The sequence below is a fragment of the Bos grunniens genome, chromosome X (assembly GCF_055505025.1).
Source record: "Bos grunniens cultivar Pamir isolate PY7600 chromosome X, Bosgru_T2T1.0, whole genome shotgun sequence".
Classification (NCBI taxonomy): Eukaryota; Metazoa; Chordata; class Mammalia; order Artiodactyla; family Bovidae; genus Bos; species Bos grunniens.
This window is the reverse complement of record NC_141194.1, coordinates 127,155,767-127,389,650: the sequence shown is the minus strand read 5'-3', so window position 1 is coordinate 127,389,650 and position 233,884 is coordinate 127,155,767. Positions and strand designations below refer to the sequence as shown.

The following is a 233,884-nucleotide window of genomic DNA, read 5'->3' as shown; positions in this document are numbered from 1 at the left end:
CCTTCTCGAGGCTTCCCTCAGTGGCTGCCATGACAGCCCTCCCTCTCTGTGGCCACCACAGGGTCCATCTGCAGCAACCGCCATGCTCATCCACCCACAACACCCCTTACCCAGAAATCCGAGGTCTCCTCAGGAATCCCTCCTTCCCCTGCCTCCCACACCCCAATTTATGCCACACATCCCCTGTAGCTCATTAACATTCACCCTGATAATGGGGTCACAGTGGCACCCAGAGGGCCTCAGGGAAGGTGATTCTTCAGAGACCCTGAGCCGCTCATTTGGCAAGACATATTTCCTGGGCTCCTCTCCATGCCCGACCCCAAAGTAGGCCCTGAGCACTGAACCCATGGACCAGACAGAGGAGCCCACACAGACCATGTGAGAGCATAATAGGTGCAGGGCTCATGGGAGGGTTCAGTCAGGAGGAATGCGACCCCTCGTGTACCCAGGAAGTAATCTGGGGTGTCGTTGCTACGGCCAGCTCCAGGTCCAAGGTTAACTCAGAGCAGCCTGGCCACCCGGAGCAGCAGAGCCATAGGTGACTTTCCCAGTTCCCAGAGACTGGCAGCCAAAGATTGCATTTTTACATGGTGTAGATTAAAAAGAAATGTCAGGACACATGTGGCAGGAATTCCAATGAATGCCCCAGACACAACTGGAAGGTAATTCCATCGATGTTCTCGAGGCAATTGTTCTGGAAAGTCTTATCGAAAGTTGTTTCCAGGTGAATACCACGGCAGATCGGAGCACTTTTTAAAGCATTTTTTATTCAGATGTTGTGCACATCCTTAACCCAGACCCCGTGGAGTGTTCTCCATCCTGCTTTTCCTACCTCTCTCTACAACAGGGTTTTGCACTCAGGAGTACAGAGGGCAGAGCCCTAGCCCAGGAATGAAAGGCCGGGTGGGTTCCAGCTCCACAGATCACCAGCTCTGGGCATGTGGGCATGGCACCGTGCCTCGCTGCACCCGTTTCCTGGCCTACAGGCACAGTAGTGCAGGCCCCAGGGAAGCAACTTCTCAGTTCTTTTTGATGTTTTGAGACTAGTAGACTATTTTCTCTATGTTTCTGTTTTCTCATTTTCTATGACTTCATGATGATGGCAAATCTCCATGTACATGCCACCTGCGAAATACTGCAGTTTGACCTTGCCTTGCCGGGCGCCCTTTCTGCAAGGTCAAATTTAACAGAAAGCCAGTCTCTGTCACCCTGGGAATCCCAGGCATATGGCTAAAGCAGAGGCTCTACAACCTCATCTTGACACCCATTCCTCCCACTCCCTTTCTGCGCCCCAAGACCTCTCTTCTCATCCCCCTGGCATCTATGTCTTTTTTCTAGAAATGTCTGTTTAGCTTTTCTGCCCATTTTTTTCATTTTCTTATATTGAGTTTCCTGATTTGTTTGTATATTTTGGAAATTAAACCCTTGATAAATTAGGGGTATGGTATTAAGGTATACACACTGCTGCTGCTGCTAAGTCGCTTCAGTCGTGTCTGACTCTGTGCGACCCCATAGATGGCAGCCCACCAGGCTCGCCTGTCCCTAGGATTCTCCAGGCAAGAACACTGGAGTGGGTTGCCATTTCCTTCTCCAATGCATGAAAGTGAAAAATGAAAGTGAAGTCGCTCAGTCGTGTCCGACTCTTCGTGACCCCATGGACTGCAGCCTACTAGGCTCCTCCGTCCATGGGATTTTCCAGCCAAGAGTACTGGAGTGGGATGCCATCGCCTTCTCCCATATACACACTACTATATATAAAATAAACAAGGATTTACTGTAAAGCATAGGCAACGATGTTCACTATTTTCTAATAACTCAGAAAAATTTTAAAAAGAATATACGTATATAAAACCGAATCACTTTGCTGTGCTCCTAAAACTAACATAATATTGTATATCAGCTGTACTTCAATTTAAAAAACAAAACAGACTGTATATGCATGACTGCTTCTGTCAATGAAGTTCTTGGTCACACAATACCCACAGGGTTTTCTGATATAGTTCAAGGGATCCACCAGCACTGGCCAGCCTTGGACTGGAGCATGGAGCCTTCATCAAGTTTTGGCAGAATTTGCTTTCTGTAATGAACAAACCGTGAGGACGAGATATACAGGTTTTCAAGTTATAGGAGGTGCAAGATCTTGAGCAAACAAGAATCTGTGAACTGACTATGTGCTTCAGATTTCTATGCACACCACAAGATTTGCAAATACATCTGGGATGCAGGGTACCCCTTAAGTCACCAGGGACTTTTCAGAACACCAGCAGTACTGGAAATTGTCATTACCTCTTATACACCAGGCACGTGGTGCTTGGAGCAGACTTGGGAGGGGAAACTAGCTGGGTTTGAACCCAGACTCTTGACTGGAGTCACTTTGGCCAGGTCCTTCAGACTCTCTGGGCTTCCCTGGTGGCTGAGTGGTAAAGAATCTGCTTGAAACCCGCTTGAGAGGCGGGTTCGATCCCTGGGTCAGGAAAATCCCCTGGAGGAGGGAATGGCTACCCACTCCAGCATTCTTGCCTGGAGAATTTCAAGGACAGAGGAGCCTGGCGGGCTATGGTCCATGGGGGGTCATAAAGGGTAAGACAGGACTGAGCGACTGAGCACATTCAGATTCTCTGTCGTTCACTTCGTCTGCGAGACGGTGAGTAATTCCGTGGTTCTCTGAGGAACATGTAAACCAATACACATCAATCACTGAACACTGAGCACGGTGACTGACTCGTGGAAGTGGTCTGTACACAAGACCCCGTCTTTGTTAGTGATCAGCTCGATTCAGAGCTGGTCAGAAGAGCTGCTCAGTCTCAGGACATCAAAAGACAAGCTGCTCTTGCTGAAGCTGGGGAGGGGCTGGTGACTAGAGTCCTGCCTCTGGCCTCCACACCAGCAGTGAGCGCCCTTGAGCCACTTCTGTAGTGGACGCTTGCCTGCTACTCAAAGTGTGGTCCAGGGACCAGCTGCATCAGTATCACCTGGGAACTTGTCACTCTGAGGCCTCCACCACAGGCCTATTGAATTAGGACTTACACTTTCATAATAACTGGTGATTCCAGTGCACATTAGAGTTTGAAAAGCACTACTCCCTGATATCTTGAGAGTCGAGAGGTTGACATAAGTAAACTGTATTTTAAATGAACTGAAAAAGGACGTACAGTGACGTACACAAAACCACAAAACTAATGGGTGGCAGAGCCAAGATTAGCATCCAGGTTTCCTGACTTTCAGCTCAGGCTTTTCTGCACGATTCTGATCAGTTGCACCCTGTGGCAGATTCCCCTCTGGTCCCAGGGGACAAGTTCATGTCTTGTTTCTGCAACCAAGCCCCTGTCATATGTCCTTGCATCTAAATCCATGACTTGTGAGACTTCCTTGGTTACCCAGCAGTTAAGATTTCACCTTCCAGTGCTCCCTTGATGGTTCAGTGGTTGAGAATTATCCTGCCAGTTCACTGCACAAGGCTTCCATCTCTGGTCCAGGAAGATCCCACTTGCCACAGAGCAACGAAGCCAGGTAGCCACAACTGTTGAAGCCTTCTGGTCCTAGAGCCTGTGTTTCGAAACAAGAGAAGTCACGGCAATGAAAAGCCCACGTACTGAAACCAAGAGTAGCCCCGGCTCGCTGTAGCCAGACAAAAGACCCAGCACAGCCAAAATAAATAACCTAGGAACCGATTACATTCTTCCGATTTCTGAGTGGAGCAGCGCCACCTGCTGGTTGATCCCTTGAACTACATCAGAAAGCCCTAAAGGTGTTGTGTTGCCAAGGCCTTCAGCGACAGGGACAGTCATCCGTGCACAGCCAGTTTTGATAAGGGCAAGATAAGAAAGAGAGGAGAGGCCTTGGGACACACGAAGGGCGTGGGAGGAATATATGTCCACGTGAGGGTGCAGAGCCTCGTATAACTCGAAAACCCAGTGGAGCTGCGCCATCTACTGGTGGATTCTTTGAATTATATCAGAAAACCTGGGGGTGTTGTGTTGGCAATTCACATCACATCAATCAGTGGACACTGAGCACAGTGGCTGACACGCAGAAGCGGTCTATCCATGAGCACCCACCCTTCTTCGTTAGTGATCAGCTTGATTCTGATCTGGTCAGAAGAGCTGCTTAGTCTCAGGACGTCAAAACGCAGCACCGCGTCAGGGTCAAGGGCATAAACTCTATTTAGACACAGCAGCTCTACCACTTAACCAGGGCAGGCCACTCGGCCTTTCTGAGCCGCAGCTTCGTGACTGGTCAAATTGGCGTGGGTAGCACCCACCTGGCGACTGTCGTGGGTCCAGTGCGGCCGCGAGCATGGGTAAGGGCCTGGCTCGTCCTGGGACGGGTTCGGTAGGTGGCAGCTTCTGTGTGAACCCGGCTGCCGGGGCGCCTCCACTGCGCACCATCCGGAAACAACTCACTCCTTCTGCCTCATCTGTAGCTCCTTCACCCAGTTCTCATCTGCTTGCCCTCAGCTGCACAGAGTGGGTAGCCGAGATCCAAAGGAAGAAAAAAGAACACAGGAAATGGAGGGGATTTTATTCATCAACCTTCCCTGGATTTGGAAAAGACAAAGCCACCCTGCGACTTTCAGGGTGTATTACAGCTGAAACCCCCTCACAGCCTCCCCCTGCTGTCTCTTTGGTGTACCTGAACCTTTGGCCTCCCACAGCCACAGGAGCAAGCCAGTTGGTACTACTGCTTCTCCTTCTGGGTGCGGGGAGGGGGGCCGCAGGGAGGGCAACTGAAGGCTGAGAGCTCCGCTAGATTCCTGCCCTCCCTCGGTTCTGCCCTCTGCCTCCACCAATCCCTATCTATGCTTTTCCATCACCTGTGTGCTCCATGGAGCATACGGATTTGCTCAGCCTTTTATGCCACAGAGGACTTAAACCTGCAAAGTCAACCACATTGTTTTCCTCTGGAAGATTTATGGAACTGCAGACTATTATTTTTCACCTGGGGCTTCTGAGGTCCCCAGTTAAAATACATCTGTTCTGGCATCACTTTCCCTCAAGAATACTTTCTGCTTTCTAATTCGTGTTGGTATTTTACCCTGACCATTATAGTTCCCACTGTAGTTCTGATTGGCATTCTAGCTTGTAGATCAGTCTCTGGTGAGTATATCTTAATTTTTGACTCTTGCAAAAATGAGTTCATTACCCTGCAATATCAAGAACCAACCCTTAGTGGTAACCAAGCAGATTCTCATCAGAGATCTAGCTGCTTTTGGCACACTCAAGTGTTCATAGTCAACTGTTCCAAGTTGAATTTGTCTTTTCTAAAAACCCAAAATACCCTTCTTTTCTTTTTTGGTTCCCTATCTTGTGTGGTGTCACCACCATCCACTCCAAAATCAGGAGTCGTCTCTTTACTGGCTGTGTCCTTCTCCCTCATGCATCCAGTTAGTAAGACTCCACTTCCTGTTGTTTCTTGAATCCATCCCCCATCAGCCTTGCTTCGGTTTAGATACAACTTATGTTGCTGTTGACTCTCTACAAGTTTCCTGTCACTGTCTACCCATTCCCAGGTTTTCAGCCCCACCCCAACCAATGCCAAGTTCACCCTCCTTCTCCTAGATAATGTGGTTCATAAATATAGCCATCCCATTCTTCTCTCAATATCTTTCAACAAATCCCAAAGTTTAGGATGAAACTGCATCTCCAGAGCACCTCTGACCCCGTCTCGCTGATGCACATTGTGCAGTGTGAGGTTTGTTTTCTTGCTCTCCAGAGACTAATGAGCTAAAAGAGCACTTCATGTGCACCAGAGCCTGAACTTGTAGCTTCTCGCCAAACAGATTGCATTTCACAAACTTCATGACAATGATCAAAACACATGGAAGTTGAAAAATAATACAGAGATACTGCATGTTCTCATCATCTATGAGCAATAAGTATCAACCCATACGCAATCAGAATCGATCTCTGCCCCCTTCTCTTTCCTGCTGCTGCTGCTAAGTCACTTCAGTCGTGTCCGACTCTGTGGGACCCCATAGACGGCAGCCCACCAGGCTCCCCCGTCTCTGGGATTCTCCAGGCAAGAACACTGGAGTGGGTTGCCATTTCCTTCTCCAATGCAGGAAAGTGAAAAGTGAAAGTGAATTCGCTCAGTTGTGCCCGACCCTCAGCGACCCCATGGACTGCAGCCTACCAGGCTCCTCCGCCCATGGGATCTTCCAGGCAAGAGTACTGGAGTGGGGTGCCATTGCCTTCTCTGTCTCTTTCCTACCACCATGCGATTAATTCAAAATCAACCCTATATCAGTACGTACAGGAAATTGCTTTCAAAGGTGAACTGGAAGGCCTTATGAATAACACTAAATAAGCAATTTTTGGATCTGTTGTATTCCTCCATTTTATTGGCTTGTGAGATAATTCAGACATCCCCGATGCAGGAATAATGTTTTCAGTTTCTAGGTCCATGAACAATACACAGCCTTATAGGAAAAGAAACTCTTGCAGGTGACTCCAGCCAATGCAAGTGAGTGTACTAGGCCATGTGGTGTGCTGTGTGATGGTGCTCTAGGGCATATCAGGTGGCTGTAAGAAGCCTATGTCAAGCCAATAGATGAGAGTCTTCCTGGCATATACTAGAGGAACTGCATGCTCTCTTCATCTTTTCATTGCCTCCCTGATACTAGATGACTAAATGCCCCACTGTGAGATACCAGGTCTCTCAAGCTGCCCTGCGTAACTGGTGATTTCTGAGGCTTAACAATTCATTAAGGAAAGAAAGAGAGTAAGTAAATAAATAGATCCCTATAAGAAATTATCCTTTGGGCCACAACACAAAGGCCACACATACATATTTGAGGACTATAAGAATGTTTAAGGAAATCTCCTGACCCTGCTAAGGTAAGGCAGAATTAGAGTGATTGGTATGCTCCTATGCATGGTCACAGAAGAAGTCAGGAGGTTCTGACACCAAAATCAAAGGAACAAAAGCAAAAAATAAGCAAGCAGGGCTATATTAAACTAAAAGGCCTCTGCCCAGCAAAGGAAACCATCAATGAAATGAAAAGGCAACTATTAAATGGGTCAAAATACTTGCATGTCATATATCTGATAAGGGGCTAATATCCAAAAAAAATATGGGAACTTCCCTGGTGGCTCAGATGGTAAAGAATCTGCCTGCAACTCAGGAGACCCAGGTTTGACCCCTGGGTAGGGAAGATCACCTGAAGGAAGAAATAGAATATGTAAAAACCTCATACAACTCAAGAGCAGAAAAGTGAATAGTGCCATTAAAACTGGGCAGAGGATCCGAATAGAAATTTTCCCAAAGACATACAGATGACCAGTGTTACTCACTCACTTGTGTCTGACTCTTTGCAGACTCCATGGACTGTAGCTGGCCAGGCTTCTCTGTCCATGGACTTCTCCAGGCAAGAATACTGGAGTGGGCTGCCATTCCCTTCTCCAGCGGATTTTCCCAACCTAAGGATCAAACCCAGGTCTCTCACATTGCAGGCAGATTCTTTACTTCTGAGCCACCAGGGAAGCCCAGATGGCCAACAGGTACATTAAAAGATGCTCTCACCACTATTATTCAACACAGTTTTGGAAGTCCTAGCTACAGGATTCAGGGAAGAAAAAGAAATAAAAGGAATCCAGACTGGAAAAGAAGAAGTAAAGCTCTCACTGTTTGCAGATGACATGATACTATACATAGGAAACCCTAAAGATACTATCAGAAAATTACTAGATCTAATCAGTGAATTTAGCAATGTTGCAGGATACAAAATCAATACACAGAAATCACTTGCATCCCTATACACTAACAATGAAAAATCAGGAAAAGAAATTAAGGAATGAATCCTATTCACCATTGCAACAAAAAGAATAAAATATATAGGAATAAACCTACCCAAGGAGACAAAAGAACTGTATCCTGTATACAGAAAATTATAAGACACTGATGAAAGAAATCAAAGATTAAAAAAACAGGTGGAGAGATATTCCATGTTCCTGGGTAGGAAGAATCAATATTGTGAACATGACTATACTACCAGAAGCAATATACAGATTCAATGTGATCCCTATCGAATTACCAATGGCATTTTTCACAGAACTAGAACAAAAATTTCACAATTCATTTGGAAACACAAAAGACCCCGAATAGCCAAAGCGGTCTTGGGAGAGGAGAATGGAGCTGGAGGAATCACCCTTCCTGACTTCAGATAATACTACAAAGCTACAGTCATCAAGACAGCATGGTACTGGCACAAAAACAGAAATATAGACCAATGGAAAAAGATCCAGAAATAAATTCATGCATCTATCCATACCTTATTTTTGACAAAGCAGGTAAGAATATACAATGGGGCAAAGATAGCCTCTTCAATAAGTGGTGCTGGGAAAACTGGACAGCTACATGTACAGAATGAAATTAGAACACTTCCTAACACCACACACAAAGATAAACTCAAAAAGGATTAAAGACATACATGTAAGACCAGAAACTATAAAACTCTTAGAGGAAAACATAGGCAGAACAATTGATGACATAAATCAAAGCAAGATCCTCTATGATCCACCTCCTAGAGTAATAGAAAGAAAAACAAGAGTAAACAAGTGGGACCTAATTAAACTTAAAAGCTTTTGCACAGCAAAGGAAACTATAAACAAGGTGAAAAGACAACCCTCAGAATGGGAGAAAATAATAGCAAATGAAACAATTGACAGAGGATTAAATTGCAAAATATATAAGCAGCTCATACAACTCAATACCAGAAAAACAAACAACCCAATCAAAAAGTGGGGAAAAGACCTAAACAGACATTTCTCCAAAGACATACAGATGGCCAACAAGTACATGAGAAGATGCTCAAAATCACTTAGTATTAGAGAAATGCAAGTCAAAACTACAATGAGATATCACCTCACACCAGTCAGAATGGCCCTCATCAAAAAGTCTACAAACAATAAACCTGGAGAAAAAGGAACCCTCCTGTGCTGTTGGTGGGAATGTAAATTGATACAGCCACTATGGAAGATGGTATGGAGATTACTTAAAAAACCAGGAATAAAACCACCATATGACCCAGCAATCCCACTCAGAGGCATATACCCTGAGGAAACCAAAATTGAAAAAGACACATGTACTCCACTGTTCATTGCAGCACTATTTACAATAGCTAGAACATGGAAGCAACCTAGATGTCCATTGTCAGATGAATGGATAAAGAAGTTGTGGTACATATACACAATGGAATATTACTCAGCCATAAAAGGAATGCATTTAAGTCCGTTCTAATGAGGTGGATGAAACTAGAGCCTATCAGAGTGAAGTAAGTAGAAAGAGAAAAATAAATGTCGTACACTAATGCATATATCAAGAAGGTCAAGGTCAAGAAGCAACAGTTAGAACTGTACATGGAACAATAGACTGGTTCCAAAGCAGGAAAGGAGCATGTCAAGGCTCTATATTGTCACCCTGCTTATTTAACTTCTATGCAAAATACATCATGAGAAATGCCAGGCTGGATGAAGTACAAGCTGGAATCAAGATTGCCGGGAGAAATCTCAATAACCTCAGATATGCAGATGACACCACCTTTATGGCGGAGAGCGAGGAAGAACTAAAGAGCCTCTTGGTAGAAGTGAAAGAGGAGAAAGAAAAAGCTGGCTTAAAACTCAATATACAGGAAACTAAGCTCATGGCATCTGGTCCCATCACTTCATGGCAAATAGATGGGGAAACAATGGACACAGTGACAGACTTTATTTTCTTGGGCTCCAAAATCACTGCAGATGGTGATTGCAGCCATGAAATTAAAAGACGCTTGCTCCATGGAAGAAAAGCTATAACCAACCTAGACAGCATGTTAAAAATCAGAGACGTTACTTTGCCAACAAAGGTCCATCTAGTCAAAGCTATGGTTTTTCCAGTAGTAATGTATGGATGTGAGAGTTGGACTATAAAGAAAGCTGAGCGCTGAAGAATTGATGCTTTTGAACTGTGGTGTTGGAGGAGACTCTTCAGAGTCTCTTGGACTGGAAGGAGATCTAACCAGTCAGTCCTAAAGGAAGTCAGTCCTGAATATTCATTGACTGATGCTGATGCTGAAACTCCAATACTTTGGCCACCCAATGCAAAGAACTGACTCGTTGGAAAACACCCTGATGCTGGGAAAGATTGAAGGCGGGAGGAGAAGGGGATGACACAGGATGAGATGGTTGGATGGCATCACTGACTCAATGGCCATGAATCTGAGTAAACTCCGGGAGTTGGTGATGGACAGGGAAGCCTGGCATGCTGCAGTCCATGGGATGGCAAACAGTCGGACACGACTGAGCGATTGAACTGAATGCATATACCCGAAATCTAGAACGATGGTAACAAGGAATTTATTTTCAGGACAGCAGTGCAGAAACAGACATAGAGAACAGACTAATGGACACAGGGAGAGGGGAGAAGAGGGTGAAATGTATGGAGAGAGTAACATGGAAACTTAAATTACCATATGTAAAATAGATAGGCTAGGGGAATCTGCTGTATGTTTCAGGGAAATCAAACAGGGTCTCTGTTTGAGACCCACAACCTAGAGTAGAGGGATGGGATGGGGAGGGAGATAGGAGGGAGGTTCAAGAAGTAGGGGACATATATATACCTATGGCTGATTCATTTTGAGGTTTGACAGAAAACAACAAAATTCTGTAAAGCAATTATCTTTTAATTAAAAAATAAATAGAAAAAAAAGATGCACTATGCTCTTAACCATCAGGGAAATGCAAATCAAAATGATAATGTGATATCACGTCACACTTGTTAGAATGGCCATTATGAAAAAGAAGAGCTGTAACAAGTATTGACAAAAATGTGAAGAAATATGAATCTTCCTACACCACTGGTGGAAATGTAATTGGTGCAGCCACTATGGAAAACAATATGGATGTTCCTCAGAAACAAACAAACAAAAAAATACAGCTACCATATGATCTAGCAATTCCACTCCTGGGTACGTATCACAAAAGAAAAAGAAAAATGCTAGCTTGAAAAGATACATGCAAGCCCTTTCCCAAGTGTTTTGGAGGAGACAAACTCAGCTGGCAGAAGCATTTGTAAAATGCTTATGTTTTTCAGTAAGATATGTATGTTGAAAAAGCTCCCACTTGTAGATGTTATTATTTGTGATGACTACAAGCATGATTGATGAACATATGGCTCTGGGTGTGCATCACACCAGGTACCGAGTGGGACTCTGGGCTCCGTAATCTGGGCATTGATGAGAGGTGGTGGGTGGCAGGGGGAGGGGTATCCAGGCCGGAATTGAAGTTCTCCCCTGGTTAAGGTAAGAAAGGTGGTAGGCAGTCTGACACCTTTCTATGTGAAGTGATCCTTTTGCCTACTACATGAGACCCACAATACATGTTCAGATAATGTGGGGGTGTTGGGCAGTTCCTGGTAGAGTGAGGCAAAGTTAGGGTGACCAGCATGGTTCTGCAGAACATCAGTGCAGAAGTCACAGGGAACAAAACCGGAACCAGTGAGCATGCAGTTCTGTCTGGGTAAGATGGTAATTGATGTGAATGGTAAGTCTCATAAGGATGTACCCTCTCCCCACTGTAGCCACTGTAATAGCCCCCATACAGATCTTATGATGTCACCAAACTGATGTTGCTCCTACTTGGAATGTTTCCCTTGACGCCGGAGCAAAGAGGAGGCCCATATAATTGCTCTTAGGCACTAAAAAGGCATTCCAACAGGGGTCTTCACCTAGTCCCCAATTCAGCCCCTCTTCTGGTAAGCTTTCACTAGTGGTAAAGAACCCATCTGCCAATGCAGGAGATGTAAGGGACACGGGTTCCATCCCTGGGTCAAGAAGATCCCCTGGAAGAGGACATGGTAACCCACTCCAGTATTCTTCCGTCCACCTATAAAGTTGTTTGCTGCTCAGGATCTCATCTTGATTCCTTGGGTGACTCAAAGTTGAAGTGTTTAGAGGAAAGAAAATCCTTTTTACACAGATTTTACATAGTTTCTCTTTTTTACTTACTGTTTCAAACATATTAGACAAAACATAAGTATGGAAGGGATCTGGGCGTTATGGATTTAAATTATAAGTAAACTATAAACCTTTAATTATGCAGAGTTTTATAATGGAAAAACGTTTTTAAAACGGGTCAATGTATGCTTAAACCACTAATCATATTAATAATATGTAATGAAATTTAAGTGAATTACAACCTGTCTTCCTGGAGTCTCTAGTCATTTAAACTTTTTTTTTTCTTTTCTTTGAAGCATATAAGCCATAGTAGGTTATAAGGAAAACTGAAGAGATCATTATACTTATTTCCATATTCATTCTAAATGGCTAACTGTATAATCTAATTTCTAGTGAAGACAATTATAAGGAATAACTTTGAGCAGATTAATATTAAATTTCACATGGTTTACAAATCTCACTATTTAAAAAAGAGGAAAAAGAAAATGCCTTTATCTGACCATCCTCACTGGTGAGTGACCCAGCTGAAAGGTAAGCCTGGAATTATCCAGAAGCAACAATGCTCTGACTTTTCTTCCATTGTCATAAAACATTCGGTTGAAAATGCCTGACCTCAGGAACACAGCTTTGAAAGAATCATTCTGAAAACGACTCCTTGGTGAAGCAAACATGTTTACTAGTTTTACGATCACAGATAATGCACAGTGTCCTCTCACACTTTAGGGCAGCTTTGCTCTGCAAATAAGGATTAACCTTATCTTCTGAGTGTAATCTTAGTTTGCATGTTAAAAGGCGGACAGGCACTCCTTGTTTATTTTCCTCCTTGGCATGTAGATCTCTGGTATCCTTGCCAGAGGAGTTTCTCACACTGATTTTTCACACTAAGGTCAGTTTCATCTCCAGTGTACAACTGAGCTACACATACTTTCTTCTCTTCGATTCTTATAGATAACTTTTGTCCAAATGGCTCTGCTGCTGATAAGTCGCTTCAGTCGTATCCGACTCTGTGCGACCCCATAGACGGCGCCCAACAGGCTCCCCGATCCCTGGGATTCTCCATGCAAGAATACTGGAGTGGGTTGCAATTTCCTTCTCCAATACAGGAAAGTGAAAAGTGAAAGTGAAGTCACTCAGTCTTCTCTGACTCTTAACGACCCCATGGACTGCAGCTACCAGGCTGCTCCATCCATGGGATTTTCCAGGCAAGAGTACTGGAGTGGGGTGCCATTGCCTTCTCCCCCAAATGGCTCAATACTTAAGTAAACGATGAAAATTTGGAGACACTGACAACCTGAGATATCCGGGTTCTTAGAAAGATGCCTTCTCCAAAGAACTATGCTAAGCACTACAGGACGTGTAAGATGAAACAAGAGTCCTGTCCTTCAGGGACGCATAATACAGTAGCAAAAGCATGGGGTATGGCAACAGGAGACCTACAATTGGTCTAAAATCTGCCGCCTGTAATCCAACGTGACTCTGCAGACGCCCCGTCCTGTATCTGAATTTCTTTATACGTCAAAGAGAAATGTAAACGGAAGGGACACCACGAGGTTCAAACCTACCTAACAAGAATAACGGAGAAGGCCATGGCACCCCACTCCAGTACTCTTGCCTGGAAAATCCCATGGACGGAGGAGCCTGGAAGGCTGCAGTCCGTGGGGTCGCTGAGGGTCGGACACGACTGAGCGACTTCACTTTCACTTTTCACTTGCATGCGTTGGAGAAGAAAATGGCAACCCACTCCAGTGTTCTTGCCTGGAGACTTCCAGGGACCGGGGGAGCCTGGTGGGCTGCTGTCCATGGGGTCACACACAGTCGGACACGACTCAAGCGACTGGGCGGCGGCAGGAGCAGCAGCAACAAGAATAAACAATAATAGTTGGGAAGGAAGCACGTGCCTGCAAACCAGAAAAGGATTTTAAAAATATCAGGGACTGCTGCTCCTGATCCAGCGAGGGGTCTGGCCAGGAGGACCAAAAGCCTCTTAACTCGAGTCCCCGGGACAATCCTAGTGATGACTTTCGGAGATAGGGGTCCTAGCCAGGCGAACTTCCCAGTAGAAAAGGCCACCGGCTGTTGGAACGGGATTCGGCAGTAATCTGGACGCAAGACACGCAGCAAGTCGGGGCGGGGGGGGGTGGTCCGAGATCTCGGACGCTCGCAGGAGACAACCTACTTCGCGGCGCCGCTAGGACTCCCGTGAGCCCGAGACTCCGTGACCTGAACTGTCCTTTATTTGTGCAGCCGGGGCTGACCCCAGGATGGGGCGGACCTGCGGGAGGCTTCCTGACTCGCGTGTGCACGCCTACGCAGGTTTGGGGGGGAGGGGGTGGAGGGGCTGGTGTGTGTGTGGGGGGGAGTTGGTGATGGGCGTGGCTATCACGCAGCCACAGGAAGCCATCCTTTCTTTTCCGGTGGGCGCCCGGCCCACAGCACGAGACCCCAGAATGGCGAGCCTGGGTACCGTCTCGAGGCGCTAGAGGGGTCACGCCGGGGACTGAAACCCAAGGTCCGCGCGCGCCCGGCGCCTCGCGCCTTCCCGGCACCGCCCCCGGGGGCGCGGGAACCCGGACCTGCCTGCCTCCCCGCGACGGCGTGAGGTGTGGTGACTTCATAGCCCAGGAAGAGGGAATTGGCGTCCACGGAAGCCAGAGCTGGGTGGAGGTAATCGAGAAGCTGATTTTTCTTGGGGGTTTGGTCAGGAGAGCCTCGAGAAATCACGAGCCGTACCCTTAGAGATACCTCACGAGCCGGCGGGGGTGGGGGGAAGGGCGGAAGTTAGCCGGGGCGGGCGGCCTTTTCGATGTCGCTGTGGCTTCTTTGCCGGGCGGCGGGTGGGTCTGAGACCCGGCGACACCTGTTCTCGAGGAGGCCGGTACTCAGGCAGGCACCTGCAGTCATATCTAACCTCCGGAAGCAAACTCTTGTACACCGTGTGGAAACAAAACCCAGGGTTGCTGCTGAAGTAGACTCGGAGGCTGCTGGTGTGTGGAGAGCTTTTGGTACTTTGGACCCAGAAGGTGTAGGTGAGCCATAGGGCGGAAAGGCCTACCAGTGCACCCAGCGAAACTTGCCCGTTTCTGCTGGCTTATGCGCATATTACTGGTGAATTTGAAAGTCGCGCAGTTGTGTCCAACTCTTTTGCGCATACAGTCCATGGAATTCTCCAGGCCAGAACACTGGAGTGGGTAGCGTTTCCCGTCTCCAGGGGATCTTCCCAACCCAGGGGTCGAACCTAGGTCTCCCACATTGTGGGCGGATTGTTTACCACCTGAGCCACAAGGGGGAAGTCCCCAGAATACTGGAGTGGGTAGCCTATCCCTTCTCCAGTAGATCTTCCCGGCCTAGGAATCGACCTGGGGTCTCCTGCGTTGCGTTGCAGGTGGATTCTTTACTAAAACTGAGCTAGCAGGGAAGCTCCGAGAAAGAGGTCATTTCAGCCTCCGAGACATTAGTTTTTGTGACAGAGAAATGCAGGCAGTGTCCCTGTACCTCTCGAGCCATTTCTTTGAACACCTGTGGCTTCCTTGAAAGAGCCTTGTTGTTGTTTCTCTTGGGTCACCTCTGAGAAAATGAGACTCTCAAGGCCATTGTCAGCCTTCCTTAAAAATCTCTTATGACCCTGAGGAAATGTCAAGTCAAGACAAGGGTTACCTTTTGTAGGACCTTTCTTGTTTCAGAAGAACCTTAATCGTCCCTGTTTCTCCGTTTGTCTGTGTGTGTGTGTTTTTGTTTTTAAGAGTGTGACGTTTGGATATCTTGGAAACAAAGCCAGCTGTCAGTTTTTCTAGTAAAGTGAGCAGAAAATTTCATACACAGGTAGAAAGGGGCTGCTGCTGCTGCTAAGTCGCTTCAGTGGTGTCCGACTCTGTGGGACCCCATGGACAGCAGCCCACCAGGCTCCCCCCTCCCTGGGATTCTCCAGGCAAGAGTACTGGAGTGGGGTGCCACTGCCTTCTCCGCCAAATGGCTCAATACTTAAGTAAACGATGAAAATTTGGAGAAACTGACAACCTGAAATATCCGGGTTCTTAGAAAGATGCCTTCTCCAAAGAACTATGCTAAGCACTACAGGACGTGTAAGATGAAACAAGAGTCCTGTCCTTCAGGGACGCATAATACAGTAGCAAAAGCATGGGGTATGACAACAGGAGACCTACAATTGGTCTAAAATCTGCCACCTGTAATCCACGTGACTCTGCAGACGCCCCGTCCTGTATCTGAATTTCTTTATACGTCAAAGAGAAATGTAAACGGAAGGGACACCACGAGGTTCAAACCTACCTAACAAGAATAACGGAGAAGGCCATGGCACCCCACTCCAGTACTCTTGCCTGGAAAATCCCATGGACGGAGGAGCCTGGAAGGCTGCAGTCCGTGGGGTCGCTGAGGGTCGGACACGACTGAGCGACTTCACTTTCACTTTTCACTTGCATGCGTTGGAGAAGAAAATGGCAACCCACTCCAGTGTTCTAGCCTGGAGACTCCCAGGGACCGGGGGAGCCTGGTGGGCTGCTGTCCATGGGGTCACACACAGTCGGACACGACTCAAGCGACTGGGCGGCGGCGGCAGCAGCAGCAGCAACAAGAATATACAGTAATAGTTGGGAAGCACGTGCCTGCAAACCAGAAAAGGATTTTAAAAATATCAGGGACTGCTGCTCCTGATCCAGCGAGGGGTCTGGCCAGGAGGACCAAAAGCCTCTTAACTCGAGTCCCCGGGACAATCCTAGTGATGACTTTCGGAGATAGGGGTCCTAGCCAGGCGAACTTCCCAGTAGAAAAGGCCACCGGCTGTTGGAACGGGATTCGGCCGTAATCTGGACGCAAGACACGCAGCAAGTCGGCGCGGGGGGGGGGGGGGGGTGGTCCGAGATTTCGGACACTCGCAGGAGACAACCTACTTCGCGGCGCCGCTAGGACTCCCGTGAGCCCGAGACTCGGTGACCTGAACTATCCTTTTCTTCTGCATCCGGGGCTGACCCCAGGATGGGGCGGACCTGCGGGAGGCTTCCTGACTCGCGTGTGCGCGCCTACGCAGGTTTGGGGGGGCGGGTAGTGGTGATAGGCGTGGCTATCACGCAGCCACCGGAAGCCATCCTTTCTTTTCCAGTGGGCGCCCGGCCCACAGCACGAGACCCCAGAATGGCGAGCCGGGGTACGGTCTCGAGGCGCTAGAGGGGTCACGCCGGGGACTGAACTCCCAAGGTCCGTGCGCGCCCGGCGCCTCGCGCCTTCCCGGCACCGCCCCCGGGGGCGCGGGAACCGGCACCTGCCTGCCTCCCCGCGACGGCGTGAGGTGTGGTGACTCGATAGCCGAGCCCAGGAAGAGGGAATTGGCGTCCACGGAAGCCAGAGCTGGGTGGAGGTAATCGAGAAGCTGATTTTCCTTGGGGCTTTGGTCCAGAGAGCCTCGAGAAATCACGAGCCGTACCCTTAGAGATACCTCACGAGCCGGCGGGGGTGGGGGGAAGGGCGGAAGTTAGCCGGGGCGGGCGGCCTTTTCGATGTCGCTGTGGCTTCTTTGCCAGGCGGCGGGTGGGTCTGAGACCCAGCGACACCTGTTCTCGAGGAGGCCGGTACTCAGGCAGGCACCTACAGTCACATCTAACCTCCGGAAGCAAACTCTTGTACACCGTGTGGAAACAAAACCCAGGGTTGCTGCTGAAGTAGACTCGGAGGCTGCTGGTGTGTGGAGAGCTTTTGGTACTTTGGACCCCGAAGGTGTAAGTGAGCCGTAGGGCGGAAAGGCCTACCAGTGCACCCAGCGAAACTTGCCCGTTTCTGCTGGCTTATGCGCATATTACTGGTGAATTTGGAAGTCGCGCAGTTGTGTCCAACTCTTGTCGAATGCAGTCCGTGGAATTCTCCAGGCCAGAACACTGGGGAAACTGTAGCGTTTCCCGTCTCCAGGGGATCTTCCCAACCCAGGGGTCGAACCTAGGTCTCCCACATTGTGGGCGGATTCTTTACCACCTGAGCCACAAGGGGGAAGTCCCCAGAATACTGGAGTGGGTAGCCTGTCCCTTCTCCAGCAGATCTTCCCGGCCTAGGAATCGAACTGAGGTCTCCTTCGTTGCAGGCGGAACTGAGCTAGCAGGGAAGCTCCGAGAAAGAGGTCATTTCAGCCTCCAAGACATTAGTTTCTGCTGACAGAGAAATGCAGGCAGTGTCCCTGTACTTCTCGAGCCATTTCTTTGAACACCTGTGGCTTCCTTGAAAGAGCTTTGTTGCTGTTTCTCTTGGGTCATCTCTGAGAAAATCAGACTCTCAAGGCCATCGTCAGCCTTGCTTATAAATCCCTTATGACCCTGAGGAAATGTCAAGTCAAGACAAGGGTTACGTTTTGTAGGACCTTTCTTGTTTCCGAAGAACCTTAATCGTCCCTGTTTCTCCGTTTGTCTGTGTGTGTGTGTTTTTGTTTTTAAGAGTGTGACGTTTGGATATCTTGCAAACAAAGCCAGCTGTCAGTTTTTCTAGTAAAGTGAGCAGAGATTTTCATACACAGGTAGAAAGTGGCTTCTGCTGCTGCTGCTGCTAAGTCGCTTCAGTGGTGTCCGACTCTGTGAGACCCCATGGACGGCAGCCTACCAGGCTCCCCCCTCCCTGGCATTCTCCAGGCAAGAGTACTGGAGTGGGGTGCCTTTGCCTTCTCTCAACAAGGGGCACTGTGACATTCGTATGTGTTCCCAGGAGGTGCTAAAGAAGCAGTGTTAATGCCTTCTAATAGCTTAGTGGGGGAAACTTGCTGAAAGGAATAAGGTTACTTTTTCTCTAATTTTTTTCTGATCTGGGTGTCTCAGTTTCCCTTCAAGTATTAGTATGATGTAAAAGAGAATCTAGATGTTCCATGAAGCAAAGGAATCAGTCTGCATAAGAAGATGAAGGGACAGAGCAGTTGTCCCTCATCTCACTGAGGATAAGAAACTGGAATGATCTATTAAAATGTAGAGAAAGTAAAATACCCCCCTTTATAAAGGTGGGACAGGAAGTGCACAGATTAAGTATTGGATAACCTCAAAGCTCCTTTTAGCAAATGCATGTAAGTTTTTGCATCCCTCAACCTTAAAGAAAAAGTGATGAACTAACATTTGTCTTTCCAGAGTTGTATATTTGTTTCAAAGTTGGGTAACAGAGGAAAGGTTGAAAACATGTCCTGAGTCTTGAGCCTTCAGGAGAGGCAGTTAATTTTAAAGAGGAGGCAGAACGGTTACTTTCTGTTCCTCCTCTTCTGATAACTTTCTGTTCTTCTTCTCTGATAAGTAAGTAAATGTGCGTCATGTGGCTTTCTTCTTGATGTGTACTTTTTTTTTCCTCCCCTCTCTCAGTGCCCTTGGGGAGAAGATCCACTCATTGGTTTTGTACCAAAGCTGACAAGGCCTCAGTTATCAGGTGGCCCAGGAGGATGTCACAAATAGAAGAAAAGCTGTTCCCAGAGCAAATAATGATGAGCCCTGTGAAGGCGCCTGCATGCTTGTACCCACATGTGGAGGTTTTACAGGGGACTAAGAGGTCTGTGAAAGAGAGTTCCAATAAGAGTAAGAAATCCAGCCCACAGATGGGCAGTCTTCATCCTGAGAGTGCTCGCCAGCACTTCCGGAGCTTCTGTTACCATGACACACCTGGACCGTATGAGGCTGTCAGCCAACTGCAGGAATTATGCTCTCAGTGGCTGAGGCCAGAGATCCACTCAAAAGAGCAAATCTTGGAATTGCTGGTGCTGGAGCAGTTCCTGGACGTTCTGCCCAGTCATATCCAGAACTGGGTGCAGAAGTATCATCCACAGAACGTCAAAGAGGCTGTGGCCCTGGTAGACCGCTTTCAGAGAGAATCTGGTGGAATAAGCAATGAGGTGAGCAGAAAGATTCTTACATGTACACTGTGAAAGAGGGTGAAAGTGGGGTCAATAATTGGAGAATGAGATGGATTAAGTCACTCTTCTGTTGTTCCTTTAGAATAACTAAGTGCAATCTGAAATCACAGGCTTGCAGTGACAGCTTCCAGGTTGGGGAGTTCCTGAGAGTCTTTTCCTGGCCTTAAAAAAAGAAATGCATTTTGCCCTCTTTAGGGCCAGGGTGAATTGAAGGTGGTGGGCCTGGCCTAGCATGGCCAAGGAGACAGGACTTAGCAGCCAAGAAATAAAAGGCAAGAAAATGCTAGGAAGGGAGAAAAAACCTCCAAATGCAGGGTTTTAAAGGTCAAAGGCAGGAGAGGGTAGCAGCCAAAGTATAAATCAAACCTTTCTGGGGAGACTGCAAAGAAAGAGAAGAAATGGAAAGAGAAAAGGGAAACAAGGATCAGAAAGAAGAAAAAAGCTAACAGTAAAATGGAGAAAATCTGAATGCTGAGGGGTGGTGCTCTCTGGGCTGGGAACACACATCTCAGGGCCAGGAGAAAAGCGTCTCCATGGCCTGCCTTCATGCTTTGCCTTGGCTTTGCTGGTGAGTGGGTAACCAGGTCTGCCCTGGGGAGATGGCAGCATACTTGTCCTTGAGAGCCCCGCCTTGAGGAGCACAAGTGTCTTATACACCTGAAGTGTATGGCGGAAAGTTGAATCCAGCTCTTCCCCCATTTTTTCCTCCGCTGCATCCCCTTTCTCCATGAAATTGTTCCCTGGACGTGGGAGGATTGGAGAATCCAACTGACAGAAAACCCTCTTTTATTCATTTTCTTATTCTTTAGAGGAAACTAGAAAATAAAAGTTCACTAAATCAAGGATCCAAGTCTAGAAAGCAAGAGATTGGAGGCAGTGAGAGAACAGGCAGCCTACCCCTACCCTGCTCTTGGCCTGAGCTGTGGCTGTCCAAGGAGGTGTGGAGGCAAGCAAGTCATAGCTTCTCTCATTTTAATCTGATTTTCCCAGATCATGTGTACAGTTCCTTGTGAGAAAATCATGGCGCAATATCTCTTCATTTTTAAAAATTTCCTTACACACTCCCCAAACCTGGACTCTACTCTTGTTTGTTCTTCCATCACCACCCCAAAACCAAAAGCTCTTTTCTAATGAGGATGGGGGTTATTTTTAGGTCACAACCCATCAACTGGGAAATGACACAGTGCTCTTGGGAGGAACAGCAGTGGCCCCAGGCTTTAAGTGGAAGCCAGCAGAGCCCCAACCAATGGGTGTGTTCCAGGAAGAATGTTCGAATATATACCAGGTACTGCAGGAGCCGCGCTGGAATACTCACAAAGAAAGCCAGCCTGTGGATAAAGGAGGTGAGGAGTTTCATCATAATTATCTTCTCCTGGGAGCTGTGATAGTAATTGGTTCAGGGAGCATTGCATGGGAATTTTCCAGGTGCCCAGTCATGCTTTCAGTTAGGATGACTGTCTAGTGGGAGTACAGTAGGTCCGTGGTGGGTGAAGGTGAAGGCCATTCTGGGGTACAGAAGCATCCAAACCACAGAACCCTGGTATTCACAATGTGGACCTTTCTCTATAGAAATTTGAGAGGGGAGAAGAAGGTAGAGCAGGGACAAGGCAGGGGGGTCATCTCACCATTAGAAGTTAGAGGAGAAATTGGGATCAGAAATGGGCTGTCAGTGGCAGAATGGGAAGAGAATTGTACACCAGGAAAAAAGTGATAAAAGAAATCTCCCATGTTTCCCACCAAGGTTTTAATTTTCAAACACCTCTAATGCTTGCCTAGCTCAGTGAACATTTTCTTTAATGAGAGGAAAAGCAGTGGATTTCCTTTCATTTAATGAAAACTGGGAACCAGTTCTATGGAGTGGTGGCTTTTTGGTTCTAATTTATGAGAAGGCCACTTCTGGTGCACATGTGTGAGCTCACGTGTGCACACACATACGTGAAGGTGAGCTGTCTTTACTGAAGGAGTCCTAAACTGTAGAAGTTGGTTTGGGGTATTCATAAACAGAAAATATTTTTTTTTCTGGCTCCTTCCCCACAGCTGTGCCTGCTGAAGAGAGTCCAACCTTTTCTGAGGAGAAAAGCACCCCAAGCTGGAAGTTGACATCTAAGCTCACCTTGCCTAAGTCCCAGGTGAGCTGTACTTTACAAGCGTTTTCAGGCAGCCTGAATGTGGCCTTGTCTGCTTTTCTCTGCTGCCCATGATCCTGCCTTACACAGCAGATGCTCTGAGGCACATTAGCCCTGGGTGTTCCCTAGGCAACTAGGATTGGCGCTGTGGGATTGGGCACCTCCCAAGCCGTGTACTGATCTCTTGGGCACCTTTCCTGTCATCTCACTCCTTTTCCCTTGAATCTTCTCTTAACTTTTTTGGTAACTGGCCTCCCATGTAATTCAGAAATGAGTGATAGGACGGTTTCTGTTGTAGCGAGTACTGAACTACAACTTACTCTCTTCTCTAGAGTCCATTGACATTTGCAGATGTGGCCTTGTATTTTTCCGAGGAAGAATGGAAAATAATGACCCCTGATGAGAAGACCCTCTACCTTGATGTAATGCAGGAACTCTATGAGGATGTCGCCTCTGTAGGTAAAGAGTCTTCCTTTCCTTTGTACAGCAATTGAGCAATCTGTTACATCCTCAGTTCATGGAAAATGCACACCTGTGAGAGTGTCCCAGTGTCCCAGCAGTGGGTTGGTTCTCAGCTTGATGGTGTGAGGGGAGAGGGAAGGCAGATCCAGATCACCTGGAGAGCTTTTTACAGATACACCTCTTTCTCCTAAGTAGACTGCTTGATCTATCATACTCTTGCCCTACCCTGCAAGCCCACTCTTGCCAGATCTTTTCCATGTCAGTAGAAAGCACAGTTTACCCAGTTGTTCAGGCCCCAAAACTCTCAGTTATCCTTTTTTCCAGTCCTTTTGTTATCCCCTACCCCCCAGCCAATCAGGGAGCAAGTACTCTTAACTCTGTCTTCAAAATAGCTCCTGAATACAACCATGTCTCAACCTCTTCTGCTCTTACCATCCTGGTCTCCGCCGCCTCATCTCTAACCAGGTCTGCTGGAATACCACGGGACTCCTGTCCCACGACGTTTCCATGTGTCCTTAGGGTTAGTTCCTAGCTTCCTCATTGCACATCCAGCCACAGCCACGGTAGAATATAAAGAAGATACTGAGTTTAAGATTCTGCCCATTTAAATGTTTGGAGTAAACAAAAGTATAGAGAGTTATTCACTTTTTCTGAAAACAGCCTGGAATTTAGATGGCAGTCCATGACCTCCAAGTTTTATTCTCAGAGCGTTATCATTGCACCCTAAACCCAAAGTGATCTGTTTAGCACAAGGGCAAGAACCATAGACCCAACGTCCCTAAGAGTTCGAGGACATTCTTGGAGAGTCTCTTTGAGGTAAACGTACATATAGGAAGAGGAGAAAATTCCTTAATAGGAGCCTTTATAAGGGCTTAACAATTTTAAGATTTTGTTCCTCTATATTTTTAAAAATTAACCTCTTTATTGACTGACTTGTAGATTCACATGCATATTTAAAATGTAATTCAAAGAACCCATATACGCTTTACCCATTTTCCTCAGTGATAACTTTTGCAAACGTACATGATGTCACAACCAGGATAATAAAGTGGGTACAGTCCACTGACCTTATTCGTACTTTCATTTTCCTTGTATTCATTGGTGGGTGTGTATGTATTTAGTTATATAAGATTTGATCACGTGGAGGTTTGTATATTCACCACTCCAATGCAGATCCATTACCACAAGGATCCTTCCTGTTGCCCTTTTATCAATACAACAACACACCCTTCCCTCCCACACCCTACCTCGTCACCAACCTGTGCCAACCACTGATCTGCTTACAGTTTTTAAAAATTTTGTCATTTCAAAAATAGAGCTTTGGGAGATTAACTTTTCCCCTTCACAATAATTCCCTAGAAATTCATCTAAGTTATTGTGTGTATCAGTAGTTCATTCATTTTTACTGCTGAGAAGTGTTCTGTAATATTGATAAACCATTGAAAGATATTTTTGCTGTCTTCAGTCTGGGGCTATTGTGAATAAAGCTGCCATGAACATTCCTGTACAGAATTTTGTGTAGAGATGGTAAGTTTGCGTTTCTCTGGGATAGAGAGTGAAAGAGTGAAATTGCCATTTCGTATGGTAATTAGATGTTGAATGCTAAACTGGTTTTCAGAGTGGCTGCATCATTTGACCTTCCTAGCCAGCAATGGATGTGATCCTTTCTCCACATTCTTGCCATTGTTTAATAGTATTACCATTTAAAAATTTTTTTGGCTTTCTGTTAAGTATGTAATGTTATCTCATTGTGGCTTGGACTTGCATTTTGCTAATAGCTGATGATGATGTAGTTTTTCATGTGCTTATTTGCCATCTTTATATTATCTTCAGTGAAACGGCCTTTGCCATGGTTTTCATTTGGTTGTTTTTTAACTGTTGAATTTTGAGAGTTCTTGTATAGATTGTAGTGCTTTCTAGCGTATATGGTTTGCAAGTAGTTTCCCCAAGTCTGTATATTTTTCTTTTTATCCTCTTCCCATGGGTTTCCACAGAGTAAGTTTTTTATTTTGATGCCCAATTTTTCACTTTTCTTTTTACCAATTGTATTTTTGCTATCAGGGCAAGCCATAGATCCCTAAAATTTTCTATGTTTTTCCTAAAAGTTTTTTAAGTTTGCATTTAAGCCTGTGATTCATATTGAGTAGATTCTATATAAGATACGAAATTTAGATTGAAGCTCATTTGTGTTTTTGCCTGTGTAGGTCCAGTTGCTTCAGCCTTGTTTATTGAAAAGGCTGGCCTTCCTCCATTGAATTGCTTTTGCACTTTGGTCAAAATCAGTTGGGCATACTTGTGTATCTGTTTTGTTCCATCGAGTTATGTGTGAGTCTTTCTTCCCACTTTATTCTTTTGTCAAGATCAATTTTATTTTAAGCTATGCTAGGGCCTGTCCCTTTCCATGTAAAGTTTAGAATACGCTTATCTATAAGAAACTTTTTTGGAATTTTGCTAGAAATAACATTAAACTATATGGGAATTTGAGGAGGAATGATCTCTTTACTGTGTTGATTTTTCCAAACAATGAACACAGTATGTTTTTCAAGTTTTCTTTGATTTCTTTCATCATTTAAAAAATGTTATCTACTTATCTATTTTGGCTACACTGGGTCTTTACTGTGGTGTGCAGCCTCCCTAGTTAGAGCTCGAGGGCTCTCTCTAGTTGCAGGGTGCTAGCTTCATTGCCCTGGGGCATGTGGGATTTTAGTTCCCCAACCAGGGATCAGACCTGAGTCCCCTGCATTGGAAGGTGGATTCTAAACCACTGGACCACCAGGGAAGTCCCATCACCAACTTTTTGATAGAGAAAAAAATTTATTTTATCTATGTTTTTGTTGGAGTATAGTTGTTCATCTACTTTTTATAATTTTCAGTGTGCAGATCCTCTACATGTTTGCCAAGTATATGCAGGAGCATTTAATTTTCATTGGCACAACTGTAAATGGTATTATTTTAAATTTTTGTTAAAACAAATGTTCAGTGTTTTTATATAGGTCTGCCTCTAATTTTATGTTTTCTTCTTTTATCCTGTGACCCTACTGAACTTGCTTATGAGTTCTAAGAAGGTTTTTTTTGGTAAATTTCTTGGGGTTTTTATACATAGTCACATGATCTACAGTGCTTTTTATTTCTTTATTTGTTGCCTTGTTGCAGTAGGTCCACCTTCTGGTACAATGTTGAATACGAATGGTGAGAGCAAACATCCTTGCCTTCTTCTCAATTTTATCATGGAAACGTTATGTCTTTCACTTTTACATGTGATGTTCGTGCAGGGTTTTTATTGATACTTTATCAGGTTGATAATAATTCTTAACTTTCCTAGGGTTTTATTTATTTATTTTTGGCTGTGCTGGGTCTTCATTGCAGCACTCGGGATCTTTTTAGTTGAAGTGTGTGAACTCTTAGTTGTGGCATACAAATTCTTCGTTGCGTCCTTTCGGTATCTAGTTCCCTGACCAGGAATTGAACCTGGGCCGCTTATATTGGGAATGTGGAGTCTTAGCCACTGGTCCACCAGGGACGTCCCTCTTGAGTTTTTTTTATCGTTAATGGATGTAGGGTTTGTCAAATACTTTTCTGTGTCAGTCAATGGGATTATGATCTTTCAAAGCTCGTTGATATATGGTGGGTTATGTTGGTTGATTTCAAATATGGAAATCCTACTTGATCATGGTATATAATGCTTACATACTGTTACATTCAGCTTGCCAATATTTTGTTGAGGATTTTCGTGTTGAAGTTCATGGGAGATGTTAGTCTGTAGTTTTCCTTCTGAGTACTGTCTTTGTGTGATTTTGTTATCAGGGTAATTACTGGCCTTATGAAATGATTTGGGCAATAGTTCTTGTTTTCTGGAAGAGATGATATAAAAGTGGTGTTAATTGTATAGATAGTTTGTAGAATGCTCCAGTAACACTATATGAATCTGGAGATGTCTGTTTTGGCAGCTTTTTAATTATGAGTTCAAGTTTTAATTTTCAGAGTGCTATTCAGATTATCTATTTCACACTGGTTGAATTCTGGTAGTTTGTAGATTTTGAGAAATTTACCCATTTCCCCCTAACTTTTAACATTTGTGAACATAAGTTGCTGATAGTATTCCCTTATTATCTCTTTAATTGCTGCAGAACGTGTAGTGATAGACCCAGTTCCTTCCTGATATGGATGGTTTGCATCTTCTTTCATTTTTGCCTAAGTTAATACAGGTTTATCAGTTCCTTTAATTTTTTGAGGAGCAAGTTTTTTGTTTAATTTCTGCTGTGATCTTTATTATTCCTTCAATTTTTATTTTCCTTTTTTTCTAGTTTCTTGAGGTAGAAACGTAGATTATTTATTTGAGAGCTTTCCTCTTTTCTGTTGTGTGCCTTTAGGGCTATACATTTTCCTCTGAGCATTCCTATAGCTGCATTCCACATATTTTGATTATATTATATAATTTCATTTTCATTTAAGTATGTATTTTTAAATTTCCCTTGAGACTTTCTCTTTGAATCATGGATTATTAAGAAGTATATTTCCATTTGTCCCCATATATTTAAAAATTTTCTGTTGCCTTTCTGGTCTTGATTACCAATCTGATTCCATTTTTGTCAGATTGCTTTTTCTCATTCAAGTTGTGGGGTTTTTTTTTTTTTTTTTTGGTTCTGGGTGTGCTGTGTGATTTGTTTTTTTGTATCCTGATCATTTTGTCTATTATGTTAGGAGAGTCTGAGTCCTATTTAAATATTTTAATGGGCAGTCACTCTGTTTTAGTTTAGCATGTAAGTTCTTTTCTACTTTGTGGAATATGTGTCTAGTGACAGCTTAATTTTCAGAGCCTTTATGGTATTATTTTGGTCTCCTCGATTTATGTGGTACTTCTGGGATTCCCATGTGCTCCTGCTCATGCTGCCAGAGAGTGAGGAATGAGGAAGATCTTTACTTAGGCTAGAGTGTCTCTCAGTGGGAACCTCTGACCCTTAGGGATGAAGAGGCTTCCTGGGGCCGGCTGCTAGTGGCTGGTTAGCTAGGTCCATCTTGCTAGTTCTGCATGACAAATCTGATGTCTCCGATTGGAGTTCTGATGTTGTCAGACGGTTTCCCATTTCCGATTGTGGATAGAGTTAGCCTATTGAGGCAGCCTTCTGTTGCTCAGTTGAGATTTGGAAAACACGAGATCTGGGTTGCCTACATTTTTGGATGTGGGGATGTAAGATACCTACTGTGTTACTCTTCTAGTCCTGGAGTCCCAACCCATTTTGCCTTCCTCTTACCACTTTATAGAATTCTCTGTTCATTGTATCTTGCATTCTTAAATGGATTTGTAGTTGTGCCCAGAAAGGAAGACCAGGGAAAAATGGGTCTGTGCCATTTTGTCCAGATTAGACCCAAAATCCCTTGTTCCTGTATTTTTAAAAAGCTGTCAGCATTGATTTTTCTTCCATGCCGACAGTTTTCTTGTTCTGCGAAACAGATGGCTGATTCTTCTGTTTATTCCAACAGGGTTAAAGCTCACAAATGACACTGGAAATGACCCACCTGTATCTCTTCCTACATTAGAGATACAACCATCAGGATGCGAAGTATTAGGAAAGGCCACAATGAAAGATGCTGAGACAACAGTGGGCAAGGAAAATCAGGGTGATACATGCAGGGTACGGAAACGACCTCACAGTCCCGAAGCCCCAGCTCTCGCCAGCCACTTCGTGGCTGGTGACGAACTGCACTGAAACTCTCAAAACGGGCCCTTTCCATGAAACTCGAGGAAATTATCTGAGTGCAGCCAACCTGTTGTTTCACTTTAGCCGAAGGAGGGAGCAGAAGGAAGAAATTCTTCATTAGAAACATGAATGATTGACCCTGACCGAAAAGGTAGGAGGCCAGAGGTTGGACTTGCGGGCTGGAGCGAGGCTGTTGCCATGGCATCTAGATATCCAGCCCCTGGGCGGCTTGGGGGAGGAAGGGACCCGTGGAAGCCAGCCTGGAAAGCTGCCGAGCCGAGAGCAGGCAAGGCAGGGTGCACGCAGACCCTCTGGACAACCTTGTCATATTTACAACTTGGGGACGAGAGGCGACTTCCTGGGCATCTCCGAGGATCAGCCCATCACCTCGGCCCATGGCCCCAGTAGTGTCACCTGAACACGGGGGAATGGAGGGAAATGGCCCTGGAGAGGCCCTGAGAAAGCCCTAGAAGAGAGCAGATGCTGGCCCCCTTGTCCTCCACCCCTCGAGAGGCAGCCTGGACGGATGGTTGTGTTCTTGGCCCAAGCCCAGGTCTGTCTCTTTTTCAGCCCTTCACAAGACTTCCTCCTGGAAGGTCTCTGGGACTGCTCTCTGCCTGCTCCCGCTGTCTCTCTTGCTCCTCTCCACCCTCCAAAGCTTTGCATCAGGGGACAGGGAAGAGTGGGAAAGACGTGTTCCTCCCAGCCCTGCCCCATCTCAGCCACGCTCCCTCCACCTCCTACCAGTACCCTCCTGGTGCCACAGAATGCACTGCTCCAGTCCTGGACAGCCTCCAGCAGCCCCTGTGTCCCAAAGGATTTGGGAAAGTGGGGGTCTCCTTGAGTGGAGGGCAGCTGTCAGGCCGGGGTGGGAGAGCAGATGGAGAAGAGGCTTGTAGGGTAGGCAACAACTGGGGAGACGGGGACATCTCTGGGTGAAGAGGCAGGTCTCAAGTCCCCATGATTTTCTTGCAGGAACTGGTTTTATAGAAGGTGAACCGCCCCTTCCATGGTCTTGTCCAGAGAGTCAAATCCCTGCCTGGGGCACCCCTGACCCTAGAGTTGCCTGGGGAGCACCCAAGAGAAGAGCCTGACCCCTCGAGGAGAGGCAGGCCTTTCCAGGTGGAGAGCCCGAGGGAAGGGGTGGCCTGGTGATCCAGTACTGGCATGGGGAAGGAAGGATGAAGCTAGAGACACTCCAGTGGAGCAGGTTCTCCCCACCTGCTGGGCTCTGGGAAGGGAGACATTTGCCCTTGTCACATAGATCAGAAGTGGGGGAGCTGAACCTGCCTCTGGGTCTTCACTGCCTACCTGCCCCCTAGTCTCTGGGAGACCTGGCACAGTGGGATGGGGGAGGGGAGCACAGGCTCCCAAGAGATCTAGAGAGAGAGAGAGGCCCGTGGCAGGGAAGGTGAGAGCAAGTCACAGGCAAGAACTGGGGGACAGTCTGAGCTGATATGGTCACAGGAGAGATGAGTCCCAGAACCCCCTGGGGAGCAAGGTCCTTACACACAAACTTCCCCACCCCAACCCAAGCCCCATGCAAGGCTTAACCAGGGGTTCCTTGGTGTTGAGTGGCACAGGCCTCTCAGTTTGGGTGGGGGTGTTGGCTGGCTCCTGGGGCTGAGTGTAATAGGAGGGAAGGGATACAATTGGGTGGGGTGGAGCTGAGACCCACGCATGACCCCATGTCTCTGTCTCCAGGCTGCCCCTCCTGCTAGGATCACACAGGAGCATCTGCTCTGGATGGGCCTGCAGCGGTCCTGGCTGTGCTGCTGACTGGTGCACCAGGAGCGGCACTGAGGGGAGCCGGGAGAGGCCCTGGCCCTCACCCCCATCCCATATCCACATCTGCCCCCTCACTGATTGCTCGTGGTCCTGGTCCTCAGTTCCTGGGACTAAGAACTACAGCAGCCTGGTTGCCCCTGGGACACAGGGGCTGAGCCTCACACCATGTGCCCTTCTCAGCCACCCAGGGCCCGGCTGAAGAGCTCTGCCTGCCTCACCCCGAGGCCTGAGGCTGCATCCGGGCTACCACATGCCCCCCGCAGATTCCCACAGATGGAAGGGCGCTGATGGCTTCCTCCCTTGTGCCAAGTTGCCTGGAAACCCCTGGTCCTGGTGGCCCCTCCTCCACCCCAACTGTGTCCCTCCAGGACCACTTCCGGGAGACTGCCAGCCTTTGGACTGCATCCCTGGAGTTCTGAGAGACTGTGACATGGGCTGCAGGGGAGGAGAGGAGCAGAGGACCAGGGGCCTCCTTGGGGCTGATGTGTAAATGTGCCCTTTTCAAGTTTGGATCTCACGCTCTGGGTGACTGGATGTCCAGCCGCAGCCTCTTCCTGGGCCAGCCTGAGAGGACCTGGGGAGGGCACTAGGGAGGGTCTTTACTTAATATGTGCGTGCCTGTGTGTGAATGGGTGTGTGAGTGCGCATGTTGAGTGCATGTGTGAGTGTGGGGATGTGTGTGTGAATTTGCATGTTCATGCATGAGGGCTTGAGTGTGTGAGCATGGGGATGTGTGTGTGGGTGTATGTGGATGAGTGTATGGGTATGAGTGCAGATGAGTGCACGGATGTGTGTGTGTGAAGGTACGGGTGTGAGTGTGTGTGCGGGTATGAATATACATGTCACTGTGCATGTGTGAATGTGTGTGTGTGAGTGTTTATGCACACATGAGTGGCTGTGCGTTGCAGAAGGTGCTGAGCTGTTTAGTGGGTGTGCTCTGGGGGACGGGCATCCTGTCTTCCCCAGGCTCCCAGCTCTGTTGGAGCTGCCTGGGCCCTGGGAGGCCGCTTCCTAAAGTGGAGAAAGTGTGTTGGAGATTCAGGGGCCCCAGGCTCAGAGACCCATCATCACCTGCAGAGAATCCCCCCTCCCCATGGGGCTCTGGCTGGGGCTGTCCGCCCCCAAAGGTATTGGCTGTGGGAGGGGCGGGGACACGTTCTCAGCATGTGCTCCTGCCACTATTTTTCTTACCATTTTGATCTTGAGTAGTTTGCTGCTGCTGCTGCTCTCCCACCTCTTCCTCATCTCCTCACTAGGCCTCTGCTGCTCTCCTCTGTATGTACTTTATTTATTTAAATTGCAATCTCTTTTTCAGGCAGTGGAGGTTCTACGCCATCACCAACTTGAATAAGACAGCTTTCCCTTTTCTGTGTGTGATGAACTCTCCACCAGTCAGCGCAGTCTGGTCAGAGAAATGTTCTTGTTTTCAGTGTTGTCAAATCTTGTGTCTATCTAAGTTAATAAAAAAAATTATTTGAGTTCAATAAAAAAAAAACACAGAGGCCTCTTGTTTCTGGTGTGGTGCCCCCTTGGAGGAGAGGGTCTGTTGGTGAGCTCACGCGACTCTGGTGGCCAGAAGCTGGGGGAGGGGAGCATCCTGAGGGCTATAATTGGGTGGGGTCATGGCAGGAAACCAGTGAATGTTATACTTCATATTAAGAGAACAAAGGGGTAATACACAATCATTCCAAAAGATTTAAAACATCGATTTGGTGAAATTCAATACCCATTCATGATTTTAACATCTTTTAAGAACACTGAAATTGTTAGGAACTCATTCTTCTGGCAAATAGTCTATAAAAAACCTCAGTGTGCATAATATTTAATGGTGAAAGAATGTTCCTAATATTGGGAACAATGCATGGTGTCTACTCTTGCCATTTCTATTCATCATTGTAGTGGAAGCTTGAGCAAATGGAATAAGCCCCCTACCCTGACAAATCCATCCGAATTGGAAAGGAAGAAATAAAGCTTTATTTATTCACAGATCATCCTGTATGGAGAAAATAACAAAGCACAGACACAAAAAAGCCACTAGACCCATAAACAAATTTAGCAAGGCCAACAGGACACAATATCAACATCAAAATATCGCTTATACTTGTACATACTAGCACCAAAAATTCCAAAAATGAAATTAAGAAAGCAACTGGATACGTAATAGCCTTCAAAAGAATAAAACATTAGGGATAAATCCCATAAAAAATGAATAAGACCTGCAAACTAAAACTTAAAACATTATAAGACATAGCTGAGAAAATTTAAACTTAGTAAAGATAGTTCATGGGTTGGGAGACTCAATATGGCAACCTTCCCCAAGTTTATCTGTAGATTGAGCCCAATATCTATCAAAATCTCAGCTGAATTTCCTGTAGAAGTTGACAAGCTGATCTTAAAATGTATGCGGAATATACATTTATATCACCTTAAATAGCCAAAACATTTTGAAAAAGGAAAACAGTTGAAGGATTTATCATACCTATTCCAGAAGTCATAAAGCCACAGCAATCAAAACAGTATGCATCTTGTACAAAGATAGTCACGTAGATCAGTGGAACAGATTGAGAAAGTATGAACAAATCCTTAAATTTATGATGAGATGGGTCTTCTATTATGGCAAAATACACAACAAATGTCGCCATTTTAACCATTTTAAAGTATCAAATTCAGTAGCATGAAGTACATCCCCAATATGTAACCATCACCATTATCTAATTCTAGAATATTTCCATCACCACAGATGAGAACACCATGTGCATTGTGAGTCTTCATTACCTCCCTACCGTACTCCTTGGCAAATACAAACAGGCTTTCTGTCTCTATGTATATACTTTTTATGGGTATTTCATACAAATGGAATCATGATATGTAACCTTTTATACCTGGCTTCTTAGTGTAATATTTTGCAGTTCATTCACATTATCTGTAGTTCATTCACATTATTGTATGTTTCTTTTAATGGGAGAATAATATTCCATTTTATGGATGTATGACATTTTATTTATCCAGTCATATGTTTGTGGACATTTGTGTTGTTTCTACCTTTTTGCCATTGTGAATAGGGTTACTATGGACATTCAAGTACAGGTTTTGTTTGAACACCTGATTGCAATTTTGGGGGTCCACAACTAGGAGTAGAATTGCTGGATAACATGTTAATTCTGTGTTTAACTAATGGAAGAACTCACCAAACTGTTTTACATAGAGGCTGCACCATTTACAGTCCCACTTAGTAATGTATGATGATTCCACACTCTCCAACAGTTGTTATTTTTCTTTTCTAATTTACGGTTATCCTAGTATGTGTGAAGCAATTTTCATGTGCATTTCCCTAAGGCTAATGATGTGAAATTGGACTTCCTGGTGGCTCAGACAGTAAAGAATCTGCCTGCAGTGCAGGAGACCAGGGTTTGATCCCTAGGTTGGGAAGATCCCCTGGAGAAAGTAATGGCTACCCACTCCGGTATTCTTGCCTGGAGAATTTCATGGACAGAGGAGCCTGGTGGGCTACAGTCCCTGGAATTGCAAAAGAGTTGGACATGACTGAGCAGCTGACACTTTCAACTTTCAATGACGTGGAGCATCTGTTCATTTGTTTGGTAGCCATTTATATGTTTTCTTTGCAGAAATACTAGTACTTTGGGATAAATTTTACAAAATTTCTGGAAGACCTGTACACTGAAAATTACAGAAGGAATTAAATACTACAAACATAAATTGATATCTCATGCTCACAGATCTGAACACTCAATATTGCTGGATGGGAGCTCTAGAAAACTGACCTATAGATTCAATGCATTCCCAATGAAGCAACAGTAGGACTTTGAAGATAAACTGACAAAGTGATTCCACCTTTCCATAGAAATACAAAAGGCTAAGGAGAGCCAAAATTTTTGAAAAAGAACAAAGATGCAGGATTTATACTACTTCATCTCAAAACTTGATATAGATCAACAATAATTCAGTGTGATCTTGTATAAAGATAGATTTACAGATCAATGGATCAGAACAGTTCACAATATACTCAAAACTATATGGACGATTGCCTTTTTTTAAATTTATTTTAATTGGAAGCTAATTAAGAGGTGGATGAAACTATTATACAGAGTGAAGTAAGTCAGAAAGACTATTGCCTTCTGACTGAGATGTAAATGCAGTACAACAGAGAAAAATAACATTTTCAGCAAAATACTGGAAACATTGGAAAAGCACATCTTTAAAAACAAAAAAACTCACATAACATACAAAAATTAACTAGATATCATGAGACAAAACCAAAATACATGCCACCTGCAAAGTACTGCAGTACTGAGAAGCACTACTCCCTGGAAGCTTGAGGGCCAAGAGGTTGACGTAAGTGAACTGTGTTGTACAAACAAACTAAGGAAGATTCATAATGATGCACCCAAAGCTACACAACTAGTGGGTGGGAGATGCAAGGTAGCAGCCAGGTTTCCTGACTTTCGGCTTAGGCTTCTCTGCACTATTCTGGTCAGTTGCACCCTGTGGCAGATTCCCTCTGATCCCAGAGGACAAGTTCATGCCTTGTTTCTGGGACAAAGCCCCTGTCATGTGTCCTTGCATCTAAATCCATGACTTGTGGGACTTCCCTGGAGGTCCAGTAGTTAAGATTTCAGCCTCGGGGGCTCCCCAGGTGGTTCACTGGTTGAGACTCAGCCTGCCAGTGCATGACACGTGGCTTCGATCCCTGGTCCGGGAAGATTCCACTTTGCACGGAGTAACGAAGCTGGGCTCCACAACTGTGGAAGCCCTGGTGCCCTAGGTCCTGTGCTCTGAAACGAGAAGTCAGGGCAATGAGAAGTCTGAACGCTGCAAAAAAGAGTATCCCTGGCTCACCACAGCTAGAGAGGCCCACCACAGCAACAAGGACCCATCTGCTGCTGCTAAGTCGCTTCAGTTGTGTCCGACTCTGTGCAACCCCATAGACAGGCTCCCCCGTCCCTGGGATTCTCCAGGCAAGAACACTGGAGTGGGTTGCCATTTCCTTTTCCAATGCATGAAAGTAAAAAGTGAAAGTGAAGTCGCTCAGTCATGTCCGACTCTTAGCGACCCCATGGACTGCAGCCCACCAGGCTCCTCCATCCATGGGATTCTCCAGGCAAGAGTACTGGAGTGGGGTGCCATTGCCTTCTCCAAAGACCCAGCACAGCCAAAGTAAATATATAAATAAAAAATTATAAAGAACCTATGAACTGATTATGTGGTTCTGATATCCATGTTAGTGGAGCATCACCATCTGCTGGTTGATTCCTTGAACTATATCAGAAAGCCCTTGGGGTGTTGTGTTGCCAAAGGCTTCACCACAGACACAGTCACTGCTGCACAGCCAGTTTTGATAAGGTCAAGAGAAGAAAGAGAAGATAGCTTTTGGGGCACAGGAAGGGAGTGGGGGTGGTGGTGGATGTCAACGTGAGGCTACAGAATCTTGTATAACTCGAAAATATATTTGAGCAGCGTCTTCTACTTGTGGATTCTTTGAACTGCATCAGAAAGGTCCAGGGGAGATGTGTTCCTAAGGCCTCAACAACAGGAACAGTCATCTGAGAAGAGTCAGTTTTGATAAGGGCAAGAGGAGAAAGAGAAGTGAGGTCTTGGGGCACAGCATAGGAGTGGGAGGAGCGGATGTCAATGTGAGGCCGTAGAACCTAGTGTAACTCAATAACCTACCATCTGCTGGTGGATCTCATGAACTACATCAGAAAGCCCTGGCGATGTGTTGGCCACTCATTTTACATCAATCAATGAGCACTGACCAAGGGGAACATTGATCACGTGGAAGCAGTCTATCCTCCAGGATAAATCTTTGTTACTGATCAGCTTGATTCAGAGCTGATCAGACGAGCTCCACAGTCTCAGGACCTCAAAAGGCAAGGCACTGGCTGAAGCTTGCAAGGGCATGATGACTAAAGTTCTGCCTCTGACCTTCCATCCACACCAGCAGTGAGAGCCCTTAAGCCACTTCTGTAGTATATGCTTGCTTGCTACTCAAAGTGTGGTCTAGGGACCAGCAGCATTAGCATCACCTGGGAATTTCTGACTCTGAGGCCTCCATCACAGGCCTATTGAACCAGGACTTGTATTTTCATAATATGCCTGGTGATTGCATGCACATTAAAGTTTGAGAAGCACTACGCCCTGGTAGCTTGAGGACCGAGAGGTTAACGTAAGTGAACTGTATTTTAAGTGAGTTTAAGGCAAAACTAATACAATTATGTAAAGTTTAAAAATAAAATTTAAAGACTCACAATGATCTACAAAAGCCACAGAACTAGGGGTGGGAGATTCAAGGTTAGCAGCCAGTTTGCTTGATTTTCAGCTCAGGCACTTCTTCACGATTTTGGTCAGTTGCACCCTGTTCATGCTTTGTTTCTTGGACCAAGCTCCCGTCATATGTCTGCATCTAAATCTATGACCTGGGGGAACTTCCACAGTGGTCCAGTAGTTAAGACTTCACCTTCCAGGTCTTCCCTTGGGGTCCCAGTGGTTAAGATTCCACCTGCCAGTGCAAGGGACAGAGGTTCAATTTCTGGTACAGGAAGACCCCACATGCCAAGGGGGAACTAAGCCAGGGCGCCACAACTATTGAAGCCATCACTAGGGCCTGTGCTAGGAAACAAGTCACAGCAATGAGAAGCTCATAAAATTGAACCAAGAGAAACCCTGGATCGCCGCAACTAGATAAAAGCCCACTGAAGCAAGGATGACCCATCACAGTCAAATAAATACATGAATAAAAAAAGGAACCTGTTACCTGATTATGTGCTTCCGATTTCTATGCTAGTGGAGAAGAGCCATCTGCTGGTGGATTCCTTGAATTACATCAGAAGTCCCTTGGAGTATTGTGTTGCTAAGGTCTTCAGACACAGAGACAGTCACCCTCGCACAATTTTGATATGAACAAAAGAAGAAAGAGAAGAGAGGTCTTGAGGCACAGGAAGGGAGTGGGAGTAGATATCACTGTGAGACTGTGGAGCCAAGTAGAACTCGAAGAGCTAGTGAATCAGTGCCTTCTGATGGTGTATTCCTTGAACTACATCTGAGAGCCATGGAGGTGTTGTGTCAACAAGGCTTTCAGCAACAGGGAGAGTCACTCCTGCACAGTCACGTTTGATAAGGGCAAGAGAAGAAAGAAAAGACAGGTCTCGGGGCACAGGAAGGGAGTGGGAGAGTAAATGTCAATGTGAGGCTGTAGAGCCAGGTAGAATTCAGGAAATGTAGTGTAGCAGCACCATCTGCTAGTGGATTTGTTCAACTAAATCAGAAAAGCCTGTGGGTGTTGTGTTGCCAAGGCCTTCAGTCACAGGGACAGTTCCTCCTGCACACCCAGTCTTCAGAAGAGCAAGGTAAGAAAGAGAAGAGAGGTCTTGGGGTACAGGAAGAAAGTAGGGGGAGTATATCTCAATGTGAGACTGTAGATACTTAAATAACTGGAAAACTTAGTGGGGCAGCGCCATCTGCATGTGGAATTCTTGAAGGACATCACAAAGCCTTGTGGGTGTTGTGTGTCCATGACCTTCAGGTACAGGAACAGCCATCCAGCACAGACAGTTTTGATATGGGCAAGATGAGAAAGAGAACGGGGGTGGTCCCAAGATGGTGGAGGAAAAGGATAGCGAGACCACTTTCTCACCCCCAAATCCATCGAAAGATCGTTTGAATGTTGAGCAACTTCCACAAAATAATTTCTGAACACTGGCAGAGGACACCAGGCACGCAGAAAAGCAGCCCAATCTATTCAAAAGGAGGTAGGACAAAATATAAAAGATGAAAACAGACAAAAGATTTAGGGACAGAGACCCGTCCTGAAAAGGGAGTTGTGAAGGAGAAGTTTCCACATTGTAGAAAACCCTTTCATAGGTGTGTCTGTGGGGAGTTTTGGGATCTCAGCGGGCAACATAACAGGACGGGGGGGATGCCCTACAGAATATGCGCCTCACCACAACTACAAGCAGAGATGGAGAAGCGGCACAGACACTCTCTTCCACCAGCAGCAGGTGGGGGCTGGACTGGGAGGTACAGGCTGCATCATTGGTCCTTACGGTAAGGACCGGGCCTGAATGCCCTGAGGACAATCTGAGGAAGCCAATGTGAGATAGCAACCTAAACCGTGGGATTGCTAGAGAGATGAAAAACAAGAAATAAACCTTTCCTGTGAAAGGCTCTAATGCCACAGGATGACCCCTGGTGTGCTCACAGAACAAAGGATTGAGCGAATACCAAATGAGAGCAAGCCAGCTGCCATTTAGGGCCCTCCCTCCCCAGTGCCAGAGAGGCAGCTGTGTCACAGCCAGAGCCGGAAGGCAAGGGGCTGCTGCAATCTTGGCCCCAGAGACTGCATCTTCTATCAAACTGTGAGCAGGCTCCCAGTTGCTAATCATGTCCTCCTGGGATACTGGACAGTTCACATCTGCCAGGAGTGTCACAACCTGAGATCAGCTCCCCAGAGGAGATACGTAGCACACCTGAGGCTGTCACAGTGCACCTAGGAAACCAAGTGGCCAGGACCGGGGCGGTGCACAAGATGCATGGCCCACCTGGGACAGTGCACTCACCAAGCGCCCAGTTACCTGAGTTGCTCAGACCTGGGAAAGGCACAAAACCCACAGCCCATCTGGGTCTGTGCCCCTGCAGAACACCCTAGAACCTGAGCAGCTTAGACCTGGGAAGTGCACAAAATGCAGGGCCCACTTGGGACAATGCCCTTGCAGAGCACCCTGGAGCCTGAGCAGGGTGGACCCAGGAAGTACACGCCGCCTTGGGCTGTGGCAAACCCAGTGTGGCCCATCCACTGCAAGCACTCCCCACACATGCCAGTGGTATTTGTTTGCAGTGCCCCTCCCTCCCCACAACACAACTAAACAAGTGAGCCTAAATAAGTGGCCACCTTCGCCCCCTTGTATCAGGGCAGAAATTAGACATGGAAGAGAACTGAAAACAGAGGAAGCCAAAATAAACAAAGAAGGGGGAACCACTCTGAAAGTGACAAGTGCAACAGATTAAAACCCTGCAGTTAATGTTGAGACTGTGCACTTGAGAGGCACCTATAGACCTTGAAAACAAGGTCTCAAGCCAGAGATGAGCCAGAATATACATAAGATATATATGCCAGATACACAAGCCAGAATAAGGGGTTATCTGACTGGTTCCAAATAGGAAAAGGAGTACGTCAAGGCTGTATATTGTCACCCTGCTTATTTAACTTATATGCAGAGTACATCATGAGAAACACTGACTGGAAGAAGCACAAGCTGGAATCAAGATTGCCGGGAGAAATATCAATAACCTCAGATATGCAGATGACACCACTCTTATGGCAGAAAAAGAAGAGGAACTAAAAAGCCTCTTGATGAAAGTGAAAGTGGAGAGTGAAAAAGTTGGCTTAAAGCTCAACATTCAGAAAACGAAGATCATGGCATCTGGTCCCATCACTTCATGGGAAATAGATGGGGAAACAGTGGAAACAGTGTCAGACTTTATTTTTGGGGACTCCAAAATCACTGCAGATGGTGACTGCAGCCATGAAATTAAAAGACGCTTACTCCTTGGAAGGAAAGTTATGACCAACCTAGATAGCGTATTCAAAAGCAGAGACATTACTTTGCCAACAAAGGTTCGTCTAGTCAAGGCTATGGTTTTTCCTGTGGTCATGTATGGATGTGAGAGTTGGACTGTGAAGAAGGCTGAGTGCTGAAGAATTGATGCTTTTGAACCGTGGTGTTGGAGAAGACTCTTGAGAGTCCCTTGGACTGCAAGGAGATCCAACCAGTCCATTCTGAAGGAGATCAGCCCTGGGATTTCTTTGGAAGGAATGATGCTAAAGCTGAAACTCCAGTACTTTGGCCACCTCATGCGAAGAGTTGACTCATTGGAAAAGACTCTGATGCTGGGAGGGATTGGGGGCAGGAGGAGAAGGGGATGACAGAGGATGAGATGGCTGGATGGCATCACTGACTCAACGGACGTGAGTCTGAGTGAACTCCGGGAGTTGGTGATGGACAGGGAGGCCTGGCGTGCTGCGATTCATGGGGTCGCAAAGAGTCAGACACGACTGAGCGACTGATCTGATCTGATCTGATGAGACACAAACGCTCTGAGTGATCAGGCCTCATCACTGGCCCCGAATTGAATTCCTCTCCTCCGCAGGCCAAGAACCCTGCCATCTTTCACGGTCAACAACCTTTCACCTTGGGGCACAGAAGTCTGACACAGGCCAGTGCTACCTGAGCACGTGGACCCAATATTTCCCATGACCCATGCTTTAGAAAAGTCTGACTCGGGCCAGAATCAATTGATGCCCTGAACCTCACATTTCCTATCCTATTTGTGACACAAATTATGACTCAGGCCAGAGCTAAGTTACCACCCAGGCCCAACATTTTCCAATTTCCTTGTGGCACAGAAATTTGACTCAGGCCAGACCTAACTTACACCCCGACCCAACTTTTCTCATGCTCCGTCCACCAAAAAAGCCGGACTTGGTCAAGAGCCTATCTCACACCTGGACCCATCATTTCCCTTGACCCTGGCTTTAGTGAACTATGACTGTGGCCAAAGCTGACTGACTACCCTGACCAAATATTTCTGATGAACTTCGAGGCACACAATTCTGATTCAGGCTAGAGGCACCTTACTCTCTAGACCCAACATTTCTCACAACCCTTGTTTTAGAGCAGTCTGATGTATGCCAGAGCCAACTTACATGCGGAACCCCTCCTTTTGAACCCCTTTTGCAGCATTTAATTCTGACACACCAGAGGTAACTTACCACATGGATGCAACATTTCCCATGACCCTTACTTTAGAGAAGTCAGACTCAGGCTGCCAGAATACAGAAAGGCCACCCCAAACACAGCAATGTAAACAAGATGAAAAGGCAGAGAAATACCCAGCATGTAAAGGAACAGGACAAATGCCCAGCAAACCAAACAAAAGAGGAAGAGATAGGGAATCTACCTGATAAAGAAGTCTGAATAATGATAGTGAAAATGATCGAAAATCTTGAAAACAAATTGGAGTTACAGATAAACAGCCTGGAGACAAGGATCGAAAAGATGCAAGAAAGGTTTAACAAGGACCTAGAAGAAATAAAAAAGAGTCAATATATAATGAATAATGCAATAAATGAGATTAAAAAACACTCTGGAGGGAAGCAACCGTAGAATAACAGAGGCAGAAGATAGGATAAGTCAGGTAGAAGATCGAGTGATAGAAATAAATGAAACAGAAAGGGAAAAAGAAAAAAGAATTAAAAGAAATGAGGACAACCTCAGAGACCTCTGGGACAATGGTAAACGCCCCAACATCCAAATCATAGGAGTCCCAGAAGAAGACAAAAAGAAAGACCATGAGAAAATACTTGAGGAGATAATAGTTGAAAACTTCCCTAAAATGGGGAAGGAAATAATCACCCAAGTCCAAGAAACTCAGAGAGTCCCAAACAGGATAAACCCAAGGTGAAACACCCCAAGACACATATTAATCAAAAGAACAAAGATCATACACAAAGAACAAATATTAAAAGCAGCCAGGGAAAAACAACAAATAACACACAAGGGGATTCCCATAAGGGTAACAGCTGATCTTTCAATAGAAACTCTTCAGGCCAGGAGGGAATGGCAGGACATACTTAAAGTGATGAAAGAAAATAACCTACAGCCCAGATTACTGTACCCAGAAAGGATCTCATTCAAATATGAAGGAGAAATCAAAAGCTTTACATACCAGCAAAAGCTGAGAGAATATGGCACCACCAAACCAGCTCTCCAAAAAAGCTAAAGGATCTTCTCTAGACAGGAAACACAGAAAGGGTGTATAAACTCGAACCCAAAACAATAAAGTAAATGGCAACAGGATCATACTTATCAATAATTACCTTGAACATAAGTGGGTTGAATGCCCCAACCAAAAGACAAAGACTGGCTTAATGGATACAAAAACATAACCCCTATATGTGTTGTCTACAAGAGACTCACCTCGAAACAAGGGACACATACAGACTGAAAGTAAAGGCTAGCAAAAGATATTCCATGCAAATAGAGACCAAAAGAAAGCAGGAGTAGCAATACTCATATCAGATAAAATAGACTTTAAAACAAAGGCTGTGAAAAGAGACAAAGAAGGACACTACATAATGATCAAAGGATCAATCCAAGAAGAAGATATAACAATCATAAATATATATGCACCCAACATAGGAGCACCACAATATGTAAGACAAATGCTAACAAGTATGAAAGGGAAAATTAACAATAACACAATAATAGTGGGAGGCTTTAATACCCCACTCATGCCTATGGATAGATCAACTAAACAGAAAATCAACAAGGAAACACAAACTTTAAATGATACAATAGACCAGTTAGACCTACTTGATATCTATAGGACATTTTACCCCCAAAACAATGAATTTCACCTTTTTCTCAAGCACACATGGAACCTTCTCCAGGATAGATCACATCCCTGGCCATAAATCTAGCCTTGGTAAATTAAAAAAAAAAAAAAAAACTGAAATCATTCCAACCATTCTTTCTTACCACAATGCAGTAAGATAAGATCTGAATTACAGGAGAGAAACAATTAAAAATTCCAACATATAGAGGCTGAACAACACGCTGCTGAATAAACAACAAATCACAGAAGAAACCAAAACAGAAATCAAAATATGCATAGAAACGAATAAAAATGAAAACACAACAACCCAAAACCTATGGGACACTGTAAAAGCAGGGCTAAGGGGAAGGTTCATAGCAACACAGGCTTACCTCAAGAAACAAGAAAAAAAGTCTAATAAATAACCTAACCCTACACCTAAAGCAACTTGAAAAGGAAGAAATTATGAACCCCAGGGTTAGTAGAAGGAAAGAAATCTTAAAAATTAGGGCAGAAATAAATGCAAAAGAAACAAAAGAGACCATAGCAAAAATCAACAAAACCAAAAGCTGGTTCTTTGAGAAGTTAGATAAAATTGACAAAACATTAGCCAGACTCATCAAGAAACAAAGAGAGAAAAATCAAATCAACAAAATTAGAAATGAAAATGGAGAGATCACAACAGACAACACAGAAATACAAAGGATCATAACAGACTATTATCAGTAACTATATGCAAATAAAATGGACAACTTGGAAGAAATGGACAAATTCTTAGAAAAGTACAACTTTCCAAAATTGAACCGGGAAGAAATAGAAAATCTTAACAGACCCATCACAAACATGGAAATTGAAACTGTAATCATAAATCTTCCAACAAACAAAAGCCCAGGACCAGATGGCTTCACAGCTGAATTCTACTAAAAATTTAGAGAACTAACACCTATCCTACTCAAACTCTTCCAGAAAATTGCAGAAGGCAAACTTCCAAGCTCATTCTATGAAGCCACCCTAATACCAAAACCTGACAAAGATGCCACAAAAAAAGAAAACTACAGGCCAATATCACTGATGAACATATATGCAAAAATCCTTAACAAAATTCTAGCGAACAGAATCCAACAACATATTAAAAAGATCATACATCAACCAAGTGGGCTTTATCCCAGGGATGCAAGTATTCTTCAATATCCGCAAATCAATGTAATACACCACATTAACAAATTGAAAAATAAAAACCATCTGATTATCTCAATAGATGCAGAGAAAGCCTTTGACAAAATTCAACATCCATTTATGATAAAAACCCTCCAGAAAGCAGGCATAGAAGGAACATACCTCAACATAGTAAAAGCTATATATGACAAACCCTCAGCAAACATTATCCTCAATGGTGAAAAATTGAAAGCATTTCCCCTAAAGTCAGGAACAAGACAAAGGTGCCCACTCTCACCACTACTATTCAACATAATTTTGGAAGTTTTGGCCACAGAAATCAGAGAAGAAAAAGAAATAAAAGGAATCCAGATTGGAAAAGAAGAAGTAAAACTCTCACTGTTTGCAGATGACATGATCCTCTACATAGGAAACCCTAAACTCCACCAGAAATTTACTAGAGCTAATATACAAATATAGTAAAGTTGCAGGATATAAAATTAACACACAGAAATCCCTTGCATTCCTATATACTAACAATAGAAAACAGAAAGAGAAATTAAGGAAACAATTGCATTCACTAAACATTTGCAAGCAAAAGAATAAAATACTTAGGAATATATCTACCTAAAGAAACAAAAGACCTATATATAAAAAATTATAAAACACTGGTGAAAGAAATCAAAGAAGACACAAATAGATGGAGAAATATACCATGTTCATGGACTGGAAGAATCAATATTATGAAAATGAGTACACTACCCAAAGCAATCTATAGATTCAATGCAATCCCTATCAAGCTACCAGCAGTATTTTTCAGAGAACTAGAACAAATAATTTCACAATTTGTATGGAAATACAAAAAACCTCGAATAGCCAAAGCAATCTTGAGAAAGAAGAATGGAACTGGAGGAATCAACCTACCTGACTTCAGGCTCTACTACAAAGCCACAGTCATCAAGACAGTATGGTACTGGCACAAAAAATATAGATCAATGGAACAAAATAGAAAGTCCAGAGATAAATCCACACACCTATGGACACCTTATCTTTGAAAAAGGAGGCAAAAAAATAAAATGGAGAAAAGACAGTCTCTTTAACAAGCAGTGCTGGGAAAACTGGTCAACCACTTGTAAAAGAATGAAACTAGAACACTTTCTAACACCATAAACAAAAATAAACTCAAAATGGATTAAAGATCTAAACGTAAGACCAGAAACTATTAAACTCCTAGAGGAAAACATAGGAAAAACATTCTCCGACATAAACCACAGCAGGATCCTCTATGACCCACCTCCCAGAATATTGGAAATAAAAGCAAAAATAAACAAATGAGACCTAATTAAAATTAAAAGCTTCTGCACAGCAAAGGAAACTATAAGCAAGGTGAAAAGACAGCCTTCAGAATGGGAGAAAATAATAGCAAACAAAGCAACAGACAAAGAATTAATCTCAAAAATATACAAGCAACTCCTGCAGCTCAATTCCAAAAAACAAAAGACCCAATCAAAACGTGGGCCAAAGAACTAAATAGACATTTCTCCAAAGAAGACATACAGATGGCTAACAAACACATGAAAAGATGCTCAACATCACTCATTATCAGAGAAATGCAAATCAAAACCACAATGAGGTACCATTTCACGCCAGTCAGAATGGCTACTATGCAAAAGCCTACAAGCAATAAATCCTGGAGAGGCTGTGGAGACCCTTACAACCCTCTTACACTGTTGGTGGGAATGCAAACTAGTACAGCCACTATGGAGAACAGTGTGGAGATTCCTTAAAATAGAAATAGAACTGCCATACGACCCAGCAATCGCACTGCTGGGCATACACACCGAGGAAACCAGAATTGAAAGAGACACGTGTACCCCAATGTTCATCGCAGCCCTGTTTATAACAGCCAGGACATGGAAGCAACCTAGATGTCCATCAGCAGACAAATGGATAAGAAAGCAGTGGTACATAGACACAATGGAATATTACTCACCCATTAAAAAGAATACATTTGAATCAGTTCTAATGAGGTGGATGAAACTGGAGCCTATTATACAGAGTGAAGTAAGCCAGAAAGAAAAACACCAATACAGTATACTAACGCATATATATGGAATTTAGAAAGACAGTAACGATAACCCTGTATATGAGACAGCAAAAGAGACACAGATGTATTGAAGTCTTTTGGACTCTGTGGGAGAAGGCGAGGGCGGGATGATATGGGAGAAGGGCATTGAAACATGTAAATTATCATATGGGAAACAAATCGCCAGTCCAGGTTTGATGCATGAGACAGGGTGCTCGGGGCTGGTGCACTTGGATGACCCAGAGGGATGGGATGGGAAGGGAGGTGGGAGGGGGGTTCAGGATGGGGAACACATGTACACCCATGGTGGATTCAAGTCAATGTATGGCAAAAACCAATACAATATTGTAAAGTAAAATAAATAAACAGAAAAAAAAAAAAGAAAAGATAATTGAGACAATATAGAAAATGTGGATCCATATTTGGGCTAGCTCCTTCTCACCAGATGGGAGAATAGCAACAGGGTTCAATGTTCAACAGTTTAACAATGCTTATAAAATTGCATATTTCACTGAACAAAAACTATTTTAAGTATATGAAATAAAACTGTGTAAACTAGCAAAAAAAAAAAAAAAAGTTAACCAACGAATGATATTAAACTTAAAGCCATTTTGTTAAATAAAATACAAAACACCAAGGCAGCCAAAGGCTGTCAGCTGAACGCAGCACACGCTCGCTCAGAGGCTTACTTTCTCGTTTCACGTGGAAAATAACAAAAACGGCCTCAATGGTTAAGGTCACAAAAATGGTCAACATCAACACTTGAACCAACCTGGCAACAATATACCCACCACAAACGCATAACAGTACAAGGCGCAATCAGCTCCATGGCGACCAAAGGTCACCGGACTGTGCGCCATCCCCACACCACCCAGCCAACGGCACCCACCCTTTTCTCACAGTAAGCCACAAACACTACAAAACATTAAGACCATGAAGGGGAAATGGGTTCTCGAGACCCACAATTAAACAAAGAAAATTTTCTCCAAGTTTCATCGGGCTGTTACAATAACGCCAAACACCAAACCCGGAAGTGCCTGAGAGACCTCTGCCATCCACCCAGAAGCTGACCGAAACATCTGTCATTGTCCATTAGGACACACCACCTACCTGACTCTCCAAATCACACCGGAGACAGCCAAATATGAATAGAGTAAGTAAAACGAATGCTTTTGGGATCTCAGGAAAGGGACCTGCCACGTCAAATCCTAACTGAGGAGAATGGTGGATGGAAACCCCACAGGACAATCCAGACAGTCGGAAGCTTAGTCTTGCGCTTGCTCACAAGCTAGGGCTTCTTCAACAAGGTTTCCACGGCCCCGCCTCCCAACGTCGTCATTGGCGGGTCTGAGATGATTGATGGGGCGATTGTCCATTCCACTCACGTAGGTCTACTGGAGGGAAACTGTTTTCCAAGGCCCAGCTGAAGTAATGAAATCTCTGCTCATATTCCTATGAGTTTCTCTATGTGTGTCCATCCTTCAATGCCTAGCTCTACTTCTTGGATCTTTACCCAGATTCTGTGCTTTGTTTCTTATCATCTTAGACTTTGGAAACAGTGCACATTCAGTTTACCCAGGCCTAGGGCTATTACCTCCCCCTCCAGGAAGCCATCTGAACTTTACTCCTTCCAGGCATAATGTGAGTTTTTCATATTAGATATGGACATGGAGATATACCAGAGCAGAGTTGCAGGGGAATTGTTTATGAACTCTGGGATCAGATAGTACTGGGCTGGGAACAGTGGGAAGGAACCAAGGTTTGCACTTGGAAATTTGGCAAGTCAGTTCAAGTTCCAAACATTTTGGGAAGACCCGAGAACATTGACAACAAGCTAACACATAGAAGCCTCCTAGGATTGGTACCACCCTTCTCAAGATTTTCATATCCTTTCCTGCTTTTCATTCTCTGAAAATCTTTTACTACCTACAAGGCCCAGGCATAAATCATTTCCCTACCCGTTTTCCTGAATTCATGTTCCAACTCCAACCACAAGAAGTGTTATTTCTCCTGTTGGTATAGGAAGAAATATATGAGGACTTCATATCTCTGCTGCAAACGTTGCTAAACTTCACAGAAATTCAGAGTGAGACTGGAAGCCTACTGCTTTCCCTGGAGGCCTCCTGAGAGATTTTGGAACCTGTCCTCCATTTGTGAGTTGTACAAACAAGAAGGTGCAGCTTCGCTAGGCTTGACTACCTTGAGTGTTTAACTCATCTAACATCTACAGGGTGTGTGGACCACAGACCCCCTGGTCCCTTAGCTGGATTGCATGGTCATAAGTTGCACAGGGTTCCTAGGAAAGATGATGTAATGGTAGCACTGTCCTTCCCATGGGAAAGATCATTTAGGAGGGTGTTTGAGACCTCATGGTGGGAACAGTGTTATGCAGCAGTCCATGATGTTGCCCTACTCACTATGATGGCTAATTTTATGTGCCAACTTGGCTGGTCATGGAATGTCCCAATTAAACACTATTTCTGGTTGTATCTGTGAGGGTGTTTCTGGATGAGATGAGCATTTGAATTGGTGATTTATTAGAACAGAAGGCCTTCCCCAATGTGGGTGGGCATCGTCCAATCCTGTTGAGGGCACAAATGGAACAAAAGGCAGAATTCTTCCTCTTTTTCCTAACTCATTGCTTGAGACAATACATTTCTTCAACTAAGATTCACACCACCAGACCCCCTGATTCACAGGCCTAATGACTGAGCCTAAATTATATCACTGCCTTTCCTGTCTTTACAGGAGATTGTAGAATGTCTAAGACTCCACAAATAGGGAACTAAATTCCTCAAAATAAAACTTCTTCATATATGTGTGTGTGTGTGTGTGTGTATAATTTATATATATGTGTGTGTGTGTTTATGTGTGTGTGTGTAGGAATACACACACATAAATATAGATATAAAATTTCTCTGATTGGTTTTGTTTCTTTGAACAACTCTGACTGATAGTTTGGAAAATCACAGACAGATCCTGTTGTTAGACTTGGCTTCATAGAACTCAAATAGAACTTGGAGGAAACAGCAAAATCAAGTATATGAAAATTAGTTCCAAACTATTGGCGACAAAATAAAGACACCAGAAACAGACAACCAGATATTGGCCCAGAGGGGTTTCTTTTCCAGTAGAGATTAGGTGCTCCTTGGAAAGCCCAGACAAAGATTACAGGTGAGCTCTTCCAAATCTGGGGTTGTTGGGTGAGCCTTTCACAAAAATCCAGAGGGCAGGAGAGCTGTCACAGGCCTTCTCCAGTAATCCGTAAAGGATGATTAATCCACATGGGAAGGCACGACAAGGAAGACTGTGGCCATTGATGTGAATCATGTCTGATGATATCCCAAGTCTTCCCCATGTGTTACTAGGCTTGTCTCTCTGACTGGCATAAGCAGATGCATATATGCTGGACCCTCTCAAGCCCTGGCATAAAATGACCACTACCACACAGTTCCTATCTTTCAGATCACCAGTGTCTCCTAGATCTGTGGTCACCATTCATTCCACTTTTTTTTCCTGTGTGTTTCACTGTGCAGCTTGTGGGCTCTAAGTTTCCCCACCAGGGACTGATGCTGGGCCCACAGCAGTAAAAGCACTGAGTTTTAGCCACTGGACCACCAGGAAAGTCCTGCTGTTCATTCTTCTCTCATTTATACTTCATTCCACGTTCGTGATCTGTCTGCAGAAAATAATGTCTTCTAATCTACTGTGTACAGTACAGGTACACAGTACAGTACACAGAGGTATGCTGTTTGGATTCAAATACAACAATTATTCCTACCAGCTGAATATCCTTCATTGCTTTTGTGCCTCAGTTTCCTCAACAGTAGAGTGAGCATACTAATAAGAATTATGTCTTCAGGCTGCCATGACCCTTAGTGGGTTCATGCAAAGCATTTACAGTAGTGACTAACAGTCCTGAATATTCATTGGAAGGACTGATGCTGAAACTCCAATACTTTGGCCACCTGATGCGAAGAACTGACTCATTGGAAAAAGCCTGATGCCGGGAAAGATTGAAGGCAAGAGGAGAAGGGGCTGAGAGAAGATGAGATGGTTGGATGGTATCACTGACTCGATGGACATGAATTTGGGTAAGCTTTGGGAGTTGGTGATGAGAGGGAAGCCTAGTGTGTTGCCCTGGGGTCGCAAAGATTCGGACACGACTGAGCCACTGAACTGTACTGAATTAATACACACTAAGCTTTCATGTCAGAGAAGGCAATGGCACCCCATTCCAGTACTCTTGCCTGGAAAATCCCATGGACGGAGGAGCCTGGTAGGCTGCAGTCCATGGGGTCGCTAAGAGTCAGACATGACTGAGCGACTTCACTTTCACTTTTCACTTTCATGCATTGGAGAAGGAAATGGCAACCCACTCCAATGTTCTTGCCTGGAGAATCCCAGGGACGGGGGAGCCTGATGGGCTGCCGTCTATGGGGTCGCACAGAGTCGGACACGACTGAAGCGACTTAGCAGCAGCAGCAAGCTTTCATGTAAAGTTAATAAGGACTGTTACTTTATCGCCATGCATGTCTCCAATCAAATAAACCCTCCTTTCTGGATACTTTATCATGCTAGCTCCACCAACAAGAGTCTACTTTCTCTGACATTTTCCCTACTTATAATTTGTGTAACATAATCAACATCTTAGAAACATATTGACCAGTTCGCCAGCTGTTTTGTTCCACAAGTATTACTTTCATCTATGTGAAAGTCTCCATTAACTTATTAACTTTTGCATATGTCTTCATGTATACATTTTGTTCTTAAAAATTTTAGCACGAATTTCCAATTCATCAGCTTAGTAGCTCATTTTATCCTCATATAATATAGCTATATAGAGGACAATACATATGAAGATTCAATAGCACATAAGGAGACACTGAACTCATACTTTTCATTAAGAGATCCCCAGTGATATTCCACACTGAGAATGTCATAAACCCTATTGCCTACTCATTGCTTTGCCAGAAGGCACAATGTGGGTGGTATCTGATAGAAGAATTGGCAAAAATGTACTGAAGATTTGGTTGACCATATCTGGCCCATCTGTCAAGAAAAGATGCCCCAGGCTGACGTGTGTTGCATGAGAGTTGACGGACAATGTGGGAGAGAGAGGAGTTGGTTTAAAGGATTTAGGATGAGCAAGTGCACAGGAGCATGAATGTGAAACAACATGGCCTTCTCGGGGAAGAAAGCATATTCTGGCCTCATGGGAGAAGAAGAGAGTTAACGAAGGGAAAGAAGATAAGTGGCCCAAGGCAAAGAAACATGAGTTGGATGTGGTGAACTCCACTGAGATCCAATTTCTTTTCAAATCTACCATTTGGGTGCCAGTGCACAGAACAGATCAAAAGAGAGGGTCAGAAGAAGAGGGAGACTGAGCACCCATGGCCGCCTTGCTCCAATATCACGTGAGCCTTGTGCATGAGCGAGCACACCATGTCTGCTGCCACGTGGAACAGGGCGTGGCTGTGAACACAATCGTGGAAGGCAAGAACCACGGTATTGCAGCAGAAGCCATATAGGCAACCATTAACTGTATGTTAAACCAGGTCAATCCTGTCGGGACCATCTTGAGGAAAGGAATGACCACATCCATGGCCACCTGCAGTAGTGCTTGAATGCAAGTGTCAGATGCATTTTGAGTTCCAGCAGCCTCACACGGAGGCCCCAACGATTGCAGCCCCTAGTTGAGCCCTCCAAGTGCATCCGACCCAGCCCTCTACCCTGCCTCCCTGAGGCAGGGTCTAGACTTAGCCCTCACCACCTGGCTAAGGGCTGGTCTCCAGATATCCTAGGGGATCTGCCTGCCTAAGCCATGCTGCTGGTACTTCCCTTTGGGGGGCCGGCATGGCCCGACCTCCTGGCATCCCTTCCTGGGGTCAGTTGTGGGCCTGTTACTGACACTATTTGCCTGCCTGTCCAAATGTTCAATGCTCCTCCTTCTGCCAAAGGGATGAGTGTCCACATTGAAGTAATCTGCACAGGGCTTCCACATGTGCAGGTGAACACACACACACACACACACACTGACAAAAGGTCATTCACATTATCAACTTTATATTATATATGCAAACCTCCTACAAAAGATGTCTCTCAAATTCAATCCACTCATGAATGGAGTGAAAGCACCGGTTTCCCAGCATTCTGAATGTTAGATTTTCCAACCATCATTGTACATCTTATCAGGAAAAGGTGTGTCTTAAATACTTTGATTTGAATGTTTTTGAATAATACATGGGGGCAGACTGAAAAGCATTTGAATGAAAATTATACCGGTTATTCACTGCACTTCTGGAACTATTCTCTGTGGATTGCCAGATCAAGAACTTGGCCCATCGATCACTGGTCAGTGTGAGGGTGTCCCTGGTAAACCCAGACTTGGGTCTGGTTTCTGTAGTGATGGCATTCTGGTTTAGGACAGTGACCTTAACCTGTGAAGTTCAGTGGACCGGGGATCCTTAGTGTCAGAGTTGCCACCCTCGTCCTTCCCTCAGGAGATGGGCTCCATGCTGCCACAACATAGGGCTGGACCAGGGTATGAAAATTGTCGTGTGTCATCTTCTGGGACTTGGTTCAGTCACTAAGAGTAGATCTACATCTGGAAGAGTAATGGCTGCCCCAGTAGACCCACATCACTTGTCACAATCAGCAGAGAAACTCAGACCACACATAGCAGGAACTGGACCTTCATGTCGGTGCCACTGTGGCTGGAGACTAGGACGAAATTGTAGCCTGTGTCCTAGCCTGTGTCCCTGGGATACAGACAGATGGAAAAAGAAATCGCTGGAGGGATATAGTGACAGAAAAACGAATGGGGAGGCAGGAGGAAGGCTGAGAGGACACCAGTACTGGAAGCAAGGCACAGACTAGCCTGCATTTGCCTCTGTCTAGAGGAGACTTGTGCCCTAGGGGCTTCCAAGATACTCACAGCCTTTCCAGTCTGAGTCCACCCTTCCTCCAAGCATCACCAGAATACCTCCGTGCCTGGAGATCCATCCCAAATATCATGAGATGACCACCAGTCAATCCCAAAGTCTTGGCAGAAAGGTGGTCTAGGCCTTTCATGTCTTGGCATTCCTTCGGTGGGGAAAAGAATCAGAACAAAAAGCAGAAAAGGAACCCAGAATGGGCAGGCCCCTACTGATCCTGTTCTCCTATAACCTACCTGTCACCCATTCATTTATCTCCTAGGTGAGACCACATTCAAGGAAAAACATGAGTAGAATTAGGCAGCGATCCCCTGCTCTCCGAATGTGTGTGTGGGGGTGGGGGTGGGGGGAGGTGGGGTGTGGAAGGGGCAGGTGAGCCTTAGCGATTTACAAGGTCCTTGACCTCCACCGGAAGAACAGAGTTCTAAAGGTGCACACCAGGTTCAGGAGTTATGTGTGCTGCTTTATGAATGTGCCTGTGCACTGAGACCCTCCTTCTGAGTGTCAGGATATCCTGTGTTTCACATAGATGCCCTTGCATCATCACATTTATCCTCACATCAATAGTTATGAGGGAGACACATACAGCCTGGCCCATAAAAAGCCCTCAATAAATGGAAAAAATTATGCTCACTCTCTCAAGTCTTCCCCAGGTTCAAAATGCCTTGGTCTCTTATAACACAGAAAACATGCCCATTGATTAATTTTGTAATTGATAACCACAGATCCTGTATTTGGAGTACTGGTGAGAAGTAGTCCCACCTGCTCCATCATCCAAATCTCAGCATGTTTCTCTCCTGCCTGCTGACTTGGACTTGCATAGCTAAGTCTGGTAGCTCACATCTTAATGGATAAGTTATTCTTTAACACCAGTAGGTCATTATACTGAGACAAAGAAAGAAATTTCAGCTGTAATGACTGTATAGAAGACCTTCAACCTCCACATACAGAGGAACCCCTTGGGCGGGAGGTCACACATTGCAGCTTTGGGGATCCCTTGACCGTGATGGCAAGATGTGTGTTGCTGACACCTGCAGTCTTGAAGGTCCTTTTGAATAATTGGGGAGAAACCTGAGCCCACCACCCAGTGGGCACATCTTCAATCAGGATAGACTGTCACAGTCTTGCTTTATTTTCCTCAGGAGGATGATTTCAATGAGCACAAGGTTTTAATGACCTCCTTAGCCCTCCTTGCCTTAGGCTGTCCAGGCACCCAAGTTTGCCCCCTCAATCCAAAGTTACATGAGCCTTGCGCAAGCACGTGCCCATCATGTGTGGCGGCCATGTGGAACAGGGCGTGACTGTGGATGTGCACACAGAAGACAAGGACCATGGCTTCGCCCGAGGAGCAGTATGGGTAGCCACCCACCCCATGTTGGACAAGGTCAACACCTGTCTGGACCACCTGGAGGAGAGAATTGAGCACCTCTCTTGCAGCCTCCCACAGTGCTTGAATCTAACTGGTAGACACAACTTGAGTTACATCACCTGCTCATGGAGGCTCAAAGGAATTGGCAGTCCATACTAGACCCCTCCAAGGGCCTGGAGCCAGGCCTCAACCCTGCCTCCCTGAGCCAGACTCTAGACTAAGCCCTCATGACCTGACTTGGGGCTGGACTGCAGATGTTCTGGGGGATCTGCCTGCCTAGGCCCTCTTTCTCGTACTTCCCTTCACCTGTCTGGCATATCCCTATAACCTGGCATTTCCACCTGGGGCCAGGTTGTGCCTGTGACCCACCTAACTTGCCTGCCTGCCCAACTCCTGGATGCTTCCCCCTTTGCTTATGTTCAATAAGCAGATTAAAGAGTTATCTTAAAATTCTCTGGAATTACTATTCCTGCACCATGTTGCCAGTTGAATGTTTATTTCACAAAATGTTGTCAGCAAGATCAGCTCTAGAAAGGGTTTATGAATTTACTATTAGAAATTTTAAGTAATGTGTGTAGAATTTCATTTTTTAAAATCATTGCTGCTGCTGCTAAGTCACTTCAGTCATGTTCGACTCTGTGTGACCCCATAGACGGCAGCCCACCAGGCTCCTCTCTGTCCCTGGGATTCTCTAGGCAAGAGTACTGGAGTGGGTTGCCATTTCCTTCTCCAATGCATGAAAGTGAAAAGTGAAAGTGAAGTCACTCAGTTGATCACTAGTCAAAGGCAAAAACTTCAGCCACTCAAGTTACCTTTTCGATTTTGTTCATTCATATTCTGGTAATGAGTGATATGTAGTGAATAATTCCTAATACTCAAAGGACTGGATTTTAATTCAAATTGGACCAGGAGATTATGGTGTGCTTCCATGTTTTTGTTCCCATGACTTCTGATGTTCTCCAGAACTATGCTAGACCACTCCTCATACCCTCACCCTTAGCAGGAATAGGAGATACACCCCTCATGCACACACGATATCCAGGTATGCATCTGTCATCCTCATGAATAGGTGACAAGGATCATTTGTCCTAGGATGATGTCAGATTACCTACCATCCTTCTTACCTTAAAAAGGGCAGAACTTCAGTTCTGTCCCTGAGCCCCTCCCCCTACCACCCACCACCTCCCATCAGTGCCCAGATTACTGAGCCCAGAGTCCCACTCGGCATCTGCTGTGATGCACATGCGAAGCCACATCTTCATTGATGGTGCCTGGAGTCATCACAAACAATAACATCTACAATGGAAGCTTTTCCATCACACATATTTTATTGAAACACAACATTTTACAAATTGAAAATATTTTACACAGTCACCTGTTCCTCTCTGACATGAGTGGTACAGTACATCTTCCATTTGCCAAGACTGGTGAGATCAGCAGAGCAACTGAAACCATCTGTAAACAAGGCCTGTGGTTATATTCGCTACTGCAAAGGACCACAAAGAACTCCCCATGAGGACACAGGTTTTGGTAAAATATAAATGAACTGGAGGGTGAACAATGGCTCCTACTTATTCCTCTTGCTTGTGGTACTATTGGCACAAGTTCCACTGAAAGAAGTTCCCTGTGGCCTGAATCTGGCCCAGGGTGTGGCAATCACGATTTGTGGGGGACAGAAACCTGCAGAGACGTGATTTCTCATGTTAGGGTATTGGAGGCAAATACAAAGTTACATAAGAAACAAAGCTTTAATTTTCCCCATTAAAAACTGACAGCACACCTTCGCTCCTCCATTTGCTTTAGAAGGTTAACTTTGGAAAATGTGTCAGTTCTTCATCTGCCTCTTTATATGTGTGGAAATCATTTAAAAAGCTCAATAAGCCTCTTGCCAATGTGACAACTCAGGAATGCTCCTTTAAGGACCTGGCAGGAAAATCCTTGCAAAGCGGGGTGCTAGGTCAGAGAACAACTTAAGCAGTTGAAACCAGAAAGTGCTAGAGCTCCTGGACACTCAGAGAAAGAAAAGACCATCAAAGCAGTGCACAAGTCAGTAAAGCTGCAGGAGAAGATCATGAAAAGGTGAGGGAAGGTAGCATCTCAGGAGGATAACAGCATCCGCAGAAGCAAGAGGTGTTCCTTCTCAGAACTCCCTCAGGTTATGTTATTATGCAAGAGGAAGAAACATTATAAACAAAATTAAACAGTGTGCAGAAAGTGCAGAGGTAGGGAAATCATCTCCTGGCAGAGAGGACCACAATTCACTAGGAAAATGAAAAGTGAAGACTTGAACCCAATATTAATGCCTAACATTCAATAGAGGTCCACATTCACAAACTTCACACCTATGCACGTGCTTTACTATCTTCTATATCACAGTTATGGCCACCCAATGGTAGTGTGAGTGAACACGATTAGATGACAGGAGAAAGAGCCCTGAACTCACAGTGTCTCCCATATGTTTCACACCAAAGATCCTTGTCCTCTCCACTGTCAGTCCACTCTCCGAGCCTCTTCCTCATACCCCTGCTGACCCAAATTTCCCTAATCAAGAGGAAGCAAGACCTTAAATGGGGGAACTACTGGGCCCTTTCCCTCCCCAAAATGAGCTCCCCTTTCTGCTCACCCACTCCTGTAGCACAACACCACAAACAATGTGTAACTTCCCCTTCACTGTGGTACTAACAACACCTTCTTCCTTGAGAGTGCAGATAAGGTCCCCTTGAGGCAGTATCATTCCCACCAACCTGAAGACGCATATGGAAGTGAAGCCATCACCTAGCAGAAAAGGCTATCTAGCAGATCCACAAGGGGAGAAACAGATACAGCCTGGGGGCATAGCCCTCTCCAGCAAGAGGAAACCAAGGTTTTCATCCTCCAGTCGTCACACCTGACTCAGGAGTTTCCTGGACATCCAGGCTCATTGGTGCATGCCCGGAAGGAAAAAAGGCCTGTATCAAGGACGGCTCATTGACAAGACCTACCTGACTTCCTTTTTCCAACCAATGTGCAGAGTGTGCTCAGCGGAAGAGTGCCAAAAGCAAATGTGGAAAGTTCTAAAAACATACCCACACACAGAGATGAGACACCTCACAATTCACAATATCCCTGCTCTGCACAATGGCACAGAATTCTGACAACAAGCGACTTTCAACTTCTGCCCAGAGCCTACATTTCCCAAGGCTTTTGCGGCACAGATGTCTGATTCAGGCCAGAGGTAGCTTACCCTCCAGACCCAACATTTCCCATAACCCTTGCTTAGAGTAGTCTGACACAAGCCAGAGCCCACTACACCCAGAACCCCTCATTTTGAATGTCCCTTGCGGCATTGAAGTCTGACTCACCAGAGCTATCTTACCATCTGGATGCAACATTTCCCACAACCTTGACTTTAGAGAAGTCTGACTCAGGTGAGAGACAACTGATGCCCTGATCCCCACATTTCCTATGACCTCTGTGGCTCAGAAATCTGACCCAGGCCAAAGGGAACTTAAGAGCTGGGCCAAACATTTCCCATGACCCTTGCTTTAGAGAATTCTGACTCAGGCCAGAGCCAACTTACACCCCGAACCCCACATTTCCCATGTCCTTTAGAGAGGGTATCAGGCAGGAAGGAAAGGCGTCTCCAAATGGAGGAGATAGGCAGCAAGTGTCAGACACTTTTTCTCTCTCCCTTAAGCAGCAGGAGGAAACAAACTACAAGTGTCGGATTTTTCCCTTCTCTAATTTCTTTTAAAATTTTGTGTTGCCGTGACTTCACCTGGTTCCACCTGAACTTAACTTGCCTCAAACCCTGAGGTAACCATACATTTTTCTTATGGAAATGTTTTTCTTAAGCTATGTTAGTGAACTATGTATTTACCCTAGACTCTGTCTTTCTTCACATTGGTTCTGCCTAAGACTCAGAAGGGACTTGACAAGCCAGGATGTTTTAGTCCTGCAAGTGTTCTTTTAAGCTATGCTTCAAGGAGGCTATCACTTTGCTTGGAAACCTGCCTTTCTTCAAGATTCATGTCAATGGTTTTATGGCACAGGACAACTCACCTTGTGCCAATGCTATCACAAAATGCATGATGTGGGTGAGGAGCCTGGTGCCAGTCTCTGAGTTGTGAGACGTTTCCTTTCTCTAATTAGCAGCATGCTGGTAGTGATATCAGTTCAGTTCAGTTCAGTCGCTCAGTCGTGTCCGACTCTTTGCAACCCCATGAATCGCAGCACGCCAGGCCTCCCTGTCTATCACCACCTCCCAGAGTTCACTCAGACTCACGTCCATTGAGTCAGTGATGCCATCCAGCCATCTCATCCTCTGCCATCCCCTTCTCCTCCTGCCCCCAATCCCTCCCAGCATCAAAGTCTTTTCCAATGAGTCAACTCTTCCCATGAGGTGGTCAAAGTACTGGAGTTAGCGATATAACTTCTGGCTAAAGACTAGCATGGGGACACTCTTTCTGCCCCCTTCTGATGTCTACATCAGAAGCTTACACTATCTACTTCATACTTTTATAAAACTGTATTACACAAGCACTCTGAGTGATTAGGCTTCATCACTGGCGCAGAATTGAATTCCTCTCCTCTGGAGGCCAAGAATCCCCAATTCTTTCCATACTCAACAACATTTCTCCTTGCGGTACACAGGTCTGACACAGGAAAGTGCTACCTTACAACCTGAACCCAATATTTCCCATGACCCATGCTCTAGAAAACTCTGACTTGGGCCAGAATCAATTTATTTCCTGAAACCCACATTTCCTATGTCATTTTCGACAGAAAGTATGACTCAGGCCAGAGCTAATTTAACACCCAGACCCAACATTTTCCATGGTCCTTGTGGCACAGAAGTTTGACTCAGGACAGAAGTAACTTATGCTCCTGACCCAACATTTCGCATGCTCCTTGCAGAGAAGTCTGACTCAGGAAAGAGCCTATTTAACACCTGGACCTAACATTTCCCATGATCCTTGCTTTAGTGAAGTATGACTCAGGCCAGAGCTGACTTACTACCCCAACCTAACATTTGCAATCCGCTATGTGGCACAGATGTTTGAATCAGGCCAGAGAATCTTTACTACCCAGACCCAACATTTCCCATGACCCTTGCTTTAGAGAAGTCTGACTCAGGCCAGAGCCACCTTAGGCCTGGAACCCCACATTTTCTATGCCATTCATGATACACAAGTCTGACACATGCCAGAGCAAACTCACCACCCAGACCCAGCATTCCCCATGCCGGTGGGAAAAGGGAAGTCTGACTCAAATTAGAGCCATTTGACGTTCAGGATCCAACATTTCTATGGCCCTGTGTAACACAAACGTCTGACTCAGGCTAGAGCAAACTTTTCCCCCAGACCCAATATTTACCATGACCTTCTTGTGACACAGAGTCTAACTCAGGCCAGTGCCATCTTACCACCCACACCCAACTTTCCCCAAGTACCATAGTACACAGAATTCTGACAACAATCGCCATGTCCACAAGCTACCAATGCCACTCTGGGCCTTCTTTAGGACTTTCACAAGGCACTTGGGTTGTGTGAGCTTTGAAGGAAGTAGAGTCTGGCAGGTATCTCAGTAGAACATACCAAGAATAGCTGCTGACTTTCAGCTGTCTCTTTATGGCAAACAGGGACATCTCAACAGGAGAGCTGAGCTCAACCAAGTACAGTCAACCTCAATGGGCACCTCCCAGGAGACCCTCAGAATACTCTTCTAGGCCACAGTATAGGAGGGGCAGTGGCCACGTTTCCTGAGCTGTTTTTAACAGCCTAAGGCAGTGCCCAGACTGAAGCAGGAACACAAGAACTTGTCTAGCAGTGACATCTAATAGTCTGAGGAATGCTGTAAAGAAGGGTAAAGCCCCCGTTATAAAAGTCTCACCTGTGCCTGAAGGCAATCTATTCTCATGTCTCACTCAAGGATGTGCATTTCTATCATTGGTCTTCATGCTTTGCCGATCCCAGGCAGGGACAAGTATGTGGAAGGGGAAGAAAACACTTCTTGGATACAGGAAGCTTCTCATATTTTTCACACCACAGTGCTTTGTCCTTAATCATTATGAGCAGCTGCATCCAGTGCTGCTCTGCCCTACCCTCTGCCCACCTGCAACCTGCAGGCCTCAGAAGGAGAGACCACGGTCTATATGCCATTCCATCTTTCCTGATCAGAGACTCCTGCCCTCGTGTGACCCAGTAACCTCTATAAGCCTCTCTGAAAGAAGAGACAATCAAACTGGCTGGCCAATCAGCCATGAAATCCATTTATTTCAACATGTATTCTCCCCAATTTGGGGAACATTTACCTTACCCGTTATTTCTACTACAGTAAAAACACTCTGTGTCACCCCCAGATAACCATGTTGACTGGAAATGAAGTGGAGATGGAGGTGTGGGAACCACTGACTTTTGAAGCAAGAAAATATTACTTAAGAAGGCTTCTCACAGCTTCATAAATAACATCACCAGATATGGGGCCAGCTAAACCCAGCTCTAACACCCATCTACACCATATGTGGGGGGAGGAGCTCTGTTACCATGGCAATGTAATGATCCATTCTATACAACGAATGTCCCCTGCAAAATAGAGCTTTATCTATTTCTTACAAAGAGTACTCAAATCACAGGATTTGAGAAGATTAAGAAATAAACCAGTGAAAAGAACTGAGGATAGTTCTTGCTTCTATTAGCCTTCGTATCAGTGGTGGTTGTGGTGGATTTCTTATTAGCATCAGCACCAGCAAAAGCACTATCATGGCCACCACCATCATCGTCATTTCCAGTAGGCTAACATGCCACTCCAAATGACTGCTGGTATCCTGATGAACCTAGTTTCTGCACATAACAGGAAAGCAGTATAAAAAAGAAAGATACCCCATTGCAAAATAATCGCCTTCAAATGCCAAATATTTCCCATTTCTCTGTCACCCACAGAAATCAGGGGCAAGCATGAGCTTGACACAGATAACTTAGATTGAAGACCTTAGACTGAAGACATTACCATTCCCACCCGAGAGAAAACATTCATTATTTGAACTTGATACAGGTAACTTGATAAATTCATTCATTGATATGGATAACTTGACACAGATAACTTGATACATTCATCGATTGAGCTTGATAAATATCATTTAGATTGAAGACCTTAGACTGAAGACATTACCATTCCCACCTGAGAGAAAACATTCATCAAATATATGCCTCAGGAGGCTAAGTGACTATGCAGGGCTAGGGAACAGCACCAGGAATAGCACAGAGGAGCCAGGTCACATCTGACCTGTACTGAGTAGCGTCCACTTGTCTTGCTCAAGACTGTCAGTTCTTGAGACTGCCGCCAATGGGCAAAACACTCTTTGCGAGTGCTCTGCCTTGTGACTGCTTCCTAAGAAGACAATAGTCAGCAGAAGTACGCATGAAAAAATTCACTGAGGCCCTTCCCCCTCCAAAGAAGAGATTCAGGATGACTGGGATGCAATGGGCAGCCAGTACAAGCCTGTGTGGAAAGGAGAGAAGGGGCCACGGTTAGTGTTAAGTTTCACAACTCTTTTGTCTAGCAGATGAGCCGGGCTTGGTCACCATCATGTCTCATGGTGACTGAACACAGGTTAGGAGAAACCTTTCTCTCAGTATTATACATTTCAGTCTGTCACCGCATGAGGAATCCACAATGACACCCATCATCCAAGGATTTAAAGTAATTTAACCCATTAAAAGTGTAAAAGAAAAGAGGATGAATGTCAATGTGCTGGGAAAAGGCCACACACTCTAGTTTCCCACCAAAAAGGAAATGTGTAATTTGAACATCGGTGGGTGAAATTCAGGACTTGTGATGCCAGCTTCTGACTCAAACTTGTACCACTAATAAACCAGAGGAACCAGAGCTGTCTGTTGAGACCGAAGGTTAGAAGGCTCTTTGAGTACATTTCTACTGAACATTTTCTCCTCCCACTTCAGTTGAGCAAATGACCTCACCTGAATGTTGATAAATTAATCAACACAGAGAAAAGAAATAACTTAATATACAAAGAGGAAGAGTAGAAACCTTTCTGTCACTGCCAGGTAACAGTCACCCTCTGGCCAGCAGAGGGTTCACACCCTGGAAACTCTTCACAGGTGCAGGTGTGAAGCCATGTCAGCCGCCACATGAGGTGTCTAAGTTGACCAGTGCAGAATGTCACTCTCAGTAAGGAAAAGCCGAGTCCAGGGCTGCCTCTTGCTTTACAGCAGGACTAAGGACTTGTGGTTTCCGATAAGATGCTTCAGTAACTCCTGAGGTAACTTGAGGGACCAGAGAAAGGAAACAAGCGTGTAAATGAAATGATGCCAAAGTGTAAAGAGCTGGGGCAGGAAAAGGAAACGGTGGCAAGAAAAGGAGTTGAACCTAATACCATCCCTTTCTGCTCCAGCAGGTGGATTCACAAAGTGGGGGACAATATTCCTTGAGCACCAACTGTACCCGAAGTACTTAATAAAGGTTATCACACTGGATTCTCACAACATCCAAGACAGCATGCTAGAGATCCCATTGTGCAAAAGAGGGGGGAGTCAAGCTCAAATGTGATACTAAGAGAGAGCTGAGAGACTTTCAGATTCAGATACTGGAGGCTTTTTGTGTATGAAACACTTAGTATAATCCCAGCAATGTCTGCAAGGAAACACACAGCCAAGAATTACTTGAAGGGTGAAAATTTGAAGAAGTATTGATTCCTGACTTGACAATCACTTCTATTATATTCCCAGGAACCTTATCACATGTAAAAGGGGTCTGGGAATCCACCACTGACCACCACCCGCTTGGTCCACAGGTTCCATTTTAGACTTTTTCATAGACAGAAATATTTTCAATTACCTTCAGATCCATATTGTCATATTTGGGAAAATGGCACCCAGGCAGCACAAATTCCTCATTCATGTGGTTTATTTTCAACAGGCCAAGCCAGTCTATCTCTCTGCTGCCAGCTAGTACATGTATTTCCAAGCAGAATAAAAAGAGAGATCAACCCTTTGATGGTAAACCATCAAAATCATGTGATTTTGAAAACTGACATTCTAAAAGTCAATGTGTCTGCAACACAGGCAACAATGAACAGAGGATCATGATTAAGGACTGGAAAAAGATACCACTGTCTTATTTAAGGAACTGATTCAATTAACAGCTTCCACCACAGAATTAGCAAACCATGTCCAGGGAGAGACCTCGACACTGTTTTCTTAGGGACCCAGGAAAAGCATTTCAGCACCATCTTCAGTTATGCTACAGGTGACAGGAAACAAATCTTACCCTCTGCCCAGCATATTTGGCCCACATAACATAAGTTTGATCTTACGTGTCTAGTGGATCAGGCCAGTTGGTTCCAAATCCACTCTTCACTTGACAGTCCCCTAGGCTGACCAGCACTGGACTTTTCCATCACACGTCCTAGAGGAGACCTGCAAGAAGACTGCCTGTGGGTAGACAGACTAGCACAACTGCAGGAAAATCAAGTAACTTGGAAATTCATATAGGTGGGCGTCTGGGGCAAACACACCGTTTCCCTTATGTAGAGAAGCTTCCAAAAACATTGAGCTCTGGAACCCAATCATGCTACATCTTCCCATGATCAAGTAGGCCAAATGTTATGAAAGGTAACATAAGACAGAGACTGATCTTCAGAGATATGGCTGCCTCTTGAAAATGAACCACTGGTTCATCCTGCTTTAACCAAATATCACAGAGTAATTATGGAACATTACAGTGAAAGGCCGTGACACTTGAAGAAGGACAGTCTCAGAGAACACCTTTTACTTTTTCTTTTCTCAGAGCTTGGGCCAGTGGACAGTTTGACATCAGTCGCTGCTGTTAAACAAGGGTTAAAAAACCAATCAGAAAATTTTTTCCTTATTTATGCAAAAAAGATAATGGAAAACTTTTACAGAAAACTTATGAAACAGCCCTGGACCTACATGTAACTGGGTTAAATGACACCAAACACTTACATTTTCGGCAGAAGATCCCAAACTCCATTAATCGCAGAGGTAGTCAGATGAAATGCATTCAGTGTCATAACACATCAAAGACAAAGTCATATGATTAATTCTGCATTTAAAAATCAACACTATGCCCCAATGTTTATTCTCAAGGATGTTTATGAAGAAGGAACAATACCAGAATATAAACAAAATTACTCTATCAAACAAGAAATTATAATACAAACTAAAGCATAATCAGAAGTGAAGTTCATTTCCTCTCAGTTGAAATTTGCACAAAACTATTTAAAGAAATACTAGGGTGCCCCAGGGACACAATTTACTGAATGCAGTGGGATGAACATGTAAAATGAAAATGTTAAGAGCATCCAGTCTTGGCTGACAAGAGGGGCTCATGCACATCCACAGTGACTGTGCACATTCGAGCACCCAGCCGGTCCATTCAATTCAGAATATGCCCACTGAAAATACGTTTATTTGAAGAGTATTTGTGAAACACGACGAAGATCGCAGTTAAGCAAAGTCAAATGATTTCAATGCCCTAAAAAGGCCCACTCCATTATAATGTATAATGAAAACAAAAGGAGAACGCTGGGTGCATGATATCCTTCTCAGTTTGAAAGAAAGCAACAGCCCAAGAGAAGGCTCTTTTCTTATTTGTAACCTTCAAACATCACCAAGTATTTTAAGGGCCATTTGTGCTTGAATAGAACGATCTTAAACACACACAAAATGCAAAACTGCCTTCAAAGGTGACTGAAGACCAAGTCCAGGGTCTGTGAACAAGCCCCAAGCCAATCAAGCCGTCTGTGAACTCAATTTTCTCGTTAACATTCTCAGGATTTGTGTTCCATTTTAAGGCAAAACCACGAAGGAGACTAATCTGAAAGTTAACAAAGAAATGATATTAAACTTAAAGCCATGTTGTTAAATGAAACACAGAACACCAAGGCAGCCAAGGTCTGTCAGCTTTCGAAATAGCGCCCGAATGCCCTCAGAGACTTACTTTCTCCTTTCACGTGGAAAATAACAGAAACACTCTCAATGGTTAAGAAATGGTTAAGAAAGTTACCTAGGACTGTTACTTTATCACCATGCATGTCTCTGGTCAAATACACCCTCCTTTCTAGAGACTGTATCATGCTAGCTGCACCAAGAGTCTACTTTCTCTGATTATTTTTCTACTTACCATTCATGTACATAATCCATATCTTTGGCTATTTGGGGACGTTTGTGTTTCCATATGAATTGTGAAATTTTTTGTTCTAGTTCTGTGTGTGTGTGTGTGTGTGCCTGCACGTGTGGAAGCCCTGACGCACACACACTTACAAAATTCATTCACATTCTCAACTTTACATAATATGTGCAAACCTCCTAAAAAGATGTCTCCCATATTAGATCCACTCATGAATGGAATGAAAGTACCTGTTTCCCTGCATTTTTAATGTTAGATTTTTCAATCATCATTGTACATTTTATAGGGAAAGGCACATGTTAATTTCTTTGATTTGAATGTGTCACATAATATCTGGGGGCAGACTGAATAACATTTGAATGAAAATTATACCGGATATTCACTGCACTTCTGTAACTAGCCATTCTGTGGGTTGTCTTTTCACCTTGTTTATACTTTCCTTTGCTGTTTAAAAGCTTTTAAGTTTAATCAGGTCCCACTTGTTTACTTTTGTTTTTATCTCCATGACTCTAGGAGGTGGGTCATAGAGGATCTTGCTTTGATTTATGTCATCAAGTGTTCTGCCTATGTTTTCCTCTAGGAGTTTTATTGCTTTTGGCCTTACATTTAGGTCTTAAATCCATGTTGAGTTTACCTTTGTGTATTGTATTAGGAACTGTGCTGATTTCATTCTTTTACATTTAGCTGTCCAGTTTTCTGAGCACCATTTATTGAAGAGACTGTCTTTGCCCCATTGTATATTCTTGCCTCCTATCTCAAAAATAAGTTACCTATAGGTGCATGGGCTTATTGCTGGGCTTTCTATCTTGTTCCATTGGTCTATGTTTCTGTTTTTGTGCCAGTGCCATACTGTCTTGATGACTGTAGCTTTGTAGTATAACCTGAAGTCAGGAAGCGTGATTCCTCCAGCTCCATTCTTCTTTCTCAAGACTCTTTTGGCTATTTGGGGACGTTTGTGTTTCCATATGAATTGTGAAATTTTTTGTTCTAGTTCTGTGAAAAATGCCACTGGTAATTTGATAGGGATTGCATTAAATCTGCAGATTGCATTTGGTAGTATTTTCACAATATTGAGTCTTCCTACCCAGGAACATGGAATATCTCTCCATCTGTCCATCTCATCTTCGATTTTTTTCACTAGTGTCTTAGAGTTTTTATCTATAGTTCTTTCATCTCCTAAGGTAAGTTTATTCCTAGATATTTATTTTTTTGTTGCAATGGTGAATGGGATTTATTCCTTAATTGCACTTTTTGATTTTTCATTGTTAGTATATAGAAATGTAGGTGATTTCTGTGTATTGATTTTGTATCCTGCAACATTGCTAAATTCACTGATTAGCTCTAGTAATTTTCTCATACTATCTTTAGGGTTTTCTATGTACAGTATCATATCATCTGCAAACAGTGAGAGCTTTACTTCTTTTCGGATCTGGATTCCTTTTATTTCTTTTTCTTCTCTGATTGCTGTAGCTAGGACTTCCAGAACTATGTTGAATAATAGTGGTGAAAGTGGACACCCAGGTCTACTTCCTGATCTTAGGAGGAATGCTTTCCATTTTTCACCATTGAGAAGAATGTTTGCTATAGGCTTGTCATATATGGCCTTTCCTATGTTGAGCTTGGTTCCTTCTATGTCCTTCTTGTTCCTTCTATGTCATCCTTTCTTGAAGAGTTTTAATCATAAATAGGTGCTGAATTTTTCAAAAGCTTTTTCTGCATCTATTGAGATAATCATATGGTTTTAATCTTTCAACTTGTTAATACGGTATATCAATTGATTGATTTCCATATAATGAAGAATCCTTGCATCCATGGAATAAATGCAACTTGATCATGGTGTATGAGCTTTTTGATGTGTTGCTGAATTCTTTTTGCTAAAAGTTTGTTGAGGATTTTTGCATCTATGTTCATCAGTGATATTGGCCTGTAATTTTCCTTTTTGTGTGTTGTCTTTGTCTGGTTTCTGTATCAGGGTGATGGTGGCCGCGTGGAATGAATTTAGAAGTGTTCCTTCCTCTGCAATTGTTTGAAAGACTTTTAGAAGGATAGGCATTAGCTCTTCTCTAAATGTTTGATAGAATTCTCCTGTGAAACCATCTGGTCCTGGGATTTTGTTTTTTGGGAGTTTTTTTTTTTTTTTTTTTTTTTTTAATCACAGCTTCAATTTTAGTGCTTGTAATTGGGTTGTTCATAATTTCTATTTCTTACTGGTTCTGTCTTGGCAGATTGAACTTTTCTAAGAATCTGTCCATTTCTCCCAGGTTATCTATTTTATTGCCGTATAGTTGTTCATAATAGTGTCTTATAATCCTTTGTATTTCTGCATTGTCTGTTGTAACCTCTCCTTTTTCACTTCTAACTTTGTTGCTTTGATTCTTCTCTCTTTTTTTCTTGATGAGACTGGCTCAGAGTTTTCTTCCAAAAGGAAGAAAGAATTCAACCTTCTTCAAGGGAAGATTTCAACTTTCCTTGAAGCCTGAAAAAAGGAGACCTCAAACACAATAACTTAAAAAGAAGTGAAAAGGCAGAGAAATACTGCACAAGTGGTGGAACAAACTAGAAACACAGAAGTCAAAATAATTGAAGAGGAAATAGGAAAATTACCTGAAAAAGAATTCAGAATAATGTTTGTAAAGATGATCAAAAGCCTTGAAAACAAAATGGAGAAAATGCAAGAATCAATTAACAAAGACCTAGAAGAATTAAAGAAGAAGCATACAGAGACAAAAAATCAAAATTATTGAAATCAAAAATACTCTAGAAAGAATCAATAGCAGAATACCTGAGGCAGAAGAATGGATCAGTGAGCTGGAAGATCAAACTGTGGAAATAACTTCAGAAGAGAAGAATAAAGTAAAACGATTAAAAAGAAATGAGGACAGTGTCAGAGACCTCTGGGACCACATCAAACACACCAACATTCGAACTACAGGCTTCCCAGAAGAAGAGGAAAACAAATGGTACGACAAAGTTTTTGAAGAGATTATAGTTGAAAACTTCCCCAACATGAAAAAGGAAATAGCCGTTAAGTCCAAGAGGCAGAAAGAGTCCCATACAGGATAAACTTTCATGACTATCCCTGTGACTGAAAGTTTTGGTAATAAAACACTTGTAGGGTTCCTGATGTAGTTCGTGGAATTCACCAGCAGATGGCACTGCTCCACTACCTTTTCGAGTTAAATGACACTGTACACCCTCCCATTGACAGCGACTATCCCCACTCCCTTCCTATGCACCAAGTCCTCTCTTATCTACCCTCTCTTGTCCATATCACAATTAGTTGTGGACAGCTAATTGTCCCTTCCTCTGAGTGCCTTGGAAATACATCTTTCCCTGGAATTTCTGCTGTCTTTCAAGAAATTCACCAATGGATGCCATTGCTCCACTAAGTTCTCCAGTTATACAAGATTTCATACATTCCATTGATATCTACTACCCACTCCATTCCTGTGTCCCAGGATCTCTTTTCTTTCTTTTCTTTCCTTTAACAAAATGGCAGTTTTTGAGTGTTTTCCCATGTCGTGAAGGCCGTGGCAACACTTCTTTCTCATGGCTTTCTGTTGTAGTTCAAGGCATCCACCATCAGACTGTGCTACTCTAGCCGGTATCAAGTTATACAAGTCTCTACATGTTCCCATTGACATCTACTCCCACCACTCCTTTCCTGTGCCACCACCTCTCTTCCCTTAACACTACGGGGTGTGCTTGGGTGATTGTCCATGCCAATGAGTAAGTGAAAGTCACTCAGTCATGTCTGACTCTGCAACTCCATGGACTTTACAGTCCATGCAATTCTCCAGGCCAGAATACTTGAGTGGGTAGCGGTTCCCTTCTGCAGTGGATCTTTCCCAACCCAGGGATCGAACCCAGGTGTCCCACATTGCGGGCAGATTCTTTACCAGCTGAGCCACAAGGGAAGCCCCCGTGGCAATGAAGGTCTTGGCAACACATCCTTCCAATGGCTTTCTGTTGTAGTTCAAGGAAACTACCACCAGGTGGCGCTGCTCCACTTGGTTTTCAAGTTATGTGAAACCCTATAGGTTCTCATTGACATCTATTTCCCCCACTTCCTTCTTCCCCAATACCTCTTTTCTTTTTCTTTTCCTTGCTCTTAACAAAACAGGCTGTGCCTGAGTGACTGTCCACATCAATGAAGGTCTTGGCTATACATCTTCCCAAACGTTCTCTGCTGCAGGTGGAGGAGTCCAACAGCCTATGACATGCTCCACTAGGCTATCCACTGATACCAGGCTCTACACCCTCACATGGACATATATTCTACCCACTCCCTTCCTGTGCCCCAAGACCTTTTTCCCTTTTTTATCTTGCCCTTAAAAAATTGTCTGTGCATGGTTGTTTCCCTGTCTCTGAAAGACGTGGCAACACAACACCTCTACGGCTTTATTATATACTAGAAGCATTCCACCAGCAAATGATGCTGTTCCACTAGGTTCTCAAGTTATACTATGCTCTACACTCTCCCACTGACATGTACTACCCCACACTTTTCTGTGCTCCAAGACCTCCCCTATCTTTCTTTTCTTGTCCATATCAAATCTGGCTGTGGACGGGTGATTGTTCTTGTTGCTGAAGGCCTTAGAAACACATCTTCCCCTCGGGCTTTTGCTGTCTTTCAAGGAACTCACCAGTAGGTGGTGTAACTCCACCAATTTTTCGAGTCATAAAAAGTTCTACACACTCCCATTGACATCTACTACCACACTCCCTTCTTGTGAAACAACGTGTCCCTTCTCTTTCTTTTCTTTCCCTGAAGAAAACTGGCTGTGCTTGGGTGATTGCCCATGTCTTTGAAGGACTTGGCAACACATCTTTCCTATGGCTTTCTGCTGTAGTTCAAGGAATTCACCAGCAGATGGCGATCCTTTAACAGGTTTTCAAGTTACGCGAGCCTCTACACTTTCCCAGTGACATATACTTCTGCCACTCCCACCCTGTGCCCTGATACTGCTCTTCTTTTTCTTTCCTTTCCTTTAACACAACTGGCTGTGCTTGGGTGACTGCCCATGTCAGTGAAGGCCTTGGCAACACATCTTCTAAAATGCTTTCTGCTGCAATTCAAGGAATCCACCAATGGATGAGGCTGCTCCATTAGGTTTTCTCTACAGCCTCACATTGACATCTTGTCTACCCACTCCCTTACTTTGCCCCAAGACCTCTTTTCTCTTTCTTTTCTTGTCCTTATCGAAGCTGGCTGTGAACGGGTGATTATCCTTATCATTGAATATCTTGGCAAGACATCTTCCACAGAGGTTTCTGCAGTCGTTCAAGAAATCCACTGATAGATAGAGCTGCTCCACTAAATTTAAGAGCTATACAAGTTTCTACACTCTCCTCTTGACATTTACTACTGACTCCCTTCCTGTGCCCCAAGATGTCCCTTCTCTTTCTTTTCTTTCTCTTAACAAAACTGGCTTTGCTTGGGTGACTGTCATCATCGCTGAAGACCTTGACAGCTCAAAACACACCCTTGGCTCTCTGATATATACTAAGAAATCCAACAGCATATGGCTCTGGTCCACAGGTTTTCCAGTTATACGATGCCCTACATCCTCACATTGACATCTAGTCTACACACTCCCTTCTTGTACCCAAAGACCTCTTTTCTCTTGCCCTTAACATAAGGCGTTTAAAGGTGACTGTTCCTGTCAGTGAAGTACTTAGCAAAACAGTACACCCATGTCCTTCTGATGTACTTCAAGGAGTCCACCAGCACATGGTGCTGCTCCCCTAGAGTTTTGAGTTATACAAGGCTCTACAGAGTCACATCGACATCTACTCCCCTCACTCACTTCCTGTGTGCCAAGACCTCTCTTCTCTTTCCTCTCTTCCCTTTAACAAAACTGGCTGTGCTTTGATGACTGTCTATGTGAATGAAGGCCTTGGCGACACATCTCACTCGGGGCTTGCTACTGTAGTTCAAAGAATCTACCCATAGATGGCGCTGCTCTACTAGGTTTTCCGCTGATAGGCTCAAACCTGGGTCGGGAAGATGCCCTGGAGAAGGAAATGGCAACCCACTCCAGTATTCTTGCCTGGAAAATTCCATGGATGGAGGAGCCTGGTAGGCTACAGTCCATGGGGTTGCAAAGAGTCAGACACGACTGAGCAACTTAACTTTCTTCTCTTTTCTTTTCTCCCACTTCTTTCCTGTGCCCAACATGTATCTTCCCTTTCTTCTCTTGTGCTTATCAAAACTGTCCATGCTGGATGGCTGTCCCAGTGGCTGAAGGTCTTGGTAACACAGCAACCACAAGATTTTCTGCTGTAGTTTGAGAAATCCACCAGCAGACTGCACTGGTCAACTAAGCTCTGGGGTCATAGGAGGCTCAACCAACCACCTCACACTGACATCTACCCCATCCACTCCCTTCTGTGCACCAAGACCTCTGTTCTCTTTCTTCCCTTGCTTCTATCAAAACTGGCTGTGCACAGATGACTGTCCTTGTCGCTGAATGCCTTAGCAACACAATACTCTTGTCTTTGTGGTGTAGTTCAAGGTACCAGCAGATGATGCTGCTACTCTAGGTTCTCGAGTTATATGCAGCTCTACAGCCTCACATTGACATCTACTCCCCGTCAATCTCTTTCTGCGACCCAAGACTACTCTTCTCTTTCTTCCTTGCACATAACAAATCTAGCTGTGGTTGGGTGACTGTCCATGTCGCTGGAGGCCTAGGCAAAACATCTCTCCCTGGACTTTCTGATAGACTTCAAGGAAACCACCCATACATAGTATTGTTCCATTCAGTCACTTCAGTTCAGTTCAGTCACTCAGTCATGTCCGACTCTTTGCGACCCCATGAATCGCAGCACGCCAGGCCTCCCTGTCCATCACCAACTCCCGGAGTTCACTGAGACTCACGTCCATCGAGTCAGTGATGCCATCCAGCCATCTCATCCTCTGTCGTCCCCTTCTCCTCCTGCCCCCAATCCCTCCCAGCATCAGAGTCTTTTCCAATGAGTCAACTCTTCGCATCAGGTGGCCAAAGTACTGGAGTTTCTGCTTTAGCATCATTCCTTCCAAAGAAATCCCAGGGCTGATCTCCTTCAGAATGGACTGGTTGGATCTCCTTGCAGTCCAAGGACTCTCAAGAGTCTTCTCTAACACCACAGTTCAAAAGCATCAATTCTTCGGCGCTCAGCCTTCTTCACAGTCCAACTCTCACATCCATACATGACCACAGGAAAAACCATAGCCTTGACTAGCCGGACCTTTGTTGGCAAAGTAATGTCTCTGCTTTTGAATATGCTATCTAGGTTGGACATAACTTTCCTTCCAAGGAGTAAGCGTCTTTTAATTTCATGGCTGCAGTCACCATCTGCAGTGATTTTGGAGCCCCCAAAAATAAAGTCTGACACTGTTTCCCCATCTATTTCCCATGAAGTGATGAGGCTGGATGCCATGATCTTCGTTTTCTGAATGTTGAGCTTTAAGCCAACTTTTTCACTCTCCTCTTTCACTTTCATCAAGAGGCTTTTGAGTTCCTCTTCACTTTCTGCTATAAGGATGGTGTCATCTGCATATCTGAGGTTATTGATATTTCTCCCGGCAATCTTGATTCCAGCTTGTGTTTCTTAAGTTTTCTAATAATATGAGGCTGTACAGCCTCACATTGACATCTTCTACCCACTCCCTTCCTGTGCCCAAGATCTCTCTTTTATTTCTTCTCTAGCCCTTATCAAAACTGTCTGTGCAGGGGAGTCAGACCTGGTCACTGAATGCTTTGGAACACAACACCGACCAGGCTTTCTTATATAGCTCGAGGCATCCACCAGCAAATGGCACAGCTCCACTAAGTTCTCGAGTTATATGAGGCTCTAAAGCATCACATTGACATATATCCCTACCACTCCCTTCCTGTGCCCCAAGATCTCTCTTCTTTTTCTTTTCTTGTCCGTATCAAAACTGACTGTGCATAGATGATTGTCCCTGCCGCTGAATGCCTTGAAAACACATCTTCCTAGGGATTTCTGCTGTCTTTCAAGGAATCCACCAGTAGACGGCCCTGCTCCACTATGTTTTCCAGTGATATGATGTTCTATAACCTCACATTGACATCTCATCTACCCACAACCTTCCTCTGCACAAAGAACTCTCTTATCGGTCTTCTCTTGCCCTTCTGAAAACTGGCTGTGTACACAGTGGTCTATGTCGCTGAAGGCCTTGACAACAAAACACCCCCATGGTTCTCTGATGTATACCAAGAAATGCAACAGCATATGGGGCTGCTCCACCAGGTTTGCAAGTTATAGGAGGCTCTACAAATTCTTATTGACATCTACTCCCTCTCACTGTCTTCCTGTGCCCCAAGACATGTCTTTGTTTTCCTCTCTTGTCTTTATCAAAACTGGCTGTGCAGAGGTGACATTTCATGCCACTGCAGGCCATAGCACCAAAATAACCCATGTCTTTGTGATGTACTTCAAAGTAATCTGCAAGCAGATGGTGAAATATCACTAGGTTTTTTAGTTGCATGGGGCTGTACAAGCAACTATTGACATCTACTTCCCCCAGTCCCTTCCTGTGACCCAAAACCTCTCTTCTCTTTCTTTTCTTGCCCTTATAAAAACTGGTTGTGCACGGAAGACTGACTCTTTGACTTAAAGACTTAGAAACACAACACTCCAACTGCTTTCTGATGTAGAATTTATCCACCAGAAGATGGCAGTGCTCCACTCCGTTTTTAAGTTCTATGAGGCTCTAGCCTAACATTGACATCTATTCTTCCCACCCCCTTCCTGTGGCGAAACCCCTCTCCTCTTTCTCCTCTTGCTCTTATCAAAACTGTCTGTGAAGGATGACTGTCCCTGTGCCTGAAGGCCTTGCCAACACAACAACTTCAGAGCATTTTGCTGTAGTTCAGGTGGGTGGAGTTGGATCTCTTCTCTCTGGAATGCAATGAAGTGTCCAGTAGTGAGTTTGGGGGTATCTATGGGTTTGGTATGTATTGGGCAGGGCATCGATTAATGTTCAGGGTCGCGTTCCTGTTCTGCTGGAGAATTAACCTGGTGTGTCTTGCACTGGAACTTGTTGGCTCTTGAGTGGGGCTTGGTTGCAGTGTAGGTATGGAGACTTTTGGGTGAGCTCTTGTTTATTAATGTTCCCTGGAGTCAGGAGTTCTCTGATGTTCTAAAGTTCTGGAGTTGGGCCTCCTGCCTCTGGGTTTTGGTCCTCCTCTTACAGTAGCCTCCAGACTTCTCTATCCATACAGCACAGAAGATAAAACCCCTAGGTTAATGGTGAAACAACTCTCCACAGCCAGGAATACCCAGAGAGATTCACAGAGTTATATAGAGAAGAGATGAGGGAGGAGGGAGATAGAAGTGATCATGAGGAGAAAAGGGAGAGTCAAAAGTGGAGAGAGCAATCAAGCCAGTAATCATATCCCTAAGTGAAAATGGATACTGAAGATTAGATTCTTAAAGGTACAAAATTGATAACAAATATCAAAAAGCAAAGTTTAAAAACCTAGAAGTTAGACTCTCAAAAACACAATATAAAAAATATGAAACAAAGTCAATCACAAAAATTGAAAAATATATATGGAATTGATTTTTAAAATAGGGGTTTTTTAATATAAATTTATTTATTTTAATTAAAGGCTAATTACTTTACAACATTGTATTGATTTTGCCATACATCAACATGAATCCGCCACAGGTGTACACGTGTTCCCCATCCTGAACACCCCTCCCACATCCCTCCCCGTACCATCCCTCTGGGTCATCCCAGTGCACCAGCCCAGAGCATCCTGTATCATGCATTGAACCTGGACTGGCGATTTGTTTCACATATGATATTATACATGTTTCAATGCCATTCTCCCAAATCTTCCCACCCTCGCCCTCTCCCACAGAGTCCAAAAGACTGTTCTATACATTTGTGTCTCTTTTGCTGTCTCACATACAAGGTTATTGTTACCATCTCTCTAAATTCCGTATATATGTGTTAGTATACTGTATTGGTGTTTTTCTTTCTGGCTTACTTCACTCTGTATAATAGGCTCCAGTTTCATCCACCTCATTAGAACTGATTCAAATGTATTCATTTTAATGGCTGAGTAATACTCCATTGTGTATATGTACCACAGCTTTCTTATCCATTCGTCTGCTGATGGACATCTAGGTTGCTTCCATGTCCTGGCTATTATAAACAGTGCTGTGATGAACATTGGGGGTACACGTGTCTCTTTCAATTCTGGTTTCGCCCAGCAGTGGGATTGCTGGGTCGTATGGCAGTTCTATTTCTATTTTAAGGAATCTCCACACTGTTCTCCATAGTGGCTGTACTAGTTTGCATTCCCACCAACAGTGTAAGAGGGTTCCCTTTTCTCCACATCCTCTCCAGCATTTATTGCTTGTAGACTTTTGGATAGCAGCCATTCTGACTGGGGTGAAATGGTACCTCATTGTGGTTTGATTTGCATTTCTCTGATAATGAATGATGTTGAGCATCTTTTCATGTGTTTGTTAGCCATCTGTATGTCTTCTTTGGAGAAATGTCTATTTAGTTCTTTGGCCCACTTTTTGATTGGGTCGTTTATTTTTCTGGAACTGAGCTGCGGGAGTTGCTTGTATATTTTTGAGATTAATTCTTTGTCAGTTGCTTCATTTGCTATTATTTTCTGCCATTTTGAAGGCTGTCTTTTCACCTTGCTTATAGTTTCCTTTATTGTACAGAAGCTTTTAAGTTTAATTAGGTCCCATTTGTTTATTTTTGCTTTTATTTCCATTACTCTGGGAGGTGTGTCATAGAGGATCCTACTGTGATTTATGTAAGGGAGTGCTTTGAATATGTTCTCCTCTAGGAATGTTATAGTTTCTAGTCCTGCATTTGAATCTTTAATCCATTTTGAGTTTATTTTTGTGTAAGGTGTTAGAAAGTGTTCTAGTTTCATTCTTTTACAAGTGGTTGACCAGTTTTCAAAGCACCACTTGTTGAAGAGATTGTCTTTAAAAATAGGGTTTTTTTTAAAGAAAGGTTATAGGCTATAAAATGAAAGTTAAAGGAGTAATAAAGAATCAAAATTTTTAAAACTCTAAACATGATAATAGTAAAAATATATCTAGGTATTTCTCTAGAGCTGTTGTGGGCAGTGTGGGGTCAGTTCAGTGTCAGATAATCCCTTATTCTGGCTTGTACTTGTTCTGAAAAGGTCTATAGGTGCCTCTCAAGGGCACAGTCTCGGCATTAACTGCAGGGTTTTAATCTGTTGCACCTGTCACTTCCAGAGTGGTTCCCCCTTTGTTTATTTTGGCTTCCTCTGTTTGCAAGTCTCTTCCATGTCTAATTTCTGCCCTGATACAAGGGGGCGAAGTGGCCCCTTATTTAGGCTCACTTGTTTAGTTGTGTTGTGGGGAGGGAGGGGCACTGCAAACAAATACCACTGGCATGTGTGGGGAGTGCTTGCAGTGGATGGACCACACTGGGTTTGCCACAGCCCAAGGCGGCGTGTCCTTCCTGGGTCCACCCTGCTCAGGCTCCAGGGTGCTCTGCAAGGGAATTGTCCCAAGTGGGCCCTGTGTTTTATTCACTTCCCAGGTCTAAGCCATTCAGGTTCTCAGGTGCTCCACAAGGCCACAGACCCAGAAGGGCTGTGAGTTTTGTGCCCTTCCCTGGTCCAACCCACTCAGGAGACTGGGTGCTTGGCGAGCACCCGGTGGGCCATGAGTTTTATGCACTTCCCCGGTCTGGCTGCTTGGTTTCCCAGGTGAGGGTACAGTTCCAGGTGTGCTGTGTGACTCCTCTGGGGAGCTGATCTCAGGCCGTGACACTTCTGGCAGATGTGAACTGCCCAGGATCCCAGGAAGACACGGTTAGCAACTGGGAGCCTGCTCACAGTTTGGTGGAAGCTGCAGTCTCTGGGGCCAAGAGGGCAGCAGCCCCTTGCCCTCTGGCTCTGGCTGTCACACAGCTGCCTCTCTGGCTCTGGGGAGGGAAGGCCCTAAAGAGCAACGGGCTTGTTCTCTAGGGCACAACCCTTTGTTCTCTGAGCATGCCAGGGGTCACCATATGGCATTAGAGCCTTTCGTAGGAAAGGTCCTTTTTTTTTTTTCTTGTCTCATTCGCAATCCCAAGGTTTGGGTTGTTATGTCGCATTAACTCCCTCAGATTGTCCTCAGGGCATTCAAGTCTGGTCCTTACCCTAAGGACCGATGAATCAGCCCATGCTTCCCTGCCCAGGCCCCACTCACTGCTGCCAGATGTGAACTTCTGAGCTGCTTCTCCACAAATATTCGTGGTTAGGCATGTATTCTATGGGTGTCTTTTTTTCAGTTATGTTACCCTCTGAGATCCCAAAGCTCCCCACTGACATGCCCATGAGAGGGTTTTCTGTTGTGTGTAAACTTCTCCTTCTTCACCCCTCCCTCCCCAGGATGGGTCTCTGTTCCTAAATCCTTTGTTTCTGTTTTTGTCTTTTATATTTTGTCCTACCTCCTTTTGAAAAGATTGGGCTGCCTTTCTGGGTGCCTGGTGTCCTCCACCAGCGTTCAGAAGTTGTTTTGTAGAAGTTGCTCAACATTCAAATGATCTTTTGATGAATTTGGGGGGAATAAAGTGGTTTCCCTGGCCTATTCCTCTGCTGCCTTGGGACCTCCCCCCACAAAAAATTCATGAAATAAATAATATTTAGATCTACATCCTCACCCCAGGGACAAAGGCACCTGAGCCATTCACATTCAGTCAGTCTTGTCCAACCCTTTGTGACCCCATGGACTGTAGACCCAAGGCTCCTCTGTCCATGGGATTCCCCAGGCAAGAACACTGGAGTGAGTTGCCATTTCCTCCTCCAAGGGATCTTCTTCACCCAGGGATCGAACCTGCATCTCCTACACAATAGGCAGATTCTTTACCACTGAGCAACCTGTGAGCTTCCTCAAAGCCACCAGAGGAGTCCTCCTATTGTACACTCCTGTCCAGTCCATCTTCCTGCTGCTTCCTACTATGGTGAGGCTTTCTTTTTTGTGTGTAAATTATGTTTTATTGAAAGTATCTTTCATTCATTGCAGATGCTTTCTGTGTTATGCCACGTGTTTTAACATCAAAGGTTAAATTATTTTTTACATGCAAGGAGTGGAAATAGTTTTCCCCACATGGGATTACTGATTATAAGATGATGACACATCACATGGGTTGTGTGTTTTTAAATTGAATAGCTAGCTAACTGTCTTAATTATATTTCCTCCCAAACCACGAACTGAGTAGTAACTGAACACATTCAAAGCTGAGAGGATTAAAAATGCAAAAACAAGTCCTCAGATCCAGTTACCAGAGCCCTGCTACATACTGGCTAATCAATACCAGGGAGATGGAAGACATTCTGATAACACCACTTGGAGCATTTATCTCAAGTAAGATAAGGCTTTTTTTTTTTTTTTTTTAGTAAATCATAATAATAAAGACCAGAACTTTGGTGCTTAGAAGAATAAAGACCAGAACTTTGATGCTGAGAAGGTCAAACTTAGATTAATTTTAAATGAGAACCATCTAATAAACTCAATCTGTTTGTTACAGCAGCACCCACAGTGAACAGAGGAACACAAATAGACTGGAAAAAGATGCTACTGACCAGTGAGAGGAGTAGGTTGTCTCTACTATGGAGCAAATCAGCAATGCCCTGGAGTGACCCTACCCCTACTGTTAGTTCCTGTCTCTAGAGACCCAGGGAATGCATTTCAGCACCAACTTTAGTGATGGCACAGAGGATAGGAGAGAATTGCTGCCTCTGCCAGTACTCCTACCTCCCTAAATAGAGATGTACTACTTTTCTGGCTGGTCTTGACAATTAGGTCTGGCTCCACTTTCTTCACAAGTCCCTAGGCTAACCAGTATTGAATTTTTCCAACAACACGTCCTGAAAAATTGACTATTGTGCATGCTCTGTACACGTAACTATCGCTGTGTGCTATGTGTACCAGAAGACTGGAACTCACAGACTGGGTTCCCTCAGCCTCTGACTGGTGGTTGGGTTTGGTCAACGGTAAGCAACTTCACGAATTCCAAGGATGGGGGAGGGGAGAGGCCAAAGTGTTTAATCCCTACCACAACCCTGAATTGTCATTATTGTCACCAGACCAAACTTGGGTCCATTCATCCACAGGCAGTCAAGCCAGAATACTAACACCAGGTTGTGGTGAAGGAAAATGCAGCATTTTTCCTAAGGGTTCCAATACAAGGATGACAAGTGCATCCTACTTTAAAACCCTGAATTCCCCAGAAGGTTGCAGCATAGCATTTTTAAAGGCCAAGTGAGGGAGGCATGTGTCAGGGCCTATGATCAGCTTGTGCACAATTCTCTGCTTGGCTGGTGGTGATCAATTCTTAGGCGTCAGAAGGTCTAGGGGCTAGTGATCATGATCCTCAAGCAGTTAATTTCATCCATTTGATTTTGGTGGGTTTAGCATCGGAAAAACTCAGGAAATTTGCATCACATAGCATCATCTAGGTACTTCAGAGAGAAACTAAAGTAAAGGATATGGGGGAGGGGTATGGCCCCATAGGGTCCTACTCAGTTCCACTGTGTCTCTCGCAGTGGCTGTGTCCCTCCGCAATTGTGGCTGCTGGTGAGTGCCCCTTCCTCTATGAATCTGTAATGACAGAAACTAGATCGGTGGTTGATGAGAAGTGGGAAGCAGGAAAGGACAGGAGGAAGAAATTACAAAGGGGCCTGAGAAGACCTGTGGGTGATGGATACATTCACTTGATTGTACTGATTGATAGTTTCAAGTGGGCATACATACTTTAATAGTTATTAAATCATATACTTTAAATATATTCCTTATATTGTGAGTCAATTTTACTTCAATAAAAGTGGCTAAAAAAATAAAATGAACATTCTCTTTTATTTCATGCCATATGCACACATTATTTGGCCAGACCAGGCAAATTCTCTCCTGTGTGCAGACAACTCCAGCGGGCCCACCTGCCTACTCTCTTGGTAGTCCTTTGCACCATGAGCAAGAAGTGCCCAGCCACCACTGCAGCAGAGCAGGGGAAACCAAAAATTATTTTGAAGTGTGTAACAGATCAAAGTGTAAAACTAAAAGAACTAAAAAACAAGGCTTAGGAGGTCTTGGCAACTTTTTAACATGCACAGATTTCTTACATAGCATCAAAAACCATGAACCATAAAGAAAACACTGATAAATTTCATCAAAATTTGAAAGAAAAGTCATCTTTGAAATACTTTGTGATACTTAACGGCAAGCCACAGAGTGGGAAAAAGTACTTTCAAAACATATATCCCTCAAATGCTTGATATCTAGAATATACCAATATAAAGCCCTCTTATTGTTGTTGTTTAGTTGCTAAGTCACGATCGATTCTTTTGCTAATGCACAGACTATAGCCTGCCAGGCTCCTCGTCCATTAGATTTCCCAGGCACGAATACTGGAGTGGGTTGCCATGCCTTCCTCCAGGGAATCTTCTTGACCTAGGGATAAAACCCATGTCTCCGGCATTGGCAGGCAGATTCTTTACCACTGAGCGACCAGTGAAACCCATAAAGCCCTCTTACAACTCAATAATAAGTAAACAAGCTAATTTGTTAAAGGAGTAAAAGATTTGAATGGATACCCTACAAGAAAATAGATACTGAATGGCAAACACGCACATGAAAAGATACTCAGCATCATTACTTGTAAGGGAAATGCAAAAGAAATCCACAGAGAAATATCAGTACACGAGGGCGGGATGATTTGAGAGAACAGCACTGAAACATGTTTATTACCATATGTAAGGGCTTCCCTGATAGTTCAGTTGGTAAAGAATCCACCTGCAATGTAGGAGACCTGGTTGGATTTTTGAGTCAGGAAGATCCACTGGAGAAGGGATAGGCTACCCACTCCAGTATTCTTGGGCTTCCCTTGTGGCTCAGCTGGTAAAGAATCTGCCTGCAATGCGGGAGACCTTGGGCTTCCCCTGTGGCTCATCTGGTAAAGAATCTGCCTGCAATGCGGGAGACCTGGGTTGGGAAGATCCCCTGGAGAAGGGAAAGGCTACCCACTCCATTAATCTGGCCTGGAGAATTCCATGGACTGTATAGTCCAGGGGGTCACAAAGAGTCGGACACAACTGAGCAGACACAACTGAGCGACTTTTCACTTCAGACGGGCTGGGGAGGGAGGTGGGACGGGGTTCAGGGTTGGGGAACACATGTACACCCGAGTCTGATGCATGTCAATGTATGGTAAAAACCACCACAATATTGTAAAATAATTAGCCTCCAATTAAAACAAATTAATTTTTCAAAAAAGAATCAAACTGCCAAGGGTTGTTATTAAATGTATGTCAGTAGGTCAAGCCTACATTCAAGACTGCAATGGTCCAAGGGAGTGGATACCAAGCAGCTGGGATCACTAGGTGCAGTCTTAAAGGCTGATTACCATACATGAATTGCTCAGTGATTAGTGACATATCTATATAATAGAACACTACTTAGCAATAAAAAGGAATTAAATATTTACTTGCAACAACAAGGATGAATCTCAAAAATAATATGCTTATATGCACACTACTATATTTAAAATGGGTAAGAAAACAAGGACCTACAGTATAGTACAGAGAATTCTGCTCAATATTATGTAACAACCTAAATGGGAAAAGAATTTGGGGAAAAAATACATGTGTATGTATAACTGAATCACCTTGCTGTACACCGGGAACTAACATAATATTGTAAATCAACTATCAGTTCGGTTCAGTTGCTCAGTCATGTCTGACTCTTTGTGACCCCATGAATCGCAGCACACCAGGCCTCCCTGTCCATCACCAACTCCCGGAGTTCACTCAAACTCATGTTCATCAAGTCAGTGATGCCATCCAGCCATCTCATCCTCTGTCGTCCCCTTCTCCTCCTGCCCCCAATCCCTCCCAGCATCAGAGTCTTTTCCAGTAAGTCAACTCTTCGCATGAGGTGACCAAAGTATTGGAGTTTCAGCTTTAGCATCAGTCCTTCCAATGAACACCCAGGACTGATTTCCTTTAGGATGGACTGGTTGGATCTCCTTGCAGTCCAAGGACTCTCAAGAGTCTTCTCCAACACCACAGTTCAAAAGCATCAATTCTTCAGTGCTCAGCTTTCTTCACAGTCCAACTCTCACATCCATACATGACCACTGGAAAAACCATAGCCTTGACTAGACGGACCTTTGTTGGCAAAGTAATGTCTCTGCTTTTCAATATGTTATCTAGGTTGGACATAACTTTTCTTCCAAGGAGTAAGCGTCTTTTAATTTTATGGCTGCAATCACCATCTGCAGTGATTTTGGAGCCCAAAAAATAAAGTCTGACACTGTTTCCACTGTTTCCCCATTTATGTCCCATGAAGTAATGGGACCAGATGCCATGATCCTCGTTTTCTGAATGTTGAGCTTTAAGCCAACTTTTTCACTCTCCTCTTTCACTTTCATCAAGAGGCTTTTTAGTTCAAATTTAAAAAGATTAAAAAACAAAACAACAAAAAATAATATGCTTAGCACAGGAGGCTAGATTTCATAGTGTATAATTCCATTTATGTGAAACAGAATAACAAATCTATAATAGCAAAAACAAATGTAGAATGACAGAAAACAGATCAAGGGTGGACTGGGCATGAAGAGAAGGCGTTGTCTGTAGAAAGGAACTTTCTGCTGTGATGGAAATATTCGGTATCTTGATTGTGGCAATAGCTACACAGGGGAATGAATACTTTTAACACAACTCATCAAAATGTGTTCTTATTAGCACTGCATTTCATTGTATGTTAATTATGCCTCAAACACAGGAAAAGGTGGAAGTAGGGACTCCATCAGGACCCTGGGGCTTAAGAAAAGGCCTGGCAGTGAACTCCCTGGGTGTTATTTTGCCTCTCACATATCCCCAAAAGGGCACTGGAGGAGCCTGCAATCCAGAACCATCAACAAAGAAAAGTTCCAAGAAAAGCTCTTCCCCATAACCAAGGGACTGGGAAAAGGTGGCCTAACAGAGCAGGGCACCTTTTTGCCAATAGTCACCTTCCTCCAAGTCTCTTTTCTGCAGTTTCAGCAGGGCTGGGTGGGGAGCTGGTCTTCAATACCCGCTTCAACCTCCTCATGAAAATAAGAGGGCAGGACTAATCAATCCTTTGCTTTTCTACCCACTGTCAGTAGCCAATTATTATTAGTTTTTAGCTTTTATTTTTAAATTAATTTTTATTGGAGTATGGTTGCTTTACAATGTTTTGTTAGTTTCTCACTGTGCAGCAAAATGAATCAGCTGTACATATAAATGTTGCTGTTGTTTAGTCCCTAATTCATGTCCAACTCTTTTGCAACCCCATGGACTGTAGCCTGTCTAGCTCCTCTGTCCATGGGATTTCCCAGGCAAGAATACTGAAGTTGGTTGCCATTTCCATCTCCAATACATATACATATAACTTTTGTGGATTTGCGTTTCCTTCCCATTTAGGTTACCACAGAGCATTGAGTAGAGTTCCCTGTGCTATACAAGTAGGTTCTCATTAGTTATCTATTTTATACATAGTAGAGTATATATGTCCATCTCAATCTCCCAATTCATCCCACCCCCTTCCCCTCTTTGTATCCATATGTTTGTTCTCTATATCTGTGTCTCTATTTCTGCTTTGCAAATAAGTTCATCTGCATCAGTTTTCTAGATTCCACATATAAGTGATATACAGTATTTGTTTTTCTCGTTCTGACTTGCTTCACTCTGTATGACAGTGTCTAGATCCATCCATGTTTCTTCAAATAGCACATTTCGTTCCTTTTTATGTCAACAGCCAATTCTGTATCTAGCAAATACAACCTTCAGGAATGAAAGTGAAATAAATATATTCTCAGATGAAGGAAATCTAAGAGAGTTGGTTGCCAACAGACCTACCTTTAAAGAATGGCTTAAGGAAATTCATTAACTGCCAGGAGCCGGTGAGGCATTCTGCTCGTGACAAAGGTCATGAGGAAGGAGGCTCGGCATACGCAAAGGCGGGATCGAGCCTCAGGAGTCCCCCCGGATATTCTCGAGCATTTTCCCCCAAAAAAACCAGAGTCTGCCTACTTTATTGCTTTGTGCTCTCACCTCTGACTTTACTGGGGGCTGTCCCCTACCACCATCTCTCTCTCTCTGTCAAAGAGTTAACTTACAGCTCCAATGAATAAAGTTCCTGGGCAATTAGGAGTGTTTAAATCCAAACCCCTCAGATGGCTCTCTAACTCGCCTGACAAGTTTACCCGGACTCCTGCAGCTATGCATACGATTGTTTACAGTCTCCTAGCCTCCAGAGGCACGGGAAGCTTAAGATATTCAAATAGCTTAGAGCCTCTCAGAGAGTTAAAAACTGTCAGAATAAACTAGTAAAGGATTTCATTGATGAGTCAATGCTTGTTGCCAAGTTTTCACATCCCCTGAATTGTATCCTTGAATGTGTATTAATTAATAGTTGGTATATAGAAAAAAATAAGTAGTGGCCTTGGTGTTAGTAACTTTAGACCCTTAAGGTAATAAATTATTTCCTTTGTTGTAAACCCATTACACATCCGCCCTATAGGAATGCAATTTTATCTTTGGAAGATGGCACCAAACCTTAAAATAATTACTCTTAGAGAAAATAAGTCTTTGTTGATAAGTTCTTGTCAAGAGTCATAAAATGTTAGTAGGCCTTCTGGCCAGAAGATGATGTAAATCACCTAAACCCTTTGTATACGATAAATTTGCAGGAAAGAAACCTTCTTTTGATAAGAATCAAAGACTGCTGACTTTGCATCCCCTATTATCCTCTATGTGTAACTTAGGGTATAAAAGCCCCTGTTAAAGTAAAGCTACGGGCCTTGCTCCCCAACGCTTGGTCTCCCCATGTCATTCTTCCCTTTAACTTCCAGCTGAGTCTCCATCTGGAGCACGGAACCCACCACGCTTACTAATTATGCCTGGGCTTCTAAGACCCACTCGAGAAGGTGTCTAGGGTGAGGCACCTTCCGCTATTCGAGAGGGCGCCTGCGGCCTACGTAAGTGGTGCAAACTTCTTGTCTTGAAGTTTTATTGGTCTCCCGTGTAAACCAAGCTACTCAGCCTCTTTTCTCCACTGAATTTTCCTACTGAGCTATCCTCATTCTATCATTCTTTATATCTCTAATTAGCATATAAATAGTCGCCTAGGCCGTCTCTCCTTCGAATACCCTGGATCAGCTGGGGCCTGTCCCCAGCAAGTGGCGCCCGAGACAGGTGTTTTCGAAGGTAAGCTCCCAGCAATTGGGGTCACCAGCCCTATTGCTCCCCGTTCTCGGAACAACTGGGTTATCAGCCCTCTTGTTCCCCCACGGAGCACTTTGGGTGACCAGCCCTACTGCTCCTCCCTTGGAACAGTTTGGGCCATCAGCCTACTGTTCCTCCCCCGGAACAATCTGGGTCACCAGCCCTATTGTTCTTCCAGTGTTCGGGACGGCTAGGACCCCACTCAAGGGTGCCGCGGTCCCCCCTGTAGGATAGACAGGGCGAGAGGAGTGGGAAGTGTTGAAAGTGTTAAAGAGTTAGACTTAGAGAGAGAAAACAGTTTCTGAAGTTAAAAGGCCAAAGAAAAGCCTGATCTTTTGATAGCTTAAAGCAAAATCTTTTACTATACTTAATTTTCTGACATGGGTAATACTGAATCAAATGAAAGACAGCTCTTTATAGGAGTAATTTTACAGTTATTAGGTAAAAGAGGAATCAAAGTTAAAAAATCTGCCATTCAATCATTTTTTTTCATTTGTACAAGAGCACTGTCCCTGGTTTCCAGACGAAGGCTCTGTTAACTTAGATGTCTGGGAAAAAGTAGGAAAACAGCTAAAAACTTACCATGCCGAACATGGCTCAGAAAAGGTGCCTAATGACGCCTTTTCCTTATGGAATATCATTAGAGATGTCTTAGACCCTGCCCCTGATTCAGAAAATGTACATCTTAAAAGTGATAGTGAAGAAAATGCTGTAGCTAAACCTGCCCCTGAATCTAAAAGAGTAACTTTTAAAGAGGAAAATGAGGTCGAAACTGTAGTTAAACCTGAAGAAAATGAGAAAAACGAAGACCCGCCTGACTATCGGCAACTAAGAAAAATGTTAGCAGCCATGACTACTCAGGAACAACCTAAAGATAGGGATGAGGAACAAGATCAGCCTTCCCCAAAAGAAAAAGAGAATTTAGGCGAGATAACAGCTAAATATCACTCTGATGGAGATTGGCATCTCTTAACAAAGATGCCCCAAAAGGCCTAAGAGAAACTTCCCCTGTCAGACCATCCGCTCCTAGGAGCTTGAGGGAAACATCCCCGATCAGACAGTTTGTAAGATTTAGTCACCAAACAGTTAAAGGATCTCCGGAGCAGGAGAAGAGAAATACGGGATGCTCCCATCCCTCCATGTCTCCTCCTCCGTGTGGGGGTAAAGGGCCTCCTCTAGGAGTTTCCCGGAGAAGGGTTTTCTCTAGTCCCGAGGATAAATTTGATCCTCACCTTGAGGCTTCTTTTCTAGTCCCCTCTGCAGTTTAGATAGAGTAAAGAAGGTACAAAATAAATAAAAATATTCTCAAAAAAAATAAAAAATAAATGGGTTTCTCTGCATCTAAGAATAGACAAATGTTTATTGGCTCTGTGAAATATGATTAGAAATGTCCTGGACCCCTGTCATGAGGCTGTTAAATAGCCTTTGAGGGAGGCTATAGCGGTAGATGGTGGTGAGTCTCCACTTTCTGCATAGATCATAATTTCTGCTATTGGAAAAAAAAAAAAAAGGAGGGAGAAAGTGCTTTACCTCCCGAGGAAGGAGAGGGTTTACAGGACGCTGTGGCCGAGCGCCCTGGAGAGCTCCCTCCCCCTCTGCACAAACCTTTAAAAAACTTATCCACCACTTTCTGATTTAAGGTGATCGCCACCACCTCTGTTGGTGCCTCCCAGGACCCAGGAGTTCCCCACTTTGCCCCCAAAGCCTCTCAAAGCGTTGCCTAAGCCTGAGGAAGATAAAACGTTTTTTGAACAGTGGAGCTTTTAAAACAGACTGCCTGCGCAATATGCAGAGCATGCTCCTTAGAGAAAATCTCCTCAGGGGGGTCTCATCCAAGCTAGGAAAAAAGCGAAAGGGGATTTAGCAACAATATTAACCCCTGATGTGCCGCTTACTCCAATTCCAACGGGAGTGGCTGGCCCCCTACCTGAGGACATTGTAAGATTTGTCCTGGGGCGTAGCTCGCTTTCTTTTCAAAATAAAAAAAAAAAAAAGAGAGAGAGAGAAAAGAAATTTCGGTGGTGCATGGTGTAGTAGATTCTGATTACATTGGAAAAATTAAAAGTTTTGATCTCACTGCCTAACAAAACTGTACAAATTAATAAAGGTCAAAGAGTAACACAGCTTTTACTTTTACCTTACTATCAGACAAGAAAAAACTTGACTTCTCAAGCTAGGAGCCACAAAACATTTGGATCTAGTGATCTAGCCTTTTGGGTGCAGGAAGTTACAGTTCCAAGGCCTTTAACAGATCTTTTAATTCAAGGGAATAAAATGTCAAGACTGAGCAGTTATTTAGGCTTTTCAACATTTAAGAGACCACACCTTTAATCTTTTGACTGACTCCAGATATATTGTGGGGTTATTTCCTCATATTGAAACTGCTAATATTCCAAAAAATAAAACTACTATCTTCTCCTTGTTATCTGATTTACAAAAAGAGATTAAACACAGAGATAAAAAATATATTGTGGGACATATTAGAGTCCATTTCAACTTACCCAGCCCTTTACATGAAGGAAATGCCTTGGTAGATGCATTGACTAAAGTAATTGTTTTAAACTTACATAAAAAGATTGATAAGGCCAAAAATTCTCGCAAAATTCACCATCAAAATGCAGCTGGTTTAAGGTATAAATTTCATATCCCTAGGGAAACAGCTAGACAAAAAGTTATGTCCAAATTGTAATTAATCACTTAAACGTAAACACACAGGGGCAGACTACAATGATGAGACACTAGATGCCTGAATTACAGGCTACGACTCGGCCCCTGGTCAAGTAAAAAGACCTCCTTACTGGAGAGTGTAAAAGGCCAGATGTGTTGCTAACTTGTGGGAGAGGGTATGCCTATATATTTCTACAGAATGCAGATTCTCCGATTTGGATCTCAGAAAAATTCGTCATGTCACATTCCCCAAAGACCAGGTTCGCGGCGCGCGCACTCGCTCGCTCCCCCTCCCCCAGCCAGCTCTCTCCTCCGCGCCGCCAGCGGCGCCCCGCACCCTCCTTGCTGCACCCTGCGACCTAGAGCAAGAAGTCTGTGCGGCGAGTGAGGGCCAGAGAGGAAAGCGCACCCGCGGAATGCAGTCCAGACCAGCGCGCTCCCGCCGGCGACAGGAAAACGCCCGGAGCCCAAGCGGCGGCGGCTAGCCCGAGTCCGCGAACCCCGCCCCTCTGCCCGCCGTAGATGCCGCGGCCCACAGCCTGCCGTTCCCGTTCTGCCTCCTGATGCTGCGGACACTGCTCCGCCGAGCCGATGCCTACAGCTGCTCCTTGTTTCATCTTGTTTAAATCCTCAATATAATGTTTGCTCCTTTGTGGTGGTGTTGTGAACAAATGTATGCTCTCATCTTGTTTAAATCCTCAATATAATGTTTGCTCCTTTGTAATGTTACAACGTCCACCTTATCTTATGATGTAACCACTTATTGAATTATGCTCTTGCTGTATTACAACAACTGCAGGATTTAATGCGAACACGACGGTTTGTGGGCTTACTTATCTTGGGAATAGCAGCTTTGATAAGTGCAATTACTTCTGTTACTGTGGCAGCAATATCATTGACTCAACAAGTACATACTGCTCAATATGTTGATTCTATGTCCAAAAATGTTTCTTTAGCATTGGCAACACAGGAAGCTATAGACAGAAAATTAGAAATGAGGGTAGATGCCCTAGAGGAAGCAGTAATACATATTGGGACTGAATTGCAGGCTTTAAAGGTGAAAATGGCATTGTCCTGTCATGCTGACTACCGGTGGATATGTGTAACACCCCTGAAAGTAAATGAGACAGATTTTGAATGGGAAAAGATTAAAAACCATATTTCAGGTATCTGGAACAGCTCTGACATTGGCTTAGACTTAGGGAAACTTCACAATCAAATAGCAACCCTGGAACACTCCCGATTAGATTTTACTGCCGCTGGAACAGCAAATGATTTCTTCCATACTTTCTCTAACTACATTTCAGGAAAAAATATTCTGTCTACCTTCCTTGGCTATGCTACATTGGCTGTTTTAATTTTACTTCTAATAATCATTCTTCCTTGTATTGTCAGGATTCTTCTGCAGAGCATTCAGAGGCTCGCGACTGAGCTACATCTGGCTGTTTTAAGAAATAAAAAAGGGGGACATGCCGGGAGCCGGTGAGGCATTCCGCTCATGACAAAGGTCATGAGGAAGGAGGCTCGGCATATGCAAAGGCGGGATCGAGCCTCAGGAGTCCGCCCGGATATTCTCGAGCATTTTCCCCCCAAAAAACCAGAGTCTGCCTACTTTATTGCTTTGTGCTCTCACCTCTGACTTTACTGGGGGCTGTCCCCTACCACCATCTCTCTCTCTCTGTCAAAGAGTTAACTTACAGCTCCAATGAATAAAGTTCCTGGGCAATTAGGAGTGTTTAAATCCAAACCCCTCAGATGGCTCTCTAACTCGCCTGACAAGTTTACCCGGACTCCTGCAGCTATGCATACGATTGTTTACAGTCTCCTAGCCTCCAGAGGCATGGGAAGCTTAAGATATTCAAATAGCTTAGAGCCTCTCAGAGAGTTAAAAACTGTCGGAATAAACTAGTAAAGGATTTCATTGATGAGTCAATGCTTGTTGCCAAGTTTTCACATCCCCTGAATTGTATCCTTGAATGTGTATTAATTAATAGTTGGTATATAGAAAAAAATAAGTAGTGGCCTTGGTGTTAGTAACTTTAGACCCTTAAGGTAATAAATTATTTTCTTTGTTGTAAACCCATTACACATCCGCCCTATAGGAATGCAATTTTATCTTTGGAAGATGGCACGAAACCTTAAAATAATTACTCTTAGAGAAAGTAAGTCTTTGTTGATAAGTTCTTGTCAAGAGTCATAAAATGTTAGTAGGCCTTCTGGCCAGAAGATGATGTAAATCACCTAAACCATTTGTATACGATAAATTTGCAGGAAAGAAACCTTGGTTTTTGATAAGAATCAAAGACTGCTGACTTTGCATCCCCTATTATCCTCTATGTGTAACTTAGGGTATAAAAGCCCCTGTTAAAAATAAAGCTACAGGCCTTGCTCCCCAACGCTTGGTCTCCCCATGTCATTCTTCCCTTTAACTTCCAGCTGAGTCTCCATCTGGAGCGCGGAACCCACCACGCTTACTAATTATGCCTGGGCTTCTAAGACCCACTCGAGAAGGTGTCTAGGGTGAGGCACCTTCCGCTATTCGAGAGGGTGCCTGCGGCCTACGTAAGTGGTGCAAACTTCTTGTCTTGAAGTTTTATTGGTCTCCCGCGTAAACCAAGCTACTCAGCCTCTTTTCTCCACTGAATTTTCCTACTGAGCTATCCTCATTCTATCATTCTTTATATCTCTAATTAGCATATAAATAGTCGCCTAGGCCGTCTCTCCTTCGAATACCCTGGATCAGCTGGGGCTGGTCCCCGGCAATTAACCAGAAAGGAAATTTTAACACAACAAGGATGGGTCTTTAGGAAAGAAGAGCGATAAAGTGAGTAAAAGTTAAGGCAAATAGAATACTCCTCATGAATTTTTTAAGATCATGTTTCATCGTTAAAGCAAAAACTGTACCATCATGTGATGTGAGTTCAATGTGCACAGAGGAAATACTTAAGTTATTTCTATTTAAATGTGGGAGGATAGAGGAACCAAAATGGAAGCAAAATTTTTCTACTTGATGAAGTGATTGAAATGATGATACCAGTAAACCAGGATATGTACACATGTATATTGCATTGAAAACTATAAAATAAAACAATAAAATAAACCATATGAAGAGCTATATTCAAAAGTAATTTCCAAAAAATGCTTAGGTGTCCTACAAGAAAGCAAGAAAAGGAAAACAGAGGAATGAGAAACAGAAAACAAATAATAAAGCAGCAGACTTAAGCTTAAATATGACATAATTACTTTAAATGTAAATGGTGTAGGAATAACAATTAAAAGAAATTAGCAGAGTAGATTTTTTAAAAACACCACCAAATTCTATGCTGTACACAAGAACCTCACTTCAAATTTTCATGGTGTTTTAAAGATTTATTCATTCTAAGCATAGTTTTATGCTTCTTACACACAACAACTAAAATTACTTTATTTTATAACATAAACAATGGTGAACTTGAAAGCAACCAAGCCTGGAACTGTGAAGGATCTTTTGTGCCATCTAGTTTAATGGCCTCATCATGGAAAACTTAGTTTAACAATATCCTAGACCAACAATTAATTTCTAGGTGATGCTAGTATACTTAAGATGGCAGTCGTCTCACTACTCCTCAAGTCTATCCATTCCCTAGGTTGACCAAGGACGGTTGCAGCCCTCCGGTCTTAATTCCAAACCATGCAATAGTACAGCGGTAATTTCATTTCTCTTGGGCCTGGTAAACTTTCAAGTATTTGAACATGCTGTCATATGTCCTTTCCAAGTCTTTGTTCTCTAAACCAGGTGTCCCCCACCTCCGGGATCTAATGCTTAATGATCTGAGGTGGAGCTGATGTGATAATAATAGGAATAAAGTGCACAATAAATGCAATGCATTTGAATCATCCTGAAACCACCCCCCAACACTGTTCCATGGAAACATTGTCTTCCACAGAATCAGTCCTTGGTGCCAAAAAGGTCTGTTGGCAACCAATTCTCTGCTGCTCTAAACCACAAATGTTTCTTTCATCCATTCATCACAAGACATGGATCCAGCTCTTTTATCACCCACATTGCCTTCCTCTGGAAACACTCCAGAAGAATGCTTTTCTTAAAGTCATAAAACAAATCTTTAAGTATTTAAAAGAATTGAAAGTATACAGAGTTTAATTTCTGACCACAATGGGATCAAACTAGAAATTAATAACAGAAGGACAGCAAGAAAGTCTCCAAATGTGTTGAAAAAAACCACACTTCTAATTAATTCTCCATAATTTCTATATGGTAACAATAAGCATGTAAAAATGTAAACTAATATATATATATATATATAATTTATAATTGCTTCAAAGAAAATGAATACCTAAGAACATATTTATTAAACATACACAGGATCTGAATGCAGAAAATTATACAAATTTTGGTGAAATTTATTAAACATGTACAGGATCTGAATGCCGAAAATTATACAAATTTTGGTGAAAGAAATCAAGGATCTAAATAAATAAATAAAGAGATATACTCATGGGAAATGCCAAATGAGTCATAAGCTGGAATCAAGATTGCCAGAAGAAATATTAACAACCTCAGATATGCAGATGACACCACCCTAATGGCAGAAAGCAATGAGGAACTAAAGAGCCTCTTGGTGAAGGTCAAAGAGGAGAGTGAAAAAGCTGGCTTAAAACTCAACATTCAAAAAACCAAGATCATGGCATCTGGTCCCATCACTTCATGGCAAATAGATGGGGAAAAAATTGCGACAGTGACAGATTTTATTTTCTTGGGTTCCAAAATCACTGCAAACAGTGACTGCAGACACAAAATTAAAAGATGCTTGCTCCTTGGAAGAAAAGCTATTGACAAACCTAAACAACATACTAAAAAGCAGAGACATTGCTTTGCCAACAGAGGTCCATATAGTCAACGCTGTGGTTTTTCAGTAGTCATGTACAGATGTGAGAGTTGGACCATAAAAAAGGCTGAGAGCCAAAGAGCTGATGCTTTCGAACTATGATTCTGGAGAAGACTCTTGAAAGTCCCTTGGACTTCAAGGATATCAAACAAGTCAATCCTAAAGGAAATCAATCCTGAATACTCATTGGAAGGACTGATGCTGAAGCTGAAGCTCCAATACTTTGGCTACCTGATGCGAAGAGCTGACTTATTTGGAAAAGACCCTGAAACTTGAAAAGATTTAAGGCAGGAGGAGAAGGGGATGACAAAGGATGAGATGGTTGGATGGCATCACCGATGCAATGGACTTGAGTTTGAGAAAACTCTGGGAGATGGTGAAGGACAGGGAACTTGGCCTGCTGCAGTTCATGGAGTTGCAAAGAGCTGGACATGACTTAGCGACTGAACAGCAACAATAACAACTGTGTTCATGGACTGAAATATTAAACATATAAATGATGTCCATTCTCACCCAAACTGATCTGTAAGTTTAACACTTGCTAGCAAGCATTTTGTACCCATAGACAAGTTTATCCTAAAATTTGTACAGATGAACACCAGCCCTAGAATAGCTAAATAAATGTTGAAGAAGAAAAATAAAGTGTGAGGAATCACTCTAACCAATAGTAACATATACTCTATAGCTACAGTAATCAAAATAGTGTGATATTGGAGAGAGGATGGATAGACACATAGACCAAAGCAACAGAAGAGAGAACATCAAAATAGACCCACAGAAATATGCTCCACTGGTTTTTGACAAAGATGAAAGAAAAAAAATTCAAGGGAGGAGGGATAGCTTTTTTAAACAAACTGTGCTCTAGCAATTGGGCATTTTTAGTCAAAAATTGAACCTGGATTTAAACCTCCAAACCCTACATAAATATGAACTCAAAATGGACTACAGACTTAAATGTGAAATAAAACTTTAAAAAATTTAAAAGAAAACATAGGAGAATATCTTTGAGACCTAAGGCCTGGTAAAAAGTTCTGACATATAATACCAGAGCCATGATCCATAAATAAATTGGACCTCATCAAATCAAAAATTGTGCTGTGAGAAAGCCCTTGTTAACAGAATGAAAATACAAGCTACAGATTGGGTGGAAAAATATTTGCAAACCATCTATCCAACAAAAGAGTCATATCTAGAATATATTATATAGAACTCACGAAACTTAATAATAAAAACAAGCAGTTCAATTAGAACATGACAAGACATTTATCTAAGGAGGATATATGGGGTTTCCCAGGTGGCGCTAGTTTTAAAGAACCCACTTGCCAGTGCAGGAGACATAAGAGATGCGGGTTTGATCCATGGATTCCCTGGAGGAGGGCATGGCAACCCACTCCAGTATTCTTGCCAGGAGAATCCCATGGACAGAGGAGCCTGGCAGGCTACAGTCCATAGGGTCGTGAAGAGTCAGACACAACTGAAGCGACTTAGCGTGCATGCACAGACAATATACAGATACAAAATAAGCACATAAAAAGATTTTTGCCATTATTAGCCATAAGGGAAATATTGGGTTAGCCAAAAAGTTTCAATTAACTTTTAGGCTAACCCCAATATAAATTAAGACCACAATAAGATATCACAATACACCTATCATAATGGCTAAAATTTTTAAAAATAGTGATAACATCAAAGGCTGACAAGGATGTAGAGAAACAATATATTCAGAAATTGCTGACCCAGAGTGTAAAATGTTACAGCCACATTGGAAATTTTAACTGAGTCTTATGAAACTAAACAGGCACTTACCATACAGCTTAGAAATTGTACTCTTGGGCATTTATCCCAGATAAAGAGAAAATTTTGTTCACACAATAATCAGTGAACAAATATTCACAGCAGCTTTATCCCTAATAGTTTCAAACTGGAAGCCCTGGTGTCCTTCTTGGGTAGGAGGTATACAAATTCTGGTGCAATCATGCGAAGGAATACTAACTTAGCAATAAAAGCAGTGAACTATTGACACTTGACATTTCCAGCAACTTGGATGACTCTCCAAAGAAGAATGAGAAAAAAAAAATCCCAGACTGAGTGAAAAAGCCAATCTCCAAAGTAAAAAAAAAAAAAAAAAAACCCAATCCCCAAAAGTTACATCCTATAAGATTCCATTTTTACAACATTCTCAAAAAGACTAAATTATAGAAATAGACAGCAGATTAGTGGTTGTGAAGCATTAAGGAAGGCGAACAGGAGAGAAGTGGGTGTGGTCAAAAAAAAGGGCAACATGAGGGATCCTTATAGTTATGAAACTGTTCTGTATCTTGACTGTGATGGTGGATGCATGAACGCACATATGTGATAAAACTGCATAGAACAATTCACAAACACACACACACAAACGAAAAAGTAAATTGGGGAAATCTGAACAAGATCGGTAGATTGTGTCAATGTCCTGATTTTGATATTGCACCATACTGCAGTTTTGAAAGATGTGGAAAACTGTGGAAAATTGGGTAAAATGTACGCGGGATCTATTTTTTTCTTGCAACTGTATGTAAATCTACAGTTACCTCTAAATAAAAAGTTTCATTAAAAATTCAATTGCAGGGACTTCCCTGGTGGTTCAGTAGCTAAGACCCTGATCTCCCAGCGCAGGGGGACTCAGGTTCTATCCCTGGGTAGGGAATTAGATCCCACATGCCACAACGAAGACGGAAGATCCTGTGTGCCACAACTAAGACCTTGGTGCAGCCAAATAAATAAATTTTAAAAATAATTGCATTCTGTATATGAAAAGTGAACATGTGGAAACCAAAATTAAGCACACAGTACCATTTACAGCCATTCTAAAGGAAATGAAATAGATGAAACTCTAACAAAATATGTATAGGGTTGCTGAGTAAGTACAAAGAGGTGGCTCAAATCAGTTCTTTTGTGGTGTTGGAATATTTTTGTATCTTGATCATAGTGGTGGTTGCATGAATCCTGACATGGGATAAAATTGCTAGAGCGATACAGGCACACATACACACAAATTAATGCAGGTTAGAAAAATGGAGAAACCCGAATTGGGCCTGTAGTCTAGTCAAGAGTAATATACCAGTGTCAGTTTCCTAGTTTTAATATTATACTGCATCTACAGAAAATGTCACCATTGGGGTACGTGGGTAAAAGGCACAAGGTCTTTTTTGTGCTATTTGTGCAACTTCCCTGAGTCTATAATTATTTCAAAATAAAATGCTAAAGATAAATGAGATGTGGCCAAGAAGAGGTTTCAGAAATGATTGGAGGGAACAGGCTCTGCACATGAATGAGGCAGGATCCAGACTAGGAAAAAAAAAAAAAAAAAAGGTTTCTATGTAGCTTAAGTCTATATTCATGTGGCCCCTTCTGTTTCAAATATTTTTGTTGTATTATACAAGTAATAGTTACAGATACACAAATGGATATACATACATATACACGAAAAACAAAAGGTATGTCTTTCTTCCTACTTCCTTAACCAGAGTAAATGATGTTCAATAATGTGACATTTATCTACCCTGATTTTTTTATGCATTCGTATTCATGCATGGTTATATTGTTGTGATCCAATAACCTAGTGCCTCTCAAACTCTCTCTTCTCCAGGACAACTGCTCAATCAGTGTATATGAATCTGCTGGGTTTCTTAAACATTTATACAGATGTCACAGAGATATTCAGTATGACTGAACAGGCATTCTGAGAGGAATTAGTAAGGTATTAACTTAGGCCAGCCCTCCTTGTGAAAACTGGGATGAAATCTTCATGAATCAACTTTTGCAGACGGCTTTTTTTTTTTTTTCTAATTTTATTTTATTTTTAATCTTTACATAATGCAGACGGCTTTTTAAAAGTCCTGACTACAATGAAGCAAGCACATTTCAATAATTCTGAAAATGTCATGGACTTTGAATTGGATTTGGTTTAGATAAAGATTAGGTGAAACCACGAAAGGACTTTAAAACCCAAGAGCAGATAAACAGCAATGAATGAGGGCAAATGTACAGCTGAGAAGACCTTGCGCAGCATCCAGGGCAAAGACAGACTAAGAGGAGTGCATAGAAATCACCATGGGATGAAAGGTAAGGACAATGGGGGTAAAGGAGCATTCACGAAATACACATGAACGGGGGGAAAATGAGCATGTAGGTTTGGTGAAATTCCACAGTGCAGAGTTACCAGAAAAAACATGAATTAAAAGTGCAGTGGCTAGCTGGCCAGATTTTCTGCGGAGACAGTGAGGGAAAGGGGATGGTGTAAACGGATAAAGAGCTCCGGGTGGGCCTTCCTTGCAGAATAGCGCATTCTGCAAAAGGATCCCAGGAGGGCAGCACTTGACAAAAAAAAGCTTTCAGGCCCTCCGGCTCTCTTAGGAGTCTGGGAGGAGGCGGGGCTTCTCGGAGGGGCAGGTACCTGGGGTGGGGCTGAGTCGTTGGCAGCAGCTCTGTGGTACCGGACAAGGGGCAGGGCCATGCTAGGGGCGGAGCTGCGCAGGCGGTCGCCAATGTGCGTGCAGGCGAGGGGGCGGAGCTGTCCCTAGGCAGCTCAGGTGGGGCCTTGGCTGTGGCGGAGGAGTCATCGGGAGCCCAGCCCCTGAGGGGAGACTGAAGGCGGGGCGCGGCAGAACAGGGCGGGGTGGGACGCGACTGCTGTTGGCCAGCGGCTCCAGGCCTCGCGTCCACCTGTCCGCCAGCTCGTGCTGCGGTCGGTCCGCGGGGCCCGCGCCGGCCCGGGCCCATGGCGGCGTCGGGGGCTCTGTCTGCGGCGGTGGCAGCAGCGGCCCTGTCGGGCGTGGCAGTGCGGCTGGCGCGCTCAGCCGCGATCCGCGGCTCCTACGGTGCCTTCTGAAAGGGGCTCACGCGCACGTTGATCGCCTTCTTCGACCTGGCCTGGCGTCTGCGCAGGAACTTCCCCTATTTCTATATCGTGGCCTCGGTGATGCTCAACGTGCGCCTGCAGGTGAGGATCGAGTGAACGCCCGCTACCACCTCCGCCCGGCCGCGACGGCAGGGGCATCAGCATGAAGGATCACTGGGCCGGGGGCCGCCGGGACGCTCCAGGGGACGAGGAAGGAGCGGATCAGGCCTCCGGGCCCTAGACCTCCGCGGAGGACGCAGCCACCGAGCCCCGGCTCTGGCCAGCCACTTCGCGGCCGGTGACGAACTGCACTGAAACTCTCAAAACGGGCCCTTTGCATCGAACTCGAGAAAATTATCTGAGTGCAGCCGACCTGTTGCCTCACTTTGGCCGAAGCGGGGAGCAGAAGGAAGAAATTCTTCAGTAGGAACATGAATGACTGACCCCGACCGAAAAGGTAGGAGGCCAGAGGTTGGACTTGCGGGCTGGAGGGAGGTGGTGGCCATGACATCTAGATGTCCAGGCTGCCGGGTGGCTTGGGGAGACGAGGAAGGGACCTGAGGAAACCAGCCTGGAAAGCTGCCTGGCCGAGAGCAGGCAAGGCAGGGTGCATGCAGGCCCTCTGGACTCCCTTGTCATATATCCAAGATGGGGATGAGGGGCAGCTGCCTGGGCATCTCCGAGGGTCAGCCCATCACCTTGGCCCACGGCCCCGGTAGTGTCACCTGAACACAGGGGAATAGAGGGAAATGGCCCAGGAGAGGCCCAGAAAGCCCTGGAAGAGAGCGGATGCTGGCCCCCTTGTCCTCCACCCCTCGAGAGGCAGCCTGGATGGATGGTTGTGTTCTTGGCCCAAGCCCAGGTCTGTCTCTTTCTCAGCCCTTCACAAGACTTCCTCCTGGCGGGTCTGTGGGACTGCTCTCTGCCTGCTCCTGCTGTCTCTCTTGCTCCTCTCCACCCTCCAAAGCTTTGCATCAGGGGACAGGGAAGAGGGAAAGACGTGTTCCTCCCAGCCCTGCCCCATCTCAGCCACGCTCCCTCCACCTCCTATCAGTGCCCTCCTGGTGCCACAGAATGCGGTGCTCCAGTCCTGGACAGCCTCAAGCAGCCCCTGTGTCCCAAAGGATTTGGGAAAGTGGGGGTCTCCTTGAGTGGAGGGCAGCTGTCAGGCTGGGATGGGAGAGCAGATGGAGAAGAGGCTTGTAGGGTAGGCGACAGTTGGGGAGACAGGGACGTCTTTGGGTGAGGAGGAAACTCTCAAGTCCCCATGTTTTTCTTGCAAGAACTGGTGTTATAGAAGGTGAACTGCCCCCTCTGTGGTCAAGAGAATCAAATCCCTGCCTGGGGCACCCCTGCCCCTAGAGTTGCCTGGGGAGCGCACGAGAGAAGGGCCTGACCCCTCAAGGAGAGGCAGGGCCTTCCAGGTGGAGAGCCCAAGGGGAGGGGTGGCCTGGTGATCCAGTACTGGCATGAGGGAGGATGGATGGAGCTAGAGACACTCTGGCGTAGCTCTGTTCTCCCCATCTGCTGGGCTCTGGGAAGGGAGACATTTGCCCTTGTCACATAGATCAGAAGTGGGGGAGCTGAACCTGCCTCCGGGCCTGAATTCCCCACCTGCCCCCCAGTCTCTGGGAGACCTGGCACAGTGGGATGGGGGAAGGGAGCACAGGCTCCCAAGGGACCTAGAGAGAAAGACCCGTGGCAGGGAAGGTGGGGTGTATGGCAAGTCACAGGGAAGAACCAGGGGACAGTCTAAGCTGAGATGGTCCAGGAGAGATGAGTCCCAGAACCCCTGGGGAGCAAGGTATTCACACACAGTCAGGCCTCCCCACCCAACCCAAGCCCCATGCAAGGCTTAACCAGAGGTTCCTTGGTGTTGAGTGGCACAGGTCTCTCAGTATGGGTGGGGGTGTCGGCTGGCTCCTGGGGCTGAGTGTAATAGGAGGGAAGGAATACAAGTGGGTGGGGTGGAGCTGAGACCCACGCATGACCCCATGTCTCTGTCTCCAGGCTGCCCCTCCTGCTAGGATCACACAGGAGCATCTGCTCTGGATGGGCCTGCAGCGGTCCTGGCTGTGCTGCTGACTGGTGCACCAGGAGCGGCACTGAGGGGAGCCGGGAGAGGCCCTGGCCCTCACCCCCATCCCACATCCACATCTGCCCCCTCACTGATTGCTTGCGGTCCTGGTCCTCAGTTCCTGGGACTAAGAACCACAGCAGCCTGGTTGCCCCTGGGACAGAGGGGCTGAGCCTCACACCATGTGCCCTTCTCAGCCACCCAGGGCCCGGCTGAAGAGCTCTGCCTGCCTCACCCCGAGGCCTGAGGCTGCACCCAGGCTACCACATGCCCCCCGCAGATTCCCACAGATGGAATGGTGCTGATGGCTTCCTCCCTTGTGCCAAGTTGCCTGGAAACCCCTGGTCCTGGTGGCCCCTCCTCCACCCCAACTGTGTCCCTCCAGGACCACTTCCGGGAGACTGCCAGCCTTTGGACTGCATCCCTGGAGTTCTGAGAGACTGTGACTTGGGCTGCAGGGGAGGAGAGGAGCAGAGAAACAGGGGCCTCCTTGGGGCTGATGCGTAAATGTGCCCTTTTCAAGTTCGGATCTCACCCTCTGGGTGACTGGATCCCCAGCTGCAGCCTCTTCCTGGGCCAGCCTGAGAGGACCTGGGGAGGGCACTAGGGAGTGTCTTTACTTAATATGTGTGTGCCTGTGTGTGAATGGGTGTGTGAGCGCACATGTTGAGTGCATGTGTGAGTGTGGGGTGTGTGTGGGCATGTATGTGCGAGTATGTATGCACATGCATGAGGGCTTGAGTGTGTGAGTGTGTGAGGGGGTGTGTGGATGAGTGTGTGGGTATGAGTACAGATGCACGAATGCACAGATGTTTGTGTGTGAATGTGCAGATGTGAGTGTGTGTGTGTGAATACATGTGTCAGTGTGCATTTGTGAATGGGTGTCTGTGCACAAGTGTGTGATTGCTTGTGTACACACGAGTGACTATGCGCTGCAGAGGGTGCAGAGCTGTTTAGCTGGTGTGCAGTGCAGGACGGGCTCCCTGTCCTTCCCGGGCTCGTGGCTCTGTTGGAGCTGCCTGGGCCCTGGGAGGCTGCTTCCCAAAGTGGAGAAAGTATGTTGGAGATTCAGGGGCCCCAGGCTCAGAGACCCCTCGTCACCTGCAGAGAATCCCCGCTCCTTGTGGGGCTCTGGCTGGGGCTGTCCGCCCCCAAAGATGTTGGCCGTGGGAGGGGCGGGGACACGTCCTCAGCACGTGTTCCTGCCACTGCTCTTCTTACCGTTTTGATCTTGAGTCGTTGGCTGCTTCTGCTCTCCCGTCTCTTCCTCATCTCCCAACTGGGCCCCTGCTGCTCTCTTTGCACTTTATTTGCAGTCTGTTTTTCAGGCAGTGGAGCTTACACACAATCACTGACTTGAATAAGACCACTGTTCCTTTTCTGTGTGTGATGAACTCTGCACCAGTCAGCGCAGTCTGGTCAGAGAAATGTTCTTGTTTCCAGTGTTGTCACATCTTGTGTCTGTCTAAGTTAATAAAAAATATTCTTTGAATTGAATAAAATGAAAACTGGAGGCCTCTTGTTTCTGGTGTGGTGCCCCCTTGGAGGAGAGGGGCTGGGGGTGAGCTCACCCTACTCTGGTGGCCAGAAGCTGGGGCAGGGGAGCATCCTGAGGGCTATAAGTGGGTAGGGTCATGGCAGGGATGGTGGCCTGTTCAGAAGATGCTCTGAGACAGGACTTGACTTGGAGCGCTGCTCCCATGATGAGAAGTCAGCAGCACAGGCCTGGCCTAAGATGTAGCGAGTGTCCCAGTTTGTCCCATTCACAAACTATTTGAATAACCAGACAGCTAAGTGTTTTCTTTATTTTAAAGCCTGGTGTTAGAAAGCACTTAATTCAGTTGAACCCCAAGGATGGGCTGGGGTAGGTGAGGTGAAATGGGCCGTTTGCAGATCATTTTGTGTCACCCGGAGGCCCCTCTGCAGCAGCAGGTGGCAGGGACCCATCGCTTCCCTGGCAGCCAGGTTGGTGCCCAGGTTGGAAGAAGATCAACGTTGGGGACCAGAGACCAGCTTCCCTTCCCTCCACCTTAGACTCAAGCTGTCCCATCACAGGGCCCAGGGTGGGGACTCCGAAACTGCTGCAGAGGGAGCGGGGGTGGTGGTCAGAGGCTGTGGGAGGGAGGCCTGCAGAGAAGCACAGCACCCACCTCAGAGGAAGGAAGGTAGGGCCCTCTTCTGCGCACAGAAACAGAAACATCAGGTGGTGGGGTGGCTGATACCTGTGCTTAAGCAGAGTCCCACGACAGGACCAAGGCTCTGAGCTACTGGCAGATCTTAAGGCCTGGCCCTGACATTCCCTGAGGGTCCTGTCACCCCACTGGAGGGACTCATTCTCTGCTCCCCATCCTCCCTGTCTGCCTCCTGACTCTGCCCACCCTTAGACCAGGATCCAGCTCAGACCCCACCTCCACACCTGCATTCACCTACCCAGGCAGGGAGGAAGAGCACACAGCCTCCCCAGCCCTTATCTGGGCACCCTCGCCCCCCCCCAAGAGATGATTGTCTGCTCTCCCTCCTTAGCCTCAGCCTCTGGTCTCAGCCAGACCTCTGCTGCTGTGTCTTTCCTGTCACCTCCTGCTCTGCTCTTTCACTTCCACCACCCTGAGCTAAGGGCTGACTCAGCATCTGGGCCCAGGCACAGCCTGTGGCTTCTGGTCCAGTGTTCTCGCTGCCTCTGGGTCTCCTTCTTGGCACCCATGATTGTCCTGGGCCTGAGGCTGCTTCTGAGCCTGCACCCTGCACCCCGTCCAGCTCTCAGCTCCCTGCACCCACTTGCCCAGCCCCTCCAGGGAGGCCCATTCTGGCCCTTCTGCTGCCCCCCACACCCAACCAGGCAGGAGGAAGATGCCCAGACAGTGCCTACCCATGAAAGCCAGCATGGTGGGGCTTCCCCTCTGGCCAGAGCGCCTCCTGGGGCCTATGACCGACTTTCCCAACCTCCACAAACAGTAGGCCTCCATGGGCCACAGCTCCCCACCAAGGCACTGGGTATCCCCCCCAACCCTGCGCACTCAGAGACAATCTCACTCCCCACTGCCCCGCTGACAGTGGCAGAAGCCCCTGATTATCTTGAGGCTGTGTTCCACCTCAGCACTGGGAACCAGACTGAACCTGGGAGCCTCTGCCTCTTCTGCAGAGCAGTCCCCAAGGCTACCTCAGGCCAGCTTCTCCCTTGCCTGGTCACCAAGCCTTTCTCGAGGCTTCCCTCAGTGGCTGCCATGACAGCCCTCCCTCTCTGTGGCCACCACAGGGTCCATCTGCAGCAACCGCCATGCTCATCCACCCACAACACCCCTTACCCAGAAATCCAAGGTCTTCTCAGGAATCCCTCCTTCCCCTGCCTCCCACACCCCAATTTATGCCACACATCCCCTGTAGCTCATTAACATTCACCCTGATAATGGGGTCACAGTGGCACCCAGAGGGCCTCAGGGAAGGTGATTCTTCAGAGACCCTGAGCCGCTCATTTGGCAAGACATATTTCCTGGGCTCCTCTCCATGCCCGACCCCAAAGTAGGCCCTGAGCACTGAACCCATGGACCAGACAGAGGAGCCCACACAGACCATGTGAGAGCATAATAGGTGCAGGGCTCATGGGAGGGTTCAGTCAGGAGGAATGTGACCCCTCGTGTACCCAGGAAGTAATCTGGGGTGTCATTGCTATGGCCAGCTCCAGGTCCAAGGTTAACTCAGAGCAGCCTGGCCACCCAGACCAGCAGAGCCATAGGTTCCTGGGAGCCGGTGAGGCATTCCACTCGTGACAAAGGTCATGAGGAAGGAGGCTCGGTATACGCAAAGGCGGGATCGAGCCTCAGGAGTCCGCCCGGATATTCTTGAGCATCTACCCCCAAAAAACCAGAGTCTGCCTACTTTATTGCTTTGTGCTCTCACCTCTGACTTTACTGGGGGGCTGTCCCCCACCACCATCTCGCTCTCTCTGTCAAAGAGTTAACTTACAGCTCCAATTAATAAAATTCCTGGGCAATTAGGAGTGTTTAAATCCAAACCCCTCAGATGGCTCTCTAACTCGCCTGACAAGTTTACCCGGACTCCTACAGCTATGCAAAGGATTGTTTAGAGTCTCCCAGCCTCGAGAGGCACGGGAAGCTTAAGATATTCAAATAGCTTAGAGCCTCTCAGAGAGTTAGAAACTGTCAGAATAAAACTAGTAAAAGATTTCATTGATGAGTCAATGCCTGCTGCCAAGTTTTCACATCCCCTGAATTGTATCCTTGGATATGTATTAATTAATAGTTGGTATGTAGAAAAAATAAGTAGTGGCCTTGGTGTTAGTAACTTTAGACCCTTAAAGTAATAAATTCTTTCCTTTGTTGTAAACCGATTACACATTCGCCCTATAGGAATGCAATTTTATCTTCGGAAGATGGTGCCAAACCTTAAAATAATTACTCTTAGAGAAAATAAGTCTTTGTTGATAAGTCCTTGTCAAGAGTCATAAAATGTTAATAGGCCTTCTGGCCAGAAGATGATGTAAATCACCTAAACCATTTGTATACGATACATTTGCAGGAAAGAAACCCTGGTTTTTGATAAGGATCAAAAACTGCTGACTTTGCATCCCCTATTATCCTCTATGTGTAACTTAGGGTATAAAAACCCCTGTTGAAAATAAAGCTATGGGCCTTGCTCACCAACGCTTGGTCTCCCCATGTCATTCTTCCCTTTAACTTCTGGCTGAAGTCTCGATCTGGAGCGCGGATATCCTCTGCGACCATTTATTTGCCTGGGCTTCTAAGACCCACTCGAGAAGGTGTCTAAGGTGGGGCACCTTCCGCTATTCGAGAGAGCGCCTGCGGCCTCCGTGGTCAGAGCTAACCTGGTGTCACCGGTTATATTGATTTTCCGCGTAAACCAAGCTACTCAGCCTCTTTTCTCCACTGAATTTTCCGACTGAGCTATGCTCATTCCATTACTCTTTCTATCTCTAATTAGCTTATAAATAGTCGCCTAGGCCGTCTCTCCTTCAAATACCCTGGATCAGCCAGGGCTGGACCCCGGCAATAGGTGACTTTCCCAGTTCCCAGAGACTGGCAGCCAAAGATTGCATTTTAACATGGTGCAGATTAAAAGGAAATGTCAGGACACATGTGGCAGGAATTCCAATGAATGCTCCAGATACAACTGGAAGGTAATTCCATCGATGTTCTCGAGGCAATTTTTTTGGAAAGTCTTATCGAAAGTTGTTTCCAGGTGAATACCACGGCAGATCAGAGCACTTTTTAAAGCATTTTTTATTCAGATGTTGTGCACATCCTTAACCCAGACCCCGTGGAGTGTTCTCCATCCTGCTTTTCCTACCTCTCTCTACAACAGGGTTTTGCACCCAGGAGTACAGAGGGCAGAGCCCCAGTCCAGGAATGAAAGGCCGGGTGGGTTCCAGCTCTACAGATCACCAGCTCTGGGCATGTGGGCATGGCACCGTGCCTCCCTGCACCCGTTTCCTGGCCTACAGGCACAGTAGTGCAGGCCCCAGGGAAGCAACTTCTCAGTTCTCTTTGATGTTTTGAGACCAGTAGACTATTTTCTCTATGTTTCTGTTTTCTCATTTTCTATGACTTCATGATGATGGCAAATCTCCACGTACATGCCACCTGCGAAATACTGCAGTTTGACCTTGCCTTGCCGGGCGCCCTTTCTGCAAGGTCAAATTTAACAGAAAGCCAGTCTCTGTCACCCTGGGAATCCCAGTCATATGGCTAAAGCAGAGGCTCTACAACCTCATCTTGGCACCATTCCTCCCACTCCCTTTCTGTGCCCCAAGACCTCTCTTCTCATCCCCTTAGCATCTATGTCTTTTTTTTAGAAATGTCTGTTTAGCTTTTCTGCCCATTTTTTTTTCATTTTTTTTATATTGAGTTTCCTGATTTGTTTGTATATTTTGGAAATTAAACACTTGATAAATTAGGAGTATGGTATTAACGTATACACACTGCTGCTGCTGCTAAGTCACTTCAGTTGTGTCCGACTCTGTGTGACCCCATAGACGGCAGCCCACCAGGCCCCGCTGTCCCTGGGATTCTCTAGGCAAGAACACCGGAGTAGGTTGCCATTTCCTCCTCCAATGCATGAAAGTGAAAAGTGAAAGCGAAGTCGCTCAGTCATGTCCGACTCTTCGTGACCCCATGGACTGCAGCCTACTAGGCTCCTCTGTCCATGGGATTTTCCAGCCAAGAGTACTGGAGTGGGATGCCATCGCCTTCTCCCATATACACACTACTATATATAAAATAAACAAGGATTTACTGTAAAGCATAGGCAACGATGTTCACTATTTTCTAATAACTCAGAAAAATTTTTAAAAGAATATACGTATATAAAACTGAATCACTTTGCTGTGCTCCTAAAACTAACACAATATTGTATATCAGCTGTACTTCAATTTAAAAAACAAAGCTGACTGCATATGCATGACTGCTTCTGTCAATGAAGTTCTTGGTCACACAATACCCACAGGGTTTTCTGATATAGTTCAAGGGATCCACCAGCTCTGGCCAGCCTTGGACTGGAGCATGGAGCCTTCACCAAGTTTTGGCAGAATTTGCTTTCTGTAATGAACAAACCGTGAGGACGAGATATACAGGTTTTCAAGTTATAGGAGGTGCAAGATCTTGAGCAAATAAGAATCTATGAACTGACCATGTGCTTCAGATTTCTATGCACACCACAAGATTTGCAAATACATCTGGGATGCAGGGTACCCCCTTAAGTCACCAGGGACTTTTCAGAACACCAGCAGTACTGGAAATTGTCATTACCTCTTATACACCAGGCACGTGGTGCTTGGAGCAGACTTGGGAGGGGAAACTAGCTGGGTTCGAACCCAGACTCTTGACTGGAGTCACTTTGGCCAGGTCCTTCAGACTCTCTGGGCTTCCCTGGTGGCTGAGTGGTAAAGAATCTGCTTGAAACCCGCTTGAGAGGCAGGTTCGATCCCTGGGTCAGGAAAATCCTCTGGAGAAGGGAATGGCTACCCACTCCAGCATTCTTGCCTGGAGAATTTCAAGGACAGAGGAGCCTGGCGGGCTATGGTCCATGGGGTGTCATAAAGGGTAAGACAGGACTGAGCGACTGAGCACATTCAGATTCTCTGTCGTTCACTTCATCTGCGAGATGGTGAGTAATTCCATGGTTCTCTGAGGAACATGTGAACCAGTACACATCAATCACTGAACAGTGAGCACGGTGACTGACTCGTGGAAGTGGTCTGTACACAAGACCCCATCTTTGTTATGATCAGCTCGATTCAGAGCTGGTCAGAAGAGCTGCTCAGTCTCAGGACATCAAAAGACAAGCTGCTCTTGCTGAAGCTGGGGAGGGGCTGGTGACTAGAGTCCTGCCTCTGGCCTCCACACCAGCAGTGAGCGCCCTTGAGCCACTTCTGTAGTGGACGCTTGCCTGCTAGTCAAAGTGTGGTCCAGGGACCAGCAGCATCAGTATCACCTGGGAACTTGTCACTCTGAGGTCTCCACCACAGGCCTATTGAATTAGGACTTACACTTTCATAATAACTGGTGATTCCAGTGCACATTAGAGTTTGAAAAGCACTACTCCCTGATATCTTGAGAGTCGAGAGGTTGACATAAGTAAACTGTATTTTAAATGAACTGAAAAAGGACGTACAGTGACGTACCCAAAACCACAAAACTAATGGGTGGCAGAGCCAAGATTAGCATCCAGGTTTCCTGACTTTCAGCTCAGGCTTTTCTGCACGATTCTGATCAGTTGCACCCTGTGGCAGATTCCCCTCTGGTCCCAGGGGACAAGTTCATGTCTTGTTTCTGCAACCAAGCCCCTGTCATATGTCCTTGCATCTAAATCCATGACTTGTGAGACTTCCTTGGTTATCCAGCAGTTAAGATTTCACCTTCCAGTGCTCCCTTGATGGTTCAGTGGTTGAGAATTATCCTGCCAGTTCACTGCACAAGGCTTCCATCTCTGGTCCAGGAAGATCCCACTTGCCACAGAGCAACGAAGCCAGGTGGCCACAACCGTTGAAGCCTTCTGGCCCTAGAGCCTGTGCTTCGAAACAAGAGAAGCCACGGCAATGAAAAGCCCACGTACTGAAACCAAGAGTAGCCCTGGCTCGCTGTAGCCAGAGAAAAGACCCAGCACAGCCAAAATAAATAACTTAGGAACCGCAATGGCACCCCACACCAGTACTCTTGCCTGGAAAATCCCATGGACGGAGGAGCCTGGTAGGCTGCAGTCCATGGGGTCGCTAAGAGTCGGACACGACTGAGCGACTTCACTTTCACTTTTCACTTTCATGCATTGGAGGAGGAAATGGCAACCCACTCCAGTGTTCTTGCCTGGAGAATCCCAGGGACGGCGGGGCCTGGTGGGCTGCCATCTATGGGGTCGCACAGAGTCGGACACGACTGAAGCGACTTAGCAGCAGCAGCAGGAACCGATTACATTCTTCCGATTTCTGAGTGGAGCAGCGTCACCTGCTGGTTGATCCCTTGAACTACATCAGAAAGCCCTAAAGGTGTTGTGTTGCCAAGGCCTTCAGCGACAGGGACAGTCATCCGTGCACAGCTAGTTTTGATAAGGGCAAGATAAGAAAGAGAAGAGAGGCCTTGGGACACACGAAGGAAGTGGGAGTAATATATGTCAACGTGAGTGTGCAGAGCCTCCTATAACTCGAAAACCCAGTGGAGCTGCGCCATCTACTGGTGGATTCTTTGAATTATATCAGAAAACCAGGGGGTGTTGTGTTGGCAATTCACATCACATCAATCAGTGGACACTGAGCACAGTGGCTGACACGCAGAAGCGGTCTATCCACGAGGACCCGTCTTCGTTAGTGATCAGCTTGATTCTGAGCTGGTCAGAAGAGCTGCTTAGTCTCAGGACGTCAAAACGCAGCACCGCGTCAGAGTCAAGGGCATAAACTCTCTATTTAGACACAGCAGCTCTACCACTTAACCAGGGCAGGCCACTCGGCCTTTCTGAGCCGCAGCTTCGTGACTGGTCAAATTGGCGTGGGTAGCACCCACCTGGCGACTGTCGTGGGTCCAGTGCGGCCGTGAGCATGGGTAAGGGCCTGGCTCGTCCTGGGACGGGTTCGGTAGGTGGCAGCTTCTGTGTGAATCCGGCTGCGGGGGCGCCTTCACTGCGCACCATCCGAAACAACTCACTCCTTCCGCCTCATCTGTAGCTCCTTCACCCAGTTCTCATCTGCTTGCCCTCAGCTGCACAGAGTGGGTAGCCGAGATCCAAAGGAAGAAAAAAGAACACAGGAAATGGAAGGGATTCTATTCATCAACCTTCCCTGGATTTGGGAAAGACAAAGCCACCCTGCGACTTTCAGGGTGTCCTACAGCTGAAACCCCCTCACAGCCTCCCCCTGCTGTCTCTTTGGTGTACCTGAACCTTTGGCCTCCCGCAGCCACAGGAGCAAGCCAGTTGGTACTACTGCCTCTCCTTCTGCATTCGGGGAGTGGGGCCGCTGGGAGGGCAACTGAAGGCTGAGAGCTCCGCTAGATTCCTGCCCTCCCTCGGTTCTGCCCTCTGCCTCCACCAATCCCTATCTATGCTTTTCCATCACTTGTGTGCTCCATGGAGCATACGGATTTGCTCAGCCTTTTATGCCACAGAGGACTTAAACCTGCAAAGTCAACCACATTGTTTTCCTCTGGAAGATTTATGGAACTGCAGACTATTATTTTTCACCTGGGGCTTCTGAGGTCCCCAGTTAAAATACATCTGTTCTGGCATCACTTTCCCTCAAGAATACTTTCTGCTTTCTAATTCGTGTTGGTATTTTACCCTGACCATTATAGTTCCCACTGTAGTTCTGATTGGCATTCTAGCTTGTAGATCAGTCTCTGGTGAGTATATCTTAATTTTTGACTCTTGCAAAAATGAGTTCATTACCCTGCAATATCAAGAGCCAACCCTTAGTGGTAACCAAGCAGATTCTCATCAGAGATCTAGCTGCTTTGGGCACACTCAAGTGTTCATAGTCAACTGTTCCAAGTTGAATTTGTCTTTTCTAAAAACCCAAAATACCCTTCTTTTCTTTTTTGATTCCCTATCTTGTGTGGTGTCACCACCATCCACTCCAAAATCAGGAGTCGTCTCTTTACTGCCTGTGTCCTTCTCCCTCATGCATCCAGTTAGTAAGACTCCACTTCCTGTTGTTTCTTGAATCCATCCCCCATCAGCCTTGCTTCGGTTTAGATACAACTTATGTTGCTGTTGACTCTCTACAAGTTTCCTGTCACTGTCTACCCATTCCCAGGTTTTCAGCCCCACCCCAACCAATGCCAAGTTCACCCTCCTTCTCCTAGATAACATGGTTCATAAATATAGCCATCCCATTCTTCTCTCAATATCTCTCAACAAATCCCAAAGTTTAGGATGAAACTGCATCTCCAGAGCACCTCTGACCCCGTCTCGCTGATGCACATTGTGCACTGTGAGGTTTGTTTTCTTGCTCTCCAGAGACTAATGAGCTAAAAGAGCACTTCGTGTGCACCAGGGCCTGAACTTGTAGCTTCTCGCCAAACAGATTGCATTTCACAAACTTCATGACAATGATCAAAACACATGGAAGTTGAAAAATAATACAGAGATACTGCATGTTCTCATCATCTATGAGAAATAAGTATCAACCCATACACAATCAGAATCGATCTCTGCCCCCTTCTCTTTCCTGCTGCTGCTGCTAAGTCACTTCAGTCGTGTCCGACTCTGTGTGACCCCACAGACGGCAGCCCACCAGGCTCCCCCGTCCCTGGGATTTTCCAGGAAAGAACACTGGAGTGGGTTGCCATTTCCTTCTCCAATGCAGGAAAGTGAAAGTGAAGTCGCTCAGTTGTGCCCGACCCTCAGCGACCCCATGGACTGCAGCCTACCAGGCTCCTCCGCCCATGGGATTTTCCAGGCAAGAGTACTGGAGTGGGGTGCCTTTGCCTTCTCCGTCTCTTTCCTACCACCATGCAATTAATTCAAAATCAACCCTATATGAGTACGTGCAGGAAATTGCTTTCAAAGGTGAACTGGAAGGCCTTATGAATAACACTAAATAAGCAATTTTTGGATCTGTTGTATTCCTCCATTTTATTGGCTTGTGAGATAATTCAGACATCCCCGATGCAGGAATAATGTTTTCAGTTTCTAGGTCCATGAACAATACACAGCCTTATAGGAAAAGAAACTTGCAGTTGACTCCAGCCAATGCAAGTGAGTGTACTAGGCCATGTGGTGTGCTGTGTGATGGTGCTCTAGGGCATATCAGGTGGCTGTAAGAAGCCTATGTCAATCCAATAGATGAGAGTCTTCCTGGCATATACTAGAGGAACAGCATGCTCTCTTCATCTTTTCATTGCCTCCCTGATACTAGATGACTAAATGCCCCACTGTGAGATACCAGGTCTCTCAAGCTGCCCTGCGTAACTGGTGATTTCTGAGGCTTAACAATTCATTAAGGAAAGAAAGAGAGTAAGTAAATAAATAGATCCCTATAAGAAATTATCCTTTGGGCCACAACACAAAGGCCACACATACATATTTGAGGACTATAAGAATGTTTAAGGAAATCTCCTGACCCTGCTAAGGTAAGGCAGAATTAGAGTGATTGGTATGCTCCTATGCATGGTCACAGAAGAAGTCAGGAGGTTCTGACACCAAAATCAAAGGAACAAAAGCAAAAAATAAGCAAGCAGGGCTATATTAAACTGAAAGGCCTCTGCCCAGCAAAGGAAACCATCAATGAAATGAAATGGGTCAAAATAATTGCATGTCATATATCTGATAAGGGGCTAATATCCAAAAAAAATATGGGAACTTCCCTGGTGGCTCAGATGGTAAAGAATCTGCCTGCAACTCAGGAGACCCAGATTTGACCCCTGGGTAGGGAAGATCACCTGAAGGAAGAAATAGAATATGTAAAAACCTCATACAACTCAAGAGCAGAAAAGTGAATAGTGCCATTAAAACTGGGCAGAGGATCCGAATAGAAATTTTCCCAAAGACATACAGATGACCAGTGTTACTCGCTCACTTGTGTCTGACTCTTTGCAGACTCCATGGACTGTAGCTGGCCAGGCTTCTCTGTCCATGGACTTCTCCAGGCAAGAATACTGGAGTGGGTTGCCATTCCCTTCTCCAGCGGATCATCCCATCCTAAGGATCAAACCCAGGTCTCTCACATCGTAGGCAGATTCTTTACTTCTGAGCTACCAGGGAAGCCCAGATGGCCAACAGGTACATTAAAAGATGCTCTCACCACTATTATTCAACATAGTTTTGGAAGTCCTAGCTACAGCAATCAGAGAAGAAAAAGAAATAAAAGGAATCCAGACTGGAAAAGAAGAAGTAAAGCTCTCACTGTTTGCAGATGACATGATACTATACATAGAAAACCCTAAAGATACTCTCAGAAAATTACTAGAGCTAATCAGTGAATTTAGCAATGTTGCAGGATACAAAATCAATACACAGAAATCACTTGCATCCCTATACACTAACAATGAAAAATCAGGAAAAGAAATTAAGGAATGAATCCTATTCACCATTGCAACAAAAAGAATAAAATATATAGGAATAAACCTACCCGAGGAGACAAAAGAACTGTATCCTGTATACAGAAAATTATAAGACACTGATGAAAGAAATCAAAGATTAAAAAAACAGGTGGAGAGATATTCCATGTTCCTGGGTAGGAAGAATCAATATTGTGAACATGACTATACTACCAGAAGCAATATACAGATTCAATGTGATCCCTATTGAATTACCAATGGCATTTTTCACAGAACTAGAACAAAAATTTCACAATTCATTTGGAAACACAAATGACCCCGAATAGCCAAAGCAGTCTTGAGAAAGAAGAATGGAGCTGGAGGAATCACCCTTCCTGACTTCAGATAATACTACAAAGCTACAGTCATCAAGACAGCATGGTACTGGCACAAAAACAGAAATATAGACCAATGGAAAAAGATCCAGAAATAAATTCATGCATCTATCCATACCTTATTTTTGACAAAGCAGGTAAGAATATACAATGGGGCAAAGATAGCCTTTTCAATAAGTGGTGCTGGGAAAACTAGACAGCTACATGTACAGAATGAAATTAGAACACTTCCTAACACCACACACAAAGATAAACTCAAAAAGGATTAAAGACATACATGTAAGACCAGAAACTATAAAACTCTTAGAGGAAAACATAGGCAGAACAATTGATGACATAAATCAAAGCAAGATCCTCTATGATCCACCTCCTAGAGTAATAGAAAGAAAAATAAGAGTAAACAAATGGGACCTAATTAAACTTAAAAGCTTTTGCACAGCAAAGGAAACTATAAACAAGGTGAAAAGACAACCCTCAGAATGGGAGAAAATAATGGCAAATGAAACAATTGACAGAGGATTAATTTGCAAAATATATAAGCAGCTCATACAACTCAATACCAGAAAAACAAACAACCCAATCAAAAAGTGGGGAAAAGACCTAAACAGACATTTCTCCAAAGACATACAGATGGCTAACAAGTACATGAGAAGATGCTCAACATCCCTTAGTATTAGAGAAATGCAAGTCAAAACTACAATGAGATATCACCTCACACCAGTCAGAATGGCCCTCATCAAAAAGTCTACAAACAATAAATGTGGAGAAAAAGGAACCCTCCTGTGCTGTTGGTGGGAATGTAAATTGATACAGACACTATGGAAGATGGTATGGAGATTACTTAAAAAACCAGGAATAAAACCACCGTATGACCAAGCAATCCCACTCAGAGGCATACACCCTGAGGAAACCAAAATTGAAAAAGACACATGTACGCCACTGTTCATTGCAGCACTATTTACAATAGCTAGAACATGGAAGCAACCTAGATGTCCATTGTCAGATGAATGGATAAAGAAGTTGTGGTACATATACACAATGGAATATTACTCAGCCATAAAAGGAATGCATTTAAGTCCGTTCTAATGAGGTGGATGAAACTAGAGCCTATCAGAGTGAAGTAAGTAGAAAGAGAAAAATAAATGTCATACACTAATACATATATCAAGAAGGTCAAGGTCAAGAAGCAACAGTTAGAACTGTACATGGAACAATAGACTGGTTCCAAAGCAGGAAAGGAGCATGTCAAGGCTGTATATTGTCACCCTGCTTATTTAACTTCTATGCAGAATACATCATGAGAAATGCCAGGCTGGATGAAGCACAAGCTGGAATCAAGATTGCTGGGAGAAATATCAATAACCTCAGATATGCAGATGACACCACCTTTATGGCAGAGAGTGAGGAAGAACTAAAGAGCCTCTTGGTAAAAGTGAAAGAGGAGAAAGAAAAAGCTGGCTTAAAACTCAACATACAGGAAACTAAGCTCATGGCATCTGGTCCCATCACTTCATGGCAAATAGATGGGGAAACAATGGACACAGTGACAGACTTTATTTTCTTGGGCTCCAAAATCACTGCAGATGGTGATTGCAGGCATGGAATTAAAAGACGCTTGCTCCATGGAAGAAAAGCTGTGACCAACCTAGACAGCATGTTAAAAATCAGAGACATTACTTTGCCAACAAAGGTCCATCTAGTCAAAGCTATGGTTTTTCCGGTAGTCGTGTATGGATGTGAGAGTTGGACTATAAACAAAGCTGAGCGCTGAAGAATTGATGCTTTTGAACTGTGGTGTTGGAGGAGACTCTTCAGAGTCTCTTGGACTGGAAGGAGATCTAACCAGTCAGTCCTAAAGGAAGTCAGTCCTGAATATTCATTGACTGATGCTGATGCTGAAACTCCAATACTTTGGCCACCCAATGCAAAGAACTGACTCGTTGGAAAACACCCTGATGCTGGGAAAGATTGAAGGCGGGAGGAGAAGGGGATGACAGAGGATGAGATGGTTGGATGGCATCACCGACTCAATGGACATGAATTTGAGTAAACTCCGGGAGTTGGTGATGGACAGGGAAGCCTGGCATGCTGCAGTCCATGGGATGGGAAACTGTCGGACACGACTGAGCGATTATACTGAATGCATATACCCGAAATCTAGAACGATGGTAACAAACAATTTATTTGTAGGGCAGCAGTGGAGAAACATACATAGAGAACAGACTAATGGACACAGGGAGAGGGCAGAAGAGGGTGAAATGTATGGAGAGAGTAACATGGAAACTTAATTTACCATATGTAAAATAGATAGGCAATGGGAATTTGCTGTATGTTTCAGGGAAATCAAACAGGGTCTCTGTTTGAGACCCACAACCTAGAGTAGAGGGATGGGATGGGGAGGGAGATAGGAGGGAGGTTCAAGAAGTAGGGGACATATATATACCTATGGCTGATTCATTTTGAGGTTTGACAGAAAACAACAAAATTCTGTAAAGCAATTATCTTTTAATTAAAAAATAAATAGAAAAAAAGATGCACTATGCTCTTAACCATCAGGGAAATGCAAATCAAAATGATAATGTGATATCACGTCACACTTGTTAGAATGGCCATTATGAAAAAGATAAGCTATAACAAGTACTGACAAAAATGTGGAGAAATATGAATCTTCCTACACCACTGGTGGAAATGTAATTGGTGCAGCCACTATGGAAAACAATATGGATGTTCCTCAGAAACAAACAAACAAAAAAATAGAGCTACCATATGATCCAGCAATTCCACTCCTGGGTATGTATCACAAAAGAAAAAGAAAAATGCTAGCTTGAAAAGATACATGCAAGCCCTTTCCCAAGTGTTTTGGAGGAGACAAACCCAGCTGGCAGAAGCATTTGTAAAATGTTTATGTTTTTCAGTAAGATATGTATGTTGAAAAAGCTCCCACTTGTAGATGTTATTATTTGTGATGACTACAAGCGTGATGGATGAACATATGGCTCTGGGTGTGCATCACACCAGGTACCGAGTGGGACTCTGGGCTCCGTAATCTGGGCATTGATGAGAGGTGGTGGGTGGCAGGGGGAGGGTTCTCCAGGCCGGAATTGAAGTTCTCCCCTGGTTAAGGTAAGAAAGGTGGTAGGCAGTTTGACACCTTTCTATGTGAAGTGATCCTTTTGCCTACCACATGAGAGCCACAATACATGTTCAGATATTGTGGGGGTGTTGGGCAGTTCCTGGTAGAGTGAGGCAAAGTTAGGGTGACCAGCACGGTTCTGCAGAACATCAGTGCAGAAGTCACAGGGAACAAAACCGGAACCAGTGAGCATGCAGTTCTGTCTGGATAAGATGGTAATTGATGTGAATGGTAAGTCTCATAAGGATATACCCTCTCCCCACTGTAGCCACTGTAATAGCCCCCATACAGATCTTATGATGTCACCAAACTGATGTTGCTCTACTTGGAATGTTTCCCTTGACGCTGGAGCAAAGAGGAGGCCCATATAATTGCTCTTAGGCACTAAAAAGGCATTCCAACAGGGGTCTTCACCTAGTCCCCAATTCAGCCCCTCTTCTTGTAAGCTTTCACTAGTGGTAAAGAACCCATCTGCCAATGCAGGAGATGTAAGGGACACGGGTTCCATCCCTGGGTCAAGAAGATCCCCTGGAAGAGGACATGGTAACCCACTCCAGTATTCTTCCGTCCACCTATAAAGTTGTTTGCTGCTCAGGATCTCATCTTGATTCCTTGGGTGACTCAAAGTTGAAGTGTTTACAGGAAAGAAAATCCTTTTTACACAGATTTTACAAAGTTTCTCTTTTTTACTTAGTGTTTCAAACATATTAGACAAAACATAAGTATGGAAGGGATCTGAGCGTTATGGATTTAAATTATAAGTAAACTATAAACCTTAAATTATGCAGAGGTTTATAATGGAAAAACGTTTTAAAACGGGTCAATGTATGCTTAAACCACTAATCATATTAATAATATGTAATGAAATTTAAGTGAATTACAACCTGTCTTCCTGGAGTCTCTAGTCATTTAAACTTTTTTTTTCTTTTCTTTGAAGCATATAAGCCATAGTAGGTTATAAGGAAAACTGAAGAGATCATTATACTTATTTCCACATTCATTCTAAATGGCTAACTGTATAATCTAATTTCTATTGAAGACAATTATAAGGGATAACTTTGAGCAGATGAATATTAAATTTCACATGGTTTACAAATCTCACTATTTAAAAAAGAGGAAAAAGAAAATGCCTTTATCTGACCATCCTCAATGGTTAGTGACCCAGCTGAAAGGTAAGCCTGGAATTATCCAGAAGCAACAATGCTCTGACTTTTCTTCCATTGTCATAAAACATTCGGTTGAAAATGCCTGACCTCAGGAACACAGCTTTGAAAGAATCATTCTGAAAACGACTCCTTGGTGAAGCAAACATGTTTACTAGTTTTACAATCACAGATAATGCACGGTGTCCTCTCACACTTTAGGGCAGCTTTGCTCTGCAAATAAGGATTAACCTTATCTTCTGAGTATAATCTTAGTTTGCATGTGAAAAGAGGGACAGGCACTCCTTGTTTATTTTCCTCCTTGGCATGTAGATCTCTGGTATCCTTGCCAGAGGAGTTTCTCACATTGATTTTTCACACTAAGGTCATTTTCATCTCCAGCGTACAACTGAGCTACACGTACTTTCTTCTCTTCGATTCTTATAGATAAATTTTGTCCAAATGGCTCTGCTGCTGATAAGTCGCTTCAGTCGTGTCCGAATCTGTGCGACCCCATAGACGGAAGCCCAACAGGCTCCCCTGTTCTTTGGATTCTCCAGGCAAGAATACTGGAGTGGGTTGCCATTTCCTTCTCCAATACATGAAAGTGAAAAGTGAAAGTGAAGTCGCTCAGACTTCTCCGACTCTTAGCGACCCCATGGACTGAAGCCTACCAGGCTCCTCGGTCCATGGGATTTTCCAGGCAAGAGTACTGGAGTGGGGTGCCATAGCCTTCTCCCCCAAATGGATCAGTACTAGGTAAATGGTGAAAATTGGAGACACAGACAACCTGAGATATCCAGTGCCTTCTCCAAAGAACTATGCTAAGCACTACAGGACGTGTAAGATGAAACAAGAGTCCTGTCCTTCAGGGACGTATAATTCAGTAGCAAAAGCATGGGGTGTGACAACAGGAGACCTACAATTGGTCTAAAATCTTCCACCTGTAATCCACGTGACTCTTCGGACGCCAAGTCCTGTATCTGAATTTCTTTATACGTCAAAGCGAAATGTAAACGGAAGGGACACCACGAGGTTCAAACCTAGCTAACAAGAATAACGGAGAAGGCCGTGGCACCCCACTCCAGTACTCTTGCCTGGAAAATCCCATGGACGGAGGAGCCTGGAAGGCTGCAGTCCGTGGGGTCGCTGAGGGTCGGACACGACTGAGCGACTTCACTTTCACTTTTCACTTGCATGCATTGGAGAAGAAAATGGCAACCCACTCCAGTGTTCTTGCCTGGAGACTCCCAGGGACCGGGGGAGCCTGGTGGGCTGCCGTCCATGGGGTCGCACAGACTCGGACACGACTCAAGCGACTTGGCGGTGGCGGCGGCAGTAGCAGCGGCAGCAACAAGAATAAACAACAATAGTTGGGAAGCACGTGCCTGCAAACCAGAGAAGGATTTTAAAAGTATCAGGGACTGCTGCTCCTGATCCAGCGAGGGGTCTGGCCAGGAGGACCAAAAGCCTCCTAACTCGAGTCCCCGGGACAATCCTAGTGATGACTTTCGGAGACGGGGGTCCTAGCCAGGCGAACTGCGCGGTAGAAAAGGCCACCGGCTGTTGGAACGCGATTCGGCAGTAATCTGGATGCAAGACACGCGGCAAGTCGGGGGGGCGGAGATCTCGGACGCTCGCAGGAGACAACCTCCTTCGCGGCGCCGCCAGGACTCCCGTGAGCCCGAGACTCGGTGACCTGAACTGTCCTTTTTTTCTGCATCCGGGGCTGACCCCAGGATGGGACGGACCTGCGGGACGCTTCCTGACTCGCGTGTGCGCGCCTACGCAGGTTTGGGGGGCAGAGGAGGGGGGGTGATGGGCGTGGCTATCACGCAGCCACCGGAAGCCGTCCTTTCGTTTCCGGTGGGCGCCCGGCCCACAGCACGAGACCCCAGAATGGCGAGCCGGGGTACGGTCTCGAGGCGCTAGAGGGGTCACGCCGGAGACTGAACTCGCCGGGTCCTCGCGGGCCCGGGGCCTCGCGCCTTCTCGGCACCGCCCCCGGGGGCGCGGGAACCCGCACCTGCCTGCCTCCCCGCGACGGCGTGAGGTGTGGTGACTTGATAGCCGAGCCCAGGAAGAGGGAATTGGCGTCCACGGAAGCCAGAGCTGGGTGGAGGTAATCGAGAGGCTGATTTTCCTTGGGGGTTTGGTCAGGAGAGCGCCGAGAAATCACGAGCAGAGCGCCGAGAAATCACGAGCCATACCCTTAGAGATACCTCACGAGCCAGCGGGGGTGGGGGAAAGGGCGGAAGTTAGCCGGGGCGGGCGGCCTTCTCGATGTCGCTGTGGCTTCTTTGCCGGGCGGCGGGTGGGTCTGAGACCCGGCGATACCTGTTCTCGAGGAGGCTGGTACTCAGGCAGGCACCTACAGTCATATCTAACCTCCGGAAGCAAACTTCTGGACACCGTGTGGAAACAAAACCCAGGGTTGCTGCTGAAGTAGACTCCGGGGGCTGCTGGTGTGTGGAGAGCTTTTGGTACTTTGGACCCAGAAGGTGGAGGTGGGCCATAGGGCGGAAAAGGCCTACCAGTGCACCCAGCGAAACTTGCCCATTTCTGCTGGCTTATGCGCATATGACTGGTGAACTTGAAAGTCGCGCAGTTGTGTCCAACTCTTTGCGAATGCAGTCTGTGGAATTCTCCAGGCCAGAACACTGGGGAAACTGTAGCGTTTCCCATCTCCAGGGGATCTTCCCAACCCAGGGGTCGAACCTAGGTCTCCCACATTGTGGGCGGGTTCTTTACCACCTGAGCCACAAAGGGGAAGTCCCAAGAATACTGGAGTGGGTGGCCTATCCCTTCTGCAGCAATTCTTCCCGGTCTAGGAATCGAACTGGGGTGTCCTGCGTTGCGTTGCGTTGCAGGCGGATTCTTTACTCAAACTGAACTAGCAGGGAAGCTCCGAGAAAGAGGTCATTTCAGCCCCCAAGACAGTAGTTTGTGCTGACAGAGAAGCGCAGGCAGCATCCCTGTACCTCTCGAGCCATTTCTTTGAACACCTGTGGCTTCCTTGAAAAAGCCTTGTTGTCGTTTCTCTTGGGTCACCTCTGAGAAAATGAGACTCTCAAGGCCATCGTCAGCCGTGTTTAAAAATCTCTTATGACCCTGAGGAAATATCAAGTCCAGACAAGGGTTACCTTTTGTAGGACCTTTCCTGTTTCCGATCAACCTTTATCGTCCCTGTTTCTCCGTGTGTGTGTGTGTGTGTGTGTGTGTTTTAAGAGTGTGACGTTTGGATATCTTGGAAACAAAGCCAGCTGTCAGTTTTTCTAGTAAAGTGAGCAGAAAATTTCATACACAGGTAGAAAGGGGCTGCTGCTGCTGCTGCTAAGTCGCTTCAGTCGTGTCCGACTCTGTGGGACCCCATGGACGGCAGCCCACCAGGCTCCTCCGTCCATGGGATTCTCCAGGCAAGAGTACTGGAGTGGGGTGCCATAGCCTTCTCCGCCAAATGGCTCAATGCTTAGGTAAAGGATGAAAATTTGGAGACACTGACAACCTGAGATATCCGGGTTCTTAGCAAGATGCTTTCTCCAAAGAACTATGCTAAGCACTACAGGACGTGTAAGATGAAACAAGAGTTCTGTCCTTCAGGGACGCATAATACAGTAGCAAAAGCATGGGGTATGACAACAGGAGACCTACAATTGGTCTAAAATCTGCCACCTGTCATCCACGTGACTCTGCGGACGCCGCATCCTGTATCTGAATTTCTTTATACGTCAAAGCGAAATGTAAACGGAAGGGACACCACGAGGTTCAAACCTAGCTAACAAGAATAACGGAGAAGGCCGTGGCACCCCACTCCAGTACTCTTGCCTGGAAAATCCCATGGACGGAGGAGCCTGGAAGGCTGCAGTCCGTGGGGTCGCTGAGGGTCGGACACGACTGAACGACTTCACTATCACTTTTCACTTGCATGCATTGGAGAAGAAAATGGCAACCCACTCCAGTGTTCTTGCCTGGAGACTCCAAGGGACCGGGGGAGCCTGGTGGGCTGCCGTCCATGAGGTCGCACAGAGTCGGACACAACTCAAGCGACTTGGCGGTGGCGATGGCGGCGGCGGCAGCGGCAGCAGCAACAGCCACAACAAGAATAAACAACAATAGTTGGGAAGCACGTGCCTGCAAACCAGAGAAGGATTTTAAAAATATCAGGGACTGCTGCTCCTGATCCAGCGAGGGGTCTGGCCAGGAGGACCAAAAGCCTCCTAACTCGAGTCCCCGGGACAATCCTAGTGATGACTTTCGGAGACGGGGGTCCTAGCCAGGCGAACTGCGCGGTAGAAAAGGCCACCGGCTGTTGGAACGCGATTCGGCAGTAATCTGGACGCAAGACACCCGGTAAGTCGGGGGTCGGATATCGCGGACGCTCGCAGGAGACAACCTCCTTCGCGGCGCCGCCAGGACTCCCGTGAGCCCGAGACTCGGTGACCTGAACTGTCCTTTTTTTCTGCATCCGGGGCTGACCCCAGGATGGGGCGGACGTGCGGGACGCATCCTGACTCGCGTGTGCGCGCCTACGCAGGTTTGGGGGGCAGAGGAGGCGGGGGGGGGGGTGATGGGCGTGGCTATCATGCAGCCACCGGAAGCCGTCCTTTCGTTTCCGGTGGGCGCCCGGCCCACAGCACGAGACCCCGGAATGGCGAGCCGGGGTACGGTCTCGAGGCGCTAGAGGGGTCACGGCGGAGACTGAACTCGCCAGGTCCTCGCGGGCCCGGGGCCTCGCGCCTTCTCGGCACCGCCCCCGGGGGCGCGGGAACCCGCACCTGCCTGCCTCCCCGCGACGGCGTGAGGTGTGGTGACTTGATAGCCGAGCCCAGGAAGAGGGAATTGGCGTCCACGGAAGCCAGAGCTGGGTGGAGGTAATCGAGAAGCTGATTTTCCTTGGGGGTTTGGTCAGGAGAGCGCCGAGAAATCACGAGCCATACCCTTAGAGATACCTCACGAGCCAGCGGGGGTGGGGGGAAGGGCGGAAGTTAGCCGGGGCGGGCGGCCTTCTCAATGTCGCTCTGGCTTCTTTGCCGGGCGGCGGGTGGGTCTGAGACCCGGCGATACCTGTTCTCGAGGAGGCCGGTACTCAGGCCGGCACCTACAGTCATATCTAACCTCCGGAAGCAAACTTCTGGACACCGTGTGGAAACAAAACCCAGGGTTGCTGCTGAAGTAGACTCCGGGGGCTGCTGGTGTGTGGAGAGCTTTTGGTACTTTGGACCCAGAAGGTGGAGGTGGGCCATAGGGCGGAAAAGGCCTACCAGTGTACCCAGCGAAACTTGCCCATTTCTGCTGGCTTATGCGCATATGACTGGTGAACTTGAAAGTCGCGCAGTTGTGTCCAACTCTTTGCGAATGCAGTCTGTGGAATTCTCCAGGCCAGAACACTGGGCAAACTGTAGCGTTTCCCGAATCCAGGGGATCTTCCCAACCCAGGGGTCGAACCTAGGTCTCCCACATTGTGGGCGGGTTCTTTACCACCTGAGCCACAAAGGGGAAGTCCCAAGAATACTGGAGTGGGTGGCCTATCCCTTCTGCAGCAATTCTTCCCGGTCTAGGAATCGAACTGGGGTGTCCTGCGTTGCGTTGCAGGCGGATTCTTTACTCAAACTGAACTAGCAGGGAAGCTCCGAGAAAGGTCATTTCAGCCACCAAGACAGTAGTTTGTGCTGACAAAGAAGCGCAGGCAGCGTCCCTGTACCTCTCGAGCCATTTCTTTGAACACCTGTGGCTTCCTTGAAAAAGCCTTGTTGTCGTTTCTCTTGGGTCACCTCTGAGAAAATGAGACTCTCAAGGCCATCGTCAGCCGTGTTTAAAAATCTCTTATGACCCTGAGGAAATATCAAGTCCAGACAAGGGTTACCTTTTGTAGGACCTTTCCTGTTTCCGATCAACCTTTATCGTCCCTGTTTCTCCGTGTGTGTGTGTGTGTGTGTGTGTGTGTGTGTGTGTGTGTGTGTGTGTTTTAAGAGTGTGACGTTTGGATATCTTGGAAACAAAGCCAGCTGTCAGTTTTTCTAGTAAAGTGAGCAGAAAATTTGATACATAGGTAGAAAGGGGCTGCTGCTGCTGCTGCTGCTGCTGCTTCTGCTGCTAAGTCGCTTCAGTCGTGTCCGACTCTGTGGCACCCCAAGGACGGCAGCCCACCAGGCTCCTCCGTCCATGGGATTCTCCAGGCAAGAGTACTGGAGTGGGGTGCCATAGCCTTCTCCGCCAAATGGCTCAATGCTTAGGTAAAGGATGAAAATTTGGAGACACTGACAACCTGAGATATCCGGGTTCTTAGCAAGATGCCTTCTCCAAAGAACTATGCTAGGCACTACAGGACGTGTAAGATGAAACAAGAGTTCTGTCCTTCAGGGACGCATAATACAGTAGCAAAAGCATGGGGTATGACAACAAGAGACCTACAATTGGTCTAAAATCTGCCACCTGTAATCCACGTGACTCTGCGGACGCCGCGTCCTGTATCTGAATTTCTTTATACGTCAAAGCGAAATGTAAACGGAAGGGACACCACCAGGTTCAAACCTAGCTAACAAGAATAACGGAGAAGGCCGTGGTACCCCACTCCAGTACTCTTGCCTGGAAAATCCCATGGACGGAGGAGCCTGGAAGGCTGCAGTCCATGGGGTCGCTGAGGGTCGGACACGACTGAGCGACTTCACTTTCACTTTTCACTTGCATGCATTGGAGAAGAAAATGGCAACCCACTCCAGTGTTCTTGCCTGGAGACTCCAAGGGACCGGGGGAGCCTGGTGGGCTGCCGTCCATGGGGTCGCACAGAGTCGGACACGACTCAAGCGACTTGGCGGTGGCGGCGGTGGCGGCGGCGGCGGCAGCGGCAGCAGCAACAGCCGCAACAAGAATAAACAACAATAGTTGGGAAGCACGTGCCTGCAAACCAGAGAAGGATTTTAAAAATATCAGGGACTGCTGCTCCTGATCCAGCGAGGGGTCTGGCCAGGAGGACCAAAAGCCGCCTAACTCGAGTCCCCGGGACAATCCTAGTGATGACTTTCGGAGACGGGGGTCCTAGCCAGGCGAACTGCGCGGTAGAAAAGGCCACCGGCTGTTGGAACGCGATTCGGCAGTAATCTGGACGCAAGACACCCGGTAAGTCGGGGGTCGGATATCGCGGACGCTCGCAGGAGACAACCTCCTTCGCGGCGCCGCCAGGACTCCCGTGAGCCCGAGACTCGGTGACCTGAACTGTCCTTTTTTTCTGCATCCGGGGCTGACCCCAGGATGGGGCGGACGTGCGGGACGCATCCTGACTCGCGTGTGCGCGCCTACGCAGGTTTGGGGGGCAGAGGAGGCGGGGGGGGGGGTGATGGGCGTGGCTATCACGCAGCCACCGGAAGCCGTCCTTTCGTTTCCGGTGGGCGCCCGGCCCACAGCACGAGACCCCGGAATGGCGAGCCGGGGTACGGTCTCGAGGCGCTAGAGGGGTCACGGCGGAGACTGAACTCGCCAGGTCCTCGCGGGCCCGGGGCCTCGCGCCTTCTCGGCACCGCCCCCGGGGGCGCGGGAACCCGCACCTGCCTGCCTCCCCGCGACGGCGTGAGGTGTGGTGACTTGATAGCCGAGCCCAGGAAGAGGGAATTGGCGTCCACGGAAGCCAGAGCTGGGTGGAGGTAATCGAGAAGCTGATTTTCCTTGGGGGTTTGGTCAGGAGAGCGCCGAGAAATCACGAGCCATACCCTTAGAGATACCTCACGAGCCAGCGGGGGTGGGGGGAAGGGCGGAAGTTAGCCGGGGCGGGCGGCCTTCTCAATGTCGCTCTGGCTTCTTTGCCGGGCGGCGGGTGGGTCTGAGACCCGGCGATACCTGTTCTCGAGGAGGCCGGTACTCAGGCCGGCACCTACAGTCATATCTAACCTCCGGAAGCAAACTTCTGGACACCGTGTGGAAACAAAACCCAGGGTTGCTGCTGAAGTAGACTCCGGGGGCTGCTGGTGTGTGGAGAGCTTTTGGTACTTTGGACCCAGAAGGTGGAGGTGGGCCATAGGGCGGAAAAGGCCTACCAGTGTACCCAGCGAAACTTGCCCATTTCTGCTGGCTTATGCGCATATGACTGGTGAACTTGAAAGTCGCGCAGTTGTGTCCAACTCTTTGCGAATGCAGTCTGTGGAATTCTCCAGGCCAGAACACTGGGGAAACTGTAGCGTTTCCCGAATCCAGGGGATCTTCCCAACCCAGGGGTCGAACCTAGGTCTCCCACATTGTGGGCGGGTTCTTTACCACCTGAGCCACAAAGGGGAGGTCCCAAGAATACTGGAGTGGGTGGCCTATCCCTTCTGCAGCAATTCTTCCCGGTCTAGGAATCGAACTGGGGTGTCCTGCGTTGCGTTGCAGGCGGATTCTTTACTCAAACTGAACTAGCAGGGAAGCTCCGAGAAAGGTCATTTCAGCCACCAAGACAGTAGTTTGTGCTGACAAAGAAGCGCAGGCAGCGTCCCTGTACCTCTCGAGCCATTTCTTTGAACACCTGTGGCTTCCTTGAAAAAGCCTTGTTGTCGTTTCTCTTGGGTCACCTCTGAGAAAATGAGACTCTCAAGGCCATCGTCAGCCGTGTTTAAAAATCTCTTATGACCCTGAGGAAATATCAAGTCCAGACAAGGGTTACCTTTTGTAGGACCTTTCCTGTTTCCGATCAACCTTTATCGTCCCTGTTTCTCCGTGTGTGTGTGTGTGTGTGTGTGTGTGTGTGTGTGTGTGTTTTAAGAGTGTGACGTTTGGATATCTTGGAAACAAAGCCAGCTGTCAGTTTTTCTAGTAAAGTGAGCAGAAAATTTCATACACAGGTAGAAAGGGGCTGCTGCTGCTGCTGCTGCTAAGTCACTTCAGTCGTGTCCGACTCTGTGGGACCCCATGGACGGCAGCCCACCAGGCTCCTCCGTCCATGGGATTCTCCAGGCAAGAGTACTGGAGTGGGGTGCCATAGCCTTCTCCGCCAAATGGCTCAATGCTTAGGTAAAGGATGAAAATTTGGAGACACTGACAACCTGAGATATCCGGGTTCTTAGCAAGATGCTTTCTCCAAAGAACTATGCTAAGCACTACAGGACGTGTAAGATGAAACAAGAGTTCTGTCCTTCAGGGACGCATAATACAGTAGCAAAAGCATGGGGTATGACAACAGGAGACCTACAATTGGTCTAAAATCTGCCACCTGTCATCCACGTGACTCTGCGGACGCCGCATCCTGTATCTGAATTTCTTTATACGTCAAAGCGAAATGTAAACGGAAGGGACACCACCAGGTTCAAACCTAGCTAACAAGAATAACGGAGAAGGCCGTGGCACCCCACTCCAGTACTCTTGCCTGGAAAATCCCATGGACGGAGGAGCCTGGAAGGCTGCATGCAGTCCGTGGGGTCGCTGAGGGTCGGACACGACTGAACGACTTCACTATCACTTTTCACTTGCATGCATTGGAGAAGAAAATGGCAACCCACTCCAGTGTTCTTGCCTGGAGACTCCAAGGGACCGGGGAACCTGGTGGGCTGCCGTCCATGAGGTCGCACAGAGTCGGACACAACTCAAGCGACTTGGCGGTGGCGATGGCGGCGGCGGCAGCGGCAGCAGCAACAGCCGCAACAAGAATAAACAACAATAGTTGGGAAGCACGTGCCTGCAAACCAGAGAAGGATTTTAAAAATATCAGGGACTGCTGCTCCTGATCCAGCGAGGGGTCTGGCCAGGAGGACCAAAAGCCTCCTAACTCGAGTCCCCGGGACAATCCTAGTGATGACTTTCGGAGACGGGGGTCCTAGCCAGGCGAACTGCGCGGTAGAAAAGGCCACCGGCTGTTGGAACGCGATTCGGCAGTAATCTGGACGCAAGACACCCGGTAAGTCGGGGGTCGGATATCGCGGACGCTCGCAGGAGACAACCTCCTTCGCGGCGCCGCCAGGACTCCCGTGAGCCCGAGACTCGGTGACCTGAACTGTCCTTTTTTTCTGCATCCGGGGCTGACCCCAGGATGGGGCGGACGTGCGGGACGCATCCTGACTCGCGTGTGCGCGCCTACGCAGGTTTGGGGGGCAGAGGAGGCGGGGGGGGGGTGATGGGCGTGGCTATCACGCAGCCACCGGAAGCCGTCCTTTCGTTTCCGGTGGGCGCCCGGCCCACAGCACGAGACCCCGGAATGGCGAGCCGGGGTACGGTCTCGAGGCGCTAGAGGGGTCACGGCGGAGACTGAACTCGCCAGGTCCTCGCGGGCCCGGGGCCTCGCGCCTTCTCGGCACCGCCCCCGGGGGCGCGGGAACCCGCACCTGCCTGCCTCCCCGCGACGGCGTGAGGTGTGGTGACTTGATAGCCGAGCCCAGGAAGAGGGAATTGGCGTCCACGGAAGCCAGAGCTGGGTGGAGGTAATCGAGAAGCTGATTTTCCTTGGGGGTTTGGTCAGGAGAGCGCCGAGAAATCACGAGCCATACCCTTAGAGATACCTCACGAGCCAGCGGGGGTGGGGGGAAGGGCGGAAGTTAGCCGGGGCGGGCGGCCTTCTCAATGTCGCTCTGGCTTCTTTGCCGGGCGGCGGGTGGGTCTGAGACCCGGCGATACCTGTTCTCGAGGAGGCCGGTACTCAGGCCGGCACCTACAGTCATATCTAACCTCCGGAAGCAAACTTCTGGACACCGTGTGGAAACAAAACCCAGGGTTGCTGCTGAAGTAGACTCCGGGGGCTGCTGGTGTGTGGAGAGCTTTTGGTACTTTGGACCCAGAAGGTGGAGGTGGGCCATAGGGCGGAAAAGGCCTACCAGTGTACCCAGCGAAACTTGCCCATTTCTGCTGGCTTATGCGCATATGACTGGTGAACTTGAAAGTCGCGCAGTTGTGTCCAACTCTTTGCGAATGCAGTCTGTGGAATTCTCCAGGCCAGAACACTGGGGAAACTGTAGCGTTTCCCGAATCCAGGGGATCTTCCCAACCCAGGGGTCGAACCTAGGTCTCCCACATTGTGGGCGGGTTCTTTACCACCTGAGCCACAAAGGGGAGGTCCCAAGAATACTGGAGTGGGTGGCCTATCCCTTCTGCAGCAATTCTTCCCGGTCTAGGAATCGAACTGGGGTGTCCTGCGTTGCGTTGCAGGCGGATTCTTTACTCAAACTGAACTAGCAGGGAAGCTCCGAGAAAGGTCATTTCAGCCACCAAGACAGTAGTTTGTGCTGACAAAGAAGCGCAGGCAGCGTCCCTGTACCTCTCGAGCCATTTCTTTGAACACCTGTGGCTTCCTTGAAAAAGCCTTGTTGTCGTTTCTCTTGGGTCACCTCTGAGAAAATGAGACTCTCAAGGCCATCGTCAGCCGTGTTTAAAAATCTCTTATGACCCTGAGGAAATATCAAGTCCAGACAAGGGTTACCTTTTGTAGGACCTTTCCTGTTTCCGATCAACCTTTATCGTCCCTGTTTCTCCGTGTGTGTGTGTGTGTGTGTGTGTGTGTGTGTGTGTGTGTGTTTTAAGAGTGTGACGTTTGGATATCTTGGAAACAAAGCCAGCTGTCAGTTTTTCTAGTAAAGTGAGCAGAAAATTTCATACACAGGTAGAAAGGGGCTGCTGCTGCTGCTGCTGCTAAGTCGCTTCAGTCGTGTCCGACTCTGTGGGACCCCATGGACGGCAGCCCACCAGGCTCCTCCGTCCATGGGATTCTCCAGGCAAGAGTACTGGAGTGGGGTGCCATAGCCTTCTCCGCCAAATGGCTCAATGCTTAGGTAAAGGATGAAAATTTGGAGACACTGACAACCTGAGATATCCGGGTTCTTAGCAAGATGCTTTCTCCAAAGAACTATGCTAAGCACTACAGGACGTGTAAGATGAAACAAGAGTTCTGTCCTTCAAGGACGCATAATACAGTAGCAAAAGCATGGGGTATGACAACAGGAGACCTACAATTGGTCTAAAATCTGCCACCTGTCATCCACGTGACTCTGCGGACGCCGCGTCCTGTATCTGAATTTCTTTATACGTCAAAGCGAAATGTAAACGGAAGGGACACCACGAGGTTCAAACCTAGCTAACAAGAATAACGGAGAAGGCCGTGGCACCCCACTCCAGTACTCTTGCCTGGAAAATCCCATGGACGGAGGAGCCTGGAAGGCTGCAGTCCGTGGGGTCGCTGAGGGTCGGACACGACTGAGCGACTTCACTTTCACTTTTCACTTGCATGCATTGGAGAAGAAAATGGCAACCCACTCCAGTGTTCTTGCCTGGAGACTCCAAGGGACCGGGGGAGCCTGGTGGGCTGCCGTCCATGGGGTCGCACAGAGTCGGACACGACTCAAGCGACTTGGCGGTGGCGGCGGCGGCGGCGGCAGCGGCAGCAGCAACAGCCGCAACAAGAATAAACAACAATAGTTGGGAAGCACGTGCCTGCAAACCAGAGAAGGATTTTAAAAATATCAGGGACTGCTGCTCCTGATCCAGCGAGGGGTCTGGCCAGGAGGACCAAAAGCCTCCTAACTCGAGTCCCCGGGACAATCCTAGTGATGACTTTCGGAGACGGGGGTCCTAGCCAGGCGAACTGCGCGGTAGAAAAGGCCACCGGCTGTTGGAACGCGATTCGGCAGTAATCTGGACGCAAGACACCCGGTAAGTCGGGGGTCGGATATCGCGGACGCTCGCAGGAGACAACCTCCTTCGCGGCACCGCCAGGACTCCCGTGAGCCCGAGACTCGGTGACCTGAACTGTCCTTTTTTTCTGCATCCGGGGCTGACCCCAGGATGGGGCGGACGTGCGGGACGCATCCTGACTCGCGTGTGCGCGCCTACGCAGGTTTGGGGGGCAGAGGAGGCGGGGGGGGGGGGTGATGGGCGTGGCTATCACGCAGCCACCGGAAGCCGTCCTTTCGTTTCCGGTGGGCGCCCGGCCCACAGCACGAGACCCCAGAATGGCGAGCCGGGGTACGGTCTCGAGGCGCTAGAGGGGTCACGCCGGAGACTGAACTCGCCAGGTCCTCGCGGGCCCGGGGCCTCGCGCCTTCTCGGCACCGCCCCCGGGGGCGCGGGAACCCGCACCTGCCTGCCTCCCCGCGACGGCGTGAGGTGTGGTGACTTGATAGCCGAGCCCAGGAAGAGGGAATTGGCGTCCACGGAAGCCAGAGCTGGGTGGAGGTAATCGAGAGGCTGATTTTCCTTGGGGGTTTGGTCAGGAGAGCGCCGAGAAATCACGAGCAGAGCGCCGAGAAATCACGAGCCATACCGTTAGAGATACCTCACGAGCCAGCGGGGGTGGGGGAAAGGGCGGAAGTTAGCCGGGGCGGGCGGCCTTCTCGATGTCGCTGTGGCTTCTTTGCCGGGCGGCGGGTGGGTCTGAGACCCGGCGATACCTGTTCTCGAGGAGGCTGGTACTCAGGCAGGCACCTACAGTCATATCTAACCTCCGGAAGCAAACTTCTGGACACCGTGTGGAAACAAAACCCAGGGTTGCTGCTGAAGTAGACTCCGGGGGCTGCTGGTGTGTGGAGAGCTTTTGGTACTTTGGACCCAGAAAGTGGAGGTGGGCCATAGGGCGGAAAAGGCCTACCAGTGCACCCAGCGAAACTTGCCCATTTCTGCTGGCTGATGCGCATATGACTGGTGAACTTGAAAGTCGCGCAGTTGTGTCCAACTCTTTGCGAATGCAGTCTGTGGAATTCTCCAGGCCAGAACACTGGGGAAACTGTAGCGTTTCCCGAATCCAGGGGATCTTCCCAACCCAGGGGTCGAACCTAGGTCTCCCACATTGTGGGCGGGTTCTTTACCACCTGAGCCACAAAGGGGAAGTCCCAAGAACACTGGAGTGGGTGGCCTATCCCTTCTGCAGCAATTCTTCCCGGTGTAGGAATCGAACTGGGGTGTCCTGCGTTGCGTTGCAGGCGGATTCTTTACTCAAACTGAACTAGCAGGGAAGCTCCGAGAACGAGGTCATTTCAACCTCCAAGACAGTAGTTTGTGCTGACAGAGAAGTGCAGGCAGCATCCCTGTACCTCTCGAGCCATTTCTTTGAACACCTGTGGCTTCCTTGAAAGAGCCTTGTTGTTGTTTCTCTTGGGTCACCTCTGAGAAAATGAGACTCTCAAGGCCGTTGTCAGCCTTGTAACAAGGGTTACCTTTTCTAGGACCTTTCTTGTTTCCGAACAACCTTAATCGTCCCTGTTTCTCCGTGTGTGTGTGTGTGTGTGTGTGTGTGTGTGTGTGTGTGTGTGTGTGTTTTAAGAGTGTGACGTTTGGATATCTTGGAAACAAAGCCAGCTGTCAGTGTTTCTAGTAAAGTGAGCAGAAATTTTTATACACAGGTGGAAAGGGGCTGCTGCTGCTGTTGCTGCTGCTGCTTCTAAGTCGCTTGAGTGGTGTCCGACTCTGTGGGACCCCATGGACGGCAGCCCACCAGGCTCCTCCGTCCATGGGATTCTCCAGGCAAGAGTACTGGAGTGGGGTGCCATAGCCTTCTCCGCCAAATGGCTCAATGCTTAGGTAAAGGATGAAAATTTGGAGACACTGACAACCTGAGATATCCGGGTTCTTAGCAAGATGCTTTCTCCAAAGAACTATGCTAAGCACTACAGGACGTGTAAGATGAAACAAGAGTTCTGTCCTTCAGGGACGCATAATACAGTAGCAAAAGCATGGGGTATGACAACAGGAGACCTACAATTGGTCTAAAATCTGCCACCTGTCATCCACGTGACTCTGCGGACGCCGCATCCTGTATCTGAATTTCTTTATACGTCAAAGCGAAATGTAAACGGAAGGGACACCACGAGGTTCAAACCTAGCTAACAAGAATAACGGAGAAGGCCGTGGCACCCCACTCCAGTACTCTTGCCTGGAAAATCCCATGGACGGAGGAGCCTGGAAGGCTGCATGCAGTCCGTGGGGTCGCTGAGGGTCGGACACGACTGAACGACTTCACTATCACTTTTCACTTGCATGCATTGGAGAAGAAAATGGCAACCCACTCCAGTGTTCTTGCCTGGAGACTCCAAGGGACCGGGGAACCTGGTGGGCTGCCGTCCATGAGGTCGCACAGAGTCGGACACAACTCAAGCGACTTGGCGGTGGCGATGGCGGCGGCGGCAGCGGCAGCAGCAACAGCCGCAACAAGAATAAACAACAATAGTTGGGAAGCACGTGCCTGCAAACCAGAGAAGGATTTTAAAAATATCAGGGACTGCTGCTCCTGATCCAGCGAGGGGTCTGGCCAGGAGGACCAAAAGCCTCCTAACTCGAGTCCCCGGGACAATCCTAGTGATGACTTTCGGAGACGGGGGTCCTAGCCAGGCGAACTGCGCGGTAGAAAAGGCCACCGGCTGTTGGAACGCGATTCGGCAGTAATCTGGACGCAAGACACCCGGTAAGTCGGGGGTCGGATATCGCGGACGCTCGCAGGAGACAACCTCCTTCGCGGCGCCGCCAGGACTCCCGTGAGCCCGAGACTCGGTGACCTGAACTGTCCTTTTTTTCTGCATCCGGGGCTGACCCCAGGATGGGGCGGACGTGCGGGACGCATCCTGACTCGCGTGTGCGCGCCTACGCAGGTTTGGGGGGCAGAGGAGGCGGGGGGGGGGGTGATGGGCGTGGCTATCACGCAGCCACCGGAAGCCGTCCTTTCGTTTCCGGTGGGCGCCCGGCCCACAGCACGAGACCCCGGAATGGCGAGCCGGGGTACGGTCTCGAGGCGCTAGAGGGGTCACGGCGGAGACTGAACTCGCCAGGTCCTCGCGGGCCCGGGGCCTCGCGCCTTCTCGGCACCGCCCCCGGGGGCGCGGGAACCCGCACCTGCCTGCCTCCCCGCGACGGCGTGAGGTGTGGTGACTTGATAGCCGAGCCCAGGAAGAGGGAATTGGCGTCCACGGAAGCCAGAGCTGGGTGGAGGTAATCGAGAAGCTGATTTTCCTTGGGGGTTTGGTCAGGAGAGCGCCGAGAAATCACGAGCCATACCCTTAGAGATACCTCACGAGCCAGCGGGGGTGGGGGGAAGGGCGGAAGTTAGCCGGGGCGGGCGGCCTTCTCAATGTCGCTCTGGCTTCTTTGCCGGGCGGCGGGTGGGTCTGAGACCCGGCGATACCTGTTCTCGAGGAGGCCGGTACTCAGGCCGGCACCTACAGTCATATCTAACCTCCGGAAGCAAACTTCTGGACACCGTGTGGAAACAAAACCCAGGGTTGCTGCTGAAGTAGACTCCGGGGGCTGCTGGTGTGTGGAGAGCTTTTGGTACTTTGGACCCAGAAGGTGGAGGTGGGCCATAGGGCGGAAAAGGCCTACCAGTGTACCCAGCGAAACTTGCCCATTTCTGCTGGCTTATGCGCATATGACTGGTGAACTTGAAAGTCGCGCAGTTGTGTCCAACTCTTTGCGAATGCAGTCTGTGGAATTCTCCAGGCCAGAACACTGGGGAAACTGTAGCGTTTCCCGAATCCAGGGGATCTTCCCAACCCAGGGGTCGAACCTAGGTCTCCCACATTGTGGGCGGGTTCTTTACCACCTGAGCCACAAAGGGGAGGTCCCAAGAATACTGGAGTGGGTGGCCTATCCCTTCTGCAGCAATTCTTCCCGGTCTAGGAATCGAACTGGGGTGTCCTGCGTTGCGTTGCAGGCGGATTCTTTACTCAAACTGAACTAGCAGGGAAGCTCCGAGAAAGGTCATTTCAGCCACCAAGACAGTAGTTTGTGCTGACAAAGAAGCGCAGGCAGCGTCCCTGTACCTCTCGAGCCATTTCTTTGAACACCTGTGGCTTCCTTGAAAAAGCCTTGTTGTCGTTTCTCTTGGGTCACCTCTGAGAAAATGAGACTCTCAAGGCCATCGTCAGCCGTGTTTAAAAATCTCTTATGACCCTGAGGAAATATCAAGTCCAGACAAGGGTTACCTTTTGTAGGACCTTTCCTGTTTCCGATCAACCTTTATCGTCCCTGTTTCTCCGTGTGTGTGTGTGTGTGTGTGTGTGTGTGTGTGTGTGTGTGTGTTTTAAGAGTGTGACGTTTGGATATCTTGGAAACAAAGCCAGCTGTCAGTTTTTCTAGTAAAGTGAGCAGAAAATTTCATACAGAGGTAGAAAGGGGCTGCTGCTGCTGCTGCTGCTAAGTCACTTCAGTCGTGTCCGACTCTGTGGGACCCCATGGACGGCAGCCCACCAGGCTCCTCCGTCCATGGGATTCTCCAGGCAAGAGTACTGGAGTGGGGTGCCATAGCCTTCTCCGCCAAATGGCTCAATGCTTAGGTAAAGGATGAAAATTTGGAGACACTGACAACCTGAGATATCCGGGTTCTTAGCAAGATGCTTTCTCCAAAGAACTATGCTAAGCACTACAGGACGTGTAAGATGAAACAAGAGTTCTGTCCTTCAGGGACGCATAATACAGTAGCAAAAGCATGGGGTATGACAACAGGAGACCTACAATTGGTCTAAAATCTGCCACCTGTCATCCACGTGACTCTGCGGACGCCGCATCCTGTATCTGAATTTCTTTATACGTCAAAGCGAAATGTAAACGGAAGGGACACCACGAGGTTCAAACCTAGCTAACAAGAATAACGGAGAAGGCCGTGGCACCCCACTCCAGTACTCTTGCCTGGAAAATCCCATGGACGGAGGAGCCTGGAAGGCTGCATGCAGTCCGTGGGGTCGCTGAGGGTCGGACACGACTGAACGACTTCACTATCACTTTTCACTTGCATGCATTGGAGAAGAAAATGGCAACCCACTCCAGTGTTCTTGCCTGGAGACTCCCAGGGACCGGGGAACCTGGTGGGCTGCCGTCCATGAGGTCGCACAGAGTCGGACACAACTCAAGCGACTTGGCGGTGGCGATGGCGGCGGCGGCAGCGGCAGCAGCAACAGCCGCAACAAGAATAAACAACAATAGTTGGGAAGCACGTGCCTGCAAACCAGAGAAGGATTTTAAAAATATCAGGGACTGCTGCTCCTGATCCAGCGAGGGGTCTGGCCAGGAGGACCAAAAGCCTCCTAACTCGAGTCCCCGGGACAATCCTAGTGATGACTTTCGGAGACGGGGGTCCTAGCCAGGCGAACTGCGCGGTAGAAAAGGCCACCGGCTGTTGGAACGCGATTCGGCAGTAATCTGGACGCAAGACACCCGGTAAGTCGGGGGTCGGATATCGCGGACGCTCGCAGGAGACAACCTCCTTCGCGGCGCCGCCAGGACTCCCGTGAGCCCGAGACTCGGTGACCTGAACTGTCCTTTTTTTCTGCATCCGGGGCTGACCCCAGGATGGGGCGGACGTGCGGGACGCATCCTGACTCGCGTGTGCGCGCCTACGCAGGTTTGGGGGGCAGAGGAGGCGGGGGGGGGGGTGATGGGCGTGGCTATCACGCAGCCACCGGAAGCCGTCCTTTCGTTTCCGGTGGGCGCCCGGCCCACAGCACGAGACCCCGGAATGGCGAGCCGGGGTACGGTCTCGAGGCGCTAGAGGGGTCACGGCGGAGACTGAACTCGCCAGGTCCTCGCGGGCCCGGGGCCTCGCGCCTTCTCGGCACCGCCCCCGGGGGCGCGGGAACCCGCACCTGCCTGCCTCCCCGCGACGGCGTGAGGTGTGGTGACTTGATAGCCGAGCCCAGGAAGAGGGAATTGGCGTCCACGGAAGCCAGAGCTGGGTGGAGGTAATCGAGAAGCTGATTTTCCTTGGGGGTTTGGTCAGGAGAGCGCCGAGAAATCACGAGCCATACCCTTAGAGATACCTCACGAGCCAGCGGGGGTGGGGGGAAGGGCGGAAGTTAGCCGGGGCGGGCGGCCTTCTCAATGTCGCTCTGGCTTCTTTGCCGGGCGGCGGGTGGGTCTGAGACCCGGCGATACCTGTTCTCGAGGAGGCCGGTACTCAGGCCGGCACCTACAGTCATATCTAACCTCCGGAAGCAAACTTCTGGACACCGTGTGGAAACAAAACCCAGGGTTGCTGCTGAAGTAGACTCCGGGGGCTGCTGGTGTGTGGAGAGCTTTTGGTACTTTGGACCCAGAAGGTGGAGGTGGGCCATAGGGCGGAAAAGGCCTACCAGTGTACCCAGCGAAACTTGCCCATTTCTGCTGGCTTATGCGCATATGACTGGTGAACTTGAAAGTCGCGCAGTTGTGTCCAACTCTTTGCGAATGCAGTCTGTGGAATTCTCCAGGCCAGAACACTGGGGAAACTGTAGCGTTTCCCGAATCCAGGGGATCTTCCCAACCCAGGGGTCGAACCTAGGTCTCCCACATTGTGGGCGGGTTCTTTACCACCTGAGCCACAAAGGGGAGGTCCCAAGAATACTGGAGTGGGTGGCCTATCCCTTCTGCAGCAATTCTTCCCGGTCTAGGAATCGAACTGGGGTGTCCTGCGTTGCGTTGCAGGCGGATTCTTTACTCAAACTGAACTAGCAGGGAAGCTCCGAGAAAGGTCATTTCAGCCACCAAGACAGTAGTTTGTGCTGACAAAGAAGCGCAGGCAGCGTCCCTGTACCTCTCGAGCCATTTCTTTGAACACCTGTGGCTTCCTTGAAAAAGCCTTGTTGTCGTTTCTCTTGGGTCACCTCTGAGAAAATGAGACTCTCAAGGCCATCGTCAGCCGTGTTTAAAAATCTCTTATGACCCTGAGGAAATATCAAGTCCAGACAAGGGTTACCTTTTGTAGGACCTTTCCTGTTTCCGATCAACCTTTATCGTCCCTGTTTCTCCGTGTGTGTGTGTGTGTGTGTGTGTGTGTGTGTGTGTGTGTGTTTTAAGAGTGTGACGTTTGGATATCTTGGAAACAAAGCCAGCTGTCAGTTTTTCTAGTAAAGTGAGCAGAAAATTTCATACACAGGTAGAAAGGGGCTGCTGCTGCTGCTGCTGCTAAGTCGCTTCAGTCGTGTCCGACTCTGTGGGACCCCATGGACGGCAGCCCACCAGGCTCCTCCGTCCATGGGATTCTCCAGGCAAGAGTACTGGAGTGGGGTGCCATAGCCTTCTCCGCCAAATGGCTCAATGCTTAGGTAAAGGATGAAAATTTGGAGACACTGACAACCTGAGATATCCGGGTTCTTAGCAAGATGCTTTCTCCAAAGAACTATGCTAAGCACTACAGGACGTGTAAGATGAAACAAGAGTTCTGTCCTTCAAGGACGCATAATACAGTAGCAAAAGCATGGGGTATGACAACAGGAGACCTACAATTGGTCTAAAATCTGCCACCTGTCATCCACGTGACTCTGCGGACGCCGCGTCCTGTATCTGAATTTCTTTATACGTCAAAGCGAAATGTAAACGGAAGGGACACCACGAGGTTCAAACCTAGCTAACAAGAATAACGGAGAAGGCCGTGGCACCCCACTCCAGTACTCTTGCCTGGAAAATCCCATGGACGGAGGAGCCTGGAAGGCTGCAGTCCGTGGGGTCGCTGAGGGTCGGACACGACTGAGCGACTTCACTTTCACTTTTCACTTGCATGCATTGGAGAAGAAAATGGCAACCCACTCCAGTGTTCTTGCCTGGAGACTCCAAGGGACCGGGGGAGCCTGGTGGGCTGCCGTCCATGGGGTCGCACAGAGTCGGACACGACTCAAGCGACTTGGCGGTGGCGGCGGCGGCGGCGGCAGCGGCAGCAGCAACAGCCGCAACAAGAATAAACAACAATAGTTGGGAAGCACGTGCCTGCAAACCAGAGAAGGATTTTAAAAATATCAGGGACTGCTGCTCCTGATCCAGCGAGGGGTCTGGCCAGGAGGACCAAAAGCCTCCTAACTCGAGTCCCCGGGACAATCCTAGTGATGACTTTCGGAGACGGGGGTCCTAGCCAGGCGAACTGCGCGGTAGAAAAGGCCACCGGCTGTTGGAACGCGATTCGGCAGTAATCTGGACGCAAGACACCCGGTAAGTCGGGGGTCGGATATCGCGGACGCTCGCAGGAGACAACCTCCTTCGCGGCGCCGCCAGGACTCCCGTGAGCCCGAGACTCGGTGACCTGAACTGTCCTTTTTTTCTGCATCCGGGGCTGACCCCAGGATGGGGCGGACGTGCGGGACGCATCCTGACTCGCGTGTGCGCGCCTACGCAGGTTTGGGGGGCAGAGGAGGCGGGGGGGGGGGGTGATGGGCGTGGCTATCACGCAGCCACCGGAAGCCGTCCTTTCGTTTCCGGTGGGCGCCCGGCCCACAGCACGAGACCCCAGAATGGCGAGCCGGGGTACGGTCTCGAGGCGCTAGAGGGGTCACGGCGGAGACTGAACTCACCAGGTCCTCGCGGGCCCGGGGCCTCGCGCCTTCTCGGCACCGCCCCCGGGGGCGCGGGAACCCGCACCTGCCTGCCTCCCCGCGACGGCGTGAGGTGTGGTGACTTGATAGCCGAGCCCAGGAAGAGGGAATTGGCGTCCACGGAAGCCAGAGCTGGGTGGAGGTAATCGAGAGGCTGATTTTCCTTGGGGGTTTGGTCAGGAGAGCGCCGAGAAATCACGAGCAGAGCGCCGAGAAATCACGAGCCATACCGTTAGAGATACCTCACGAGCCAGCGGGGGTGGGGGAAAGGGCGGAAGTTAGCCGGGGCGGGCGGCCTTCTCGATGTCGCTGTGGCTTCTTTGCCGGGCGGCGGGTGGGTCTGAGACCCGGCGATACCTGTTCTCGAGGAGGCTGGTACTCAGGCAGGCACCTACAGTCATATCTAACCTCCGGAAGCAAACTTCTGGACACCGTGTGGAAACAAAACCCAGGGTTGCTGCTGAAGTAGACTCCGGGGGCTGCTGGTGTGTGGAGAGCTTTTGGTACTTTGGACCCAGAAGGTGGAGGTGGGCCATAGGGCGGAAAAGGCCTACCAGTGCACCCAGCGAAACTTGCCCATTTCTGCTGGCTGATGCGCATATGACTGGTGAACTTGAAAGTCGCGCAGTTGTGTCCAACTCTTTGCGAATGCAGTCTGTGGAATTCTCCAGGCCAGAACACTGGGGAAACTGTAGCGTTTCCCATCTCCAGGGGATCTTCCCAACCCAGGGGTCGAACCTAGGTCTCCCACATTGTGGGCGGGTTCTTTACCACCTGAGCCACAAAGGGGAAGTCCCAAGAACACTGGAGTGGGTGGCCTATCCCTTCTGCAGCAATTCTTCCCGGTGTAGGAATCGAACTGGGGTGTCCTGCGTTGCGTTGCAGGCGGATTCTTTACTCAAACTGAACTAGCAGGGAAGCTCCGAGAACGAGGTCATTTCAACCTCCAAGACAGTAGTTTGTGCTGACAGAGAAGTGCAGGCAGCATCCCTGTACCTCTCGAGCCATTTCTTTGAACACCTGTGGCTTCCTTGAAAGAGCCTTGTTGTTGTTTCTCTTGGGTCACCTCTGAGAAAATGAGACTCTCAAGGCCGTTGTCAGCCTTGTAACAAGGGTTACCTTTTCTAGGACCTTTCTTGTTTCCGAACAACCTTAATCGTCCCTGTTTCTCCGTGTGTGTGTGTGTGTGTGTGTGTGTGTGTGTGTGTGTGTGTTTTAAGAGTGTGACGTTTGGATATCTTGGAAACAAAGCCAGCTGTCAGTGTTTCTAGTAAAGTGAGCAGAAATTTTTATACACAGGTGGAAAGGGGCTGCTGCTGCTGTTGCTGCTGCTGCTTCTAAGTCGCTTGAGTGGTGTCCGACTCTGTGGGACCCCATGGACGGCAGCCCACCAGGCTCCTCCGTCCATGGGATTCTCCAGGCAAGAGTACTGGAGTGGGGTGCCATAGCCTTCTCCGCCAAATGGCTCAATGCTTAGGTAAAGGATGAAAATTTGGAGACACTGACAACCTGAGATATCCGGGTTCTTAGCAAGATGCTTTCTCCAAAGAACTATGCTAAGCACTACAGGACGTGTAAGATGAAACAAGAGTTCTGTCCTTCAGGGACGCATAATACAGTAGCAAAAGCATGGGGTATGACAACAGGAGACCTACAATTGGTCTAAAATCTGCCACCTGTCATCCACGTGACTCTGCGGACGCCGCATCCTGTATCTGAATTTCTTTATACGTCAAAGCGAAATGTAAACGGAAGGGACACCACGAGGTTCAAACCTAGCTAACAAGAATAACGGAGAAGGCCGTGGCACCCCACTCCAGTACTCTTGCCTGGAAAATCCCATGGACGGAGGAGCCTGGAAGGCTGCATGCAGTCCGTGGGGTCGCTGAGGGTCGGACACGACTGAACGACTTCACTATCACTTTTCACTTGCATGCATTGGAGAAGAAAATGGCAACCCACTCCAGTGTTCTTGCCTGGAGACTCCAAGGGACCGGGGAACCTGGTGGGCTGCCGTCCATGAGGTCGCACAGAGTCGGACACAACTCAAGCGACTTGGCGGTGGCGATGGCGGCGGCGGCAGCGGCAGCAGCAACAGCCGCAACAAGAATAAACAACAATAGTTGGGAAGCACGTGCCTGCAAACCAGAGAAGGATTTTAAAAATATCAGGGACTGCTGCTCCTGATCCAGCGAGGGGTCTGGCCAGGAGGACCAAAAGCCTCCTAACTCGAGTCCCCGGGACAATCCTAGTGATGACTTTCGGAGACGGGGGTCCTAGCCAGGCGAACTGCGCGGTAGAAAAGGCCACCGGCTGTTGGAACGCGATTCGGCAGTAATCTGGACGCAAGACACCCGGTAAGTCGGGGGTCGGATATCGCGGACGCTCGCAGGAGACAACCTCCTTCGCGGCGCCGCCAGGACTCCCGTGAGCCCGAGACTCGGTGACCTGAACTGTCCTTTTTTTCTGCATCCGGGGCTGACCCCAGGATGGGGCGGACGTGCGGGACGCATCCTGACTCGCGTGTGCGCGCCTACGCAGGTTTGGGGGGCAGAGGAGGCGGGGGGGGGGTGATGGGCGTGGCTATCACGCAGCCACCGGAAGCCGTCCTTTCGTTTCCGGTGGGCGCCCGGCCCACAGCACGAGACCCCGGAATGGCGAGCCGGGGTACGGTCTCGAGGCGCTAGAGGGGTCACGGCGGAGACTGAACTCGCCAGGTCCTCGCGGGCCCGGGGCCTCGCGCCTTCTCGGCACCGCCCCCGGGGGCGCGGGAACCCGCACCTGCCTGCCTCCCCGCGACGGCGTGAGGTGTGGTGACTTGATAGCCGAGCCCAGGAAGAGGGAATTGGCGTCCACGGAAGCCAGAGCTGGGTGGAGGTAATCGAGAAGCTGATTTTCCTTGGGGGTTTGGTCAGGAGAGCGCCGAGAAATCACGAGCCATACCCTTAGAGATACCTCACGAGCCAGCGGGGGTGGGGGGAAGGGCGGAAGTTAGCCGGGGCGGGCGGCCTTCTCAATGTCGCTCTGGCTTCTTTGCCGGGCGGCGGGTGGGTCTGAGACCCGGCGATACCTGTTCTCGAGGAGGCCGGTACTCAGGCCGGCACCTACAGTCATATCTAACCTCCGGAAGCAAACTTCTGGACACCGTGTGGAAACAAAACCCAGGGTTGCTGCTGAAGTAGACTCCGGGGGCTGCTGGTGTGTGGAGAGCTTTTGGTACTTTGGACCCAGAAGGTGGAGGTGGGCCATAGGGCGGAAAAGGCCTACCAGTGTACCCAGCGAAACTTGCCCATTTCTGCTGGCTTATGCGCATATGACTGGTGAACTTGAAAGTCGCGCAGTTGTGTCCAACTCTTTGCGAATGCAGTCTGTGGAATTCTCCAGGCCAGAACACTGGGGAAACTGTAGCGTTTCCCGAATCCAGGGGATCTTCCCAACCCAGGGGTCGAACCTAGGTCTCCCACATTGTGGGCGGGTTCTTTACCACCTGAGCCACAAAGGGGAGGTCCCAAGAATACTGGAGTGGGTGGCCTATCCCTTCTGCAGCAATTCTTCCCGGTCTAGGAATCGAACTGGGGTGTCCTGCGTTGCGTTGCAGGCGGATTCTTTACTCAAACTGAACTAGCAGGGAAGCTCCGAGAAAGGTCATTTCAGCCACCAAGACAGTAGTTTGTGCTGACAAAGAAGCGCAGGCAGCGTCCCTGTACCTCTCGAGCCATTTCTTTGAACACCTGTGGCTTCCTTGAAAAAGCCTTGTTGTCGTTTCTCTTGGGTCACCTCTGAGAAAATGAGACTCTCAAGGCCATCGTCAGCCGTGTTTAAAAATCTCTTATGACCCTGAGGAAATATCAAGTCCAGACAAGGGTTACCTTTTGTAGGACCTTTCCTGTTTCCGATCAACCTTTATCGTCCCTGTTTCTCCGTGTGTGTGTGTGTGTGTGTGTGTGTGTGTGTGTGTGTGTGTTTTAAGAGTGTGACGTTTGGATATCTTGGAAACAAAGCCAGCTGTCAGTTTTTCTAGTAAAGTGAGCAGAAAATTTCATACACAGGTAGAAAGGGGCTGCTGCTGCTGCTGCTGCTAAGTCGCTTCAGTCGTGTCCGACTCTGTGGGACCCCATGGACGGCAGCCCACCAGGCTCCTCCGTCCATGGGATTCTCCAGGCAAGAGTACTGGAGTGGGGTGCCATAGCCTTCTCCGCCAAATGGCTCAATGCTTAGGTAAAGGATGAAAATTTGGAGACACTGACAACCTGAGATATCCGGGTTCTTAGCAAGATGCTTTCTCCAAAGAACTATGCTAAGCACTACAGGACGTGTAAGATGAAACAAGAGTTCTGTCCTTCAAGGACGCATAATACAGTAGCAAAAGCATGGGGTATGACAACAGGAGACCTACAATTGGTCTAAAATCTGCCACCTGTCATCCACGTGACTCTGCGGACGCCGCGTCCTGTATCTGAATTTCTTTATACGTCAAAGCGAAATGTAAACGGAAGGGACACCACGAGGTTCAAACCTAGCTAACAAGAATAACGGAGAAGGCCGTGGCACCCCACTCCAGTACTCTTGCCTGGAAAATCCCATGGACGGAGGAGCCTGGAAGGCTGCAGTCCGTGGGGTCGCTGAGGGTCGGACACGACTGAGCGACTTCACTTTCACTTTTCACTTGCATGCATTGGAGAAGAAAATGGCAACCCACTCCAGTGTTCTTGCCTGGAGACTCCAAGGGACCGGGGGAGCCTGGTGGGCTGCCGTCCATGGGGTCGCACAGAGTCGGACACGACTCAAGCGACTTGGCGGTGGCGGCGGCGGCGGCGGCAGCGGCAGCAGCAACAGCCGCAACAAGAATAAACAACAATAGTTGGGAAGCACGTGCCTGCAAACCAGAGAAGGATTTTAAAAATATCAGGGACTGCTGCTCCTGATCCAGCGAGGGGTCTGGCCAGGAGGACCAAAAGCCTCCTAACTCGAGTCCCCGGGACAATCCTAGTGATGACTTTCGGAGACGGGGGTCCTAGCCAGGCGAACTGCGCGGTAGAAAAGGCCACCGGCTGTTGGAACGCGATTCGGCAGTAATCTGGACGCAAGACACCCGGTAAGTCGGGGGTCGGATATCGCGGACGCTCGCAGGAGACAACCTCCTTCGCGGCGCCGCCAGGACTCCCGTGAGCCCGAGACTCGGTGACCTGAACTGTCCTTTTTTTCTGCATCCGGGGCTGACCCCAGGATGGGGCGGACGTGCGGGACGCATCCTGACTCGCGTGTGCGCGCCTACGCAGGTTTGGGGGGCAGAGGAGGCGGGGGGGGGGGTGATGGGCGTGGCTATCACGCAGCCACCGGAAGCCGTCCTTTCGTTTCCGGTGGGCGCCCGGCCCACAGCACGAGACCCCAGAATGGCGAGCCGGGGTACGGTCTCGAGGCGCTAGAGGGGTCACGCCGGAGACTGAACTCGCCAGGTCCTCGCGGGCCCGGGGCCTCGCGCCTTCTCGGCACCGCCCCCGGGGGCGCGGGAACCCGCACCTGCCTGCCTCCCCGCGACGGCGTGAGGTGTGGTGACTTGATAGCCGAGCCCAGGAAGAGGGAATTGGCGTCCACGGAAGCCAGAGCTGGGTGGAGGTAATCGAGAGGCTGATTTTCCTTGGGGGTTTGGTCAGGAGAGCGCCGAGAAATCACGAGCAGAGCGCCGAGAAATCACGAGCCATACCGTTAGAGATACCTCACGAGCCAGCGGGGGTGGGGGAAAGGGCGGAAGTTAGCCGGGGCGGGCGGCCTTCTCGATGTCGCTGTGGCTTCTTTGCCGGGCGGCGGGTGGGTCTGAGACCCGGCGATACCTGTTCTCGAGGAGGCTGGTACTCAGGCAGGCACCTACAGTCATATCTAACCTCCGGAAGCAAACTTCTGGACACCGTGTGGAAACAAAACCCAGGGTTGCTGCTGAAGTAGACTCCGGGGGCTGCTGGTGTGTGGAGAGCTTTTGGTACTTTGGACCCAGAAGGTGGAGGTGGGCCATAGGGCGGAAAAGGCCTACCAGTGCACCCAGCGAAACTTGCCCATTTCTGCTGGCTGATGCGCATATGACTGGTGAACTTGAAAGTCGCGCAGTTGTGTCCAACTCTTTGCGAATGCAGTCTGTGGAATTCTCCAGGCCAGAACACTGGGGAAACTGTAGCGTTTCCCATCTCCAGGGGATCTTCCCAACCCAGGGGTCGAACCTAGGTCTCCCACATTGTGGGCGGGTTCTTTACCACCTGAGCCACAAAGGGGAAGTCCCAAGAACACTGGAGTGGGTGGCCTATCCCTTCTGCAGCAATTCTTCCCGGTGTAGGAATCGAACTGGGGTGTCCTGCGTTGCGTTGCAGGCGGATTCTTTACTCAAACTGAACTAGCAGGGAAGCTCCGAGAACGAGGTCATTTCAACCTCCAAGACAGTAGTTTGTGCTGACAGAGAAGTGCAGGCAGCATCCCTGTACCTCTCGAGCCATTTCTTTGAACACCTGTGGCTTCCTTGAAAGAGCCTTGTTGTTGTTTCTCTTGGGTCACCTCTGAGAAAATGAGACTCTCAAGGCCGTTGTCAGCCTTGTAACAAGGGTTACCTTTTCTAGGACCTTTCTTGTTTCCGAACAACCTTAATCGTCCCTGTTTCTCCGTGTGTGTGTGTGTGTGTGTGTGTGTGTGTGTGTGTGTGTGTGTGTGTGTTTTAAGAGTGTGACGTTTGGATATCTTGGAAACAAAGCCAGCTGTCAGTGTTTCTAGTAAAGTGAGCAGAAATTTTTATACACAGGTGGAAAGGGGCTGCTGCTGCTGTTGCTGCTGCTGCTTCTAAGTCGCTTGAGTGGTGTCCGACTCTGTGGGACCCCATGGATGGCAGCCCACCAGGCTCCCCCCTCCCTGGGATTCTCCAGGCAAGAGTAGTGGAGTGGGGTGCCATTGCCTTCTGTGAACAAGGGGCACAGTGACATTCATGTGTGTTCCCAGGAGGTCCCAAAGAAGCAGTGTTAATGGCATCTAATAGCTTAGAGGGGCAAACTTGCTGAAAGGAATAAGGTTACTTTTTCTCTATTTTTTTCTGATCTGGGTGTCTCAGTTTCACTTCAAGTATTAATATGATGTGAAAGAGAATCTAGATGTTCTATGGAGCAAAGGAATCATTCTGCATAAAAGGTGAAGGGACAGAGCATTTGTCCCTCATCTCACTGAGGATAAGAAACTGGAATGATCTATTAAAATGTAGAGAAAGTCAAATACCCCCTTTTTTAAAGGTGGGACAGGAAGTGCACAGATTAAGTATTGGATAACGTCAAAGCTCCTTTTAGCAAATGCGTGTAAGTTTTTTATTCCTCAACCTTAAAGAAAACGTGATGAACTAACATTTGTCTTTCCAGAGTTGTATATTTGTTTCAAAGTTGGGTAACAGAGGAAAGGTTGAAAACATGTCCTGAGTCTTGAGCCTTCACGAGTGGCAGTTAATTTTAAAGAGGAGGCAGAACGGTTACTTCTGTTCCTCCTTTTCTGATAACTTTCTGTTCTTCTTCTCTGATAAGTAAGTAAATGTGCGTCATGTGGCTTTCTTCTTGACGTGTACTTTTTTTTTCCTCCCCTCTCTCAGTGCCCTTGGGGAGAAGATCCACTCATTGGTTTTGTACCAAAGCTGACAAGGCCTCAGTTATCAGGTGGCCCAGGAGGATGTCACAAATAGAAGAAAAGCTGTTCCCAGAGCAAATAATGATGAGCCCTGTGAAGGCGCCTGCATGCTTGTACCCACATGTGGAGGTTTTACAGGGGACTAAGAGGTCTGTGAAAGAGAGTTCCAATAAGAGTAAGAAATCCAGCCCACAGATGGGCAGTCTTCATCCTGAGAGTGCTCGCCAGCACTTCCGGAGCTTCTGTTACCATGACACACCTGGACCGTATGAGGCTGTCAGCCAACTGCAGGAATTATGCTCTCAGTGGCTGAGGCCAGAGATCCACTCAAAAGAGCAAATCTTGGAGTTGCTGGTGCTGGAGCAGTTCCTGGACGTTCTGCCCAGTCATATCCAGAACTGGGTGCAGAAGTATCATCCACAGAACGTCAAAGAGGCTGTGGCCCTGGTAGACCGCTTTCACAGAGAATGTGGTGGAATAAGCAATGAGGTGAGCAGAAAGATTCCTTATATGTACACTGTGAAAGAGGGTGAAAGTGGGGTCAATAATTGGAGAATGAGATGGATTAAGTCACTCTTCTGTTGTTCCTTTAGAATAACTAAGTGCAATCTGAAATCACAGGCTTGCAGTGACAGCTTCCAGGTTGGGGAGTTCCTGAGAGTCTTTTCCTGGCCTTAGAAAAAGAAATGCATTTTGCCCTCTTTAGGGCCAGGGTGAATTGAAGGTGGTGGGCCTGGCCTAGCATGGCCCAGGAGACAGGACTTAGCAGCCAAGAAATAAAAGGCAAGAAAATGCTAGGAAGGGAGGAAAAAACCTCCAAATGCAGGGTTTTAAAGGTCAAAGGCAGGAGAGTGTAGCAGCCAAAGTATAAATCAAACCGTTCTGGGGAGACTGCAAAGAAAGAGAAGAAATGGAAAAAGAAAAGGGGAAAAAGGATCAGAAACAAGATATAAGCTCACAGTAAAATGGAGAAAATCAGAATGCTGAGGCGTGGTGCTCTCTGGGCTGGGAACACACATCGCAGGGCCAGGAGAAAAGCGTCTCCGTGGCCTGCCTTCATGCTTTGCCTTGGCTTTGCTGGTGAGTAGGTAACCAGGTCTGCCCTGGGGAGATGGCAGCCTACTTCTCCTTGAGAGCCCCGCCTTGAGGAGCACAAGTGTCTTATACACCTGAAGTGTATGGCGGAAAGTTGAATCCAGCTCTTCCCCCATTTTTTCCTCCGCTGCATCCCCTTTGTCCATGAAATTGTTCCCTGGACGTGGGAGGATTGGAAAATCCAACTGACAGAAAACTCTCTTTTATTCATTTTCTTATTCTTTAGAGGAAACTAGAAAATAAAAGTCCACTAAAGCAAGGATCCAAGTCTAGAAAGCAAGAGATTGGAGGCAGTGAGAGAACAGGCAGCCTACCCCTACCCTGCTCTTGGCCTGAGCTGTGGCTGTCCAAGGAGGTGTGGAGGCAAGCAAGTCATAGCTTCTCTCATTTTAATCTGATTTTCCCAGATCATGTGTACAGTTCCTTGTGAGAAAATCATGGCGCAATATCTCTTCATTTTTAAAAATTTCCTTACACACTCCCCAAACCTGGACTCTACTCTTGTTTGTTCTTCCATCACCACCCCGAAACCAAAAGCTCTTTTCTAATGAGGATGGGGGTTATTTTTAGGTCACAACCCACCAACTGGGAAATGACACAGTGCTCTTGGGAGGAACAGCAGTGGCCCCAGGCTTTAAGTGGAAGCCAGCAGAGCCCCAACCAATGGGTGTGTTCCAGGGAGAAAGTTCGAATATATACCAGGTACTGCAGGAGCCGCGCTGGAATACTCACAAAGAAAGCCAGCCTGTGGATGAAGGAGGTGAGGAGTTTCATCATCATTATCTTCTCCTGGGAGCTGTGATAGTAATTGGTTCAGGGAGCATTGCATGGGAATTTTCCAGGTGCCCAGTCATGCTTTCAGTTAGGATGACTGTCTAGTGGGAGTACAGTAGGTCCGTGGTGGGTGAAGGTGAAGGCCATTCTGGGGTACAGAAGCATCCAAACCACAGAACCCTGGTATTCACAATGTGGACCTTTCTCTATAGAAATTTGAGAGCGGAGAAGAAGGTAGAGCAAGGACAAGGCGGGGGTTTGGGGTCATCTCACCATTAGAAGTTAGAGGAGAAATTGGGATCAGAAATGGGCTGTCAGTGGCAGAATGGGAAGAGAATTGTACACCAGGAAAAAAGTGATAAAAGAAATCTCCCATGTTTCCCACCAAGGTTTTAATTTTCAAACACCTCTAATGCTTGCCTAGTTCAGTGAACATTTTCTTTAATGAGAGGAAAAGCAGTGGATTTCCTTTCATTTAATGAAAACTGGGAACCAGTTCTATGGAGTGGTGGCTTTTTGGTTCTAATTTATGAGAAGGCCACTTGTGGTGCACATGTGTGAGCTCGTGTGTGCACACACACACGTGAAGGTGAGCTGTCTTTACTGAGGGAGTCCTAAACTGTAGAAGTTGGTTTGGGGTGTTCCTAAACAGAAAATATATTCTTTTTTCTGGCTCCTTCCCCACAGCTGTGCCTGCTGAAGAGAGTCCAACCTTTTCTGAGGAGAAAAGCACCCCAAGCTGCAAGTTGGCATCTAAGCTCACCTTGCCTAAGTCCCAGGTGAGCTGTACTTTACAAGCATTTTCAGGCAGCCTGAATGTGGCCTTGTCTGCTTTTCTCTGCTGCCCATGATCCTGCCTTACACAGCAGATGTTCTGAGGCACATTAGCCCCGGGTGTTCCCTAGACAACTAGGATTGGCGCTGTGGGATTGGGCACCTCCCAAGCCGTGTACTGATCTCTTGGGCACCTTTCCTGTCTCTCACTCCTTTTCCCTTGAATCTTCTCTTAACGTTTTTGGTAACTGGCCTCCCATGTAATTCAGAAATGAGTGATAGGATGGCTTCTGTTGTAGCGAGTACTGAACTACAGCTTACTCTCTTCTCTAGCGTCCATTGACATTTGAAGATGTGGCCTTGTATTTTTCCGAGGAAGAATGGAAAATAATGACCCCTGATCAGAAAACCCTCTACTTTGATGTAATGGAAGAACTCTATGAGGATGTCACCTTTCTAGGTAAAGAGTCTTCCTTTCCTTTGTACAGCAATTGAGCAATCTGTTACATCCTCAGTTCGTGGAAAATGCACACCTGTGAGAGTGTCCCAGTGTCCCAGCAGTGGGTTGGTTCTCAGCTTGATGGTGTGAGGGGAGAGGGAAGGCAGATCCAGATCACCTGGAGAGCTTTTTACAGATACACATCTTTCTCCTAAGTAGACTGCTTGATCTATCATACTCTTGCCCTACCCTGCAAGCCCACTCTTGCCAGATCTTTTCCATGTCCGTAGAAAGCACAGTTTACCCAGTTGTTCAGGCCCCAAAACTCTCAGTTATCCTTTTTTCCAGTCCTTTGGTTATCCCCTACCCCCCAGCCAATCAGGGAGCAAGTACTCTTAACTCTGTCTTCAAAAGAGCTCCTGAATACAACCATGTCTCAACCTCTTCTGCTCTTACCATCCTGGTCTCCGCCGCCTCATCTCTAACCAGGTCTGCTGGAATACCACAGGACTCCTGTCCCACGACGTTTCCATGTGTCCTTAGGGTTAGGTCCTAGGTTCCTCATTGCACATCCAGCCACAGCCACGGTAGAATATAAAGAAGATACTGAGTTTAAGATTCTGCCCATTTAAATGTTTGGAGTAAATAAAAGTATAGGGAGTTATTCACTTTTTCTGAAAATAGTCTGGAATTTAGATGGCAGTCCATGACCTCCAAGTTTTATTCTCAGAGTGTTATCATTGCACCCTAAACTTAAAGTGATCTGTTTAGCACAAGGGCAAGAACCATAGACCCAACGTCCCTAAGAGTTCGAGGACATTCTTCGAGAGTCTCTTTGAGGTAAATGTACATATAGGAAGAGGAGAAAATTCCTTAATAGGAGCCTTTATAAAGGCTTAACAATTTTAAGATTTTGTTCCTCTATATTCTTAAAAATTAACCTCTTTATTGACTGACTTGTACATTCACATGCATATTTAAAATGTAACACAAAGAACCCATATACACTTTACCCATTTTCCTCAGTGATAACTTTTGCAAACGTACATGATGTCACAACCAGGATAATAAAGTGGGTACAGTCCACTGACCTTATTCATATTTTCATTTTTCTTGTATTCATTGGTGGGTGTGTATGTATTTAGTTATATAAGATTTGATCACGTGGAGGTTTGTATATTCACCACCCCAATGCAGATCCATTACCACAAGGATCCTTCCTGTTGCCCTTTTATCAATACAACAACACACCCTTCCCTCCCACACCCTACCTCGTCACCAACCTGTGCCAACCACTGATCTGCTTACAGTTTTTAAAAATTTTGTCATTTCAAAAATAGAGCTTTGGGAGATTAACTTTTCTCCTTCACAATAATTCCCTGGAAATTCATCTAAGTTATTGTGTGTATCAGTAGTTCATTCATTTTTACTGCTGAGAAGTGTTCTGTAATATTGATAAACCATTGAAAGATATTTTTGCTGTCTTCAGTCTTGGGCTATTGTGAATAAAGCTGCCATGAACATTCCTGTACAGAATTTTGTGTAGGGAGGAGCCAAGATGGCGGAGGAGTAGGACAGGGAGAACACTTTCTCCCCCACAAATTCATCAAAAGAGCATTTAAACGTCGAGTAAATTCCACAAAACAACTTCTGAATGCCGGCAGAGGACATCAGGCACCCAGAAAAGCAATCCAACTCTTCGAAAGGAGGTAGGAAAAAATATAAAAGACAAAAAAAGAGACAAAAGAGGGAGGGACGGAGCTCCGTCCCGGGAAGGGAGTCTTAAAAAGAGAGAAGTTTCCAAACACCAGGAAACCTTCTCACTGCCGAATCTGTGCCGAGCTTTGGAAGCACAGAGGGCAACGTAACAGGAAGAAAAAATAAATAATTAAAACTCGAAGATTGCGAGTCCTACGGTAACTCCCCCAGTGGAGAAGCAGCGCAGACGCCTGCAGGCGCCATTAACAAGCGGGGGCTGGGCAGGGAGGCGCAGCGCGGGCTGCATCGCTTAGAGTAAGAATCTGGCCTGAATACCCTGAGCACTATCTGAGCGAAATAATTTGGGCTAACAAACCAGACTGTGGGATATCTACTACGCGAAAAGCCAGCCCCAACCTAAGACCGCCAGGCCCGTGCACGGAACAAAGAATTGAACAGAGATAGCCGGCTGCAGACCTTCCCCCTCCGGTGATAGGCAGCCAGAGCCGGAAGGGGGCAATCACAGCCCCAGAGAGACATTATCTATAAAACTGTAAGCAGGCTTCTTTGCTAACTAAAACTTCTTGGGGGTCTGGACGGTTAACATCTGCCTAAGAAGGTGCGCCGGTTTTGCGCCCAGATAACCGAGTGGCGGGGAGGCGATAAGTCGCAGCATTGGCGCTCGCCAAACACCTCATCACTTGAGCTGCTCGGACCTGGGAAGAGCACAATACTCAGGCCCAACTGAGTCTGCGCCTCTGAGGACTATCCGAGTGCCTGAACCTGAGCGGCTTGGACCTGGGAGGTACATGCAACCCAGGGCCAGCCTTGGATTGTTCCCGGCGGAACAACCTAGAGCCCGAGCAGTGTGGGCAGGGAGGCTACACGCGCAGTGAGCGGGGGCAGACCCAGTGTGGCTGAGGCACTGCGAGCGCACGCCAGTGTTATTTGCTTGCAGCATCCCTCCCTCCCTCCCCACAGCGCGACTGAACAAAGAGAAGAAATACAGTTCCACCCATCAGAACACTGACACAAGCTTCCCTAACCAGGAAACCTTGACAAGCCACCTGTACAAACCCACACACAGTGAGGAATAGCCACAATAAAGAGAACTCCACAAACTGCCAGAATACAGAAAGGACACCCCATACTCAGCAATTTAAACAAGATGAAGAGACAGAGGAATAGCCAGCAGATAAAGGAACAGGATAAATGCCCACCAAACCAAACAAAAGAGGAGGAGATAGGGAATCTACCTGATAAAGAATTCCGAATAATGATAGTGAAATTGATCCAAAATCTAGAAATTAAAATGGAATCACAGATAAATAGCTTGGAGACAAGGATTGAGAAGATGCAAGAAAGGTTTAACAAGGACCTAGAAGAAATAAAAAAGAGTCAATATACAATGAATAATGCAATAAATGAAATTAAAAACACTCTGGAGGCAACAAATAGTAGAATAACAGAGGCAGAAGATAGGATTAGTGAATTAGAAGATAGAATGGTAGAAATAAATGAATCAGAGAGGATAAAAGAAAAACGAATTAAAAGAAATGAGGACAATCTCAGAGACCTCCAGGACAATATTAAACGCTACAACATTCGAATCATAGGGGTTCCAGAAGAAGAAGACAAAAAGAAAGACCATGAGAAAATACTTGAGGAGATAATAGTTGAAAACTTCCCTAAACTGGGGAAGGAAATAATCACCCAAGTCCAAGAAACCCAGAGAATCCCAAACAGGATAAACCCAAGGCGAAACACCCCAAGACACATATTAATCAAATTAACAAAGATCAAACACAAAGAACAAATATTAAAAGCAGCAAGGGAAAAACAACAAATAACACACAAGGGAATTCCCATAAGGATAACAGCTGATCTTTCAATAGAAACTCTTCAAGCTAGGAGGGAATGGCAAGACATACTTAAAATGATGAAAGAAAATAACCTACAGCCCAGATTATTGTACCCAGCAAGGATTTCATTCAAGTATGAAGGAGAAATCAAAAGCTTCTCAGATAAACAAAAGCTGAGAGAATTCTGCACCACCAAACCAGCTCTACAACAAATACTAAAGGATATTCTCTAGACAGGAAACACAAAAATGGTGTATAAATTCGAACCCCAAACAATAAAGTAAATGGCAACGGGATCATACTTATCAGTAATTACCTTAAACGTAAATGGGTTGAATGCCCCAACCAAAAGACAAAGACTGGCTGAATGGATACAAAAACAAGACCCCTACATATGTTGTCTACAGGAGACCCACCTCAAAACAGGGGACACATACAGACTGAAAGTGAAGGGCTGGAAAAAGATTTTCCATGCAAATAGGGACCAAAAGAAAGCAGGAGTAGCAATACTCATATCAGATAAAATAGACTTTAAAACAAAGGCTGTGAAAAGAGACAAAGAAGGTCACTACATAATGATCAAAGGATCAATCCAAGAAGAAGATATAACAATTATAAATATATATGCACCCAACATGGGAGCACCGCAGTATGTAAGACAAATGCTAACAAGTATGAAAGGAGAAATTAACAATAACACAATAATAGTGGGAGACTTTAATACCCCACTCACACCTATGGATAGATCAACTAAACAGAAAATTAATAAGGAAACACAAACTTTAAACGATACAATAGACCAGTTAGACCTAATTGATATCTATAGGACATTTCATCCCAAAACAATGAATTTCACCTTTTTCTCAAGCGCACATGGAACGTTCTCCAGGATAGATCACATCCTGGGCCATAAAGCTAGCCTTGGTAAATTCAAAAAAATAGAAATCATTCCAAGCATCTTTTCTGACCACAATGCAGTAAGATTAGATCTCAATTACAGGAGAAAAACTATTAAAAATTCCAACATATGGAGGCTGAACAACACGCTGCTGAATAACAAACAAATCACAGAAGAAATCAAAAAAGAAATCAAAATTTGCATAGAAACGAATGAAAATGAAAACACAACAACCCAAAACCTGTGGGACACAGTAAAAGCAGTCCTAAGGGGAAAGTTCATAGCAATACAGGCACACCTCAAGAAACAAGAAAAAAGTCAAATAAATAACCTAACTCTACACCTCAAACAACTAGAAAAGGAAGAAATGAAGAACCCCAGGGTTAGTAGAAGGAAAGAAATCTTAAAAATTAGAGCAGAAATAAATGCAAAAGAAACAAAAGAGACCATAGCAAAAATCAACAAAGCCAAAAGCTGGTTCTTTGAAAGGATAAATAAAATTGACAAACCATTAGCCAGACTCATCAAGAAACAAAGGGAGAAAAATCAAATCAATAAAATTAGAAATGACAGTGGAGAGATCACAACAGACAACATAGAAATACAAAGGATCATAAGAGACTATTGTCAACAATTATATGCCAATAAAATGGACAACGAGGAAGAAATGGACAAATTCTTAGAAAAGTACAACTTTCCAAAACTCGACCAGGAAGAAATAGAAAACCTTAACAGACCCATCACAAGCATGGAAATTGAAACTGTAATCAAAAATCTTCCAGCAAACAAAAGCCCAGGTCCAGACGGCTTCACAGCTGAATTCTACCAAAAATTTAGAGAAGAGCTAACACCTATCCTGCTCAAACTCTTCCAGAAAATTGCAGAGGAAGGTAAACTTCCAAACTCATTCTATGAGGCCACCATCACCCTAATACCAAAACCTGACAAAGATGCCACAAAAAAAGAAAACTATAGGCCAATATCACTGATGAACATAGATGCAAAAATCCTAAACAAAATTCTAGCAATCAGAATCCAACAACACATTAAAAAGATCATACACCATGACCAAGTGGGCTTTATCCCAGGGATGCAAGGATTCTTCAATATCCGCAAATCAATCAATGTAATACACCACATTAACAAATTGAAAAACAAAAACCATATGATTATCTCAATAGATGCAGAGAAAGCCTTTGACAAAATTCAACACCCATTTATGATAAAAACTCTCCAGAAAGCAGGTATAGAAGGAACATATCTCAACATAATAAAAGCTATATATGACAAACCCACAGCAAACATTATCCTCAATGGTGAAAAATTGAAAGCATTTCCTCTAAAGTCAGGAACAAAACAAGGGTGCCCACTTTCACCATTACTATTCAACATAGTTTTGGAAGTTTTGGCTACAGCAATCAGAGCAGAAAAAGAAATAAAAGGAATCCAAATTGGAAAAGAAGAAGTAAAACTCTCACTATTTGCAGATGACATGATCCTCTACATAGAAAACCCTAAAGACTCCACCAGAAAATTACTAGAACTAATCAATGATTATAGTAAAGTTGCAGGATATAAAATCAACACACAGAAATCCCTTGCATTCCTATACACTAATAATGAGAAAACAGAAAGAGAAATTAAGGAAACAATTCCATTCACCATTGCAACGAAGAGAATAAAATACTTAGGAATATATCTACCTAAAGAAACTAAAGACCTATATATAGAAAACTATAAAACACTGGTGAAAGAAATCAAAGAGGACACTAATAGATGGAGAAATATACCATGTTCATGGATTGGAAGAATCAATATAGTGAAAATGAGTATACTACCCAAAGCAATTTATAGATTCAATGCAATCCCTATCAAGCTACCAACAGTATTCTTCACAGAGCTAGAACAAATAATTTCACAATTCGTATGGAAATACAAAAAACCTCGAATAGCCAAAGTGATCTTGAGAAAGAAAAATGGAACTGGAGGAATCAACCTACCTGACTTCAGGCTCTACTACAAAGCCACAGTTATCAAGACAGTATGGTACTGGCACAAAGACAGAAATATAGATCAATGGAACAAAATAGAAAGCCCAGAGATAAATCCACGCACATATGGACACCTTATCTTTGACAAAGGAGGCAAGAATATACAGTGGATTAAAGACAATCTCTTTAACAAGTGGTGCTGGGAAATCTGGTCAACCACTTGTAAAAGAATGAAACTAGAACACTTTCTAACACCATATACAAAAATAAACTCAAAATGGATTAAAGATCTCAACATAAGACCAGAAACTATAAAACTCCTAGAGGAGAACATAGGCAAAACACTCTCTGACATACATCACAGCAGGATCCTCTATGACCCACCTCCCAGAATATTGGAAATAAAAGCAAAAATAAACAAATGGGACCTAATTAAACTTAAAAGCTTCTGCACATCAAAGGAAACTATTAGCAAGGTGAAAAGACAGCCTTCAGAATGGGAGAAAATAATAGCAAATGAAGCAACCGACAAACAACTAATCTCAAAAATATACAAGCAACTCCTACAGCTCAACTCCAGAAAAATAAATGACCCAATCAAAAAATGGGCCAAAGATCTAAATAGACATTTCTCCAAAGAAGACATACAGATGGCTAACAAACACTTGAAAAGATGTTCAACATCACTCTTTATCAGAGAAATGCAAATCAAAACCACTATGAGGTACCATTTCACACCAGTCAGAATGGCTGCGATCCAAAAGTCTACAAATAATAAATGCTGGAGAGGGTGTGGAGAAAAGGGAACCCTCTTACACTGTTGGTGGGAATGCAAATTAGTACAGCCACTATGGAGAACAGTGTGGAGATTCCTTAAAAAACTGGAAATAGAACTGCCTTATGATCCAGCAATCCCACTGCTGGGCATACACACTGAGGAAACCAGAAGGGAAAGAGACACGTGTACCCCAATGTTCATCGCAGCACTGTTTATAATAGCCAGGACATGGAAGCAACCTAGATGTCCATCAGCAGATGAATGGATAAGAAAGCTGTGGTACATATACACAATGGAGTATTACTCAGCCATTAAAAAGAATACATTTGAATCAGTTCTAATGAGGTGGATGAAACTGGAGACTATTATACAGAGTGAAGTAAGCCAGAAGGAAAAACATAAATACAGTATACTAACGCATGTTTATGGAATTTAGAAAGATGGTAACGATAACCCTGTGTACGAGACAGCAAAAGAGACACTGATGTATAGAACAGTCTTATGGACTCTGTGGGAGAGGGTGGGAAGATTTGGGAGAATGTCATTGAAACATGTGAAATGTCATGTATGAAACGAGATGCCAGTCCAGGTTCAGTGCACGATGCTGGATGCTTGGGGCTGGTGCGCTGGGAAGGCCCAGGGGGATGGTATGGGGAGGTTGGGAGGGAGGAGGGTTCAGGATGGGGAGCATGTGATTTTTTTTTTAAAAATAAAATTGAAAAAAAAAAAAAAAAGAATTTTGTGTAGAGATGGTAAGTTTGCGTTTCTCTGGGATAGAGAGTGAAAGAGTGAAATTGCCGTTTCATATGGTAATCAGATGTTGAATGCTAAACTGGTTTTCAGAGTGGCTGCATCATTTGACCTTCCTAGCCAGCAATGGATGTGATCGTTTGTCCACATTCTTGCCATTGTTTAATAGTATTACCACTTAAAAATTTTTTGGCTTTCTGTTAAGTATGTAATGTTATCTCATTGTGGCTTGGACTTGCATTTCGCTAATAGCTGATGATATGTAGTTTTTCATGTGCTTATTTGCCATCTTTATATTATCTTCAGTGGAACGGCCTTTGCCATGGTTTTCATTTGGTTGTTTTTTAACTGTTGAATTTTGAGAGTTCTTGTATAGATTGTAGTGCTTTCTAGCGTATATGGTTTGCAAGTAGTTTCCCCAAGTCTGTATATTTTTCTTTTTTCCGCTTCCCATGGGTTTCCACAGAGTAAGTTTTTTATTTTGATGCCCAGTTTTTCACTTTTCTTTTTACTGATTGTATGTTTGCTATCAGGGCAAGCCATAGATCCCTAAAATTTTCTAAGTTTTTCCTAAAAGTTTTTTAAGTTTGCATTTAAGTCTGTGATTCATATTGAGTAGATTCTATATAAGATACGAAATTTAGATTGAAGCTCATTTGTTTTTTTGCCTGTGTAGGTCCAGTTGCTTCAGCCTTGTTTATTGAAAAGGCTGGCCTTCCTCCATTGAATTGCTTTTGCACTTTGGTCAAAATCAGTTGGGCATACTTGTGTATCTGTTTTGTTCCATCGAGTTATGTGTGAGTCTTTCTTCCCACTTTATTCTTTTGTCAAGATTAATTTTATTTTAAGCTATGCTAGGGCCTGTCCCTTTCCATGTAAAGTTTAGAATACGCTTACCTATAAGAAACTTTTTTGGAATTTTGCTAGAAATAACATTAAACTACATGTGAATTTGAGGAGGAATGATCTCTTTACTGTGTTGATTTTTCCAAACAATGAACACAGTATGTTTTTCAAGTTTTCTTTGATTTCTTTCATCGTTTAAAAAATGTTACCTACTTACCTATTTTGGCTACACTGGGTCTTTTCTACTTTGTGGAATATGTGTCTAGTGACAGCTTAATTTTCAGAGCCTTTATGTTATTTTGGTCTTCTCGATTTATGTGGTACTGCTGGGATTCCCATGTGCTCCTGCTCATGCTGCCAGAGAGTGAGGAATGAGGAAGATCTTTACTTAGGCTAGAGTGTCTCTCAGTGGGAATCTCTTACCCATAGGGATGAAGAGGCTTCCTGGGGCCGGCTGCTAGTGGCTGGTTAGCTAGGTCCATCTTGCTAGTTCTGCATGACCAATCTTACGTCTCCGATTGGAGTTCTGATGTTGTCAGATGGTTTCCCGTTTCCGATTGCGGATGGAGTGAGCCTATTCAGGTACCCTTCTGTTGCTCGGTTGAGATTTGGAAAACACGAGATCTGGGTTGCCTACATTTCTGGATGTGGGGATGTAAGATACCTACTGTGTTACTCTTCCAGTCCTGGAGTCCCAAACCATTTTGCCTTCCTCTTACCACTTTATAGAATTCTCTGTTCATTGTATCTTGCATTCTTAAATGGATTTGTAGTTGTGCCCAGAAAGGAAGACCAGGGAAAAATGGGTCTGTGCCATTTTGTCCAGATTGGACCAAAAATCCCTTGTTTCCTGTATTTTTAAAAAGCTGTCAGCATTGATTTTTCTTCCATGCCGACAGTTTTCTTGTTCTGCGAAACAGATGGCTGATTCTTCTGTTTATTCCAACAGGGTTAAAGCTCACAAATGACACTGGAAATGACCCACCTGTATCTCTTCCTACATTAGAGATACAACCATCAGGATGCGAAGTATTAGGAAAGGCCACAATGAAAGATGCTGAGATAACAGTGGGCAATGAAAATCACGGTGATACACGCAGGGTACGGAAACGACCTCGCAGTCCCGAAGCCCCAGCTCTCGCCAGCCACTTCGTGCCTGGTGACAAACTGCACTGAAACTCTCAAAACGGGCCCTTTCCATGAAACTCAAGGAAATTATCTGAGTGCAGCCAACCTGTTGTTTCACTTTAGCCTAAGGAGGGAGCAGAAGGAAGAAATTTTTCATTAGAAACATGAATGATTGACCCTGACCGAAAAGGTAGGAGGCCAGAGGTTGGACTTGCGGGCTGGAGGGAGGCTGTTGCCATGGCATCTACATATCCAGCCCCTGGGGGGCTTGGGGGAGGAAGGGACCCGTGGAAGCCAGCCTGGAAAGCTGCCAAGCCAAGAGCAGGCAAGGCAGGGTGCACACAGGCCCTCTGGACAACCTTGTCATATTTCCAACTTGGGGATGAGAGGCAGCTTCCTGGGCATCTCGGAGGGTCAGCCCATCACCTCGGCCCATGGCCCCGGTAGTGTCACCTGAACACGGGGGAATGGAGGGAAATGGCCCTGGAGAGGCCCTGAGAAAGCCCTAGAAGAGAGCGGATGCTGGCCCCCTTGTCCTCCACCCCTCGAGAGGCAGCCTGGACGGATGGTTGTGTTCTTGGCCCAAGCCCAGGTCTGTCACTTTCTCAGCCCTTCACAAGACTTCCTCCTGGCAGGTCTCTGGGACTGCTCTCTGCCTGCTCCCGCTGTCTCTCTTGCTCCTCTCCACCCTCCAAAGCTTTGCATCAGGGGACAGGGAAGAGTGGGAAAGACGTGTTCCTCCCAGCCCTGCCCCATCTCAGCCACGCTCCCTCCACCTCCTACCAGTACCCTCCTGGTGCCACAGAATGCGCTGCTCCAGTCCTGGACAGCCTCCAGCAGCCCCTGTGTCCCAAAGGATTTCGGAAAGTGGGGGTCTCCTTGAGTGGCGGGCAGCTGTCAGGCCGGGGTGGGAGAGCAGATGGAGAAGAGGCTTGTAGGGTAGGCAACAACTGGGGAGACGGGGACATCTCTGGGTGAAGAGGCAACTCTCAAGTCCCCATGTTTTTCTTGCAGGAACTGGTTTTATAGAAGGTGAACCGCCCCTTCCGTGGTCTTGTCCAGAGAGTCAAATCCCTGCCTGGGGCACCCCTGACCCTAGAGTTGCCTGGGGAGCACCCGAGAAAATTGCCTGACCCCTCGAAGAGAGGCAGGGCCTTCCAGGTGGAGAGCCCGAGGGAAGGGGTGGCCTGGTGATCCAGTACTGGCATGGGGAAGGAAGGATCGAGCTAGAGACACTCTGGTGGAGCAGGTTCTCCCCACCTGCTGGGCTCTGGGAAGGGAGACATTTGCCCTTGTGACATAGATCAGAAGTGGGGGAGCTGAACCTGCCTCTGGGTCTGCACTGCCTACCTGCCCCCCAGTCTCTGGGAGACCTGGCACAGTGGGATGGGGGAGGGGAGCACAGGCTCCCAAGAGATCTAGAGAGAGAGAGAGGCCCGTGGCAGCGAAGGTGAGAGCAAGTCACAGGCAAGAACTGGGGGACAGTCTGAGCTGATACGGTCACAGGAGAGATGAGTCCCAGAACCCCCTTGGGGAGCAAGGTCCTTACACACAAACCTCCCCACCCCAACCCAAGCCCCATGCAAGGCTTAACCAGGGGTTCCTTGGTTTTGAGTGCCACAGGCCTCTCAGTTTGGGTGTGAGTGTGGGGATGTGTGTGTGAATTTGCATGTTCATGCATGAGGGCTTGAGTGTGTGAGCATGGGGATGTGTGTGTGGGTGTATGTGGATGAGTGTATGGGTATGAGTGCAGATGAATGCACGGATGTGTGTGTGTGAAGGTACGGGTGTGAGAGTGTGAATATACATGTCAGTGTGCATGTGTGAATGCGTGTGTGTGAGTGTTTATGCACACATGAGTGGCTGTGCGTTGCAGACGGTGCTGAGCTGTTCAGTGGGTGTGCTCTGGGGGACGGGCATCCTGTCCTCCCCAGGCTCCCAGCTCTGTTGGAGCTGCCTGGGCCCTGGGAGGCCGCTTCCCAAAGTGGAGAAAGTATGTTGGAGATTCAGGGGCCCCGGGCTTAGAGACCCATCATCACCTGCAGAGAATCCCCCCTCCCCATGGGGCTCTGGCTGGGGCTGTCCGCCCCCAAAGGTATTGGCTGTGGGAGGGGCGGGGACACGTCCTCAGCACGTGCTCCTGCCACTATTTTTCTTACTATTTTGATCTTGAGTAGTTTGCTGCTGCTGCTGCTCTCCCACCTCTTCCTCATCTCCTCACTAGGCCTCTGCTGCTCTCCTCTCTGTGTACTTTATTTATTTGCAATCTCTTTTTCAGGCAGTGGAGGTTCTACGCCATCACCGACTTGAATAAGACAGCTTTCCCTTTTCTGTGTGTGATGAACTCTCCACCAGTCAGCGCAGTCTGGTCAGAGAAATGTTCTTGTTTTCAGTGTTGTCAAATCTTGTGTCTATCTAAGTTAATAAAAAAAAATCATTTGAGTTCAATAAAAAAAAAACACGGAGGCCTCTTGTTTCTGGTGTGGTGCCCCCTTGGAGGAGAGGGTCTGTTGGTGAGCTCACCCGACTCTGGTGGCCAGAAGCTGGGGGAGGGGAGCATCCTGAGGGCTATAATTGGGTGGGGTCATGGCAGGAAACCAGTGAATGTTATACTTCATATTAAGAGAACAAAGGGGTAATACATAATCATTCCAAAAGATTTAAAACATGGATTTGGTGAAATTCAATACCCATTCATGATTTTAACATCTTTTAAGAACATTGAAATTGTTAGGAACTCATTCTTCTGGCAAATAGTCTATAAAAAACCTCAGTGTGCATAGTATTTAATGGTGAAAGAATGTTCCTAATATTGGGAACAATGCATGGTGTCTACTCTTGCCATTTCTATTCATCATTGCAGTGGAAGCTTGAGCAAATGGAATAAGCCCCCTACCCTGACAAATCCATCCGAATTGGAAAGGAAGAAATAAAGCTTTATTTATTCACAGATCATCCTGTATGGAGAAAATAACAAGTAAAGCACAGACACAAAAAAGCCACTAGACCCATAAACAAATTTAGCAAGGCCAACAGGACACAATATCAACATCAAAATATCACTTATACTTGTACATACTAGCACCAAAAATTCCAAAAATGAAATTAAGAAAGCAACTGGATACACAATAGCCTTCAAAAGAATAAAACATTAGGGATAAATCCCATAAAAAATGAATAAGACCTGAAAACTAAAAAGTACTTAAAACATTATAAGACATAGCTGAGAAAATTTAAACTTAGTAAAGATAGTTCATGGATTGGGAGACTCAATATGACAACCTTCCCCAAGTTTATCTGTAGATTGAGCCCAATATCTATCAAAATCTCAGCTGAATTTCCTGTAGAAGTTGACAAGCTGATCTTAAAATGTATGCGGAATATACATTTATATCACCTTAAATAGCCAAAACATTTTGAAAAAGGAAAACAGTTGAAGGATTTATCATACCTATTCCAGAAGTCATCAAGCCACAGCAATCAAAACAGTATGCATCTTGTACAAAGATAGTCATGTAGATCAGTGGAACAGATTGAGAAAGTATGAACAAATCCTTAAATTTATGATGAGATGGGTATTCTATTGTGGCAAAATACACAACAAATGTCGCCATTTTAACCATTTTAAAGTATCAAATTCAGTAGCATGAAGTACATCCCCAATATGTAACCATCACCATTATCTAATTCTAGAATATTTCCATCACCACAGATGAGAACACCATGTGCATTGTCAGTCTTCATTACCTCCCTACCCTACTCCTTGGCAAATAGAAATATGCTTTCTGTCTCTATGTATATACTTTTTATGGGTATTTCATACAAATGGAATCATATGATATGTAACCTTTTATACCTGGCTTCTTAGTGTAATATTTTGTAGTTCATTCACATTATCTGTAGTTCATTCACATTATTGTATGTTTCTTTTAATGGGAGAATAAAATTCCATTTTATGGATATATGACATTTTATTTATCCAGTCATATGTTTGTGGACATTTGTGTTGTTTCTACCTTTTTGCCATTGTGAATAGGGTTACTATGGACATTCAAGTACAGGTTTTGTTTGAACACCTGATTGCAATTTTGGGGGTCCACAACTAGGAGTAGAATTGCTGGATAACATGTTAATTCTGTGTTTAACTAATGGAAGAACTCACCAAACTGTTTTACATAGAGGCTGCACCATTTACAGTCCCACTTAGTAATGTGTGATGATTCCACACTCTCCAACAGTTGTTATTTTTCTTTTCTAATTTACGGTTATCCTAGTATGTGTGAAGCAATTTTCATGTGCATTTCCCTAAGGCTAATGATGTGAAATTGGACTTCCTGGTGGCTCAGACAGTAAAGAATCTGCCTGCAGTGCAGGAGACCAGGGTTTGATCCCTAGGTTGGGAAGATCCCCTGGAGAAAGTAATGGCTACCCACTCCGGTATTCTTGCCTGGAGAATTTCATGGACAGAGGAGCCTGGTGGGCTACAGTCCCTGGAATTGCAAAAGAGTTGGACATGACTGAGCAGCTGACACTTTCAACTTTCAATGATGTGGAGCATCTGTTCATTTGTTTGGTAGCCATTTACATGTTTTCTTTGCAGAAATACTAGTACTTTGGGATAAATTTGACAAAATTTCTGGAAGACCTGTACACTGAAAATTACAGAAGGAATTAAATACTACAAACATAAATTGATATCTCATGCTCACAGATTTGAACACTCAATATTGCTGGATGGGAGCTCTAGAAAACTGACCTATAGATTCAATGCATTCCCAGTGAAGCAACAGTAGGACTTTGAAAATAAATTGACAAAGTGATTCCACCTTTCCATAGAAATACAAAAGGCTAAGGAGAGCCAAAATTTTTGAAAAAGAACAACGATGCAGGATTTATACTACTTCATTTCAAAACTTGATATAGATCAACAATAATTCAGTGTGATCTTGGTATAAAGATAGATTTACAGATCAATGGATCAGAACAGAGTTCACAATATACTCAAAACTATATGGACGATTGCCTTTTTTTAATTTATTTTAATTGGAGGCTAATTACGAGGTGGATGGAACTATTATACAGAGTGAAGTAAGTCAGAAAGACTATTGCCTTCTGACTGAGATGTAAATTCAGTACAACAGAGAAAAATAACATTTTTAGCAAACTACTGGAAACATTTGAAAAGCACATCTTTAAAAACAAACTCACATAACATACAAAAATTAACTACATATCATGAGACAACACCAAAATACATGCCACCTGCAAAGTACTGCAGTACTGAGAATCACTACTCCCTGGAAGCTTGAGGGCCAAGAAGTTGACGTAAGTGAACTGTGTTGTACAAACAAACTAAGGAAGATTCATAATGATGCACCCAAAGCTACACAACTAGTGGGTGGGAGATGCAAGGTAGCAGCCAGGTTTCCTGACTTTCGGCTTAGGCTTTTCTGCACTATTCTGGTCAGTTGCACCCTGTGGCAGATTCCCTCTGATCCCAGAGGACAAGTTCATGCCTTGTTTCTGGGACAAAGCCCCTGTCACATGTCCCTGCATCTAAATCCATGACTTGTGGGACTTCCCTGGAGGTCCAGTAGTTAAGATTTCAGCCTCGGGGGCTCCCCAGGTGGTTTCACTGGTTGAGAATCAGCCTGCCAGTGCATGACACGTGGCTTCGATCCCTGGTCCGGGAAGATTCCACTTTGCACGGAGCAACGAAGCTGGGTTCCACAACTGTGGAAGCCCTGGTGCCCTAGGTCCTCTGCTCTGAACCAAGAGAAGTCAGGGCAATGAGAAGTCTGAACGCTGCAAAAAAGAGTATCCCTGGCTCACCGCAGCTAGAGAAAGGCCCACCACAGCAACAAAGACCCAGCTGCTGCTGCTAAGTCACTTCAGTTGTGTCCGACTCTGTGCAACCCCATAGACAGCTTCCCACCAGGCTCCCCTATCCCTGGGATTCTCCAGGCAAGAACACTGGAGTGGGTTGCCATTTCCTCCTCCAATGCATGAAAGTGAAAAGTGAAAGTGAAGTCGTTCAGTCATGTCCGACTCTTAGGGACCCCATGGACTGCAGCCCACCAGGCTCCTCCATCCATGGGATTCTCCAGGCAAGAGTACTGGAGTGGGGTGCCATTGCCTTCTCCAAAGACCCAGCACAGCCAAAGTAAATATATAAATAAAAAATTATAAAGAACCTATGAACTGATTATGAGGTTCTGATATCTATGTTAGTGGAGCATCACCATCTGCTGGTTGATTCCTTGAACTATATCAGAAAGCCCTTGGGGTGTTGTGTTGCCAAAGGCTTCACCACAGACACAGTCACTGCTGCACAGCCAGTTTTGATAAGGTCAAGAGAAGAAAGAGAAGATAGCTTTGGGGGCACAGGAAGGGAGTGGGGGTGGTGGTGGATGTCAACGTGAGGCTATAGAATCTTCTATAACTCGAAAATATATTTGAGCAGCGTCTTCTACTTGTGGATTCCTTGAACTGCATCAGAAAGGTCCAGGGGAGATGTGTTCCTAAGGCCTCAACAACAGGAACAGTCACCTGAGAAGAGTCAGTTTTGATAAGGGCAAGAGGAGAAAGAGAAGTGAGGTCTTGGGGCACAGCATAGGAGTGGGAGGAGCGGATGTCAATGTGAGGCCGTAGAGCCTAGTGTAACTCAATAACCTACCATCTGCTGGTGGATCTCATGAACTACATCAGAAAGCCCTGGGGATGTGTTGGCCACTCATTTTACATCAATCAATGAACACTGACCAAGGGGAACATTGACCACATGGAAGCAGTCTATCCTCCAGGATAAATCTTTGTTACTGATCAGCTTGATTGAGAGCTGATCAGACGAGCTCCAGTCTCAGGACCTCAAAAGGCAAGGCACTGGCTGAAGCTGCAAGGGCGTGATGACTAAAGTTCTGCCTCTGACCTTCCATCCACACCAGCAGTGAGAGCCCTTAAGCCACTTCTGTAGTATATGCTTGCTTGCTACTCAAAGTGTGGTCCAGGGACCAGCAGCATTAGCATCACCTGGGAATTTCTGACTCTGAGGCCTCCATCACAGGCCTATTGAACCAGGACTTGCACTTTCATAATATGCCTGGTGATTCCATGCACATTAAAGTTTGAGAAGCACTACGCCCTGGTAGCTTGAGGACCGAGAGGTTAACATAAGTGAACTGTATTTTAAGTGAGTTTAAGGCAAAACTAATACAATTATGTAAAGTTTAAAAATAAAATAAAATTTAAAGACTCACAATGATGTACAAAAGCCACAGAACTAGGGGTGGGAGATTCAAGGTTAGCAGCCAGTTTGCTTGATTTTCAGCTCAGGCACTTCTTCACGATTTTGGTCAGTTGCACCCTGTTCATGCTTTGTTTCTTGGACCAAGCTCCCGTCATATGTCTGCATCTAAATCTATGACCTGGGGGAACTTCCACAGTGGTCCAGTAGTTAAGACTTCACCTTCCAGGTCTTCCCTTGGGGTCCCAGTGGTTAAGATTCCACCTGCCAGTGCAGGGGACAGAGGTTCAATTTCTGGTACAGGAAGACCCCACATGCCAAGGGGGAACTAAGCCAGGGCGCCACAACTATTGAAGCCATCACTAGGGCCTGTGCTAGGAAACAAGTCACAGCAATGAGAAGCTCATAAAATTGAACCAAGAGAAGCCCTGGATCGCCGCAACTAGATAAAAGCCCACTGAAGCAAGGATGACCCATCACAGTCAAATAAATACATAAATAAAAAAAGGAACCTGTTAACTGATTATGTGCTTCCGATTTCTATGCTAGTGGAGAAGAGCCATCTGCTGGTGGATTCCTTGAATTACATCAGAAGTCCCTTGGAGTATTGTGTTGCTAAGGTCTTCAGACAGAGACAGTCACCCTCGCACAATTTTGATATGGACAAAAGAAGAAAGAGAAGAGAGGTCTTGAGGCACAGGAAGGGAGTGGGAGTAGATATCACTGTGAGACTGTGGAGCCAAGTAGAACTCGAAGAGCTAGTGAATCAGTGCCTTCTGATGGTGTATTCCTTGAACTACATCTGAGAGCCATGGAGGTGTTGTGTCAACAAGGCTTTCAGCGACAGGGAGAGTCACTCCTGCACAGTCACGTTTGATAAGGGCAAGAGAAGAAAGAAAAGACAGGTCTCGGGGCACAGGAAGGGAGTGGGAGAGTAAATGTCAATGTGAGGCTGTAGAGCCAGGTAGAATTCAGGAAATGTAGTGGAGCAGCACCATCTGCTAGTGGATTTGTTGAACTAAATCAGAAAAGCCTGTGGGTATTGTGTTGCCAAGGCCTTCAGTCACAGGGACAGTTCCTTCTGCACACTCTGTCTTCAGAAGAGCAAGGTAAGAAAGAGAAGAGAGGTCTTGGGGTACAGGAAGAAAGTAGGGGGAGTATATCTCAATGTGAGACTGTAGATACTTATATAACTGGAAAACTTAGTGGGGCAGCGCCATCTGCATGTGGAATTCTTGAAGGACATCACAAAGCCTTGTGGGTGTTGTGTGTCCATGACCTTCAGGTACAGGAACAGCCATCCAGCACAGACAGTTTTGATATGGGCAAGATGAGAAAGAGAAGGGGGGTGGTCCCAAGATGGTGGAGGAAAAGGATAGCGAGACCACTTTCTCACCCCCAAATTCATCAAAAGATCATTTGAATGTTGAGCAACTTCCACAAAATAATTTCTGAACACTGGCAGAGGACACCAGGCACCCAGAAAAGCAGCCCAATCTATTCAAAAGGAGGTAGGACAAAATATAAAAGATGAAAACAGACAAAAGATTTAGGGACAGAGACCCGTCCTGGAAAGGGAGTCATGAAGGAGAAGTTTCCACATTATAGAAAACCCTTTCATAGGTGTGTCTGTGGGGAGTTTTGGGATCTCAGCGGGCAACATAACAGAACGGGGGGGATGCCCTACAGAATATGCGCCTCACCACAACTACAAGCAGAGATGGAGAAGCGGCACAGACACTCTCTTCCACCAGCAGCAGGTGGGGGCTGGACTGGGAGGTACAGGCTGCATCATCGGTCCTTACGGTAAGGACCAGGCCTGAATGCCCTGAGGACAATCTGAGGAAGCCAATGTGAGATAGCAACCTAAACCGTGGGATTGCTAGAGAGATGAGAAACAAGAAATAATCCTTTCCTGTGAAAGGCTCTAATGCTACACGATGACCCCTGGTGTGCTCACAGAACAAAGGATTGAGCGAATACCAAATGAGAGCAAGCCAGCTGCCATTTAGGGCCCTCCCTCCCCACTGCCAGAGAGGCAGATGTGTCACCGCCAGAGCCGGAAGGCAAGGGACTGCTGCAATCTTGGCCCCAGAGACTGCATCTTCTATCAAACTGTGAGCAGGCTCCAAGTTGCTAATCATGTCTTCCTGGGATACTGGACAGTTCACATCTGCCAGGAGTGTCACAACCTGAGATCAGCTCCCCAGAGGAGATACGTAGCACACCTGAGGCTGTCACTGTGCACCTAGGAAACCAAGTGGCCAGGACCGGTGCGGTGCACAAGATGCATGGCCCACCTGGGACAGTGCACTCACCAAGCGCCCAGTTACCTGAGTTGCTCAGACCTGGGAAAGGCACAAAACCCACAGCCCATCTGGGTCTGTGCCCCTGCAGAGCACCCTAGAACCTGAGTGGCTTAGACCCGGGAAGTGCACAAAATGCAGGGCCCACTTGGGACAATGCCCTTGCAGAGCACCCTGGAGCCTGAGCAGGGTGGACCCAGGAAGGACACGCCGCCTTGGGCTGTGGCAAACCCAGTGTGGTCCATCCACTGCAAGCACTCCCCACACATGCCAGTGGTATTTGTTTGCAGTGCCCCTCCCTCCCCACAACACAACTAAACAAGTGAGCCTAAATAAGTGGCCACCTTCGCCCCCTTGTATCAGGGCAGAAATTAGACATGGAAGAGACTTGCAAACAGAGGAAGCCAAAATAAACAAAGAAGGGGGAACCACTCTGGAAGTGACAGGTGCAACAGATTAAAACCCTGCAGTTAATGTTGAGACTGTGCACTTGAGAGGCACCTATAGACCTTGAAAACAAGGTCTCAAGCCAGAGATGAGCCAGAATATATATAAGATATATATGCCAGATACACAAGCCAGAATAAGGGGTTATCTGACTGGTTCCAAATAGGAAAAGGAGTACGTCAAGGCTGTATATTGTCACCCTGCTTATTTAACTTATATGCAGAGTACATCATGAGAAACACTGACTGGAAGAAGCACAAGCTGGAATCAAGATTGCCGGGAGAAATATCAATAACCTCAGATATGCAGATGACACCACTCTTATGGCAGAAAGTGAAGAGGAACTAAAAAGCCTCTTGATGAAAGTGAAAGAGGAGAGTGAAAAAGTTGGCTTAAAGCTCAACATTCAGAAAACGAAGATCATGGCATCTGGTCCCATCACTTCGTGGGAAATAGATGGGGAAACAGTGGAAACAGGCTTAGACTTTATTTTGGGGGGCTCCAAAATCACTGCAGATGGTGACTGCAGCCATGAAATTAAAAGACACTTACTCCTTGGAAGGAAAGTTATGACCAACCTAGATAGTGTATTCAAAAGCAGAGACATTACTTTGCCAACAAAAGTTCATCTAGTCAAGGCTATGGTTTTTCCTGTGGTCATGTATGGATGTGAGAGTTGGACTGTGAAGAAGGCTGAGCGCCGAAGAATTGATGCTTTTGAACTGTGGTGTTGGAGAAGACTCTTGAGAGTCCCTTGGACTGCAAGGAGATCCAACCAGTCCATTCTGAAGGAGATCAGCCGTGGGATTTCTTTGGAAGGAATGATGCTAAAGCTGAAACTCCAGTACTTTGGCCACCTCATGTGAAGAGTTGACTCATTGGAAAAGACTCTGATGCTGGGAGGGATTGGGGGCAGGAGGAGAAGGGGACGACAGAGGATGAGATGGCTGGATGGCATCACTGACTCGATGGATGTGAGTCTGAGTGAACTCCGGGAGTTGGTGATGGACAGGGAGGCCTGGCGTGCTGCGATTCATGGGGTCGCAAAGAGTCAGACATGACTGAGCGACGGAACTGAACTGAACTGACACTGAACTGACGCCACACTGCCCACAAAAGGTCCAGAGAAATGCCTAGATATATTTTTACTATGATCATTTTTTGTTTTTTTAAAAATTTTGGTTATTACTCTTTTAACTTTCAGTTTTATAGCCTTCTATTACCTTTCTTTTTTTAAAAAAAACTATTTTTTAAAATTAATTCCATATGTATTTTTCATTTTTTTGATTGATTTTGTTTTGTAGTTTTTATATTGTGTTTTTGAGAGTCTAACTTCTAGGTTTTTAACCTTTGCTTTTTGATATTTGTTATCAATTTTGTACCGTTAAGAATCGAACCTTCAGTATCCATTTTCACTTAGGGATATGATTACTGGCTTGATTGCTCTCTCCACTTTTGACTCTCCCTTTTCTCCTCATGATCACTTCTATCTCCCTCCTCCCTCTTTTCTTCTCTATATAACTCTGTGAATCTCTCTGGGTATTTCTGGCTGTGGAGAGTTGTTTCACCATTAACCTAGGGGTTTTATCTTCTGTGCTGTATGGATAGAGAAGTCTGGAGGCTACTGTAAGAGGAGGACCAAAACCCAGAGGCAGGAGGCCCTACTCCAGAACTTTAGAACATCAGAGAACTCCTGACTCCAGGGAACATTAATAAACAAGAGCTCACCCAAAAGTCTCCATACCTACACTGCAACCAAGCCCCACTCAAGAGCCAACAAGTTCCAGTGCAAGACACACCAGGTTAATTCTCTGGCAAAACAGGAACACGACCCAAAACATACCAAACCTATAGAAATAGGCCTGGTCTGTTCTGAGGAGACATCCATTTCTGTGAAAAGGTCTTGGCAGGCTCAAGAGTGGTCATAAGTAGAGGAGGAAGACCATCCAAGAAGCGGAGCTGTGGGCAAGATGAAATCATGTGGGACATTTCTGAAGATGAGAGAACAGACTGGTTGGGCTGGAATGGAGTCCACGTTGAGAAGGAGAGTTTACAGTGATAAGATCAGTAGGACATGGTGCAGTGGCCAGATCAGGATGGCCCCGATACCAACTAAGAAGTTGATTTTATGATTCTGACAATGGGCAACAATTCATTGACTTATCCTTCACTTATCCATCCACTCATTCAGCAAACATTTGTGGAGACTCTACTTTCTGCCAGTCCCAGCACCTGTTCCTGGCTGGGCACACAGAGATGAGGAAGATGGGATCCTTGCTTTTAACATGGTCACTGTCTTGAAAGGCAGTCCAACTCATCATCAATAAATGTCCAATTATAAGAATGTGCCAGAGAGCACAGGGGAGGGGGCGTTAGGAGAGTTGTGGTGCAGTTATTGCGGCAAGATGGGGGGAGGGTGGGGGTTGAGGGTTCAGCTAGGTGTGTTCTTTAGCTAAGTACTTCCAGAATGACCTCACATGGTCCAGTGCTTGCTGTGTGACCATCCATGAACCACAGGACAATGTGAAGTGTTTCATTAGTAAAATGTTTTCAAAATGTTTTAATGTAATATTTTGAATTTTCCTACTTTCCTGAGAAGAAATATCTATGCTTTCTGAGATAGTGGCGACTACATAGATGTTAACTGAACTGCTTTTATATGTCCTTAGTTGGCAAGAAGTTGGACCTTACATCACTCCCTCCCCAACTGGCTTATCATGCCCAGGGGCCTGCCTCCTGAAGCATGGAAGATTCCACTTTAGAAGCTACATGGGCAGCAGCAAGACGAATGGAAGGGAAAGAGCTTAGTAAAGACCCAAGTAAAGAGAACCAAATTGTCACCAAATTCACGCTGACAGGAACAAACCAGGGACTCTGCTGGCTCATGACTCCACAACACACTGAGGTAAAGAGAATACAGAGAGCTGGACAAGTTCAGGGAGGACCCAGCACAAGAACGGGGGCTCATTTAAAATGGAAGAGATTCATTTGGGTATCAAAAAGAATGCCAGGCTGGAGCAGAAATGTATAAAATGGCAACATGAAGAGCTCTGTTCCTTCTTCCCAGTGAAACAACCATAAAGGTGAATGTTTCTGAAGGACACAACCATTTCAAGTCTCTGAAAGTTCAGAGAGTATTCAGCAAATAGGGATACCTTTATTTTAAAAAAAATCTACTAAATCTCAGTAAGAACAGCTCCCTTATCCAACTCCCACTTTGGCATGTTGGAAGCTCAAATCCTCTGGGCTGCAGTTCAGGACCACGGGCTAAGATTTCTCCCCAGGGGAAGCAGACTGTCACCATTTCTTACCTAGCTTCATGTTTAGAGATTTAGAGCTCAGAGAAGTGAGGGGAGCAGAAAAACCAAAGACACTAGTTCTTTGAAAAGATCAATCAAATCGACAAACCTTCAGATAAGTAGACCAAGGAAAATCTGAGAAGACTCATATTACTATAATCAGGAATGAAAGATGGAACATTACTACTGGTATGATAGGAATAAAAAGCATTATACAGTGGGTGTTTAGAAAAGGCAGAGGAACCAGAGATCAAATTGCCAACATTCGTTGAATCACAGAGAAAGCAAGGGAATTCCAGAAAAATATCTACTTCTGCTTCATTGACTATGCTGAAGCCTTTGACTGTGTGGATCACAACAAACTGTGGAAAATTCTTAGAGATGGGAATACCAGACCACATTACCTGTCTTCTGAGAAACCTGTATGTGGGTCAAGAAGCAATAGTTAGAACTGGACATGGAACAACGGACTGGTTCAAAACTGGGAAAGGAGAACATCAAGGCTGTATATCGTCAACCTGCTTATTTAACTTCTATGCAGAGTACATCATGTGAAACGCCAGGCTGGGTAAAGCACAAGCTGGAATCATGATTGCTGGGAGAAATATCAATCACCTCAGATGTGCAGATGACACCAGCCTTACGGCAGAAAGTGAAGAGGAGCTAAAGAGCCTCTTGATGAAAGTGAAAGAGGAGAGCAAAAAAGCTGGCTTGAAACTCAACATTCAAAAAAACAAAGATCATGGCACCCAGTCCCATCACTTCATGGCAAATGGAAGGGGGAAAAGTGGAAACCGTGGGAGATTTTATTTCCTTGGGCTCCAAAATCACTGCAGATGGTGACTGCAGCCATGAAATTAAAAGATGCTTGATCCTTGGAAGAAAAGCTATGACAAACCTAGACAGTGTGTTACAAAGCAGAGGCATTACTTTGCCGACTAAGGTCTGTATAGTCAAAACTATGGTTTCTCCAGTAGTCGTGTTGGGTGTCAGATGTAGACCATAAAGAAGGCTGAGCGCTGAAGAATTGATGATTAAAAAAGTCAATCCTAAAGGAAATCAGTCCTGAATATTTGTTGAAAAGACTGATGCTGAAGCTGAAGCTCCAATATTTTGGCCACCTGATGTGAACAGCCTATTCACTGGAAAAGACCCTGATGCTGGGAAAGACTGAAGGCAGGAGGAGAAGGGGACGACAGTGGACGAGATGGTTGGATGGCATCACTGACTCAATGGACATGAGTTTGAGCAAGCTCTGGGAGATGGTGAAGGACAGAGAAGCCTGGCGTGCTGCAGTCCATGATGTCACAAAGAATCAGACAGTATTTAGTGACTGAGCAGCAACAACAATAAAGTGGATGACTTCCCTGGTGGTCCAGTGCTTAAGACTCTGCACTCCCAATGCAGGGGCCTGGGTTTGATCCCTGGCCAGAGAACTAAGATCTCACATGGCATGCAGACAGTCAAAAAGAAAATTATAAAGGAGTACTAGGAACTTGTTGTATGCCAAGAAATTAGATAACCAAGATGAGATGGAAACATTCCTAGAAAGACACAAAATATCAAAACTGATTCAAAAAGAAATAAGAAATCTAACTGGACTTTAAAAAGTTAATAGATTGAATTTCATAACTCAAATAATTTACCACAGTTAATAAACCAGGCTCATATGGCTTCATGGGGCTTAACTGTACCAAACTTTTAAAGAAGAATTAACATCAATCCTACTTTTTTTTAAATTTTATTTTATTTTTAAACTTTACAATATTGTATTAGTTTTGCCAAATATTGAAATGAATCCGCCACAGGTATACACGTGTTCCCCATCCTGAAACCTCCTCCCTCCTCCCTCCCCATACCCTCCCTCTGGGTCGTCCCAGTGCACCAGCCCCAAGCATCCAGTATCGTGCATCGAACCTGGACTGGTGACTCGTTTCATACATGATATTATACATGTTTCAATGCCATTCTCCCAAATCTCCCCACCCTCTCCCTCTCCCTCTCCCACAGAGTCCATAAGACTGATCTACACATCAGTGTCTCTTTTGCTGTCTCGTACACAGGGTTATTGTTACCATCTTTCTAAATTCCATATATATGCGTTAGTATACTGTATTGGTGTTTTTCTTTCTGGCTTACTTCACTCTGTATAAGAGGTTCCAGTTTCATCCGTCTCATTAGAACTGATTCAAATGTATTCTTTTTAATGGCTGAGTAATACTCCATTGTATATATGTACCACAGCTTTCTTATCCATTCATCTGCTGATGGGCATCTAGGTTGCTTCCATGTCCTGGCTATTATAAACAGTGCTGCGATGAACATTGGGGTACACGTGTCTCTTTCAATTCTGGTTTCGCCCAGCAGTGGGATTGCTGGGTCGTATGGCAGTTCTATTTCTATTTTAAGGAATCTCCACACTGTTCTCCATAGTGGCTGTACTAGTTTGCATTCCCACCAACAGTGTAAGAGGGTTCCCTTTTCTCCACATCCTCTCCAGCATTTATTGCTTGTAGACTTTTGGATAGCAGCCATTCTGACTGGGGTGAAATGGTACCTCATTGTGGTTGGATTTGCATTTCTCTGATAATGAATGATGTTGAGCATCTTTTCATGTGTTTGTTAGCCATCTATATGTCTTCTTTGGAGAAATGTCTATTTAGTTCTTTGGCCCACTTTTTGATTGGGTCGTTTATTTTTCTGGAACTGAGCTGCAGGAGTTGCTTGTATATTTTTGAGATTAATTCTTTGTCAGTTGCTTTATTTGCTATTATTTTCTGCCATTTTGAAGGCTGTCTTTTCACCTTGCTTATAGTTTCCTTTATTGTACAGAAGCTTTTAATTTTAATTAGGTCCCATTTGTTTATTTTTGCTTTTATTTCCATTACTCTGGGAGGTGTGTCATAGAGGATCCTACTGTGATTTATGTAAGGGAGTGCTTTGAATATGTTCTCCTCTAGGAATTTTATAGTTTCTAGTCCTGCATTTGAATCTTTAATCCATTTTGAGTTTATTTTTGTGTATGGTGTTAGAAAGTGTTCTAGTTTCATTCTATTACAAGTGGTTGACCAGTTTTCCCAGCACCACTTGTTGAAGAGATTGTCTTTAAATATAGGGTTTTTTTTAAAGAAAGGTTATAGGCTATAAAATGAATGTTAAAGGAGTAATAAAGAATCAAAATTTTTAAAACTCTAAACATGATAATAGTAAAAATATATCTAGGTATTTCTCTAGAACTGTTGTGGGCAGTGTGGGGTCAGTTCAGTGTCAGATAATCCCTTATTCTGGCTTGTACTTGTTCTCAAAAGGTCTATAGGTGCCTCTCAAGTGCACAGTCTCAGCATTAACTGCAGGGTTTTAATCTGTTGCACCTGTCACTTCCAGAGTGGTTCCCCCTTTGTTTATTTTGGCTTCCTCTGTTTGCAAGTCTCTTCCATGTCTAATTTCTGCCCTGATACAAGGGGGCGAAGGTGGCCACTTATTTAGGCTCACTTGTTTAGTTGTGTTGTGGGGAGGGAGGGGCACTGCAAACAAATACCACTGGCATGTGTGGGGAGTGCTTGCAGTGGATGGACCACACTGGGTTTGCCACAGCCCAAGGCGGCGTGTCCTTCCTGGGTCCACCCTGCTCAGGCTCCAGGGTGCTCTGCAAGGGAATTGTCCCAAGTGGGCCCTGTGTTTTATTCACTTCCCAGGTCTAAGCCACTCAGGTCCTCAGGTGCTCCACAAGGCCACAGACCCAGAAGGGCTGTGAGTTTTATGCCCTTCCCTGGTCCAACCCACTCAGGAGACTGGGTGCTTGGCGAGCACCCGGTGGGCCATGAATTTTATGCACTTCCCCGGTCTGGCTGCTTGGTTTCCCAGGTGAGGGTACAGTTCCAGGTATGCTGTGTGACTCCTCTGGGGAGCTGATCTCAGGCCGTGACACTCCTGGCAGATGTGAACTGCCCAGGATCCCAGGAAGACACGGTTAGCAACTGGGAGCCTGCTCACAGTTTGGTGGAAGCTGCAGTCTCTGGGGCCAAGAAGGCAGCAGCCCCTTGCCCTCTGGCTCTGGCTGTCACACAGCTGCCTCTCTGGCTCTGGGGAGGGAAGGCCCTAAACAGCAACGGGCTTGTTCTCCTTGTTCTCTAGGGCACAACCCTTTGTTCTCTGAGCATGCCAGGGGTCACCGTATGGCATTAGAGCCTTTCGTAGGAAAGGTCGTTTTTTTTTTTTTTTTTTTTTCCTTGTCTCATTCGCAATCCCAAGGTTTGGGTTGTTATGTCGCATTAACTCCCTCAGATTGTCCTCAGGGCATTCAAGTCTGGTCCTTACCCTAAGGACCGATGAATCAGCCCATGCTTCCCTGCCCAGGCCCCACTCACTGCTGCCAGATGTGAACTTCTGAGCTGCTTCTCCACAAATATTCGTGGTTAGGCATGTATTCTATGGGCTTTTTTTTTTTTTTTTTTTCCAGTTATGTTACCCTCTGAGATCCCAAAGCTCCCCACTGACGTGCCCATGAGAGGGTTTTCTGTTGTGTGTAAACTTCTCCTTCTTCACCCCTCCCTCCCCAGGATGGGTCTCTGTTCCTAAATCCTTTGTTTCTGTTTTTGTCTTTTATATTTTGTCCTACCTCCTTTTGAAAAGATTGGGCTGCCTTTCTGGGTGCCTGGTGTCCTCTACCAGCATTCAGAAGTTGTTTTGTAGAAGTTGCTCAACATTCAAATGATCTTTTGATGAATTTGGGGGGAATAAAGTGGTCTCCCTGGCCTATTCCTCTGCCGCCTTGGGACCTCCCCCCACAAAAAATTCATGAAATAAATAATATTTAGATCTACATCCTCACCCCAGGGACAAAGGCACCTGAGCCATTCACATTCAGTCAGTCTTGTCCAACCCTTTGTGACCCCATGGACTGTAGACCCAAGGCTCCTCTGTCCATGGGATTCCCCAGGCAAGAACACTGGAGTGAGTTGCCATTTCCTCCTCCAAGGGATCTTCTTCACCCAGGGATCGAACCTGCATCTCCTACACAATAGGCAGATTCTTTACCACTGAGCAACCTGTGAGCTTCCTCAAAGCCACCAGAGGAGTCCTCCTATTGTACACTCCTGTCCAGTCCATCTTCCTGCTGCTTCCTACTATGGTGAGGCTTTCTTTTTTGTGTGTAAATTATGTTTTATTGAAAGTATCTTTCATTCATTGCAGATGCTTTCTGTGTTATGTCACGTGTTTTAACATCAAAGGTTAAATTATTTTTTACATGCAAGGAGTGGAAATAGTTTTCCCCACATGGGATTACTGATTATAAGATGATGACACATCACATGGGTTGTGTGTTTTTAAATTGAATAGCTAGCTAACTGTCTTAATTATATTTCCTCCCAAACCACGAACTGAGTAGTAACTGAACACATTCAAAGCTGAGGATAAAAAATGCAAAAACAAGTCCTCAGATCCAGTTACCAGAGCCCTGCTACATACTGGCTAATCAATACCAGGGAGATGGAAGACATTCTGATAACACCACTTGGAGCATTTATCTCAAGTAAGATAAGGCTTTTTTTTTTTTTTTAGTAAATCATAATAATAAAGACCAGAACTTTGGTGCTTAGAAGAATAAAGACCAGAACTTTGGTGCTGAGAAGGTCAAAGTTAGATTAATTTTAAATGAGAACCGTCTAATAAGCTCAATCTGTTTGTTACAGCAGCACCCACAGTGAACAGAGGAACACAAATAGACTGGAAAAAGATGCTACTGACCAGTGAGAGGAGTAGGTTGTCTCTACTATGGAGCAAATCAGCAATGCCCTGGAGTGACCCTACCCCTACTGTTAGTTCCTGTCTCTAGAGACCCAGGGAATGCATTTCAGCACCAACTTTAGTGATGGCACAGAGGATAGGAGAGAATTGCTGCCTCTGCCAGTACTCCTACCTCCCTAAATAGAGATGTACTACTTTTCTGGCTGGTCTTGACAATTAGGTCTGGCTCCACTTTCTTCACAAGTCCCTAGGCTAACCAGTATTGAATTTTTCCAACAACAGGTCCTGAAAAATTGACTATTGTGCATGCTCTGTACACGTAACTATCGCTGTGTGCTATGTGTACCAGAAGACTGGAACTCACAGACTGGGTTCCCTCAGCCTCTGGCTGGTGGTTGGGTTTGGTCAACGGTAAGCAACTTCACGAATTCCAAGGATGGGGGAGGGGAGAGGCCAAAGTGTTTAATCCCTACCACAACCCTGAATTGTCATTATTGTCACCAGACCAAACTTGGGTCCATTCATCCACAGGCAGTCAAGCCAATATACTAACACCAGGTTGTGGTGAAGGAAAATGCAGCATTTTTCCTAAGGGTTCCAATACAAGGATGACAAGTGCATCCTACTTTAAAACCCTGAATTCCCCAGAAGGTTGCAGCATAGCGCTTTTAAAGGCCAAGTGAGGGAGGCATGTGTCAGGGCCTATGATCAGCTTGTGCACAATTCTCTGCTTGGCTGGTGGTGATCAATTCTTAGGTGCCAGAAGGTCTAGGGACTAGTGATCATGATCCTCAAGTAGTTAATTTCTTCCATTTGATTTTGGTGGGTTTAGCATCGGAAAAACTCAGGAAATTTGCATCACATAGAATCATCTAGGTACTTCAGAGAGAAACCAAAATAAAAGATATGGGGGAGGGTTATGGCCCCATAGTGTCCTACTCAGTTCCACTGTGTCTCTCGCAGTGGCTGTGTCCCTCTGCAATTGTGGCTGCTGGTGAGTGCCCCTTCCTCTATGAATCTGTAATGACAGAAACTAGATCGGTGGTTGATGAGAAGTGGGAAGCAGGAAAGGACAGGAGGAAGAAATTACAAAGGGGCCTGAGAAGACCTGTGGGTGATGGATACATTCACTTGATTGTACTGATTGGTAATTTTAAGTGGGCATACATACTTAAATAGTTATTAAATCATATACTTTAAATATATTCCTTATGTTGTGAGTCAATTTTACTTCAATAAAAGTGGCTAAAAAAATAAAATGAACATTCTCTTTTATCCCATGCCATATGCACACATTTTTTGGCCAGACCAGGCAAATTCTCTCCTGTGTGCAGACAACTCCAGCGGGCCCACCTGCCTACTCTCTTGGCAGTCCTTTGCACCATGAGCGAGAAGTGCCCAGCCACCACTGAAGCAGGGCAGGGGAAACCAAAAATTATTTTGAAGTGTGTAACACATCAAAATGTAAAACTAAAAGAACTCAAAAACAAGGCTTAGGAGGTCTTGGCAACTTTGTAACATGCACAGATTTCTTACATAGCATCAAAAACCATGAACCATAAAGAAAACACTGATAAATTTCATCAAAATTTGAAAGAAAAGTCATCTTTGAAATACTTTGTGATACTTAATGGCAAGCCACAGAGTTGAAAAAAGTACTTTCAAAACATATATCCCTCAAATGCTTGATATCTAGAATATATCAATATAAAGCCCTCTTATTGTTGTTGTTTAGTTGCTAAGTCATGATCGATTCTTTTGCTAACGCACAGACTATAGCCTGCCAGGCTCCTCGTCCATTAGATTTCCCAGGCAGGAATACTGGAGTGGGTTACCATGGCTTCCTCCAGGGAATCTTCTTGACCCAGGGATCAAACCCATGTCTCCTGCATCGGCAGGCAGATTCTTTACCACTGAGCGACCAGTGAAACCCATAAAGCCCTCTTACAACTCAATAATAAGTAAACAAGCTAATTTGTTAAAGGAGTAAAAGATTTGAATGGATACCCTACAAGAAAATAGATACTGAATGGCAAACACGCACATGAAAAGATACTCAGCATCATTACTTGTAAGGGAAATGCAAAAGAAATCCACAGTGAAATATCAGTACACGAGGGCGGGATGATTTGAGAGAACAGCATTGAAACATGTTTATTACCATATGTAAGGGCTTCCCTGATAGTTCAGTTGGTAAAGAATCCACCTGCAATGTAGGAGACCTGGTTGGATTTTTGAGTCAGGAAGATCCACTGGAGAAGGGATAGGCTACCCACTCCAGTATTCTTGGGCTTCCCTTGTGGCTCAGCCTGTAAAGAATCTGCCTGCAATGCGGGAGACCTGGGTTCAATCCCTGGATTGGGAAGATCCCCTGGAGAAGGGAAAGGCTACCCACTCCAGTAATCTGGCCTGGAGAATTCCATGGACTGTATAGTCCAGGGGGTCACAAAGAGTCGGACACAACTGAGCGGACACAACTGAGCGGACACAACTGAGCGACTTTTCACTTCATACGGGCTGGGGAGGGAGGTGGGATGGGGTTCAGGGTTGGGGAACACGTATACACCCGTGGCTGATGCGTGTCAATGTATGGTAAAAACCACCACAATATTGTAAAGTAATTAGCCTCCAATTAAAACAAATTAATTTTTCAAAAAAGAATCAAACTGCCAAGGGTTGTTATTAAATGTATGTCAGTAGGTCAAGCCTACATTCAAGACCGCAATTGTCCAAGGGAGTGAATACCAAGCAGCTGGGATCACTGGGTGAAGACTTAAAGGCTGATTACCATAAGTGAATTGCTCAGTGATTAGTGACATATCTATATAATAGAAAACTACTTAGCAATAAAAAGGAATTAAATATTTACTTGCAACAACAAGGATGAATCTCAAAAATAATATGCTTATATGCACACTACTATATTTGAAATGGGTAAGAAAACAAGGACCTACAGTATAGTACAGAGAATTCTGCTAAATATTATGTAACAACCTAAATGGGAAAAGAATTTGGGAAAAAAATACATGTGTATGTATAACTGAATCACCTTGCTGTACACCGGAAACTAACATAATATTGTAAATCAACTATCAGTTCGGTTCAGTTGCTCAGTCATGTCCGACTCTTTGTGACCCCATGAATCGCATCACACCAGGCCTCCCTGTCCATCACCAACTCCCAGAGTTCACTCAAACTCATGTTCATCAAGTCAGTGATGCCATCCAGCCATCTCATCCTCTGTTGTCCCCTTCTCCTCCTGCCCCCAATCCCTCCCAGCATCAGAGTCTTTTCCAATAAGTCAACTCTTCGCATGAGGTGACCAAAGTACTGGAGTTTCAGCTTTAGCATCAGTCCTTCCAATGAACACCCAGGACTGATTTCCTTTAGGATGGACTGGTTGGATCTCCTTGCAGTCCAAGGACTCTCAAGAGTCTTCTCCAACACCACAGTTCAAAAGCATCAATTCTTCAGTGCTCAGCTTTCTTCACAGTCCAACTCTCACATCCATACATGACCACTGGAAAAACCATAGCCTTGACTAGACGGACCTTTGTTGGCAAAGTAATGTCTCTGCTTTTCAATATGCTATCTAGGTTGGACATAACTTTTCTTCCAAGGAGTAAGCGTCTTTTAATTTTATGGCTGCAATCACCATCTGCAGTGATTTTGGAGCCCAAAAAATAAAGTCTGACACTGTTTCCACTGTTTCCCCATTTATGTCCCATGAAGTAATGGGACCAGATGCCATGATCCTCGTTTTCTGAATGTTGAGCTTTAAGCCAACTTTTTCACTCTCCTCTTTCACTTTCATCAAGAGGCTTTTTAGTTCAAATTTAAAAAGATTAAAAAACAAAACAACAAAAAATAATATGCTTAGCACAGGAGGCTAGAGTTCATAGTGTATAATTCCATTTATGTGAAACAGAATAACAAATCTATAATAGCAAAAACAAATGTAGAATGACAGAAAACAGATCAAGGGTGGACTGGGCATGAAGAGAAGGCATTGTCTGTAGAAAGGAACTTTCTGCTGTGATGGAAATATTCGGTATCTTGATTGTGGCAATAGCTACACAGGGGAATGAATACTTTTAACACAACTCATCAAAATGTGTTCTTATTAGCACTGCATTTCATTGTATGTTAATTATGCCTCAAACACAGGAAAAGTTGGAAGTAGGGACTCCATCAGGACCCTGGGGCTTAAGAAAAGGCCTGGCAGTGAACTCCCTGGGTGTTATTTTGCCTCTCACATATCCCCAAAAGGGCACTGGAGGAGCCTGCAATCCAGAACCATCAACAAAGTAAAGTTCCAAGAAAAGCTCTTCCCCATAACCAAGGGACTGGGAAAAGGTGGCCTAACAGAGCAGGGCACCTTTTTGCCCATAGTCACCTTCCTCCAAGTCTCTTTTCTGCAGTTTCAGCAGGGCTGGGTGGGGAGCTGGTCTTCAATACCCGCTTCAACCTCCTCATGAAAATAAGAGGGCAGGACTAATCAATCCTTTGCTTTTCTACCCACTGTCAGTAGCCAATTATTATTAGTTTTTAGCTTTTATTTTTAATTAATTTTTATTGGAGTATGGTTGCTTTACAATGTTTTGTTTCTCAGTGTGCAGCAAAATGAATCAGCTGTACATATAAATGTTGCTGTTGTTTAGTCTCTAATTCATGTCCAACTCTTTTGCAACCCCATGGACTGTAGCCTGCCTAGCTCCTCTGTCCATGGGATTTCCCAGGCAAGAATACTGAAGTTGGTTGCCATTTCCATCTCCAATACATATACATATAACTTTTTTGGATTTGGGTTTCCTTCCCATTTAGGTTACCACAGAGCATTGAGTAGAGTTCCCTGTGCTATACAAGTAGGTTCTCATTAGTTATCTATTTTATACATAGTAGAGTATATATGTCAATCTCAATCTCCCAATTCATCCCACCCCTTCCCCTCTTTGTATCCATATGTTTGTTCTCTATATCTGTGTCTCTATTTCTGCTTTGCAAATAAGTTCATCTGCATCAGTTTTCTAGATTCCACATATAAGTGATATACAGTATTTGTTTTTCTCGTTCTGACTTGCTTCACTCTGTATGACAGTGTCTAGATCCATCCATGTTTCTTCAAATAGCACATTTCGTTCCTTTTTATGTCAACAGCCAATTCTGTATCTAGCAAATACAACCTTCAGGAATGAAAGTGAAATAAATATATTCTCAGATGAAGGAAATCTAAGAGAGTTGGTTGCCAACAGACCTACCTTTAAAGAATGGCTAAAGGAAATTTATTAACCAGAAAGGAAATTATAACACAACAAGGATGGGTCTTTAGGAAAGAAGAGCGATAAAGTGAGTAAAAGTTAAGGCAAATAGAATACTCCTCATGAATTTTTTAAGATCATGTTTCATCATTAAAGCAAAAACTGTACCATCATGTGATGTGAGTTCAATGTGCACAGAGGAAATACTTAAGTTATTTCTATTTAAATGTGGGAGGATAGAGGAACCAAAATGGAAGCAAAATTTTTCTACTTGATGAAGTGATTGAAATGATGATACCAGTAAACTGGGATATGTACATATGTATATTGCATTGAAAACTATAAAATAAAACAATAAAATAAACTATATGAAGAGCTATATTCAAAAGTAATTTCCAAAAAATGCTTAGGTGTCCTACAAGAAAGCAAGAAAAGGAAAACAGAGTAATGAGAAACAGAAAACAAATAATAAAGCAGCAGACTTAAGCTTAAATATGACATAATTACTTTAAGTGTAAATGGTGTAGGAATAACAATTAAAAGAAATTAGCAGAGTAGATTTTTTAAAAACACCACCAAATTCTATGCTGTACACAAGAACCTCACTTCAAATTTTCATGGTGTTTTAAAGATTTATTCATTCTAAGCATAGTTTTATGCTTCTTACACACAACAAAGTAAAATTACTTTATTTTATAACATAAACAATGGTGAACTTGAAAGCAACCAAGCCTGGAACTGTGAAGGATCTTTTGTGCCATCTAGTTTAATGGCCTCATCATGGAAAACTTAGTTTAACAATATCCTAGACCAACAATTAATTTCTAGGTGATGCTAGTATACTTAAGATGGCAGTCGTCTCACTACTCCTCAAGTCTATCCATTCCCTAGGTTGACCAAGGACGGTTGCAGCCCTCTGGTCTTAATTCCAAACCATGCAATAGTACAGCGGTAATTTCATTTCTCTTGGGCCTGGTAAACTTTCAAGTATTTGAACATGCTGTCATATGTCCTTTCCAAGTCTTTGTTCTCTAAACCAGGTGTCCCCCACCTCCGGGATTTAATGCTTAATGATCTGAGGTGGAGCTGATGTGATAACAATAGGAATAAAGTGCACAATAAATGCAATGCATTTGAATCATCCTGAAACCACCCCCCAACACTGTTCCATGGAAACATTGTCTTCCACAGAATCAGTCCTTGGTGCCAAAAAGGTCTGTTGGCAACCAATTCTCTGCTGCTCTAAACCACGAATGTTTCTTTCATCCATTCATCACAAGACATGGATCCAGCTCTTTTATCACCCACATTGCCTTCCTCTGGAAACACTCCAGAAGAATGCTTTTCTTAAAGTCTTAAAACAAATCTTTAAGTATTTAAAAGCATTGAAAGTATACAGAGTTTAATTTCTGACCACAATGGGATCAAACTAGAAATTAATAACAGAAGGACAGCAAGAAAGTCTCCAAATGTGTTGAAAAAAACCACACTTCTAATTAATTCTCCATAATTTCTATATGGTAACAATAAGCATGTAAAAATATAAACTAATATATATATATATAATTTATAATTGTTTCAAAGAAAATGAATACCTAAGAACATATTTATTAAACATGTACAGGATCTGAATGCAGAAAATTACACAAATTTTGGGGAAATTTATTAAACATGTACAGGATCTGAATGCAGAAAATCATACCAATTTTGGTGAAAGAAATCAAGGATCTAAATAAATAAATAAAGAGATATACTCATGGGAAATGCCAAATGAGTCATAAGCTGGAATCAAGATTGCCAGAAGAAATATTAACAACCTCAGATATGCAGATGACACCACCCTAATGGCAGAAAGCAATGAGGAACTAAAGAGCCTCTTGGTGAAGGTCAAAGAGGAGAGTGAAAAAGCTGGCTTAAAACTCAACATTCAAAAAACCAAGATCATGGCATCTGGTCCCATCACTTCATGGCAAATAGATGGGGAAAAAATTGCGACAGTGACAGATTTTATTTTCTTGGGTTCCAAAATCACTGCAAACAGTGACTGCAGACACAAAATTAAAAGATGCTTGCTCCTTGGAAGAAAAGCTATTGACAAACCTAAACAACATACTAAAAAGCAGAGACATTGCTTTGCCAACAGAGGTCCATATAGTCAACGCTGTGGTTTTTCAGTAGTCATGTACAGATGTGAGAGTTGGACCATAAAAAAGGCTGAGAGCCAAAGAACTGATGCTTTCGAGCTATGATTCTGGAGAAGACTCTTGAGAGTCCCTTGGACTTCAAGGATATCAAACAAGTCAATCCTAAAGGAAATCAATCCTGAATACTCATTGGAAGGACTGATGCTGAAGCTGAAGCTCCAATACTTTGGCTACCTGATGCGAAGAGCTGACTTATTTGGAAAAGACCCTGAAACTTGAAAAGATTTAAGGCAGGAGGAGAAGGGGATGACAAAGGATGAGATGGTTGGATGGCATCACCGATGCAATGGACTTGAGTTTGAGAAAACTCTGGGAGATGGTGAAGGACAGGGAACCTGGCCTGCTGCAGTTCATGGAGTTGCAAAGAGCTGGACATGACTTAGCGACTGAACAGCAGCAATAACAACTGTGTTCATGGACTGAAATATTAAACATATAAATGATGTCCATTCTCACCCAAACTGATCTGTAAGTTTAACACTTGCTAGCAAGCATTTTGTACCCATAGACAAGTTTATCCTAAAATTTGTACAGATGAACACCAGCCCTAGAATAGCTAAATAAATGTTGAAGAAGAAAAATAAAGTGTGAGGAATCACTCTAACCAATAGTAACATATACTCTATAGCTACAGTAATCAAAATAGTGTGATATTAGAGAGAGGATGGATACACACATAGACCAAAGCAACAGAAGAGAGAACATCAAAATAGACCCACAGAAATATGCTCCACTGGTTTTTGACAAAGATGAAAGAAAAAAAATTCAAGGGAGGAGGGATAGCTTTTTTAAACAAACTGTGCTCTAGCAATTGGGCATTTTTAGTCAAAAATTGAACCTGGATTTAAACCTCCAAACCCTACATAAATATGAACTCAAAATGGACCACAGACTTAAATGTGAAATAAAACTTTAAAAAATTTAAAAGAAAACATAGGAGAATATCTTTGAGACCTAAGGCCTGGTAAAAAGTTCTGACATATAATACCAGAGCCATGATCCATAAATAAATTGGACCTCATCAAATCAAAAATTGTGCTGTGAGAAAGCCCTTGTTAACAGAATGAAAATACAAGCTACAGATTGGGTGGAAAAATATTTGCAAACCATCTATCCAACAAAAGAGTCATATCTAGAATATATTATATAGAACTCACGAAACTTAATAATAAAAACAAGCAGTTCAATTAGAACATGACAAGACATTTATCTAAGGAGGATATATGGGGTTTCCCAGGTGGCGCTAGTTTTAAAGAACCCACTTGCCAGTGCAGGAGACATAAGAGATGCGGGTTTGATCCATGGATTCCCTGGAGGAGGGCATGGCAACCCACTCCAGTATTCTTGCCAGGAGAATCCCATGGACAGAGGAGCCTGGCAGGCTACAGTCCATAGGGTCGTGAAGAGTCAGACACAACTGAAGCGACTTAGCGTGCATGCACAGACAATATACAGATAGAAAATAAGCACATAAAAAGATTTTCGCCATTATTAGCCATAAGGGAAATATTGGGTTAGCCAAAAAGTTTCAATTAACTTTTAGGCTAACCCCAATATAAATTAAGACCACAATAAGATATCACAATACACCTATCATAATGGCTAAAATTTTTAAAAATAGTGATAACATCAAAGGCTGACAAGGATGTAGAGAAACAATATATTCAGAAATTGCTGACCCAGAGTGTAAAATGTTACAGCCACATTGGAAATTTTAACTGAGTCTTATGAAACTAAACAGGCACTTACCATACAGCTTAGAAATTGTACTCTTGGGCATTTATCCCAGATAAAGAGAAAATTTTGTTCACACAATAATCAGTGAACAAATATTCACAGCAGCTTTATCCCTAATAGTTCCAAACTGGAAGCCCTGGTGTCCTTCTTGGGTAGGAGGTATACAAATTCTGGTGCAACCATGCGAAGGAATACTAACTTAGCAATAAAAGCAGTGAACTATTGACACTTGACATTTCCAGCAACTTGGATGACTCTCCAAAGAAGAATGAGAAAAAAAAAATCCCAGACTGAGTGAAAAAGCCAATCTCCAAAGTAAAAGAAAGAAAAAAAAAAAACCCAATCCCCAAAAGTTACATCCTATAAGATTCCATTTTTACAACATTCTCAAAAAGACTAAATTATAGAAATAGACAGCAGATTAGTGGTTGTGAAGCATTAAGGAAGGCGAACAGGAGAGAAGTGGGTGTGGTCAAAAAAAAGGGCAACATGAGGGATCCTTATAGTTATGAAACTGTTCTGTATCTTGACTGTGATGGTGGATGCATGAACGCACATATGTGATAAAACTGCATAGAACAATTCACAAACACACACACACAAACGAAAAAGTAAATTGGGGAAATCTGAACAAGATCGGTAGATTGTGTCAATGTCCTGATTTTGATATTGCACCATACTGCAGTTTTGAAAGATGTGGAAAACTGTGGAAAATTGGGTAAAATGTACGCGGGATCTATTTTTTTCTTGCAACTGTATGTAAATCTACAGTTACCTCTAAATAAAAAGTTTCATTAAAAATTCAATTGCAGGGACTTCCCTGGTGGTTCAGTAGCTAAGACCCTGATCTCCCAGCGCGGGGGGACTCAGGTTCTATCCCTGGGTAGGGAATTAGATCCCACATGCCACAACGAAGACGGAAGATCCTGTGTGCCACAACTAAGACCTTGGTGCAGCCAAATAAATAAATTTTAAAAATAATTGCATTCTGTATATGAAAAGTGAACATGTGGAAACCAAAATTAAGCACACAGTACCATTTACAGCCATTCTAAAGGAAATGAAATAGATGAAACTCTAACAAAATATGTATAGGGTTGCTGAGTAAATACAAAGAGGTGGCTCAAATCAGTTCTTTTGTGGTGTTGGAATATTTTTGTATCTTGATCATAGTGGTGGTTGCATGAATCCTGACATGGGATAAAATTGCTAGAGCGATACAGGCACACATACACACAAATTAATGCAGGTTAGAAAAATGGAGAAACCCGAATTGCGCCTGTAGTCTAGTCAAGAGTAATATACCAGTGTCAGTTTCCTAGTTTTAATATTATACTGCATCTACAGAAAATGTCACCATTGGGGTACGTGGGTAAAAGGCACAAGGTCTTTTTTGTGCTATTTGTGCAACTTCCCTGAGTCTATAATTATTTCAAAATAAAATGCTAAAGATAAATGAGATGTGGACAAGAAGAGGTTTCAGAAATGATTGGAGGGAACAGGCTCTGCACATGAATGAGGCAGGATCCAGTCTAGGAAAAAAAAAAAAAAGGTTTCCATGTAGCTTAAGTCTATATTCATGTGGCCCCTTCTGTTTCAAATATTTTTGTTGTATTATACAAGTAATAGTTACAGATACACAAATGGATATACATACATATACACGAAAAACAAAAGGTATGTCTTTCTTCCTACTTCCTTAACCAGAGTAAATGATGTTCAATAATGTGACATTTATCTACCCTGATTTTTTTTATGCATTCGTATTCATGCATGGTTATATTGTTGTGATCCAATAACCTAGTGCCTCTCAAACTCTCTCTTCTCCAGGACAACTGCTCAATCAGTGTATATGAATCTGCTGGGTTTCTTAAACATTTATACAGATGTCACAGAGATATTCAGTATGACTGAACAGGCATTCTGAGAGGAATTAGTAAGGTATTAACTTAGGCCAGCCCTCCTTGTGAAAACTGGGATGAAATCTTCATGAATCAACTTTTGCAGACGGCTTTTTAAAAGTCCTGACTACAATGAAGCAAGCACATTTCAATAATTCTGAAAATGTCATGGACTTTGAATTGGATTTGGTTTAGATAAAGATTAGGTGAAACCACGAAAGGGCTTTAAAACCCAAGAGCAGATAAACAGCAATGAATGAGGGCAAATGTACAGCTGAGAAGACCTTGCGCAGCATCCAGGGCAAAGACAGACTAAGAGGAGTGCATAGAAATCACCATGGGATGAAAGGTAAGGACAATGGGGGTAAAGGAGCATTCACGAAATACACATGAACGGGGGGAAAATGAGCATGTAGGTTTGGTGAAATTCCACAGTGCAGAGTTACCAGAAAAAACATGAATTAAAAGTACAGTGGCTAGCTGGCCAGATTTTCTGCGGAGACAGTGAGGGAAAGGGGATGGTGTAAACGGATAAAGAGCTCCGGGTGGGCCTTCCTTGCAGAATAGCGCATTCTGCAAAAGGATCCCAGGAGGGCAGCACTTGACAAAAAAAGCTTTCAGGCCCTCCGGCTCTCTTAGGAGTCTGGGAGGAGGCGGGGCTTCTCGGAGGGGCAGGTACCGGGGTTTGGGCTGAGTCGTTGGCAGCAGCTCTGTGGTACCCGACAAGGGGCAGGGCCATGCTAGGGGCGGAGCTGCGCAGGCGGTCGCCAATGTGCGTGCAGGCGAGGGGGCGGAGCTGTCCCTAGGCAGCTCAGGTGGGGCCTTGGCTGTGGCGGAGGAGTCATCGGGAGCCCAGCCCCTGAGGGGAGACTGAAGGCGGGGCGCGGCGGAACAGGGCGGAGTGGGACGCGACTGCTGTTGGCCAGCGGCTCCAGGCCTCGCGTCCACCTGTCCGCCAGCTCTTGCTGCGGTCGGTCCGCGGGGCCCGCGCCGGCCCGGGCCCATGGCGGCGTCGGGGGCTCTGTCTGCGGCGGTGGCAGCAGCGGCCCTGTCGGGCGTGGCAGTGCGGCTGGCGCGCTCAGCCGCGATCCGCGGCTCGTACGGTGCCTTCTGAAAGGGGCTCACGCGCACGTTGATCGCCTTCTTCGACCTGGCCTGGCGTCTGCGCAGGAACTTCCCCTATTTCTACATCGTGGCCTCGGTGATGCTCAACGTGCGCCTGCAGGTGAGGATCGAGTGAACGCCCGCTACCACCTCCACCCGGCCGCGACGGCAGGGGCATCAGCATGAAGGATCACTGGGCCGGGGGCCGCCGGGACGCTCCGGGGGACGAGGAAGGAGCGGATCAGGCCTCTGGGCCCTAGACCTCCGCGGAGGACGCAACCACCGAGCCCCGGCTCTGGCCAGCCACTTCGCGGCCGGTGACGAACTGCACTGAAACTCTCAAAACGGGCCCTTTGCATCGAACTCGAGAAAATTATCTGAGTGCAGCCGACCTGTTGCCTCACTTTGGCCGAAGCGGGGAGCAGAAGGAAGAAATTCTTCAGTAGGAACATGAATGACTGACCCCGACCGAAAAGGTAGGAGGCCAGAGGTTGGACTTGCGGGCTGGAGGGAGGTGGTGGCCATGACATCTAGATGTCCAGGCTGCCGGGTGGCTTGGGGAGACGAGGAAGGGACCTGAGGAAACCAGCCTGGAAAGCTGCCTGGCCGAGAGCAGGCAAGGCAGGGTGCATGCAGGCCCTCTGGACTCCCTTGTCATATATCCAAGATGGGGATGAGGGGCAGCTGCCTGGGCATCTCCGAGGGTCAGCCCATCATCTCGGCCCACGGCCCCGGTAGTGTCACCTGAACACAGGGGAATAGAGGGAAATGGCCCAGGAGAGGCCCAGAAAGCCCTGGAAGAGAGCGGATGCTGGCCCCCTTGTCCTCCACCCCTGGAGAGGCAGCCTGGACGGATGGTTGTGTTCTTGGCCCAAGCCCAGGTCTGTCTCTTTCTCAGCCCTTCACAAGACTTCCTCCTGGCAGGTCTCTGGGACTGCTCTCTGCCTGCTCCTGCTGTCTCTCTTGCTCCTCTCCACCCTCCAAAGCTTTGCATCAGGGGACAGGGAAGAGGGAAAGACGTGTTCCTCCCAGCCCTGCCCCATCTCAGCCATGCTCCCTCCACCTCCTATCAGTGCCCTCCTGGTGCCACAGAATGCGGTGCTCCAGTCCTGGACAGCCTCCAGCAGCCCCTGTGTCCCAAAGGATTTGGGAAAGTGGGGGTCTCCTTGAGTGGAGGGCAGCTGTCAGGCTGGGATGGGAGAGCAGATGGAGAAGAGGCTTGTAGGGTAGGCGACAGTTGGGGAGACAGGGACGTCTTTGGGTGAGGAGGAAACTCTCAAGTCCCCATGTTTTTCTTGCAAGAACTGGTGTTATAGAAGGTGAACTGCCCCCTCTGTTGTCAAGAGAATCAAATCCCTGCCTGGGGCACCCCTGACCCTAGAGTTGCCTGGGGAGCGCACGAGAGAAGGGCCTGACCCCTCGAGGAGAGGCAGGGCCTTCCAGGTGGAGAGCCCAAGGGGAGGGGTGGCCTGGTGATCCAGTACTGGCATGAGGGAGGAAGGATGGAGCTAGAGACACTCTGGCAGAGCTCTGTTCTCCCCATCTGCTGGGCTCTGGGAAGGGAGACATTTGCCCTTGTCACATAGATCAGAAGTGGGGGAGCTGAACCTGCCTCCGGGCCTGAATTCCCCACCTGCCCCCCAGTCTCTGGGAGACCTGGCACAGTGGGATGGGGGAAGGGAGCACAGGCTCCCAAGGGACCTAGAGAGAAAGGCCCGTGGCAGGGAAGGTGGGGTGTATGGCAAGTCACGGGGAAGAACCAGGGGACAGTCTAAGCTGAGATGGTCACAGGAGCGATGAGTCCCAGAACCCCTGGGGAGCAAGGTATTCACACACAGTCAGGCCTCCCCACCCCAACCCAAGCCCCATGCAAGGCTTAACCAGAGGTTCCTTGGTGTTGAGTGGCACAGGTCTCTCAGTATGGGTGGGGGTGTCGGCTGGCTCCTGGGGCTGAGTGTAATAGGAGGGAAGGGATACAAGTGGGTGGGGTGGAGCTGAGACCCACGCATGACCCCATGTCTCTGTCTCCAGGCTGCCCCTCCTGCTAGGATCACACAGGAGCATCTGCTCTGGATGGGCCTGCAGCGGTCCTGGCTGTGCTGCTGACTGGTGCACCAGGAGCGGCACTGAGGGGAGCCGGGAGAGGCCCTGGCCCTCACCCCCATCCCACATCCACATCTGCCCCCTCACTGATTGCTTGCGGTCCTGGTCCTCAGTTCCTGGGACTAAGAACCACAGCAGCCTGGTTGCCCCTGGGACAGAGGGGCTGAGCCTCACACCATGTGCCCTTCTCAGCCACCCAGGGCCCGGCTGAAGAGCTCTGCCTGCCTCACCCCGAGGCCTGAGGCTGCACCCAGGCTACCACATGCGCCCCGCAGATTCCCACAGATGGAAGGGCGCTGATGGCTTCCTCCCTTGTGCCAAGTTGCCTGGAAACCCCTGGTCCTGGTGGCCCCTTCTCCACCCCAACTGTGTCCCTCCAGGACCACTTCCGGGAGACTGCCAGCCTTTGGACTGCATCCCTGGAGTTCTGAGAGACTGTGACTTGGGCTGCAGGGGAGGAGAGGAGCGGAGGACCAGGGGCCTCCTTGGGGTTGATGCATAAATATGTCCTTTTCAAGTTTGGATCTCACCCTCCGGGTGACTGGATGCCCAGCTGCAGCCCCTTCCTGGGCCAGCCTGAGAGGACCTGGGGAGGGCACTAGGGAGGGTCTTTACTTAATATGTGCGTGCCTGTGTGTGAATGGGTGTGTGAGTGCACCTGTTGAGTGCATGTGTGAGTGTGGGGTGTGTGTGGGCATGTATGTGCGAGTATGTATGCACATGCATGAGGGCTTGAGTGTGTGAGTGTGTGAGGGGGTGTGTGGATGAGTGTGTGGGTATGAGTACAGATGCATGAATGCACAGATGTTTGTGTGTGAATGTGCGGATGTGAGTGTGTGTGTGTGAATACACGTGTCAGTGTGCATTTGTGAATGGGTGTGTGTCTGTGCACAAGTGTGTGATTGCTTGTGTACACCCGAGTGACTATGCGCTGCAGAGGGTGCAGAGCTGTTTAGCTGGTGTGCAGTGCAGGACGGGCTCCCTGTCCTTCCCGGGCTCGTGGCTCTGTTGGAGCTGCCTGGGCCCTGGGAGGCTGCTTCCCAAAGTGGAGAAAGTATGTTGGAGATTCAGGGGCCCCGGGCTCAGAGACCCCTCGTCACCTGCAGAGAATCCCCGCTCCTTGTGGGGCTCTGGCTGGGGCTGTCCACCCCCAAAGATGTTGGCCGTGGGAGGGGCGGGGACACGTCCTCAGCACGTGTTCCTGCCACTGCTCTTCTTACCGTTTTGATCTTGAGTCGTTCGCTGCTTCTGCTCTCCTGTCTCTTCCTCATCTCCCGACTGGGCCCCTGCTGCTCTCTTTGCACTTTATTTGCAGTCTGGTTTTCAGGCAGTGGAGCTTACACACAATCACTGACTTGAATAAGACCACTGCTCCTTTTCTGTGTGTGATGAACTCTGCACCAGTCAGCGCAGTCTGGTCAGAGAAATGTTCTTGTTTCCAGTGTTGTCACATCTTGTGTCTGTCTAAGTTAATAAAAAATATTCTTTGAATTGAATAAAATGAAAACTGGAGGCCTCTTGTTTCTGGTGTGGTGCCCCCTTGGAGGAGAGGGGCTGGGGGTGAGCTCACCCTACTCTGGTGGCCAGAAGCTGGGGCAGGGGAGCATCCTGAGGGCTATAAGTGGGTAGGGTCATGGCAGGGATGGTGGCCTGTTCAGAAGATGCTCTGAGACAGGACTTGACTTGGAGCGCTGCTCCCATGATGAGAAGTCAGCAGCACAGGCCTGGCCTAAGATGTAGCGAGTGTCCCAGTTTGTCCCATTCACAAACTATTTGAATAACCAGACAGCTAAGTGTTTTCTTTATTTTAAAGCCTGGTGTTAGAAAGCACTTAATTCAGTTGAACCCCAAGGATGGGCTGGGGTAGGTGAGGTGAAATGGACCATCTGCAGATCACTTTGTGTCACCCGGAGGCCCCTCTGCAGCAGCAGGTGGCAGGGACCCATCGCTTCCCTGGCAGCCAGGTTGGTGCCCAGGTTGGAAGAAGACCAACGTTGGGGACCAGAGACCAGCTTCCCTTCCCTCCACCTTAGACTCAAGCTGTCCCATCACAGGGCCCAGGGTGGGGACTCCGAGACTGCTGCAGAGGGAGCGGGGGTGGTGGTCAGAGGCTGTGGGAGGGAGGCCTGCAGAGAAGCACAGCACCCACCTCAGAGGAAGGAAGGTAGGGCCCTCTTCTGCGCACAGAAACAGAAACGTCAGGTCGTGGGGTGGCTGAGACCTGTGCTTAAGCAGAGTCCCACGACAGGACCAAGGCTCTGAGCTACTGGCAGATCTTAAGGCCTGGCCCTGACATTCCCTGAGGGTCCTGTCACCCCACTGGAGGGACTCATTCTCTGCTCCCCATCCTCCCTGTCTGCCTCCTGACTCTGCCCACCCTTAGACCAGGATCCAGCTCAGACCCCACCTCCACACCTGCATTCACCTACCCAGGCAGGGAGGAAGAGCACACAGCCTCCCCAGCCCTTATCTGGGCACCCTCGGCCCCCCCCAAGAGATGATTGTCTGCTCTCCCTCCTTAGCGTCAGCCTCTGGTCTCAGCCAGACCTCTCCTGCTGTGTCTTTCCTGTCACCTCCTGCTCTGCCCTTTCACTTCCACCACCCTGAGCTAAGGGCTGACTCAGCATCTGGGCCCAGGCACAGCCTGTGGCTTCTGGTCCAGTGTTCTCGCTGCCTCTGGGTCTCCTTCTTGGCACCCATGATTTTCCTGGGCCTGAGGCTGCTTCTGAGCCTGCACCCTGCACCCCGTCCAGCTCTCAGCTCCCTGCACCCACTTGCCCAGCCCCTCCAGGGAGGCCCATTCCAGCCCTTCTGCTGCCCCCCACACCCAACCAGGCAGGAGGAAGATGCCCAGACAGTGCCTACCCATGAAAGCCAGCATGGTGGGGCTTCCCCTCTGGCCAGAGCGCCTCCTGGGGCCTATGACCGACTTTCCCAACCTCCACAAACAGTAGGCCTCCATGGGCCACAGCTCCCCACCAAGGCACTGGGTATCCCCCCCAACCCTGCGCACTCAGAGACAATCTCACTCCCCACTGCCCCGCTGACAGTGGCAGAAGCCCCTGATTATCTTGAGGCTGTGTTCCACCTCAGCACTGGGAACCAGACTGAACCTGGGAGCCTCTGCCTCTTCTGCAGAGCAGTCCCCAAGGCTACCTCAGGCCAGCTTCTCCCTTGCCTGGTCACCAAGCCTTTCTCGAGGCTTCCCTCAGTGGCTGCCATGACAGCCCTCCCTCTCTGTGGCCACCACAGGGTCCATCTGCAGCAACCGCCATGCTCATCCACCCACAACACCCCTTACCCAGAAATCCAAGGTCTTCTCAGGAATCCCTCCTTCCCCTGCCTCCCACACCCCAATTTATGCCACACATCCCCTGTAGCTCATTAACATTCACCCTGATAATGGGGTCACAGTGGCACCCAGAGGGCCTCAGGGAAGGTGATTCTTCAGAGACCCTGAGCCGCTCATTTGGCAAGACATATTTCCTGGGCTCCTCTCCATTCCCGACCCCAAAGTAGGCCCTGAGCACTGAACCCATGGACCAGACAGAGGAGCCCACACAGACCATGTGAGAGCATAATAGGTGCAGGGCTCGTGGGAGGGTTCAGTCAGGAGGAATGCGACCCCTCGTGTACCCAGGAAGTAATCTGGGGTGTCATTGCTATGGCCAGCTCCAGGTCCAAGGTTAACTCAGAGCAGCCCGGCCACCCGGACCAGCAGAGCCATAGGTTCCCGGGAGCCGGTGAGGCATTCCACTCGTGACAAAGGTCATGAGGAAGGAGGCTCGGTATACGCAAAGGCGGGATCGAGCCTCAGGAGTCCCCCCGGATATTCTTGAGCATCTACCCCCAAAAAACCAGAGTCTGCCTACTTTATTGCTTTGTGCTCTCACCTCTGACTTTACTGGGGGGCTGTCCCCCACCACCATCTCGCTCTCTCTGTCAAAGAGTTAACTTACAGCTCCAATTAATAAAATTCCTGGGCAATTAGGAGTGTTTAAATCCAAACCCCTCAGATGGCTCTCTAACTCGCCTGACAAGTTTACCCGGACTCCTACAGCTATGCAAAGGATTGTTTACAGTCTCCCAGCCTCGAGAGGCACGGGAAGCTTAAGATATTCAAATAGCTTAGAGCCTCTCAGAGAGTTAGAAACTGTCAGAATAAAACTAGTAAAAGATTTCATTGATGAGTCAATGCCTGCTGCCAAGTTTTCACATCCCCTGAATTGTATCCTTGGATATGTATTAATTAATAGTTGGTATGTAGAAAAAATAAGTAGTGGCCTTGGTGTTAGTAACTTTAGACCCTTAAAGTAATAAATTCTTTCCTTTGTTGTAAACCGATTACACATTCGCCCTATAGGAATGCAATTTTATCTTCGGAAGATGGTGCCAAACCTTAAAATAATTACTCTTAGAGAAAATAAGTCTTTGTTGATAAGTCCTTGTCAAGAGTCATAAAATGTTAATAGGCCTTCTGGCCAGAAGATGATGTAAATCACCTAAACCATTTGTATACGATACATTTGCAGGAAAGAAACCCTGGTTTTTGATAAGGATCAAAAACTGCTGACTTTGCATCCCCTATTATCCTCTATGTGTAACTTAGGGTATAAAAACCCCTGTTGAAAATAAAGCTATGGGCCTTGCTCACCAACGCTTGGTCTCCCCATGTCATTCTTCCCTTTAACTTCTGGCTGAAGTCTCGATCTGTAGCGCGGATATCCTCTGCGACCATTTATTTGCCTGGGCTTCTAAGACCCACTCGAGAAGGTGTCTAAGGTGGGGCACCTTCCGCTATTCAAGAGAGCGCCTGCGGCCTCCGTGGTCAGAGCTAACCTGGTGTCACCGGTTGTATTGATTTTCCTCGTAAACCAAGCTACTCAGCCTCTTTTCTCCACTGAATTTTCCGACTGAGCTATGCTCATTCTATTACTCTTTATATCTCTAATTAGCTTATAAATAGTCGCCTAGGCCGTCTCTCCTTCGAATACCCTGGATCAGCCGGGGCTGGACCCCGACAATAGGTGACTTTCCCAGTTCCCAGAGACTGGCAGCCAAAGATTGCATTTTTACATGGTGCAGATTAAAAAGAAATGTCAGGACACATGTGGCAGGAATTCCAATGAATGCCCCAGATACAACTGGAAGGTAATTCCATCGATGTTCTCGAGGCAATTTTTTTGGAAAGTCTTATCGAAAGTTGTTTCCAGGTGAATACCACGGCAGATCGGAGCACTTTTTAAAGCATTTTTTATTCAGATGTTGTGCACATCCTTAACCCAGACCCCGTGGAGTGTTCTCCATCCTGCTTTTCCTACCTCTCTCTACAACAGGGTTTTGCACCCAGGAGTACAGAGGGCAGAGCCCCAGCCCAGGAATGAAAGGCCGGGTGGGTTCCAGCTCCACAGATCACCAGCTCTGGGCATGTGGGCATGGCACCGTGCCTCCCTGCACCTGTTTCCTGGCCTACAGGCACAGTAGTGCAGGCCCCAGGGAAGCAACTTCTCAGTTCTCTTTGATGTTTTGAGACCAGTAGACTATTTTCTCTATGTTTCTGTTTTCTCATTTTCTATGACTTCATGATGATGGCAAATCTCCACGTACATGCCACCTGCGAAATACTGCAGTTTGACCTTGCCTTGCCGGGCGCCCTTTCTGCAAGGTCAAATTTAACAGAAAGCCAGTCTCTGTCACCCTGGGAATCCCAGTCATATGGCTAAAGCAGAGGCTCTACAACCTCATCTTGGCACCATTCCTCCCACTCCCTTTCTGTGCCCCAAGACCTCTCTTCTCATCCCCTTAGCATCTATGTCTTTTTTTTAGAAATGTCTGTTTAGCTTTTCTGCCCATTTTTTCATTTTTTTATATTGAGTTTCCTGATTTGTTTGTATATTTTGGAAATTAAACACTTGATAAATTAGGAGTATGGTATTAACGTATACACACTGCTGCTGCTGCTAAGTCACTTCAGTCGTGTCCGACTCTGTGCGACCCCATAGATGGCAGCCCACCAGGCCCCGCTGTCCCTGGGATCCTCTAGGCAAGAACACTGGAGTGGGTTGCCATTTCCTCCTCCAATGCATGAAAGTGAAAAGTGAAAGTGAAGTCGCTCAGTCGTGTCCGACTCTTCGTGACCCCATGGACTGCAGCCTACTAGGCTCCTCCGTCCATGGGATTTTCCAGGCAAGAGTACTGGAGTGGGATGCCATCGCCTTCTCCCGTATACACACTACTATATATAAAATAAACAAGGATTTACTGTAAAGCATAGGCAACGATGTTCACTATTTTCTAATAACTCAGAAAAATTTTAAAAAGAATATACGTATATAAAACCGAATCACTTTGCTGTGCTCCTAAAACTAACATAATATTGTATATCAGCTGTACTTCAATTTAAAAAACAAAACAGACTGTATATGCATGACTGTTTCTGTCAATGAAGTTCTTGGTCACACAATACCCACAGGGTTTTCTGATATAGTTCAAGGGATCCACCAGCTCTGGCCAGCCTTGGACTGGAGCATGGAGCCTTCACCAAGTTTTGGCAGAATTTGCTTTCTGTAATGAACAAACCATGAGGACGAGATATACAGGTTTTCAAGTTATAGGAGGTGCAAGATCTTGAGCAAATAAGAATCTATGAACTGACCATGTGCTTCAGATTTCTATGCACACCACAAGATTTGCAAATACATCTGGGATGCAGGGTACCCCCTTAAGTCACCAGGGACTTTTCAGAACACCAGCAGTACTGGAAATTGTCATTACCTCTTATACACCAGGCACGTGGTGCTTGGAGCAGATTTGGGAGGGGAAACTAGCTGGGTTCGAACCCAGACTCTTGACTGGAGTCACTTTGGCCAGGTCCTTCAGACTCTCTGGGCTTCCCTGGTGGCTGAGTGGTAAAGAATCTGCTTGAAACCCGCTTGAGAGGCGGGTTCGATCCCTGGGTCAGGAAAATCCCCTGGAGAAGGGAATGGCTACCCACTCCAGCATTCTTGCCTGGAGAATTTCAAGGACAGAGGAGCCTGGCGGGCTATGGTCCATGGGGGGTCATAAAGGGTAAGACAGGACTGAGCGACTGAGCACATTCAGATTCTCTGTCGTTCACTTCGTCTGCGAGATGGTGAGTAGTTCCATGGTTCTCTGAGGAACATGTGAACCAGTACACATCAATCACTGAACAGTGAGCATGATGACTGACTCGTGGAAGTGGTCTGTACACAAGACCCCATCTTTGTTAGTGATCAGCTCGATTCAGAGCTGGTCAGAAGAGCTGCTCAGTCTCAGGACATCAAAAGACAAGCTGCTCTTGCTGAAGCTGGGGAGGGGCTGGTGACTAGAGTCCTGCCTCTGGCCTCCACACCAGCAGTGAGCACCCTTGAGCCACTTCTGTAGTGGACGCTTGCCTGCTAGTCAAAGTGTGGTCCAGGGACCAGCAGCATCAGTATCACCTGGGAACTTGTCACTCTGAGGCCTCCACCACAGGCCTATTGAATTAGGACTTACACTTTCATAATAACTGGTGATTCCAGTGCACATTAGAGTTTGAAAAGCACTACTCCCTGATATCTTGAGAGTCGAGAGGTTGACATAAGTAAACTGTATTTTAAATGAACTGAAAAAGGACGTACAGTGACGTACCCAAAACCACAAAACTAATGGGTGGCAGAGCCAAGATTAGCATCCAGGTTTCCTGACTTTCAGCTCAGGCTTTTCTGCACGATTCTGATCAGTTGCACCCTGTGGCAGATTCCCCTCTGGTCCCAGGGGACAAGTTCATGTCTTGTTTCTGCAACCAAGCCCCTGTCATATGTCCTTGCATCTAAATCCATGACTTGTGAGACTTCCTTGGTTATCCAGCAGTTAAGATTTCACCTTCCAGTGCTCCCTTGATGGTTCAGTGGTTGAGAATTATCCTGCCAGTTCACTGCACAAGGCTTCCATCTCTGGTCCAGGAAGATCCCACTTGCCACAGAGCAACGAAGCCAGGTAGCCACAACCGTTGAAGCCTTCTGGCCCTAGAGCCTGTGCTTCGAAACAAGAGAAGCCACGGCAATGAAAAGCCCACGTACTGAAACCAAGAGTAGCCCTGGCTCGCTGTAGCCAGAGAAAAGACCCAGCACAGCCAAAATAAATAACTTAGGAACCGCAATGGCACCCCACACCAGTACTCTTGCCTGGAAAATCCCATGGACGGAGGAGCCTGGTAGGCTGCAGTCCATGGGGTCGCTAAGAGTCGGACACGACTGAGCGACTTCACTTTCACTTTTCACTTTCATGCATTGGTGGAGGAAATGGCAACCCACTCCAGTGTTCTTGCCTGGAGAATCCCAGGGACGGCGGGGCCTGGTGGGCTGCCATCTATGGGGTCGCACAGAGTCGGACACGACTGAAGCGACTTAGCAGCAGCAGCAGGAACCGATTACATTCTTCCGATTTCTGAGTGGAGCATCGCCACCTGCTGGTTGATCCCTTGAACTACATCAGAAAGCCCTAAAGGTGTTGTGTTGCCAAGGCCTTCAGCGACAGGGACAGTCATCCGTGCACAGCCAGTTTTGATAAGGGCAAGATAAGAAAGAGAAGAGAGGCCTTGGGACACACGAAGGGAGTGGGAGGAATATATGTCAACGTGAGTGTGCAGAGCCTCCTATAACTCGAAAACCCAGTGGAGCTGCGCCATCTACTGGTGGATTCTTTGAATTATATCAGAAAACCTGGGGGTGTTGTGTTGGCAATTCACATCACATCAATCAGTGGACACTGAGCACAGTGGCTGACACGCAGAAGCTGTCTATCCATGGGGACCCGTCTTCGTTAGTGATCAGCTTGATTCTGAGCTGGTCAGAAGAGCTGCTTAGTCTCAGGACGTCAAAACGCAGCACCGCGTCAGGGTCAAGGGCATAAACTCTCTATTTAGACACAGCAGCTCTACCACTTAACCAGGGCAGGCCACTCGGCATTTCTGAGCCGCAGCTTCGTGACTGGTCAAATTGGCGTGGGTAGCACCCACCTGGCGACTGTCGTGGGTCCCGTGCAGCCGCGAGCATGGGTAAGGGCCTGGCTCGTCCTGGGACGGGTTCGGTGGTTGGCAACTTCTGTGTGAACCCGGCTGCGGGGGCGCCCCCACTGCACACCATCCGGAAACAACTCACTCCTTCCGCCTCATCTGTAGCTCCTTCACCCAGTTCTCATCTGCTTGCCCTCAGCTGCACAGAGTGGGTAGCCGAGATCCAAAGGAAGAAAAAAGAACACAGGAAATGGAAGGGATTCTATTCATCAACCTTCCCTGGATTTGGGAAAGACAAAGCCACCCTGCGACTTTCAGGGTGTCCTACAGCTGAAACCCCCTCACAGCCTCCCCCTGCTGTCTCTTTGGTGTACCTGAAGCTTTGGCCTCCTGCAGCCACAGGAGCAAGCCAGTTGGTACTACTGCCTCTCCTTCTGCGTTCGGGGAGTGGGGCCGCTGGGAGGGCAACTGAAGGCTGAGAGCTCCGCTAGATTCCTGCCCTCCCTCGGTTCTGCCCTCTGCCTCCACCAATCCCTATCTATGCTTTTCCATCACCTGTGTGCTCCATGGAGCATACGGATTTGCTCAGCCTTTTATGCCACAGAGGACTTAAACCTGCAAAGTCAACCACATTGTTTTCCTCTGGAAGATTTATGGAACTGCAGACTATTATTTTTCACCTGGGGCTTCTGAGGTCCCCAGTTAAAATACATCTGTTCTGGCATCACTTTCCCTCAAGAATACTTTCTGCTTTCTAATTCGTGTTGGTATTTTACCCTGACCATTATAGTTCCCACTGTAGTTCTGATTGGCATTCTAGCTTGTAGATCAGTCTCTGGTGAGTATATCTTAATTTTTGACTCTTGCAAAAATGAGTTCATTACCCTGCAATATCAAGAGCCAACCCTTAGTGGTAACCAAGCAGATTCTCATCAGAGATCTAGCTGCTTTGGGCACACTCAAGTGTTCATAGTCAACTGTTCCAAGTTGAATTTGTCTTTTCTAAAAACCCAAAATAACCTTCTTTTCTTTTTTGGTTCCCTATCTTGTGTGGTGTCACCACCATCCACTCCAAAATCAGGAGGCATCTCTTTACTGGCTGTGTCCTTCTCCCTCATGCATCCAGTTAGTAAGACTCCACTTCCTGTTGTTTCTTGAATCCATCCCCCATCAGCCTTGCTTCGGTTTAGATACAACTTATGTTGCTGTTGACTCTCTACAAGTTTCCTGTCACTGTCTACCCATTCCCAGGTTTTCAGCCCCACCCCAACCAATGCCAAGTTCACCCTCCTTCTCCTAGATAACATGGTTCATAAATATAGCCATCCCATTCTTCTCTCAATATCTTTCAACAAATCTCAAAGTTTAGGATGAAACTGCATCTCCAGAGCACCTCTGACCCCATCTCGCTGATGCACATTGTACACTGTGAGGTTTGTTTTCTTGCTCTCCAGAGACTAATGAGGTAAAAGAGCACTTCATGTGCACCAGGGCCTGCATTTGTAGCTTCTCGCCAAACAGATTGCATTTCACAAACTTCATAACAATGATCAAAACACATGGAAGTTGAAAAATAATACAGAGATACTGCATGTTCTCATCATCTATGAGCAATAAGTATCAACCCATACACAATCAGAATCGATCTCTGCCCCCTTCTCTTTCCTGCTGCTGCTGCTAAGTCACTTCAGTCGTGTCAGACTCTGTGTGACCCCACAGATGGCAGCCCACCAGGCTCCCCCATCCCTGGGATTCTCCAGGCAAGAACATTGGAGTGGGTTGCCATTTCCTTCTCCAATGCAGGAAAGTGAAAGTGAAGTCGCTCAGTTGTGCCCGACCCTCAGCGACCCCATGGACTGCAGCCTACCAGGCTCCTCCGCCCATGGGATTTTCCAGGCAAGAGTACTGGAGTGAGGTGCCATTGCCTTCTCCGTCTCTTTCCTACCACTATGCAATTAATTCAAAATCAACCCTATATGAGTACGTGCAGGAAATTGCTTTCAAAGGTGAACTGGAAGGCCTTATGAATAACACTAAATAAGCAATTTTTGGATCTGTTGTATTCCTCCATTTTATTGGCTTGTAAGATAATTCAGACATCCTCGATGCAGGAATAATGTTTTCAGTTTCTAGGTCCATGAACAATACACAGCCTTATAGGAAAAGAAACTTTTGCAGGTGACTCCAGCCGATGCAAGTGAGTGTACTAGGCCATGTGGTGTGCTGTGTGATGGTGCTGTAGGGCATATCAGGTGGCTGTAAGAAGCCTATGCCAAGCCAATAGATGAGAGTCTTCCTGGCATATACTAGAGGAACAGCATGCTCTCTTCATCTTTTCATTGCCTCCCTGATACTAGATGACTAAATGCCCCACTGTGAGATACCAGGTCTCTCAAGCTGCCCTACGTAACTGGTGATTTCTGAGGCTTAACAATTCATTAAGGAAAGAAAGAGAGTAGGTAAATAAATAGATCCCTATAAGAAATTATCCTTTGGGCCACAACACAAAGGCCACACATACATATTTGAGGACTATAAGAATGTTTAAGGAAATCTCCTGACCCTGCTAAGGTAAGGCAGAATTAGAGTGATTGGTATGCTCCTATGCATGGTCACAGAAGAAGTCAGGAGGTTCTGACACCAAAATCAAAGGAACAAAAGCAAAAAATAAGCAAGCAGGGCTATATTAAACCAAAAGGCCTCTGCCCAGCAAAGGAAACCATCAATGAAATGAAAAGTCAACTATTAAATGGGTCAAAATACTTGCATGTCATATATCTGATAAGGGGCTAATATCCAAAAAAAATATGGGAACTTCCCTGGTGGCTCAGATGGTAAAGAATCTGCCTGCAACTCAGGAGACCCAGATTTGACCCCTGGGTAGGGAAGATCACCTGAAGGAAGAAATAGAATATGTAGAAACCTCATACAACTCAAGAGCAGAAAAGTGAATAGTGCCATTAAAACTGGGCAGAGGATCCGAATAGAAATTTTCCCAAAGACATACAGATGACCAGTGTTACTCGCTCACTTGTGTCTGACTCTTTGCAGACTCCATGGACTGTAGCTGGCCAGGCTTCTCTGTCCATGGACTTCTCCAGGCAAGAATACTGGAGTGGGTTGCCATTCCCTTCTCCAGCGGATCATCCCATCCTAAGGATCAAACCCAGGTCTCTCACATCGTAGGCAGATTCTTTACTTCTGAGCTACCAGGGAAGCCCAGATGGCCAACAGGTACATTAAAAGATGCTCTCACCACTATTATTCAACATAGTTTTGGAAGTCCTAGCTACAGCAATCAGAGAAGAAAAAGAAATAAAAGGAATCCAGACTGGAAAAGAAGAAGTAAAGCTCTCACTGTTTGCAGATGACATGATACTATACATAGAAAACCCTAAAGATACTCTCAGAAAATTACTAGAGCTAATCAGTGAATTTAGCAATGTTGCAGGATACAAAATCAATACACAGAAATCACTTGCATCCCTATACACTAACAATGAAAAATCAGGAAAAGAAATTAAGGAATGAATCCTATTCACCATTGCAACAAAAAGAATAAAATATATAGGAATAAACCTACCCGAGGAGACAAAAGAACTGTATCCTGTATACAGAAAATTATAAGTCACTGATGAAAGAAATCAAAGATTAAAAAAACAGGTGGAGAGATATTCCATGTTCCTGGGTAGGAAGAATCAATATTGTGAAAATGACTATACTACCAGAAGCAATATACAGATTCAATGTGATCCCTATCGAATTACCAATGGCATTTTTCACAGAACTAGAACAAAAATTTCACAATTCATTTGGAAACACAAAAGACCCCGAATAGCCAAAGCGGTCTTGGGAAAGAAGAATGGAGCTGGAGGAATCACCCTTCCTGAATTCAGATAATACTACAAAGCTACAGTCATCAAGACAGCATGGTACTGGCACAAAAACAGAAATATAGACCAATGGAAAAAGATCCAGAAATAAATTCATGCATCTATCCATACCTTATTTTTGACAAAGCAGGTAAGAATATACAATGGGGCAAAGATAGCCTCTTCAATAAGTGGTGCTGGGAAAACTAGACAGCTACATGTACAGAATGAAATTAGAACACTTCCTAACACCACACACAAAGATAAACTCAAAAAGGATTAAAGACATACATGTAAGACCAGAAACTATAAAACTCTTAGAGGAAAACACAGGCAGAACACTTGATGACATAAATCAAAGCAAGATCCTCTATGATCCACCACCTAGAGTAATAGAAATAAAAACAAGAGTAAACAAATGGGACCTAATTAAACTTAAAAGCTTTTGCACAGCAAAGGAAACTATAAACAAGGTGAAAAGACAACCCTCAGAATGGGAGAAAATAATAGCAAATGAAACAACTGACAGAGGATTAATTTGCAAAATATATAAGCAGCTCATACAACTCAATACCAGAAAAACAAACAACCCAATCAAAAAGTGGGGAGAAGACCTAAACAGACATTTCTCCCAAGACATACAGATGGCTAACAAGTACATGAGAAGATGCTCAAAATCACTTAGTATTAGAGAAATGCAAGTCAAAACTACAATGAGATATCACCTCACACTAGTCAGAATGGCCCTCATCAAAAAGTCTACAAACAATAAACCTGGAGAAAAAGGAACCCTCCTGTGCTGTTGGTGGGAATGTAAATTGATACAGCCACTATGGAAGATGGTATGGAGATTACTTAAAAAACCAGGAATAAAACCACCGTATGACCAAGCAATCCCACTCAGAGGCATATACCCTGAGGAAACCAAAATTGAAAAAGACACATGTACTCCACTGTTCATTGCAGCACTATTTACAATAGCTAGAACATGGAAGCAACCTAGATGTCCATTGTCAGATGAATGGATAAAGAAGTTGTGGTACATATACACAATGGAATATTACTCAGCCATAAAAGGAATGCATTTGAGTCCGTTCTAATGAGGTGGATGAAACTAGAGCCTATCAGAGTGAAGTAAGTAGAAAGAGAAAAATAAATGTCGTACACTAATGCATATATCAAGAAGGTCAAGGTCAAGAAGCAACAGTTAGAACTGTACATGGAACAATAGACTGGTTCCAAAGCAGGAAAGGAGCATGTCAAGGCTCTATTTGTCACCCTGCTTATTTAACTTCTATGCAGAATACATCATGAGAAATGCCAGGCTGGATGAAGTACAAGCTGGAATCAAGATTGCCGGGAGAAATCTCAATAACCTCAGATATGCAGATGACACCACCTTTATGGCAGAGAGTGAGGAAGAACTAAAGAGCCTCTTGGTAGAAGTGAAAGAGGAGAAAGAAAAAGCTGGCTTAAAACTCAACATACAGGAAACTAAGCTCATGGCATCTGGTCCCATCACTTCATGGCAAATAGATGGGGAAACAATGGACACAGTGACAGACTTTATTTTCTTGGGCTCCAAAATCACTGCAGATGGTGATTGCAGCCATGAAATTAAAAGACGCTTGCTCCATGGAAGAAAATCTATGACCAACCTAGACAGCATGTTAAAAATCAGAGACATTACTTTGCCAACAAAGGTCCATCTAGTCAAAGCTATGGTTTTTCCAGTAGTCATGTATGGATGTGAGAGTTGGACTATAAAGAAAGCTGAGCGCTGAAGAATTGATGCTTTTGAACTGTGGTGTTGGAGGAGACTCTTCAGAGTCTCTTGGACTGGAAGGAGATCTAACCAGTCAATCCTAAAGGAAGTCAGTCCTGAATATTCATTGACTGATGCTGATGCTGAAACTCCAATACTTTGGCCACCCGATGCAAAGAACTGACTCATTGGAAAACACCCTGATGCTGGGAAAGATTGAAGGCGGGAGGAGAAGGGGATGACAGAGGATGAGATGGTTGGATGGCATCACTGACTCAATGGACATGAATTTGAGTAAACTCCGGGAGTTGGTGATGGACAGGGAAGCCTGGCATGCTGCAGTCCATGGGCTGGGAAACAGTCGGACACGACTGAGTGATTGAACTGAATGCATATACCCAAAATCTAGAACGATGGTAACAAACAATTTATTTGCAGGACAGCAGTGGAGAAACAGACATAGAGAACAGACTAATGGACACAGGGAGAGGGGAGAAGAGGGTGAAATGTATGGAGAGAGTAACATGGAAACTTAAATTACCATATGTAAAATAGATAGGCAGTGGGAATTTGCCGTATGTTTCAGGGAAATCAAACAGGTCTCTGTTTGAGACCCACAACCTAGAGTAGAGGGATGGGATGGGGAGGGAGATAGGAGGGAGGTTCAAGAAGTAAGGGACATATATATACCTATGGCTGATTCATTTTGAGGTTTGACTGAAAACAACAAAATTCTGTAAAGCAATTATCTTTTAATTAAAAATAAATAGAAAAAAAAGATGCACTATGCTGTTAACCATCAGGGAAATGCAAATCAAAATGATAATGTGATATCACATCACACTTGTTAGAATGGCCATTATGAAAAAGAAGAGCTGTAACAAGTATTGACAAAAATGTGAAGAAATATGAATCTTCCTACACCACTGGCGGAAATGTAATTGGTGCAGCCACTATGGAAAACAATATGGATGTTCCTCAGAAACAAACAAACAAAAAAATAGAGCTACCATATGATCCAGCAATTCCACTCCTGGGTACGTATCACAAAAGAAAAAGAAAAATGCTAGCTTGAAAAGATACATGCAAGCCCTTTCCCAAGTGTTTTGGAGGAGACAAACCCAGCTGGCAGAAGCATTTGTAAAATGCTTATGTTTTTCAGCAAGATATGTATGTTGAAAAAGCTCCCACTTGTAGATGTTATTCTTTGTGATGACTACAAGCATGATGGATGAACATATGGCTCTGGGTGTGCATCACACCAGATACCGAGTGGGACTCTGGGCTCTGTAATCTGGGCATTGATGAGAGGTGGTGGGTGGCAGGGGTAGGGGTCTCCAGGCCGGAATTGAAGTTCTCCCCTGGTTAAGGTAAGAAAGGTGGTAGGTAATCTGACACCTTCCTATGTGAAGTGATCCTTTTGCCTACCACATGAGAGCCACAATACATGTTCAGATATTGTGGGGTGTTGGGCAGTTCCTGGTAGAGTGAGGCAAAGTTAGGGTGACCAGCATGGTTCTGCAGAACATCAGTGCAGAAGTCACAGGGAACAAAACCGGAACCAGTGAGCATGCAGTTCTGTCTGGGTAAGATGGTAATTGATGTGAATGGTAAGTCTCATAAGGATTTACCCTCTCCCCACTGCAGCCGCTGTAATAGCCCCCATACAGATCTTATGATGTCACCAAACTGATGTTGCTCCTACTTGGAATGTTTCCCTTGATGCCGGAGCAAAGAGGAGGCCCATATAATTGCTCTTAGGCACTAAAAAGGCATTCCAACAGGGGTCTTCACCTAGTCCCCAGTTGAGCCCCCCTTCTGGTAAGCTTTCACTAGTGGTAAAGAACCCATCTGCCAATGCAGGAGATGTAAGAGACACGGGTTCCATCCCTGGGTCAAGAAGATCCCCTGGAAGAGGACATGGTAACCCACTCCAGTATTCTTCCGTCCACCTATAAAGTTGTTTGGTGCTCAGGATCTCATCTTGATTCCTTGGGTGACTCAAAGTTGAAGTGTTTACAGGAAAGAAAATCCTTTTTACACAGTTTTTTCATAGTTTCTCTTTTTTACTTAGTGTTTCAAACATATTAGACAAAACATAAGTATGGAAGGGATCTGGGCGTTATGGATTTAAATTATAAGTAAACTATAAACCTTTAATTATGCAGAGTTTTATAACGGAAAAACGTTTTAAAACGGGTCAATGTATGTTTAAACCACTAATCATATTAATAATATGTAACGAAATTTAAGTGAATTACAACCTGTCTTCCTGGAGTCTCTAGCCATTTAAATTTTTTTTTCTTTTCTTTGAAGCATATAAGCCATAGTAGGTTATAAGGAAAACTGAAGAGATCATTATACTTATTTCCATATTCATTCTAAATGGCTAACTGTATAATCTAATTTCTATTGAAGACACTTATAAGGAATAACTTCGAGCAGATTAATATTAAATTTCACATGGTTTACAAATCTCACTATTTAAAAAAGAGGAAAAGGAAAATGCCTTTATCTGACCATCCTCACTGGTGAGTGACCCAGCTGAAAGGTAAGCCTGGAATTATCCAGAAGCAACAATGCTCTGACTTTTCTTCCATTGTCATAAAACATTCGGTTGAAAAGGCCTGACCTCAGGAACACAGCTTTGAAAGAATCATTCTGAAAACGACTCCTTGGTGAAGCAAACATGTTTACTAGTTTTACAATCACAGATAATGCACGGTGTCCTCTCACACTTTAGGGCAGCTTTGCTCTGCAAATAAGGGTTAACCTTATCTTCTGAGTGTAATCTTAGTTTGCATGTTAAAAGGAGAACAGGCACTCTTGTTTATTTTCCTCCTTGGCATGTAGATCTCTGGTATCCTTGCCAGAGGAGTTTCTCACACTGATTTTTCACACTAAGGTCAGTTTCATCTCCAGTGTACAACTGAGCTACACATAATTTCTTGTCTTCGAGTCTTATAGATAACTTTTGTCCAAATGGCTCTGCTGCTGAAAAGTCGCTTCATTCGTGTCCGAATCTGTGCGACCCCATAGACGGAAGCCCACCAGGCTCCCCTGTCCCTGGGATTCTCAAGGCAAGAATACGGGAGTGGGTTGCCATTTCCTTCTCCAATACATGAAAGTGAAAAGTGAAAGTGAAGTCGCACAGACTTCTCCGACTCTTATCCACCCCATGGACTGCAGCCTACCAGGCTCCTCTGAGCATAGGATTTTCCAGGCAAGAGTACTGGAGTGGGGTGCCATTGCCTTCTACGCGAAATGGCTCAATAATAGGTAAACAATGAAAATTTGGAGACACTGACAACATGAGATATCCGGGTTCTTAGAAAGATGCCTTCTCCAAAGAACTATGCTAAGCAGTACAGGACGTGTAAGATGAAACAAGAGTCCTGTTCTTCAGGGATGCATAATACAGTAGCAAAAGCATGGGGTATGACAACAGGAGACCTACAATTGGTCTAAAATCTGCCACCTGTAATCCACGTGACTCTGCGGACGCCGCGTCCTGTATCTGAATTTCTTTATACGTCAAAGAGAAATATAAACGGAAGGGACACCACGAGGTTCAAACCTACCTAACAAGAATAACGGAGAAGGCCGTGGCACCCCACTCCAGTACTCTTGCCTGGAAAATCCCATGGACGGAGGAGCCTGGAAGGCTGCAGTCCGTGGGGTCGCTGAGGGTCGGACACGACTGAGCGACTTCACTTTCACTTTTCACTTGCATGCATTGGAGAAGAAAATGGCAACCCACTCCAGTGTTCTTGCCTGGAGACTCCCAGGGACCGGGGGAGCCTGGTGGGCTGCCGTCCATGGGGTCGCACGGAGTCGGACACGACTCAAGCGACTTGGCGGCGGCGGCCACAGCAGCAGCAGCAGCAGCAAGAATAAACAATAATAGTTGGGAAGCACGTGCCTGCAAACCAGAAAAGGATTTTTAAAATATCAGGGACTGCTGCTCCTGATCCAGCGAGGGGTCTGGCCAGGAGGACCAAAAGCCTCTTAACTCGAGTCCCCGGGACAATCCTAGTGATGACTTTCGGAGATAGGGGTTCCAGCCAGGCGAACTTCCTGGGAGAAAAGGCCCCCGGCTGTTGGAACGCGATTCGGCAGTAATCTGGACGCAAGACACGCGGCAAGTCGGGGGGTCCGAGATCGCGGACGCTCGCAGGAGAAACCTCCTTCGCGGCGCCGCCAGGACTCCCGTGAGCCCGAGACTCGGTGACCTGAACTGTCCTTTTTTTCTGCATCCGGGGCTGATCGCGGGATGGGGCGGACGTGCGGGACGCTTCCTGACTCGCGTGTGCGCGCCTACGCAGGTTTGCGGGGCAGAGGAGGGGGGGGGTGATGGGCGTGGCTATCACGCCGCCACCGGAAGCCATCCTTTCGTTTCCGGTGGGCGCCCGGCCCACAGCACGAGACCCCAGAATGGCGAGCCGGGGTACGGTCTCGAGGCGCTAGAGGGGTCACGCCGGTGACTGAACTCGCAAGGTCCGCGCATGCCCGGGGCCTCGCGCCTTCCCGGCACCGCCCCCGGGGGCGCGGGAACCCGCACCTGCCTGCCTCCCCGCGACGGCGTGAGGTGTGGTGACTTGATAGCCGAGCCCAGGAAGAGGGAATTGGCGTCCACGGAAGCCAGAGCTGGGTGCAGGTAATCGAGAAGCTGATTTTCCTTGGGGGTTTGGTCAGGAGAGCCTCGAGAAATCCCGAGCCATACCCTTAGAGATACCTCACGAGCCAGCGGGGGTGGGGGGAAGGGCGGAAGTCAGCCGGGGCGGGCGGCCTTTTCGATGTCGCTGTGGCTTCTTTGCCGGGCGGCGGGCGGGTCTGAGACCCGGCGATACCTGTTCTCGAGGAGGCCGGTACTCAGGCAGGCACCTACAGTCATATCTAACCTCCGGAAGCAAACTTCTGGACACCGTGTGGAAACAAACCCCAGGGTTGCTGCTGAAGTCGCCTCGGAGGCTGCTGGTGTGTTGAGAGCTTTTGGTACTTTGGACCCAGAAGGTGGAGGTGGGCCGTAGGGCGGAAAGGCCTACCAGGGCACCCAGCGAAACTTGCCCATTTCTGCTGGCTTATGAGCATATTACTGGTGAATTTGAAAGTCGCGCAGTTGTGTCCAACTCTCTGCGAATGCAGTCCGTTGAATTCTCCAGGCCAGAACATTGGGGAAACTGTAGCGTTTCCCATCTCCAGGGGATCTTCCCAACCCAGGGGTCGAACCTAGGTCTCCCACATTGTGGGCGGATTCTTTACCACCTGAGCCACAAGGGGGAAGTCCCAAGAATACTGGAGTGGGTAGCCTGTCCCTTCTCCAGCAGATCTTCCCGGCCTAGGAATCGAACTGGGGTCTCCTGCATTGCAGGCGGAACTGAGCTAGCAGGGAAGCTCCGAGAAAGAGGTCATTTCAGCCTCCAAGACATTAGTTTCTGCTGACAGAGAAATGCAGGAAGTGTCCCTGTACCTCTGGAGCCATTCCTTTGAACACCTGTGGCTTCCTTGAAAGAGCCTTGTTGTTGTTTCTCTTGGGTCACCTCTGAGAAAATCAGACTCTCAAGGCCATCGTCAGCCTTGCTTAAAAATCTCTATGACCCTGAGGAAATGTCAAGTCAAGACAAGGGTTACCTTTTCTAGGACCTTTCTTGTTTCCGAAGATCCTTAATCGTCCCTGTTTCTCCGTTTGTGTGTGTGTGTGTGTGTGTGTGTGTGTGTGTGTGTGTGTGTGTGTTTTAAGAGCGTGACGTTTGGATATCTTGGAAACAAATCGAGCTGTCAGTTTTTCTAGTTAAGTGAGCAGAAAATTTCATACACAGGTAGAAAGGGGCTCCTGCTGCTGCTGCTGCTGCTAAGTCGTTTCAGTCGTGTCCGACTCTGTGGGACCCCATGGACGGCAGCCCACCAGGCTCCCCCCTCCCTGGGATTCTCCAGGCAAGAGTACTGGAGTGGAGTGCCATTGTGTTCTGTGAACAAGGGGCACAGTGACATTCATATGTGTTCCCAGGAGGTGCCAATGAAGCAGTGTTAATGCCATCTAATAGCTTAGTGGGCGAAACTTGCTGAAAGGAATAAGGTTACTTTTTCTCTAATTTTTTTCTGATCTGAGTGTTTCAGTTTCCCTTCAAGTATTAATATGCTGAAAAAGATAATCTAGATGTTCCATGAAGCAAAGGAATCAGTCTGCATAAGAAGATGAAGGGACAGAGCGGTTGTCCCTCATCTCACTGAGGATAAGAAACTGGAATGATCTATTAAAATGTAGAGAAAGTCAAATACCCCCATTTATAAAGGTAGGACAGGAAGTGCACAGATTAAGTATTGGATAACATCAAAGCTCCTTTTAGCAAATGCATGTAAGTTTTTTCATCCCTCAACCTTAAAGAAAAAGTGATGAACTAGCATTTCTCTTTCCAGAGTTGTATATTTGTTTCAAAGTTGGGTAACAGAGGAAAGGTTGAAAACATGTCCTGAGTCTTGAGCCTTCACGAGTGGCAGTTAATTTTAAAGAGGAGGCAGAACGGTTACTTCTGTTCCTCCTTTTCTGATAACTTTCTGTTCTTCTTCTCTGATAAGTAAGTAAATGTGCGTCATGTGGCTTTCTTCTTGACGTGTACTTTTTTTTTCCTCCCCTCTCTCAGTGCCCTTGGGGAGAAGATCCACTCATTGGTTTTGTACCAAAGCTGACAAGGCCTCAGTTATCAGGTGGCCCAGGAGGATGTCACAAATAGAAGAAAAGCTGTTCCCAGAGCAAATAATGATGAGCCCTGTGAAGGCGCCTGCATGCTTGTACCCACATGTGGAGGTTTTACAGGGGACTAAGAGGTCTGTGAAAGAGAGTTCCAATAAGAGTAAGAAATCCAGCCCACAGATGGGCAGTCTTCATCCTGAGAGTGCTCGCCAGCACTTCCGGAGCTTCTGTTACCATGACACACCTGGACCGTATGAGGCTGTCAGCCAACTGCAGGAATTATGCTCTCAGTGGCTGAGGCCAGAGATCCACTCAAAAGAGCAAATCTTGGAATTGCTGGTGCTGGAGCAGTTCCTGGACGTTCTGCCCAGTCATATCCAGAACTGGGTGCAGAAGTATCATCCACAGAACGTCAAAGAGGCTGTGGCCCTGGTAGACCGCTTTCAGAGAGAATCTGGTGGAATAAGCAATGAGGTGAGCAGAAAGATTCCTTACATGTACACTGTGAAAGAGGGTGAAAGTGGGGTCAATAATTGGAGAATGAGATGGATTAAGTCACTCTTCTGTTGTTCCTTTAGAATAACTAAGTGCAATCTGAAATCACAGGCTTGCAGTGACAGCTTCCAGGTTGGGGAGTTCCTGAGAGTCTTTTCCTGGCCTTAGAAAAAGAAATGCATTTTGCCCTTTTTAGGGCCAGGGTGAATTGAAGGTGGTGGGCCTGGCCTAGCATGGCCAAGGAGATAGGACCTAGCAGCCAAGAAATAAAAGGCAAGAAAATGCTAGGAAGGGAGGAAAAAACCTCCAAATGCAGGGTTTTAAAGGTCAAAGGCAGGAGAGGGTAGCAGCCAAAGTATAAATCAAACCTTTCTGGGGAGACTGCAAAGAAAGAGAGGAAATGGAAAGAGAAAAGGGAAACAAGGATCAGAAAGAAGAAAAAAGCTAACAGTAAAATGGAGAAAATCTGAATGCTGAGGGGTGGTGCTCTCTGGGCTGGGAACACACATCGCAGGGCCAGGAGAAAAGCGTCTCCATGGCCTGCCTTCATTGCTTTGCCTTGGCCTTGCTGGTGAGTGGGTAACCAGGTCTGCCCTGGGGCGATGGCAGCCTACTTCTCCTTGAGAGCCCCGCCTTGAGGAGCACAAGTGTCTTATACACCTGAAGTATATGGCAGAAAGTTGAATCCAGCTCTTTCCCCATTTTTTCCTCCGCTGCATCCCCTTTGTCCATGAAATTGTTCCCTGGACGTGGGAGGATTGGAAAATCCACCTGACAGAAAACCCTCTTTTATTCATTTTCTTATTCTTTAGAGGAAACTAGAAAATCAAAGTCCACTAAAGCAAGGATCCAAGCCTAGAAAGCAAGAGATTGGAGGCAGTGAGAGAACAGACAGCCTACCCCTACCCTGCTCTTGGCCTGAGCTGTGACTGTCCAAGGAGGTGTGGAGGCAAGCAAGTCATAGCTTCTCTCATTTTAATCTGATTTTCCCAGATCATGTGTACAGTTCTTTGTGAGAAAATCGTGGCGCAATATCTCTTCATTTTTAAAAATTTCCTTACTGCTCCCCAAACCTGGACTCTACTCTTATTTGTTCTTCCATCACCACCCCAAAACCAAAAGCTCTTTTCTAATGAGGATGGGGGTTATTTTTAGGTCACAACCCATCAACTGGGAAATGACACAGCGCTCTTGGGAGGAACAGCAGTGGCCCCAGGCTTTAAGTGGAAGCCAGCAGAGCCCCAGCCAGTGGGTGTGTTCCAGGAAGCATGTTCGAATATATACCAAGTACTGCAGGATCCGGGCTGGAATACTCACAAAGAAAGCCAGCCTGTGGATAAAGGAGGTGAGGAGTTTCATCATCATTATATTCTCCTGGGAGCTGTGATAGTAATTGGTTCAGGGAGCATTGCATGGGAATTTTCCAGGTGCCCAGTCATGCTTTCAGTTAGGATGTGTTTCTAGTGAGAGTACAGTAGGTCTGTGGTGGGTGAAGGTGAAGGCCATTCTGGGGTACAGAAGCATCCAAACCACAGAACCCTGGTATTCACAATGTGGACCTTTCTCTATAGAAATTTGAGAGGGGAGAAGAAGGTAGAGCAGGGACAAGGCAGGGGGGTCATCTCACCATTAGAAGTTAGAGGAGAAATTGGGATCAGAAATGGGCTGTCAGTGGCAGAATGGGAAGAGAATTGTACACCAGGAAAAAAGTGATAAAAGAAATCTCCCATGTTTCCCACCAAGGTTTTAATTTTCAAACACCTCTAATGTTTGCCTAGCTCAGTGAACATTTTCTTTAATGAGAGGAAAAGCAGTGGATTTCCTTGCATTTAATGAAAACTGGGAACCAGTTCTATGGAGTGGTGGCTTTTTGGTTCTAATTTATGAGAAGGCCACTTGTGGTGCACATGTGTGAGCTCGTGTGTGCACACACACACGTGAATGTGAGCTGTCTTTACTGAGGGAGTCCTAAACTGTAGAAGTTGGTTTGGGGTATTCATAAACAGAAAAAATATATTTTTTTTTCTGGCTCCTTCCCCACAGCTGTGCCTGCTGAAGAGAGTCCAACCTTTTCTGAGGAGAAAAGCACCCCAAGCTGCAAGTTGGCATCTAAGCTCACCTTGCCTATGTCCCAGGTGAGCTGTACTTTACAAGCGTTTTCAGGCAGCCTGAATGTGGCCTTGTCTGCTTTTCTCTGCTGCCCATGATCCTGCCTTACACAGCAGATGCTCTGAGGCACATTAGCCCAGGGTGTTCCCTAGGCAACTAGGATTGGCGCTGTGAGATTGGGCACCTCCCAAGCCGTGTACTGATCTCTTGGGCACCTTTCCTGTCATCTCACTCCTTTTCCCTTGAATCTTCTCTTAACTTTTTTGGTAACTGGCCTCCCATGTAATTCAGAAATGAGTGATAGGACGGCTTCTGTTGTAGCGAGTACTGAACTACAACTTACTCTCTTCTCTAGAGTCCATTGACATTTGCAGATGTGGCCTTGTATTTTTCCGAGGAAGAATGGAAAATAATGACCCCTGATGAGAAGACCCTCTACCTTGATGTAATGCAGGAACTCTATGAGGATGTCGCCTCTGTAGGTAAAGAGTCTTCCTTTCCTTTGTACAGCAATTGAGCAATCTGTTACATCCTCAGTTCATGGAAAATGCACACCTGTGAGAGTGTCCCAGCAGTGGGTTGGTTCTCAGCTTGATGGTGTGAGGGGAGAGGGAAGGCAGATCCAGATCACCTGGAGAGCTTTTTACAAATACACCTCTTTCTCCTAAGTAGACTGCTTGATCTATCATACTCTTGCCCTACCCTGCAAGCCCACTCTTGCCAGATCTTTTCCATGTCAGTAGAAAGCACAGTTTACCCAGGTGTTCAGGCCCCCAAACTCTCAGTTATCCTTTTTTCCAGTCCTTTTGTTATCCCCTACCCCCCAGCCAATCAGGGAGCAAGTACTCTTAACTCTGTCTTCAAAAGAGCTCCTGAATACAACCATGTCTCAACCTCTTCTGCTCTTACCATCCTGGTCTCCGCCGCCTCATCTCTAACCAGGTCTGCTGGAATACCACAAGACTCCTGTCCCACGACGTTTCCATGTGTCCTTAGGGTTAGTTCCTAGCTTCCTCATTGTACATCCAGCCACAGCCACGGTAGAATATAAAGAAGATACTGAGTTTAAGATTCTGCCCATTTAAATGTTTGGAGTAAATAAAAGTATAGAGAGTTATTCGCTTTTTCTGAAAATAGTCTGGAATTTAGATGGCAGTCCATGACCTCCAAGTTTTATTCTCAGAGTGTTATCATTGCACCCTAAACTTAAAGTGATCTGTTTAGCACAAGGGCAAGAACCATAGACCCAACGTCCCTAAGAGTTCGAGGACATTCTTGGTGAGTCTCTTTGAGGTAAACGTACATATAGGAAGAGGAGAAAATTCCTTAATAGGAGCCTTTATAAAGGCTTAACAATTTTAAAATTTTGTTCCTCTATATTTTTAAAAATTAACCTCTTTATTGACTGACTTGTAGATTCACAAGCATATTTAAAATGTAATTCAAAGGACCCATATACGCTTTACCCATTTTCCCTCAGTGATAACTTTTGCAAACGTACATGACGTCACAACCAGGATAATAAAATGGGTACAGTCCACTTACCTTATTCATACTTTGATTTTCCTTGTATTCGTTGGTGGGTGTGTATGTATTTAGTTATATAAGATTTGATCACGTGGAGGTTTGTATATTCACCACCCCAATGCAGATCCATTACCACAAGGATCCTTCCTGTTGCCCTTTTATCAATACAACAACACACCCTTCCCTCCCACACCCTACCTCATCACCAACCTGTGCCAACCACTGATCTGCTTACAGTTTTCAAAAATTTTGTCATTTCAAAAATACAGCTTTGGGAGATTAACTTTTCTCCTTCACAATAATTCCCTGGAAATTCATCTAAGTTATTGTGTGTATCAGTAGTTCATTCATTTTTACTGCTGAGAAGTGTTCTGTAATATTGATAAACGATTGAAAGATATTTTTGCTGTCTTCAGTCTTGGGCTATTGTGAATAAAGCTGCCATGAACATTCCTGTACAGAATTTTGTGTAGAGATGGTAAGTTTGAGTTTCTCTGGGATAGAGAGTGAAAGAGTGAAATTGCCATTTCATATGGTAATTAGATGTTGAATGCTAAACTGGTTTTTAGAGTGGCTGCATTATTTGACCTTCCTGGCCAGCAATGGATGTGATCCTTTCTCCACATTCTTGCCATTGTTTAATAGTATTACCATTTAAAATTTTTTTGGCTTTCTGTTAAGTATGTAATGTTATCTCATTGTGGCTTGGACTTGCATTTCGCTAATAGCTGATGATGATGTAGTTTTTCATGTGCTTATTTGCCATCTTTATATTATCTTCAGTGAAACGGCCTTTGCCATGGTTTTCATTTGGTTGTTTTTTAAGTGTTGAATTTTGAGAGTTCTTGTATAGATTGTAGTGCTTTCTAGCGTATATGGTTTGCAAGTAGTTTCCCCAAGTCTGTATATTTTTCCTTTTATCCTCTTCCCATGGGTTTCCACAGAGTAAGTTTTTTATTTTGATGCCCAGTTTTTCACTTTTCTTTTTACCGGTTGTATCTTTGCTATCAGGGCTAGCCATAGATCCCTAAAATTTTCTAAGTTTTTCCTAAAAGTTTTTTAAGTTTGCATTTAAGTCTGTGATTCATATTGAGTAGATTCTATATAAGATACGAAATTTAGATTGAAGCTCATTTGTGTTTTTGCTTGTGTAGGTCCAGTTGCTTCAGCCTTGTTTATTGAAAAGGCTGGCCTTCCTCCATTGAATTGCTTTTGCACTTTGGTCAAAATCAGTTGGGCATACTTGTGTATCTGTTTTGTTCCATCGAGTTATGTGTGAGTCTTTCTTCCCACTTTATTTTGTCAAGATCAATTTTATTTTAAGCTATGCTAGGGCCTGTCCCTTTCCATGTAAAGTTTAGAATACGCTTATCTATAAGAAACTTTTTTGGAATTTTGCTAGAAATAACATGAAACTATATGTGAATTTGAGGAGGAATGATCTCTTTACTGTGTTGATTTTTCCAAACAATGAACACAGTATGTTTTTCAAGTTTTCTTTGATTTCTTTCATCATTTAAAAAATGTTATCTACTTATCTATTTTGGCTACACTGGGTCTTTACTGTGGTGTGCAGCCTCCCTAGTTAGAGCTCGAGGGCTCTCTCTAGTTGCAGGGTGCTAGCTTCATTGCCCTGGGGCATGTGGGATTTTAGTTCCCCAACCAGGGATCAGACCTGAGTCCCCTGCATTGGAAGGTGGATTCTTAACCACTGGACCACCAGGGAAGTCCCATCACCAACTTTCTGATAGAGAAAAAAATTTATTTTATCTATGTTTGTGTTAGAGTATAGTTATTCATCTACTTTTTATAATTTTCAGTGTGCAGATCCTCTACATGTTTGCCAAGCATATGCAGGAGCATTTAATTTTCATTGGCATAACTGTAAATGGTATTATTTTAAATTTTTGTTAAAACAAATGTTCAGTGTTTTTATATAGGTCTGCCTCTAATTTTATGTTTTCTTCTTTTATCCTGTGACCCTACTGAACTTGCTTATGAGTTCTAGGAAGGCGTTTTTTGGTAAATTTCTTGGGGTTTTTATACATAGTCACATGATCTACAGTGCTTTTTATTTCTTTATTTATTTGTTGCCTTGTTGCAGTAGGTCCAACTTCTGGTACAATGTTGAATATGAATGGTGAGAGCAAACATCCTTGCCTTCTTCTCAGTTTTATCATGGAAACGTTATGTCTTTCACTTTTACATGTGATGTTCGTGCAGGGTTTTTATTGATACTTTATCAGGTTGATAATAATTCCTAACTTTCCTAGGGTTTTATTTATTTATTTTTGGCTGTGCTGGGTCTTCATTGCAGCACTCGGGATCTCTTTAGTTGAAGTGTGTGAACACTTAGTTGTGGCATACAAATTCTTCGTTGCGTCCTTTCGGTATCTAGTTCCCTGACCAGGAATTGAACCTGGGCCGCTTGTATTGGGAATGTGGAGTCTTAGCCACTGGTCCACCAGGGAAGTCTCTCTTGAGTTTTTTTTATCGTTAATGGATGTAGGGTTTGTCAAATACTTTTCTGTGTCAGTCAATGGGATTATGATCTTTCAAAGCTTGTTGATATATGGTGGGTTATGTTGGTTGATTTCAAATATGGAAATCCTACTTGATCACGGTATATAATGCTTACATACTGTTACATTCAGCTTGCCAATATTTTGTTGAGGATTTTCGTGTTGAAGTTCATGGGAGATGTTAGTCTGTAGTTTTCCTTCTGAGTACTGTCTTTGTGTGATTTTGTTATCAGGGTAATTACTGGCCTTATGAAATGATTTGGGTAATAGTTCTTGTTTTCTGGAAGAGATGATATAAAAGTGGTGTTAATTGTATAGATACTTTGTAGAATGCTCCAGTAACACTATATGAATCTGGAGATGTCTGTTTTGGCAGCTTTTTAATTATGAGTTCAAGTTTTAATTTTCAGAGTGCTGTTCAGATTATCTATTTCACACTGGTTGAATTCTGGTAGTTTGTAGATTTTGAGAAATTTACCCATTTTCCCCTAACTTTTAACATTTGTGAACATAAGTTGCTGATAGTATTCCCTTATTATCTCTTTAATTGCTGCAGAACGTGTAGTGATAGACCCAGTTCCTTCCTGATATGGATGGTTTGCATCTTCTTTCATTTTTGCCTAAGTTAATACAGGTTTATCAGTTCTATTAATTTTTTGAGGAGCAAGTTTTTTGTTTAATTTCTGTGTGATCTTTATTATTCCTTCAATTTTTATTTTCCTTTTTTTCTAGTTTCTTGAGGTAGAAACGTAGATTATTTATTTGAGAGCTTTCCTCTTTTCTGTTGTGTGCCTTTAGGGCTATACATTTTCCTCTGAGCATTCCTATAGCTGCATTCCACATATTTTGATTATATTATATAATTTCATTTTCATTTAAGTATGTATTTTTAAATTTCCCTTGAGACTTTCTCTTTGAATCATGGATTATTAAGAAGTATATTTCCATTTGTCCCCATATATTTAAAATTTTTCTGTTGCCTTTGTGGTTTTGATTACCAATCTGATTCCATTTTTGTCAGATTGCTTTTTCTCACTCAAGTTGTGTTTTGGTTTTTTTTTTTTTTGGTTCTAGGTGTTCTGTGTGATTTGTGATTTGTTTTTTTGTATCCTGATCATTTTGTCTATTATGTTAGGAGAGTCTGAGTCCTATTTAAATATTTTAATGGGCAGTCACTCTGTTTTAGTTTAGCATGTAAGTTCTTTTCTACTTTGTGGAATATGTGTCTAGTGACAGCTTAATTTTCAGAGCCTTTATGGTATTATTTTGGTCTCCTCGATTTATGTGGTACTTCTGGGATTCCCATGTGCTCCTGCTCATGCTGCCAGAGAGTGAGGAATGAGGAAGATCTTTACTTAGGCTAGAGTGTCTCTCAGTGGGAACCTCTGACCCTTAGGGATGAAGAGGCTTCCTGGGGCCGGCTGCTAGTGGCTGGTTAGCTAGGTCCATCTTGCTAGTTCTGCATGACAAATCTGATGTCTCCGATTGGAGTTCTGATGTTGTCAGACGGTTTCCCATTTCCGATTGTGGATAGAGTTAGCCTATTGAGGCAGCCTTCTGTTGCTCAGTTGAGATTTGGAAAACACGAGATCTGGGTTGCCTACATTTTTGGATGTGGGGATGTAAGATACCTACTGTGTTACTCTTCTAGTCCTGGAGTCCCAACCCATTTTGCCTTCCTCTTACCACTTTATAGAATTCTCTGTTCATTGTATCTTGCATTCTTAAATGGATTTGTAGTTGTGCCCAGAAAGGAAGACCAGGGAAAAATGGGTCTGTGCCATTTTGTCCAGATTAGACCCAAAATCCCTTGTTCCTGTATTTTTAAAAAGCTGTCAGCATTGATTTTTCTTCCATGCCGACAGTTTTCTTGTTCTGCGAAACAGATGGCTGATTCTTCTGTTTATTCCAACAGGGTTAAAGCTCACAAATGACACTGGAAATGACCCACCTGTATCTCTTCCTACATTAGAGATACAACCATCAGGATGCGAAGTATTAGGAAAGGCCACAATGAAAGATGCTGAGACAACAGTGGGCAAGGAAAATCAGGGTGATACATGCAGGGTACGGAAACGACCTCACAGTCCCGAAGCCCCAGCTCTCGCCAGCCACTTCGTGGCTGGTGACGAACTGCACTGAAACTCTCAAAACGGGCCCTTTCCATGAAACTCGAGGAAATTATCTGAGTGCAGCCAACCTGTTGTTTCACTTTAGCCGAAGGAGGGAGCAGAAGGAAGAAATTCTTCATTAGAAACATGAATGATTGACCCTGACCGAAAAGGTAGGAGGCCAGAGGTTGGACTTGCGGGCTGGAGCGAGGCTGTTGCCATGGCATCTAGATATCCAGCCCCTGGGCGGCTTGGGGGAGGAAGGGACCCGTGGAAGCCAGCCTGGAAAGCTGCCGAGCCGAGAGCAGGCAAGGCAGGGTGCACGCAGGCCCTCTGGACAACCTTGTCATATTTACAACTTGGGGATGAGAGGCGACTTCCTGGGCATCTCCGAGGATCAGCCCATCACCTCGGACCATGGCTCCGGTAGTGTCACCTGAACACGGGGGAATGGAGGGAAATGGCCCTGGAGAGGCCCTGAGAAAGCCCTAGAAGAGAGAGGATGCTGGCCCCCTTGTCCTCCACCCCTCGAGAGGCAGCCTGGATGGATGGTTGTGTTCTTGGCCCAAGCCCAGGTCTGTCTCTTTCTCAGCCCTTCACAAGACTTCCTCCTGGCGGGTCTGTGGGATTGCTCTCTGGCCTGCTCCTGTTGTCTCTCTTGTTCCTCTCCACCCTCCAAAGCTTTGCATCAGGGGACAGGGAAGAGAGGGAAAGACATGTTCCTCCCAGCCCTGCCCCATCTCAGCCACGCTCCCTCCACCTCCTACCAGTGCCCTCCTGTTGCCACAGAATGTGCTGCTCCAGTCCTGGACAGCCTCAAGCAGCCCCTGTGTCCCAAAGGATTTGGGAAAGTGGGGGTCTCCTTGAGTGGAGGGCAGCTGTCAGGCCGGGGTGGGAGAGCAGATGGAGAAGAGGCTTGTAGGGTAGGCAACAACTGGGGAGACGGGGACATCTCTGGGTGAAGAGGCAGCTCTCAAGTCCCCATGTTTTTCTTGCAGGAACTGGTTTTATAGAAGGTGAACCGCCCCTTCTGTGGTCTTGTCTAGAGAGTCAAATCCCTGCCTGGGGCACCCCTGACCCTAGAGTTGCCTGGGGAGCACCCGAGAGAAGAGCCTGACCCCTCGAGGAGAGGCAGGGCCTTCCAGGTGGAGAGCCCGAGGGGAGGGGTGGCCTGATGATCCAGTACTGGCATGGGGAAGGAAGGATGGAGCTAGAGACACTCTGGTGGAGCAGGTTCTCCCCACCTGCTGGGCTCTGGGAAGGGAGACATTTGCCCTTGTCACATAGATCAAAGTGGGGGAGCTGAACCTGCCTCTGGGTCTTCACTGCCTACCTGCACCCCAGTCTCTGGGAGATCTGGCACAGTGGGATGGGGGAGGGGAGCACAGACTCCCAAGAGATCTAGAGAGAGAGAGAGGCCCGTGGCAGGGAAGGTGAGAGCAAGTTACAGGGAAGAACTGGGGGACAGTCTGAGCTGATATGGTCACAGGAGAGAAGAATCCCAGAACCCCCTTGGGGAGCAAGGTCCTTACACACAAACCTCCCCACCCTAACCCAAGCCCCACGCAAGGCTTAACCAGGGGTTCCTTGGTGTCGAGTGGCACAGGCCTCTCAGTTTGGGTGGGGTGGTGGCTGGCTCCTGGGGCCGAGTGTAATAGGAGGGAAGGGATACAAGTGGGTGGGGTGGAGCTGAGACCCACGCATGACCCCATATCTCTGTCTCCAGGCTGTCCCTCCTGCTAGGATCACACAGGAGCATCTGCTCTGGATGGGCCTGCAGCGGTCCTGGCTGTGCTGCTGACTGGTGCACCAGGAGCGGCACTGAGGGGAGCCGGGAGAGGCCCTGGCCCTCACCCCCATCCCACATCCACATCTGCCCCCTCACTGATTGCTCGTGGTCCTGGTCCTCAGTTCCTGGGACTAAGAACCACAGCAGCCTGGTTGCCCCTGGGACAGAGGGGCTGAGCCTCACACCATGTGCCCTTCTCAGCCACCCAGGGCCCGGCTGAAGAGCTCTGCCTGCCTCACCCCGAGGCCTGAGGCTGCACCCAGGCTACCACATGCCCCCCGCAGATTCCCACAGACGGAAGGGTGCTGATGGCTTCCTCCCTTGTGCCAAGTTGCCTGTAAACCCCTGGTCCTGGTGGCTCCTCCTCCACCCCAACTGTGTCCCTCCAGGACCACTTCCGGGAGACTGCCAGCCTTTGGACTGCATCCCTGGAGTTCTGAGAGACTGTGACATGGGCTGCAGGGGAGGAGAGGAGCGCAGGACCAGGGGCCTCCTTGGGGCTGATGTGTAAATGTGCCCTTTTCAAGTTCGGGTCTCATGCTCTGGGTGACTGGATCCTCAGCCGCAGCCTCTTCCTGGGCCAGCCTGAGAGGACCTGGGGAGGGCACTAGGGAGGGTCTTTACTTAATATGTGCGTGCCTGTGTGTGAGTGCACATGTTGAGTGCATGTGAGTGTGGGGATGTGTGTGTGAATTTGCATGTTCACGCATGAGGGCTTGAGTGTGAGCATGGGAATGTGCGGGTGTATAAGTGTGGATGAGTGTATGGGTATGAGTGCACAGATGTGTGTGTGTGAAGGTACTGGTGTGAGAGTGTGTGTGTGGGTGTGAATATACATGTCAGTGTGCATGTGTGAATGCGTGTGTGTGCGTATTTATGCACACATGAGTGGCTGTGCGTTGCAGACGGTGCTGAGCTGTTTAGTGGGTGTGCTCTGGGGGACGGGCATCCTGTCCTCCCCAGGCTCCCAGCTCTGTTGGAGCTGCCTGGGCCCTGGGAGGCCGCTTCCTAAAGTGGAGAAAGTATGTTGGAGATTCAGGGGTCCCGGGCTTAGAGACCCATCATCACCTGCAGAGAATCCCCCCTCCCCATGGGGCTCTGGCTGGGGCTGTCCGCCCCCAAAGGTATTGGCTGTGGGAGGGGCGGGGACACGTCCTCAACACGTGCTCCTGCCACTATTTTTCTTACCATTTTGATCTTGAGTAGTTTGCTGCTGCTACTGCTCTCCCACCTCTTCCTCATCTCCTCACTAGGCCTCTGCTGCTCTCCTCTCTGTGTACTTTATTTGCAATCTCTTTTTCAGGCAGTGGAGGTTCTACACCATCACCGACTTGAATAAGACAGCTTTCCCTTTTCTGTGTGTGATGAACTCTCCACCAGTCAGCGCAGTCTGGTCAGAGAAATGTTCTTGTTTTCAGTGTTGTCAAATCTTGTGTCTATCTAAGTTAATAAAAAAAATTATTTGAGTTCAATAAAAAAAAAAAAAAAACACACAGAGGCCTCTTGTTTCTGGTGTGGTGCCCCCTTGGAGGAGAGGGTCTGTTGGTGAGCTCACCCGACTCTGGTGGCCAGAAGCTGGGGGAGGGGAGCATCCTGAGGGCTATAATTGGGTGGGGTCATGGCAGGAAACCAGTGAATGTTATACTTCATATTAATAGAACAAAGGGGTAATACATAATCATTCCAAAAGATTTAAAACATGGATTTGGTGAAATTCAGTACCCATTCATGATTTTAAAATCTTTTAAGAACATTGAAATTGTTAGGAACTCATTCTTCTGGCAAATAGTGTATAAAAAACCTCAGTGCACATAATATTTAATGGTGAAAGAATGTTCCTAATATTGGGAACAATGCATGGTGTCTACTCTTGCCATTTCTATTCGTCATTGTAGTGGAAGCTTGAGCAAATGGAATAAGCCCCCTACCCTGACAAATCCATCCGAATTGGAAAGGAAGAAATAAAGCTTTGTTTATTCACAGATCATCCTGTATGGAGAAAATAACAAGTAAAGCACAGACACAAAAAAGCCACTAGACCCATAAACAAATTTAGCAAGGCCAACAGGACACAATATCAACATCAAAATATCACTTATACTTGTACATACTAGCACCAAAAATTCCAAAAATGAAATTAAGAAAGCAACTGGATACACAATAGCCTTCAAAAGAATAAAACATTAGGGATAAATCCCATAAAAAATGAATAAGACCTGCAAACTATATGACATTTTATTTATCCAGTCATATGTTTGTGGACATTTGTGTTGTTTCTACCTTTTTGCCATTGTGAATAGGGTTACTATGGACATTCAAGTACAGGTTTTGTTTGAACACCTGATTGCAATTTTGGGGGTCCACAACTAGGAGTAGAATTGCTGGATAACATGTTAATTCTGTGTTTAACTAATGGAAGAACTCACCAAACTGTTTTACATAGAGGCTGCACCATTTACAGTCCCACTTAGTAATGTATGATGATTCCACACTCTCCAACAGTTGTTATTTTTCTTTTCTAATTTACGGTTATCCTAGTATGTGTGAAGCAATTTTCATGTGCATTTCCCTAAGGCTAATGATGTGAAATTGGACTTCCTGGTGGCTCAGACAGTAAAGAATCTGCCTGCAGTGCAGGAGACCAGGGTTTGATCCCTAGGTTGGGAAGATCCCCTGGAGAAAGTAATGGCTACCCACTCCGGTATTCTTGCCTGGAGAATTTCATGGACAGAGGAGCCTGGTGGGCTACAGTCCCTGGAATTGCAAAAGAGTTGGACATGACTGAGCAGCTGACACTTTCAACTTTCAATGATGTGGAGCATCTGTTCATTTGTTTGGTAGCCATTTACGTGTTTTCTTTGCAGAAATACTAGTACTTTGGGATAAATTTGACAAAATTTCTGGAAGACCTGTACACTGAAAATTACAGAAGGAATTAAATACTACAAACATAAATTGATATCTCATGCTCACAGATTTGAACACTCAATATTGCTGGATGGGAGCTCTAGAAAACTGACCTATAGATTCAATGCATTCCCAATGAAGCAACAGTAGGACTTTGAAAATAAATTGACAAAGTGATTCCACCTTTCCATAGAAATACAAAAGGCTAAGGAGAGCCAAAATTTTTGAAAAAGAACAAAGATGCAGGATTTATACTACTTCATTTCAAAACTTGATATAGATCAACAATAATTCAGTGTGATCTTGGTATAAAGATAGATTTACAGATCAATGGATGAGAACAGAGTTCACAATATACTCAAAACTATATGGACGATTGCCTTTTTTTAATTTATTTTAATTGGAGGCTAATTACGAGGTGGATGGAACTATTATACAGAGTGAAGTAATTCAGAAAGACGCCTTCTGACTGACATGTAAATGCAGTACAACAGAAAAATAACATTTTCAGCAAAATACTGAAAACATTGGAAAAGCACATCTTTAAAAACAAACTCACATAACATACAAAAATTAACTAGATATCATGAGACAACACCAAAATACATGCCACCTGCAAAGTACTGCAGTACTGAGAAGCACTACTCCCTGGAAGCTTGAGGGCCAAGAGGTTGACGTAAGTGAATTGTGTTGTACAAACAAACTAAGAAAGATTCATAATGATGCACCCAAAGCTGCACAACTAGTGGGTGGGAGATGCAAGGTAGCAGCCAGGTTTCCTGACTTTCGGCTTAGGCTTTTCTGCACTATTCTGGTCAGTTGCACCCTGTGGCAGATTCCCTCTGATCCCAGAGGACAAGTTCATGCCTTGTTTCTGGGACAAAGCCCCTGTCACATGTCCTTGCATCTAAATCCATGACTTGTGGGACTTCCCTGGAGGTCCAGTAGTTAAGATTTCAGCCTCGGGGGCTCCCCAGGTGGTTCATTGTTTGAGAATCAGCCTGCCAGTGCATGACACATGGCTTCGATCCCTGGTCCGGGAAGATTCCACTTTGCACGGAGCAACGAAGCTGGGCTCCACAACTGTGGAAGCCCTGGTGCCCTAGGTCCTGTGCTCTGAACCAAGAGAAGTCAGGGCAATGAGAAGTCTGAACGCTGCAAAAAAGAGTATTCCTGGCTCACCGCAGCTAGAGAAAGGCCCAGCACAGCAACAAAGACCCAGCTGCTGCTGCTAAGTCGCTTCAGTCGTGTCCGACTCTGTGCGACCCCATAGACAGCCTCCCACCAGGCTCCCCTGTCCCTGGGATTCGCCAGGCAAGAACACTGGAGTGGGTTGCCATTTCCTTTTCCAATGCATGAAAGTGAAAAGTGAAAGTGAAGTCGTTCAGTCATGTCCGACTCTTAGGGACCCCATGGACTGCAGCCCACCAGGCTCCTCCATCCATGGGATTCTCCAGGCAAGAGTACTGGAGTGGGGTGCCATTGCCTTCTCCAAAGACCCAGCACAGCCAAAGTAAATATATAAATAAAAAATTATAAAGAACCTATGAACTGATTATGAGGTTCTGATATCTATGTTAGTGGAGCATCACCATCTGCTGGTTGATTCCTTGAACTATATCAGAAAGCCCTTGGGGTGTTGTGTTGCCAAAGGCTTCACCACAGACACAGTCACTGCTGCACAGCCAGTTTTGATAAGGTCAAGAGAAGAAAGAGAAGATAGCTTTGGGGGCACAGGAAGGGAGTGGGGGTGGTGGTGGATGTCAACGTGAGGCTATAGAATCTTCTATAACTCGAAAATATATTTGAGCAGCGTCTTCTACTTGTGGATTCCTTGAACTGCATCAGAAAGGTCCAGGGGAGATGTGTTCCTAAGGCCTCAACAACAGGAACAGTCACCTGAGAAGAGTCAGTTTTGATAAGGGCAAGAGGAGAAAGAGAAGTGAGGTCTTGGGGCACAGCATAGGAGTGGGAGGAGCGGATGTCAATGTGAGGCCGTAGAGCCTAGTGTAACTCAATAACCTACCATCTGCTGGTGGATCTCATGAACTACATCAGAAAGCCCTGGGGATGTGTTGGCCACTCATTTTACATCAATCAATGAACACTGACGAAGGGGAACATTGACCACATGGAAGCAGTCTATCCTCCAGGATAAATCTTTGTTACTGATCAGCTTGATTCAGAGCTGATCAGACGAGCTCCACAGTCTCAGGACCTCAAAAGGCAAGGCACTGGCTGAAGCTTGCAAGGGCGTGATGACTAAAGTTCTGCCTCTGACCTTCCATCCACACCAGCAGTGAGAGCCCTTAAGCCACTTCTGTAGTATATGCTTGCTTGCTACTCAAAGTGTGGTCTAGGGACCAGCAGCATTAGCATCACCTGGGAATTTCTGACTCTGAGGCCTCCATCACAGGCCTATTGAACCAGGACTTGCACTTTCATAATATGCCTGGTGATTCCATGCACATTAAAGTTTGAGAAGCACTACGCCCTGGTAGCTTGAGGACTGAGAGGTTAACAAAAAACTGTATTTTAAGTGAGTTTAAAAAGACTCACAATGATGTACAAAAGCCACAGAACTAGGGGTGGGAGATTCAAGGTTAGCAGCCAGATTGCTTGATGTTCAGCTGAGGCATTTCTTCACGATTTTGGTCAGTTGCACCCTGTTCATGCTTTGTTTCTTGGACCAAGCTCCTGTCATATGTCTGCATCTAAATCTATGACCTGGGGGAACTTCCACAGTGGTCTAGTAGTTAAGACTTCACCTTCCAGGTCTTCCCTTGGGGTCCCAGTGGTTAAGATTCCACCTGCCAGTGCAGGGGACAGAGGTTCAATTTCTGGTACAGGAAGACCCCACATGCCAAGGGGGAACTAAGCCAGGGTGCCACAACTATTGAAGCCATCACTAGGGCCTGTGCTAGGAAACAAGTCACAGCAATGAGAAGCCCATAAAATTGAACCAAGAGAAGCCCTGGATCGCTGCAACTAGATAAAAGCCCACTGAAGCAAGGATGACCCATCACAGTCAAATAAATACATAAATAAAAAAAGGAAGCTATTAACTGATTGTGTGCTTCCGATTTCTATACTAGTGGAGAAGAGCCATCTGCTGGTGGATTCCTTGAATTACACCAGAAGTCCCTTGGAGTATTGTGTTGCTAAGGTCTTCAGACACAGAGACAGTCACCCTCGTACAATTTTGATATGAACAAAAGAAGAAAGAGAAGAGAGGTCTTGAGGCACAGGAAGGGAGTGGGAGTAGATATCATTGTGAGACTGTGGAGCCAAGTAGAACTCGAAGAGCTAGTGAATCAGTGCCCTCTGATGGTGTATTCCTTGAACTACATCTGAGAGCCATGGAGGTGTTGTGTCAACAGGGCTTTCAGCGACAGGGAGAGTCACTCCTGCACAGTCACGTTTGATAAGGGCAAGAGAAGAAAGAAAAGACAGGTCTCGGGGCACAGGAAGGGAGTGGGAGAGTAAATGTCAATGTGAGGCTGTAGAGCCAGGTAGAATTCAGGAAATGTAGTGGAACAGCACCATCTGCTAGTGGATTTGTTGAACTAAATCAGAAAAGCCTGTGGGTGTTGTGTTGCCAAGGCCTTCAGTCATAGGGACAGTGCCTCCTGCACACCCAGTCTTCAGAAGAGCAAGGTAAGAAAGAGAAGAGAGGTCTTGGGGTACAGGAAGAAAGTAGGGGGAGTATATCTCAATGTGAGACTGTAGATACTTATATAACTGGAAAACTTAGTGGGGCAGCGCCATCTGCATGTGGAATTCTTGAAGGAAATCACAAAGCCTTGTGGGTGTTGTGTGTCCATGACCTTCAGGTACAAGAACAGCCATCCAGCACAGACAGTTTTGATATGGGCAAGATGAGAAAGAGAAGGGGGGTGGTCCCAAGATGGTGGAGGAAAAGGATAGAGAGACCACTTTCTCACCCCCAAATCCATCAAAAGATCGTTTGAATGTTGAGAAACTTCCACAAAATAATTTCTGAACACTGGCAGAGGACACCAGGCACCCAGAAAAGCAGCCCAATCTATTCAAAAGGAGGTAGGACAAAATATATAAGATGAAAACAGACAAAAGATTTAGGGGCAGAGACCCGTCCTGAAAAGGGAGTCATGAAGGAGAAGTTTCCACATTGTAGAAAACCCTTTCATAGGTGTGTCTGTGGGGAGTTTTGGGATCTCAGCGGGCAACATAACAGGATGGGGGGGATACCCTACAGAATATGCTTCTCACCACAACTACAAGCAGAGATGGAGAAGCGGCACAGACACTCTCTTCCACCAGCAGCAGGTGGGGGCTGGACTGGGAGGTACAGGCTGCATCATCGATCCTTATGGTAAGGACCGGGCCTGAATGCCCTGAGGACAATCTGAGGAAGCCAATGTGAGATAGCAACTTAAACCGTGGGATTGCTAGAGAGATGAAAAACAAGAAATAAACCTTTCCTGTGAAAGGCTCTAATGCTACACGATGACCCCTGGTGTGCTCACAGAACAAAGGATTGAGCGAATACCAAATGAGAGCAAGCCAGCTGCCATTTAGGGCCCTCCCTCCCCAGTGCCAGAGAGGCAGCTGTGTCACAGCCAGAGCTGGAAGGCAATGGACTGCTGCAATCTTGGCCCCAGAGACTGCATCTTCTATCAAACTGTGAGCAGGCTCCAAGTTGCTAATCATGTCTTCCTGGGATACTGGACAGTTCACATCTGCCAGGAGTGTCACAACCTGAGATCAGCTCCCCAGAGGAGATACGTAGCACACCTGAGGCTGTCACTGTGCACCTAGGAAACCAAGTGGCCAGGACCGGTGCGGTGCACAAGATGCATGGCCCACCTGGGACAGTGCACTCACCAAGCGCCCAGTTACCTGAGTTGCTCAGACCTGGGAAAGGCACAAAACCCACAGCCCATCTGGGTCTGTGCCCCTGCAGAGCACCCTAGAACCTGAGTGGCTTAGACCTGGGAAGTGCACAAAATGCAGGGCCCACTTGGGACAATGCCCTTGCAGAGCACCCTGGAGCCTGAGCAGTGTGGACCCAGGAAGTACACACCACCTTCGGCTGTGGCAAACCCAGTGTGGTCCATCCACTGCAAGCACTCCCCACACATGCCAGTGGTATTTGTTTGCAGTGCCCTTCCCTCCCCACAACACAACTAAACAAATGAGCCTAAATAAGTGGCCACCTTCACCCCCTTGAGTCAGGGCAGAAATTAGACATGGAAGAGAACTGAAAACAGAGGAAGCCAAAATAAACAAAGAAGGGGGAACCACTCTGCAAGTGACAAGTGCAACAGAATAAAACCCTGCAGTTAATGTTGAGACTGTGCACTTGAGAGGCACCTATAGACCTTGAAAACAAGATCTCAAGCCAGAGATGAGCCAGAATATATATAAGATATATATGCCAGATACACAAGCCAGAATAAGGGGTTATCTGACTGGTTCCAAATAGGAAAAGGAGTACGTCAAGGCTGTATATTGTCACCCTGATTATTTAACTTATATGCAGAGTACATCATGAGAAACGCTGGGCTGGAAGAAGCACAAGCTGGAATCAAGATTGCCAAGAGAAACATCAATAACCTCAGATATGCCGATGACACCACTCTTATGGCAGAAAGTGAAAAGGAACTAAAAGCCTCTTGATGAAAGTGAAAATGGAGAGTGAAAAAGTTGGCTTAAAGCTCAACATTCAGAAAATGAGGATCATGGCATCCGGTCCCACCACTTCATGGGAAATAGGTGGGGAAACAGTGGAAACAGGGTCAGACTTTATTTTGGGGGGCTCCAAAATCACTGCAGATGGTGACTGCAGCCATGAAATTAAAAGACACTTACTCCTTGGAAGGAAAGTTATGACCAATCTAGATAGCGTATTCAAAAGCAGAGACATTCCTTTGCCAACAAAGGTTCATCTAGTCAAGGCTATGGTTTTTCCTGTGGTCATGTATGGATGTGAGTGTTTGACTGTGAAGAAGGCTGAGCGCCAAAGAATTGATGCTTTTGAACTGTGGTGTTGGAGAAGACTCTTGAGAGTCCCTTGGACTGCAAGGAGATCCAACCAGTCCATTCTGAAGGAGATCAGCCCTGGGATTTCTTTGGAAGGAATGATGCTAAAGCTGAAACTCCAGTACTTTGGCCACCTCATGTGAAGAGTTGACTCATTGGAAAAGACTCTGATGCTGGGAGGGATTGGGGGCAGGAGGAGAAGGGGACGACAGGATGAGATGGCTGGATGTCATCACTGACTCGATGGACATGAGTCTGAGTGAACTCCGGGAGTTGGTGATGGACAGGGAGGCCTGGCGTGCTGCGATTCATGGGGTCGCAAAGAGTCAGACACGACTGAGCGACTGAACTGAACTGAACTGACACTGAACTGACCCCACACTGCCCACAAAAGGTCCAGAGAAATGCCTAGATGTATTTTTACTATGATTATTTTTTGATTTTTAAAAAATTTTGGTTATTACTCTTTTAACTTTCATTTTTATAGCCTTCTATTACCTTTCTTTAGGTGTAGGGTTAGGTTATTTATTTGACTTTTTTCTTGTTTCTTGAGGTATGCCTGTATTGCTATGAACTTTCCCCTTAGGACTGCTTTTAAAGTGTCCCACAGGTTTTGAGTTGTTGTGTTTTCATTTTCATTAGTTTCTATGCAAATTTTGATTTCTTTTTTGATTTCTTCTGTGATTTGTTGGTTATTCAGCAGCGTGTTGTTCAGCCTCCATATGTTGGCATTTTTAATAGTTTTTCTCCTGTAATTGAGATCTAATTTTACTGCATTGTGGTCAGAAAAGATGCTTGGAATGCTTTCTATTTTTTTGAATTTACCAAGGCTAGATTTATGGCCCAGGATGTGATCTATCCTGGAGAAGGTTCCATGTGCGCTTGAGAAAAAGGTGAAATTCATTGTTTTGGGATGAAATGTCCTATAGATATCAATTAGGTCTAAC

General features: G+C 46.1%; 3 protein-coding genes, 2 long non-coding RNA genes and 2 pseudogenes across 6 annotated transcripts; 5 read left to right on the top strand and 2 right to left on the bottom strand.

Moving 5' to 3' along the window:
• Positions 1-13,484: 13,484 nt before the first annotated feature.
• Positions 13,485-31,372, top strand: LOC147341361 (zinc finger protein 75D-like). 2 transcript variants are annotated; one of them, XR_015159601.1, is made up of 7 exons: positions 13,485-14,242; positions 19,258-19,781; positions 20,956-21,145; positions 21,840-21,931; positions 22,261-22,387; positions 27,872-28,240; positions 31,193-31,372. XR_015159601.1 is itself a non-coding variant. In XM_086389200.1 (6 exons), exons 1-6 carry the CDS (start codon positions 14,191-14,193, stop codon positions 28,096-28,098), a joined length of 1,212 nt encoding a protein of 403 aa, XP_086245326.1. In that variant the 5' UTR covers positions 13,485-14,190; the 3' UTR covers positions 28,099-31,372. The 2 variants fall into 2 exon arrangements, 1 of the variants encoding a protein (XP_086245326.1); XM_086389200.1 differs by having other exon boundaries at positions 27,872-31,372.
• Positions 31,373-31,828: 456 nt separating this feature from the next.
• LOC147341360 (uncharacterized) lies at positions 31,829-46,804 on the bottom strand. The gene is made up of 2 exons (XR_015159602.1): positions 46,619-46,804; positions 31,829-34,670 (listed from the first exon to the last, which is right to left on the bottom strand). It is a non-coding gene; the product is annotated as an uncharacterized LOC147341360 (long non-coding RNA).
• A 12,888-nt stretch (positions 46,805-59,692) lies between these two features.
• Positions 59,693-64,292, bottom strand: LOC147341359 (uncharacterized). The gene is made up of 3 exons (XR_015159603.1): positions 63,778-64,292; positions 61,844-63,231; positions 59,693-61,294 (listed from the first exon to the last, which is right to left on the bottom strand). It is a non-coding gene; the product is annotated as an uncharacterized LOC147341359 (long non-coding RNA).
• A 33,232-nt stretch (positions 64,293-97,524) lies between these two features.
• LOC147341358 (small integral membrane protein 10-like protein 2A) lies at positions 97,525-97,761 on the top strand (annotated as a pseudogene).
• Positions 97,762-97,970: 209 nt separating this feature from the next.
• Positions 97,971-162,731, top strand: LOC147341357 (zinc finger protein 75D-like). Its single transcript, XM_086389201.1, has 6 exons — positions 97,971-98,101; positions 145,692-146,215; positions 147,392-147,581; positions 148,283-148,374; positions 148,703-148,829; positions 158,581-162,731. Exons 1-6 carry the CDS (start codon positions 98,080-98,082, stop codon positions 158,805-158,807), a joined length of 1,182 nt encoding a protein of 393 aa, XP_086245327.1. The 5' UTR covers positions 97,971-98,079; the 3' UTR covers positions 158,808-162,731.
• Positions 162,732-189,773: 27,042 nt separating this feature from the next.
• Positions 189,774-190,283, top strand: LOC147341356 (small integral membrane protein 10-like protein 2A; annotated as a pseudogene).
• Positions 190,284-190,316: 33 nt separating this feature from the next.
• On the top strand, positions 190,317-225,495 carry LOC147341355 (zinc finger protein 75D-like). Its single transcript, XM_086389199.1, has 6 exons — positions 190,317-190,482; positions 213,404-213,927; positions 215,104-215,293; positions 215,992-216,083; positions 216,413-216,539; positions 222,022-225,495. The coding sequence occupies exons 1-6, from the start codon at positions 190,461-190,463 to the stop codon at positions 222,246-222,248; spliced, it is 1,182 nt and encodes a 393-aa protein (XP_086245325.1). The 5' UTR covers positions 190,317-190,460; the 3' UTR covers positions 222,249-225,495.
• The last annotated feature ends 8,389 nt before the right edge of the window (positions 225,496-233,884 follow it).

Bases quoted from the DNA above. Each gene is read 5' to 3' on its own strand.
- LOC147341361 (XM_086389200.1), top strand. From the start codon at position 14,191: ATGGGGCGGACCTGCGGGAGGCTTCCTGACTCGCGTGTGCACGCCTAC. The intron at 19,782-20,955 runs GTGAGCAGAAAG...GGTTATTTTTAG, and splicing joins CTGGTGGAATAAGCAATGAG to GTCACAACCCATCAACTGGG. The intron at 22,388-27,871 runs GTAAAGAGTCTT...TTATTCCAACAG, and splicing joins TGAGGATGTCGCCTCTGTAG to GGTTAAAGCTCACAAATGAC.
- LOC147341357 (XM_086389201.1), top strand. From the start codon at position 98,080: ATGACTGACCCCGACCGAAAAG. The intron at 146,216-147,391 runs GTGAGCAGAAAG...GGTTATTTTTAG, and splicing joins GTGGTGGAATAAGCAATGAG to GTCACAACCCACCAACTGGG. The intron at 147,582-148,282 runs GTGAGGAGTTTC...CCTTCCCCACAG, and splicing joins CCAGCCTGTGGATGAAGGAG to CTGTGCCTGCTGAAGAGAGT.
- LOC147341355 (XM_086389199.1), top strand. From the start codon at position 190,461: ATGACTGACCCCGACCGAAAAG. The intron at 213,928-215,103 runs GTGAGCAGAAAG...GGTTATTTTTAG, and splicing joins CTGGTGGAATAAGCAATGAG to GTCACAACCCATCAACTGGG. The intron at 215,294-215,991 runs GTGAGGAGTTTC...CCTTCCCCACAG, and splicing joins CCAGCCTGTGGATAAAGGAG to CTGTGCCTGCTGAAGAGAGT.